Raw genomic sequence first — 243,793 nt, 5'->3', positions numbered from 1 at the left:
TGGACCCCTGAAACCCACATCCTTACTCCTTCCATTCTGTGGTGGTCTTGGGCATTTTTTCATTTGATCATTAAAACATCCACAAACAGTCAGTTGCTGCTCCTGTGAAGATGCTCCTCAGGTGCCTTTCCTAAATAAAATGCTGCCGAGCTCACAGCAGGTGTCTCACTCCAGCGTGGCAGCCAGTGATGAATGCCTCATGTGGCTCCGAGTTAACCAAGTTCATATCGAAACACTCCCCAGAGCGTTTCCATCAATCACAGCCTTTCCCGGGAGCTGTCAAGAGATTTTTGTCGACCCTCTCCCTCTTGCCTATGTGCCACAACAATATCCGGCCCACCTCATTTGCTCCCATTACAGAGGCGGCTCATGCTGTTACTTATTTCCCTCCCGACGCCCCTCGGCAGTATATTCAGCATGCACTTCACTCTCCAGCCTCCCTTCAACCACTTACTTATTCATTACAGACTCCAGAAAGCCGCTCGGCTGACAGACACCAGATTCTATAAAGAGAAGGAGGCGGAAAGACGGACAGCCAGAAGTGTATGACTCCGCTGCCTAATGGGGGGGACACTGTCAGAATGAATTCTGTGTTGCCGGGAGTCAAAGCGGATTTGCAGACAAATTTGGCTAAAGCGCTGTGAATGAATGAGGAAAGAGGAGGGAAGCATTTTCACTTTCATTAGCCAGCCCTCCCCTTTGGCCCCAAACACATAGAGCTCAGTGCCACACACACGCACAAACGCACAAACGCAAACACACACAGACACACACACACACACACACACACACACACACACACACACACACACACACACACACACACAGTCTCAGTTATCCTCCTTTCCTGGCACAAACGGTCTCTCCTCTTTCATCCCACGTTTTATCTCCATCCTCTCCTCGTCAAGATCCCTCATCCTTCTTTCCATTCTTCCCATCCTCTCGTACTCCTCCCTCCATCCCCTCTCCCCGGTGCTCATCATCATCGCTGCCTCACCTCCTTCCCTCTCCTCCTCCTCCTCCTCCTCTGCTGCTTTCAGCCAATTGCAGCCGAGCGAGGTGTGGTTTCACTCAGGGAGGATGGACAGATCTCGTGGAGAGGAGGAGAGGAGAGAGAGCGGGAGAGAGGAGGAGAGCGCTGTTGAAAAGAGACGCTCTTTCCCGAGTCACTTGGAAAGGCAACGCCAGGCTGTTCCACCGTGAGTGATGACCGAGGCGCGCAGAGACACAGGCGATCCGGAATATTAAGACGTTTGAAAAAGAACAGCAAAGTGCGGTACAGAGAGGAAGAGGAAGAGGAGGGCGCTCCGTTAGTGGGTACCTGTGCGTGTCTGCTCCGGCAGCAGGTGCACCACAGCCCCTGTGAGGAGAGAGTTTTCTTTTGGTCCGGAGCGGAAAGAGAGAGACGAACTATTCTCTCTGGGATTATCTCCCTCCTCTCACGCCCGATCTCATCCGTTTCTCAGCCACTTTGGGAGCAAACTTTCTCCGCAGCCGCTGCTCTGACTAGAACCATATCGCGAGGAGCTTCTTTTAATTCGTGGACTGTTCGATCAGACTGTTTCCAAACGCGGATTACTGGGGGTGCACCATCTTCAACCGGAGCGCGCAAACCCATCCGAACTGTGAACTTGTAAGTTGTGGCACGAATCGGAGTCCGTAGTTTGATGTTAATGTTTTGAAGAAGAGGACAATGTCTGGATTATTACAGCCGCTGCTCAGCCTGCCCCGAGGAAGAGGCAGGGACTAAGGGAAGAAGAGAAAGAGAGAGAGAGAGAGGGAAGAAGAAGGAGGGAAGTCGGTGGCGTATGGCTGCCGTCCTCTAGTTGGTTTTCGCCTTCGCTGCACGGGTTTCTCCCTCCTCTTTTTACTGGATACAGGGACACACACACACATCTAGAGGCGCACGGGGAGGACCTGCGCTCACACCCTGGGTGAGTTTTGCGTTTGTGTGTTTGTGTGTGTGTGTGTGCGTGTGTTTCCTCTCATGGGGGAGGAATACGACCCCGTGCGTTTTCGTGCCAGGCGCGTTTTTTACGCGCCTGGCACAAGACGGCAGAACGGGTTCGGGTGGTCAGTTGCAGCTGGAGTTGAGATCAAGTCGTGACGCATGATGGATCTACACAGAGTGAGGGAAGGGGGAGAAGAGTTGAGTCAGATGTGAGGCTCGTGGAGCTCGTGTCCACACTGGCAGCAGTGGGTTCCTTCTCATTAATATTTGTGCAAAAAAATGTATGTTGTGCAAAAGAGTTGCGCACACCCAAACTCACCTCGGGTTCACACGTGGGTCTTTCCTCACCGTTTGTGTGATTGTTGTGTGATTTGAACGTGCGAAGCCTGTGAAGACGGAGTGAAGCACCGCATTCGCACCATGCGGTAGAAATATGTGTGAGTTGTGGATTGTGTGTTTTTTTGCGTAACTACAACTTTGCCGTTTCCCCTCCGTATGTGCGTGCGAAGAGCGTGCCTGTGCGCCCACCCTAATCCAGCCCTGTCCCATGGTTTTACGTAAAAGCCAAAGCTGAAGCCGACCTGTCCTTCAACCTCTGCTTTGCGTCGTCTCATCAACGTGCGTGTTTGCTTGTGCGCTTTTGCTCTCCCACTGAAAACCTTCCTGCCTCTCCCCCCGTCTCTCTCTCGCTCTCTCTCTTTCGCTCTGCGCCCCGTGCGGGATACAGTCGCTCCATCAGTCACCCTGAATGCCTGCCACGCAGCGTGCAATTTCTCACAAATTCTCTGAACCGTGTAAGCACAACATTTACCTGTCAGCTACTTTGTCGGGACTCGGCTGCTGTGTATGTGGCCGCCGGAAATCCTCGGAGAAGAAGAGGCGCTGCTGCCTCAGATTTCACACTGAACGCCCACTGCTGCTGCCAGAGAACCGAGGAGGGGGGGAGAATCCTGTCAAACAAATAATGGAGGAGAGAGAAGAAAGCGACAAAGTCAGAATCCAACTCCTGCAGCTGGAAATCAAGAGGAAGAGGGACAACAGCCCTGTTTGATCTCTAAATACTGTGGCAGTCCAGTAAGTCCACATACACCTGGCAGCATTACATCCTGCGGGTACACGTCAGCAGCTTCAATTAACATCCTACGTCAGAATGGAGAAACATGTGATCTTAGTGAGGTTGACAGTGGCATGATAGTTGTTGTTTGAGTATTTCTGAAACTCCCGATCTCTCACACTCTGGAGTTTTTACTCTAGAGAAGAGACTGAAGAGTAAAACAAAAGAGTGAGCTGCACTTCCACACAAAAACTGAGGTGGGTCAGAGGAGAAAGGCTACGGCATACGGAGAGGCGCGGGACTAGTGGCAGAAACTTGGACTATGGGCAGAAAAGGTCTGTGGTTCGTCTCTGGTTCGACTCCACGGAGAAACAACAAAAAGAGGAACCTGGATTGATCTGTCCAAAAATCCAAGAGGATTCTCCCTACCCTGTCTAGTGCCCCTGAGCAGGGCAAACGTCAAATCCAACCCATTTCCGTGAACATGGCCATGTCACCCAGATGCGAAGAGCACGGTGGTGATGTGGCAGAGCAGGAGATTGGCAGCGTCGGTGTGCGGACATGATGTCATGCGGTCGACATGGATCATACTCAGAGTAAAGATTTCAACACCTTGTGGAATTCAATGAATTCAAAGAACTGAGGCAGTTTTGAGGAGATTGAGCACTTCCCCTCAGTATCGGTGTCACAACTTTGTATTTAAGTGGAGGTGGGATGTGCCTAGTGAGCCTTGTTGTGATATACTGTGGCACTGAGAGAGAGAGCTTGACACTCAGGGATCTAACGACATGTTGTGTGAAGGCGGTGGGAGTGGACGTCCATGCGGAACATCCGGTCCGGATTGAAAAGGAGCATTGAACACTCAATGACATATGATCAGTGACATCTGGTGCTGAAGGGGGAGAGCGGACAGAGTGTCCAGGAGCTGATCTGTTCAGGTGGGAAGTGTTCTTCCACCACGAGCCTCCGGGACTGTGTCAATACCACTCATCTCTGGAACTCGGCTGTAGAGAACAACATTCTTTTATTGGATTACATATCCTTGCTTGGTTTGTTTTACCTTGGGCTGAATCAGATTGTAGGTGGGCAGTTGGATTGAGATGTGGCCATTCGTTATGTGTCTCCACCTCTTAGTCTTTGTCTTTAATTCGTCAACTGCCTGCATGCTGAAGCAGCGGCTCCCAGGGCACAGGCGTGTGAATGGATTGTGTCTCTTTCTAATTGTGTCGTGTTTCTCTGTGGCATCTCATTGTGGCCATTGGGATCCTGGGTGTGTACCCCTGAGACCAGCTCAGTTATTTATCCGTGTCCGCACACTGAACCTGAATGCTTTCTTTGGCGAGAAGGCTTCTGCAAACACATGAAATTATTTTGCCGAAGTTGGAAATGTCCTCAGAATCCTTATTTTTAATTGAAAATAAAAAAAACATCTTTTATCTTTCAGTAGTCTATAAGAATATGCATTTATGAAGTAATCCAACTTTATATTACATCAGAAAACAACTGTGCCCATGTTAAATAAAAGAAAGTTGGAATGACTCATTTTGTTTTATATACATTTTTAATTAGTTGTTAATAATTTATTATTGACACCCCTTATTTGGACTTCAGAGGATTGTAAAATAAATCCCCAGTTTAAGCAGATGCAGTAAATGGTAATGAGCGCTGGAACTTCAGATTAATGACTCAGACATCTTTGTCAAACACTCCACTAACTCAAGCTGGTCCACAAATAAACAATTGCAAGACGGTATTGGATTGAAAAGGTGAAAGAATATTATGCTTTATGCTTTTCTGTTGGCTTTATAATCAAAAATCTTCTTCTTGGAGGTGTTGCATGATATAAAAACCTTTCTACATGAATCACTATGAGATTTTTTCTCAACACGCAGAACGGACAAAGTTGGAGGTAAAGCAGCTTCATCATAAAACCTGAAACGTTTTTTAATTATTTAAACATCAACAAAACAACACTCATTTGTAGGTGCTGCAGTTACTAGAAGAGATGTTTTGTTAAAATCGTTAAATATAAAAATATCAATTTGACACCCTCAATAGGAAGTGTAATTGTATGACACGTTGTATTCAAGCGTCAGCTAAATGACATGTTATGTATCGAAGAAAAAAAAGTCAAGAATGTTGGAAAAGCGCTTTATAAATACGAAACCATTTACCCTGAAAAAAAATCAATCTTCACTCTCCCGATTTCTTTGTGCCTCCAAACCTTGGATGAGGAAATATATCTCAATGCACTCCCATTATATCTGGCTTGTTTTTATCCCACATCCCAACAAGACACAGAAACCGGGCATTCACCTGCGGTTTCTGTTGATAAATGTTGTCTCAGGTTTAGAATCATAAAGCCGGCAATTTAAAGGGTGATGGCCACAGTAGGCGGAATGAAACATATGACTCATTGGTTATCTTCATGCTTTCCTCGAGTGTTCAAAAATTTCGGCAAAGCAATAAAATAAGAGCAAAATTAAACCCCTTCTCATTTTGCTCAGGAAGACCCGGTGGGACCCGTTCATCGGCCCCTGATGGTCCCCGCTCTGTACTTTTTAACAAATATATTACTCTGTCTCGAAATGTGTTAATAATCTCCCTCAGTCGTAATAAGCAGTTCTCACCAGACGCATTCCACGGCAATCAACTCCACATCCAGTCCCTCAGATATTTCTATACGATTGGAAAGTTCCAGTGAAAGGACATTCAGTGCTGGAAAAGATAATTTCTCCTCTCACCTGTTGTCCTTCCCTAAACCCCAAAAAATGTATCTGACCTCTTATTTTGTTCACTTATTCTCATTCCTCTTGCCCGAGGTTGCATATTTATAGGAGGCTCTCCACCCGTCTCTGACCCTTGCTCTGCCTCTTAAGAGAACTGAAAAACACCGCAGCTGGATCTACCGTCGTCATCTCGCCGGGAGCCACTCAGCAGAACAGCACATCGGCTAAATGCGTGTGTATAAATGTAAATGCGTGTGTTTGCTCCTCAGAGATTGACTTGTGCATACGACGCAGCTGTGTCCTTCAAACAGCAAGGACATGGGGGAGATATTGAAAAGGCAGCCGTTTCAACGATTGATACATAATAGCCGGCTTTCTGATTTGCTACCGGTCTCATCCCTCAGAATTGCACAGTGTCCTTCATAGATAAGTGGCACATTGGTTTTTTAAGGTTCAGGTCATACTGCGCACACATGTTCAAAGGTTGCTTTTTCTATGGGCTGTGTAGGTGGCTTCTCCATACATCTGTCTGCCAGCAGTGTGGAGCAGAGTTTCACTTTCCCAGACAGCCTCTCACTCACTGCTGCATCACTGTTCCTTGGACCATGCACAATTCAGAGTGATCATTATTTTCAGTAATTCAAAAATGAAGGCCAGTTTATCCATTTGTCAGAGATGACACACCACATGCCTGAGTGTTACATTTATAGAGTTTCTATTAAATAGATTCAACATTGTTTAAACAGCGTTTTATCAGTGAAGAGGTGTTAGATACATTTTGTTACTTTGAGGCAGAGCCAGGTTAGCTGCTTCTAATTGAGCTATGAAACCCATCACGTTATCAGACACTGTTTCCCTCCATAAGAAATGACATTCGAAAAAGGACTCTGAATGCATGTAGGTAAGATACACAATACAAACAATTTAAATCCTGCAAATATGGGATTTGCATAAGTCTTCGATATAATTTTGGCGTAAAACACGTGAATTCTGCTTTAATAAGACTAAATATTTTCTTCCAGGTTTGAGAAACTCATGCATTCTGAAACAGGTTGAGCACTGAACCTAATCCAATAGCCCTGAAATGCATTCCTCCCTCACGGGGGTTGCAGCTGCTTCAGACATGTGTATGGTTTATCTCTGCTCTACTGTGTGAGACGTTTATCTCAAAGTGTTTTTTGTATATACCTATAATGTATGCATATTTAATTGATTGGCACACGTGATGTTTTTTTGTGCAGAATGTATGTGGTGGTGAAAAAATCTTTAAGCAATGTTCTGAAGCTGCACAGCTCCTCTGCCATTTGGTCCCGCAGTGATTGATTATTGATTGACAGAGGCACGGCTACATCGTATCTCTGTGCCGTAAAAAATTGGTGAAGATATCAATGACCAAAGTGATGCTGTGAGATATAAACAGAAGCAGGGGGGGTTTATTTTTTTTTGCTCAGAGGTGTAGTAACCGGTAGGTTTTACCTCTGTGCTGCTGGCCACTGGCTCAGGTTGTCATGGTAGTTCAGCTAAATCTGCACAAGTAAACTAAATAAGCAATAGTAGTATTTCATGTCACTACACACAATGTTAATCCTTTGCTGAACGGGCTAAATAAATAAAGACTACAGACACCACTACACCACTGCTTTTATAGCCTGCTTTCATTTGAACTAGTTGAGTCTCGCAATATTTCAAAGACATCTGTCAAAAGAAACTTATTAATAAAAGCGTTCATTGTTTATTGAAATCTCTTGGATTTCTGCCTGACATCAGTACAATGGAGGTGAATGAAACTTCACCGGCCACATCCGCTGTCAGTGTCCCAGTTTTTCTGGATAAGCCAAAAACATCAACTTTCTGCTGCAACAGTCTTTTACTGAAGAAATAATCTGTATGAACCAATCCAGTCATTGCTCAAAAAAAAATGGACAAAAAAAAACTTTAGCTTTTAATCAGTGTGCAAAATACCCAGGGGCAATCGGAGGTCCCCCTTTCCTAGTGCTCCAGTGTGTGTGTGTAAGTGTGTGTGAGTGTGTGTCTGCCCGTCTCTGTCACTCTTCACACAAACTGACCATCGTATGTATTTAGTTATTAATTGATGCTGTCAGAAAACATGAATCCGGATTGTTCTGGGCGCCTTAACCCTGATGTCCCGGCTGTGCGCGTCACGTCTCGTGTTGTTTTTTTCAGTTGAACTATGTGTGCGCGAAAATGTGGGATTGTTTTTCAACGTGTTCGGGGGACGGCTGGACGGACATGCTGCGGGGCACAAAGATATCGCCTAGATCCAAAAGGAAATACAATTCCGGACACCCCCCCCCCCCCCCCCCCCAGAATTTCGCTGTTGAGGCTTTCAGGAGGTTTCTCAAGTGTCGATGAAGGGGTCTCAACCCCCCCCCCCCTGTTTTAATCCTCCGTTTGTTAACATTTAAATAAAAGTGAATAATGTTCCCAGATCTTGAGACGACATGGCTTGATTTGTCTAAAACATGACAGACACTCTTTTGTATTGAAATTGGAATCATACTCAAATAGAGAAAATCAATATGAGAATTGAAAACGGATACAATTTGCATTCTTGCCTGTTAAATGACCCAAACACTTAATCCGTGATCATAAGTTCTCTCCACGCTGATCACCGACTAATTGGCACATCATGCCATTCCGATTTGTCGATAGAAAATCGGAAATATCTCTGATCATACTGCAGGGAGCTGTTATATTTAGTTGTGTGAACCTTTAAATGAAAGCTGCCAGCGGCCGGTATATCGAGCTTTCTGAATCCCTTATCCAACATTGAGATTCGCCTTCATCTTCCCTTGTGCTTGTGCCAGTCATTACAAACGGTATCTCTGAGGGGGAAAAGAAAAGGAAAGATGAAACAATGGCCCTAACCACGAAACCTCCCCACTGGTGCTCCAATCCTTAGCGCCGACATGCCTCTGGTGGCCAACCCTGGAGAAGTGCCTGGCTTCAGTTGCTTGTTAAAGGCAAAACAGCTAAAGGAAAGTGAATGGGAAGGAGGGTGGTACATGAAAGGCAGTTAAACTCTCTCTTTCTTTCAACTTTGGCCCCTTCTCCTCCTCTATTCTCACATCAGAGTGCTCCTCTTTTCTAAGGAGAAGCCAGATGCATCCCACGACAGCTGTAGTAGGAGGGGATGAGGGGAGTGGGCCTGGATGAGCAGTGTGACGCTCCATTGTTTCCTAAATGTACATTAATCCTGAACTGGGCTCCAACGTGGACTGTGGCGGTGCAGAGACTCATCCTACACAGGGGATGTATGAGACTGATGGGACATTTGTGTGTGTGTTGATTGTACATGTGGGTGGGGTTGGGTTTAATGCTGTTTTTACCACTACACAGTGACAAACACAGCTTTCTGTTTAACTTAATCCACTGAGGATTTTTTTAAAGCCGATTCCAAATACTTTTATGGACTAAGCAGTTGAGTTGTGTGGGAAAATGTCTTGTCTCATTAATACAAAGGGATCAGCCGCTCGTTCCCTTGAGGCTTTGGGGAAATTGTTTTTGCAACGCTCTTTTTTGGAAAGGTCAAGCACAAATTGTACTATCTTAAAACTTATACACTACCATTAAACTTCTCCATCGGTTTTTCTCATCCCATACATCACAATATTCCATCAAAAGCCACACAACATCTCATGATGGATGGGAGATGTAACCATGAAACCTCCCCACTGGTGCATTTTGTTGTATAAGTACTTGTACTGTGCAATGACAATAAAGTTGAATCTAATCTAATCTAATGTTATCTCAACTTGTTTTGCTTTTATTTTCCAGTTTATGTCTCTTTTCAAATTTTAAAAAAGCTAAGTGAAAAGCCTGATTTGTAGATCAAACTTTTGATATCCATTAGCCAACAGATCACAATACTAAATTTAATTAGAATACACATTGACACATTTTGTCATCTCTTCCGTCTTTCTATTTACTTACATTTTAGTGTAAGTAAAGTGTCTCATATCTGGATAAAATCTTCAGTAAATTAAATCAGTTATTTATGGAGTTTTCCGTATCCCTTCATCACTTGCTTTGTCTTTTTATCTGTTGTGTACATTTTCAATAATTGGTGCTCTTACCCCCTCCAGTTATTTTTTTAGCACCAACAACTAAACTCCTGTTGCTGCTAAACAGAAAAAGTCATCAACATTCTGTGGGCAAGAGGGATTTTGCTGAATAGATGCATTCAGTCATTACTGTAACAAACAAAAACCACAAGGACTGCATCAGTGTTTTCCTTTATTGAGTATTGAGAAAAATTAACATTTTCATATAAAATACAGCGCATTGTTACTTAAATTCATGTATACATGAAATGCAAAACCAGTAAACGTGCCATCAGGGTTCTCAGAAGAAAAGACATAAAGGAACCTTAAACTATCCTGGCGCGAAGGCAGTTTATTATTTATGCCTTATCCAGCGTGTGAATCTCTGCCTCTCACCCCCCTTCCCTCTTCCCTCTCATCCACCCTCTGACAATGATAAGGAAAGACATTTAGTGGTAAGAAATACAACGATTATAAGTTGCCGCATTGATCTGTTTATTGACCTATATCATCCTGAGTCAATGACTCTGACATCCAAACTCCTCCCATTGATTTTAACCAATGCTGTTGAAAGCTGTGTAACCCCCCCACCCACCCCCCCTCCTTCTCACTAACACAGGCACACGGCTTCAGTGCGGGGATTTTGATTCAGGACAGACTCTTAGTAGAGAGGGGTAAGTAAGAGAGAGTCCATACATATTACTTTATATTCATGCTGTTTTACCTCAGGCATGGAAAGTGAAGAATATAACAACCAAGTATTTTAAAAAAAAAAGGAAAATTAAGTGAACCAGCATGGCGTCACCTTGTCTCCCGCATCAGCAAGATACTCGTTTTGCCACCGGAACACATTTCACGGCCAAACGTCGGCCGTGCTCCTTCAGATCGAGCGGGCTGCCTCAAAGTGAAGCAAATGAAGTGGAATGGCTGGGTGCGCTTATTAAAAACCTATCAGGCGGCTGCATCAGCCCAACACACTCCACCGAGAACATCTGGGAGGACGCGATAATGGCCTTGCTGCCCGCTCAGACATGTCACAGCTGTCCCTGCGGAGAGTGTGTGTCACTGGGGGTGAGGAGGTGTTGAGTGAGAATAGAGATGTGGCCCCTTAGGAGAAATGTATAGTTGACACTATGGGACTGCTTTCATTGATTTCATGTTGTAGACACGACAACAGGCGGCGGGAGAAAGAGAAGAAGTCCACCACGAGTCAAACTTCTCATCAGCAAGGACATTGAAGATTCAGATTTGCAAACCTATAGATTTTTTTCATCTCTTTAAGCCTGTTTTATGCCGTACTGCTTCTCACACTACTTCCATCAAAGCTTTTTAACGCAGAAGCATCCCCAGAGCAACTCCAAAAGCGGATGGGGTAAGCTAACACCTAGCTGCTAATTAGTGGTTAGGAAAATTTACATTTTGCAGCTTAAGATGCAAATATTTGATTGTCTTTCTAGCAACTGCGTCTTTTAACTCTTTTAATTCCAATGTGCTTTGGAGATTTTTAATTGCTGTATGCTTGCCCTTTTAATTAAATGCCTGGATGGAAACACCATTTTCCTCATAGGGCTATTAAGTTTAATACTTTTCCAGTGGAAGTTGGGTAGTTGTTGGATGAAGACAGTAAGAAGCTAGGCGTGTCTCCTCGCCATCAGCTCACAGTGAAACTCTAAAAAGATAAATTCATTTAGAGCCTGAAACTCTGACCCTTATAACGTAGAGCTGATCAGGAACCCCATGTACTGGGGCACACTGGGATCTTACAGTCTGCTCTTTTGCGAACACGTTAGCTGAAACAACTTCATAGAGGTCATGTCATGGTTAGCTGATGTTCAACCGGTTGCAATTCTGCCAATGTTGCTTCCTTTCATCTGTCTCTCTGGAAAAGGTGAAACAGATTTCTGAGGGTTGCCATAAGGTCTCTATGGGAGACGTGTTTTAAAAGTTGTTCTGGCACATATATAACCCTTAGGTACAGCGTCTTATCACATGGCAAGAGGAGAGTTGGCCGAGGAGGATGAGGGTTTGGTGTTAAAAGGTGGCCAAGACAAGGTTAATATGTCATAGGGAGATAGAGAGATATTATGCCCCTAGTTGCCAAATAATATTTTAAGACAACAGAATTCAAGTGGATCACAGTTATTATTAGTAAAAACAGGCAATAGTTTGTTTTGTACTGATCATAATTGCTGTTGGGAAAAAAAAAGGGAGATGGTTCATCAGCCCCTCTTTTGTTGTTAGAGGAAAATGTGACACTTTACCAACTGAATGTCCTCCCTGTGAAAGGATGAAAATGATTTCCAAATAAGTGTGCCTCTAATAATGCTAATTTATTCGATGAAGGGGCTTCTTTATTTTTCTTGGTTTCAGCAAAGTTAAAACTCCCGGATTTGTCTGGCTCAGTTTGCATGCTTGATTACATATTTAATTCATGAGGAAACATCCCAAAATGTGGGCAACCCACCCCCCGCCCCGCCCACCTCCATGCTGTGTTTTGGCTGACTAACCCAACGCACGGCTTTGAACCTACTCATGCATGTGGTTATGGGAAAGCGCTCATGCAAATCTGACTTCACATCTTGACAATACCAAAGGCAAACACATGTTTGCGTGTGTGTGTGTCTGTGTGTTTGTGTGTGTGACTGGCATCTTTGAAGGGTGAGGGAAGTAAGAGGGATTTTGATCGCCATCAATATTTATAAATTATAAAGCAGTTAGGGGAAGAAATACAGGCCGATACATGAGAAGCAATGAGTTCAAAATGAGAGCAGCATCAGCACAAGAGAGCAGAGCTGGGTTTAAGGCAGAATGTTGAATATTAAGACAAGATGTCTCACCTCAAGGGTATGCTCACTCTAGTATAGAATACATGCGACATACAAAGCAATATGGCTAATAAGCAGCATGAAGCTTTGTGTAAGACTTGGAAGTACTTCAAATTAATGTGTGTTCATGTCCACTGCACTGACCCTGCTTAGACGCGGGGATTTATACAATTCTTGAAATGTTCAGTTTAGTTTCTGAACCAGTGAAGAGCACAAGGTGACAACGTGCACCCTGTGCCCGGTGATTGGTGGCGCAGGTCGTGGTTGTGTTTTTGTTTCCATTACTTTGGATATTTCAGGTTGACCATTGTTCTCCCGCTGTCCAGATGTTGATAGATTTGTTTATGCCTTCACTGTAAGTTATCACCACTTTCTCCAGCTGCGATAAGCTTCTGAATGATAGTTCTTTAAGTAAAAGAACTGTGCATCTTTCTCCGCAAGTTCCAGGATGAGAGCCGGATGATTAACAACCACTGGAACCAAACCTGCACCCTTGAACAGATCAAATAAAGAAGCTCAAACGTTTTCCCAGCTCCTGCTTCTCCAGTGAGAGACTCTGTAGCATTTATCTAGTCTCCGTCAAAGTTATTCCTCCATCTATTATCTATACCGCTTATCCAGCACAGGCTGCCAGCACATGGCAGGGCTGACACATAGAGACAAACAACCCTTCACACTCTCAACCACACTTACGGATAATTTGGAGTTGCCAATCACACTCTACTGCACGTCACTGGACTCTGGGAGGAAGTCGGAGTACCCGGAGAAAACCCCACACGGACGCAGGGGAGAACCAGCCAACTCCACAAAGGAAGGCCTTCTCCGAACTAGGATTCTAATCAATGTCCTTCTTATTGTGTGGTAACCACTGCACCGACCCTCGGAAAATGGATTTATCTGAGCAAATAGGCAAATGATTCACTCATGAACACATTTACAGGCTGAAGAATAAATGGAAAACTGAAATTGAAAATTCAATATATTCGTTGTTTGCAGCCCTAGATTCGATATGTTCTACTCAAAACTAATGTAAGCGATTTATGGATATTTTTTTACAAAGGAAATCATGTTTTCTACCAGAGAAAGCTCCTTTGATTTGACCCTGAGTCCATGCCCAAAAGTGTCCTGGAGCAAGACACTGAACTGCTCCCAACATGCACGGAAAAATGTAAACTGCTTCGTACAGAAGCATTTACCAAAAGCATTATTTTAAGATAATCCCTGTTGATCCGCACGAGGGAAATTGGCTATTACAGCAGTCCAGAATAAATACAGATGTGTATATATATATATATATATATATATATATATATATATATATATATATATATATATATATATATATATATATATACACATATACACAATATAGAATTAAAGTAGAATAGACTAAAACTGCATAGCAACAATAAGACATACAACTCATTGACAAAAAAATTACTGTAGTGAACAAATAAGGCAGCCTGTACATACACGAATAATGTGCTTGAGCTAGTTTTGTAAACTAAGTGTCATCGTGATGATGATGATGATGATCATCATGTATATTTTTTTAAATCATAAATTGTATGTATTGTTTAATCTAATTGAATTATTGTTGGACAAATTCAGGCTAATCACATGGTGTTACTACTGTTTGAATGTAGCTCAACACAACGCCTGTGCACTGTACTTGAGGTAAATCCAAGTTTGACGCGTCCCTCTCAGCCCGGTGTCTCCGACTGATCCTGCAGTCATCCGTGATGTGCCAGCTCCTCTGAACAGCTCTAACAGGATTGGACCTCTGTCTCCACGGTGACGCACTAAGCCCCTCAAGGTCACTAGCGGCGTCACATAAAAGAAGACATCAGTTCTTAATGAAGTCATACATCACGTTTAGCATATGGTTCAATTAAAGGCTTCACAGAGATTATTGAGATTATATTATCCCAGCGCATCCATTAGCTAAGCTCCAATAGTCGCCCATTTGATTGAAAGCTGTGAGGGGATTTGCTGCTGTTGACTGGGACAGATCCAAGCAGTGGAGGGAGATGGAGTTGCTGCTGGGGCAGGAGATGGAGCGTACATGTTCCGGTGTGGGTTTAATTGCGTGGATGTTTGATTTTATGTAAATTAATTTGTAGGGGTACACATGTTAACATGTGTAAGGACATTAAGCTCATAGTGTTTATGAAAACTATATTTGTGGCTTCATGTGGCACTCACACTAGCCACGGTTCGAAAACTTTGTTAATCCTACTGGTTTCTCTGCGATGAGGATTCTGTATACAATGTTTTTCATAATATGAAACAGAATTTACTTAATTTTTGAACGTTTGTGGCTTTTTTATAAGTTAGAATGATTCAGTGAACTACTGTTTCTTTTCATACATTGCGGTTCGCCTATTTCAGACCCAAGTTCACAACTTTTCACAATAAAAGTGCTTCAATTGGGATCGTTATGAAGGCTAGCAGCAGCAGTGTTGTTGTTTTACCTCGAAGACTAATTGCTAAGGAGGAAGTAATTATTTGAATACGGGGATCAGCTCCCGTGTCTAATATGGAGAAATAAAATCTAAATTATTGAATTGATCTGCCGGTGCTTTTGATCCTCTGACCGACGACTGCTGTCGTTTTTCGTACGAAGAGGGAGACATGTTGAACTTGGCTGCAAAGCACTGGTCGCCTGTTCATTTCATTTTTATTAATATCCTATCACATATCTGGTATCAAAATTTCACCAAACACCCATAGTACACATTTCAGGCAATTTCCAATACAGATGTGTGAAGTGTGGAGCTGGTAAGATGAGCAGTTCATGAACTATGTGTTCCACCTAGACAGACAGATGGAATTAGCAGGTACAGTAGATATGTTGGAGCCAGTGGCTCAGCTTTCTTCAGAGAGACACACTGTGCTCCTCTATTATTGTGTCTTTATAATGGAAGGTGTTTTTCACTGCTAGCTTTTCTATTCAGTTTATGAGCCATGATAGATTTTCTATTTTTATGTTGTTTGTTTTCATCCCCACGGAATAAGTTTGTCTTGATGGTATTTCTTGGAAAAGTTTTCACCAATGCCACGTACTACATCATTTAGAGACGGAGATGAATTGCGTCACATGTCCCACAGTGTACTTTTATTTCAAATGCACACACCTTACCAGGAAGAAAACTCACAATAACACAAAACAATAACAACATAAAAACCGAGAGGCTTCCTATCATGTGTTTATTGTCTGATTTCACTTTGAAATATCTGTTGAATGGAAGACTTCTGAAGGAGACTTTAAAACTCCCCTGAGACTTTTTGCTAGAGGTTCGACTAAGACACTAAGCACCATCTGCCTGGACCTGTGGGCCCAGTTTCAGGGCATTTGTAGCTGCGACACCAGATGCAGTTAACTGCTGTTGCTGATGATCAACAAAAATCTCTTTTAAAGAAAATAGGAATGTGGTGGAGGTAAGTGCTGGTCTTCTTAAAGAACAGAAAGCGTAATAAGCAGCTCTTTGACTGACGTATGGACGTCTGTAATGTTTTGAGACAACTGCAATTTATGTGTTCTAGTGGGGGGGGGGGGGGGTCTTAAATTCCATTACCCTCTCTTTGTCTGCCTGTCCATAATGTACATAACAATTTGAAGTGATGCTCCTCGTGTCTGACATCAAAATCTAATTTAAATAAATGGAAACAATAAAGGTAAGATACTTTGAAAATACAACACTGTAGTGATTGAAAAGGAAAACATAATACAACAGTGGTTTCAAATAAGGAAATGGTGAATGGTAACATTATTATATCACTCTCATAATAAACAAATACTTCTGCCAAAGCCCAACAGTGCTTTTTTCTTCAATCAAGCTGCAGCAAATTGCACAAGTAAAGATATCAGTCCCCAAAATATGCCTGTTTTCTTTTTCATCAAGATTCATGATTTAGTTCCCGGAAAATCTGTGAATACATCACAGTAATAAAACCATTTTACAATCATTAAACACTTTACGGTCCATCCCCTGAGCCGGATTCCGCTGACTCTCATTGCCATTTATTATAAAAATTTAGCTAAACATAAATTTGACTCCTATGCGCCGATAAAGAAAAATATCTGAAGACAACAACTGGGCCCTGACAGCTATTGTGCACATTTTAGACGTGACCCTTGGTGAGACAGAACCATGTTGTAATTATCCTCTGAGGAATTATATATTAACGGTGGTGAGGATGCCTTCGGTTGAATGTTAGGAATCCAAGCGGCAGTTCACCTTCTGACCTTCACCTCAAACTCTTTTCAAACACGTCAGTCATGGTTTCCTGTAGAATAATTCTTATCTTCACATTGTTAATTAGAAAACCAGGCGGGACTGTCTCAGCCCTCTCAGGGGAGAAGTGAGGCGACCGAGGACGTGAGCCGAGGGCTGAGCCTGGGCCGGCTGCTCCCTCTGTTGGATCTTAAGACCCTCTGCCCTAGTCGACACTTTAAAGGATGCACTTAACAATCTACAATTCCCCGGAAATGCTGTAAAATGACAAATAATCTTGGTGGCATGGAGGTAGTGGGAAGTGGAAATCTGTTTTCATCTGTGTGATTGCCCTGCGCCGTGAGTCTCTCCCGCTTTCGAGCATGCACACACACACACACACACACACACACACACACACACACACACACACACACACACACACACACACACACACACACACACACACACACACACACACACACACACACACACACACACACACACACACACACACACACACACACACACACACACACACACACACACATAAATCACGTCTGACTCCACTCACCAAGTCCTGCTCTATCCCGGGGTCATCTCAAAATCACCATTTAATGTTTAACGGCGAAGCGGGCTCTGAGATCAGCAGATAAAGTGGAATTTCTTGATTGCTTTGGTCAAAGTGGCTCCGCTTGCTGAGAAAATGATTTATAGGACACGGGGTAGTCGGCGGAGATAAAACGAGACATACGAACCACTGATTCACACCACAGGTTCCGAGTGGGCCGGGACATGTCCAGTCACTCGCACCAGCGGTGCCACTATACCACCACTGTTCCTTCCTTTTAATTGGCCATTGGGTGAGAGATATAGAGAGAGAGGGGTGGTCATATGGGAAGGGGGAGGCACAGGTTACCTGAGGGCTGCAGGCTGGAGCCCATTACTCAGGTTGCAGAAAGAGAGGGTCAGTCATGGGGAAGAGATGGGGAAGGGTCAGTCTGGGTGGTGGGTCACTGATTACACTACCGTGAGAGAGAGTTCCCATCGAAGTGAACGGAGATTACTCGGCTCCTCATTCAGAAAGGGACTGGAGTGGAGGAACTGGACAAGTTGCGTTGCAGAAGGGCAAGAGAATGAAATGCCTGAAAAATGGTGGGGGTATTGATATTTTACAAGAGAGATTTGCTCCCGAGATTGAGAGCAATATCACATTAAACCCTGTTGCCGGCCCAGAATGAGAAAATAAGGCCAGTGAATCAACCCTCTCCCTCTCCTGTTTTTTTTATTTTTAATAACTTCCAGCCTGAAGTGCAGCGCTGGAGAATAACAGCTCGTGAGACAATTGGAAAAAAAACACCAGCATGCGAATGCCCAGTTATTAGAAGGAATGTGCATCATTCATGAGGCAGTGAGCCAGTTATTGGTACAAAGAGGAATGAGGCTGTAAAAAAAAAAAAAAAGTAGCTTCCATTTTGAGCAGGTTGTCATAATAATGCAAACCGTATATATTCACTGAGGGTCCATTACACATTTATCCTTAAAGAAATCTACATAGAACATGCATCTGTTGGCATGATTTATGGCATGAGGGTATTTCAGAGGCAAACAACTTTGCATCTGCACTTTTCCTGTACAAATAGCAGTTATTTGTCCTGATGCTTACAGCCGGGGATGCAGGGCTCCTGCTTCACATGATTTGTTCTATCTCCACAAGCAATATACACAAGTTAAGTAACAAACTGCATCCCATTTACATGTTTCCTACATTTCTTGCATTATAAGTATACACTGCACTTGCCATTATTGTAAAACAAGTCCTTTTATTTGTGGGTTAGGTTTCCTGCAGGGTTCATTGTTCAGAGGTCTCCTCCATTTCAAAACAAGCACACCCTTTGATTAACTCTGATAAAAACCCTGAAAACTGCAGCTTCACCTAAGATCCAGAGGCCCGGCGACTAAAATCCTCGGTCCAGTTAAAGGTTAGAGTCATAAGTTGGTAAAGTTATAAACGAGGTGACGACTTGGACCAGTAATAAAGAAGTCGGCTGGAAATGTTTTAATGTCCGGCCATCTGGACGAAAGCCAGCTCTCATGCAAACCCAGAAATAAGGTAAACCGAGCTGTAACATAGTCCATCAATTCCCGGCTGAATATGTGGATAGATTTCAATTTATGTATCAGGACGATGCAGCTGTTGACAGTTTGGAGAAGCACTAAGGGGGGTGTCCAAACATCAGAGACCACTTTCCCTATTCAAGTGAATGCTCTGATTTGCATTGGCAGCTGTGAGGCCTTGTTTACACAGATTTGCGCCTTCCCAAATCACGTCTAATCAATTGAATTTACCAGATGCTCCGCAGGCAAAGTGGAGCAATATCTCAGAGTTGATCAATATAAATAGGAGCCGCTGGAGTGGAGTCTGAATACTTATATCAGTGTGATATTTAAGTTTTCCCTCTTTTTGATAAATTTGAAAGAAAGATCTCGAATTAAGTTTTTTGACTTTTCATTTTGAGGTATTGATTGTAGACTTCACTCGATTTAAGAGTGCGGTCGATCAGTTTGACAGCAGGGCTTTTTGTACATTCAGATTTTGTAATGCTCAAAAACCCTGTGTTTGCGCTCAATAAGCCTTGGATTTTTCCGCTGCTCACAGATTTGGGTAGAAGTCGAGCAGATGGCTGGTTGACATAGAGCGTCAAAAACAAAGTCGCCAAGTTAGGTTTATATCATGGGAACATTCTAGCAACTGTAAAGACAAAACGAATGCTTGTTTATTTTCCTCTTGTGTTTTTTGGGAACCGACAGCCAAAGTTCCCAAACAGGGGTCAACTTCAACCGTCATCACTGCTCTCAAACTGAAAGACTCAGAAAAATAAGTATGTGAAAGATGCAAGAAAATGTAATGTAAAAAAAGGAAATGTTGTCTTTTTATTGTTCATGTATATATATATATATATATATATAAATAAATACACTATGTATATGTGCAATGGAGTCAGTTCAAAAAATGCGAACGCGGTTTGTCTCCTTATTTAAAAATTCAGAGTAAAATTGAGCAGAAAGAAAATCATTTAAAATCTCAATTTAGTTTTGGATAATTATCAATGTGGCTTTTTGTCTCATTACAGTGTGAAAAATAATGAAAAGCGTTATCGGACAGACATCAGCAGCGCAAAGTGGTGTAGGATATTTACTGCAGCGAAACCACACTACCCCATAATATTAACTCTACTGTGTGTACTGAGACTAATGCACCAAAAGATTTTGTTTGCATATTCTCTCCATGCCAGATTTTGATGCAGTGCACTGACTGAGAGGGCACGAAAGACAGCAGAGAAATGGGAGAAAAATGGAGATTCATGGCTTATGTTTAATTAAAATCTCTGGAAGCTAATGGTGGGAAAATTGAAATGTTCCTTATAGATTAAATTTCCCACTACTGCGAGGTCTCATAGTATGGTTAAGCAGACTGTGACCATCTCGTGATCTCTGTGTATAATAGAGTTTCAAACATGTAATTGGAAAGTGGGAGCCGTCTAAAAGTGTTCACCAGCCGATGCATAGACTCTCAACAGCTTGGGAAGAGGCTGACTGATCCATTTCTGAAGCAGTCTTCAGTTTTTTAGTTTATTTCTGTACACATTAACCCGATTCCCCAAATAGAAGTTAAACCCTGAATTGGAGAAGTCGTTGGCCCCCTTCCAAAGAGATGGCATCCCAAACTGACACAGGTAATGAGATAATGCCAACACAGGTGGCTTCATGGTGGAACATCAACAACATGCTGTAGTCAGAAAGAGTTTTTGCTGCACCACACAGTTCAAACTTTCTTTCCCAACATGCTTTTCTGCTCCAATGATTATGGCACCACATGTTATGAACAGACACACAGACCGGAGACCCCACGCTGGAGAATGGAACCCTCCCGGGACCAAATTACTCTCGATATTGTGTGGACCCTGTCTGACCTACGTCCCTGGTTTGGTCACGGCTTTAAGGCACCATTCATTGGAGCCAGGCTAGCCCATAACTTGGCCCTCCCAGGAGAAATCAGCATCACTTACATATTTTTCTTTGCTACTGATATTTTTTTCTTCTGCTCAGCCATGTTGTACATTAGCTGGTCTCAATATATTTATCGTAGAATGCTGATGACCTTTTACAGCTCTGCAATACAGAGCATCCTGTCCTACGGCATCACAACGGCGCTACAGAGGGTCATCAACACAGCACAAGATATTATCTGCTGCCTTCTCTGATTAGCCTCTTTGGCCTCTCCAGCCAACATGTGAAGGACTGTTGATGCATGAAAAAGTCTGAAATAAATGGCTTTGATGTCCACCCATAACATTGGATACCCAGCCAATGAATTTCCTCCAGCCAGGAAACCAGTCAACAACTTGTTTCTTTAACTTATTTCAGTAAATTAAAAAAATCCGCCACCACCAGTCACTGCAGTATGTGGTCCAGTTATTTGTCAAGTATCCTATCCTGGTAATGACACTGAGATATTGTTACAATCCACCCGACGATGATTTGCTGATCCATCAAAACAATTAATGACACCATTACGGTGGCAATCCTACACTGGTGGTTTCTGGGAAACACTGCAAACAGAGAGGTCAGTACTGACAGAACCTGAGCACAGCCGGGCGGCTTGTTTGAGGAGGTTGTAGGTATTGGAGCGGCAGCTTGTAACACGCACCACATCACAACATATCAGGGACCCCGTCAGTTGTCTTATCCCCCCTCCACCTGCACGTCAAGATGGATGTTTGTCATTATCACGTCCCTCTGCCGACTCGCTGGGGTCCGCTGACCTTTTTCCAGGGGTCACTCCCATCAAGGATAACCTATTGATCAAATTCTCTGACACAAGGTGCTTCTTGACAATGTGTGTGTACAGTTTGTGTGTCTTCTAAAGACATGAGGACTGTCACCAACACATATAGGGCTGTGCGATGAGGCCAGTGTCGTGCAGGCATGCAGTGAAGGTGTGTGCATCTCCTTGGCCGGGAAAAACAAAATGAGCCCATCAAAAGTGAGTGAGCGTGCGTCTCCTTGACCTTGGTGATGGGTGTGTCAACTCAAAGAAGGTATAAAAGTTGATGAGGTGATATAAAGCGAGCAGTATGACCAATGGACTGAACAATGGGCCTTTGAGGACACAAACACACACAGCCACGTGCTCTCTCCATCTCTCTCTCCCTCACAAACACACAAACAGGTTTAATGAGGACCAAACTTTGAACCGATGTCCCCTCATTGGTACATGCCCTGCATCAGGTCGTTACTCTTTTACCTCATACTGAGCCGCCGTTGTGTCTCTGCGGGGGTCAATCGCAGGTCCAGCAGGATCGTTTGGAGAACCCAGCGTGGTGAACGATGAACGATGAGCTCCCAACGCTGTTTTTCATGAAGCTAAGCAGCAGTGCTGAAAGTGTAGAGGAGATGGGGCGTCCTCGATTGCTCCCATCACTACACAAATCTTCCCTCCATGACCCTTGAGATGAAATATGGACTCATACATTTGCAACATGGTGTCGTCCGTGTCACGCAGAGATCTGGCTCGCGCGCGGCAAGCGTCCTGCAGTTGAAGCAGCTGTCTGCAGCACTTTCCTGTGCTGCAGTATCTTTCTATTGCTTATCAATTAAACACAATAGTGATTCAACCTCCAGCTTGTGAGAGATCTTAAACACTCGGCTAACACACTTCTGCACAGGAGGTGATGCATTTACATTTTGAGGCAGCAGGCCCGGCAGCCCGTGGGGAATTTCTTTTTTGTCTATTCTCAAGAGGCATGGACGCCTCCGAGAAATGGTGCAGTTTTGCTTTTTTTTTGCTGTTGCTTCCTTCAGCTGGGGCCCACTGCTGCCTTCTGGTACCACTGCTTAAATGGGAAAACTACACAGGGGCCGTCTGAGACAAAGAGTGTGGTTTATGATGTAAGAGGTGAGTTAGCAGGACAAACACAACAGGTGGCCTTTCTCAGCCAAATATTATCATAGCCAATGTCAGCTAGATTTTAAAAAGGTCCATGTGGACTATTGCAGAACACCATAGCAACACCCTGTTCTCTCTCGTCAACTTGTTTTGTCTAGATTGTTTATACAAGGACAGTAGTCATCTGACTCTCGCTCTAATAGTTCTAATGAAGGCTATGGATGACTAAACCTGTTTTATGTTGTATTTGTAGCATGACATCTACTATGATATGTATATATTCTTTTTGTTAAGACATCCCATGATACATACAATTGTTTAACCCCTTGTGGACGAATGTCGCGAATGATTCTGCTTGATGGTCCAAATACTACACATACCAAGGAAGGTATTGGAAGCACTCTGCCGACATCTAGTGGTCGGAGTGGAAAATACATACTAGCCCCTTGGGACTTTTGCAGCAAAGTTATTTTGAGGTATTAAGCTGTATTTGAAATACTGTGATGACGGAACAGCAATGATTGTACACAAACATATGTTATTCAATTTCAAGCAAAAGCAGCATCAATCTACATACCAGAGACGGGAACATTTGTTAAAGTATGCCTAATGTCGCTAATTTGCCTCATACCTTAATCTTATATCTACTTCATATGCTATATTGAAATTAACAATCTTCAATTAATTTAGCATCTGTATGAAAGCCAAAAACAAAAATAATATTTTTTTTTATATAATTGGAAATTAATTCAGGCATTAAGGGGTTAAATTGTATTGTGGATACATATTAGAAGTCTGAGGAAAAGCCTTGTGCCTGAAACATCACTGACAAATAACTGGAGCTGAGGTGCAGGGGGGTTATAGTTCAATTGTGGCTCAAATTTCTCACAATTTCAAGAAATGTTACAATTGACAATGAGACTGAATGCATGTTTATATGCACTATTGTGGCAAATATCTAATATGTAAAATGATATGTAAATATCAGTAGTTGGTTTGTCAATGTAAACAGTTGTTGGGGCTCAGTCTCCAGATGGGCGCCAACAAAACCAATGCAGAAGAAGCAAACATCAAATGGGGAAAAACATTATGGAAATATGGCATTCATTAAACATTTGTTTGGGATTAGTTTATGGAATGCTATAGTATCATAATGTAATATCACACATATCTGTTTTTTTCTCCGTCTGCTTCCTCTCCAGTCTCTTCACTATAGCAGACCCAACAGGAAAACACACGGTCACATGCATAATGTATGCAATGATTTATTCACTACGTCTGCTTCCCTGCACTCAAATGCCACGGTAAACCCAAGTGTAAAAATGTACTGTTTACTATACAATTGCAGTTTGAAGAATTTGGTTAAAGTAATCAAGTTGTCTGCTTATCGTCTTCATTTTGGGTCTTTTCAAACATGTTCGGAGCATAAACGTCACTGCCAAACAATTGGAACCAAACCGAGCTCACCCAGCCATTTCCTCCTTCCCTCCATTCAATTGCCTAAGTTTACAATTTCTGTCGTTTTTTTTAACCAGTCTGAGTTTCCACATGTGTCTGATGACACTGTTATTCTGTGTGTGAGTGGATGTGTATGTCAGAGCGAGAGACCCTGAATCAATAAATGAATGCTCAGCTGTGAAGAAAGATTGTACTCATTTCAAACGATTGTGGTGGGTCAGAGACGTAAGCTGAGACTGTGTCAAGAGATAGAGAGAGAAAAATAATCGAGCAGTGGCGTCAGGGTGTGTGCACAATGTGATCTCGTCAGGTTAAAATTATAGTCAACCGCTTTTACACAATTCTTTAATAATAATGAACCGCTTATGGTGATCAATTTGGCCTGTGATCACTGTATGTGTTTTCCACTGTATATCACAGGTTTGTAAAAATAGATCTTCTATATAATAAAGTATTCATGCCTTAAAAATTTCAGACACAGAACAGGAGGCTTTTACTGAAATGAAATGGCTATCCAGTCACTTAATTTATATTGAACCTAAACCCATCATCCGAGTGTGACCCCCTTAACAGAGTAATAGAGGAGCTTCTCAGCTGCTGGATTCTGCCTCCGTTCACTATTCAGCCTTGTGGTCACGCTCTAATCGATTTTTGCATTGCTCAAATCGGGCAGCACATGAGGCCAATTTCTTACACCCCACTGTTGTTCTTGCTGTAGGCTCACCGCACGGAGCTGACTTCCAATGTAAGCAATTTAGGTATGCCTGATTTGCTTAGAGATTCTAATAACTGAGAAGGTTATCGGATTGATGAGTGAACTCATTTTCACCTCCTATCATTTTTACCTGTGCTCATCGTTTCTCACGTCAAGGATTTATTACAAATATTAATTGTAAAGTATTTGGACAGGATAACCTTTGCAGAAATTTTTGGTTTTGGTATCAACATAAAAGAACACAACTGAAGATTGTTGTTATCAATGTTTTTTTATTGGCACTTTATGCTGTTGTGAAAATTGTGTTATACTTCACAGCTCCAAATATACCAGCTACAAATAAATGTGTTAAAAATGATGCTGATTTTGTATAGCTGAACCGCTTCACTGCTGCAAAGGGTTGTCCACTTTTTTTTTATTTGAGAAAATGAAAGTGTTTCGTGAGAATTTTTTTAATTAGGAAGTTGTTGCTTTACCTGTAATGTCACACTCAAAATAACAGTGTCACTTGTGGGGCTAACAGGCGGCAGGAAGCATGGAGGGAGTCAAGGGAAAGACACATAATCCAATTTTTTCCAGTATCATACATCCCTAGTGGAAACCGATAAGAGAGGTGAACCCTCAGTCATTCGCAGACTTGGTTTAACTTTTATTTTTCTGATTCCTTGACCATCAAATTCCACCCTGTTCTCTCCTAAGGGAAGTTTGGGCGATGTCCTCATCCTCGTCCATGTTTCTCAGCCAACACTCAGGAGTAGTTTCCACAATCCCTCCCCTTGATTGGCTCTCTACCCCTGTCTCCCCGTCCATCAGTCACCCTCGCACTCCTCACCACACTCCCTCAGCCCCCTCACCCCCCCCTCCATCTCCCTCTGTCGCTCTTCATGGGATGTGTCTCACAGACGGTGGGTCTGTTTTGACGGCTTTGCATTCTGCCAGCGAGGCGTCAACTATGGCTTTCCCTCCCGTCCATCACTGCACGGCTGCCGCACCTATGCATTAAATATCAAGCCCTTGTGGAAGGATTCACAGGATAGCACGCTGGGGTTTGAGCTCCGTTGGCAGGTCTGAGGGGAGTCTGTCCTCCAGTTGGTGAAGCTGGAAGAAGCGGCTGTGGAACAGCTTTTAATATTTCCCTGATGTGAAAGCACCGTGGGAGCCTTTGAATATTGCATTAAAGGACGCCGACTTTGGCGTGAACACAAGCGTATTGAAGAATGCATCTCTCTGTACTTCTAATGCACACACACGCACAAAAAGCTGCTCTCCAGAGCAAGGACAAGCATAAACCCGAGCTAAATTGTGCACACAGACAAGCTAATGAGATTAGAATGCAGATTTTTTGTGGGGGAAACTGGCGGATTGAACGAGTAGCAGGGGGAAAAAACACAATTGTGTTGAAATTTAGCTGATGCATCAGTGATGGCACAATTCTCAAGCAGAGGAGAACTGAACTTCATTTTACTCAAGCCTCTTTTAATTTGTTGAAATTTCCATGCTTTAATCAGAGGTGGGAAGCAACAGTATTTTATTTTATTTTTATTTTCCAATTTACCAAGAATATCCTTGGTTTCTATACCTCTCATTTTCCAAACATGTTTGTTACTTTGGTTGTAATTGCATCTTGTTGTGGTTTTTATCCGATTATGCACAGTGGTCTGCTTTGAACTCAATATATATATATGTAAATTATGACTGAGAAAAATATTCAGGAGAATTATTTGTGAAAAGTCAAGGGTGTAGAATCTAGACTGAAGAGGGATATTCTGGGCTAGCCTGTTTTATACCCCAGGGTTAAACTGGACTAGACATGAATATACCTTTGGCTATAAAAGGGTTAGGGTTAGGGTTAGGGTTAAATAACCCCGGGATAGTTTGGTGGGGGGTTAATGTGGACTGTTACACCTGAAGCAGATACAGGAGTAAAAAATGGTAAATGGGTTTAATGATTCTTAGTGGTGGGACTGGTGATGGTTGAAGCAATGGGCAGGCAGGCAGACGAGCAGAGGGGGTAGGCATGAAGATAGCTGGAAGCCGACTGGAGTGGAGAGATGAGTGGAGGGTTTGAGCTGGCACGGCAGGCGGGGGAATCTGGCGTCCCTGTAATAGGAGTCCTGGTCACGATAGAGAAGGTAGTGAGCACTTAAAGTTGACGTGTAGCTCTAAATACTCAAGAACATGCTGTTTCACATTAATCAGTTGAGAGCTTGTACCAGCTAGACCGATAGAAGAGTGTGGAGGAGAACGGCAGGAGAACCAGGGGATCTGCACTGCTGGGTTGATGAGTAGATGTAATCGAGGTGTGCAGATAGACCAAGTGAAATTAGAAGAAGACCATGCACACTCACGCACGCACAAGGGACGAGATAACACAGAGAGAACACAAGAAACACAGAGGTTATATCTGGAGCTGTGACACATTTGAAGGCAATTGAACAGTTTTTTTTTTTCTATTTTGCATCATCAAACACCGGCTTCCCAGCATCTAGACCGATTTCAACCTTAAGGTAAGGTCCAATAACACCACAAAACAGATTCCTTGATGTTAATCAGTGCATATCATAAGCAGCATACATAACTTGGCATAAAAAGCACAGAAAGACTAAACTGAAAAGAGAGCACGGTGCCTATGTCCTTGATTATGGTCGTTAGCAGCTGAGGAGGCCCCTACAGACGAGCAGAGCACCGTCAAGTGTCCAACATGGTCTTACTGCGTGTCAAGTGCAGTGGGGTGTGTAACTATGTCAGGCCCATGTGTGTGTCATGTCCACTTCCTTCGCACGGCGCCATCTGCGACAAGGTGTAACGACATGGAACGAAACAAGAAAGTCAGTCAACATCGCTGACAAATCGATGACATTCTCCACCGCTGGCCTTATTTAAATCAAGAATACTTCGTTCAGTACATTGTGCACATTTCCTCCAGGATAATTATCCATTCCTCAAAACCTTTTGTCACTAAACCGCTGTTTTTAGTTTATAGTTTTATTTTTATCTAAAGTAGTTTAAAGATGCTACTTTTTACATTCAAACTTCAAGAACATTCCCGAGCCTTTACTTTGACCAGCTAATACTTTTCCTTGCGTTGTTACTTGAGTAAAGAAGGTTTGACTTTTGCCACCTCTGCTTCTGTTGATGTGAATGGGGAAGGAGCTGGAAGTGAGCCCGGCTTGATAAGGGAGCTGTCACGTTGATGTTCATCCATCCAGGCTCGTGTAACAGGCGGCTCAGCTGATCTGTATATCTCCACCTCCATCATGCTGTCACTTTGTTATGCTCCCACTGCATCCTGCCAATGCCTTGTATCTCCCAAAAAGAAAGTTTTCAGCCATTCATAAATAGACTGTACTTGACAGTTTTATCATACATATTCAGTAGCTGGGTTGATCCCAGGATCGTAAAGTGATACCTTGGGGGACAATGTCACCTGTCTAACTGAGCGAGGGCGGGGGTGTAAAATGGAAATACGAGGGTTTAACAAGGTGTGAGCAGTGTCATGGCAGCTGTGTGTGAAATTACATGTTATACTCCAACAGATATTTGCATTAGTTTCACTTTTACTAGTTTAAGGTAGTCACTGTGAGTTGATGCAGTTTCACCTTTTTTCTTTCTAAGAGTGAGGAGCGGGCAGAGATGCTGCACCACTGATGGATGCTGAAGTGATGCATGATGGGTGACAGCTAGATGGATGATGCCACACATTAATATTCTCTCCCAAACCTCTTCTCCATCATTGTGACATTTGAATTTCCACTTAATAAAAAATGTTTCATGATGAAATGATGTGATATTTTTAAAGTATCATAAACACCTGGTTATGGAAAATTTGGGATTCATCATATATATAAATATATAGACAGGCACAAACATTATTGTTTGTTATAGTTTTTGTTTTTTTAAATACAATCGAATCATATTTTGGTCACTTGATGGTCTGTATCTGTCTTGTTGGAACCAAGAAGGATTATGGCACATTCAGTTTTGCTGAATGGGGGCATTATAACCAAAGGTCAAAGTTCAAATCCTGAGGACAGATGGACGGCACTGGTATTTGTGTTTTCTTTGACATCATTAACCGGTTCTGGATGGGTCACTCTATTAACGACACTAGTGGAACAGGAACTGTTAAGCAACCGTCACTCTGGATTGTATTTGTGCTATATGTAGTGCTGCAACTGTGTCAAATATACTTTGTATTTTGACTCGAGCAGCCAGAGCGTCCACACTGAGAAGTGGTGAATATTGGATTTCTTTTTTTAATCGGGAGCCATAAAGGGGCCAAATCACAAATAGAGGCCAACTATATGTCCATTTCCAATAGTATATCCGCCCCTGGATCCATCCCTGATCCTATCTGGTTAAAACTTGGATATGCCTGAAACGAATTTGTGCTGGCAGAGTAAATGCTGCCAAAATGTATTTTTTATGGGGGCATATGAATTTATGCCGACCAAGAACGGTTATCTCTGCCTTCGCCGTTCTTTTCTCTGTTGTCATATTTAAGAGCATAGCATTGACTAAAATTTTAAAGCCAAGTGTAATTATGAGGCTGCCTGATGAATCGCTGCGTTCATATAATCAGCCTCCACTAGCTAATTATTGAAATCAGCAGGCTGTAGAATTCAGTTTCTGTTCTGCTCCTCAGAGTCGAGGAAAAGAACCCGACAGCAGAAAGAAACCGGTTGTGAACTGAGAAAGCACAAGTGAGACAGTGAGGCAATACTGGATGGAGAAGACATTGTACAAGTGGCTGCTGTGCCATTTTACAGCACTGAACCAACAGAGAAGAAATGGATATGTGTTTTCCATCAGTGATACAAGAAGAAAGAGCAGAGACGGCTTCCGGGCTGCAGACGTGGAGTTTGGATGTGACAGCTGGTTTGTGTAAAACAACGGCAGTCTCTCAGTCGCACTTTCGGGAAGATGAGTTTCTTTGAAAACCACAGGGACTTGATTTATTTTCAACAACAATCAATCCCTCTCCCTAAGACGGAAGTATTGTAAACTTCAGGTGACCCACAAACACTGAAAATAAACTCTGGGAACATTTAAAAAAAAAAGTACAGATAGCTAAAGGCAGTAGACTGTGTTTACTAGTAGAGCAAGATTACAGGAGAAATAATCCGAGATACAACATCAAACATAGTTAATTCAATTATTTAAATAGAGGCACGATCCATCCGCCTTCATGCTTTTGTGAAAACGACATTTAAATGTGTGTATTTCACAATTAAACATTGACTGCTGGTCCATTCCGATTTAAACCTTTCATCATCATTTCCACAATCGCAGCAAGACAGCAGAGGCGCAGCTCGAACACGGGGCTTGATTTCTATTATCTTCAAACCGGGGGTGTCATGTTCGCTTTGGAGACTGTCTGCCGAGGTAGATCAAGAGCACGTCGGCGGGGTTCAAGGAGCTCAAATATTTGACACTTCAGTCAGAGATTTTATTCAGGTCTGTCAAAGAGACGTTTGCTCTGAAGAGATTTGTCATTTTGTGTCCTTGTCATCACAGCCCGACGCAAGGCTGCGGCTGCCGGCTGCACACGCAACACAATAAGTGGGGGAGAGCGTAGCTCTGTTGTTACAATACAATCAGCTCTGCTATATATGTTTTTTCATTTTATTTCTATATTAATTTTTTTGTTTATTTTCCTCATCATTTAGCAGCAGCCCCCCCAATCCCATTATTATTCCCAGTTATCTTCAATGTTCTTGTAATTGGAAACTAGAATTGTCTCACCTAGTATGAAATTGTATTAGGGCCTAAGTGCATTTTATTATCATGACACACTTGGCAGTGATATTAAAATGTAATAGAAAAATCAGCTCGCTGCTCTGATTGTGCTTTAAGCAATTATTGTGACATTATTTTCTTATAAATCTGCGTATTATTGTCTCAAGCAAGATAGATAATTATCTTATGTATCGGGTTCAGCGCACTGTGTTTGTTTGTTGTCCTTGCTGCCCTTGGGCATTTCAGCGGAGGTGAAGATGTTGGCAAGTATAGAAAAGAGCTATTCAAATATAATAGAACATAAAGTAAACAAAACCAAAACCATGTCTGCATACTATAGGGAAATGACAAGAATGGATGTTAAAATGCCTAGAACTACCTGCAAGGGTTTTTAAAAAAGACCAAACCAACTAACTAGTTTCAATGTTGTGGCCGATTGACGAACTATGTCAACTGACTCCTGCTATGCTCCTGTCATAACTGCTACAACCACTAGAGGCCTCTAACAATAAAACACAACAAGAGTGACTGGAATCAAATTGAAATCCACTGAACAGTCCAATGGATCTGACAGTCATTCAACCAGCTCTTACTCCTTCCATCCACTGTTTAGAAAAGACCTCTGATGAGTGCAGCACTAAGGTTATAGGGAGAGATTGTGTTCATGGTGTGTTGCTAGGGAACTTGATGAGAGCATGGTCTCCCGTGTCAGAATCCAATGCTTTGTTAATCCAGTTGCTGACCCATGCTGAACTCCATGCTTGGATTTGTGCCACTGAAACATCTCACATCAACAAGCAACAGTTCAAAACAAATCAAGATGATTTTATGTCATGTTTTTAGATTGTTTTGGCCAAAATCTAAGCCAAAACAACAAGCGTTGCATAAGCAAATATATCTAGCGTGGTCCTGTCAGTCAGGATGCAGGATAAGAACATTTTCAGAAGCAGTTATCAAAATGCAATGAATAACTAAATTTTTGGAATACTTGCAGTGGCTGTTTGTCAGATCTGTATGAAGAAGCTGGCAAAACTTGAGGAAGCCCACTCTGAGCTGTACTACACTGTAGTGGCAGTGCAGTATATTATAGAGTATAGCTGTAATAATACCGCCGACACCCTTGACTTGCCCACAGACTTAACAGATCCGCTCGGCACATTTCTCTCCCCTCTCCTTGACCCTTTCTCTCATTCTGTGTTTTTCTACTCTCTCTCTTTTTTGTCTGTCTCAGCCTCTTGCTCACTTATCTCCCTTCTCCCTCTTCTCTCTTTATCCCCGTCTCTCTCTCCGTCTCACGGCTTGGCTGTGGCCCCGAGGCCCCTCATTACTTTGTCGCTGTGCAGTGGCCACTCCTTTCAACCTGATGCGCCTGTGGGATTAGCGTTATCTCCATCTATGTCACTTGCTTATCTGTTTTCTAGACTCTTGAAATATAGCCCGTCCAGACTTGTGATGCACTTCAGATTACCAGAGGCAGGAGGCAGGTATGGAAATCCCCCGCCGATCAGATGCCCTTACTCAGTCTGAGGGAGATGTGCACAGACATTTAACTCTAAATCCAAAGTCCTGAGAAGGCAAAGTCAGGATTTGATTTATCTTTCCTCTTCTACCTGAAAAGGGCATCAATGACACACGTTGAACATAACAAAATAAGCTTAAACTATGTTTTTTCATAGTGAAATAACACCATGAACTAAATCAGTGTTGCGAATCGGAAGCGGATACATTCAAATGAATCCTTCTTGATATCCCTTAATCAAAGAAACAAGTAAACAAGATATTAATCAAAGAGAATAAAATACATATTCAAGCAGCAAATTTGCAGCATCAAGAATACAAAAAGAAATACAGAACAATTATGCCTTATATGTAACTTTGGGTGTGAAGACAATTTATAAATGTATACATTTATAAATTTAATTTATAAATAATTTACTTCTCAGTATTTGTCATTAAGTCTTGCAAAGTGAGGTATTAGGAACATTTCCCTAAAGGCCTCCCAACCATGTTTATTTAATACCAGGCAATGACTGGATTCATTATTAACTTGCACTTTAATTTTTTTTTTATTATTATTTTTTAATTATAAAGTAAAATATTTTACACAAAAAAGAAACCTAGACCAAGACCCTCTATTGTAATCAGACAAAATTAGATTTCATTCACTTGTATCAGGCGGCAGAGGAACCATACAGAATAAGTAATATGTGACAGAAGAGGGAAATGTCACGGAGGCAAATGTGGCTGAACTGCTGCTTATCTTGAAATGCTGCCATGTGGTGACAGTGGTAGATAGGATATGGGCTATCTTGACTCGATGCTGTGTCAACACGCAGAACAAGACCTGTGGGTCGTCTCTATGTGCGGAGAACTTTTGTTCATAATTTTTCACTCAACTATGAAGCGTATTATTTATCAATTTGCGGCATTTAGAAAAAAAAATCCAGTATTGATTATGCATTTGCTCTTAATGACTCTGTGGAGCAACACTATAATTGACCTGACGTGTGGAATAACAAAGCTTCAGGGTTGATGATGGTTGTTATGACCATGTATCAGTATCGAAAAGAGAAGTGCAACGACACAATAAATGGACCTGGAAATAAAAGGCACATCAACAGCAGTTGGTTTATTTTGTATTTATGTCTTTCCTGGCAGATTTACTTTTAACCCACCCCCGCACTAATATATAAAGCCAATAGCTGGTGATTATGTCTTAACAACCGCAGGTTACTGGCAGTGACAATGACACACCGATGCTGTTCGTTCCTGCTTCACAGTATTTAACAGCAGACTGGCTGAGCTCCACCGAGCCATTGCTGCGGCAATCACTTTTACTCCACGTAGGAAAGTCTCAGTAAACATATATTTGACAAAGCAAAGGTACAGTCTGGAGATTATTGTGCAATGACTTGCAGTGATACCTCTCAGCTTCCTATGTTTTAAGCGTGTATCACTATATGGTTCTTAACTACACACAGACAGTAATACAAACACCTGCTAAAGCTTCCAACAAACACTTACAGTTTTTTGTTTCATGGGGATCACAACAACAACAAAAAATCAATTTCACGGCTAGCAAAGATTTGTACCTATGAAAATTAGCTGGATTTCCCTGTAATATCACCAGTTATTAAGTACCTTTAGGTACTGCACATATTCTCAGCTAAAACAAACAATTTAAAGACATCACTGCAGCCTGTGATTGGAATGTTTTTTTACTTCTTTTAGATGTTTCAATTAAGTAGTAACCATCGGGCCTGAGGCTTTATTTTCAAAAGAACCATTACTTTGGCATTTTGTCACTGTTGAACTCACGAAGTCTGTTGGTATCCTCTCCATGGCATTTTGATCTGAGATACATTTATGTAAATAAAGTCTGTAGTTTGTTTGCTTAATTCAACCTGATATAGGTCTGAGGACCAGAATGTCATTAATCCTGTGACTGGAAGTTATTGATTTTCTGCAGAAGAAAAACTTTCAAAGACATTTTCCTGACCTTGAAATTTGCACTGGACAACTTTTTGGCGTTATGTGCATGGGGCACATTTGGGGTATAACTAGTGACTTTATAACAAAAAGCAGATAGAGTCTTTGACATTGTTCTAAATAACTGCCTCAGAAACAGGTCACATTCTTGTCCAGAGTCAACAAGGGTTGACTAAACATCTGCAGCAAATGCACAGCAACTGTGGAATTATACCTAAATAAATAAATAATGACTAGTATTGCACAACCAGTAGACATGTTTAGTCCTAAAAAGCAGGGATGTCAGCAGTAATGCACTCTGTCCTCACTGAGGGAAGGCAGCCTTTTCACAGTATCCGTTTGCATATACAGTATTTTTCTGCAGTGGAGTGGATGAAAGTCTTCCCTCAGTAACAGTCAGTCCCTGCAGCCATCTGAAGGCAGCAGGGCACATATTTGTCATAAATCATCAGCCTCCAACTTGAGAAGTGTCAGTCTGTGACGCATCTAAGAATCTAAATGGCAGTCGCTCTTGGAGTTCCCTGCACAGTGTGTGCACCCAGCTATGCACTGGCTGTTGAGCTTGGACCATTATTGTTGTATTGGCAGGTGTTTACCATTCACCTTACTGCAATTAATGCATTTGAATGAGCTCTTTATGGTCTTTTCATTTGGGAAAGCATGAAGCGTGGTGTTCAGAATCAATAGGGTTTAATACAGTGGCATTAAGGAGGAGCACAAAGGGGACATGAAAAATAAATTTCAACCATAGCTGTTTGAAGATTTTCCCAAAGGCCCATGTCGGTAACATGTGTCCTCTTCTGTGCTCATTTCCTCCCTTGTCCACTGTGCTTATTTATGGCTATACCTGCATTGCCTCTCCTGGACGTCGGACGAAGGATTTATACCGGCTGTTTTATGTTGCAGACGATAGCTAGCAGCCGCGGTGAGCTAAGACTGTAGAAAAAAGGAGAGAGACCATGAAAACAACAAAGACACAGCAAGTGTGAGGGAAGTGACAGAAGGGTTCAGTGGCCGAATTTAGGGCCGACTAAATCCAAAGCCCAGTCGGGCAACGTTTGTGTCTGTGCACACAATTCACGCCGGGGAAAAACAAAAGTGGAAATTGACTCATCCTTTTCTCACCTGAGTTATATGTTCATCGGCAGCAGGAGGATATTGTGTCTCTGAGTGTTGCTCAGGTTGTTTTGCCACTTTTCTCCTCTTCCTGCATGACTCACCATCTCCTTGTCCTGCATCACCTAAGGGCACACATCTGCCAGGCTGGGATTAGGCAGAAACGGAGGCGCGATTAAACGGCTTTGGCAACTGTCTTCTCATACATCTTAATAGAATTCAAAAGTCTGTTTAGGGTGAAATCCAGCTCCAGTCTTGTTTTTTTTTTCCTCTTTCATTTATCTGAAGTGAGGGCCCTCTTTGAGTCGACAACTGGCTTAATGCGCTCATGGGCAGGGCAGAGCAGATTAGTCAATTAAATGAAGCGGTGGAGGAAAAAGGGCTCAGTTTGTGCTCATCCTTAAGCCCCTATTCTGTTCTCCTAAGGAAGCCGCTGAGGGAAATCAAATGACCAGATTGTTGGGGGGAAAGTGAAGAAAACAAATGTAGTGTGCGGACATGCTCCGACAAACTCTGTAATGACACAAATTGAAAGATAAGAACTTTTGGCAGAGAGCAGCTCAATGGGATATTAAAGAAAGTGAAAGAATGTCACCGGTGGTAAGCAATAGAGTGCATTTACTAAAGTAGGAACAATATCTGAAAGCTATACACTTTGTTCCACCTTCTGGTATTTATGATGCTCCAGTACTTAATTAATTATTTTTCACTTTGGGAGATACACTTTTCCACTTTCTTGCCCAGCGTTTGATAAGGTCATTGAGGTCATGCCTGTACAGGGCAATACAAAACAATACAAAATCAACAGGTACATAACGCTCAGAAAATAAGTTAGTTGGACTTTACCCAAAATTAACAAAATCAGTTAGAGCAGCCTCTGCGGTATTAATAAATAACAGTTTATTTACTGTTTTTTTGTAGCATTTAGACAAAGAAAATATATTGTGAAAGAGAAAGTTGATCTGTAAAACTGAATTATATGACTGCTCTCTGATTGAATACATAAATGCTGATTTCAAATCACTTATTACCGAATTTATAAAAATGTGACTTGTAGAGGGACCGCACTTAAGTTGGAATCTGCTCATTTTCAAATCTGTTCTGAAACTAAACTCCTAAATCATCCCACTGTGTCTCACGTCAGATGTCCCCCTTCATCTCTCCAACCTCTCACCCTAATCTGTCTATGACCGTTCAACTCAGGCCCACCGGGTTCCTCTTACTTGGCTGAGCCCCGGCTGTCTCAGGATCTGCCCCCTGTGTTAGCAGTTCATACTGTAATGGACAACCATGGTCTTGACCTTGAGGAAACTCTGGAGGCGAGAACCCTCTTATTCATTTGACTTTTTTCTGTCGTAAAGTGCCTGCCCAGCTCTTGGAGTCATTGCTCATAGCTACAGAACCTAGATAACTTTATCTAAATCATGAATTGGTATGTCGTATATTTGTGTTTGCGGGTCTGGGGGTGATAGATTGGTCTGTCTCAGCCCTGTCTACCAGCACATTGCGTTTAAAAGGCATATATTAATTTTCCAGGGACAGACAAATATTTGAGGTGTGAAATTACAGATCAATGATGAAAGGCAGATTTAGTTTGAGCCAGGTTTGCTGTTTCCCCGCGTTTTTGTGCGATGATAACTTGCTCTAACATTTGGCCTTAAACAATTTAATTACTATAATATGACTTTAAATATGTAACCAATACGTTTACCACTGACATTTAGTGTATATTTAGCTGATAATGTATAATTTTTACTTTTTCTTAATTTACTCAAGTCAGATCCGAGCGAACTGAAGAGGGAACAAACAAACACACGTTTAGGTAAAGAGTAAACTCTCCACAACCCTGTGAAAGTGATATAAAATGCAACGTTGAAATTAAGCTGAAATTGAGTTTGAAGCATTATTATTTATCTGCAGGCATATCAATGTAGATTATTTTCAAACAGGCGTGAATGATGTATTCAAATAAGTGGAAAATTAATAATTATCAATCATAGATTTCCACGACCAGAGAATAGTAAAAAGAGCAAGAGCCTCAATGATAATAGAGAAGATGATTGCAGCCCTCTCTATCTGCCGCCAGGATAAAGCGGCATTGTTGCGGCAAAGATCCTTAACTATCCGCATGACGAGACAGACTCGCTTAAAGGTCAGGCCATTGTGTGAAATTAGCAAAGACAGAAAGGTCATTGAGATTGTTCCCGGCTAATAGATTAGACCCGAGGCCTTAATGGGTTCATTTTTTCTCCTTTTTTATCAAGGGAGGATAATGCACATGAGCCGGCCCTTTTGTGTCTCATGGACTCCAACACACCCACACAAACACACAAACACACAGAGACCCACACCGAGAGCAAAACAAGCGCCGGTGCATCAGACACAGGAAAATACAGCCAGGCATGAGGCACGTAAAGCCAGGGTGAGGTAGAAGTTGAGTCAGTTACTAAATAAGAAATTAAATATAAATGATTGTACAATGGTTTGTATCTGTGCTTTTAACAGTGTGGGGGCGCATTTTCTGGACTTTAAGCAGGGAAAGATGGAGGAGGTGCGTTCAGGAAGCCGTGCATCGTTCGGAAGCAGCCAAAGTGCATGCTGCAAGCTGATGAATCATGTCTTTTGTAACCTCATAACCAGCCCTTTTAAAGAAAACACAAATATTCATCTTAACATCTGGACAGAAAAAAGAAAAAATAATTGGTCAATTCTATTGAGATTGCTTTGACTTGCAGAAATAGGGAAGGTGGTTTTGCCGACTTCTCTTTTTTTTGGGTATTTCCTGCAGCTGCTTTAAAAGGAAAACGGTTTAAAACTCTATGCACCTTTTCTCTGACACATTCTGTTCTCTCGCTGATTGTGCCTTCGCTTCATCTATTGTATAAATTCTATTTCGATGCTGAAAGAAAAAGTTAAAGAAGTGTCCAAAAAAACATCTACTACTACTACTACACTACTGTTAAATAATAGTTAAAAATTGATAAATATATGTATGTATTTGTTGAATAAAAAGCATTTCATAACAAACTCTCATTACATGTAAGTGTAATTAATAAAAAAACTCAGAACTGAAACTTTAATCAGTTTCAATCAGTTTGGTTAATTTTTTAATAGCTTCGTAAGTTAATTATTTCTGGTGATTAATGAACAGTTTAAGACTCAAAAGAACTTCATTTATATAACAATGTAAAAATTCACCTTTTCCTCACTAGGCAAAATAAAGATTGTTGAATGTAGGGCGACATATCGAATATTCTCTATATAGCACGGCTTGTTCCACGTGAGATGTATAAAAAGACTTTATTGCGACCATTGACTACAAATTGTTACGTGGATGTTTTAAGAGATGGCGAAAGTACTCACATTCTTTACATAAGTAGAAGTACAGATGTAGATTGTGTAAAACTAGAAGTACTGATTCAACTCCTTTGCTCAGGTAACAGTAAGAAAGTACAGGCTCTGAAATGACTTAAGTAGCAAAGTTAAAAGTTCAAATGAATTTTAACTTCAATGATGCACGATGCGAAAATGAAAAAAGTTTTAGGCACACAAAGTAGGATAGTTTGTCCTCTTTAGTTAACAACCTGCACAGTGCTGCTACAGAGAAGAAAACACAAATCACTGGACACAGTCTGGTGTTGCTGCCAAATTTCAGACAGAATTATAAAGACTGAACTGAACCCAGGTCCTGCAGGAGCACCTGGATAATTCTTTTACAGGGAATAAATGGATGGGGGATGTGCTTGTGCTGATTAAGATCCTGGCCTTTGAACACACCGCCCGTCGCTACTACCCATTGGATGGTTTAGTAAGGTCCTCAGATCGGCCCCGCTGGAGTCGGTCCAGGTCTAGGGGAAGTTAATTTTTCCGTAGGTTAACCTGCGGAGGGATCATTACCGGTACAGCCGCTTGACCTCGGTCCACCACGGCAGCCCGTCAAACCTCCGGACGTTTAGGGTCTCGCCCCCCCCCATTTAATGCCCATAAAAAACAAGTTTATGTTTTTTATGGGCATTGACGAAATGACGAAAACCTGATTTATAATCAGGTTTTCGTCATAGTTACATTTTATCAATGGGTCTCCCTTTAAATCACTAGAGAACGTCTCTGTGGTTTTCAAACACACAATGCGAACATCTCCTTCCCCTTCTCTCTTTCTCGTCCTTCCCAAAGCTGAGGTTTTCATGATGTCGTCTTTTCAGTTTCGTCTGTGTCAGGGAAAAAAGTAAACATAGGTTCAGTTGGTATTTATATGCAAATATTCCCCTCTAGGAGGTTCAATTCAATATAAGAGGCATCTCATTTTAACATACATTTCAACCCTTAACACAACCTTAGAATGAGAGAAAGGTATTTGAACTTGTTTTAAAAGTTTACCAGTCTGACAAAGGATGGATTCAATTACTCTCAGATAGCTGGATAGTTAATTCAATCTGGTAAAACAAATATAAGCGGGGAAATACAATTTTATTAAATAGTAGCATGAAAGCAAATACAGTAAGAAGAATAAGAAATATAATTCAATTAACTAAAATGAGATAGAAATATTAAGAATCAATGCAACAAGAATGTGGAATTTGGATGTATTCTATCCAATAGGAATATATCAGTGTTCATGAAGTATTATATTAATATACATCAATATACATTTATCTTTTTGTGAATTCTTGGTGTTGTGCAGTCTGATGGCATGAAAGCTTTGAGGCCGGCAACATTAGCTGAGCTGATGTCTGCACCTGATAGACATGTATCCACGGCAGTCTGCCAGTGAAGTTCCAGTTTGCTCAGTTATGCTTCTCCACATTCAGGCGCCTGCTTGTCTGTTGTGGTGTTGTTGACACAATCAAAGAACAGCGCTGTTGAGAGTAACAATAAAAGCCTTCACTCCACCCACACACACAGACACACACTAGAAAAGCAGTGAGGCACATGATCTGATGATACAGTTATCTTGCCATTGTAAGGTGTCTTTGCAGAGCTGATGTAGTTATTTAGGGTCCTGTGCACATGCGTAGTCCGCTTGTAGTGAACAACAGGGTGTCATTATATCAGCTCTTTTACGGCTCTACCCTGCTTTTCTATGCCTGTAATAGAGAGGACAGATGCTGAGGCTCAGTAAAATGGATCCATGGCAGCATCTGGTTCATACCTCGGCTTTCGTATGCTTATTGAAAGGAAGGAACAATATATTGCACAGCCATATTACAGGAAATAACTTTTACCTGGTGTTATAATATCTGGAAGAAAAAAGCCTTATCACTATGACACAGCCAACCAAGATAATTGTAGAGCTGTGTGTATAAAGTACAAAGTGATGTTTGGTGTATCTTACATCTTAGCGGTAAGAAATGTTACTAGTTACTCATTAATGTCTCTAATATGAAGACATTGTTTTAAATTAATTATCTAGATCAGTCTGCCGTATTCTAAATTGTCCCACCAAAGTTGTATAATGATTTTTTTTCTTTTTTTACATGCATGATAAACCTGTCGCCCCTCTGTGTGCTCACGCTACTTCATGTTCGTACTTACACATGCTCGTGCTAACACAAGCTGCCGCATGCTCTGGCTTTGGTCTATACAGGGACCATAACGTTTTTACCATCCACGCAGACATCGTCATAATTTCAGCTGCAGTTTTGGCATTAACGCATTTCTTTCTCTGGCTTGAGAACTTATCTTTAACCTTCTCATCTGTTTAGCTGTCACCACTGTTGCACGTGAGACCTTTAAAGCATCAACAGCAATAAAAGACATGAGATGAACAAGATAAAGTCCGTATTGTGAATTAGTCAAAGGCTCAAACAGGCGTACGGTTTATTCAGCGCTGCATTTTACAGCTCAGGTGTAATTGCAGTAGTTCTGCCAGTTTCTTGTTAATCTTCTCAGCTGTGACACAACCTGTAGTGATGACGTCAGCCAGGGACAAATCCTGGAGCCGCTCCACAGACTGTGAATAATGCTACAGCTCCTGGGACACACTGACAGCCAGCGCGGTGATTATACTGGGATGTGGGACAATGTCTGACTCACAGCTGGAAACCCCACATTCACGTTCAACTTGTTTACGTCAAAACAAAACCTGTTTATGTTGGTACACCACCTCAGAAGGGCAGATGTTTTCAGCCAAATTCAGTGACATCTTTAGTCGTATTTCAGCCTACATACTTAATAAAGGTCTCAGCACGTTGTGCCACCAGTGGCCCTGCTTCAGTGGGAAGCATTGAGCAGCTGAGCAGCTCCTCAGGGTGTCTTTGCCCTCTGTTCTCCTCAGAAGGCTCACAGCAGGATGGAAAATAAAAGTCAGTCTGCAGGGAATTGTGCCTGAGTGAAATTGGAGACACACAAGCACACACAGGAAGTAACAAACACACGTGTCAACTTTGATTCAAGTGCATTGATTGTGACACAAATATGTCTTGATTACTTGTGTTTTGATTGTTGAACATTCAATCAGGAGTAATCAGGGATGTATTCAAGTTTCCATAAGTGTGTTGACGTAACGATCCATCATAGCACTTTCTAAGTTCTACATTCTCATATAAAAGTTTTTAAAAGCACTAAGATACTAGTTAACACAGTGGGGGGGAGAAGAAAATTGCCAAACAAAATACAGCCTTAATGTACCAATCCAATTTAACAACTTCTTTGCTTTTGCTCATGTAGTTATTGCTGCCACACAATCAATTTTCAATGTGCATAGTTGGGGCTGATATGGTTCATATCAAGTGTGCATTCATTTCTTTACACTCTCCCCATGTTTTGAAAAGGTTGATGTATTTTTAAATCATTTTTATTGACTTACATTTCATTTTCTATCTCCTTTTGTTGCTGTGTGTCTTACTGTGTGTAAGTGTAGCAGTCGAATAGCTTCAGTAGCTCATTAACTTTATTTGTCCAGTAAACAAAGAGTAAGTTAATACCAATTTTATAAAATAGTTAAGAGTCTCTGGCAAATACATTTCTTCTTGTGCAGTTTGGTTGTTTTAATAGTTCTGGTGATATTTTCTACCTGTAATAAGCTTGTTAGAACACACAGTACAATTAGGATCTGGGCAAGCAATAGGCTAGCAACTGCCCTGACAGCCACACATTGAATGACTGATGCTCGATATCGATTAACAACATGTGTAAAGAGTAAAATTGTTTTTTGAATTGTTGTTAGAACAGAGATTACTCGGTTTTAAATATAAATGGGATTTTTGTGTTTAACATGTGTTGGGATTTGAGATACCCAACCTGACAATGGGATTATCCTGGACAAACGGGGACATGTGGTTGCTGAAAGTGAAATGTTTTGTGTCATGACACAAAGATGAATAACGCCTTAATAAGCTTAACCTTTAAGGCGCGCTGTGAACACACTGTGGCTTTATTGTTCAATTACTCTAACAGAGGCCCAATAGACGACTGCGGTGTCCTGACAGCTCCCAGGTGGTCACCAGTATGTGTGATAAAGGCATGCTAAAGGAAGGAGCAAGTAACTCATTGCAGGTTTCTTGAATACATTATGGCAAACACCCTTAAACACACACACACACACACACACACACACACCCACACCCCTACTCTTCATCAACCAGCCTCACCCTGTGCTCCCTGCATGTACACATCAGTGCCCTGGAAGCTTCTCCTCAGCACTTTTAGCCTCCTTAATTAAACCAACCATCGCTCCTCCAATTTTGCCCCATTAAGGAGCTGTAAATCTTGCAAGCAGCTCCAACTAACAGCAATTTATCCACACAATGATGCAACTGTCTCAGATTGGCCTTGCAGCCTAATCAGCCTCCATGAATAAATCAGATGGTGGTGCACGTATGTGACTGCGCATTTCGGCGTGTGCGCTGACATTTACTCTCATGGTTTGTTTTCTGGGCTGTGCACGGGATGAGGGTGCACGTCGGAGGAAGCGTCGACATGGGAGCGTGTCAGCTCGGGCCGAACAGATGGAGGACGCGGGAGTGTGAACAGAAGGTGTCAAACATGGAAGAACTTATTGTTTTGCTCATTGTTTGCCTGCAGTTTTTTTTTTTTATTGTTTAAAATCTGTCAGTTTTGGCTGGGAGCAAACTCTGCCATGTGCATTGTACAAGACGGTCTGTTTACCAAAGACCAGCCAGAGAGGATGATCATCTGCTTCAGGAAGAGAGACAGGCAGCCATGAGTGAACGCCCCTCAACATGCACCAGACTGTCTCTTTGTGGGTTTCCTTGCAGAGAACTACTTTCCTCTGTGCTCTTGTCGGCGTCGCTGTCATTTTCTGTTGCCATTTTCCGCCTTTGCTTTGTGTGAATAACATGAATTTTTAAAGATCTTTTGTGTGGCAGTCAAGAGAACTTTGATATTCAACAAAAAAGAAGGACAGGGATGAAAAAAGTAGACGGAATGCAATCATAAACACAGATACCCAAATATATCCTGTATATGTATAAATACATTACAGTTATGTTAGAAATCAGAATACAATTTTATTATTTGCAATTTTTTTTATTCATGAAACCAGTGCAAAGTGTAAACTTTGAAAACAGTACTGGTGCCCAAATGCTACCAGAACCAATACTTTTTTGAAGCATTTTTATATATTTCCTGTTTAAAGTTGACTTCACTTTAAACTCAGCAACTTTAAATAATACAATCACAAAGAAATACTTAACCCAGCCTACTTCCAGTGCCTACTAATGTAAAATAAATCAAACCCACACCTGGGCCCATGTACCACCAAACTGCCGGCTGATGTGCTCGGCACGAGGTCCAACATTCCAACCCGTTGCATCCCTTCGCATTGAAAAGTAAGTTTGTTAAGTTGACCACGTCCGTGCCTTTCTTCTTCCTATTCGATCAGTTTACGGCCAGATCACAAAACAACAAGATAAATAACAGCAACAAATCTGCAAACAGCTACCAGGGCCCAACTATAGGGTGTCGATTATACATTTTCTGCACGTATTGGTGTTCAAAAACCTCTCTCGTGAAATACAGCCACACTTCCTAACTCTGAGCTTCTTCATTTTGTTGTCGTGTTGACTGGAGTTTGAGGCCCGAGGTGCTGCCAGAGCCATATGGAGAGTGTAACGACAACTAGACACGTGCTGTGATGATTTTGTCGCCTGTACGTACCCAACATACCCAATTGTGCATATGTTAAGAAGAACACTTGTAAGTAAAATCTGTATTTCTGTGATCACTATAACAAGTGAATTCACCATTGATTTCCAATTAAAGATAACTGCATGAACAAGGTTATAACAGAACCTGTGAACACTTGGTCTGGCTGGTTTTGGCTTGGCTTGTGTCAAATGGAGCACTGCCCCTCATGGTGTGGAACTACCTAGAACAAGTGTTAACCAGATAGTGACGCATCATAGAGAATAAACATTGGCGAGGATACAGGAGGCCACTGAACATGAGCTGAATTAAATCTGCAGGTCAGGAACCTAGAGAGTCTGCCCAATGACCAATCATTTAAAAATGACACCAACCACAACAAATAAGAAATAAACTCAAATAATCAACATCATCTCTCTACGCTTTATCATCATGGCAGTCAAAACTACCAGTCTGTAAACAGACTGCCATGAAAGGTTACGTGAAATTGATGATTGTTCAAAAGGTGAACGATATGAGATTTTTTTTTCTCTCCACTCTAGAAAATCACATTTTTGCCACAACAGCTATTAATAATAGCAAAGAAGAATATTGTAGTTGTCTTTCCTATGTGCTGAAATGACAGCAGGGAGGATGCAGGTTGCTGTTTTCTAAATTTGCCCCCTATCAATAAATCTTGAATGACTGTGAGCTAGTCTTATTTTTCTCTGGGTAACTATTTGACTGTAGGGCCACAAAAAGTTCAATGAAGTAAAACCATTCATCACTTCAATGTTTGTGCTGTCCTCGGGCAAAAATCCCAAAAAGGTGTGGCCAGTGTCACTGCAGCCATCCCTCACGTTTCTCATCATGAATGGAGACTGCTGTCGTCCATCATGTTAACTGTATTACATTCTGGGAGTCCATATATGAATATTCATGCATCACTTGTAAGATGTGATTGAGCATATGTGCGTGCATGCAATTTTGAGGATATGTGTGTGTGTGTTTGTTGGCGAGTGTGTTTTTGGGTGTTTGTGTGCATGCTTGAGCGTGTGTGTTTGTTTGCTTGCACGCACGGGGGATAAATCTGTATATATCTGCCTTTAAAAATGATATATGGATGATAACATTGAGAGAAGCACCTTGGAGAACTGCGTTTAAGATAAGAAAAGGATACGACAGTTCTATAATGCACCGTCACACATTGTGGCTGTGTGTATTCTGCATACCGCTGCATTATTTGCGGCGGAGACACACACTGCCTGAATGCTTGTGGGCCAAGATGAGAGAAGAACTAGTTTGACTTTTTCCACACTCACACTCTGTAGTTGCCCGATGGTTTGGAGAAGGCCAAAACAGACTTCTGCTACTATATTATCTTTTATTAAAACAATGGCGCACCCCCGGCTGGATTTAAGGCTAATTCATCGCTCTTGGCAAAAGCCGGAGCAGAAAATGTACGACGCAATACTGAGATAGCACTTTGACAAATGTTTGGGTAGATGACAATCCAATTTGTTGTGTCGCACTGGCCACCTCAAACGATATATAATAACAGGAGCTCTTACAATAAGCCAGCAAGCATGATTCACTGTATGAAGGTGAGGCTTTTCTTTCCCATTTGAGTCACTTAAGCGACGCGGTAGCATCATTAAGGTTAAATATATCTATGGAGGCACATATGAAATAACTGGATTGTACTGCACTGTATGCTTATGGACTAGAACAGGGGTAGGCAACCTTTACTATCGAAAGAGCCATTTCGCCCCCTCTTCCCCCAAATTAAATCTGTCTGGAGCCGCACAACATATTTGATAACAAAGGTTATAAAGTTATATATATATACATAGTTATACAATATATATAAAAACTATAGTTTGTTGCATTTATTAAATAATAGAACGACAATAAAAAAAACTGTTGATATTTATCTGCTATTTTTACCTGTTACAAAATAGAAAAACACCAAACTCATATGAATCGGAGAACAAAATACATGTGTGGGCCTAGTTTGGAATAAATTAAACACAGAACTCAGCTTTTTTTGCTCATCTCCAGCTTGGTACTTTTCAGCAGATGCTGTGTGCTTGCTCTGGAAATATCTTTCAACGTTACATTTCTTATTGTTTGCTAATTCCTCGCCACATATCAAGCATACATGTAGGACAGCATCGGTTGCCGTGAAAGCAAATTAATCTGTCCACGCAGAATTAAACTCTATTTTCCTCCCAGACTTTTCTTTTCTGGGAATTATCCATGATTAGTTTACCGAGGCCAGGGGTCGGAACTATAGATTAGCGACCTGCAGGGAAGAGCGCTGGGACATAATAGGATGTGACGCATATTTTAGATGCTGAAACAATTAAAACAAAACGTGAGAGCAGGTCAGACTGGAGGCCGACACAGAAACTGAAGCTCGGTACAAGCCACCTGCAGCTTCTGCTCTGATCAAGAAGCTTAGGAGCTGATTTCTGATCAGCTGAGACCAGAGAAACTCGTTGTTTTCACTGTTTCCACTGTTGAGAAGCAGCCGGTCAGTCACTGAGAGGCTGCTCCACGTGAACGAGGTCCGATCTCACTGTGTCTCTCTGAGCGAGTCGCCTTGCTTCGGCGTCGCTTCCGCGTCCGGTGTGAACCCGGCGTCGGGGCTCAGGGCGGGGGGCGGAGCCCAAGCTCTGTGTGTTTGTCGGCCATCTGGGAGCGCGCACACACACACACACACACATTCATCCGCTCCTGGTATTTCATGATGGCCTGATACGATGATTATTTAAAAAATGAGCGTGAACGCTACGTTCACTCACGTTCATCATATGATTCGTTAAGTTCACCTTTCGCGAAAAATATGCGCAGCATGCACTGTACAGGGAGCCACTGCAGAGGGGCTGAAGAGCCGCATGCGGCTCCGGAGCCGCAGGTTGCCGACCGCTGGACTAGAAGGACTTTGCTGTCTTATTTACATACACAGAAGCATATTTTAAATATTTCAAATAAAAAGAACTCCAGTGGTATCCAGGTAAAATCTGTAACTATCCGGGGAAGGGATCAAACATATCACATAACATAACATAAAATATTTGAAATCATTCCGTATCCACATGCATCTGACATTTAAACTCAGCAATTACAGCGAATTTTAATCCAATGCGTTCCGATATTATATTATTTGCGGTAACAAATTTGAATGGGATTTCTGTTTAGATGTTCTAAAACAAACTGTCACGAGTCCCATAAGAAATTAAAGTAGTCAGTTAGTGGCTTAGAGAAATCATTACACTGATCCATGTCGATATGTTGCAATAGGAAAGTAAAAGAACAAATACTTTATTTAAGAACTGAGGAGGCCATTACTGCAAAACACGGAACACGTTGATGCATTCACAACATTCCTTCTGTTTCCTCATCTTGAAGCACTTAGCATTCTGTGCTGCAGTGCACAGTAAGCTCACTGGGGATGATACATAAACCCCAAGCAGCTACAAACCTTTTTTTTCCTTCTACAATGATCAATATGTCTAATGTTACAAAGCTTTAACCTCTTTGCTTTCCCTCTACTTTCCTCCGTGTCTGTGCTCCCATGTCAGTGCATGGCAATAAAATACCATGAATATAATCAATATGTTAAATTGGCATCCTGAGAGATTTGCAGGCCTCATGTTTCTCATGTCCTCTGTTATTTCTGGTTCTTTTCTCCTCTACAAGCACGTTGCTTTATACACTAGTGAACTGTATTTTACTGAAAGGAGATTTTGTAAAACATTTGCAATAAGGTTAAGTTAGTTGATAGAGTTGGCAGTGGTCAGTAGAAATGTACGACTAATTTTACATTTAAACTTTTTTAATGTAATTTCGCACACATGTATAGCTATAATAAAATAGCCAATCTATGAATGTAATTATTATAGTAAAAAAATACATTATTCATCGTCTACTGTGTAATAAATTCACAATATGTGTGTTTCTACACATAAAAAAAGAGACTTTCCACTCCTTCGATCCGTTTTGTCCAGCCAGCTGCCTCATAACTCCAAACAAGCCCTTTCTGTGTCAGGGCCGGGCCGCCTGAAGCAAAAGAAATACTTTAGCTGTCACACAGGACACCTGGGAAGGATAGGCTACAGTGGCAGCTGCTGCCGTAGTGCACGACGAATGGGTTACAAGGGACCTACTAACCCTCCAGTTTTGAGCACCACCCTGAGTCCATGTGACGGCCTGAATAAACACTTGCCGGATCTCTGTCTTGTATTTATTTCACCTTGACATCCAATCTGGCTGCACCTCCCCGCTGGACCTTGGGCAGGGAAAGCAAACACAGTGGCTGCTCCTACAAATATAAAACTCACTGCCCTTTTATTAATCTTTTATTTGAAAGCAATTTCCACAGCAGCTCCGACTCCACATTGTAAAAATGGACAAAGGCAATCTGTCAGTGGATGAGTTGTTGCCGTTGAGGACAGACGTGTTTGGATGGAAAGGTGATAAAACGTAATCCTAACACTGTAGCGCACCAATAATGACATACAGTAGCTCAGCTCACCACTAAACACTGATGAATTAACAAATCCGGCCACAGACCACAGTTATTTACTGTGTTTTACTCCATGTCTGTTGCCCTGTGCTAATGTGGACTTTAGCTTCGTCTCAATTCAGGGGCTGCATCCATCAGAGGACACGGTCCGCCCATTGGAACTTTTCTTCTTTGCAATGAAAGGACAGATCTCTCGGCTGTAGCTGAAGGAGCATTTGAAATGGGGCAGCCTAGTCGCCCCGCTGTGATGCAATCGGCCCATAAATGTAGCCTCAGAAGAATGCAGTCCCTGGATTGACTGATAGTCTTTGTCCGTTGCCGGTTTGCGGGTTTACAGTATTTGCAGGGTCCAATGTATCACACGCGTGATAAGAAGCATCATCCGACTCATATTTCTTAGAAAAGGCGGACGTTATGTCAAACTGTGTTAATTATAAAGCGATCTCCACTGTCGTCCAGCCAAAATTGCAAGTCACATGCTATTTCTGGCGGAAGCTTTGTCAGCAGCCCCGCACTGAAACCGCTCCCTAATGAGCCTGGTTCTGCTGCTGACGCCCAATTCCACTGGAAATGAGTATCCATACACGTGATCATTACGCCGCTTTGCTGAGGGCCTCCTAAAATATTCAACATCCTTTTTTCGAAACATATTAGCCTATCGGCTTTAAGTAGCATGGAAATGTAATGTGGCTGCAGGGCCGTGCAGATTCAGTAGTAAAAAATGGACAGCAGGTCTGTGACAGGCTAGGGCACGGAATTATAATGGGAGCAGCATGCTGTGTGCAAAGATGGGAGATATGTTCAAAAAGTTCAGACTGTGCATTAGTTTTTCTGGAGCTGAGACAGCTGACTATCTGCACATGAATTAATATGTTTATAATTATCTTTCAATGTGTGTGATGCTCCGCAGAACTATTGGAATATTGATTCAGGGATTTCTCCGTAGAGCCGATAAACAGCATTACAGATAAATACCCAGGCATCGATATCTTGGAATATTTAATAAACCATGTTTTCCCCCCCTGAAGTTTTTTCTGAGTCAAATTTATACTCATCAACATCGCAGGGAGAATACATTATCGTGCTTTTTCCTCGGTAGATGTGTTTTACTTTTTTATTCGAGGGTTTTTATCAGAGCCCATCCTAACCCTGCATAGTTAAATTGAGAGAATGGATGAGTGATAAATGATATTAGGCCCATATCTGGTAAGGTATTATTCATTTAAAACCAGTAAACATAACAGTCGGAAAGTTGTTTTAGCGTATCTTTTATCCTTTTTTTCCTAAGCGTTCATTGCAGTGAATTGCTTTGAAAAAAATAAAGAGTGAACCATGAAGCAATGAAGGACTTTTAAATTCTCACTTTTGAATGATCTAATCTCTGTTAAGTGTATCAGCTTCGCATGTGTATTGTTAAAGAAATCCCAAAGATGTTTAGTTTCAAATCTGATGCAATTTGGATATTTGCAACCAGACTTTGAATAGGTTGGAGGACCTTTTAATATTTTATTCACAAATCATTTATTTTTCAATAGAATTTTGACTTTTGGGTTTCAACCTATAAAATAACGACCACAGTTATTTGACTATTTAAATGCAACAATGCCGAAGTGGAATGAGTGAACTTACAACTGAAGATGATGTTTTCACCTGCTGCATGTAACAACAAGACTCAGCGGTGACAATGAGAGAATCAGATGGTGCTAATCCACTGCTCTGTGCCGTTCCTGTTGATTCATTTTATTTGTGGGCTCACCTGTTACCGAAGGAGGAACTATGATGCTGGGATTGTTAATTGGTTTCCCTGTAAACTGGTTTCCCCTCCAGAGCCAGTTCATCTAAAGTGAGCACCTGCAGCCAGATGGCCCACAATGACAGCATGTTTCTTTCCTTCCTTTTCCTTCTGCAGGATTAATATGAAAAGCTAATTACTTTATTCCATGAAAGGTACAGTCTTTAGCCATAATCAGTTCATATGATTTTGATAGTTAACCCAGGCCAAAAAATCCATTGGTTTGTGTTACTATTCTTCCTAATTAATTTCCGGTTTTAAACTGTTGTTTTATATGACTGTCTAAATTAATTTAATGGTCCGTTTTCCTCTCCATTTTTTCCATCGCGTGCCATGAAAAGTAAACATAGTATAACACAAATTGGTCAAATTCAATTATTGAAACAAGTTACTGGAAAAAAAACTGTTATGGAAGAGTGCGTCTGTCAGCTTCTATTTGTTGGTAGCTTCTAAATGAACCTGTAAAATAATGCTATTTAAGTAATTGCATGGACCCAGATAACTATAACTGTATTACCTTTTATGTTCATTTTAGATACAAGCCTTTTTAAGCTGACTGCCATTATTCTTCCTATGTCCTGACTGTTGCAGTATATTGGATGTGGAGGACTTCTGTTGTGAACTGGACCCAAACAATATAATCTGCCAACGAGTGAAGGGATCACCCGGATCCTTTTGCGGCTGGACATGATTAGTGGAATGATCTGGGGGCGGGGGCAGCAGGAAACCTGCAGTAGAGAGTCTGTTTATTTTAGAGCTACAATGAGTAGATGTTGTAACAGTGACTATCTAACTCATTGAGTCAGACAACCTTGGCAAAAGAAAATAATTACTCAAATCTAATAAAATAAAAAAACATCTGGCAGTACACTTTGTTTCTCAGAAACTGATTTGAATAATTATTCTATCTGCTTTATCCTCGAGAGGAATTAAATTCCAACTAAAATATTCGTTATATGGACCAAAGTGGTGGATCAGCCAGTCCATCCTCTGTCATTGCTCTGCACTGTGCACTATACAGTGACTCATGCTGCCCTATGTCTATGTCTAAATTAAGATTTGCAGACTCTTGCTGTTACAGCACATAACAATGGCTCATGATGACAGGTTCTGACTTTCTAACCTTCCTCCAAAGAAACACGAAATGCTTTGACATAAGTTTAATTGCACCTGTGAGCATTTGACACATTACAACAACAAACAAACAATTAGCAAATTGCTCCGATCATGACACAGTGTCCAGTGATGTGCGATACTCCTAGCCAACAAGTAAGGGCCTTTGAACGACTCATGAACAGTATCGGATGCGTCCACCTGAAACAGTAACTACAACCCTATTCAGAAATATGGCGACGCCTGCGAGCTAGTTCTGGCAGGCATCTCGAGCTGCGCTTCGCCAATCACGTGACATACATCACGTGACATACATCATGTGACATACCTCAATCTCCACAACCATCTATAATACACACCCACCTTATCAGGTGGTCAATTTAACCAGAGAGACATTTCCCATCAACCCCTCTTGCTCGCACTGCTGCTGCAGTATTGCTACCTGTTGCTTCAGTCCCTCCACCACCCCAGCATCCACCTGTAGGCCCAGCATCCACCTGTAGGCTCCAATGGGGGGTTACAAGTATTTGCTCATCACTCCCATCATTTCTATGTAATCATATGGGGGAGTGATTAAGTTGGAGCCTAGACGCCAAACACTAAATCTGTTGTAATAAATCTATTACGTGATCAAACGTGAGTTGTCTGACAGAACTGCTATTAGCATTAACATACTGGACCTGGAAATATTCATTCATAGCAGATCTGTGCACAGTGTCATCCATCTACATTAGGTAATAGCATAATTGTGTCCTTGAAAACAGCAGGAATGTGTCACGTGTTTATTTGCGTATATAGTATTGAAAATCTGCTCACAAGTGGTCACATGGGACTGCTACAGGACACATTTTAATGTCAGGTGTGACCAGAAGAACGTGGAGTTGTCCACTTGCGGTCATATCTCTCAGGAAAGTCTGAACAGGGATGAGAACGTTCAGTAACAGTGGTGGTCAGGCTGAAACTCCCACCGACTGTTTCTGCGTGAGTGATTTCAAACTTACATGACCAGCAGACGCTCGTGAAAAGGGTTTTAAAACATCCAAACAACTTTGAAGCCCTTGCACAGCTCCCACTACAACACTGGCTATGATGGGTTTGGCTCATCTTCGTATCTGTCCAAAAAAACCCCACATTACTGTGATTTACTGGTGCCTTTGGGCTACTCAAATGGATCACCATTTTAATCCCTCACTGGTTCACACAGCACCTTCAGGCTGCACTTCAACATGTTACACACAGTATCGCTCACTGCTGATGTGGAAGTGCTGCTTCATGCCTGCAAAGCCAAACACACATATCCCTATAAGTGAGGTGGGAAGGTTAAGACCGTTTTTAGCAAACCAGTCATTACATTAAGCTGAACAAAGGCTCGAGCTGTACATGTTCAGCCCATTTGAACATGTAGGCGGCATATTAAATGTTCTGATGTTCTGAGGAGAGCTTCTCCCTTCCTCTTTCCTTTTTTTTTTTTTTATAAATAGCGATAAGAGAGGCAGGCAGATGAAGCTAAGAGGCTGAATAGGAAAATAATGCTGCTCCTCATTGCTGCAAAGCTGAAAAAGGATTCTGAAAATGCCCATGGATATAGATTTGCAAGGTGAGAGGAAAAGAGAGAATGAGAGGCTGGTTCCAGACAGAATAAAGTTATGAACGTGAAAATAAGAGGAATACAAAGAGAGTAAGTGAGAGCATGGCAATTTGTCAGTGAAGACGGGATGTGGCTGCCGTCTCCATTATCTCCTGATACATTTTTTTTTTTTTTATATAAACTTCTGGAAATTTCAAAACTAATTTCAAACTTCTTCCCTCTGGGGCCGCACTAAACGGTGCCTCAGCTGCAGAAAAAGCAGCGAGGCGATTCCTCTGCCGTAACATCCCCGTCTAACTGTGGTTCGAAAGCAATCATGTTATCTATACTGCCGGAGCGGGAGAGCAACAGCTTTCATTAAAGGACACTTCAGTAATCACTGCAGCCATTATAGCTCAGTTAGCCAACCTTTTTACTCATGGGGTAACGTTTAAGTTTTAAAGATGCCAGCTTTACTGTTTTTCTATGTATTTACAAATCATACAAATCAGGAGTAAACTTATAACTTTAATGTGATTTTTAGGCCAAAATAAAGCTTTTAAAGCTTTAAAAAAACTTGTCTATTTACCAATGGATTTGTTTTGATTCATCTGATATCAACTAGATATGGCAATAGCTTCAAAGTCCACATGTTTTTCTGCACAGTGCTAATGTCGGCTATGTATTAAGCACAGAGACCAACACATTCGTCACTTGAGGCAGGTTGCACCAACTAATTTCACGCCTGGTCTAAAGCTGAGTTGATCATAACTTGGCAAGTCTTTAGTTAGGCCATTTAGACTTAAGGTAGTTTACCTCCTTCAAGGAGGTTATGTTTTCACCTATGTCCGTTAGTCCATTGGTTGGATTGTGAGTTTGAATGCAAGATAACTCAAAAACAACTTAATGGATTTCCCCGAAACTTGCAGGTGGGTATGGTATGGGTCAGGGAAGAACCTGTTAAATGTGGGAGCTGATCCGGATCCAAGGCATAGATCGTGAGAACAAAAATCCGGTACATGTCGGGATAGGGACTAACATCTATGAGTGTGTGATATTTGGTGCAGCTTGATTGGATTTAAAGGGACTGTTGGGCCTTGGCGGAGTATCGTACTCTTCTAGTTCTCACATAATAAATATTACAGCTGGTCAGGAGCAGTCGTTAAGTCAGAATCCAAGCCCGTAAAAGTAGTTGAAGTATTGAAGTAGTAGTCTACTTTGTGCTGTGTAGAAAAAGCTGCTTACAGCTTGAGGCTTTCTCTCTATCGTTGACTGTCCCCTTGTTTTATAAGTTGTAAAGTTTTATTACCATTATATTTTTGTAAGTGATGTTCAGTCTGTATGTCTACGATCTCTTCTGCTCCATTTCTGTATCAGCAGACATCTACACTGAACATCACAATCAGTGATGCATTGTTCAGTATGTGTGGGTGTGGGCATGTCACACCCACACATATAGCCAAGTGTTGGCTATATGTGAGAAATGGTAAAACCAAGTCATCTAATTTAATATCAATTAGTAGGATATGACTAGTAATACAATTAACAACAAATATTTCATAAATCAACGCGACGAAAAAAAATCCTGTTTACACTGATCGCTCTGACCATCATCAGACACAGGGACCATTGGCACAAATATGAGTGTACACATGAACGTGCAGCACTATGACCAGAAGTGGTTCAGATCAGTTTTTAGTAAAGATCAGATGGTTTAAACCTGCTCCTGAGCATTATTCTCATCTTTTCGCACAGGGCTCACCTCTCCTATATGCATTACATTAAGTTGACATAAGTGATATAGCAAGAAATGGTCCAGGAATAAATCAAATCCTCATGGTTCTTTCATGTAGATTTCAAGTAGTAAAGAGTTTTTGAGATGTGTCTTTTACGTTGGCAACCAAGAAAGTTTTCTCAGGGAACATTTTACAGAACATATAGCCTTCGAAGAACAGAAATGAATAATTCAATGAGAAATGATCTGGTTTGCAGTTGGAGGTGTTTTACATTTTTACAGCAAGGGGCTGGTGAGAGATGACACTATATTAATACATCTTGCATATTGGCACGTTTACAATTCTGATGGGCGAAAGGTGAAATTGGCTTGATCTGTGCTGCTTGCCATCTAAAAGACATTGTAGCTCTGCTTTGTTCTCCACCCTCTCCAGAGAAAAGTACAAGCTGCTGTTACAATGAGAGCACAGCTTTTTTTATTTTTTTTTTGCTCCATTACAAATAGGAAAGTGTTAATTTAGGATTAAAAGAAAAACAGTATGATATGCATTCTTTAGTTTTAGTTTAATACCATCTTATAAGAATCCAAACCTAAGTATTTCATCGAACTGTCTATCTGTAGCTTTAAACGTAGGGTCTTTCTTTTAGAGAGACCCCGTGGAGAGGTAACTTGTTTGCACTCTGGTTGCACAGAGTCATCGCTCACACACAGCACACCTGACGTTTTGGTCTTTGACAAAATAAAGAACGATTGCAGCTCAAAGCCCTACAGCCGCAGCGGGCTAGCTGTTTCTGGGGCCCTACTGCTTTTAGGAGGCAGCAGCCCGTAGATTAAACTCCCCATTAGTCTTTGCTCTCACTTCATCCACCCGTGCATTTTTCACCCTCTTGCTGTGACCCCCCTCTCTCTCTCCCTCTCTCGCTCTCTCCCTCTCATTGAGCATCAACAACAGAGAGGTGTTTGTTTCTCGTTAGCTTCTGGCTGCATCCTCCCAGGGGGACTCAGGCTGTTTTGTAGCAATGCAGGACACATGATTGGAGTTGGCATGGCAGTGTTGCCAGGGGCACTGTGCCTCCAGCATCACAGCCCCATGCCTTCACTGAGGGAAGTGACGGTGGCCAAAAAAAACTCAACATTTCCACCTCAGCCTCCCTCTGGCCGTAATTTATATAATCACCCTGTCTCAGGTCTGCCTTCTAAAATTGAGTTTTCTTTGCGTCATTTAATTTTCTGTAAATATAGTATCAGGCATGTTGGTGACTGAGTATTTATAAAGCGACTTAACGCACCTCTTAGCCAGTGCCCTCCTCTATTGCCCGTTCTCCCCTGTCTTTCCCTGACTGCCAGGAGTTTGTGTGAAAGTGCTGCTCTGCACCTGATTCGCTCCGAGGTTCAGCACCAAACTCACCTGCTCATGACTATTTAAAAAACGCAGTTGGGCAAAGCTGGAAATCGTGCACACCGAAGCCCAAGAAACATCCAAAATGCATTTGTGCTTGTAAGAGTCTGAAACCAGCCATGAAAGTACGATGCTTTATTTAACATTGATAAACGCTGTGAACTACTTTCTTCTTTCTTTTGCTTACTTAAGGTAACGAGTGAATGTTTTCTCAAGATACATTTTGTGAAGAAAGCAGCATAAAGAAAGAGAGAGAGCATGAAGAGGCTAAGAGAATATAAAACAATCCATAAAACAGAAAACTACCACCAGTGTTCTTTTTATGATTCATATTTGATTGACTTGTGAAAGAAAACAACATGCAACTGTATAGCAACACAGCAATATATATATATATATGAATAACCACAGTGTTCTTTATCAAGTCCTGTTTAAAACCCATATGAAGTATGGAATGCCAAAAAAAGTACTCCGAAGCAAAAATAAAAGAAAGTTGAAAGACCACTTACTGTTTTATACATCATATTTCTCTCATTTGTAGAATATTTTTCAGGGTAAGTGTGCTGCACCTGCATTTTTTTATTACGTAGAAGCTTACTTTTTTGCAACTTAAACCTTTTAAAACCTATTTCATTAGGCAGTTGCCATATTTAATCAAACAATGGATATGGATACTCATTTGTATCCATCATGCTGGAAAACTGTGAACAGGAAATGTTTAGTTTAACAGTATTTTCATATTTTTCAATGAAGGTTTTGCTTCTTCTAGTTTTGGAAAATTTGGGGAACAGATATGAATATCAGTAATTCATGCACATAAAAGGAGAATTCTTAAATTGAATGTATATAGCAGATACTGTAAGGTTTTATTTTTGTTCAGTCTGACTGTCCCCTCTCTTCACCACTGCATCCATTTTAGAAGTGGCCATCACAGAGCTCAATCTATTTTCTCCTCTCATCTAAGTTCAGCTCAGCTCAGTGTTATTAAACTGGGATGAAATCCCTTGCACACAACCACTTTACAACCACATCACTTGGAGAAAATGATTTGTCCAATGGCCTTAGTATTTGCAAAGAGCCTGGGGAGAGGTTCTGATGTGTGCATAGTGGGAAATAAGCAACTATGACCGCCCCTCTCGCCACCCGCCCCTTAAAGCTGCTTAAATCTGAGACCGGGGAATAGTTTAGGTGATCAATTTCTCACTTCCTCTTGTCTGTGATGCAGAAAAAAACAGCTTCTTACCGATTTCTGAAAGTGGCCCCATGAGCAGCCACGCAAGAGTTTTTATCTTTAAAATGTGCTGAGAGGAAAAACGCATTTTTCTAAACTTTCAGACAGCAGAGAGCAAAGAGTGTTGGACTCTCTCCACACACACACACACAAACCGTCCATACGATCCCGCAGTTCTGGCTGGCAGTATCAAGCGACTTTTACCGGCCACAGAAATAAATGACTTCCCTAAGGAAGCGTTTCAGGGCTCGGATCTTTACTGCAGGAATCAGGTGAGTCATGCATGCTAGGCTCTGAGTAATTAATTCACCGAGCAGAGCTATTGTTATATCGATCCGCAAAGTGCTATACCCCGGTAGAAAAGCCAATACACGTGTTATTGATTGGAAAAAATTGCTGTGGGACCTGATAAGCCTGGCTCATACTGCTAAAGCTAAAGAGACAGGCAGAGTGTAGGATGACTCTATTAGTGACTCTCACCGTGCTCCTTACGGCAACTGAATGAAACCAAAGTGGCCCTGTTATTTTTTAAATGCACTGTTTAGTCCCCATGGAGAGCAGAACCCTAGTTGTGGGCTGTCGATGATGCTGGTGGTTTGTAGATTATTTAGGACTATCGCACTGATAATTTATCATTCTTCACATTGGTGTGCATTTCTCACTGCTCGTAGTCTTAGGTTGTGGTGGTTTCCTTTTTCTTTTTCAGAATCTTTAAGTCATTTCCATGACCCTGTTCTATATTGAAAAGTTCATTTTGAATTAAGATTTTACAGACAAATAATTTATTTACAAGACACTAAGAAATTTACATAATTAGCTTTAGCCTTATACATTCTTGGATTAAGTCTGTTACATTTGACATTTCCTAATTTTCTGTGTTCACAGAGTGCACAGTGACAAACATATTAGCATTTAAGAACACGCCACTTGTGGAGTTGTTAAGTTTCTCTCTACCAGCTTCATGATTTTATATCATCTGAGTCTGTTCGGTTAATCTGCTGGCAGCCAATAGGAGCCACTTTTGAGCCAGTGCTAGTTTTCTTCTACAGGCACCATGAAGTAGATTTTTGTGTTTTTGAGTGACAGGTCTTAAGTATAGCATGTAACCTATTGCCATGAAACCTGGCACAGACTCAGCAGTACTCTCAACAGAGCCATGTAGTAAATTATATATATATATATATATATATATATATATATATATAATCTTGTTATTGTGATATTGTTGGCATACAGAAATTTGTTTCTCAAAGTGTAGTGAATGGTAATGTCACAGAAGACTATCTGTCCTTCCAAAGGAACTGTTATGTCATCCTTGAAAAGAAACAGGAAAAAAACAAAGGGGGTTAGATACACCTTTGTGTTTCTGAAACCAGCCCTTAGGGATAAGTAGTAAGTACTCAAACCAAAAGCACTTATATTGTACCCATTACAAATTAGGTATATATAAAATGCAACAGCATAAATATTTTGTTGGGAATGTAGTTGTGACTAAATTATTATTTACCTTTCTCTCTCCTGCTAAATATAGTAGCTATAGCAGTCAACTCTAGAAGAAAATGTAATTGCTAGGAGATTGAGTTCATACATATGCCACAAAAACCCTCACATACTGACCGTTTGAACTTGAAAATCGTATATAGTTATTTGCTGATAATGCTACTTTTGTTGTTTTCCCACTGTTATTATTTGTTTTTACCTATACCAGATATATGTTGGAGAGTGAAGCGTCTTACTATTCCATTGTCCCTGCGTATAGTGAAATACAGATCTTGAATCCTAAGTATTGAATAATTCAATATTACCTCTTTTTTTGCCGAAAATAAGTTTTTGCTCACCCTGCAGAGACACTTTCCCATCTTCTCTGCAGGTATAAATAGAAGAAATTAGAAATTAGAGCAGTTTGCATGTAATGTGGACCATTAAAGTAATTTGAACATTTCCGTGTTAACATTTCCCCTTTCTCCTGGCAGGACTATAATCAGCACCAGAGCGGTAATATGTAAGTAATGTGTTTTACAAATGGGCTTCAACATCAAGGTGAACTCGTAATGAAGACGTGCTAGCCATAACATTGGTTTGACCAGTAATGTTCTTTTACTCTTTTATTAGATTGATGAGGTTAAAAAACAAGATATTAATAAAAGGAGAAATATGAAGTCGGGTACAGAGATAGAGAAACTGGAGAGGCATATAAAAATACTGCCTTTGACCCAGGAGAGGGAAACCTCAAATGTCATCAGTGTCAAGGTTGTCAGAAATGTAGCAGTGCTAAATATGTCTTTTGTGTAGCAAGTAGAGACAGAAAAGTATGTCTCAGTATTCAACGGGCTCTGTAACAACTTTTGAATGTGTTTTTTTAAGGGTAATTGGGTTTATTAAGCTAATTCCCAAATTAAACTCACAACAGAGCAAACATCACTTCCCAACTAATTGAGACGCTGTGGATTCAGGCAGTTTAACCCAAAGGAAATCCTGGTGTGTGAAACACTCAGGGAATATCATCTTGAGTATAACAATTTCAGTCTACAACTTAAACTAATATTTTGATGCAATTAAGAAATACAATTTGTTGTTGTTGTTGCTGAGTGTTGACATATTAACATAATTTACAGGCACTAGTAAACTATTATTTAGAACTGTGGACAGAAACGGAGTTTATACACTATTAGATGTAATTTGTATTAGTTTTTATTTACCATAAAGAAGTACGTATCTCAGAAAAATCAGTTTTGAAATTATTTTTTTTCAATTGGTCATCATGCTTAACATTTATAAACCCAGCAACACATTTGTGTTGCCTGGGCAATTCAGCTGTAAATTAATAACAACAAACAAGACAGAAACAATATCAGTGTGAAATAGACACACTACTCAACCACAAGTTTCAACTGAGCAGGGACAAGACCACAGTATGGAAGTTAATCTGTGTCATCGGGATTTGAAACAAAAAAGACATTGAATTTCTAGCACGGAATATTTATGCATGGAAATTATGTATTTTAATGTTTTTCAACGTTTAAAATTCAACCGCAAAAAATTCAAGCTCAAAAAATTCAACCGCAAAAAGTTCAACCTCAAAAATTCAACCTCAAAAAATTCAACCTCAAAAAATTCAACTGCAACATCCGGGGATCCAAGGAGGAGCAATCGATTCCAGATTCAAGATCGGGAGCGTGCGTGAGGTGCTTCGGTGAGTGTTTAAACTCTTCTATATGCCATCGGTGTAGATTGTTTCTGTAAGATGTAGTAATAGACAGCTGACATGTGTACATTCACGGACTTTATTGGACATAAACTAAGTGGAACTTAAACGAGATGACCTTTGAATTTTTTTTTCCGAACGGGCCAGTGACTGGCATGGGTAACGCCAGGATTTCAATTTTGGATGGGCCACTACTTAATAGGAAAAATAATACTTATTATATGATCCCTGCCTGACTTGTTTGTGTTTATCTGCTGTAGACGAGCTTTAACAGCGCGGTGCGCCGCTCTCTCTCCTGTTAAAAGTGAATGTCGCTCACCCAGCTCTCTCTCTCTCTCTCTCTCTCTCTCTCTCTCTCTCTCTCTCTCTCTCTCTCTCTCTCTCTCTCTCTCTCTCTCTCTCTCTCTCTCTCTCTCTCTCTCTCTCTCTCTCTCTCTCTCTCTCTCTCTCTCTCTCTCTCTCTCTCTCTCTCTCTCTCTCTCTCTCTCTCTCTCTCTCTCTCTCTCTCTCTCTCTCTCGCTCCACTGTCAGCTGTAACCCTCAGCTGTTTTAAGACACGTCACACCAAGTCGCTTTGACAGCTCTGACAACGCTGAAGCTACAGCCGAAACAGTAAGGACAGGGCCGGTCTTTCCTACAGGCGACATAGGCGGTTGCCTAGGGAGCCACTCAGACGGGGGCGCCAAAAACTGCGCCGAGCCAAAAAATTTAAATATATTATATCTTAAAACAGCTGACAGGGCCGGGAAACCTTTCAAAATAAAGTTCCCCAGCCCAGCCGTGCCCGTCCTCCGCCCTCACGCCGCCGGTGGAGAACGGTGTCCCAGGTATGTGGGAGACACGTTACACCAAGACGCTTTGACAGCTCTGACAACGCTGAAGCTAACTCACCTTCGACATGCAACATCAGAGCAATATTGTGTCCCGACGTCGACACCGAGCGACCGTCTTTTCCAAAGAGAGGAAGGGATGTTCGGATTTGATTGTGTGGTAGGCAGCATTGATGAAAATAAATATGTATGCGAGTTAAAAAGAAGTGGTCTACGTATTTCTGATTTGATTTGGCTTTTCGTGCATTTGGTTTAACACATGTAGTAACAGGAGAGAGAGACAGTGGAGAGAGAGAGAGAGAGAGCTGGGTGAGCGACATTCATTTTTAACGGGAGAGAGAGCGGCGCACCGCGCTGTTAAAGCTCGTCTACAGCAGATAAACACAAACAAGTCAGGCAGGGATCATATTAATAAGTATTATTTTTGTGGCCCATCCAAAATTGAAATCCTGGCATGCCAGTCACTGGCCTGTTCGGGAAAAAAAATACGAACGTCATCTCGTTTAAGTTCCACTTAGTTTATGTCCAATAAAGTCCGTGAATGTACACATGTCAGCTGTCTATTACTACATCTTACAGAAACAATCTACACCGATGGCATAAAGAAGAGTTAAAACACTCACCGAAGCACCTCACGCACGCTCCCGATCTTGAATCTGGAATCGATTGCTCCTCCTTGGATCCCCGGATGTTGCAGTTGAATTTTTTGAGGTTGAATTTTTTGAGGTTGAATTTTTGAGGTTGAATTTTTGCGGTTGAATTTTTTTAGCTTGAATTTTTTGAGGTTGAATTTTTTGCGGTTGAATTTTAAACGTTGAAAAACATTCAAATACATAATTTCCATGCATAAATATTCAGTGCTAGAAATTCAATGTCTTTTTTGTTTCAAATCCCGATGACATAGATTTACTTCCATACCACAGAGGGAAAGTCTGAGCAAGAGTGAGAGGGACAGTTCTAATGGCAACAAGCGGCTAATAACTCGGTCCTAGCATTTCTGAGACATTTACAGCCGAAATCCAATCTTGGCCACAATAATCTGTGAACCGCCCGACAATATCAAACATCTTTGATATTTACAGCCATCTACAGGGGCCTGATCTATCCTGTAGTGTGTTTTTAGTAGTAATCCTAAAACCAAGCCATTAAATACACTTTTTTGTGTTATCCTCTCTTTACAGTTTTCTTCCCTGTGCTAAATTCCAGTTATTTATCTGACCAGACAAACAAATCAGTGGACATGCATTCATGTAGAGGACTTGTGTTAGAGACAAAAGTCTGATATATATTCAAATATTTGACCATGTATCCATTTATTCACTGAAGCCAATTCATTTTAAGATTTCAAACACAATGATAAAATAACTAGCAGTTGTGGTTTGGTGATGCTCGACTACACAGAACTCCCGAACTGGAGAATCTGTTTTCGCCATTATCATGAACGTGAATTTGTCACAATCAATGGCGCCAAGTAGCCACTGCTGCTTCAGATTTGTACTCTAAATGTAGTAATATTTAGCATTTAGCATGTTCAAAATGACCCAAATTATTTTTTCTGCATTTTTTTGGGCCTCCAGCAACACGCCTGCCAAAGTAGTAGTGGTTTGTAATAGTGCAAGGTCAATGGGTTGAACGGTATTTGTGATGGGTAAATTACTTAAACACATGCCCTGAGATTCCTTGCATTGTACTAAAATTTCAAAATGAAATCAGAATGTAGTTGTTAGAATCTCTATTGAATCTCCTTTGCTTGTAACCCAAGATGCCCCCTCAGTGTGTGTGTGTTTGTGTGTGTGTGCCAGAGAGAGGGAGCGAGAGAAAGAGAATGTTAGAACGACAGATGTGAAAAGGAAAAAAAAACACCTTTAACCGACCTCAGAAACATCCTCATCTGCCGAAGCAGCAGGATTGAGTGGATGCACATTGTGACCTGAGGGCCGAGAGGAATAAGACCGTAACAATGGCCTGTATACACAAACACACCTCATTGGACCCCGCGCCGCAGACACGTACGGAATAGAGGCGAGGCAGCCCACGCTGAATGGATAAAGGAGAACTTGCTTGCATGTCAGTTTCTAAAGCGCTCGTAGGAATAAGAGCTCAAATTTGAGCAAGATTAAAGGAAATCTCAATGCCCCCTCGTTCCCACTCTCTTTGTAACAGGACCAAGAGCAGGGAAGGGGCGTACTTATTCAAACTCTGCCCGTGTTGTTGGTGCAACGTGACAGGACTGCTGTGGCACAGACTTGCAAGGCCTCATTCTGTACTGTCAAAAGGGAAAAAAGGTTAGATAAGGTACTTTTTTTTATAACAGATGTCTTGTGTTGACCGTATCTCGGCTCGCTTTGGGCTAATTTCTCTGAGCTTGAAAAGTGCTGAGCATTCAGCTGGAGAAATCCGTTTGATGTTTCAGTAGCTTATATAACATTATATAATATAACATCTTAGTTATTTGCTTTGTTGAAGACATCACATTTATTTTTGACCGTGAAGTGCCATAATGCCCTGCTTTTCTCACTGAAATTGCTCTCTTTTTGTGAGTAAAATATTCTCTTTGTTACCTTTGGAGTGAGCTGGAGCTTCAGCTTTCATATCTAATGACCCCCCCCCCCCCTCCCTCCTCTTATGATTTGAAAGCAAGTTCTAAAAATGTTTGTCAAATAATCTCAAGCTCTTTTGAATCCCTCCAGGAAGCCTGATTGTGGCCTTAGCACTGGCGAATCCCTCTAGTTGAGTGGTTTGGCTTCATCTGATTCTGAATCCGAGTTGTTTCTGTGAAGTGCTGTTGGTCGGTTAGGGTCCAGCACTGAGGTGGTTCACCCTGTGACAACACACTTTAGTGTTATTAAATTGAATTAACCTGCTTGAAAGGGAATGTAAGGGGGCAAAGAGGGTGAGGAAGACAGGATATGATAGAGCCCACTCTCATGTGTGTGTGAGAAGCACAGAGGCGGCGTTAGGACTCACTGTACAGACAGTATCTCTTCTAAATTACAGGTTGCCAACATGTCTGTGAAACGCAGACCCTTCACCCAGCTGCTATTTACTGAGTTAAAACCTAGTAATTAAATGTGTCTGCCTCTGAGTTCTTACACAGACTCAACAAAGGGCCAGAATTTATAAATTAACTTTCGTGTTTTAAATGGAACTCATGCATACAATTAAAGAAAGTGGTCTTAAAAAATATAACAAATGGACTAAAAAATATAACTGGATAAAGAAACTGTGTCAGATGATACATTTTTCAAGAGGTTCATTGCAAAGAGATTGTGATTGTTACCATGTAATTTGAATCCATTTAGCAGCAAAAAACAATTGGAAGCTGTTCCATCAAATAGGAGTCAAATGTGAGAGTAAAAATATAAAATGATCCATGTTGTACACTGCAATGTTGATTTTGCTCAGGAAAAGATAAAGATATTACTAACACCATAGCAATTTAATATTAGAGTTACGCTAGAGTGAATTGAAGTAAGAGATATTTCATCATACTGAAAAGATGAGATTTTCGGCTGCACTGCTGTAACCTCAGTAGTGAGGAAAAAACAATACCAACTCGTTTTTTTTCATCTTTACAATAAGAATATTATTTTGATTACAAGTATTACATGCAGTTTTTACAAACGATTACTATAGGCGTCTTATTTGGAAGACAAGACAACAACTGTGTCCGGTCCTTCGATTCGCTTGCATGCGTTGTGACATCGACATTGTGTAAAAGACCGAATCTAACGGTGGACTTTGCTTAACTAAAGTGCACTTTTTGTAGTATGAGTGGCTGCACTGACACTTTATGTCTGCGGGATGTCAATTTATTGACTGTGCTAACCCAGATACCGGACTGAATGCTCCATTAAAGTGAAGGTTTGTGTTTGGGAGCTCTCGAAGGACGGTCCACGCCAGTTACCAACGCACACACATTCATTAACACTCTCCGACGCATGAGTAGAAAGTCAAAGTACAGTATTTAGTGTGTTGTGAGTGATTTTTAAAAAATTGGCTGGAGCTGCTTCAAGATGCGTCAGCAGATGTAATCCTATTGATCCCGTCTCTTAACCTTTACCTCTCGCCCACCCATCCTCCCATCCTCCCACCTTGCACCATCAAAACCTCATTCACATGAGAGCAATGAAAGAGTGCACTCTACATAATAGCTGCGTGCGTTGGTAATATTTTATAACAAGTGTCTGAAGCTGTTGAGTTACATTGCGATCCGTTTCAAATTCCATATATACAAGTCTGATCGTCTGATGTGCAGCTCTGAAAAAGACTGACAGGCACAAGGGAAAAGCTTTTTCTCTTCCCGGTTCCTTCTCTCTCGGCTGTTATGGTGCAATATTCCTGAGTCTAACCTTTGTCATCATCGCCGCTTGAAGCGCAGTAAAGTACGTCCCCGGGTGTCATGTCTCTCGGGTGCCGTTGCATTAAAAGTTCCGAGGCAATGCGCACATGACTGGTGAAATTAGGGGAGAGAAATGGCATAGACAGGAAAGGTTGTTTAGAAATATGCCCTTTTATGCCATTCGGTGGTATGGAGTTTGTGATTTAAATTTCACGCAAGACTTGTTGTAGGGCTAGACGGTATTTCACGGTTGCTTGGTTATTAAGCAAATGGTTCAGTGGAAATGGTTTCCATATAACCTATTTGGCTTGGTTCACTTGGGATGCTGTAAGAATCTGTCAGTTGCTAGTGGGTCTTGATCCATCCCCGGTGAGTAGGTCCGACCTCCCCCCTCATAAGATTTGATTTGTATATTTCAACATTGAATCACTTCCTCTATAGACATATTTAACAAAGTAAAAGCTCAATATTTGTCGTATTTAATGCAATGATTTAACATCGAGTAATCGTTGACTGTGAAGACCTCTTAAAAAGCTGATATGCATTGCGGGAAAAATATCACCAGTACAGTAAATCATTGAAACTTGTGCGCAACATGCCTGAATAGTAAGAAAATAAGTTCAAATCTTGATTGCAGATTAACAAGCTGGGTAGATTCACCATAGACTAAAAATATCTACACGCAACGTCCAGCACACAAACAATAAAAAATGTCAGTATATTATAGAATACAGGGCATAACTCTAGAGCAGGGGTGTCAGAACCTTTTTTCCCAAGGGCACCACTTTTGGCAAATCAATCAAATGCAGGCAAATTACATTCATGTTGGTAACCGCCGCCGCCACCCCCTCTTAGTCTTACGTGTGCACACGCTCTTCTAAAAGACATTAAACTCCTAAGCATTAGGGGCCCTTCCATAAATGCCACTCTTATCCTTTGAGGAGGCTCTGTACTTGTCGTTACGAGTGCTTTGGTGCCAGTTCTGTGTTGTTCCCCTGATCACAGTAAAAGGTAAATAACAGACCATCCTCCTGAGTATTACCACATCACATATTGTTCAAAGAAAACCATATAAAAGAGAAACTCATTCGAAAATCAATTCATATATTGTAACGCACTCGTAACTTGTTAATGAGAAGAAGAAAAAATACAAAAACTCACTATGATCCTGACAAAATTTCAGGACTCAGGGTTATTTGCAATAATAATTCACAGAGTGTCAGCAGGGAAGAGCCGATATTGAAGTCTTATTCTCTGCACTTACTTCAGGAGATGTTAAGTCATGATCACAGATTTTGACTGAAAAGTTGCTATCTGAGGGGTAACAAGGCTGACAAACTGAAAAGTACTTTTCGATGGTCTATTGATGGGAGTTCATTTCAAAATCACGAATTGTACAACATTTATATACTCTGAGTTTTGTGCTGCTTCTTCTCCGGGTTGCGTGTTTCTTTTCTGCTGATAACGCGGGTCTCCTCTGTGTTTCTGCCGTCACCGGGGCTCCGTGTTAATCTAACCATGCTTGAAGAACAGACCAGTGCTGCTAAACCGCTTACTGTAGATTCTCCTCAAGGAAAAGATGGAGGGAAGGATAGTGCTCCATATTCACAAGGGCCAAGTCACATGATTGTGTGCAATGAAAGATAATAAACTGTGTCAAATCGGGCCTGGAGTGGATCGCTAGGCTGGAGAATGACGTACGACTGTGAAATTACTTATGTCTGCTATTGTCAATAATGACCTAACACATGTAGTTCACATTTTTTACTATAGTTGCTGAGCACTGGGGCAACACTAGACTGCCATTTCCAGTGTTTCAGAAAGGCTAATTAGATTTATGCGATTAAGTGACCAGAAAGGTTAAAGTGATGGTGATAGTAGTTTGGAGGGAGGTTAAATACAGCACCGGGCCATTTTGTATGATGCGACTGCCGCAGTTTCTGCTCTGCAAAATGAAGCGTTACCACAGCGGCCTGGTGAAGCAATTACAAGACCTCTACAGGCTTTATTTTGTAGCAGCGCTGCTAATGAAATGGTTTTCAATGGGTTTCCCATGGGAAAAGATCATTAAGAAATGACTCTAAATCTAACTGTGATGCATCAGCAGATATACTCCCTGTGAGTGGATGTGTGTGTGTGTGTGTGTGTGTGTGTGTGTGTGTGTGCGTGCGCGTGTGTGTGTGTGAGAGGTATACAGATGCACTGTGACTCAGGAGACTGTAGTACATCTGTTACAGATGAAGGGACTTCTTAAACCCATTTCAATGAAGTGACTATCAGCAGCTAATGTGCTCCTATAATAGAGGCAGGTTGCTGATGATGATGATGTTGGGAGGGGAAATGAGCCTTCAATCATTCCCCCTTCAATAATCTCAGCAATTCAAATTCCACTACTTGAAGCTAACTAGATTCAATTTAATTTGAAGGATTTGATCCAGGAGAAGAAAAACAACACACGTCCCCCTGAGAACATTTCTGCAGATCTTCCTTTGAAAACTATTTTTTTTACCTTTGTAAATCTAGTTTCAACGTGCAAACACCAACTGATTGCATTACAGCTGAGGTGCTGAAGACAGAGTGCGAGTGGCACGTGTTGAAATTGCACTGCCTGCTGGGAAGGTTGAAGGCAGAGGCTCTGCAATCGGCCTTGATTAAGCATCACAACAAGAAGCAGGACAGTTACATTGAGGAATATATTTCTGTGATGACAGGGTCAAAATACACCCGCCCTATCATACTCAGCCCTGTGGTAATGGGGCAATAGTACGATGCTTGACCCCCATAACTGTCATGGCCCACACACAATTTAAACAAATAGAACAGGCAGCCCACACACACTCACTCACAAACCGGCGATTGTGCCCTATTCTTTTTAAACTATGTGCCTGGACCTACAATATTTCATGGCCCCCACCTCTGCTGGAGTTGCCACATGGTACTAGCGGCAATGAATAATGAGGCTGCATGGGACCCAGGGGATGGGATTACATTTTTCATTTTGTTTTAGAGGAGATATAAGTTTTAGGTCCCCTGAATTATGCAGTGGATGCAACACTGTTTATCAAAAGCGCTCAGATATAGAGGTTATTTGAGAGGACAAAGTGTTTAGAACAAAGATGTATTGAGATTCGACATCAAACTTTTTCCCCTAACGATAAAAGAACTAGGCGGAGTAGAACGGATGCTATCTGGCCCATAAGGGTGCAAGGAAAGAGCTGGTATTTGTCTGGCCATGGGAAACTAGAATCGAGCAAATACGAAAATATCTTCACAAAAGAGCAGAGTGATGAGAGCAGAATGTAATGTTTACACTGCTCTGGTTCTACACGATTAGAACGTCAGACATGATCTGGGCCAAGAAAATATAATATAAGCAGTGATTAAAATCAAAGCTCTGATATGATATGACTGCAATGCGAAGAGGGATGAAGACAGTAAGCAATGGGCCATTTGTGGTCTCATGCAGCCTTACCACTCAGGAAACCAAAGATCGCAAAGATTGACAGTAAAAACAACTGTTTGCAAAACCATTCCACAAAGATCTACTGGTCAGTCATAGCCTAAAAAACGTAACCAGGAAGACAGGCCTTTGAAACGTCACACTTTTTAGATGGTGATCGGGCATCGGGCATCGGGCATGTCGGGCAAGCAATGTGCGATTTGCATGGTTAGGAGTTTTCTAGTCAGTGTTTGCATGTTTGACTCACTCAATAACTTAAATAACTGTAGTTTGTTCAGATACACTATATTTGAACGGAATTCTTGTGTCTTCAGTAGCAGACCGGTCCAGCTCCATGTTGCATTTTGGGGAAGTTAGCAGCCAGAAGTCTTATCCAAGAGATCTAATATGTTAGCTGAAAGGAATACTCGTGCTGAAAAAATAATTTGTAACATCAATATGAGATACTTTTTCAAAATGAAAATACTGGAATATGAAAACAACTTTATGCTATTTATGTTTTGACACTATTATATCTGCAAACCGTCTTAAGTAGGAATAATAACTGTCCTCTGACACCCCTAATGCCATTTTCCTTCTTGCTTGTTTCTTCTATAAAGGGTTAGAAACCATCAGAGCTTTATAATCTTTGCAAACTTAGTTCTTTTATCCAATTATTGTGATGCTGGTGCAGTGCTGGTGCTGCTGGTTGAGATGAAGGAACATATACCATCTAAGTTCCTTTATAGAAAAGTCCACGGTGGTCAGTTTAGAGTCATGCTGGCATTGAATGAGGCTCTCCAGCACTTTGTTGCCGATGTCAGCCTCTTTTTTGTTTATTCAGACTATTATTCACTTGTGGTTTACACTCCTCTAAAAACCTAATCAGCATTCAATGAGTTGGATTTTGTGCACAAGCCATATTGGTTAGGAAACAGTCAGATACCATCAATAAGGACGCTCTACCTTGTGTCTTCTAGTCTCCACCATCTGTTGTGCTCCATTTCTGCTCGTTCTTTCTCATGATGTGTGTATTTTCTTCCTCAATCCTACCAGATTACTGTCATGGGGGAGACCAGTTCTCACAATTAACATTATTCCAATGTCATTTTTTTTGTAAGGTATAATCACCAATAACCAAATAGAATAATCACTTCGATTTATTTTTATTTTATTAATTTAGCAGATGCCTTTATCCAAAACAACTAAAAACAGAGGGACGTTATTAAAGCATTTGTACTAAGTGCTCAAAGTGTTGAAGAGAAGTTCAGAGACAGCTCAGGAAGCGCTCAAAAAGTGCTTAAAACTCACAATTAAAAGTTCTGAATTATAACTTGATACACCCAACCTATTTGCCTCAACCTCATGACAACACAACACACGTTAACATTGTCAAGATTTGTATTTCGAGCAATCCTTCATTCCCTGTCGTTAAAGAGACACTTCATGTTAACCTATCCTATCATACCAAGGGGCTGCTATATTTGGGTAAAGCCAGGGTGAGTGTGTGGCATCACAATTATGACATGTTAAAAAAATTTAATGTTGGACATAAAGTCGAGATTTAAATTCATAAGCAGTGGGATTATCTGAAGTGTGGACCTGTTCATAAGTTTATTTGAATGCAGTTATGATCAGATCGCTATGCAGTGCTCTGTAACTCGGTGCCATAAAAGACAATTAAGCTCATTTAACTTCATGAAAAGACAAGAGCACTGCCTAACGTTAGGGTGTTATTAACATTCTCTGTGATTGGCCGTCATTTCATAGGTCAAGCAAAGAAACTTCTGTATGATTAAACTCTGGCTGAGCAGCTGTGTGGGTGAGCGCTGAATGAGCACAGCTTTAGAACAACGCTTGCGTCCACTGCCAATGGCTCTCAACCTGCCTGCTCTCTACTTACTGAAGATGAATGACTTCTAAGTGGCCATTACTTACCATGTGAAATGGCCTTAAAAGGAATGGCATCGCCCTTGTACACATAAATGTGACCAAATGCCATAAAGTTGCCCTCACTTAAAAAGGAATCCATTTTATGTAACAAAACTATGAGCTCGAATGAACTTTTGATCTAGCGGCAAATTAAAAATCCGGTTTACGTTACACAGTTTAGCATTTTAAAAGGTCAGAATGCAAATCAAATATGTAGAGTAACAACATAGAATAATAAGAATGGGTTTTCCTGCAATTTTAATAACTAATGAATAAATCTGTTCTTAAAAAATGATTTGTCCAATGAACTAGAACAGAACATTTCCTGTAGTTATAGAGTGTAAATACTCCCTTATAAAATGTACTGAAAGTTGACCTTTTATGCTTTTAATTAATTTGAGGTCATATAAACTGTTGGCTCAGTAGCATTCCATGAGATGCGTTGCAATGTGTCTAATTACTCTATAGGTTTCCTAGGCTGACCATGGTCCACCTATTACTGACCTTGGGTTAAATGTGTATCATGGTAAGATGCTCTTCATTATCTACAGCCGGGGTCATGGAAATGTCATTCGATTTATTTGGTCATAAGCCAAGCTGTAGGACGAATCAAGATGCTGACCTGATGCCGGTATCTCATGTAAACTTGAAGTCAAACCATGTTGTTAGAATTCTTCTGAAGGAAAAGATCTGTATAAAATCAAAATGATAATGCAACCTAAAGTTTTATCAATGTTCAACTAAAAAACATGTTGGTGCTGCAGGAAAGAGATGAACCATGAATACCTATTGAAATGTTTTCAGTTAAACATGGATATGTCTAGGTCTTTTTAAAGGTGGAGGGGGTGCTACAGGAAATGCCAAGGAAAAACAAGAAAGGCATTAGGATTCGTCATCTGGGGACCAGGAATATCTGTGAAATATTTCAGGGTTACCCCTTCCAAAGTCCAAAATATGACTCACCAATATACTGGCATTGGGGTTAGGGTTAACCTGACCCCCATACAACTATACACCTTCCTTTTAACAGTACTTGCAAAAGTATTTTATTCAAAGTTCATATTAATTTAAATGCTTTGACAGCTGGCAAAAATATTAGAAAAATAATAGAGCTTTTTAAACTGTATTTTCACTATTTGATAGGTTAATATAAAACGATAATATATAAACTGATCATGAAATATTTGTTAAACCCTAAACTGTGAAGCAACTAGGATATCAAAGCAAAAATTCTTCACCTTGAAATACGTGCAATGATTTATGAGTATCTTATATTTCTTCTTCTCTGAAAACATTGCAAATCTCCCACATTTCATTCTTATTCACTTCAGGTATTAGTAAATATACATGTGCATCTAGTCACAGCAGCCTAAAATGTGGGCTTTCCTTTAGAATGTTGCCAGCTTCTCTGTAGTATTGATGAAGTATTTGTTTGGCACAGTCCATCTTCATCCATGCTACTGTGGTTCTATGTAGACTTGAGAGATTTTACAAAAGGAACTGTATCTCTAAATCATTCTAACACTATGGTTGGCCTGTTAGCTCACACATGGCTGGTCTGGAAATCCTCTGAGAGGCCACATGTGCTTATACCAGCTCAAATAAGAGCAAAGTGTTATTTCACACGACCCAAGATATCCAGTTAGTAGGGCTAACTATTCGAATAGTCTTATTAATTGTCACATTAGTGATCATTGTATTGAGAGCTTCATGGATATTGTTGATGGACAGTGCTTTGGTAGCCTTTAGTTGTGGCTGGTCTGAAAAACAAGAAACCAAAATAGTAATTACTGTGCAGTTACGTTTGAGTATCATCACTTATTGGGTAAACGACTGCCGGAGGACTTTTATTCTATTTTCATAGTCTGGAATGAGTGCATGTGTGTAACAGAGCATGGCTTTAACTTGTCCTTAATGTGTCACACACTTAGGCAGCTTTTAACTGCTGTAAGCGACCCTATCCAGTGGTAAATGTCCTGCTTTTTGTTTTTCTATAGATTAGCTTTAAAAGTGGTTTGCCCTCGGCTACGGCTAATACCTCCCATTTATAGTTGTTATTGTCAACTTAGTGGTATTGACAGATGGCAGAACTGACTGCACAGCTGATTAATGGATGCTGCAGGGTCAACACTGTGCCTGCTTCCGCTTGTCACGATAGCGGCAGAGCCGTTACAAATGTTATTAGAGTGACAAAGTCACTGCGGCTTCTGAAACAAAACAAAGGGAACTACATCAATAGCAATTTGAAGCACCTCCAAAATCCATCAACCTCAAATCAACCTTCAAACTAACATGAAATTTGTCATTATCCATCGCCAGCACAATAACAAAAGCAAATAATTGCACAAAATCTATCAGCAAATTCATCTATGAATGAAAAGCTAACCCCTTGACTCCAATATCCTCCTAATTTAACACTGCGCTTGTGCTTAGTTCGAATGTGTTTATTTATATTTCTCTAAGAGACTCCTCTGCACAACTAGAATGTAGTCACTCAAACAGCTGTGCATCCACAATAAGCTCAAATGGATATATGTTTGGTTGACAGTGTGGTACTGGATCCATTCTGAATCAGCTCGCCGAGGATAATGTGGGTAGTCCAGTTATTATCATGATGACATTGAGGGTGGTCAGGGGTTTTGTTGTAAGCCCTTTTGTCTGTGTAATAGTGGGAATGATTATTACAGCTACATTTGGACCAGTACTAATTGCATGGCTGCCCTAATAGCCTACGTGGCCAGACTGTTAAGCATATGATGGCTCACAAGGGGTCCGATGCTCACTCAATTATCCACCGACCGTTTGTATATGTAAAGACTTAACTCGACTGGGGCTGGTTTCTCCTTGGAGCTTGTTGCCGTCGTCGGTGAGCTCACTGTCTGTTGCGTGGATGCAGGCAACATCAATTATATTTAGCATCAGCTCTGGGTTATCCAGTAATTAGCAACTATGATACCACAATGTTTGACATTTGAATTTTGCTTTATTATTTCTTCCCCTAAGCTTGTATAGTTGGACTGAAGCTGCCCAGACAGCCAACCCTGAGGTAAATGCTGCTTACATTTGGCACAATGGAGAGATTAAATGAGGCGTGGAAACAAGGGCAAAAGGTCCGACCAGCTTTTTTTTTATTGGTTTGCGCAAATACTAAATATTTCAAGCTGCATCGACAGATCTATCCCAGCCATAGTGAGGAAAGTGACAAAAGTAAATAAACACCTACAAAATGGCTACTTAGCTGACAAACTGTTTCTGAGTCGCCAATAAATGTTAACTCTCCTGTCAGTCCCAGTTTCCACAGACTCATGGTAAAAGTATCTGTCTCTTTAGCTCAGCTGAATAGTGCAGCCCCTTCATTAGTGAGCCACCAACTTTGTCTGTGTGCCATCCAGTGCCGGGCAAGCTGCCTGCTGTGTTTACAGCACATTATGCTCTTTTGACAACCGCTTTTGTTCTGAGCGATTTCACAAGTGCTTTGAAAGTCGGAAGCAAAGTTTGCCGACTGCAAAGCCAAGAGCAGAAATATGGTAAAGGCTCTCAACCGCTTAATGCAACTGCAAAACTCAGCGGTGATTCTGTCATTACAAGCAACACCTCTCACATTACACAGTCACCTAACACCTATGGTTAAAAAAGATCACAGAAACTCTCTTAAAATAAATGTTGCTTGTGTTCAAATATTTGCAGTTTTTCCATTATCGTACTTATTTTTCTTCCAGGCAACATCCCCCTGAGTGACCACTCAGCAAAATTACCAGGACTCTAGGAAGCAGATTGTTTGTGCACACGGGTACATTGGCATAAATTAATCTGATGTGTATATTCTAAACATACAGCCTCAGGTACACCTTCTGTATATTGCTGCGTGGTGCGGTGTAATTGGAGCTCCCCATCCCACACGGCTCTTTCAATTACCAGAAACTGCTTTCTGCTCTTGCTGGCAGAATATCCGGCGAGGCCCGGTTGACTCTGTGTGGACCTATTTGGAAAGGATTAAGCCAGCTAGCAACTAATAAAGGAGATGTTGCAGTATGCATATAGGGACTTTATGGGGCTGCTGGGCTCAGTAGTGAGCAGCCTGTGTAATTGTCAGGAGAAGGGATGGGAGCTAATGAGGGAGGGAGAAAAATGCTGCGGTGAAAGAAGGGGGGAGGGAATAATTGATGGGTGACAGAATTGGAGAGAGAAAGGGTGGTTTGGTTTAATGTGGAGCTTTTAAAGAAGTATTATGTCCAATGAATTACACAAAATGATGTGGTTAGACTCCTTCAAATTGTGAGTCAATGCCTTTTTGCTTGTCTTTCAGCCACAAATGAAACATTTAGAAAATTTTCCCAAAGAACCATGGAGGGATTTATTATTTTGCTCTTCCTCAAAAAAAAAAAGAAAGAACATAACTGCAGGACTGTAATGCTGCAGCACCAGTTGTGGGCAGGTAATCAGAAACTTGCAAATGATTGCAATGTTAAGGACCAGATTTTCATTATTTATTGAAGCTGTATGAGACTGAGAATGGGACTGTAACTGTCTAAATTCATCAGGAAATGTAAAAAAAAAAAAACTAAGAGAGAGAAATGCTCCAACCAGTTTGAAGAGAAGTATATTAGATCCACTGATACAAAACTACAAACACAATGCAGCAGCAGAATTATAGGGAATTAATAGTGTATCAGTCACAGTGACCATTTTCCTGTTCGGGTACTTTTGATACTTTCATTGCATTTCTCAATTTGTGATGTTGAGCTTTGGAGAACAAAGACTAATTCCCTTATTCTGTATTTCTCCTCACTCATCTGTTGTTATTGTTGCAGTATAAGTCAGTTTATATGTTCTTCCAAAACTGTTTTTACAATGTTACAATGATATAACAACAATGTTTTTTGAACAGTGACTTGTCATTACGTGTTAAAATTAACAATTTAAGCGATGTACCAACCATTTTGTGTCCTAACAGTCCCGATGGGTTGGGTTAATATGACTTTCAGCATGGAGAGCGCTGCTGACAGGCCGTTGGTTTCTTAATTATCAGCTGGTAAAGATGTTAACAGAGGTATTGATGGGCCTTAATTGACCATATGGCTGTTTGTTTGTCTAGCTGGAGTTTGGCCAGAGAATGTTACACACACACACTAACACAGATGGATGCAACATGTATTGCACGCGGACCCATACACACACATTCTTGTACGCAAATCTTAGTGAGGAGACTCATAGGCATAATGCTGTTGCCAGCCCCTTACCCTAACCCTAACAGTCAAAGCAAGTCTTTGCCCTCAACCAGGCATTTGAAAAAAAAGACCCTTTCCAAAAATGTCCTCACTCTGTAATATTTATGCTCAAAATGGTCCTCGCAAACCTTTAAGTACAAGTATACACACACGCACACACACACTAGGAGCCAGCTCAGCATATAATTTGCAGGGGTTCTAGTTTCCTAACACAGCCCTTCAGAGTGTGTCTTCTAACATTATCGGCATTATGCTGCACGCTGACATTATTGCTGGCTCTGCTGCTTCTTAATCCAGTTGTGCTTGTGCGTGTGTGTGTTGTACATGTGTTTCTTCGGGGAGGGGGGGGGGGATTGGAGATCTTACCACCTGCTTGTTCAAAGACTCCGCCTTAAGGCCCTGTAGGTTTGAGGGGGGGGGGGGAGAAACAACGCGTAATCGTGTCACTCTTTTCTTTCTAGTCAGACGCACCTTCATCGCCCTTTTTTCTCACACTTTAATTACATGACATCGTTTTTAATGCTCTCTCCCCAAACTGACTTTTCAACATGTTTTATTATGAGACCAGTTAAACCAGATTATGAATCTCGGTTCATTATTGAATTCATTCTGCGAATGACTTCAAAAGTCCGAGAGGCATTTCCCAATAGAATAAGCTAATATTACCCTCTGCAAAGACCACTATGTAGCTGTTCATGTAAGCTGGAAATACTGTCAACTGAAGCCAAGAGCAGTGAGATGTTAAAAGAAAACTGCCATTTTTATTAAAAGACACACACACACCACACACACACAGAGGCGAATCACGTTTATCTGTGTTCTGTCTGAACAGGTTAACATGTATCAGACCAGCCCCTGGTCTGTTAATAGGTCCCCTTAGACACTTTGATTTTTATTGTATTTAAATTTATTGCAATGCAATTCTTATTGGAACCCTTTCTTCAGGCAGGAGGCCACGTTAAAATGTAAGACATCAATCCTAAGTGTAAACTTATAAAGTATTATCATATATACAGTATATATATATATATAAAATCATAGAACTGAAAAAAAGATTATATAATTTGTACAGTAGATCTACAGAGAAACCAACCTGAGATTTACAGCATCTTGTATAGTAGAGAGATCACTAGACTAATCCTTGTCAGAGTTGGTCACTGTTTTGTTAGTATCTCTGTCCCCAGACACATGACAACAAGTCAAGTGAGTGACTTGAGACCCATTCAGGCTCCCAATATCTCCACTGACAGTTGATGACTATAATGTGCAACTTTGTAGTAAAATTAAATAAAAACAGTGAAGAACATTGTTTGGAAGTAAACAAGGAAGTTATTTCACATAAAATATCATGCGTTTAAATGTTTTATGAGGAAAGAAGATCCTGGAGCATGTTTATCAGGCTGGCTAATTTTGACGCACATGGTGGGTGTTGGACAATAAAACTGAATGTAAACATATCTTAAAAAGTTGGGTGCTTTGAGAGCACATACGTCAACTAACCATCTATCTTAACATGTAAAGAAAGTGAAAACATAACCCTGGATCCACCTGTGTGAACAGATCTGCTCCTTGGGTCATGGCCCAACCCCTCACCTCTGCACTATAAAGTAGATATTGAGGTATTTATCTGTATGACTGACAGACAAACAGATGACAATGATATCACCTATTAATCAATTTTAGTGGAAACAATGATACAGTGTTCCAAGGTGGTTCTCTAGTCTGTTCAATCACAGCTGATTTTTACATTTGAAAATGATTCCCCCATTGCCCAGTGTTTTCTGGGGGCATTTGTTTTGTAGACCCAAGTTATTTATATCTCCTATGTGAATAAAACTTTCCATTCTCTGAAGAGATCTCGTCTCTAATGCCAACCCTCTGTGCAGACAGTATATACATTTAGAAACTGAAATACCTAAAAGTTATGTAGAAAAGACAAAAACAACTTTCTCGTGTGTGTTTTTAATGAGCCACCGGTTGGACCAGCTGTTATAGACCCATCTTTTTTCTCTCGTCCTTTTCACCACATCAAACCTTTGAGCAAAGATCCACTCCCCCCCCCCAGCCAGCAGCCTTTGCTATTCACACCCGAACCCTCGCACACATCTAAGTGTGAATCTGAGTCTCGGCCATTCCCTCCCTGTCTCTTCGGTCGCTCCCTCTGGATGCACCTGTCTCTTCTCCTGTCGCTCCCTCTTAACGTCCCTGTTTGTCTCTCTCTGACTGGCGTCCCGTACCGTTAGCATCAATCCTCCACTTCAAACGTTCGTCCTCCTCTCAGTTCTCTCCTCTTTACCAGACCCCCCCTCAATCCAAGTCCAACCTATGTCTAGTGGACCTGAATCGCAAGAGGGAGAGGTGGGGGTGGGTTGGCGCTGAGAGCAGGTGTGCATCTGGCTCACTATTGCTGCTGACTCGCATAAGCGCTGAGAGTTGAGTGGTGAGCTGCTGGTGCTGAGGAGTGCAGCTGGCCTCTAATGCTGATGGACCTCCACCTGCTCTAATGTTTGCCAGGTGCGCACGCACCCACACACACACACAAACACACACATATTTGTAGTTCCGCAGCTACAAGCCAACACGAGATTCATACTGTATGTGAGTCACACCCAATAAGGATTCCCAGCTGCAGTAATTGCAGTGCACAGACGTTGAGCTGATGAATTCTGGAGCAGGTTTATGATCTGTATGCTGCCTGAAAATTAAAAAAAAGTTGTATTTTCTTACTTGTGGAAGGGAAAATCTAGGAGAGCAGGTTACCCTCATAATTCTCTGCCTTTCCAACTTGAGCACAAATTACTTTGGGAAGTCAGGAGGTCGCCTTCGGCCGGGCCACTCTGCAGCTGGGTGGGGAGTTTAAGGGAGGCAGCTCTACCGGGAATGAGCTGCACATTTTCAAGAGCCATTTCCCCTGCCCGCTCCCCGTCTGTCTCTCCTCGTTTCCCTCCCTTTCATTTCCTCCGTCAACGCTCTCAGCCTTCCTGATGTTTCTCATTTCCCTCTTGTCTTCTCCCTTTTCTTCTGCAAACACAGTTAAACAACTTGCGCCTAACTCACAAAGCCTAGTGAAGGCGCTGGGAGAAAACAATCCGATAAACATAAGCCCCGGGTCCCCCCTTGACTCTACTGTCGTCTCCAAGATGTTATTTAAGTGCGACACATGGTCGATTTCTTCCATTCCACCTGGAAGACCTCAGCTCCCCTCCTCCTCTTCCTCCCCATCTCCAGTATGGATTTGAAGTGTTCGTGCCATTTTGCCTTACCTCCATCTCCCCCGAGCTTGGGAGGGAGAAGGGTAAATACACAAAGGCTGTGTGAATAATGCAAGGCGAACATTAAATGTCAAGGCTAAAAATTCGCAATTCCTCTCTTTTGTCTCGCTGGCATTCGCGGACATGTTTTATGCATTTTATAATTAGTAGGGGGGTCTCAGAGGAGAGGAGGCCTGGCAGCTATAGGGATTCCTTATTTCTGCGAGAGGTGCGTTTCAAGAAGTTACAGAACTTCATCTGAAAGGCAAATCTCACTCTGCCTTGGAATGGAAAAGTGATTTATCGTTAGATCGTTATTAGCCCTAACATGTATGTAGCATGTGTAGGTGTGTACATGCATATATAAGTAGTTATTTAAGTATATGGTATGCGCTCAAGGTCTTTGCTTTTCATTGTCAAACCAAGTGGCTAAATGATGACGAAGCAGAGGTAGAAGCTTGTTACATTAACACAAACAGTGTTCGGCTACAGGTCAGGGTGTTTGATTTTGCATCCGTCCAAACCTTTAAGGGTCGAAGGGGGTGAGAGGTAGGGTACATCCTGGGCAGCTCACCAGTCCATCCTGCAAATGTTGGCTTGCCATTTAACTCAACCAGCATGTCTTCAGAGCGAGATGTACACACAATGCAACATACCGAAAAAGACCTGCGAGGCCCACAAAGAAAAACCATGCCAGCCGGCAGGTTTCACGCCTTCTTGCTGTGAGCGGACAGGGCTACACTGCACCATCGCGCCTGTGAAAGATGGAGAGATAGATAGATCGATATGTAGATAGATAGATAGATATTTAGGCATCCAGTTGCACACAAAACAGTATACATTGCTCATGCTATACAAAGTTGTGCATTTTGACTGACATACCCTGTAAATTATGGTATATCATATGTAAGTGTATTTAAATAAAAAAGTACTAAACAGTGCAACTTAAAAAACAAAACCAGGGATATAAAAAACATAAAATCAAATAAAGAAAACATAGTCAGTAATGGTCACAGTCTGGCAGCCTAGTAGTGTTAGACAAACAGAAAGTTCAATTTCATTTTAGCATAAACAACTTTGATCTCTTAAATTGTGTCAGATTAGAAGATTTTTAAATTAATAGGTTTTTGGAAAGTAGATAACTTGGAGGCAAAAATTAATTGATAATTAAATATTCCTAAAGATTAGATTGCCCTGAGTATTAAGTCCAGACCTGGTTTTTCATTTAAATTATAGCTTTAAATAGGCTTTTTCAGTTACCTAAGAACCTTTTTTTACAAATGGTACACTATGCAATGCGATTTCATAGTTTTTGGAAAAGACAAGACTGTTGTTTTATTCTTGTTAGTACTTACTTGGCCTTGAATGTTGAGCTGTCCTAGAATATCATTTGGTCTCCTGCCAGTGACATAATAAACAGTTAAAATACTTATTTAAATAAAATAACTTTAAAAAGCCCTATACAGCCACTGCATGCGTTCACATTCATCTAAGTTTCCGTCCTGCCCTGAGTTGCATGAATACATTCGTTTGACGGATGACTTTTACTAATTGCCTTCTTAAACTGCAGCATTCTCCTGGTGCAGCAAGTGAAAATGAAAAAAGCTGTGCTCTGAGTATTGTATTTTCATGTCTGAGCCCGCATTTATCCACCTGAAATTAATTCTCTAATTTGAGTGTAAGATAAACAGGGAATACTTAGCTTCCCAGCCCACTTAAAGCATCTTCTCCACTGCTCCACGTATCCACTCTGAAATGCAGATTTTTCCCTGAAGGCTCCACCCAGCAGTCCTGCTAGTCATTAAGAGAGAAGTGAAGAGCGTGTCTTGACTTTTTTTTTTTTTAGGGCACTGCAAAGTCTGTTTCAAAGTGTCACCTTAGAATTTTTTTTTTTACTGCAGTGTGCGTGTTCGCCTGCTCCGTCTAACTAAAGGCATGTCCTGTGGAGTTGACTGTGTGAGGCGGCTCCTCACACTCAAGATGCGGTGTGATTCGCTAACACCGCTGCTCTGTGTGGAGGCAGGCGGTGACACGTTTCTCCAATCGCAGTATAAAAAAAAAACCACACACAATTTGCACATTGTCCACTCAGAGCCGCCTGCAGGTGACTTTCAGTCGTTCAGAAACTTTAAATGAGCTCATTTCACTTTTGTCCGTTGAGCGATGGTGAAGCTGAGCTGTACTTTATGAAGTATGAAGATGTTCTTTTGTTTGAATCATCGGCCGATAAACAAAGCTTTTCATTACATGTGAGACTTGATTTTAGCCATTAACGTAATGCACACACTTTACAAAGCCATCAAAAGGACATGCGGTGTTGGAAAACTTCAGCAGCACTTTTATAGAAACAGCTTTGCCAGTGTATGGTATGTCAATTTATTTTATTCTGCTATGTATAAACTATATTAATAAGTTCACATGACATGACTCCTGATCTGGAGTCTTACGCCGGGTTCACACCGGACGCAGAAGCGACGCGGAAGCGAGGCGTGAGCGCTAATCCCTAGCGCGCCGGCGTTATCAGCCTGCAGTAATTTTTTTCAAGCATATACTTACTTGTTGCTCCAAAATTAACTGCAACAGCGTCCCAACATATGTCCTTTTAGTCTTGTCTTTATACAACATGTTCCGAGGATCATACAACTCACTGTACTTCTCGACTTCAATTATTAATTTAATATCATCCATGTTGATGAACTTCTCCGCTGTTTGCTCCGTTAAATGTCGGGTGTTGAGAGTAAATTAAGTATTCTCCACTCAAACCTATTGGAGAATACGTAGCCCCCCCCCCCTCTTTTTATCTGTATCACTGCTTGTGTGGCCTGTAGTGGCTGCAGAGGGGGGACATTTAATAATGTGGTCGGTAAAAGTGGTAAAATTAAAACTCCTGGACAACAGAAGGTGAATACAAAGTATGGGATGCATATTTGATAATTCACATCATATAAATGATGTCGTCAGTATCGTTTAAAATCATTTTTCAGTGTGTTTCCTGTCGTGATACTCTCGCGTCAAGTGGAAAAAATAGACTCGACGCCGAATCGATCGCTGCACGGCGCGAGGCAGCCGCGGCACAACACTACGCCTCAGCGTCCGGTGTGTTCAGCACAACGATTTAACATGGGAGTGGATGGGAGCCAGAGGATTGGCGCTGCGCTTACGCCTCGCAGATGTCTGGTCATTTGATAGGAGCCTGATGAATCAGGAAAGGTTGTGTTATAAAAAAAAGACTCAATCAGCAAGCAGTTGTGAGTGTGTGCGTCATGGTTTCCAAACATCTAAATTTCTGGCGTCCAAACAAAAAAAAAAAAAAATCAGGTTACTACTTTATTAACGTATTTATATAGATGTAACATTCAAGTCAATCGTAGTTGTGACTTGGCTGGAGTTGCGGTAGTTTTGGTGATTTGGTGTTGTCCTTTCAATCACTTGTCCTGTCCTGTCCTTTTTGTTTCTTTTTCTCTTCTGTTTTCAAGTTGTTTCTACTATGTATGTGTGGGAACAGATAACCAACATGCACTGGCTGCATGACAGCTTTCATTATACCTGCACAACATGATGAGCAGATTTCTTATGCTCAGAGTCTCGGATGAACTGCCACTCAGTACTGTGCCTGACTGCACTCAGTGGAGACCCACTGTAAGAGGGAAAACAATTAGCCACGTGATTGGCCAATTAGAGAGAGCTTGTGTCATGCAGATACAAATGTGCAACACTTCTACTACCTTCTCCTTTCCCTCCGACATGCATGTAGAAAGACCCTGACACAGACAAGCTAAATGCACTGGCTAAATGACTTAACAAATCACATTTAAGCCCATTCAAATTCCTGATTAAAATCTGAATTCACAATTCAGTTTGTGAATACAGCTATTTATTTCTAATTTAAAAAAGAATTTTTGAGGAGGTTTTTAAATTCCATCACTGATTTATGAAATGCTTGATGAATAGTGTTTAATAATTTTTTCTGTCCCTTTTTTAAATCATTAGAACCATCTATTGATGGGTTAGGCTTACAGGGCTACTGGTTGACCAATACAACATCAAATAATTAATAACTTTACTTAATTTTATCTTTGTATTTATAGATACAATTAATTTGTGAACAAGTTTATTAATGCCAGTTTATTATTGTACACTTATTTATTACCAATAAGAGGCTTTGTCATCAGATTATTTTATGTTATTATTAAATGTTCTACAGTCACTCTCACACAGGTGTTGGTGGGGCTGTGTGAAAGGAGTAGATGCATGGGGCAGTTAGTGCAGAAAGTTGATGTCAACACAACTCGTCAATTAACAGTAGATCGCTGGGAATTTCAGATAATTTATTAAAGGATCTTTTATTAAGAATGCAAAGCATGTCAGCGTATCATATGAAGAATTGATTCAGACAAGGGGAACAACAATTTCTTTGATTTATTGTGCTTTAGTGGTGCTCATTACCAAACAGATTTATTTTGCAATAAATATAAATTACCTCCATGTGTCCCTCAGAGGAACTGGGGAGTAATGCCAACCATGATTTGTAGGCTTGACTAACAAAGGCGCTAACGGAGATACTGTTGAACTGCCTCAGAATTGTTTCCTGATCTGAGACATCTGCCACATAAAAGTGCAAATTGTTCCCAGGATATCAACCAAAAGCACTGAGCTGATCAGTGGGATAAATATTTAACGGAGTTAGAAAAGGAAAAAAAAGTTTTAATCTCTTATCATTGTTTTTGTAATTAACGCCAAATGTTTCTGTGTTTGGTTTTCCAGGCCAGTGGGAGGTGACTGTCAGAAGAAATGCCGGTCCCAGGTGCCCTAGTACATCACCACCATGGCAACTCCTTGGCCAATCAGAAGAGAGAGGTGCTCCCATGGCTCTGCGTGCCTTGCTAGATGGTCAGCGTCCTCCTTGATGCTCCTATGGTTGCCTTGGGTGTTGCTATGGCAGCCATGGCCCACCCGAGCTGAACAAGTGGGCGGCGGGGGACAGAGCGGGAAGCCAATCCATAGTTCGCTAGCGTCTGCCTCATCCTCCTCGTCTTCATCCTCCTCGTCCCCCTCCAGCACCTCATCGTGGGGCTTCAGCACGAGGCAGAGTGGGGGGCAGCTGGACTGGCTGCTGTCAGAGAAGGGACCTTTCCACAGATGTCCGGAGTACACAGAGTTCAGAGAGCGGTTCCAGCAGGGATTTTCTACCAGATACAAGATTTACAGGTAAGAAAGTTCTGCACCCTCGTGTATGAGCGATGTGAAAACTCATATTCTGGCCCCAAACAAAAGAAAAAGGGAAAAAGGGAAAAGTGCTTCTACTGAATTACGGTTGAACTAACCTAGAACATGATGTGAATTAGTCTTTTTCGAACTAGTATTCATTACCACGTATGTAAGAATTTACGGCTAATAAGCTTCAGTTGTCTCAAACTGGCTTGACTTAGACACAGATGTTTCCCTGCTGCCTTAAACTCGTGAACTTAACTTGCATCACAAGATCAAAGATGTGTTGTACGTTTTGAAAATGTAAAACCACACATTAGTCCTATGATGATGAATCTGGTGATTCATGTGGAGATGGCGGATCGGCCTACTTTGTAACATGTTGACACAAGAACAAATCTGAGCCACTTCGTACCAGAGTCAGAGTCCACACATATACATGTATATTCATACAGCACATCAGCCCTGTGTTATAATATTTTAATCTGAATCTGAAATTAAATTAGATCTGATGTTACTGGGTCTTTATACTTAAGATGAGGTATTTAGCATTTGTATGATTAAGTTACAGGATGAGTTACAATGAGTTACAATTTGAAACATTGTCAACACTTGAGCCTGGTTATGACTGTATACAGGTGCAATCAGTCCTTCAATTCCAAATGTAGGTTTGAGTGTTAAAAGAAAAGTTGCATAAATGTCCTTTTCTTCACAGCTTCAGACTAATGTTCCGAGAGGAGGTATTTTTGTCCAGCATTTATGTGGCATTCAATCTTTTTCCAGGAAATGTTACCAATTCATGAGTAGTGAGCGTACTCCCACACCCAGAGTACTGGACAGCCATGCTGCAGTGCCTGGTGAGCAGTTTGGGGGGGTTAAGTACCTTTAAGTGTTTATTCACTTCTCCCCCATCCGTCGTTCTCACTGCCATCCAGGGATTCGAACATGTGACCTCTTGGCAACAACTCCCACCCAGTACCAGTTCTAAATAACACAAGTCACAGATTTTCATTTTGAAAAACAAAACCCCCAACCAGCCAAATATCAACTTCGAGCACATAGCACCAGATATATGAAACAAAATGATTCTTCCACTGAACTCTCTGCAGTTTGAATAATGCAGCACTAACTCCTAAATTCATCAAAGAATATATGTGCATGAGAGCGTGTAATGAAATGCTGCTCTGTTACTTTTACTTAATGAACTTTTACTTATTGTCAAACATAGCTCTTTGCATCAAAATTTGCTGGATGGTTGAAATTTAATTTCCATCGCTACTGCTCGCCGGACCTGTGTGACAGCAGTATCTCCTTCCTGCTGATAATGGACTGTTTGGTGTGTGTGTGAAGCTTAAGGAGACTTTAGATTGCATTTTGTGAATCCCAACAGCTTTTAGTGTGTCCCCTGTTCTCTGACTGGCCCGATTGGGCATTTTATTAACTAATTAATTCGAAACCAGCTTTTTTGGAGAGATTTCTTCCGTCTTTTTATCTGGGCTGTGAATTCATTTTCCAGTAAGCTCGCTCTGCTGCTGACATTCATGCGGACTCTGCAAATTCAAGTAAATAAAACATCGTTCTGAGGTGGATTCTTTAAAGAGCAGCTAAAGAGATACAGAGGGAAAGGTGAATGTATCGTGTCTGGCAGATTAAAGCAGAACTTCTAAACCTGCCTTCATGTAATCTGTGAATAGATAAATATAAAAAAAATTCTTATTTGAGTCAAAGAACAAGGAGATGCGACTGTTGTACATTGTACTTCCGACACATTTTGCTTCAGTCCCTTTTTGCTGATTCTTTCTCTTCTGAAACATGAGCTCAGCAGGACCAGGGGTAAATGGAATTCAGGCTTTAACTAGTTTAAGGAGCAGTAATTACAACTTGTAATATAAATAATATATAGCAAAGGTTCATTATAGTCATAGAAACACGAGTGTCCATGCAGCCAGCTCTCCCCTTCCTGGGGCGGTCCAATTTAAAAGCTTGACAGCTCGTAACTCCAAACTCATAAAAAATATTTAAAATTTTTTTTAAAGTCACCTTCTGCAGAGCTGTAGCATGTACAGGATCCAACACAGTCCTGCCATGTCTTTTATAATCCTGAGAAATCAATACATTTAACAAGACTCTGAAATAAGTTGTATTGTGAAGCTTCAAAAGGAATATTATTCATGAGATGACAGAGGTCGGCCTGTCTACTCTACATACAACACTGTTGAACACATACATCTAAGCAGGATATAATTCACTGCAATAGGATGAGTAGGATGCAGAGAATAGTTTCGTCAAGGTACAAGGTACAGAGGTAGCCAAATCCATTTGATGACTGTAAATTGTTCATTAATCGTTATTTATAGAATGTGAACATTAGCGCTACGTATCTGTACTAGCTGTGGTCAGTGGCCAGAGTTGGTCCCTGCGGAGAAGTGTTAACTTTTCACACAATTCCTGCCGTTTAAATGTTCAGTCCATGCTCGTGTTTGTAAGTTATTTCTATAAAGATCTCTGAAGTGACTTTGCAATCGTATATTTTATTTATATTTGTATCTATATTTGTTATTAGTGATTCCCTCATCAATGTCCAAGAAGCTGGTCAAGACTTATAAACGAAGATACAGCATCATGACATCACTGCTTTATCAGCATTTATGATGAGAGAAAGGTCAACATCAACACCTCTGTATTAATGTCTCCAGTGGGGGGAGATGGTTGCCAGTGGAGCAGGGCAGACATGTACCAACCTATTAAGAGCTCTCCTGTTTGGTACAGCTGCTGTACCACGCCAGGCTCTGGTTCACCCTTTTTACAGTGTGAGGTGTTTTGTGGTGTGGTAAAGGTTGTAGGTGATGTGGAAGCCAAAAGCAGCCCTTAGTGTGAAGAACCTGACACTGAGGTAGAGATTGGGATTGACACAAAGGTGAACTCAACCATCATTGTTGTTTAATCTATCTAGTTTCCGTTTGAGAAATATAAAGACGAGAACTCCAAAGATGCAACTAGATCATTTTCTAGATAGTCCTACAATTCTCAGGGTGGGACACAGAAGTCAGACTTTGGACAGCGAGTTGCCTGTGTCCAGAGGCTGTTAGATGTGTGGTCTGCCCATGATAGAGTGGAGTCCCTCACCAGCTCCACAGGTCATGTCTGCCCCTGTCACTATTATCCTTATTGCTAATAGAAAACCAAATGTGATGAATTTATACTCTATCCTCCTACGGCTACAGTTTCAATTTCCATTTTTCTCAACTTAGAGTTGTGTATCCTTCCTTTCCTCAGTTCATTAGCTCTCTAAAACTAAACATATTTTTATAGAGCATAACTTGAATGTTGTCACGTGCATTTGTTCTGTCATAAACATAGATTTCCCTTATATATTATAATTATCTGTGGCTTCTATTTCTTTGATGTCATAGGAGGGGACTGTGACTATTTCAAAAGACTTTTTCAAACACTTCCATACGGCCCCTTTTGAAGTGAATCATACAGACTCTGGCTCACTTCCTACCTCTTCCTGGCTGTTTTTTTCATCAATAGCAAAGTCAGCTGAAGATGTGTGACAGGCTGGTTTGCATTTATACAGCCACTCTCCGCTGGTGCCTGTTTCAGTTCTCTGCTGTTCCTCTGGTCACTTGGACAGCAGGAGGTGAGACGCATCTTCATCAAAGCTACTTTTATCCGTTCCTCATCCATCAGTTTCTTCAGCTGACTACGTCCCTGTGTGCACAGTCTCAGGTGCTTTTGCTTTTACAAATACAGAATGACAAGTCTTTTCCTGTCTCCCTCCGTCTTCCTCCCTCTCTGCCGCCTTCCCTTCCTCTCACTCTCCCTCTGCCTCCACTTGAATGAAATGGAAATGACAGCATCACTTACAGGTGAAAGGGAAGTGAAGTGTGAAATGACAGGTGAAGTCTCCATAAGTGGGGCAGATTGTCATATGACTCTTCTTTTAGCTGCAGGACACTTTCATTGAACCATGATAAGGCAACATGGCAAACTCCTCCTGATGTGCGTCGCTTTCTCCGAGACACAAATACTAACTTTTCTGACTTCTTATTTTTGGCTATTTTTTTTTTTCTTCCTAGCTCTTCCTGTTGTCAACCTCCTAGGATTTTATTGGTTATTTGGCAAGTTCAAAGGTCAGGACCAAACACAAAAGCTGTGAGCGATAACCAAAATTAGATCTGGCCATGTAGTCTCAACTGAATGTTTCGTTGCAGTGTGAAAACGTTTTATTGGATAGTTAATTGCAGCAGCGTTAAACAATAAAAGGAAAACAAGAAGTGCAGGAGGCCTATAGGATTGCTTGCCGTCTTTACATCAGACAATATAATGTTTGAATGACAAATACATTCATTTTGCTGATAGTGATGCGATAATAGATAGATAGATAGATACTGTTACTGTTACTCAATGACAGTAACAGTGAAAATGAAATTAACAAAGTTAATCTATTTTCTCCATTCAAAGACAGTTCCGCTAACAAACGATGTCAAGAATAGATACACATGGAAAAGTCTTTAGTCCGGTCCCTGCATTTCAATTGGAAACCAAAATGAACCTTCCTTTGGACCGTGGTCTGGATTTTCAGGTGTGAAAATGCCCTGACTCTCTGCGAGTGTCTGCAGCATGTGACAGCTGCCTCACTGATCTGCTGCGTCTCAAACGCATCTGTTGTTGTTCCATGGAGCGTGTCTGCTGCTGAGCTGCTACATGAGCTGCTACATGTTTGAATACCTTATTTTTTCAAAAATATAAGAAGGACAATTTACTCAACAAAATGTCAGGACCTTACAGTATGAAGCCATTATCTTCTGGTCCTGCAATGAAAATGGAAACCTTGTTAAAACAAATTAATAGATTTATACAGCAGAAACCCTGGATTGATTTTGACTTTGAAACAGGTACAGGAAGTGTTGCAAATATTTATGTTTTTGACAAGTTCAACAGGTATAAGCTGTGGTGAAGGTCATTTTCACTGTCTATCGTGCTCTGAACAAAAGAGTAGTGTAGCTCAAGCGCATGCACCTGAGAGGCTTGTCTCTTGCAGGCAGTGGGGCTGCTCGCACCTGTCAACATTGAACTGAAATGAAAAGCACGTCCTGTGGCATACACGCCCACGCAACCAGTGAGGCCTGGGTGTTCGCCTCCTGGAAGGCAATTGCCAAGCTTTTCTTGCTTGTTTAGGTTGAGTATATATTTGGGGCAACTCCCTGTTTAATCGGAGCAACTCTTTACTTTAATAATTATTTTCTCATACAATCACTTAATTGTTTCCCCAGTTGGTGCGAGCAAACATGATCCCTGAAATCCCTGACACAAGTATGTTTGGATGTGATGTTTTTAATGAATGAATGCAGCATTCCATTCATGTATAGTATCCAAGAGGCAAGGAGTTGAATGTCCAAAAGACTTGAACCTTTGAGTTATTTACAACAAAGTCAGTTTGGTTTCAATCAATCAATCAATGAATCAAATTTGATTTGTATAGCCAATATTTACAAATCAACATTTGTCTCATTGGGCTTAACTAGGCTTAACATCCTCTGTCCTTACCCCTTAACAAGAGTAAAAAAAAAACTATTAACAGGTGAAAAATTGTAGAAACCTCAGAGAGAGCCCATGTGATGGCTCCATCTCCCAGGACATAAATGTATTTACAATATTGATTAGAAGAAACAGTTTGTAACACAATTGAAAGTAAATGGATTGAGGAGTTATTGTTAGAAATGGTAGAGTAAGTGAGTTTGGTTTAAGGTTATTGAAACATTCATGGCTTTGTTATGTAGTCGGTACAAGCAGATGTTGTATTGCAAAATCAGATATTCCCGCAAAAATCAAATGCCATTTGTTGTATGATGTTGATTACGCATCCTGCAGAGCAATTTGCTTTGTGTCAACTGTTACCGACAGACGTCTCTTGAATGACATATAGATGTTGAGTCTCTTTCCTTTCAGCAGCTGTTTCCAGTTTGACGCAAAGTTATTGTCAGTTACTTAGTAACCAGTGCAGCATCGTGTCCCTCCAGCTCATCCTCAATCAATTCCCTCATCACTTCAGGAAGCTCTAAAAAATCTGGATGAGCCCTTATTTCGGACCCAATCCATCCTTCACTCTCTCATATGTAACAGCGGTTATGTCAGAATTGAGTGCTGCCTCTCGTCTCTCCTCCAGAGATTCATGGCCTCCGTGTTTGTGTAGTGTGTACATCCAAAGTGCGTGCGTAAATTTCTGAGATTGTTTATTTTTTTCCTTGTTGATTTGATTGCTGCATCCCCTGCTACCCACAACAACAAAGCACTCTGGCATTTCAGCCAAGGCATCCCACTATGTTCTCCTCAAGACCACTGGCACACTTCCTCTCAGTCTGTATGAAAACAATGACAGTGGCAGAGAAACAAGGCTGGCGGGGGCTGACAACATGAGCTCCGAGGCAACAGCGCCAAACCCGAGTGAAATGACGTATTTTTCCACGACCAGATAAAAACGAGAAAATAACACTACTCTTAGCTGAGGGGGCTGAGTGTTTTCTATGTGATTGTCAATGTGAAGTTTATTGTTTTCACATCATTACACTTATGGAACCGACATGAAATATTGATCCTTTGCCGTGCAGTGATGAAAATGCTAATGAATGTAATTCTGAGTGGAGTCATGTGGAACATCATTCCATAAGCCTGATCAGTGATGGTGGAGATAATGTGCATGACAGGACAGTGGGTAGATGAATGAAGAGACTGACAGCCCTGATCAAACTCACGGTTCTGTAATTAGATCATAATTATAATTACATGCGCTGGCACCTAGTTCTTTTTACATGCGTCATGGAACAGGAAGCCGGCAGTTAGTAAACACTAAAGAGAGAACAGCTCTCCTCCTGTGTTTCTTACTGTACTCCGGTGACATTTACTAATGCTAATACTCTATCTGATTATCATTTAGGATGCCGGCGGGCTTCTCTCTGCATTAACTCTCCACAGAGCCAGAGCAAAATTGGCTGCTCTCATTAGCTCTTAATAAGGGGTAATGGAGATGGGAATCCATGTTGGCTACATTTTCCTGGGCTAACCCTAATCCGTTAAATCCTTTAATCTCATCATCGCACTAGTTACATCAGCTGCTACAGCCTAAAACAAGCTCGAAAACTATCAATGGATGAGGTCGCGGTAGCTGCACTTTCCCAAGTGTTGGCTATTCTCTCCTTTGACTCCACATGAGAAGCTGTTTAGAGTCACATTTACATCAAATTAGCTATCATGTACTTACCATGTACAACAACATGTTTTTTTTTTCATGTGGGTTTCTAGATAAGGCGCTAGATAAGGCGCTCATCTCCTCCATGAAGGATACTGCAATGTTAGTTAAAGTGATGCTGCACACTTAATTGGGTTTGAGCTGTAAAAAAAAATCTAATGACCCAATTGACCCTAACCCTGATGAAATACATAAATGCTGATTATAATATCAGATTTATTAGCTTGAAATACATAATCAATTTGAATGGGTTGAACACGGTTCATAACGTCACGTAGTGTTTCTAACTTTGAGGGCCAATGCTTCGTTGGAATCAACCTCATGGGACTTCATGCCAAATATATATAATTGAAAAAGTAGATGGTCCCCTCTACCATCAACTGCTCAAAATAAAGCTGCGCAAACCTTAAAATCCTGCATTGTCTAAATTTCAGAGATGTCCCCCATCATCTGCTGCCCCTCGGCCACTGCCCTCTACAGACAGGGTTTAGTTTTCTCGGCAGCGGTTGCCTGTGCCGTTGGTTCAAATGCCTCGGGACGACTGTGGCTTTGGCCGTCACAAAAGTGTGTGTGCTGCAACTGGAGTAGTAGCTCAAAGCTAGGCAGTCTAAATAACTTAGCTTTTGCAAGGTGATTTGCACGTTGTATGTCTGTGGTGGGTGGATGTGGGTAGGCCCTACCCCGTCCTCTCAGCACTGCTGAAAAACAATTCCAGCACTGCATGGAATTGTTTTTCCATGGAAAAACAATTCAGCCAAAACTTAAAGTTTAACAGGGCCTTGTCTCATGAACTATAAGTTATAACTATAAGTGTTTAGGTGCAAACATTCATTAGTTGGTATAGTTAAATTTTAATACAAATTTCCAAGTCTACCATCAGAGGTGTGGACTCTTGTCATATTCAACTCATGAATCAGATCCTCGCAAATGGACAAAAATAAAAAAGACCCGAAACTCAGCTTGGAGTGCTCCAACTAACATAGGTATGGTGTTGACTTGCATGGTAAGGTATGGCTAAACTCTGACTCCAGGTACCGACTTCTCTTACACTTACTCAACAGTTTGATCAGAAACACAAACAAACTCAGCCAAGCTTTGCTACTTAATCTGCTTTTGAGTACAAAGATCCATTAGGAAAGCACTTTGGCAGGGAGAACAGATGTTGAATTGTTTAAACATTTAAATATAATGATATAGCTGAATATTGATTTTCTTCTGTCTCCGGTACAGTAATATAAATATGCTACAGCACATATAAACATAACACAGCCTATACAGTTAGGCTACCACCATCTTGTCATGTCCTTTGTTGCCATCTGCCTTACTGGACCAGTCGAGCTGGCACAGGCTAATAGTGCTGTAATAGTCGCATGTAGTGTGAGGCGTTACAAGAAGAAGCTGAATAAACTCAAAATATCTCAATGTGTCCACCTCGTATTGGCACCATGAATATTAGACCTAATTTAATTTCTTGTAATAGTGGAAGAGGTCTCTCCAGCTCTAATGATATATAATTACAGTTATTGAACGCAGGAAACAGGACCAGCCTCCATTGGGTGATGCCTTAATTGGCAGCTCAACCAATTAGATGGTGTATTGGATGAATGCAGATCAAGAGCAAACAGATTCTGGATGTGAATACGCAGAATCTGTTTGCGAAGGGACACGACTTTGAGGCCTAACGCCTTCTAGTTTGACCAATCATGTTTGAGCAGACCTAGGTAAATCGCAGGTTAACAGTCCGCGTGGTGACCAAAAGAGGTGGACCACATTGACAGATATGCGTTGGATTTCCATCGATCATCTTTACCGCTTATCCATTTAAAGGTCACGGGGGCAGCCAATCTCAGCTGATGTTAGGGAAGAGGCGTGGTGTACCCTGGACAGGTCGCCAGCCCATCACAGGGCCAACATACAGAGACAATCAATCTTCTGTGTCTCTTGGTGCGCAGTTTAACCTGGTCCAAGATATGCAGATTGAGGTTAGGTCAATTAGAGACTCTAAATTGACTGTAGGTGTAAGTGTGAGTCCATCAGCTATCAGCTTTTTGATCTATCTGTATTCATATGCAGATAACTGTCAATAGAGATTGTATGTCTGGACCTGAAACACTTACAAAGATAATCGCTGTTTGTGTTTCTTGTAGAGAAACCTTCGACTTATGTGACAAAATAAACTAGTCAGTCTTGGTTGTTGCCCCTAGAGACAAGTTCCTTGTCAGACCAATTGGCTCCAGATGTGGTTTGTTTGAGGAAAGAGAATACAGAAATAGAGGCCAAATCACTTTACACCCCTTGGCCCTACCGCTTAGACCCTTCCCCTTCGAACAAAACTCTGTGTCTCATCTGTTTACATTGACAACTAATGAGGAGATGTCAGGTTTTAGCAATGACTACTGTAGATGTAACAGCTTCTTGAAGGGCTATAACGATTTGTTGGGGAGAAATTCAACCACTACCCCATGTGACTCCATTTCAAGGGGAAAGATAACCCTGGAAAACAAGGGGTAGGGCCAGTGGGTGAAATGGAATTGGGCCTAAGTACATTATTTAAAGTAATATTCAATGGAAAAAAAATCTAACTAATTTCCTTTTGTTCAATCATGATCTAGCAGTCTTGCAGAGTCTGAATTAAGCTTCAGGGCTCTGGGACACCACATGTGACGCCATTGACTTTTCTTTTGTGGTCCAAAACATCACAGAGTGCTTAGCGTGGACAGAGCAGTGGGACAGAAACAAGCCTGTGGCTCTGTGATAGAAACAGTCAGGAGGCAACACTTGCCTGTTGTACACACTGTGTGGTGCCTGTGTGTGTGTGTGTGTGTGTGCAGGGCCCAACACTGGCCCAAATGAATCCTGTGTAACACAAATGTGGGTCACATCGCCTCGCCATTCAAACAGACAGGGTCTGTGCAGTCTGTTTGACGTGTTAACCTCTCTGTTTCATGAAGGGATGAAACAAAAGAAGCCTCGAAAGCCGCCTACATTACCACTGGTCTTAAACAACAAGAGGGTTCACACAGACGCAGGGAGGCAGAGGGAAAGATGAAAAGGGCACAGAGGAAAAACCCAAACAGTGTGACACAGAGAGAGACATGCATACATTCAAGTGAAAGAACAGAGCTAACAGGTTGGACAGTATCTTGGAAAGTATAATACTGCATTTCATTCACATGCTGGCTGCTAGGGCACAGCAGACAACAAACAGCTCACTTATACAACACATACACAGTGTGTGTAGTTTTTCTTACGGGGTGAAGGGTTTCAGACCAGAACCAACAACCCGTCTCTCTCTTTAAAGATGTTTAACAAAGACATGTCATGAATACAGTTTTACAGTTTTTTAGTAATGCATTCTGAGAATTAAATTTATGAAGGAACATATCAAAAATATGGACAATCATTTGTTTATTATTATTCCATTTATCACAATTATTATTGAGGTCAAAAAATAAATATGCTTTATTAGCCTTAAAATTTGCTATTAAATATAATGACAAGTCATGGTTCAGCATAATAAAGTGAAACTACAAGAATATTACTTTTGCTTCGTGCTATGTTACCAGTTTAATTAAACAGACAATGAATTAAGTGAATAATTAAATACTTTTTAATGCTTGCTGTCTAAATCACATTATTACTAGTTCCGCTCTGTCTGATTACTGATGATTTACAGTCCTCGGTGTTCTAGTCATCTTTAAAGTCCTGCACAAACAACTAACCCCCTCTGATAATCAGCTTGTGAATGTGAGGCAGTTATCTACTGCACAACCAGGGAAAGCCATAATGACAGATGTATTTCCTGTTTAAAGAGGAGACTGCATGTGAAATAAAGTGTCTGGAAAGCAGCAGGTGAATATACAGAGACCTTGACCTCAGAAAGTGAATATGAAAAAAAGGTATACAAGCAAGCTTTCACTTTAACCTCTGATATGAGCTATTTGCCATCAAAGAGAGGTTTGGCTATTAAAAATGCAATGCAGAGCAAAATCTGCCAAAACAAATCAAGAATGACAGGGGGGGAAGTGTCTGTGTGTGTCTGTGAGACTGTGTTCCTTTCCATTTTGCCTCAATACAATTGAAAATCATAAAATAACCACCAGTAAAAGCCTTCACTAAATTACCTGGAGCTTTCCCACCTCTAGTTCACATAGAACTCTAAATTGACGGGAGTGCACGACTTAAATCTATTTTTCATTGAAATTTCACCCCCTGGAGCCTCGAAGTGAAGACGAGCGCCTGCTTTGACAGTCAGAACTCACTGGGAGCGTAGATGTGGGTAAGTAGGGCCCATTACTCCACCTCCCATGACTCCGTAGGCTTTTGTACTCATGTGCTCAATGCCATCATGGTTACAGTTATAAGAAGTGCTTTCGGTTAAAATAGCTATTAATTAAATTAACAACAACGATGAACAGAGAAACAAATGAGGTCTCCTGTTTATTAGTGCTGTGTTTTATGTATGCTTTACATATGACACTATGACTGTCATCGGACTTTTCTGCTGTCATACTGACTGTGGTCAGTAGAGGCCGCCTATCTATATTTCATGGGCTGTAATCATACACTGTAAAGGAAGATTGATGACAGGTCCCTTCTTCCTACCAATGACCCCAATATTAAGCAAAAATATTCCCGATCTTGAGCCTAAGATGGACTAAGGCACTGCCATGGTGCTAATCTTTATACAGTCAGTTGTTCTAATGGCCGTTTGGTCGTTTATTTCCCAGTAGCAGGCAGTGTCACTGCAGGCCACCTACTGGCCAACTGGTAGCTGCTTTTCACCTCGTCTGAAGCTTTGCTACAGAGAAAATGACAACTGATAGTAGCTTTTTGTAGGATAAAACAATGAATTGTGGCTGCTCTTAAAAGTGCGTAGCCTCGCCCCGCAGATGACTGACAGACATAGTAGTGAAATTGGATTCCAGTGGCATCAAAAAAAATCCCAAACTTCTCAAAGCACTTCTCATGTTCTCAAATTTTTTTCAGCAAGTATCCTATATATATATTAATGATTTATTAAAAAAGTTTATTTGGCCGTGAAACTAGCAAATGATAAATTATAACACAATTACAAGTTGTGTTTGCTATTTTAAAAAGGCCCTGTTCACTTACACTACCTATATCTCCGAGTTTGGATGCTTTAGATTCTCTGCGTGAAATGTAGATTCTTACTCTTACCAAGTCCCTTTGAAAAATCATGGCACGCTCATGCACACACACCCACCCACACACACTGAATACACATTTACACCCTTAGCCCCCTACTGTGAGTGTGTCAGTTTGTGTGTGTGCCTGAATGAGCGAGGGAGAGGTAGAGATGAGGAGTAGGGGAACTTGCAGCTACGCAGAGACAATAAAACATCAAAAAGAGCTTTTCCGTCAGAGAAGATTACGTTAGATGCAACACTGATGGGATGGAAATCCGGGCAACATTTCCCTCTTTTTTCATCATCAAAAGATTATGTTTTCTGAATAAAACAGTCCACAACCCTCGCTCCCCCCGCCTTCGTCCCCCACCCCCCATACACACACACACACTTATCCAGCGCAGAGTGCCTTTTGTGCTTGTGCCTCTCGCTCTCTGCATCTTTTTCTAACAAACACATGGAGTTGATGAGTTCAGAGGATCATGCGTTCTGATGTGAGTTGGGATTTGAATAGCAAGTAGCTGAGGTTCATGTTGAGTCAGGATTTCTGCCGCTGGGATTTAATTTACACTCAGGGGGAGACATGACAACATCTGGAAATTGGACTCCTGCTATTGCTCGTCGTCTTTTCCTATTTGTGTTTGTGCAAGAAGAAGATCCTGTTCCCAGAGGTTCAACACTGAGGATTTCATATGACATAGATTTATCTTAGGAACTCTATTATCAACCTCTTCAGAATAGGAAATCCAACCGGGCTCAAGAAATTCTGATCCATATTATTTCTAGAATAAAAGCATTTCTGAAATGCCCTGCGATTTCAGCGGCAAACCACTTTCCCTGCAAGGAAAAATAAAGAATCTAAGTGAGTCAGTTGTTTGAGGAAGGCTGTACCTGGCCTGGCTGGATGTCGATGGCTCATGAGGGTCAGTATCCAACAAGTTATACGTCCCTTGATTGTACAAGATGCACAGAACTTGATTGTTACATTAGCCACTGCTTCTTCTCTAATTATCAGTGAGAATGTAGATTGATTCAGTCCATAGAGGAGAACCAATAAGTTCAACTAACATTATTACTGACACAGAGAGAATGTTACTGAATGCAAAGTGCGTCTTATTAATAGTAAGTCAAACAGACTTTGTTATCTGAACAAGACACGTTTTGGACAGTGGTGGTTGATGGATCAGGAGCTGGGCTGCAGGCTGGTGGATATGCCTGTGCATTAAAATTGTATTTATTAATTCCTCCATCCATTTGTCCCTCTTTCATTTTGTTTTTGTTGTCATGCAAACAATTGATTTTAGATTTTTATGTAGTATACATCTAGACTGACGTTGTCAGACTCACAATTCTAGTCAGAATGTGAGTCTGAGACCGCTCCATTGGGCTGTGATTATGGGGCGTGTTTCAACAGACCAGGAAATAAAATTCCTCTTCGCTCAATTGGATAGACCTACAACCAATCAGAGCAACTTAGTATGTGACGTATGCTAAGCAACGCATTGTGAGTTATTTACTAACGCCGGGTTCACACTGGACGTCTCAGCGCAGCGCCAAGCCTTAAATTACAGCTGGCTCCCATCCACTCCCATGTTAAAACTTTGTGCCGGTCACACCGGAGGCTGAAGCACCGCGAGGCAGCCTTGGCACAGCGCGGTAATTCAGCCTCCGGTGTGACCGGCACAAAGCCGTGCAGCGATCGTTTCCGCGTCGAGTCTATTTTTTTGCGCTTGACGCGAGCGTATCGCACCAGGAAACACACTGAAAAACGATTTTAAACGATATTGATGACATATTTTATAAGATATAAATGATCAAATATGCATCCCATACTTTGAAGTCCCCTTCTGTTGTCCTGGAGTTTTAATTTGACCAATGACATTATTAAATGTCCCCCTCTGCCCATCCACTACAGCCACACAAGCAGTGATACAGATAAAAAGAGAGAGAGAAGGGGGACTACGTATTCTCCACATAGACTTGAGTGGAGAATACGTAATTTACCCCTGACACCCGACATTTAACGGAGCAAACAGTTCTTCAACATGGATGACATTAAATTAATAATTGAAGTGGAGAAGTACAGTGAGTTGTATGATCCTCGGAACATGTTGTATAAAGACAACACCAAGGAGGACACATGTTGGGACGCTGTTGCTTAATGTTGGAGCAACAAGTAAGTATATGCTTTTAATCTACTTGATCAACGGGTGATATTATTAGTGCTGCCCGGCGGTTCAGCGTCGCTTCAGTGTCCGGTGTGAACAGCCAAGCGTCGGTGCGATAGGTATTAGTGCAGTGCTTTGGCGTCGCCTCCACGTTCTCTGTTCCTCTTTCAAAATGAATGCGCATCTCAGCTCTCCAGCGGCAGGCATGTTTGTTGAAAACGAATTCAACCGAAGGGCACTTTGATGACGTGGTTGATTACGTTACCCTTGATTATCTGTCCATCATCGCATAAAGCCCGCCCTGGCAATCTGATTGGCCCGGTCTGGCATAATTTCTCCCCAACGGAGCGACTCCAGACCGAACTTACCGACCTCAAATGTTGTGGGCGGGGCTAAGTTTGTCTGGCATCCAGGCTAGTATACATCATGAAATGATGGTCAATAAATATTATTTATAATTGTTCTGGTTTGAATTAGGTCCGCATTAGGTTTTGAACAAAAGTTCATATATGTAAAAACCTGGAAAACAGACAGTGGTAAAAATACCTGGTTGCATCTAATTAGGTTAATAAAGAACCTGCTGATTGGCACCATGCTGTGAGTGTAAGGGTTTGGAAAGGTTGCTTAAACCACAGGAAAGCTCCCCCATGATTTTTAAATTGAGGGAAGTAGCCAAATATTCGGTGGACGGAAGTGAGGTGGCCTAATGAGTGTTGCTGATTTACCTGTTTGCTAAAATGCATTTATCTGTATTTATAAATGTGAAACTCTCTCCAGTTGGAATACAGGATTTTGGAATCCGACAGCAATGCTACAATATATCAGTAATTTATGCATTAACACCAGTGACATGCAATGAGGCTTCGGTAAATACCATTACCAGGCCTGTCCGCTGATACAAATAACTGGGCTTCTTGAGGTGCTGAGATGATCCGTCACAGAAATTCCACTGCAGAGGAGAGTCAAGATGAAGAGTACAGGCCCCAGAGTGCTTGTACATTGCACAGTTGAATGTTAGACCATAAAGCCTCATAAAAGACAGAGGGGATAAGAGAAGCAAGCTGAGCTTTGATAGCTGGCTTTTCACCTCAGCTTTAACTGAAGCCATTTGTAACAGTGGACAACATTTTCACCGTAAGATTGGGTGAGACGTTATTTAGTATGATAGAGATGTGCCCCAAGAAACAGATCTTAAATTGTTATCAATATCTGATTAGTCTGAACCCTATTACCAATACCCAATTAGTATGTTTATTAGCATTTTGTTTGACATGTCTGACACATCTTTGAAGAATAGAAAAAAAGACAAGCCAACCTCCATTCAAAAGCCCCTTTCCTGTTATATTGCCATTAAGAATTTAGATTTGCATCCATTAAGACCAGGTACAACATTAGTGTGCTTCTCCCCTTAGAGCCGGATGAGAAGTGTGCGTCATTGTTTGAAAACATGGGACTGAAAAATCCAGCATAAATTGTGGTTGCCTGAAATACTTGCAGAAAAGGCAAAATGCATTAATAAAATTGGGTTTTTGTGTTAGTGCTCTTAGCCTGCAAAGAAACACTTCAAATCATCTTAGACAGGGGAGAGATATTGAAGCCGCACAGAGTTTTATTGACTAAAACAACAATGAACAACATTCAGACCCACGTGATGTTGCTGCTCACCCTCAGCCTGAGACATGTTTGAGGAGCAAGGGGAGATCTCGGTGAGTTTGTCAGCTCTTTTGTTTTTTTAAACATCTTAATTAAGTTTAGGGAAGTGTGTCTATCTGCTTCAGAGGCTGAGAAATTAAAGCTTTTGTAAACCTTGGCAATTCTGTGAGCTCTTCAGAAACAGGTGGACTGTTTCAAACAATGCTTTGCTTAGAGAGTGTGTTTTTATCTGGCACCCATCTTTAATGGGTGAAATTGTATGCTGGTTTTCTGGAATCAGAAGCATGACGTAACACATAAGCATTTTTGTCCTCTCTAATAGACAACAAGCCCGGTTTGTGAAGACCCCTACTACCGACATAAAAGGACAACAGCAATGCCCTTCCACCCCACCTTTGTAAATTTTATACAGAACAGCAAGGTGGAAAGAAGGTGCAAAATTCCCGCCTGTATAATGGGGTTTTAGTCAAACCTGCAGCTGTTCCCATTTGTTATCCATTAATACCTAATGATAGCCATTCCAATTGTATGACACAATTTGAACAAAGGCTACTGAACAATGAGGTAGCTGAAGGAATCTGATCAGCATCAACTAACATTTTAGGACAGTAAAAGTTAATTTACTCTTAGAGGGGAACTCCAGGTTCCTCCTCGTCACTGCTCTACGAGCCGAGTCTGAGTTTTTATAGTTTTCTGAGTAAGCTGCAGTGGATCTCGTTCCAGGAACAGTCAAGATCGACTCTTATTTCCGCTGCTTCTGAGTCGAAGGTGGAAGAGTGGATGAGTACAGGTCGTGTCTGTACACATCATTACCACCGAAGTTATCTTTTTTGAGTAAGATGCCACTTTCAATGTGGGCCGCCTGTCAGCCAACTTTTCTTCTGTCTGCAATCAAGCATCGTTTTCCTCATTGTCTGAACTCCCTTTTTGTGGAAAGCCTACAGGGCATGTGGGAGTCGAATGAGTCAGCCATAGTCCTTTGACAAATTATTTCAAATTGCATATTGACATCTACAAGCAGGTTGACAGCTCTTTGCTCCCTGCTGCGTCTTGAGGGGGGGGGTTACTTATTTGCCTTCACTATCCAGAAACTCATTTTTCTTACCATTTCCCTCCATTAAAATCAGGCATTCAATGCAGCAGGTTTTCTTTGTTCAGACTTATCGTTTGCCCCGGTGATCAACTGACCAATCTCTGGGTGCAGGAAATGGGCTGCAACAGTCAAACGGCTTACTTAGCAAATGGTTGCAGAACAGCACAAATAGATATCCCCAAAAGCAACAACAAGGAGGCCACGGAAGTGCTGAGCAAGAGCAAATAATACCTCTGCAAAACAGAGAGAGGGAGATGAGGCGCTAGGGAGGGGAAGGGGGGAAACATGGGAGAGTAAGATGAGATGAGATGGGATGGTAGGAGGGCAGTGCTGTTTCTGGAAAAGGGGTAGAGAAACAGTGTGTATATCTGTGTGGGTTCGTCAGTGCTGGAAAAGGATCCGGCTGCACCTGTTATCTGAGGGGAAAGAAACATCAAGTGAGATATTCCTTTAGCCCATCAAAGTCATCATAGGTGGCTTCAAGCCCATGATGCACTGGTAAACTGGTCCAAGAAAAGACATCATTGCTCATCGTTGCTTTTCGTCTTTTACAGTATTTTCTGCAACAATGCCACCATTTGAGAAACAGATAATCTACGTCGTGTTTACACCATCACATCTTTCCCACACACATGCCCAATGTGTTTAACAGATGATAATGTGCCGTTGTTGTGGTAACAGTTTGTTCCACAGCCGCAACCTGTCTTGAGTGCTGTAAGTGTGGCCTCATCATAAATGATGAAACCCACAGAATGAAATTCGTTTTGAGGGTCTTTTATTGCATCAATGCTGCAATTTTGGGAGCAAGACAATTGCAGTTACTGTATGACTAAGGTGGTGCAGCCTTTTGCTTTTATATATTTCATTTATGAAGATGGGGGAAGCATATGTCTCATATGAACGTCATTTTCTGAGACACTCTCTATAGCTGAAGACTAATATTGACTGGTAGCTCAAAAGTCTTCACTATTGTACGAAGCAATATCCAAGGAAGCAGGTTGGTCACACAGGACATGAACAATTACAGTAAACAGTATTTTGCCTGCAGATAATTTGACCTCAACACTTTGCATTAGATATTAATTAACACCTATAGACAACAATAGTGGATGTAAAGGAGGAGAAAAAAATAAAATAACATACATTAGTGGTCTTGGAAACATATATTCATGAACAAAATATACCTTTCAGAGTTCAATATATGTTTTCCAGAAGAAAATCATCTCCATCTAGTTCGCAGCATACACACAGGGTGAAACCCGGGGCCACACCGGAGGCAGAAACACCGCAAAGCGCCAATTCCAGTACAAGCTGCCGCCTGGCTGTTCTTTTGCTGCTACTTTGTTATCACACATATACCTGACTCTCTGCGTTAGACTGTCCTTGCTCAAAAAGTCTAAATCTTAGTTAAATTAACATGCTAAATAACTGAAAAGAACCCTTGTAGGAGAAGATGAGGCAGATGCCTGGGGATGCATGCCATGTAGACCTGGCAGTGGTAATTAAACTAGAGTAATCGAGTATAGTATATAACCGCCATTGTTGTTGTGATTGTTTTTGGCGAATGATCGTAAACACAAAGCAACAGTTTTACCATTTCACAAGGATGCACAGAATCAAAAATCTTAAGATAAAACTAAATTTAAGTGTGGATGAGAGATATTTCTGAAAAGTATCACCATTCGTTTGGACAGGGTATCACTGTGTTGGGGAAAACAACACATATCAGGACATTCATGTTTACACAATGCAGATACAATAACAACACACACGTCAACAGTCATTAAGTCTGCAGTACCACCGCCTATAAGTTCCTCAAGTCTTGTGGGAGCTCTACACTTTAAAACTTTACATAAGTAGTCCTGCAATTAAGTAAATGTCCTGCTAACAGCCCCAAATACTCCCTCTGAGATAGTAACATGGGTCAGTCCAGTACACAACACAACACAAATGCCTATTCACAAAAAGGTAAGGAGTTTTAATCAGGTCCTATTGTATAATCCAATATTTTCTCTTTTACCTTCACAAAACCGTTCAGAGCCATAGGCCACCTCAGTAAGAGAGACTGAGAAATTTAGGGCTGTTTTTTAGTTAAAAAAAAAAAGAATTCGTAATTCAACTGCCATTGCATTGAAAAAAAAATAACAATCTGCTGAGGGAGCGTGTTGATGAGACGAGAGAGAAGCTGCTGAAGCCAATGTGCCTTCCGGAGGTGCACTCCAGTGGCCGGTTGATGAGAATCAGTGGTGTGACACCAAATTCACACACAGTAATTACACCGAGGGCCACGATGCAATATATGGAAGAAGCCCACCAGTCATGATAATTAAAAACATAGGCTCCCCCACACAGGTCCTGATCAGCCATGTTGCGTCGCATTGCTGTTATAGCTTTAGGGAGCTTTTGTTTATCGGCTATCACATCGTAACCATCCAAACTGGTCTTATCACAAGAGATTATGAAACAATGTAATATGCTGCTGTAGAGAGTCTGTAAGATATCAACTGTGTTTTAATAAAAACATGTTAAGGAGAAGTACCAACAAAACTCAGGTGTAATAGTAACAGCTGTCTCTATTCCAGCTGTTACCGGGGAACTATTTACCACAACCGGGATAATTGTGCCAGCTACGAACAGATTGTTCAGCTTTGTATTACATTTAACACGGAGCAACCAGGATTTCTGTTTCCATCATGTTGCATTTTTCAGAGACGAGGAAAAGCAAAAACAATTTTTCAATTTTATTATTCATTTGCAATGGTTTATGGGATGTGCAGTCCTTTCCCTTGTAAATAATGCAGACTATCAGTGCTTTTTTCCATTTTTTCAGATTTTTTATTTATTTTTTGCCAAGAGCCAAATATTTAAGGATCACGGTTCATATCATAGCTGCTCGACCTGGTTCCCGGTTTAAAACTACTTTTACAGCCACTTCAGTTGTTGCTGAGGGTGTGAAGCGGTCGTTCTCATACCAACTAGTCCTCCACCTCAGCATGCCGAAGTGTCCTCGGGCAAGATACTGAACCCCAAGTTGACCCTCATAGAAAAAAGTGCTGCCCATAGATGCACTGCATGAATGGTTGAATGGAAAGAAACTGTACTGTAAAGTTGAGTGATCATCAAGACAAGAAAAGCTCTGTATAAATACAGACCATTTACCATTTTCTTAAGGCTAATCTGAAACTTAAATGAAGAAAACAAATTGGGAATTAAATTCAGTCACCAGTGCTGCTCTAGTGTGGGCGGTCACCGTTGAGCTTGATCCATTGTGAGCTAAAGCTGGCTCCTGCATACTTTGTGCAATCCATTCCACTGAATATATTCTCACACTGTATATATATATATATATATATATATATATTCTATTTTTTATACTCTATACGTTTTTATTACATTATTTTCTACATTCCTTACAATTACAATTCTAAGAATCGCATGCTGACTTATTTTTGACTGCCCTCTTGCGGTTGGAACATTGCACATTTCTTTGTTGTTGGACAATTAAAGGATTATATAATCCTATTTTATAACACTGCTTAATTCATACCATACATTTATATACTGTATTTTGTGTTTGCCAAAAATCTAGACAATGTGGTGGGTTGCTTTAAAATAAATTGCTGTCCACAATGGCTCGAATTGGAAGCGATATTAGAGGAGGTTGCTTCACATTAGAGGGGCGTTGAATTTGTCAGCGCTGCCAACATTTTCTCCTAATAAGTGTCATATTGCTGAGTCCAGGGGCAGCAGACAATGTTCGCCTGGTGTGAGAGCCCCGGGATTGGATTGTAATTGGTCCTCGTGCTCACGTGTGTGCACATGTCTGCATGCAGCACGTGTCCGTGCCCTGTGAAATGACACCAGGGCACAGACAGCTCACTGTGATAATTAGTGTCACCAGATCTATGTACAAACACGTAGTGATTCAATTAATTTATTCCAGCTGAAAAAATAAAAAATGGAAATGGCTCCGGGGCAGCACAGTAGGAGCAACCTGCATTTGTATGCTTGAAACTTGTGTTCGCTCTCTCCTTTGATTTAGAAAGAGTCAATTTGAATTATATCTCCAAGGCTCAGTCTGTATTTGCTAAGTGGAGAGTGGGAGTTGGTGAGTTGGTTCACGATCCACAGCCGTGTCTAACAATACCTGATCTCATTTGGTTGAAGCTGTGCATATTACAAAATAAGGGAAAAAAAGGATCTGGCCAATTTATTACTTTTGTCTTTTTTCCGTGGGGAAAATTATTTCATTTTCTGATAAAGCAATTGATGTTTTCTGACAGGGTATGTTTAAGTGGCACATTGGAAGAAGAGGGCCAAAAAGAAAAGATAAGTCACATAAACCTCTGACCCACTGCAGGTACGACTCAGTTTAGATTCGACGATGTCATCATCTAACTCAACCAATCCTTTCTCATTACATTACATGACATGTCATTTAACTGACACTTTTATTCAATGCGAATTCCACTCCAAATTTGTATGAGTTTGTGAATGGAGAGACATAACTGCATTGTCAGTGGTCACCAACATAACAACTACATTTGGAGATCCGCAATTTGCTAGAATATGATAAAAACAGATTACAAAAGGCAACAGCAACATCTTTTCAGGGATCAATTCAGAGAACCATGACGTGATGAATGCCATCTGCTCATCTCACCAGAGCGGTGGAAATGCATAGAGCCAATTGTTTTTTTTTTATATTCCCTTGGAACACCAGAAGCTCTGTTTCAGGCTTATTCAAACTCCTCATCCACTGCTGCCATCGGTTGAACCTGTTGTCAGGCCCGGATCTAGACTGCTCAGATTTAGGAGGGGGGTACAAATTCTTTCATTTTAATTAGAGCGAATAGGATGACTATAAGAACGGAGCCTGATATAGAGTTCACAAATAGTTTAAAAAATCTAACCAGGTGCAGTGTGAAATCTAACCAGGTACATTAACTTTGTTTATACCGAGTCAGTGTTGGCCAACTGTGCTTGCTACCTATTAATCTAGTACAATAAAACAACTACGAGCAACGATACCTTTTCAACACAACATTCCAACAAACAACACAATCATTTGTAACAAAAACAAAACGTATAATACTAATAGGCTTCCACTGTCACATATCAATAGAATACAAATGCTCTGTATGCAGAATGACAACAGGGAACAGCGTACTTATACCATCCTCCTAGGGTTGGGTATCACCATTGATTTCCCAAATCAGTTTGACACTGATTCACAAGGTCTCAGTTCGATTCCAATGAAATGACTGTGATAAATGATATTTACCCCTGCACAGACAAGCGCCAGCGAACTTGTTTACACCTGCACAGAAGCACATATGCCGGTGAAGAGTTACAGTAAGGACGATGCGACAATTATAATTTTTTTTTTTTTTTTAAAGAAACATCTGTTAATTTAAAGTATGTTAAAAAACAAGTCTAACAGCCCTGCTTAGCAGATGACCAAACTGTGAGCACCTGGAAACTTTGGCTGGGTTGTTTTCTATGTATATAGGTCTATAATATCTGGAGGAATATAATTGTAAGTTAAAACTAATTGAACACAGACAATAAAAGAGAAGCGAGGCAGTATTATTGCTGCTTTATAGGCAGTAGACTCTGCTTTCAAAATCCGAGTATCTACAAAGATTGGGAGATGAAGCAGCCTGAGACGCACAGATATAGTGATGAAGAGCTGGGAAGCAAAAGAGCTGAGAGCTGCTCGTCAACTACATTCCAGTTAGTACTAAACCAGTTCATTGTTAATTGGAAATTGGACACTCTTGCCAACTGCCCATGTCGTTTCTCTAAATCTTTCATTAAACGAGTGGTTGTCGCTGTGCTTAGAATCTCCACAACCGCACTGAAGTGACATCACCAGACCTATAGGACCTCTGGAAACTTTCTCACTGTGTGACGTGAGGACACCAATACGCATTAATGAGCGCTCTCCCCCTGTTCCAGGAAGAGTTATGAATAATGCAATTGCCCATATAGCTGTGCATCTTCTTTATTGAATCTCAGTTTCTTTCAGAACAATTATTCAGCCTGAGAAACAATCAAACGGACGCCATCCACGTCTGTCTTGTAGAAGAAAGACGTGGATAGAGATATTAATAATAAACTCAAAACCCAGTTTTCAATAAAAAATAGGACACAACAGCTCCCAATCATAAACACACATGGCACATATGAGTTTGAAAAACAGCCACACAGCAGGTTGTTGGGAGGGGGGGGTTAGGGAATGGGTATAACACATCTCTTAAAATAAATATAAAATTTATCAGGGGAAGTGAGACATTCAGCTGCTTGATTTCTCCACTATGACACTAATAGACAGAGGCAGGTAGGTGGGTGAGTACATTTTGCATGTACCGCTTCCACTTTTTGTGTTTATCCTATGACAACATGTGCTGTGGAGGAAAGCCTCTCTTGAAGCAATTAGCCTGATGTTGTTGAATCAACACCATGTTGAGTGTGTAGTGTTGCAGCAGGAGTCTACAAATGAAGGACAATTATTGAGGGCTGTCACAGCTGCTGCTGCTGCTGCTGCTCTCGTTCTGTTCAGTTCTTTCCACCAAAATTGGCCTTTCAGCAGTTGTGAGGGGGGTGGGCGCTCTTGCATTCAGATGCCTTAGAGGAATGTATCATGGTTGTGCTGGTTTATTTCTGTGGACTGTTGTATTCTGTGTGGGTCTTACAAGGAGAGAGATAATGCACATGGAAGTATTCTGGACATGCAGTGATTCCATGCATACACTACCTGCAACACTCATCTAGCTCCCCCTTGACCTCTGCATATAGCAGGGATGTATAAGAGAACGTTCAACCTGTATGTGTATTCTCTGGAGACGTACTGTGTATCAATACTCGCATCAATATTAACTTGCTTGTGGGAATATTAAATGTAATGTGATTTACATACATACATGATTATATTACATGTATTGATGCTTTAGGATGTAAAAAAGCATTGTAATCTTGTGGTGGTTAGACTATCCGCCTGTAAAGTCAGGTCGACCAATGAGCCCACATGTCGTCTGTGTAAGAAGAGGCCTCCAGGAACCTCTAATCAACATTTATCCCTGACTCTTACACACACTTAACGATGTGTTAAAGCATTATTATACAGCTATTAAGGTTTGATCATATACTAGTTTTAGAATGATGATGATGAAGGTGATCTTAGCCTAAATGTTATCATCATACTTGCCTACTTGACAGCTGCATTAGTTTGACTGTATTGTCCTCTTACCTCACCTGCTTAAAGAAGTACTAATTTTCACCTAAACCTTAACTGTTTCCTGAAGTTTTCTAAGTCGGGACAATTCCACAACCTCGACAACAATGTTAAACGCATTGTAGCTACGAGAACAAAGGTCTGTTTAGGCAGGTTGCATTACTGTTGGATTGATTGTATTAGCTAGATTTTGTTTCCACACTGTAACAGGCTTAAAGCACAGCTGATTTTTTATCAGTCATAACGTTACTAGGAGGCACTTTCCTATCAACACATGCAGCAGACAAAGAGCAATGCAATAGTCCTGCCGAGTCATGTTTCGAGCCATGCCTCATCCACTGAGGAGACTATTTGGCAAAACATCGTATACATAACTTGGTCAGCTATTTTTTTCCGGGAAAATGCCAAAGCATCATCAGGCTCCAGCATCTTCAAAAGCATCTTGCTTTTCTTTGTCAACAATTTGAATATGTTTCCATCCTGGACTGTTGGTTGGACTAAACAAGAAGTTTCCATAGAAACCCTGATGGGCATCTTTACAAAACGAACATTTTAGCTAATCCATTATTCAAGAGTGAAATGAGTGGATTAATTGATAATGGGAGTAATCATAATTATTCAAATGTAGTTTTAAGTAGAAAAATTATACAAAATTAGTACCACAAAACTGCAACAGCCTTGGTTCAGGTACATGCTTGGTCCTTTTCTGCATAAACCCCTTTCACAATTTTCTAAGTAGTTTGGCAGAATGGCGTCTCTCTTTTATTTTTATATATCATATTAAAGATTGTTATCATCACTTATGATGCCATGATTATCTTATAGGTGTTTGAAATGGAGTTGATCTAACTCCTGGCTGATTTAAGATTGTGTACAACAATGCATCATATTAGTATCCTAAGGTCTTTTTCCATCTTGATCTGTAAACTATCTAATAGCTGTGCAAATGTTGAAGAAATAAACTGAAACATTTATTTACGTCTTGAGTGAATTAAAAATATACTTAGTAAAGAGTAGATGTATTAGGGACAAGTAGTCAAAAGTACAGGGTAATCCAGTGCATGTAACTAGTTAGTTACCTCTTCCCCTGATTGGTTTACATTATAAAACTGTTTTGCCTTGTTTGTTGACGCTGAGCTGCGTCTTACACCTTCATATGTTGCACCTCTTGAAGTGTAGAACTTAAAATGGCTCCTGCAATTTGCTGCAATCATGTCAAATCTCAGCAGTGTCATTGATGTAACATATCGTACTCGTCTCCACATCTCAAACCAGCAACATTCCGCTGAAGCATGATGAATTTTAGAAAAGCTGACAGAGACACTCAACCTAGATATGCCAGCCTCATAAGTAGGCAGGTGATGTCTTCTACAGATTCAGGACACACGCAATTTAACATCACCCCACAGTAAATAGGTTTGACTTCCCCCTCGTATTAAAACTCCACATCCCAGTCTGCTCCAAACTTACTGAACAAACTTTGTGGTGCACAACTTAAAGTCCCACTGAGTCAGTCCTAAATCTTTTGCAGTAATATATAGCTTTGTCCTCATGTCACAGCTCAACCTCAGTGTCATGGTGGGAACGCTGTTTCAGGTCCTTTGCAGTGTGGCTTCCGGTTTAATTCCTTTCAGGGGATGTATAATGACTCTGACGGGCGAACTGGGATATCATTAAAAAATCATGCATTGGCTTCCACTCTCCACGTGTGGAGGGTCTATTTCTAGTGGGCTCCCATAAGACAGGATGGAGTTTTAATGAACTTGGATCCTATGACAAGAGGTGGACTTGGGTTTGACTCTCAGAGTTTTACATCCAAGGGTTTACTTTTTTTTGCCTGACTTACTGATGTGAAAGAATCTGTCATTTTTAGATTCCAAAATCTAGCAGCTTATGGTTTCCTTTTTTTCTGCTCCTCCTCTTCCACTCTCTGTTGCCACTCTTGTAATATCAATACTCTTTTCACCTCAGGCTGGAACTTGTTGGAGGCCAAGGATTCAGTTTGCAGACTCAAAGATAGGATCAGGATCCAAAGATGTTTATACAAAAGAAAACATAAATCAGTCCAAGAGTTGGCAGAGGTGTTAAAATCCAGGATCAGAGGTCATACATGTAGGAACTCTACCTTATAAAGTGCTGGAACTCTGATATCAAATGTGTCAACACAGAACTGCAGAGAAACTCAGAGACTAAAAGAGACAAACAGTCAAAACACATTAGAGCAGTCATGGGTCCTCAGGAGAGCAGTCAGTGAAGTGACCTCAGACAAGTCAAGATCTGAGTTTTAAAATAAAGCAGGAAACATGGCAACACGCATAATTAAAAGCCAACTTAACTCAAGTGGAGATGTGAAAGTTAGGGGCATCTCACTGGCACATGGAAGTAAATTATAGGGTTGAATGATGTTTTTTTGTGAACATTTTCAAATGTTATTTACAGTTTTACATTTTGTTTTTGTCAAAGGGCTCTGTCAAAGTCAAAGCACTAAAGCCAGGGCTCAGTGAAATGCAAATAGGAAATTATAAATGCAAATTGAGAAACTGGTACACAACTAAAGTATGTGCTCAATACAGGAAGGCTCAAATATGTAAACCGAATGAAATAATCTTTATAGTGTCTTTCAGTCTTGTAAGGTGTTTTAAGAAGGTTATCCTTAGGGAAGAACCTACACATCCACAATCACCTGTAGTAGAAATAGTATTCTAATACATCACATATTATTGTGGGTTAAAAAAAACATTTGTCAGTGTTACAAGTGTCCTTGTCAACCTGCCTTCTTTCCTCTTCTTTACAACAACCAGCAGGTTTACCTGAATATAATAAATCACAGTTTGAATAAAAACTTGTGGAAATAGCATCCCCCTCTCTCATGGATCAAGGCTCATTTGCATGAACAATTTGTTGTGAGCAGTGAAGCTCAACTTTCATGGATGAAACTGAGAGTTTTGCCCTCCACCAGCCACCGGCTCCAGCAGTTGTATGTGGGTTCACTTTGGGTGAGACTAAACCTGAGTCAGGTGAAACCGCTCATTATAAAGTTTCCGTTCTGCTCACTTTCACATCACAAACCTCTCATCATCGCTCAAAATGTGGAACAAATGGGTTTGTAGTGTTCTGTGGCGCAAATTGCAGAAGTGCATACTGCAAACTGAACTTGCAATTTTCTCTTCTTAGCATTTCTCTCACCTTCTCTCTAACTTTTACTTTGGAACTTATTTTTCTGCCCACCTGAAAACATGATGATAATAATAATAATAATAATAATAATCGTTATCAACATCACTGCAGTTGGCACCAGTCTTCACTGTTGAATCCAAACCTATTCCCACACAAATTGTAAATTACAGATGCTTTGTCAAACACAATATGGCACCAACAAGGATTTTTATTTGTGGCTGGGTCAGCCTTCCCATCCAAATGTATGATAGAAGATGAACTTAAAGAAGATGATTCCTAACAGAGCTGAAAAAAGATTAGAATCTGAACTGGTCTTCATCATTTCCCATGCCAAGGTAGTGTTTTCAAAGAAAAACAATTACATTTTTCACGACCAAGTCAAAATGACTTAAGCTGATGGCCATCGCGAAAACACATTGTAACTCCTTTGTTTTTCCGTTAAGGAATGCTAAGGATATCATTAAAAATGTGGAATTACACTAAGTCCCTGCAATGGCTGCCTGTCTGCCTCAGAATTGATTTTAAAATCCTTTTATTGGTTTATAAAGCTCTTAATGGTCTGGGTGCTTTTCTATTCATCAGGCTTGGTTCCCCCCGTGAACCCTCCAGAAGCCTCTGGTCTACTGCTAGTGGCCTTTTAATTTCATCCAAAGTCAGAGCACAAACCCACAGTGAGGCATCTTTTCATTATTATGGTACATGTCTCTGTAACAGCCTCCCTGAAGACCTGAGGGGGGCAGAGGATGTTTTTTTAGCAAACTCAAGATCGGCCTCTATTATCCGTCTTTTATTTTATTTGGTTTGGTTTATTTTGTCATCTTTATCATTTCATTCTATTTTTATGTTCTGGATTATTTTTAATATCCTACTTTTAGCATTTTTTATGGCTCTTTTCTTTATCTTTGTATCTACCCGCCTACGGTGGTTCCCTACATGCAAATTAGAAATTCATGATAGTTGATTTTATTGTTGTTTTACTCTGTGCATGGATGTGGCTGTAGGGGGTTGTTGTTTGTATTGCATTTGCTCTATTACTCTACCTGTATACTTTTTATTCTGTGAAGCAAAAATTCTAGTTTGATTGATCCACTGATTGAATTTCCAATAGTGAAAAAAATACTTATCTTGGGCAGCTCCTCTCATTCGATGCCTTATGTGGGCAGAAAATCTGTGCCATGCCTAAACTCTCCAATCAGGATGTCAGATCTAAAAATGTTCAATATAACAGCAGGTGGGTTTACATTGCCGTTAGCCCACAGCCGGAGTGCTCTCTCTTATATCCCTACGGCTGAGGTAACATCAAGGTTAGCTGAAAATCCCGTGTGTCAATATAGACACCAGTATAGAAGCCGAAGGGTTTCATGTTGTTCAAACAAAAAACAAGGTTTGATAAAGCATCAGCGTTTAAAGAGCAGGGAGTAATAACAGGTTGGGAATCTACACCTACGACACAGGCTGAGGTGAAAACTGAAGAAGAGGAAAAACAAGACACAGAAAAGGAAAACTTTGTTGGCTGTGGAAATGGAGAGGCCTGGTTGTACAGTAATTACTACTAAGAAGGTTAAATGAATGCATGTGTTGGATAACTCAAGGAGAAGTGATGATGGAGGTGTTTCCGGATGTTTGAATGAACCGACAGCTGCAGCACTAGGAGCATCCCGATACAGATATTAGACATCAAGGTCTGTTTCAACATTTTCAGTGCTTCTGAAGGCCTGAATTAATACTTCACTTTACGCTATTACCCACTTACAGTCAGGCGTGCCTTGTGAAACAGATCTTTAGACTATCATGCTCATACTGATTGTCAACATGGTTACAATATGCAACGTTAATTTCCTGCATGTTAGCATGTGATGAGAATGTATAGCTGTGGTTCATGGGAAAATACATTTATTTTTTGGACACATGGACATTTCAACACAATGAAAGTGGATCATGCACCAAATTTCCTCGCAATTCCTACAGTTGTTTTAGAGACATTTCATTTAAAACCACAAACATTAAACTCATTGTGTTGCAGAGAGATTGAAAGATGTCATCAGACAGCAAGTGATTTAAAGACATTGTCTTAAAGCGCAGAAAGTACAATGGCTAAACACAAATTAATCTGTTAGAATTTTCAGCAGCCAATTTTTTACCGACCAAACTCACCAGGAACCTTAACCTTAAGAAATATGTTGTACTTAATAGTTACCACTGTTGCCTCACAGCAAGAAGATTGCTGGTTTGAATCCCTGCTGGATGGATTTCCGTGTAAATTGGTGCTGACATTCATGTTCCACTCTTTGCCCGGGTCTTCCATCGGGTCATCATTGTGTTGAGTTTGCAAGTTTTACCCGTGTTTCCGTGGCTTCACTCTGGGGGAGAGGCGAGAGTACCCGTAGTACCCCATAGTCTACAAACATGCAGGATGAATGTTAGTGTGAATGTGTTTATCACTTTATGCTGGGGACCTGTGCTTCATGCCAGACGTCAGCTGGGATTGGCTCCAGGCCACTGCCGCCCTCTTGGGACAAGCATTCACCCTCAGGTTCAGATAATATAGCATGATAATAATATAATAAAAAACACACACACACACACACACACACACACACACACACACACACACACACACACACACACACACACACACACACACACACACACACACACACACACACACACACACACACACACACACACACACACACACACTGAGCTGGTTTCACAGGATTCCCTCTCCTGGAAGTGACCATGTGGGTCTCTCTGTCTCATTCCTCATAACATTCACACCTTATTTTCCAACAGGCTGTCAGGAGGAATATCCCAGGGAAGCCTCTGCATGGGCAGGGCTTGAGTCAGTTTCCCCCCCTTCCAAAAAAGAAATAAACTCAGAGAAACCAAGCACGAGAGCTTGGGCACAATCAGTGCTGTGCTAAAATCTTTTAATTAAAACCATCTATCATCATTAGCCGAACAGTCAGCCAACAGACTCAACGTTTTTAGAGAGCGGAGCAAGGAGAAAAGTAAATGATGCACCGCTCTTCTTTTTTGGCCTCCTTGACCGTGTTGCCGTCAGCTCTGCTTCCCCGTGCTCAGTCACTGTGGAGCAGCTCAAACAAACCTGCATCAGTCTAAATCAGCCCCAGTTAATGTGTGCAACCACTGGCTGCCGTCCGGTGACTCGCTGATCTAAATACGAAGCTAAAACTAATGCCTGCTGATGCGTGTGATAGCTGAAGACTAATTGTTATACTTTGCCGCCTTCAAATGAGATTGACCTTTGGGTTGGGATATTTGTCATGTAGCCACCGCTGAAATCACAGCAGCTGTATTTGTCCTGAGCACTTATTTTTCGGCCCAGACCAAAAACACTGCACACGCAGAACTCAGGCAGGGCCACAGACCTGCCATTAAGAGATTACAGACCATTCGATTTTCTGAAAGAGAAGTAGGACAGTTAATAATGAAACATGGTGCTTTTATCACTTTAGTCTGTCAATAACAAATGGAGTAGGTGGGGAATGAGGTTTTGCTTTGCACTTGATTTGTTTTACCAGTTACAGAGGCTGGTAACAGACCAGTTACGGCTTAACTGTTGTTAAAATTCACACTATTGCGTTTGTATTGAAATACGATACCAGTGTTTATATCCTTGCCTGAGCAGATCAGACTTGTCAGCACTTTACTGTTAGCTCAGGGGGGCTGCTGATCTGCATCAGCGGGTGGACAGCTTGCCAACAAGGAGGGTTAGAACCAACAATGACCCTGCAAACTGAAGGAAGCCTACAACAGGATCCAAAGAGCAATAATCCACCAGTTTAGCCCCATGTTTCAGGCCGTAATGATACAAGAAATATATATTTAATTTCTCGTGGAAAGTGGAACATTCAACACTACTTTTTATTTTCCTTGGCAATCGCAGCTGCACTTGCCTTTCGTTCACCCTCACTGTGACCTGACACTGAAGCAGCGAGAGGGGAGCATCCTAAAGGACATGTTTCTCTACTCATCGTCTTGTGGGCCATAAGCAGCCCAGGAGCCTGAGCTTGGCCATACCCAGGCTACACACTGAGGAGGAGCAAACAAATAGGTGTGAGAGAGCGACAGTTGCTCTCTCATATATAGTTTTTGCCTGCAGTTGTGCAGTGTACCCTCAGTATGCGCTCCTCTGAGTTGTCCTACTTTACTGAAAGAAGAATGTGGCCAGGGTGAATGATATCTTGTGTTAATTGCACTGTGACTGCGGCCAGGCTGAAGACATTAATTGGTACAGTATGGGAGAATGAAGCATCTAATGATGCACTGGTTTGACCATATGCTCGGGGGTCCAATCCCTCTATGGAAAGCTTTGTCATGGTGCTAAATAATTACAAATCTGAGCTCTCCGTTGAGGACTAATATGCATAACAGCGGCTCAAGTCTTATTACAGTCCCTCGCTGCCGTATGAACATCCAAGTGACCTTATGCATATTCATTTTTCATTATTAAGCACAATGCTGTCAACGGCATAATTACACCATGATGTTGTATGTCAGTGATTCTCAAATGGGGGTACGTGTACCCCTGGGGGTACTTGAAGGTACTCCAGGGGGTACTTGAGATTTTTTTTATATACATTTAAAATTAGCATCCATTCAAAAATCTTTGAAAAATTGTTATTTAACAAATATTCAATAAAATATAAGTGTAAGTTCATGAACTAAATTTCATATTCAGTAGGCTTTTCAATTTAATTATCCTAAAAAAAAGAGTCTCCCCCATACCGATGGTTTGACCCAACCTGGCACACGCCACCTGTCATCACCTGTCATCACCTGCCATGAAAACTTCAACAATGGAGTCGAGTTGAAGTGCAGCAGCAATGCTGCTGAAACACGGAGGGACAAGCGCCAAAGAAGGCGAAACCAGAGCAGAGAGCCTTCCCTAAACAACACCGTGAGAGCTAGTGCCTCTTCGGAGGGGAGCTAAAACGTAAAAGTTTTCCGTTGTGAAGTTAACGATTCATAACAATAAGTCCGCGTCTCTACCGGTACCCTTTCAAAATAAAAGCATCTAATACAAAAGCGGAAATGAAATTGTATGACCTTAAAGCGAGCAAATATGAAAGTCATGTTGGTAAGCCACCTGAGTTTTTTAAGAGGAAACTTTCTGAATTCAGGTCATCTCAAGACACGATGCGAAAAGCCTCCAAGAAGCAAGCGGAAACAAGCTACCTGTCAGTATTCTTTTCGATCTTTAAAGAAGATATTTTAAGATGATTAATATTAAAAAAATATGTTTTGAGCTAATCTTTTATTTAAAACTAAGTTAATGATTTATTTTTTGGGAAGAAGTTTAGCTATAATTAAGTTTATGAGTTCAGTTTGAGAACATATCTTTATTAAGAGGTCACTTTAAGTTGATAATTATTTTGAGGTGCACAAATCTTTATTTATATTGAGATAATAATAAAAGTCTTTAGTTATTTTTATATCTTTTTATTTCGAAATAGTTCAAGAGAGACAACTACAAATGAGCAATGTTATGGACATTGATGGAGTTTTAAATTTGAATGTGTCTAGTACCAAGGCTTAATAAATCACATTACATCTTTCTTTTAACCAAAAATTTTTTGGGGGGTACTCGGTAGAATTTTTTCTTCGAAGGGGGTACTTCACTGAAAAAAGGTTGAGAACCACTGTTGTATGTAATAGTAAACTATTGACCTCAGATAGGCAGCCGGTAGGAAACGGAGATAGTGATACAGTGTATGCACCTCCCTCTGTGCATGTGTGTGTGAGAGAGAGCGAGAGCGAGAGAGAGAGAGAGATTACACTCCTGGGGAAACAGAAGGACACTCCTGGTATTTTGTTTGGAGGAAATAATGTGCTAATAGTCAGTGCCTCTTGTTTTGCACCTAATTTATGCAGATGGGTCTGTACTTTTCTGCTGGTATTTGCATAATATTTACACACCTCTGGGTGCTGCTGTGTGAATGGGTGAGGTGTTGAAATGATTGTCAGGCGCTATTGGTTTCTCCACTGTGTTACTTTCTTCCAATGACCAGCGGAGCAGAAACAGTGTTTGTGCTGCTGCCTGGTATTTGTCTGGACAGCCAAAGAACAGGGGTGTTTTTGAAATGTAGGAATCTAAATGTCACCCAGTCCCATAGTGCTCCAGATACTGTGACCATGCCCGGCCAGGTCACGGGTTCCTGAGAGGATGAGGCTGACATTAGTCTCTTTATTCGTTCCTCTCAGCAACATAGATGCATTTTTTATTATTTTGTTTATGTTGACATTTTCACTTGGATAGAGCAGACAGCACTTGTTATTAAGCGCTCATGTGTTTTGGTTTACTATTTTGTCAGCATATGCTTTGGATAAAACAGGGTCATAAACTCAAATGAACTCTTTGAAATGACTGCATTATCTGCATCCTCCCATATGTGAAGCAGTGAGGAGTTAGCTTCAGGGGGGCTGCTGATCTACATCAGTGTGTGGACAGCTTGCCAACATTGAGGGATAGAACCAACAATGACCCTGAAAACTGAAGGAAGCCTACAACAGAATAACTCCAACACTCATTGCATATATATATATATAAACCCTGTAAAAGCTGAAATGTATGGGCTTTCTCCTCTTTAGTAAGTTTTAAGGAAATATAATATTTCAATATGAATCCTCGTTGGGAGCAGAAACTTCTGAACATACTGAATGCTTAAGGTTCATTATAGATAACAATCACGCAAAAGTCAAATTTTTCTGATTTACAATTGTTTATTATAAAATGACAGAAGACACTATTCAAAGATCTGTGTATTCTGATTCAATTTCAAAATCACTCTTCATTCTGTGAGTAATCATTATGATTTTGTTTGATTTCTTGCTACTTTTGGTAAGCATGGAAATTGACAAACAGAACATACATTATTATTATCTTATGAAAACAAGCAGAGAGCAATGCTCACATTCATTCAGAGCCATGTTTCTAGCCACCGGAGAAATGTAAATCCAGTATTCACTCGCCATCTTAACTTCTGAAAAGAGTTACCTTCTGTCGCGAAACATTTTATTTGTGAGCTGTCAACCAAACCGATCAGCTTACAGACATTAAAATGCTCAGGTGATGATTCCCAGTGGGCTTGCCAATGCAAGTCTTGCCTGTTCAACACATCTTTTGTAAGCCTTTAACCTGAGTGCAATTTAGAATTGGGATGATTGTATGAAATAGTGATGAACCATTTAAGGATCTTACGGGTTGAAACTAAAGACTGGCAGAGAGACACCTGGTTAGATTTGGGAGAAAAAAAAAAAAATCAATCAATACAATATCATTTGTTTAGCCCATCTTAACAAATCACAGTTTCTCGCATAAGGCTTCTCCTTTGTCCGTATCGTTCAAACAGAGTGAGGAAATAATACCATGAAAACATACCAACGGGGGATTAAAATGTAATAACTTAAGAAAAAGACATGTGAGGGATCCCTCTCCCAGGTTGGACAGAAGTACATATTCTCTGATCAGCTGCCACCCCGATCCATGATCAGGATCCACTGGCTGAACAGTCAACAAACACCCTGGTCAGAATTGATCTCAGTACACTCTGCTTTGCTGTGGTAAAAACTCTGGAGACTTAGTGTCTGTAGATGACGAGATAATGGCATATTGAGGATTACTCTCTAATAGGCTTCTTTACCTTCTAGTCAATAATGGACAACTGTAAGCTGGGACGCTGATATTCCTTCACATCTGTCTTGTGCATTGGATAACTACAAGTTATCCAGAAAAAAACCTTAAATGCAACCAGCCACCTAAGCAGATAGTTGGAACAAAATGTTGTCCATGTGAAGGGATCCTTTCTGTTTTAATCATCCTGTTAAAGTTAATATATTTGTCTTTGCATCTAAATTGGAGATTCCAAAGACAGAAGGTAGTGTTTTGGACAAAGCAAAATGTGCGCACAACGCTGTAGTTTGCTTTTCTCATATCAACAAAAGCAGGAGATTCTCTGCTCAGGCAGAACAGCACAGAAATATGTGTGTTATGATTCCGTAACAAGGATTGTGATTTTGTTATCAGCACATCAGCAGTAATGTTTGCTATTATCACCAAAAAGCTCTAGAATCTTGTTCTATCAAGCTGACATCTTCATTGATGTCCTCTACCTATATGAGTTAGTTCAGTTAGACTGTGATGCTCTAGTAGTACCTTTAACCTCCTTTTCATTCCTCAAAATGTACTCAGGTACCTTTCTCAGTCTCTCTTGTGTGTGTCTGTATTTGTACCCACTCCGTCTTATTAGAGTGTTGAACCTTTGAATGTGTTCATCATTTCAGGGAGTTCAGCCACTGGAAGGTGAACAGCCTGGCCACACAGAAGAGAGATTCCCTCAAAGCTCCGTTGCCCTTAGCTCCAGAGTTCCTGCGCAACCTCCGGCTACTGGGGCGACGACCCACCCTGCAGCAAATCCACGAAAACCTCATCAAGAAGTATGGGACCCACTTCCTCGTTTCTGCTACCTTGGGAGGTAAGGAAGGACTGCAGGTGTCACCTTTATTCTCACATTAGGAGGTGTCGAGACACACCAAAAATAGAGCCTCGGAGGAGTTATAGTGTTTTGTACAGAAGTGCTGGTTGAGGCACAGGATCTATTGCTGCTCTTTCCTTTCAAGTTACAGTGAGAAAAAAAGCAACAATTGCAAAAAGACCATACCTTGCACCTCAAGCATTCAACCAAGGTTGCTTTCCTCGGAATTTTTTCCTCTCATCTTTCCCTCTGATGAATGTTGTGTGCAGCGGCAAAAGACTCACAACGCAGAGATGAGATCAAATTGACCCATTTATTAGTATGTTTCCGTCTCTTTATTGGATTTCTGATTACCCATGATCTCAGAGGAGAGAAGTAACTCACAAAACAGAAATTACCAGCCGTATCGATTTCCGTGCGGCTTGTGTTGCGTTCAAAGCGCCGGCATCACGATCCCGACCCACTGCTGATGCCGGTCCTCACACAGCAGCACAGATTCTGAAAAGTAGGCCAGCTAAACCCTATGATATACTGTGAATGTAGTAGGGGATAGGTTATTACCAGTGATATAATGGACTTTAATTGGACCAAAGACGACCTGTTGATACTGAATATCCCTTGGTACCTTCACCTAGCAGTGCTGTCAGATACTGGACCAGCAGTAACTGGAAGCACCACCATCTGGTTTAACCCCAAATCTAGTCTCTCCCTCAAATCTCTCTGATATTTTGTGTTTGCGTCAACTTACACATGCATTGGTGCCACTTAACACTGAGTGTCTGCACTGGCGTATCAGCGTGGGACATAAAGCAGAGATTAATGCATTGGAAGACTTATATTTATACTCTATATGTAATTAACAGCCTCAAGTAAATGGGCTAAGCCAGTCTGCATACTGATTAGACTGTAGTTGAGAAAATGCCCACATCCCAGAGCTCAATTTTGTCTTTTGTTCTACAGTTTTCCCTGCGGGGTTACATCAAACTGCTGTTTTTGCAAGTGTTAGCTGGGTTAAAATGACAAACTGTGACTTTCAAACGTAAAACATACTTACCCAAAAAATGGGAGGAATTATCTGGTGCTTCTGTTGATCAGATTTTAGCTTGTTGTACTTGCTTTTCTGAGGTGCTGTCACATGACACCCTTGATCACTGTTACCACTGAATTTATAAGACAGGCTATAACAACCGGTACATTCTGATTTCGGACACTCACACGCATTACACGTTGGGATTGACACTATAACACTGACCATAGCGAAAGGTAAATATTGTGCAAAAATACTGTATTGTAATAAGACGGCCATTCTGGAACATCCTGGTTTAAATCTCTGCTAATTTAACTTTTGGACTTTATCTGTGATTCCTTGAATGGCTTTAAAGCATTGGTCTCTTTGCCGCTACTGTCATTATAATATATTACATTAAATTATATATCATTGAGCTGACGCTTTTATCCAAAGCACCTTCTAATAAGTGCATTCAAACACAAGGGTACAAACCCAACACAGCAAAAATAATAAGTACATAAGCTTCAAAAAAGCCAAACTACAATGTGTCACATGTAAGTGCAATATATTCAAGTCCACTTACTATTATTTTTAGCCCATCTTCCTAGCCCATCTTCTTAGCCAAGTCGTAGTTGGAAGAGATGTGTTTTTAGCCTGCAGCTGAAGCTAGTTGCTAAATAATAAAACGCTTATTTTTTCTTACACCTATGGAAAAAAATTGGATTTTCCCATGTGTTTGAGAAAAGTGCCTGTTCACTTCTGCAGAGGAGAGAGTTCAGGAGTTCAGAACTTCCACAAATACACAGACCTCCGACCTTTCAGAAGGTTTGAAAGATCACCAACCATTTAGCTAACAGCTAGTGACTGGCACTGATCAGCAACACTTCCTGGGACACCAGTGTATTACTCATTGTTCATTTAAATCAGTGTAGGCCTATGTGGAACAAGTTTACATTACATTAGTTATTTAAAAAGAAAAATACTTCCTAGACTCAGTTGCAGTGTCTGTGGGAGCTGCCTAAATAAGAAAATGTGGTCTGTTGTGTGTGTGTTGTTTTTGGTTAATTAGCTTTAGTGTTAATGGTTTTATTATTGTCTGATGAAAGGGAGTGACGCAAAGGGAAGTGTATTATCTCCTGCACAGCAAACCAGTGAGAAAGTGACAGCCCAACAAACAAGTGTCAAATTAAAAAGTAGAATCTACTTTCAGTTCTTCTGAGAATAAAATCAGCCTGTTCTTTTGACAGCGTGAAATATTATGATGAAAGTAGTTTGACTAGACTGATCCACATGGATATAAACCTGCCAAAGGGTGCCCATTTTATTTTTGCACTTTTCTACAGGAAACAGCAACAATCTCCTCAGTGCGAGTCAGCCTCATACTGACAATGGGAAGTTTGGATGGAGATATGGATCTTGCAATTACACAGTCGATACTTCTTCTGCTGTTTTTGTGGCCTTTTCTTTAGCAGGAAATCAGCCCATTTAATGACAGTGTTCCACCAAACAAGTCCCCCCCTGACGCTTTATTGTGCAAAAGTGTCACTGCATCCTGGTCTTTGGGCCGAGCAAGACTATTGTTACTGGTTTGAAGAATTACAAAAAACCTTATTGGGTGCAGCCCAACCACACGGTGCTGTGGAGACATGTCTGGCTATGCAAAAAAAAAGGGAATTGCCTTTGCCTCTGTGGAAACATCAGGTTATGTTAACTGTAACAGAAATAGAGAGATTCAGTGGAAGAGAGACTGACTAAAGCTATTGATTGATCCACAGGGGAGGAATCCTTGACCATTTTCCTGGACAAGCAGAAGCTGAACAAGAAGTCGGAAGGCAGCAGCAACAGTTCAGTGGTGTCCCTGGAGCTGCTGCATCAGTTGGCAGCGTCCTACTTCACAGATCGAGAGAGCACCCTGAGGCGCCTGCACCATCTCCAGATCGCCACCTCTGCCATCAAGGTACTGTACACACGCACACAGCCAGTGGCGGAGATTACTTGCACTGTATAGATGCGTATTCTTTGCTTTCAAGCAGCCCCGAAGAAATGTCTGTTTCAATATACGGCACGAAAACACTCTGTTTGTTTGCAGTTTGAAGACTTGTGTTTGCCGTTCTGCACATTCACAAACAACCACCCATCAAGCTCGACGCGCAAACATTTACCCTGCTCTAAAACTGTTCCTCTGGGATATATTCCTCTGTGCTACAACTATGACAAATAGGTCGCCTTTTTGTCAACTTATGCACACAAACAATCTTTTTCAAAGATTATTTCCAAGGTGCATCATTGCTCAACAGCCGGGGAGAGACGGAAGAGAGCGCACAAGGACGTGACAATTCTTCTTTCTAAAGCGGAAGGCTGGATTAAAAGCTCTGCAGCAGTGAGAGGCTCCATAGCATGGCAAATGTCTCAATGGGATCCAAATCTTTCTTTCTTACCCTTCTCTACTGGATTCCATCTGGAATTGTTTAAAGGCCATTTGTGTCCTTTCCTCTAGGCGTATGTGCGTCACATTAGAACATATAAACATCTGGAAATCCTTGTCACCTTTGTAGAAAAAAAGCTGTTGGATACCAGAAAGAAGTTTCTCTCTTTTATAAGATTAAGTATTATGGGCACATTGAGGAAAACAATGATGTGACTGAGAATAATGTCAAAATTAAATAAATATTTTATGAAAAAAAGCATTTATTCTCATAATATTACGACTTTAATGTTGTGTCATTACGACTTTATTCTTAATTGCAACTTTATTCTCAGTTACAACTTTGTTTGGTAATATTACAACTTTATACTCATAATATTACAAATTAATTCTAGTATCTCGTAATTTTTTTCATTCAAAAAGGCCCTTACATTTTGTCAGTCACTAAAAATGCTTTAACACCATTTCATGTCACATAAACAGGTCCTTTCCTTTATTTTATTTACCTGCCTACCCAAAACTCAACTCCCATTGAACTGTTGTATCGTCATTTACCCAAAAATTCACGATATGCTCCTTTCACCATTAATTGGAAATGGCACTTTAGTTAAAAAATTCACTCATAGAACGGAGAAAAAATAGATCCTATTATCTCTCCAGCCTGGTCGCGAAATCCCCAACCCCCACACACACACACACCCTGACGACTGCAAGCTAAACATAACCAAGCGATACATTATTCACATCAGAACAGATCTGTTGGCTCTCGAGCGAGGACAGCAGGTGTGTGGGTGGATGGGCCTAGCTTTCCGTGCTTCAACCTAAATATCAAATTTGGTTTAAATGAGCCTTTGCGAGGTGTAAACTTGGAAAGAAGGTGGCTTATTTCAAAGTGGCGTGCAGCTCAGAACGCAGAGGAGAACGGGGGTCGGCTCTCGGACCATTTCAGTGAGACGCCAAAAGCTCCTGTTTGCTTGAAGACGTTTCCCTGAATGAGTTCTTCACAATAAACAGCTCAACCACTCAGTGCATCCTCCTTTTGACATAAGAGAAAAGCTTGATTACTATGAGAACATGGAAGGGAATTTTTATGCCTAATAAAAAACAAAGGAAATGTTTGCTGCAGAACATGTAACTGCAAGGACTGCTAATGAAAAGTGTATGGAAGTAAATCTGTGTCATCGGGATTTGAAACAAAAAAGACATTGAATTTCTAGCACTGAATATTTATGCATGGAAATTATGTATTTGAATGTTTTTCAACGTTTAAAATTCAAGCTCAAAAAATTCAAGCTCAAAAAATTCAAGCTCAAAAAATTCAACCGCAAAAAATTCAACCTCAAAAATTCAACCTCAAAAAATTCAACCTCAAAAAATTCAACCTCAAAAAATTCAACTGCAACATCCGGGGATCCAAGGAGGAGCAATCGATTCCAGATTCAAGATCGGGAGCGTGCGTGAGGTGCTTCGGTGAGTGTTTTAACTCTTCTTTATGCCATCGGTGTAGTTTGTTTCTGTAAGATGTAGTAACAGCTGACATGTGTACATTCACGGTCTTTATTGGACATAAACTAAGTGGAATTTAAACGAGATGACGTTCGGATTTTTTTTTTCCGAACGGGCCAGTGACTGGCATGGGTAACGCCAGATTTCAATTTTGGATGGGCCACTATTTAATAGGAAAAATAATACTTATTATATGATCCCTGCCTGACTTGTTTGTGTTTATCTGCTGTAGACAAGCTTTAACAGCGCGGTGCGCCGCTCTCTCTCCCATTAAAAGTGAATGTCGCTCACCCAGCTCTCTCTCTCACTCTCTCGCTCCACTGTCTCTCTCTCCTGTTACTACATGTGTTAAACCAAATGCACGAAAAGCCAAATCAAAATCAAATCTTTTTAACTCGCATACATATTTATTTTCATCAATGCTGCCTACCACACAATCAAATCCGAACATCCCTTCCTCTCTTTGGAAAAGACGGTCGCTCGGTGTCGACGTCGGGACACAATATTGCTCTGATGTTGCATGTCGAAGGTGAGTTAGCTTCAGCGTTGTCAGAGCTGTCAAAGGGTCTTGGTGTAACGTGTCTCCCACATACCTGGGACACCGTTCTCCACCGGCGGCGTGAGGGCGGAGGACGGGCACGGCTGGGCTGGGGAACTTTATTTTGAAAGGTTTCCCGGCCCTGTCAGCTGTTTTAAGATATAATATATTTTAATTTTTTGGCTCGGCGCAGTTTTTGGCGCCCCCCTCTGAGTGGCTCCCTAGGCAACCGCCTATGTCGCCTGTAGGAAAGACCGGCCCTGTCCTTACTGTTTCGGCTGTAGCTTCAGCGTTGTCAGAGCTGTCAAAGCGTCTTGGTGTGACGTGTCTTAAAACAGCTGAGGGTTACAGCTGACAGTGGAGCGAGAGAGTGAGAGAGAGAGCTGGGTGAGCGACATTCACTTTTAACGGGAGAGAGAGCGGCGCACCGCGCTGTTAAAGCTCGTCTACAGCAGATAAACACAAACAAGTCAGGCAGGGATCATATAATAAGTATTATTTTTCCTATTAAGTAGTGGCCCATCCAAAATTGAAATCCTGGCGTTACCCATGCCAGTCACTGGCCCGTTCGGAAAAAAAAATCATCTTGTTTAAGTTCCACTTAATTTATGTCCAATAAAGTCCGTGAATGTACACATGTCAGCTGTCTATTACTACATCTTACAGAAACAAACTACACCGATGGCATATAGAAGAGTTTAAACACTCACCGAAGCACCTCAAGCACGCTCCCGATCTTGAATCTGGAATCGATTGCTCCTCCTTGGATCCCCGGATGTTGCAGTTGAATTTTTTGAGGTTGAATTTTTTGAGGTTGAATTTTTTGCGGTTGAATTTTTTGCGGTTGAATTTTTTGAGGTTGAATTTTTTGCGGTTGAATTTTAAACGTTGAAAAACATTCAAATACATAATTTCCATGCATAAATATTCAGTGCTAGAAATTCAATGTCTTTTTTGTTTCAAATCCCGATGACACAGATTTACTTCCATAAAAGTGCATCAAGTCAAGCTTAGCTGCAGTCTTAAAAAGAAAGATGAGAGACGGAGAGCGATGCATTTTTTTACTGGCAAGCTTTATCTCAGCAATACACAACTTTAATATGTGGCCAAAAATAATGAACAATAATTGTCTTGACCATTGAAGTATGCTGGGCATCTCAGCCGTAATACATTATCTGATGAGCCTGAATGAGTTGATAATTGTGTCTGTGGGGGGAGGCTAATGAGTGACTGGTGCCCTAAAACAATTTGCATGCATCAAAACAATAGTAGATAAATAAGTAATCGTCAAGAACCAAGATCTTTTTTCCACTTTAGTTAATCTGTTTTCAGTCGGTCCAGTGATATTCTGCTAAGTGGACTTGGTACAAATACAACGGCTTATCTGTTAAACAGAATGCCTCTAGTAAAATACTTACATCAAGTCCCTGACAGCTTGTCAGACCATGCTGTTTGTTTTAAGTTGCGCTTTGTAATATAAAGACAATTTCATAATATTAAAAAGGTATTTAGGTAGGCACTGAGTTGTTCTATTAATTCACTGCACATTATTTTGGGAATTTGCACCACATCAATACCATATCACCTAACATGGCTCCAATATTAATACTGAACCGTGTTGCCCTATTTCGTACACAGGTCACATGTAAAATCTAATCATGGGATCTGGTTAAAGAGCAGCTTCACGTATGTAAGTCAGTACATGAGCCTGATCATAGATTCTGACCACCATTGCGTGTTCTAGTCTAAAATATTTTAATGTGAGGAGAAGCACCTCCACCCTGTAGGTTTGCATGAAGTGTACATTTGTTCCAGATAATGAAGGGGAAGAGGGTTAGAAGAGGAGAGAGAGCAGGAGTGGAGTTTTCAAAGTGTGCAATCAAAAGTGGAAAGCATCAACCACTGTTGTTTCTGAGTTCAACTGGAAGGCAGTGTTGAGCCCAAAATAAACTCCATAACCCAGTCACTCTCTTTCCCTTTGGTTTTGCTCAGGGGGAACATAAAATTCGGTTAAGTTGAATTGCCTCAAACTAGGGATGGGCATTCGATTAAATTGTCTTAATCGATCGTCGGGAGAATTAATGATCGATTTTCGATTAATCATTAGTATTTTTATATTAAAATTCACTATTTATAGGCTATATTAAAATGCAGTGAAAATAGTCCGGTTGTTGTCATGCCCTTTCTCCCGGAAAGCCTCACCCAGACCCGGGTCTGTCCGCGGAGGATAGCACCGGGCTGCTTCCTCCAGCTGCTAACATCCTTGCTGTGCTGCGTTCAGGGCAACTCGCATATTCCGACCTCCCGACACATAGCGAACATGCAATAGTTTTCATTGATTAAAAAATAATGTCATCAACAAAATTCTTATTGATCAATTAATCAATCAGCGATTAGTTATGCCCATCCCTACCTCAAACTAACTGTCAGATCCAGAAAAGATTGGTCAATATCTGGGTTTCTAACTAATAGAATAGAATTCTGAAAACAAAATCCATCGATAATGATATGCAAGTAGGCATAGGTGTGTGTTAACAATCTATTCATTCCACTTGAGCATCTGACATTTGTTGACACTTAATGTATATGTACCGTCCATGCAGGATAAATACATGCAACCAGACATGAAATTGATGCCCCCAATTTCGTGTCTCCTGAGTTTCAGTTCTTAATTTGGTTCAGTTTAGTTTACTTGTCACTTTACTTTTCCTCGACTCGCTGCTGTCAGTTGGTGTTATTCAGACTCAGCAGCTAAAGGACACACCGATGACTTTCCCAAACTTTTCTAAAGAGTAGAAAGTCCTCCCGTCCGCCCACCTCACACACTTCTAGCGGTTTTTCTATGGGAAAAGCTTCAGTAAAAGTGACATCTATAGAGAGCCAGATGCAGGAGTATAATATTAAGAGGAGAGACAAAGCTGCCACAGAGGTATCGCACACCAGTGGAGAAAGGTGAAAAAACGTCTGAAATGAGGAGAACCATGAAGAAGCGTGCATGCATGTTATTCAACTTGTAGTACTTTAAGTTTCTGTACTTTTTTCCAATTGGGCTCAGCTCTGTTAAAGGACAATTTGAAGCTTCTCTATATTATTTATCACTTACCGCATCCTCTCATCCTGAGAGATACTTGTCTCACTGGTTTGAAGACGAACGGTCGTCACAAACCTTCCAGTTTACCAATTCAAACCAAAACATAATAATGATAGAAGCTGCAAAATTATAATTTCAGCATATGTGACAGAGAACAAACATTATCAAAATAAAACCCTCTCGGATCGCGATGAACCAATTTAGGAAAATCGGATCGAGAAAACATTTTACTATCTGCATTCACCAGTGATGAAGCACAATAATCAGCACAAATGGAAGGGTCTTGACCCGTTTTAGGTAATGAAAGCTTTATTTACTTTCCTTCCAAAGCATCCTTTTTGAGCTGCTGCATTGAATATGTCCAAAAGTGGATGTCCTAAAATGAATCGTTTGGCGGTTTGCCACTGAATCCTGAAGTCGCTGCCTCCATCATCCTCTGTATGATTCTCTAAGCTCTGCTATAGAGACAGAGGGACTCCCACAGATAAATCCTTTAGTCAGTATAAGGAAGGCACATGTAATTTATTCAGAAAAACATTCAATTAATTTAGTTGCACCTTGTTCTCTGAAGTATATAACTCCTTGCAATATTCCCTAAATCTCTCATTTATTGACCATAGCCCCATCCAGATGGGATTTAATGTATTACTCCAGGGAAGGTGCTGGTCAGTGATTTTAATCTTCTCCTGATTACGCTCAGTATGTAATTGTTCACCTCACACCACAATACAGATTACAGCTGCATATGTATCTGCCATATACTTGTTGGTCCTCTTATAGTTTAAATCCTTTGGTAGTCTCATTTTATATTAGCCTTTATTTCTTCATGTTTTGAGGATTTGGTGCCATTAAGAGTCTGTTGAGTTAGCCTTTAGCAGATTATGTATGCAGTCTGACTGGGGTGTAACAAAAACTTTCACTGGTACTGCAGACATTTTTTTATTTGTGCAAGAAAAGTTAAAAATGTAATTTTTTTCTTTTGGTCATTTCTAAATGGATTAATGGACATTTGTTCAGGGTTAATATCGGAGATTATAATAATGTTGTAGGAAATTTCTGTTAAATTACATCACTTTGTGTTTCATGTCTGGGTGAGAAATATATTGCTTAAAGCAAATGCTCCTTCTACAAAATCATTGTCTCAAATTCAACTCTCTGGTGCATCCCTATTTTTCCCACCTCTACCTGACATTTGAATCCCATCCAAATTGGGTTTCAGGATCCATTATTAAATAATCCTATCAGAAAAAGTACTTATTCATTTATTAATTAAATTGAAAATGTAATGCCAGCTCTAGATTGGAAAGTTATAGCTCTAGTTCATATGTTTTAATTGTATACTTCATTTGGCAAGCAGTTTTTCTCTTATATTTGAACATTGTTAATGAATCCCCCAAAAATTGTTTTGTCTAAACTATTGACCTAAATAAATAGATGTGATTCAAATTGGAGTTGTTCCCAAAATTCATTACTCCACAATAAGATAGATTGAAATGCCATAGTGACAGTCCACATTTAAAGCCTTGATTGTTGATAGAGCCTGTACAGAGCGCTGAGATTAATAAAGGTACAGGGACTGAGTGTCTTCTGGACAAACACTTCATACTGGAGATTGGACTCACACTTAGATCAACAGCTACCATAATTCAGACATTCAATTTCCCAGAATCCTATTGCTGTTATATTCAAGCTTTATTTATATTCTCGAGAAATGTCTCTTTGCTTGCTCTTTGCAAGTTTTTCAGGTTCATCTGCTGCATCAATAGGAACAAACGTTTCCAGGGTTACAAGCCTTTTTTCTCAGACTGCTCCATACAAGACTATGATGTGGCTGTAAGGTCGTTCATTGGTTTGGAATCTGCACAGAGACCTGCAGATATCCTTTCATGGATAATTTGCCTTATTGCAACTGTGGGTTCAGTGACTTAACACATGATCCAACCAACCATTTTCTGCTGCTTTAGTGAGTCCCAGTCACAGCTGGCTAAATGAGCAAACCACAACATCAGGCTTCTCCCGAGGGACCCCAGGACATTTATAAGCCCCATGAAATATACACCAACATCCCAGTCTGCAGGTTTTACCCCAGGGTCTAACTATTTGGGACATGCCAAGAGAACCTACAAAACAAGTAGTTAGTGGACATCCCATTCAGGACACATTCTAAGGATGTCATGATATGAAGTTTTATACTATAGAAGGAAAATGTCACACAACCAGCAAAATATAGCTAATAATATAGCTAATGAACTTAATTTGTATTATTGTCATCAATTTTAAACAGTTATTTTTGGCATTAAAAAATAAGCTATGAAAGCTTTTTTATTTAGTTGCCTTGTTGTGGAAGGTTGGTCGGTTCATTTGTGTTTCATCATAAGATGTTTACCTATCTGGAACTTTTATTGTGAAAGGTCATACATGGACATTGTTCTGTTTTGGGAGCGATGTGATGACTAGATGTGGTAAACTAAACGTATCTTGGTTCAGGCAAACATTCTTCGTGTCCTTATTATACTAGGGGGGGTGGGGGGGGGGTGTCAGAAGGTGAGCCGCTCCTTCGGGAGTGGTCAGAAACAGAAAGTAAACAAGGATTTCTCCTCTCGCTGTGAACTCCTGTTTTTTGGCCCGTTACCTCTTGCAAACACACAAACAAGCAAATTGCACACACACACAAAACGTTTGACTCATGAGAGAAGTTTTAATCGCAAGCCGCACACACACACACATTACGTGACTCGCGAGAGGCAGGACTCCATAGTTAGATATCGTAGTTTTTACAATTCTCTATGAAACCGCATTATCTTAAATTCTCTGAGGGTATAGGGCCTATACCCTCAGAGGATAAGCGGTATAGATAATCGATGGATGCATATTCAAATACTTATACCTATATTTCCAGAAACTACTCACCTCATTAATGCTATTTTTTTGTGCATAAGATTAGTGCATAGTTTTTCACTCTCGTATGCAGTAATGCTCTCATAACATTCAAATAATAATAAAATATCAAAAGACTATAGGTCCTCAGATAAACTTGTTTACTTGTCCATGATCAGTACAGCTATCCGACTGACAGGCAGGTAAACAGACCCCTCTTTAAAAACAGCCAAAACCCAGAGATTTTGCACACCCGCCCACACAATCACACATTAACCAGCACACATAGACAACAAACACACATCTCCTCCCACTTGGCGAGGCGCATCCTTTGCCTGCTTTTGCTAAATGAGGATATCAGGTATGCATGCCACCTGCCGCGCCGTGTTCTGCCAGATCAACTCATCACCCAGGAGGAAGAGACACTGAGTGGGATGTACTTGACCTGTGTCCATGTACGCCTCTGGGCTCTGTGTCGCTGTAGCGCCGAGTAGGAGGTGGGAGCAAAATACATTCTCTTTATCTCCAGCAATGGAGTGGAGGGCCCTCAGTCTCACGTCTACTTTAGTCCACAGTTTTCTCTCAGACAAATAAAGACCTTCTGTAACATCTTTGTGAAATCTGCTCGGTTGGAAACGAGAGGGGAACTGGCTCAGTGTGATGCAGAGGAAGGAAAAGTATTTATACCGCAGCACTGTGGTCGCTAAGAGCCAGAATCAGCAGGGACACCGCACAGAGACACTTTGCTCCGCCATAATTTCTTTTGCAGTTATTCAAATGACCATAAAGGAATAGCTGTGCAATGAATGTGGTGATTTTGGGGACTTTGGAAGTCTGGGGCCTGAATGGTTATCTTGCTTTACCCAGTAAGCTTTGTTTTTGTTGTGTATTGGGGCCCAGTCATATCCAGTTTTCAAATCCACTTACAGCCCAGATAAGTGCAAAAAAGAAATACGTAAAATCAACAGAATAATTGTAAAGCTGAAATATAAAAAGTCTTGTATCCCTTTAATCAGTTGTGGTTTTGAATTATGAATAATTTACTCATTATTTAAAAATAATGAAATATTTTGATATAAAAAATGTAATTATTCCTTCGGTTTATTTTAACACATTTTATATTTTATTTTATTTTAGTGTATGATATAATTTGGTCAGCAGCTAATTAATAATAAGATGGTCATGTTGTGGTCAGGGGCTGGACCCTTTCCTTGGTCTTTCTTTGAGATTTCATACAGGTACTGAAATTCTGTCTGTGGCAGATTACACACATCGCACATCTTTGCAAAGAAGCTAATTTAAAACGTGCTCCCTTTTAAATGCCCTGAACATTTAGTCTGAGCCGACCTTAACAGACAAAATTTGTTTGGAGCGAAAATTTATCTCAGTGTAAAACAAGGAACACTTCTGTGCCTGAAATGTGATCAAGGGTTAGTTGGATGAAAGGAGGGAAGGAGAGAAATTAATGAATTGACAGTGAACAAATAGCAGAGAGTAGAAAGATTCTGCGTTGCAAAACTGTGCAAACCAAAAGGGGAAAATGCCCATTTTATTTCCAAAAAACCTTGAGCCAATCTAAGCCACACTCTGGTGTTGCCAAGCTACTTCGGTGGTACACTCACAGAAATATTTAACCCTAACTTTTAAGATTTATGTAATTTAATTAATAACAAAGTTCCATTTGATTATTTTTTATATTTTGAACATAAACCTACCACATAAACTTTACATGATCCATATGCATCAGTGTAATAAAGCCTATTCATTTGAAATGCATATTCCTCAGGTTTATGTATTCAGTATTAATATAATTTATTGAATTTAAATGCATATTATTCAGGTTATACATTTAGAATACATTAAGTATATTTGTTTGAATTACATAGTAATTAGGTTACCTATTCAAGATGAATAAAGTGTATGTGTTTAAGATACATAACAATTAAGCTTAAATTCAATCAAAATGCATTAGATTTATGTATTTTTATGATTAATATCCATTAATATTTTTCTATTAGGTTACCTATTCAAGATGATTAATGTGTATGTTTTTGAAATACATAACAATTAAGCTTAAATTTAATCATAATGCATTATTTTTATGATTCATATTCAATGGATTTTTTCTATTAGGTTACCTATTCAAGATGATTGTGTATTTGTTTGAAATTCAACAATATCTCAATGATGCATACAATCAGACCACCTTGTTGATTCAACTAATTTATTAACGCTTCTCTTCACACAGACACTGTACTCAGCAGGTAGTGTAGCTCTTCAACCAAGTAATCTACTGCTATAGATGGAACATGAAACATGTTTTGTAATTGCAATAGAACAGAGGCAAGTTAGTATCTGCTCCAACAATGGCAGTAAAGGACCTGCTCTTTTTTCTAGATCTAGAACAAACAAACAAACTACAGGCTCAACAACATTCCTTACATCTGTATCTGCTGGAACGATCGCAGTAATGGGATATGAAAGGACAGAACAAACTCTTCAGGCTCAACAACATTAAACATATAGTAGTAGAACATAGGTCTCTTCCTGTACTTCCTCCTCCCATCACCACCCCACCCCAAAAAAAGAGTCACCTGAGCAATTTGAGTTTCAGTGCTCGTACTTTGGCTGAAGGCTTGGACGATTCCAGGTCCATCAGGATCTTCTGGTAAGCTTTGAATGTATACTTCAAGTTTTTTGGATAGCTCAAATTAAGAGCATAGACCAACCCATAAAGCATTACGCATGCATGGTTGATACTTTGGAGGTTGTTGAGAACTTGGACCCCTTCCAGGACCATACCGACATCTGCAAAGAGTCCACCAGGACCATCATGATCATCACCCTCAGCTTGAACGGTGTAGATTGCCATGGTTGTCCCTGCGACATCTGCCTCGGCCTCACTGCATTCGATGTCCTGAAAGATGGAGAGAACAGAGAACAATGAGCTGTGTCACCCTCACCTTTGACCACCAAATTCTAAGCAGCTCATCATTGAGGCCAAGTGCGTGTTAATTTGAAAAAATTCTCTGAAGGCACTGTAGATATAGCGTTCATGAGAATGCGATGGAGTTCAAGGTTACAATGACCTCAAGATCTTTGACTCCCTAAAAGCCTGGAAAACAAAACAAAAAGTCAAGTTATGTATAAATGGAGTTGTACATTCAATGATCATCAACTATTTAAATATGATTAAAAAAAAAGTGGTGTTTGAGCATTGTTGATCACAATGAGGGTTGTGTCAAAGAATCTAGATGCCATTCCTTACCGTGTTTGTGGTAACTGTGCCGTAAAGAATGGCATGTCGTGTCTCATTGCTTAAAATTAATACTCTTATGGTAATCCTTTAATTTAGTGAATATTTAATGGTGCACATGAAACATAAGAGACCAACTTACATGTTCATAGGTTCGTCCTACTCTGAGGCTAAGGTTTTGTGCTTCCTTAAGACGCAAGGATTTCCGGGAAGACAGAAGAGACTGCACTTTATCCAACGAAGCATTTGACCTGCCACAATAAAAATGGAGTCAACAAAACATCCCTTAAAAATATAAAAAAATCTGTGAGGTTTATGAAAATATTCAAAGTAACCAATACCCAAAAGAGCCAAAGTAGGGTGAAAGGACAGTAGGAAAGAGGCAAACCTACTGCTCCCTCACTCCTACCCTCCACCATCTCTCCTAATCTCCTCTCATAGGGTAAGGTTTACTCCTCCCTCCTATCCAACCCTCTCTCAAGCCGTCCTCCCTCTCCCCTAACCTCCTTCTGTTTCCTGTTAGCAAATAGAAGGAACTAATCTCTTCCTATCCTGACCTTCTCTTCCCTAACCCATCAACCCTTGCAAATGCCCCATTCTACTAAATAGAATCAGCCCCAACAGCCAAAACTACTACTACACTGTTTTATGACTTACCTCTTCACATCCGGCTTTGGCTTTATAGTCTGCCTCAGATCCTCAGCTGCCTTTTGACAGAAAAAACAATAATTATCCCATTATTTCTCTCCACAGATATCAGCCCTAAATACAATACAAGGTATGGTAAAGGATGAAGACAGGAATTGCATTATCTTTGTAAACCTCATTGTTGAAAAAATTGAGAAGTAACAATTTCGCCCTACTTTTACACCTTTTTAAAATCCCATGCTTTATGTATGTGTGAAGTTACACTGTGATAGGAGGTAACACACAATAAAGCTATATATGTGAAGTGTGTGGGAGACAGAGAGAGAGAGAGACAGACCGAGAGGGAGAAGACCTAGGGGAAGAGAGAAAAGGAAGGACGGAGAGACAGACCGGCCCTTGACTTGTACACATTTTTTAATTTTGGCCCATGGCGTATGAGGTTGACACCCCTGGGTTAGACCAAAAAAATACTTACATTCTCCATCTTTGCCATCATGGCTCCGATTTTTTCCCCTGTAGCTCCCCCTTTAGTGTTGAAAACCCTGATCAGGTCGCCGGTCAGGCGGTCCAGTTCCCTCAAAAATGTTAAGGTCAGTGGTACAGTTGTCAGCCGCATAAACTCCAAGTTGATCTGTAAAAGACAACAGAGACAGGACACAGACTTAAACAGGGGCAGCTGTTGCTCAGTTGGTAAAGGGGTCAATCATAGACCGAAGGTCAGAGGTTCAAATCCCGGCTCTGACTGTCCACATGTCAAAGGGTCCTGGAGCAAAGCTAGAGCACTGCACAGCAGCTGGCTGCCGCCATTGAATTGTTAACTGGGTGAATGAGAGAAAGCCATTGTAAAGCACTTAGGTTTGGGTTGGGCTCGACGCTAAGCTTTTTTCCAATTACCAATTACCACATGTGTGACAATGTGTGACATTGAATACACAAGTTACTAAACTTCAGATTCACACTTGCCTCAATGACGTCAAAGAGTGCTGGCCATTTATTGAAAAACTCTGGAATCTTTGGCTCCTGGAGAACCTCCTGTCTCCTGAGGGAGAATGTACGCTGCATCTTTTCCTTGATGAGGGCCTCATCCCTTTTCTTCTTTTTTACCTGAAATGGAATGAAACGTCATTGTCATTATACAGTAAAGATACTTGTATAACGAGATATGATAAACTCTCAGCAATGGTACACAATACAATTGGAAACAGAAGTATTAACAATATGAATAGGGAGTAAGAATATTTTCCAAACTGAGCGTAATAGATAAAGAAAAATGAACTGTGCAAAGTAACCACAAAACAGCTTAAGTGTCCAGTGCTGTGCAAAATGAACTGTTGGGCTGCTTGAGCTGAGCTGGACAGGAAGTATAGTGCAAAAAACATGACGGGTTAAAAGCTCTTATACTGGCCATGCCGTGAACATGGTGTAATCATGGATAGGTAAGATATGTATTGCACATTATACCTCCATCAGTAGAGCCACCCTTTCCATCTCCAAACTGTGTATTGTTTCACCACTAGGGATGTTCGGACTTGGTTAGAAGCTTGGTTAGAACATCCTCAGTTAATAGTTCACTTCTCTTTGTGGCAGATGAGGCTGACATGGGTATTTGCTTTATTTTATCACAAACCTGTTGTTGTTGTTTTCCGTCAAAAGTGTTTCGGCAACTGCACTCATGCATTCTTTGATAACCCCTCCATCAGTAAATGGCTTTTTGTGTTGACCCAAAATCCAAGCAACTCTGAGGGAACACTCATGAGCACGTTGTTGGGCAGTGAATGAGTGGCTCAGGATCCTGGTGGACTGGACATATTGGGCTCTGAGACCACTTATTTTCTGTGATCTCACTTTAGATTTAGGTGGGTATGTTTGTTCAAAACCTTTATGTTTTGTCTCATAATGGCGTTTCACATTGGCACTTTTAATAAGTGCCACAGTCTCTGAACATATGAGACACACTGGTTTAGTGCTCCCAGTGGGAAGAATGAACAGAAATGAGTCTGTCCATTCCGGATTGAATGCTCTATTTTCGCTGTCCACTTTTCTTTTTTTGGAGAGCGACATGTGTATCTTATGTTTTCTCCGGCTCACTCCTGTTTTTCTCCTTCTTTCCGGCTCACTCCTGTTTTTTTTTCTTTTCTCCGTCTCACTCCTGCTTCTTTCCTTTTCTCCCTCTCACTCCTGCTTCTCTCCTTCTCTCCGTCTCACTCCTGCTTCTTTACTTTTCTCCGTCTCACTCCTGCTTCTTCACTTTTCTCCGTCTCACTCCTGTGTCTTTCCTTTTCTCCGTCTCACTCCTGTGTCTCTCCTTCTCTCCTTCTCACTCCTGCTTCTTTACTTTTCTCCGTCTCACTCCTGCTTCTTTCCTTCTCTCCGACTCACTCCTTTGTTTCTCTCTACCTGTACCGCTATCTTTCCTTTTCTTTCTACCGTATTTTCGTGTCTTACTTGCCTCTAACTCTGTCATCTGTCGGCAGCGTCGCAATGTTTACCGCCGTGAATGCACAGACTTGATTGGCTGAGTAGTATCACATGGGATGGCTTTACTCGCATGCAATTGGTCAATGCGCTTCCTCATCCGCTAAACCACTACCGTAATAACTACAAAAGCTGCGCCTGTTAGAAAAAACGGAAGCTCCGCTAAACCACTACCGTAATGACTACAAAAGCTGGCTGTAGGTCCGGGTCCGTATGGGACGGCTTCTGGGTCCGGACCCGGACCGCGGTCCGCCAGTTAGTGACCCCTGGTTTAGAGGGTTCTAGACCAGACCGGGTTGCTTCTGGTGTGAACGACATAATCGGTTAATATGTGCCCCGAAAGGAAAATGGCGGCGCTTCGCGGCTATTCGCTTCCACGTCCGGTGTGTCCCTGCCATTCAGATACCCAAAAAGTTTTGAATGAAATATATTTCAATTCGCCAATCATTGATCATTTTTCCTACTCCACATCGTGGATGAATAATACATCCATGCTCCGCATACAGCACGAAGTTTAGTGAATTGCTAGCTACGTTAGCTAGCGAGTGCCAGCACATGAGGTAAATTAGTAGGCCTCAAGATAAAACTGCTTACAGTCATCACGAATTCCGCAGATTTGATCATTAGTGAATTGATATTAATGTAATACGGTAAAAACTGCACGAATAATACACAGATTGATGTAAGAATACAAAGGATGACTCGGATTACTCACCATTACACCTGAGCTGGGAAGATGGCGTCCAGTGGAAAACGAGGGTGTCATTTCCTGTTCCGCTTCACTTACCGGTAGCCTTAATTGTATGCGCACCAATCCCATACATTTTAAGTAAAAGAATCGTGTTTGTTTCACAGCTTTGATTATTTAAACCATTTTATTATGTATTAAGTAATTACATTTAATATATTTTAGAATTGACAGAATTACACAGATTATAATTAATTTCAATACATACATTTAAAAAATATTTAATTTAAATAAAATCTAATAGATGTATATGCATAAATATAAACTCTACCATGATTCATTTCTGTGAGTGTATAAGATGCCGAACAAATAAGTACACAGTCTTGTTCAATTAGTTAGATTTGTCTTTAAGAACTATAAACCTTGGGATTTTCTTCCATCGTCAATCCAGAAACATCAATGAGATGCAACAGTTTCCTCTTTCATTATAAAACCAGAGATTGTCTGTGACCACATCTGTTTCTTAAACAATATCCCAAATCACTAATCCTCCTTCGATCTTCCCTTCATCGCTCTCTAATCTTTAAGTCCATCTTTGGGGGACGATATTCGAGAGATGTTCGAGATGCGTATCTTCCATAGAGTCGTGAAGGTAACTTCAGATCTTTTGATTATAGATTCGATCTCAGTGCAAGACTGAGTGTGAAGATGCAATTAGGAACAAGGCTGTTTTAATGACGGCAAATTCACACAGGCTGCTTTATTTGTAGAATAGAGTGATTTCGCTGGAGAATTGCTTTGCCGGAGGCCACATCCATCACCTAGTGCAATTGTCCTATCTTGAACACTCATTCCGAATAATGAACTATTTGTTGTAACCTTTTTGTTTCTTTAGTCCTCTGTGTTCTATGTTCAGTCTTAATTTGTCCTAGAAAATGTTGTCTCCCCCTTTGACCTTTGTCTCCTTATACACTTGACATTTCACTCTCATCATCTGACCCCACAATCTGCAGTATTTAAGCAGATATAAAGCAAAGCTTCAACCACAGCATAATACGCAGGGCATTCTTAATGCATCATACTTTCCATGACATGTATCTCAGCAGCGACATTATCCAGGTCAGATGTTTGTGCCACAATTAATATATTTGATTGAACCGTGAAAGTCAAAATTCCAGGGGTATTCTCTACAGTTTAGAGTAAAACCCAGTGTTTTTGTTACTTACTGAACTCAGGAGAAAATTTTTCCTCAGGAACTATTTGTGAGAAAGCAATTGTCCAAGTGAGAGCCTCAGCACATTCTCCGTAGTTTATTTGGCCAGGCCCCTGGTCAGAACTCTGAATAAGCCTATGTGAGAACACAGCAGGAGATTATCAAGAGGATCCACAGTCACAGAGTGGGTGTGTTGAAGATGCTGCCAACAGCGACTGATTCACAACTACAAAAAGAATACAAATATCTCTGGAGGAAAAAGTGGTGCCATACCCCTCGATAAAACAGACAAGGACGTCAAGAGAGCTTTTGATAAAGGCTGACACTGGTGTCAATTTGCTGGAACGATGAAAGTGATCTTCGTAAGGGAATATATATATATATTACCTCCTGCCTCTGCATGCCGTGCAACCCCTTAATTTAGCACATCGGCCATTATTGTGTGGTGAACATGTCAGATTGTGTTGTTCATATGTGAAAGTGCATGTCTAAAAAAGGATATTAGTTTTTAAATTCCCATTGATAAATATGTAGGTTCTGTCATCTTTGAAAGATTTAATAAAATGAAGTAGAATTTAATAAGATATCAAGTAGCTGCTGTGTCTGTTTTCTGTTCTGCTTCCAGAACATTTTCTTTAAAGGACGAACATCCTATCGTGTGATTTGAGACATGGAAGGAATTTGACTTCATTTCGATCCATTCTGAATTTCTTTGAGTAGTAGTGGAGATAAATGATGTTGTAATGTGAAGGCATGATGATAGAACAGGGATGATGTTGGTTGAGAGGTTTACCCTTTTTCTAAAATATGTCTACTGGTTAACAGAAGTTTCTTTTTTCTTTCTGAAAATCTTGAGTTTGGAATTGAAACAGTAGTGTAGACTCCTAACTTCCTGTTTATTTTTTTTTTTTACCTTTGAATGACTTCACTTGTGACACTCAGTGATTGTCAGCCCCGCCCACATGTGTTTCACCTGTGTTCAATTATCTCTACCTCCCGGGTGCATTTTGTCTGTGTGCTCCAGAGTCGTCTTCATAAATTTGTTCCCTGCTGTTTCCTCATGTGTCGGTTTATTTATTTGTTGAAGTTCCTTTGTTTTGTTTTGTTGAGTTTGAGTTTTACTTCTCCAAAGTTTATTTTGTGCCGGCTTGTCTGCTGACCACCAACAGAGACTCTAAGCCTGTCGATTTTGTCTGACGTCTGCTCTCTGAGTAGTGTGAGCTACACATGTTGACAGCAGATTTGTTTGTGTGAAGATTTGGAAAAGTGGTTGAACGAGGCTACTCCTTCCAAGTGGATCTATGGCATCAGCAGGTTCTATCGGTGTCTAAAAATGACATCAGTTGATGTTGGGATGAAAAAGCCTTCTCGTGGTTGTGTAAGATGTGACTCTGTGACCTTATGACAAATTTGTGTAGGAAGGACATTATTCCATTAATTTCACAATCTGGTTATCATACAATGATGTTGAACCTCAACCATCTGATTTGGTTTTAATGGATTTGGCCATAAGCAACAGACAGCTGTACAGCATGGATGATTGTCATTAAGACTTAACTGATGCTGTCAAAGTGATTGTAATCTTTATATGGGAACATTGACAAAATATGATCCCCTGTAACTGCAGCCTCCCTCAGCTCTACAGAGCTTTACAGAAAGTTTTCAGCGCACGTTTTAACTGTGCAGCCCATAATCGTACATCTTTTTCCAATGTCACTTTCATAATGGTGATTTTGGATGTCAGAGAAACTCCTAAACCTACTGTACACTAACTTAAAGAGGAAACATTAGTGAGTAAGAATAGCCGGTGAACCAAGTGAAACTTTCAGCATTGAAGCATTCCAGATATATTTCTCTCAGGATTTGGAGCTAAAGGAGAGTAAATGCTGGACTCAAATTAAAGTACACTATATCATTGTAAAAGGTGACTATACATAAATTGTGTTCCCAGATTATTTCCCTCTATGGTCAATTCAAACAACATAAAATATGGTGTTACACTTGCTGTCTTCTATATTTGTGAACAGACAAAATAATGTATCATGCAGTACAAAATCCATGTAGGATTCTTCAGGGAGAAGCGATGTTTTTGTCCTGCTAAACAACTGATGCATCCACCACTCAAGTTTATTTCTCATACACATTTAAAGCACTTGTCGTCTCTACTACAGCACATAACCGCTAAAAGGCTTTCGACTCAATACAACTTTCCCCCTCTGACACCTGCACTTTTTCTCTCACATTTCTCTTCTCTCTCGGTTCTTTTCACCATCGTCCATTAGACAGCTGGCTCACTTCAGGCAGCTGTGGGTGAGGGAATGCAGTCAGAGGGCATCAGTGGGCATTCTCTACTAATGTGGCATTGTAAAAAAAAAAGTGTAGACACTGTGTAGCTGGATGTTCAATAAGTATGTCCTTCCTCTGTTTCCCAGGTAACTGAGACAAGGACGGGTCCCCTCGGCTGCAGTAACTACGACAGCTTGGATTCAGTTAGCTCTGTGTTGGTACATAGCCCAGAAAACAAGATCCACCTAAAGGGTAAGGTTGGATAACACACACACACACACACACACACACACACACACACACACACACACACACACACACACACACACACACACATACACAGCCAGTCACGTATATATCCATCTTAAATGAATGCAGACCCACACTCACAAACACACAAGTCACAGCCTCGAAGAAAATGTCCACTGAGGGTTTTTCACTCCCATACACACACACAAACACACTTAGACACTACCACCATCTCCATCCACCACACAACCACACACACAAGCCGCTCACCTTCTGGGTATAGAAGCTGGGTAGGATGACCCTTTATTTTACGCTGCAGTAGTTTATATGTCTGTTCTGCCTGACTGGCCCTCGCTCTCCTTGGTAATCTGTTATCTTACCAGGCTGTAGATGGACCGTGTCTCCCCAACCAAACCCCTCCTACCACACCCGGAACACTCAGTGCACAAGGAAAGCTCAAATGGTAAAACTTGGAAAAGCCTTGTTGCTCGATACAACTTGCAGTATATCGGTGGAATAAGAGGGGAGGGGACGGACTATGAACATGAATCTACATAATCACTCTTGTCAATTTTGACTTTGTCACAAACATGCCACTTTTACAAAATAAGAAAATTATCTCCATGCTAATGTCTAAGTCGTCTGGTGGAGGCAGAGTGGGGTGACATCGTTTTGAGGCTTATTCTTCGTTTGAATGCAGTCAGAAATGAAACAAGTTAAATGAGCCACTTAAGGAGACTAAGAATGCTGGAGGCGAAACATTTTCAAGATGACAGTATTTCTCCTTGGATGAAGACGTAACCATGTTTTGTCTGTGTAAAGGCTAAAGTAGCTCTAGCTGCTTTCAGACATGCAGGATGTGTTGTTGTTCTGAATGTGTCTAAGCAGGCAAACACCCCCCCACGTCATGCACGTATGAAATGAAATCTCAGGAGAAAGTCCGGACCTGATTCTGTGGAGATCCTCTGCAGGCTTCAGAAATGATCTGTGATGAGTTTTAAGTAAATAGTTGCTGATGTAGTCCTGCAGGGACAACCTAATCTGCATACACACGGCATAATAAAGTTACTCAAATTGTATTAGATGGAGTCATTCAAATGCAGCATTCTTTTACTCACACTTGAGTCGAATTGTAGAGGAAAAAGTTTCTTCTACATTATTTACACATTTGTACACACACATTGTAATCACACTTCGGTCACAGCCAGACTGACTCTGTTTCGTTAGGTCACTGGCTGAAAGAGAAACTACAATGGGAGATTTCCGACAAAGCGGAAGATGGGCTTTCTCGGTTAAAGATGTAGGGGTATTGGAGGAGTATAAAGCTTTTGTAATATCACTTTTGCCTCTCTGAGGGCCGTGGGGTATGTTGGTCCTAAAAATTACCAAGTGAGGTGTGTTCAGGCACATTGTTAGCACAGTGCTATCTTTAGACAATGGAAGTGAATGCATGTTTAACCAACAACCTTTTTATCCACTGTAAAACTGACAAAAAGGGATTTGGAAACACCCAAATAACTCTGGGTTGATTTGTCTTTTTCTTTGGATACTGCTCGTTCAGCGAGGTGGCAGATAGTCTAATAAAACAATCTTAAGTGCTAAATTAAGGACAAGAATATAAAATTACTATTATTCTACCAATCTACCTGGCTCTGTTGTTATACGAGGAATAGTCACCAGCTCTGTTTTCTTGTCAACAGAGGTTCGTCCTTGAGACTGTACCTAATGCAGAGAGTGAAGAGACACTACTTCACAGTGGGCACTTCAGAGTTCTCCAAATCTGAAGTATAATTTGCTTTCTATTGTTAGGCCAAAGGCAATAGTGTTGTTAGGATGCAGTGTGTGTGCCCTGTGCTTCTGAGGTGATGAGTATTATCAGCATTTGGCTGCAGTTCGGCATCCATGAGAGAAAACAAATACCTTGGTTGCACAAGTGTATTATGTTTTAATGTATTCTTGTTCAGTATAAATACTGTACATTCAAAAACACTGAATCAGGAGCAAATGTATTTATTGTTACTTAATACAAGTTGTCACGTGTGGAGAAAAACCCATAGAGAAACACAACCACCTCTTTAGTGTATTGTCTTTCAGCTCCTGGTTTAGTTTTCTTATGAACAGAAATTGTATTGTTTTGTTCTGATCTCTCATCAACCTTAGTCAACCAGTTCACGCTTTCTGCCCAACTTAAGACTAACAGGCGTTGGGTCACAAGCAAGAGAATTTTAACTGTTTTAAGCCCTGATTCTCTTTTATTTCCTCTGTGTTGCTTGTTGGGGTGCTCGATCCTTGGATTGACCAGATTCTGTCAATTCTCAATAACAACTCGCAAATTACTCGTTTCCAGGTGGAAACGAGCAATTTGCGAGGTGAATGCAACCTTTTTATGCGGTGCTATGCAGTTTTATTTAGCAGCATAACTGGCAACTCTAAAATAGCAACTCAAGGCCAAATCTGTCTTTAGAAGTTTCTTCTATATGCATGATTCCTAATGTGGGCAATTTGGTGGTGAACCTGGTGGAGCATTTCACTATTTGCTAATGTATTTGCTGTACCTACTTAACATGAATGTGTTTTCAACTTGATCAACTGGCCCAATTGCCGGTCCCTGCAAAAACAAATGTGATTAATGTTGCTTTAAAGTTCAGAAAAAAACGAATTACTTAGAGATTACCAAGAGTTAAATTATCAAAGCTCAGCTAATGAGCTTCATGGGGACTGCGAGTTACCGAACCAAACAGATTTTAGACACAAATACAATACGTATTCTGATCAGAAATCTGATCAGATTTTAGAAAAAAATATTTAACCAGACCAATTTGTCAAAACTGACAGTCAAGGGAGAGGGGCAAAAAAAAAAGGCACAATTACTGACATCTCTCAAGGTGAATAATAAGTGTGTGTGAAAGATAGATCTTAGAATGTAGGACTAGAAAATCCCTTATACATTTGAAGGTCTTCTGTACAAGTTAGGTTATCAGGTGTTAGCGGCACCATGCATGCATTCATTCATTCAGTTATATGTTCAGTTAATTAGAGTCTGTTGGTCCAAAAAAATGTTATTCCAAGGAGGGAAAAAAAAGAAGGTTACGGTTAGTTCTCTCATACCGCTCGCAGGGCAAGGAGGCTCGTAGGGAAAGGTTGGTTCTGAAAAAGTCCATACAGGGATAGCTCGCCATCAATTGTCGGTAGCTTCACTCTTCGCATTGCTTCGCACTTCGCACTTCGCACTGCTCAGCCATTAAAGAGGAAGTGCACCTCTCGACCCGGATATTTATCATGCCGAAACCGGAAGTAGTAGTTGCACTTCCGGTTCGGAAAATATATATATATATTTTTTTATTATTTTAAAGTCATGAGACCTGGGTTACAAATGGTAATGGAGAAGTGCAACCACAGCAATGTCCAAGGGTATACTCTTCTAATTCCATCCAATTAGCTTGATGGGTTTCCATTTAACTGGAATTTCAGAGCTTTTCCTGGGATCCCAATCAACACAAATTAGGTCGTGCAAGTTGTTGTTTATAATCATAGGGATCAATCTCTGTAATTCCTACATTCCTCCCATTGATTTGTGCAGACCTCTGCATTGTAATTCTACCTGCACAGCCTTTGTATTTGAGCCTCTGCACCACTGCTAACTGAAATGGAACAGTATTAGAGTTGTAGGACAGAAGTGGTATATTGTACTTTCTATTTCCCACATGGTTCAACACTCTGCCGTTCTTACAGTTTCTGATCTGTCTCTAATTGCATGCCCCTGTGTATCTTTAGGCTTTGCCTGTGTATGTGTGTACGAATGTGTATGTGTTTGTGCATATACGCCTCTGTTAAATCAAGACCATTGTCTTTCGTGCCATAAGAGGCTACCATCTCTCATCTTTAGCGGTTGACAAAAAATAGTGTGGCTTTAGCCTTGAGTCAGAGCGGTGCTTGTGAAATGTGAAATTATTATTATTATTATTATTATCTTTATTGAGTGTATGGCCAAACTTTTTGCCTTCAAAGTGAAACCTCTTCATTTTTTAGTTGTGCGGCTCCTTTGAGTATATGATTATGTTTAATGGCATTGTGTGTATGTGTTGGCGTTGTTCTTGAGCGGGAGTGCATCGACAGACCCAACACATCCAGAGTCCAGGAAAAACCGTCCTGACAAAATGGAGAACTGTGTTGGGAGAGACAGTTGTCTTGGGCAGCCTTGAACAGCTATTCGCCTTAATACTCTCGACTCACAGAACCTTCACTCTCACCACAATTAAGATTAAGATCTAAGTATGTACACAGTAAGTAACAGTACTTTGATAATTCTGCACCAAATAGTTTCTACACTGGTGCACAGCCAATTCAGAACTGGTAGACAGCAGCAGACTTGCGCATTAGAAATGTCCAAGTTTGGTTCTCAAACCTGCCAGAACCATGTTTTTTTATGAGCCGACTTGCATTTTGTTTACCCGCAGCTACAGGAGAGCAACTACATTCATCGATTTGCATTAGTTTGCTTTCAAATTCAGTTATCCTACATTTTAAGTTTTCAGAAAGCTTCTTGTTACTGCTGCTTCAACAAGTTTTTTTAGTTTTTAGTCACTATCATCAGTTGTTCCAACCTTTGGACCACAACATTTGTGCAGGTGTAGCATCCCTTTCCAGCTACTAGCACGTCTGTTTTTTTCTTATGGTGGAAATGCATTGAGCCTGTTCTCTATTAGGCACCAGCACCATGTAAGTGGACAACAACTAAGGTCTACTGGATCCCCATTCATAGACTGCTGCTATCACTCTTGGTTTGACACTAAACTTAGGCTGGCTTGACTGTGATATTATGTTTCCAGAGAACTGTACTGCCTCTATGTTGCTGGCCTTGGACTGATAGTGTGGCCTGGCTAATTGTCAACATTAAAACCTTGAAGATATAAGACTGTCAGCCTGTATCGCTGGATAAGTATCTGCTGTACTGTGCACCTGTTTGTTCTAATGACCCTGAGAATAAGCCAACACTGACCTTTTCTGTGGAGTGGTGTATGTACTTTGTGTCATTTTATTATAACTGGACATGTCTACTTGAACTCAATATAATCCTCAAAGCATTGCATCCCCAGTCAAGGTTCCCAAGAAAACCTGTAGAATTTGCCCTGAGAAATAACTGATAATTTTTATTTTATTTTTCCAAATAACTAATATCAAAAACATTCCCAAAACTAAAGGTTGTTTTTGCACATTGTCATTTATGCACCTGTTTCCTTTCACATAATTTGTTTCATCAGTTCATAAGTGATAGATCCTTTAGACTTGCACATTAGCAAAGCTAGTGTCTTTAAGCAATCATAGCTGTAAGCCACATTCCAAAGGTCCATTTACCTTTAAAAAGTGCACACCACCTGAAAAGCTCTCCCTGAAACCTAATTCAGGACCTTGCACTTCTGATGGAAACATTGTGTTTTGATACAATAGCTTATCCTTAAAAATAAACAAATACAGTTCATGTGGAATGCACACTTACAGCTATTTTCCGTTGCACTACAAGCAAAGATCATCCTATTCCTTCAAAGTCTCTTTTGGAACCCAGCAACAGAGATATGAGTCTATAATGTCTTTCTCTGAAACACAATATAGGCTTGGCCCAATGTCAAAGTAGTTTCTCAGTGTATTGGCCTTCGCAGAGGGACTCCAGGAAAACCTCTTAGAGATCATTCCCCAAAGCGCCCCAAACATGCCTTTAGAACTCCGCTGGATTTCCATCAATAGCAGGAGCAGGGCCCAGGGACAGATGCTGTGCGACAATTGTGAGTTTCTGCAAGGTGAGAGATCTATCAAGTGCCTCCCTCTGCTGAGGCCTTAGCCTGGGCAGTCACTAAAACAAATTCTCCACACACCACCTGTCATAGTAACATGGGACATACATTTTCTTTGCAAAACTTCTTATTTGTCCCTCTTCTGATATCACAGCACCGAGTGGCAGTCTCAATGTAAGAGTTATTTGAAGATAGAGGCACCTACATAAAGGTAGAGGGAGAGTGCTTATCCTCCTTTTGCACTTGCCATGATAGACGCAATTTGTCCTTGTAACTGGAAGACCAACAGGCTCTTAACCAATCAACACCAATCAGGCCTTATCTATTCCCAGCCTTAAAGCCCCACATTTTGAATCCACTAGCTGAGAACACAGCTGATTGTAAAAACAACCAGCAAAGTACAATCTGGTTTTCATTCTTTGCCACGAATAGTCCATCTTGACGTGACTAAAATGTCGGGTAAGAGTGAGACAAAAAATAAATGCAGGCATGAAGATAGGCATAAAGGGAGCCACAGAGAGTGTGATACCGTAGCATCTGTAACAGCCTGTAGGAAACGCAGTGTTTATGAAGCTCGGTCACTGCCAAAGCCTAACACGCTGTGAGCTGGAGCACGGTCCAAAACTACCAGCACCACCATCTGCTGTACAGCCAAAAGTACATTCCAGCGGACCAAGTGCCTTTCGGAAGCAAAGGCTTAGAGAGCACCCACACACACATGCACCTACACTCAGACACACACTGATAACAGAGGGGTGGTGATCATGGGGGAAGCTTAAGAGCATCAAATTGCCCAAAATGGAAAGTGTGGTCCCTGCTGGAGACGGAGAGATAGACAGAAACGGAACCATGGGTCGCATATTTCTGGTCTTTTGGAGTGATATAAATCTGTGGCTGAATGGAAGCAAAGCTTTATGGGTAATGACCCGAAAAGCCCCCCTCAAAATAAGATACCCACTCTCTTTTTTTGAAAAGAAAATAGAAGAGACAAAAGTAAAGAAAAAAAACAAGAGAGATTTTCTTTCAATAACTGTTGCCAAGGAAATAATAAAAACAAAGTATAATCAAGTCAAGTCTGCTGGAGCCTTTAATCCATAGTCTCTCATATTTTGTATTATCAGAAGGCAGACCAACGTTTAAAACTGGTTCTCAAATTAAATTTACAGTTCACATCAAGGTGGAATGATGATTGATATATGAATGATTATTAAATCAATTACCTCAGAGCTGTATTCAACTATGATACATCATGTTATTTATATTTCACTGTTAGATAATAAATATATATATTTTAAAAAGCTAGCAACATGGTGGCAAATATGTTGACATTATGTTTGAAAAAATATCGGGAGCAGTAAGGCAAAGAACTGAAGACATGTCCCTCACATCCGCTGGTGGTCACTAACATCAACTAGTGGTAGGCATTTATTAGTCCGGAAGAAAATAAAGGGATATTCTCCATATTGTCCTGTTCTAAAATGGGACAGTGTTTAGTTTAAAAAGGATAATGGTGTCTGATCGACTGAGTGGGCCACATGGCTTTCATAGCACTGCTATACAAGCCAGTAGATTTGCCTTTATCCTCAGCGTACCTTAAAGTTCGGACTGAATCGTAGGCCAAAACATTGGATAACAACTGAATTTATGTCACTAACATCCGCTAATGGACGCAAACACCTGCTCACAGCTACTGGTAGTTGGTTACTCACTGTAAATTGTGCAGAAGACCTGCAAACGTACAAGGGGTATTCATAAAAACTTAAATGTTGCAAAAAGTTTTTTCCACTTGGCTGAGAAATGATCGATGGAAACAAATGGAACAAAGCTTTTGTTCCCTGAACAGACACAAATTTGCCTCAGACAAAAACATAATGACTCTCTAGTGACTGTTATGTTTCACATGTCACATGTTGGTAAGTGCTACATATCTTGGATGTGTACTGCGTCCCCTGGTTGATCAGTGAACCATATGATGGTATGGGGATTATGCATGTATAAAGAAAAAGTAACAAAACAGGCTAGCCTCTGTAAGTGCTTGCAATATCTCAGTCACCATTCTCTCTTTTCCCTCAGAACCTGCATCAGTTTATTGTAAATCACACCATGTCAACACAAACCATTAAAAAAATGAAACCTGTTATAATTTTGATAGAGTTAAACAACAGTTTCTTTGTTTGTGTTTGCAAAACTGCTGCTTATTGTGTCATTGACACTTAGAATCCTCCATATTCATGGTATTTTGCAAAGTTATTGTTTATGGTCATTTGACCTGATTATTTGTAGCCTCTTCTGTCTAAAATCGTTTAAACCATTCTCTACGCTCTGTCTTTCTGACCACAGCCCCTCGGCTCATTCATCAACTACATATCACAAGTTGGCACAGCTTGCAAATTAGTTACTTAAATTGAGAGGAGACAAAAGTAAAGCTAGGAGTTGTGATCATGTAAAATATTTGAACCTCATCCCCATAAGTTGTCCTCCATCCACCCTCCCATCTATTAATTATACCAATTTTCCTGAAAATGCTGAACACACATTTTATAGACCGGATAGGCTGAATCCACACTGCCATCCTCAGTCGAGAGCAGTAGTTATTTTCTTGTGAAAATATTATTTCAATTCACACAAAGTACACAAAAATCAAATAAGATAAGTCATTATAGGATGGATAGGTGACGTTGAATACATTTAAATAGTGGTGGAAGTGAAAACAAGGCCCTTCAGGTAAAGTTGTAAAGTTGAATGTAGGAGTAAACATTTCAACAAGCGATTTCTCACTCGTTTGCTCTGCTGGTGAAACGACATTTCATTTTAACTTCCATTCAAATGTTCAGGAATGTGACTCCTTTTCAGCTAATCCTCCTCAGAGTGTGTGTGTGTATCCCGGAGGTTTAGATGAGTGTGACCTACTGAGGCTTGGGTTTTTGTATTCATTTTGGAACAGCGGATGAGAGCTGCGTGAAGAATACGACAAGTGATTCTCTGGAGTACTAATGTACTTCTGCAATAGCTACACCGTTATTATGATAGGTTACTATTAAAAGAAACGTATTGTTACACTTGTAATGTTTGGATGTTTTTCAGATTTTGAACATAGACTGTTTGGTGAGGGTTGACAGAGAGATTATCATTTTGGTTTATATGATTACTTTAAAGGATCTTATAGTCTTGGTTACAGTAATAACGATCATGGTTAATGATGATAACTAGTTTGAGACATTATATAATCAGGGGCCTGTGTCATTGTTCTGCATCAAATCTCCAGCCACCAGAGGTCACTTCTTAACAGAGTTACGTAGTTAGAGATCATTATAAGCTGAGGCAGGAATGAAAAAAAGGTGAACGATAAACAATGCTAACAACAAACTCTTTATTCAAAATTGTTACAAACTGTGAGAGTGACCAAAAAGACCAACCATCTGTTGTCGACAGGAAGTAAACCGACGGCCAATGTGGAAGTCCGTCACATTACATTTTTCAAGTAGAGAATAGGGGCTTTAAGGAGTAACCAACCACACCATTACACACAGCTGTTTACAGGCTGCATAGCGATGAGCTAATGTGTCTTAACTCTCAGTCTAATCTAATCCATCTTGTTTGTTTGAGACATGGAGTTAGCGAGGAACAGACTCGGGAGTGCATCTCTACGTGTTAGTCTTTTGAGCCTAGTTTGTAAGTCGACTCGCCACCCCCGCTTCTAATCTCTCTCCCTCCACCTAAACATAGGCTTTCCCAGCCTGATTGTCACAAATCGTTGCTCTTACCTCGCAGGTAATCCAACCCGACCACAGACAATGAGAATAGTTTATAAAGAAAGACCAATTTCACCCTGATTGTCTCATTTACTGTTGTAGATAAGAGGCAGCAAATAACATTAAAAAAAGGCAGTTTCATAACTTGTTAACTCCTTGAGGGGCTTAACTATGTCTTAAAATATTAACACAAAACTTTGTTGATAATAATATACTGTATTTTGATAATAGTTAAGCAATGTAATCGTTTTTGACAATATGATTCTCAGTTCAATGTCAATGTATAGTGGAGATCTGTCATCAGGTAAGAGGGTATTGTAAAAACACAAAAAATGTCAATTGAAAATATTAAGATAAATTATACAAGTTGACCTAAATCAAAATAAAAGTCCGTTCTTCCCTGCTGACATCACCGTTTTTCCATTGAGCTTAACACATTGTCTACATTTTACTGCTTCGGCCATTGCTTGAGAAACATTCAAATCTATTACACCCACAGCGATCACAAGTTTAAAGCTAACCATGTTTCATTTCCAACATTATTTAGGCCAGAAATGACAGTGACAGATAGAAGGAAAAGAAACAAATAAGTGCCAAAGGTTCAAATGTTGAGTGCGTGAAAGACAGAATGGTGTGACACTAAATACCAAGGTTCCTCAGAAACGTCAGGACTGCAGCTATTACTGCTGCAGTCAAAATCTGACGCGTCCTTTTAAACCCGGAGTAAAAGAAACGAACAGGGCGCTGGAAGAGCGAGAGAAAGTGGGACATTTACTGTTGATAGGGAGAATGTTAAGATGTCTTTAGCTCTCCACAAATAAAACGTACTACACACACACAGTACCTGCCAAAGTAAGGGAGAAGAAAAATAGAACTAATTACATCTCTTTCCAAGCCATTGAAAGAGTAAATACCTAAGAAGAGACATGCATATTCATAACAGGGCACAGTGGGGTTGCCTCGGATGTTGAAAGCTATCCAGAATAAGACTAGGAAGTGGAAAGGGGAAACAGACATGACAGACACACAAACATATTCTAGTATTACAAAAGCGGCCTGCTGGTTTCTCACAGATGATGCATCTATTAAATCACAAAGCAGTTCTCAATTTAGTGTAATACACTGTGGAGTCATGAAACTTTTGGCACCATAATTAGCATATCGCATTTTTTTTTGAATATTATTCTAATCATGAAAGTGGTGAAATTTAAACTGTGATGTTTCCCTGCTGTGAAGACACTGAGACGGAGCTTGATTCCCACAGCGGGAGCATTTATTAGTGGCTTTGGAACCAGTAGGTTGGGTCTCAAATTTGATTTGTAACTTTGCAAGGATGTAAATACATTTTTAAGTGTATGTAGTGAATAATTTGGTATATCTGACGAATTATGCTTCATACTTAAAGGACGGCACACAGTTATGTTACCAGACATTGGGAAATTCTGGATTGATTCTGATAGCATGTGATACAAAGGCTGATTATACACACACACACACACACACATGCTCTTAATACACTTATAGCTATAAGTTTTGTCTGACACTTTTCTCAAGTGACTCAGATACACTTAAGACAAGTGACAATGTGACACTTGAAGGACCTTGAAACTAAAGCATCTAAATGGACCTCAACCATCCTTGATTTAACGATGCACGTCTTTGCAAAAATGTGTGGTTCATTGATTTTTAAGGTCAGTCTAAAGATTCAATTCAGTGAGTTTGTGCTATTGTGGGTCTGAGCTAGGTGAAGTCTGTTTTCAAAGTTTTAAAAAGAAAAAATAGTGCTGATAGTTTAACTAAGACACTTCCAAATGCAGCCACGTACAGGCTCATCTACTCCGGACTTAAGGTAACAGGAACAGAGGTTGACTGTTCACCATTGTAATTTAACAAAGAAGTCAAGGTGTTACGGCCGTTGGCTGTTTCCTTGCTACCCATTAAGATGTGGGGCAGTGTGTCTTATTCTCCCACAGGTGAACCACTCCTCCAACCAGGTCCTATTATCCAGTTTCTCTCCAGTTTCCTCTGATTTCATCAGGCCTCATGTTACCCTCATAAGAAGTTGATGAAAAAATGCTTCAACATCAATCTTTCCCATAACTATTAGATTAAGTAGACTATGCTTTAAAAAAAGTAAAAGCGAAGGGAAATCACATTTAATTGTACCTCTATCACAACAGATAATGCTGTCATAATTCTTGGAGCATCTCTATAACAAAAAAATTGCTCACCTGAATCTCATTCCACCTGTAAAACTGTCCGCCCTCTACACACCCACATTCAACCATAAAAGGTCACTGCAAATCAACTCATGAATATTTAATAGTCCTGCTGATCAATCGGTTTCTAGGGTTCTTTGTGAGGTTGGAAGTGAAGAAAGACAGATTGTTTGGAGGCCACAGAATAGATGTCATTAATAAAGATAATGCACTGATACACTGCTGCTACTGCAAATAATACAGTGAGTGAGTGCTTACGATAGAAAAAAACAGTACCTAAAATAAACAAATAAAACAATTCTAATTTAAAGTTAGAGGCAAAAAAAAAAGAATCACTCAAGACTTTCAGAATGTGAGAAAACTTGCGGTATCGCCTGTTTGTATGTTAATCATCCAAAAATTGCAGGATTATTGCATTCAGAGACAGCTTTGATCCATTAAATGTAACAGCATTATATATTTTTTTCTGATTACTGGAGGCTTTACATAGAAATGTAAATATTAGACAGTTTCACATTGTCCGTAATAAACCTGAGTGGAGAGTACTTTTGTTTGTACTGAGATTGTTCTGTTCCGTCGGTCAAGCTGTGTAATACTGGACTCGGTTCAGCACAAAGATCTATGATCAGAGATCTATACAATCTCTATCATTTGATGAGTCATCATCATGGGAATGTAAATCTTTGTGATTGCTGAACACTCGTTTCCTCCTCCTCCTTCCATTCACGCACTCCTCAGTGCCAGAACATCCATCACACAACATTACACACGAGTGTCAGCACAGGATTAATATATGTAGAACCATCGGACTGATTACTTCACACATCCGTGGGAAACTAACCTGCCCTCTGGGATTTTATTTGGAAATGAGAATGAAGTTTTGTTTAAATTTTTGTAAGTGATCTCAGCTGCGCTCTGTGCTCCTGATGGCACAGTCACCTTCACTGCAGCAATTTTACAGACACACACGCACGCACACGCACTCACTTATTGAAAACTAAAGTCGTACTTCATGATAGACGCACAGTGTAAGAAGATATCATTAAAAACTGTTAATGACTCAGATCTTCAACCCTACAGTTTAAAGGTATCTGAAAGTAAATTGCTGTAAGTTGTTTTATATCTTTATCAATCGAAGGTTGTGGAACAGGTGTGTAGCACGTGCACAAATAATGCTGTTGGTTTTAATGCTAATGATGAAGGTGGTTTTAAATGAGGCCCCTAGGGCAGCAGGTTGTTTGTGGTGACTGCAGACGATAGTAGACCACTGGAACATACTGTATGAGGAGAAAATATTGTCTTGTCCCTGTGATAATAGCATGGTAACTGCAGCTGCGGCTTCTCCACCAATCAGATACAACACATTGAACCATTTGAAATGTGGCCTCAACACGCAGACACACAATCACACACACACACACACACAAATAGACTGAGCATGAGCCGTTGTCCTTAAACATGTAATTTCTATCAGCCTCAGACGTGATAAGACATGTTATTAGTGTCTGAATCGCTTTGCAATATGCAATGATGACAGTATGCACACTGCACTGCAGATGGGCATTTCAACAGCTGAATGTAGTAGAGCTTGACATAGAACAGTCACTTTGGTCTCATGGACTGACAACATGATAGTGAATATTATATTGCATGTTTACATTGTGCATCCATTGAAGGAACATTCAGTTGCAGGTTCAAGAAAAGGTGCCTTTGAAAACAAGACTCTCCTCTCAAGGATCTCGTGGTTGCAACGGCCACAGAGACTGTTGCTAATCTACTCTAATATAGAGAAATAATTTTTTCTGCAGTGCAACATTCTCAAAACTTCCCCTTTGAGCCTCACAGAAATATCACTTTGAACCAGCCTGAAAAAGAAAATAAACTTAACTCTGACATGAGGCAGACTTCACCATGTATTTATCTTCTTGTATTTTTACAGGCTTGCAAGATGTCCTTCCAGAGTTCCTGCGTGGGCGTTTTGTGGAGGCAGCCCTCAGCTATGTGGCCTGCAACTCAGAGGGTGAGTTGCTCTGCCGCAACAACGACTGCTGGTGCCGGTGCTCTCCCCGCTTCCCAGAATGCAACTGTCCCTTCGCGGACATCAAGGTCATGGAGGAGAACCTAGAGAAGAGCAAGGATGCCTGGAGCGGCTCCAACCAAGAGTTCATGGAATCAGGTATGGGCTGTGATGGTTTCCATGGAACCTGTTGAGCTGCTTACGATGAGGTTTTGTTGAATGAGATTTTAGTTTGGTGGTTTCTTTTCTGGAAGACCAGTGGATGTGTCAGGAATGAATGAGGGTTTAAGCTTTAAGGTTGAACTTAACAGATATTTAATCAACTCATGGAGAATATATATTGGCATGGTGATTAAGGGCATTTTGTGGCACTTTTGGAATTTTAAATATAATGAAATTAAGCTGTGTGCCTAGAATTAGTGTGTGATTTTTCATATATTTCTAATACCTGTGTAGGAAGTTTAAGTATGTGATGGCAGCTCAGTTATCTAGATTGTTTAGCTATGAGAAATGACTCCAGTAGCTGCACACACCTTTGGGACATATATGTTGTATGAAGTAGAGGCTTTGTCAGCCTTGACTGAGCAGATTGACTGAGACAGCTGGGCTAGAGCAACCATGACGAAGACAGCGCGGTGGTCCAGAGCTGTTTGAGCCACTGGCACAGGCAGCCGTGGTCTTGGCCACCTGGAAACTTCAGAGGAGAGAAGCCCTTTACTTAAAACGACAAGCCGAGGCTAAAGCAGCTTTGGACATAGAGGGGCATGACAGGTTTGGGGATGTCTCTGAACGGCAGAAGATTTGCTGGTTTTTAGGGTTAGGGTTAGTTTTTTGGAATACCCATGCTTCTTGTTTAATGTGAACATAAAAATATGTGTATGAATAAATCTTCACATATTTTCACCCACAAATCTGGCTTGATTTTAAATAACTTTAAGTCCTACAAACCATGATGTTGAGAAGTCTTTGTTTGAGCCCCTAAAGTGGAAATTCAGGAAATAAATTGTAAAGTAAGTAAACGCCTGCAAGTCATTATCCACAGCTAAGTAAGTTAATACAATGGTGACTGAGCTCATAGCCCACCAACTTTTCCTTCTGCTGCAGATTCACATCGAAAGCTTTCAACTGGCAAACTGCACGTTGACTTTATGAAGTAACGCGTTGAGTTTACACTGAGATTATCGTTACATTGTCATTATCGTGAACAGCCCCGGGCGACAGTCTGGACAACTCCAACTCCTCATGGTGGATGCCAACTCCTTTCCCTGTAATCTGCCATTCACAGACTCATGTCGTCTGCAGCATGAAACTACACAAAAAGGATGAAGGTTATTTATTGACTGACTTCTATTATTAAAATATCAATAGCCTAACAATGTTGTGACCTGCATTATTGAATTGCAAATGATGTTACCCACCAAGTAAATCGACGTGACTGAAATTATACATATATAAAATACTCAGAGCAAGTACTCCCTCATTATGACATTTTGATTCTGCGTCAGGCTGAGGAGGTGGTGAAGGTGTTACAGTGAAGCTTTGACAGCTGGACTGAAATTGTGTTGCGTAAGAATGTCCCGGTCCCACATGTAGCAGGTAGGATGGTGATGATTTATAGCTCCAGGGCGAATTGCACTTAATCATCACCAACACTCAATTAATGCAGTGTGTACCTGTGAAGTGTTGTTTAACGGTGGCTGAAATCACTTGTGATATTGACAAACACAGCTTAGTCATGGAGGATGTGTGGTAATCTATTAGAAAACAGTTCAGTCGCTGCTCATTTTTCTTCATAAAGACCAACACGTTACATTAAAAAGCCTCGTGTGAGTTTCTAATAACTTCAGCGCGCTGCATATTACCTGTTGAGCCTGAGGGCGAGTTAGTTTTATATGGATAATACTCTCAATACTCCTGGTTTTATATACATTTTTAAATGATGGGGTGAAATAGGTCAAATAAGCTCTGAATAAACCAGCAGCCTAAGTGAATCCAGAATCTGCCTCAAAACATGGTTAATGGGACTACTTAGTAAAAAAACAATACAAGCAACAGTGACCATCAGCAACAATGAGATCTGTGATAGCAAAACCTTTATGCAATGTATGCCTACTCATCCCTGTAAAGTTTTGATTGAATTCATTTATTTTCTTCTTTTAAAAGCTACATCGGTTCAATTTAAAGGGACATTTTTATTCAATTTCAACTTATGTCTAAATCGTATAGCCCCAACTGTAGTATTAACTAAACCTGACTAACTTCACTAACTTAATTGCTGATGTCATCTGGAGCCAGAGTCTGCAGGTTAGTGATAGTTCTGTGAAGCCGTGGAATCGAGATCCCATGATACACCTGTGTGGCCAACAGTGAGTCAGTCTTAGCTGTCAATCATGACATTTCACCCTATTTTATCATTAAATACCTAAAACTAAACTTATTACCATAATGATACTTGATTGGAGAAAAAGTATTTTTTCCTGTGCTTTGTTTTTTTGTTTGTTACATGGCAGCGTAGTTCATGGCCTACACTGCAGCCAACCACCAGGGAGAGATCAATATTGTTTTGCTTCACCACTGAGCTGTCACATTGTCAGTCTTTATATACAGTCATTGAGTCGGACATGTGACTAACAAATCCTCAGAGTAGTTAAACTGCCACATAGATGCTGCCTGGTTCACTTTTTGCTGTGAATCCAGAGTTTAGTCTTTTCAGATGATTGATTTTAGTTAACGGACTGATGAGTCCCATGCAAATTGGTTATTTTTGAATTGTTAACTTTAACATTTCTAAATACAAAATAAACTAAGCAGTGTTGTCATAAGCCAGCCTCATTATTTAAGGGCTCACACTTACCTCTTTTTTGACTGACAGTAGTACAGCAATTAGGATCTCAAGGATTAGTAGGAACAGTAATAGGTGTGATTTACCTGTACAAGAGAGATAAGAGGGAACACTAGTTGTAACTTTGTTATTAATACATAAAAGTTCAAAATAAAGCATCTGAAGTTATGAGGAAAAGTGTGTAGAGCTGTTCCTCCTCATTTGAAATTAAGAAGACAGCTTCAGCACAGTGGGACTCATTCTCACTGAGCTAAACTATCTTAAGATGCTCATCAATAAAAAAAAAAGTTAAAAGGGAATTAAAAATTCCCCTTTAATTCCCTTTTAATTATCTAGAAAAACCAGATGTATCATTGTTACTCAGTGGAACTCTACCCCAGTTATCTGTATTTGGCCTACTCTTTGAAATGGCTACATTGTTAAAGACAAAATGGTAATATATGACATGGTTTTAAAACCTGTGGTGTGGGAGCAGTGTCTTGGCACACATAGTGATGGAGACCCCATCAGGTGTATAATTTCATTCTCCTGAAATCCATTTTAAGTTTGCTGGGCTGCTTCCTGGAAACTATTCATCACAGAGAGTGAGACGCGAGTGTCATCCACTGCCGCAATGATAAATAACAAGTCATGCATCATTTCTTTAAGAAGCTTTTTGTTGTTGTATTTGTTTTATTATATATATATATATATATATATCTCAAGTTATCACCAACTCACTTCTTAATGACTTGGAAAGTTAAGGCAGGATTTAATTTGAGGTAAACTTTTGTGGGAGTTAAGGTATTACTCATAGTGGAGACCTGAATTTGTAAACACATCATGGGAACTTGTCATCTCACTCATGACAACAAAATATGAGTAAATTGTTACATTTGAAGGTGGTTTAAGGTCGGGGTAATGTAAGGTTATTGTTATGTTAGGGTTAGCCAAATGTTTGCTATGGTTAAAGGGGACCTATTATTATTTTTCCTATTTTCAGAGGTAAATAAAATAGTACCATGTTGTCATATGAAACATGGTTAGAGTAAAAAAATGTCATTCAGACATGAAGTCTGAATGACATTTACCTTTCACCTATGAAAAATGCACCAGCAGATTCTGCTCTGCCATGCATCAAAGACCACATAGTACTCGCTCAAGCTTTAAGGGGGGGGGACACAAGCTCTTGAATCTCCTCTTTCCACGTCGCTTTCTGTGTGTTCTTCTTCTACAGGCATGACAACTATTTTTCATTCTGATTCATTTTTATTCTCTCTTTTTTTCAGTTTTGCGCCCGACCTGTGTTAGAAACATCAAACTGACCACTTGGTCGTAGTGAATTCCTTAGATAATAAGCAACTGACGCAGACATTTGCATTCTCGCATATAGCCCCTCTGGATAATTTGAGGGAATTATGCTGAGTTCAGTGCATGTCTGAAAGCAGTTAAGGAGACTTGACAGTGTGTGTGTGTTTGTGTGTGTGTGTTTGTACATTGGAGAGGCGTTACCTATATTGTAAGGACCTAAATCCATCATATTCTATTACAAAATCAGGTATATTACTACATATTAAAAAAACTTAAAATTGTTTTAACTCCCAACCCTCCAGACCCTGAATTGGCAAATTGTTGTCGTTTTATTTTCTGCTGCATATTAAATCTTTGTAAAGATGTACTGACAGTCCTTCACAGAGGAGGAAGACAAGCATTCATGAGGCTTTCTTGTTCTGCTGATGTTGTGGGATGTTGTCTTACCTTTTCCGCTGTTTGTCACATGCAGCAAACAAGGCCTTTACGTACTTCTCTAGACTGCGTTTGGGTAACGAGCTAAAAATATCACAAAAGACTTCCTGGTTTGTTGCGAGCACATGAGGACAGACGGCGCAGACGTGCATATACAGTGCACCCCCAGGCATGTATCCAGGGGTCATCAAAGTTTTATCTAATTTGAGGGGAACACACAATCCACTCACACATGCAATCGCCTCATGCAGAGGCAAGTTGGGGTGAAAAATTAATGCAGGGAGTTGGCAGGAGGGTAATCTACATGGCAAATAATGTTTGACTTTCATTACTCTGAAGTATTTTGTATCAGCAGTCATTGTCTCTGTATTTTTTTATATTTCCCCCCACTCTTCACACACACACACACACACAGTGACATGGGCTTTTGGGAGTACTGTTTGGTGTCTGCTCCGCAGGAATGGGCTGATCAATTTATTGAGGTGATAGGAAAACAACTGGGAGGATTTTGTGGGTATGGGTGTGTCGGAGATTATTCATGTGTGTCAGAAAGACAGAAGGAAGGCTAGGTAGAGACTAAATCATGTTGTATGTCTGTGTGCGGGAGAAATGAGGAGAATAAAACCCTCAAACCTAAGCCAATCACTACTATTTCCCAACTAAACACCCAAGGCTAGCGTGATATTTATCTGTATTTTTATCATGTAAGTCAGAAGATTATAAGAACATTTTCCTCATAATGTGAGTGGTTTAGTAAGTGGTTTTATATAAATTAGAGTAGTGCTTGTTCTAAACCTGGCCTCATGGGCTGTTAACTTGTTAACACTACAGAGCTACTTCAAAATAATTTTGTCATTAGTTAGTCTTCCTCAAACAGTTTATTATACTGCCCCTTTGTGTATTGTTTGTGTGAACAACATTTTTTTGCAAAGCTTTTCATAACTATAGTGCAGAGGGTTCATCCTGTCTGGTTTATCGGCGGTGAAGATTTGATTGTCAATAGTTTTCAGAAAACTGCTTTATTGCAGTTCAAGTAAGTTTAAATGATTTACTTTATATTTACATACATTGCACGTCGGCTGTTTGAGAGGTGTGTTAAGCAACCACCACAATCTTCAGACCCAAGTTCAAAAATATCACAATAAAAGCTCAGTAATTCAGCTCATATAAACCATTGCAGCAACCAAATGCACGTTGTTTTACTTAAAGACTTTTGCTAAACTGATTCTATGAATGTTGTAGTCATGTATGGAGATCTGCACCAGCGAAACCAGTGAAAGTCTGCATCATTCCACTATGGCGGAATTTAAATAGTCAGATTATCCAAAGGATCTGGTGGGACAGATATTATTGGGCGCGGGCTGCAAGTTGCCTACCAGTGGTGTAGTTTACCCGAGGACGTAGAAGAAGACAAGTTCAGGTCGATCCACAGACTGAAAGCCCACGGCCCTGCCCCCATTGACTGCTACAGAGCTGTGGCCGCCTGTCACATAACATGTTATTAATATGTATCATGTGTCCAAATCGCACTAAATTCAGCACTGCACTTCCCGAGAAAAAGTGTAACCCACATGCAAAGTGTGCTGGTAGGATGAAGGGCTCGTGAGATATGCATTCCACATACAAACAGACAGATGCTTGTATGCACACTAGGTTATTGTAGCCACCTGCTTAATAACACTCCAGTATTTAATAATATTCAACAGACCCCCCCCCCCCGTTTTAAGAGATTATTTTATAATTTTAATATTTTGAACAAATCAAATGATTTATCCAAACTAATCGTGCAATAAACAACACACACTGATTTGAAATTGATTCATCGATAAAACATGAATAGATTTGTTGGGGACTATTTTCAGCTGTGGATTAACACAAATTTCTGATACTGAGTATTTACAACGGCACATATATCTACTACTGAGTAATAATCATACTGAAGATGAAGCCAGGTGGTGTGAGCGGTGAGGTCTCAGCCACCGTGCATGTTGCAGGTAGTGAGGACAGGGTGTAGCTCACTAATGAGGTCACCACTCATATAAAAAACATAAAATGGAGCATCTCTGTAATTAGGATTCAATTCCCTGCTCCAAGGGTGACAACGAGGCAGCGTTATCTTCTCCCCCGAGAGAGAGAGAGAGTGAGAGAGAGAGAGATGGAGAGTAGAGGATTCATTTATTTTTATGAAGAGAAACACTTCTCTTCTTACATCTTCTGCTGGATCCAGGGAACGTTGGTCAGAGGAGGGATTTATACATTAACTGTAAAGCATTAGAACCATCAGAATAATGTTTGATCACCTCAGTTGGTAATTCAGCTCTTTAGATTATGGTGGTGGAAGTAAATGAGAACTCTTAGATGTTTCAGCCCTGGTTGATTCAGCAACACCCTGGTCTTTACAGGACATAATACTACAGGAAACAGAATAGTGGAGGCAGAAAAACTCTTGTCATTTTGATAAAGATATCAGTCAATAATTGTTCCTTCCACTATTCTAAGAGCAACATAAATCTGATTTCATGCTGCAGAGGTCTGTCAACACCAGGACACAGAGCTGGTTACCTGGCTGAGAAGCTGGAGACGTTTGGCCTGTTGCCTCCAGCTCTCCAGCTCTTTGTGGCCCGAATTCCATTTCCTGTGGCGACTTCATAACAAAAGTCAACTCATGCTCCCCAGTTCATTATTTGTTATGTGATATTGCAGCAGTAGGACATGTTTGCTTTGGAATAGAAACATTTTTAATAAAGCATTTCTTTCTCTGGTGATGTTACAACAGACACCCGGATCAAGAGATATTGTAACTCTTACATCAGTGTGAAGCTTATACCTCTTTCAAACCATAAAAGTATCGGTATATATACCTTCTTTTTTCAGGTACGTTGTCCCTGATGTGTCCTTTTTCTTTTGATATCACAAACACACTAAAAACGGAGGTGTTCTTATACCTACTTGTCTTGAAAAATGTGCTTGTTCACCGATGTGTCACGTGTCCATCACTGCTGATGGGATCCGAAGCAGACCAAACCCCATGTCTACTTCAGTCATTTAAATGCAGATCGTATCCATTCCCACTGCAGAACAAAGCCCGAGCATGGTAGATCGTTGGTGGTAGATAGTGGCAGGACAGTTATGGGTTTAAATATAATTTTTTTGTTCTTTGTTTACATGCTAACATCGCCAATGACCACGTTAGCATTACAATTACAAATTGTACACCGTACCATCATTTAGTGCTATGACTGGCTCATGAAGCGTGCTTTAAAAATGACTCAGGACTTTATCTTTTATTTTTCCAATGAACAATACAGCCTCAGCCAGCTGCCGGTGTGCTTCAGATGCACGGCCCTCAGTCCTATTCATTAAAAGACAAATGATGAGACACACTCGTTGTTTTCACTTCATATCAAAAAACATGCCCTGACCTGAAGAGATGCAGGCAGCCATTTAAAGATTTTCAGCTTTGCGAGGAGCCATTATACGTGCTGCATCACAATGCCCAACACCAGTCACACTGTTAATTGGATGTGCTTGGCTTGCTGATCCAATTTTGAACGTGTGAAGGAGCAGGTTGGTAATGTAACCATTAGGCCGGCTAGTCGGACCGTGACGTACTAGTCAGTACATTCAATTGACTAACAATAACAGAAGCAACAAGAGCAACCGAGACAAGTTCTTGTGTTGTAAAACTCCGTCTGGCTGTCATTGAGTCAGTACGCACGTACACTGCAAAGCCACTTAAGTACAAACTCAACAGCTTCTACTAGGAATTCACCATCTCATTAGGAGCTCTGTCTGTGGCACACTATGGAGGAGGATTATTTCTCTCTCCTGTTGTTCAGTGGTTAGCATTTACAAAGCAGGCTGTGAGTACATTTACCTGAGAGGAATGTCCTGGGACCAGGCTGGAGTGAACTTAAACGCATGGACACATGAAGCATTTAGTAGTTAGAAGCAGAACTGTTGCAAGCTGCTTGAATAGCACCATGTCTCACTACGCATGTACAAAGTTGCATCATGTAAAATGCAGAGTTTCACTGCACACCAGGATCAGTGACGCTTGTACTTGATTATCCAGGTATGTGAGGCTATTGCCAGTTGTTTTCTGCCAGAAGGGGGTCATGTGATCGGAGCCTGATGAATCAGCGATGGCCACATTGTCACCGAAAAGATCCAAAAAGCAAGCGGTTGTGATGGGGCCTATGGAGGACCATACATGACATAAGTAAAAATAAATAAATAAATAAATGTATAAATAAATACAGAAATAAATAAATAAATGAATAAATAAAAATGGAAATAAATAAATAAATACAGAAATAAATAAATAAATATGTTAATACCAAAAGAAATGTCAAAAGAAATGTCTTAGATATATATTTTAACATTTATTTTTTCCCTGATACATTTCCTTTGCATTTGCAGTGTCCTTATGCTAATGAGAAAGGCGGGCCTAACCGCAGTCTCATGCAGGATTGGTCACAGGAGTGTAATGATCCAGCCCTACTACTTCTGCCTCTCAATGCTGGTGTCCAGTAGCTGTTTGCAGCGTTGAGCCAGTTCACACTTAAAATGAACTAGTTCAAGTTCAGAGGGTTAGTTAAGGTTATTTTTTATTGGGATGATTTAGCTGTCAGTAGTCCTGACTGTGAGCGTTACGTCTCGTGTTGTACTGAGCACAATGAGCGAGCCGAGAGGAGGAGGAAACAGAAACTCCAGCTCGTTACAAACCACCTGCCGCCTCTGCTGTGATCATGAAGCCGCTGATCTCTGAGCAGATGTGACCAGAGAAGCTCTGTGTTTCCACTGTTTCCACTGTTCCACAGAGTCACTAACTGGCTGCTTCACGGTGAAGAGATCAAGTCTCAGTCACTGCCCGTGTCTCTGAGCGAGTGTGTGACGGAGCGCAGGGGCTGTGTGTGTGTGTGTGTAGTTCAGTTGACCAATCCTGCTCGAGACTGAGGTTAGGCCCGCCTTTCTCATTCGCATAAGGACACTGAAATCGAAAAATAAAAGTTGGAATAAATGTGGAAATAAATAAATAAATATGGAAATAAATGCAGAATTAAATAAATCAATGTCTTAAACTTATTTCCACATTTATTTATTTATTTATTTTTACTTATGTCATGTATGGTCCTCCATAGGGGCCAGCAGCATTTAAAAAATTTCCCTTTTTTAGTTCCTCTCAAACTCCGAAGTAGTGTGGACGCCAGGCGGATCTGGAGAAGAGTTTCCAAACAAAAGTCTAGTAGTTTGGATGTAGCCAAGGTTGATGGACGGGCCAACACTCACTGACGTTTGTTAGACCACAATCTTTCTTAATAATCTACCCTCTGTGTTGAAAAGAAAATCCATCTTTGGCCTATAAATATTAAGCTTTGTCAGTGGTCATCTCACATCCTTGACAGGCAGCACTGCTTAACCATAATCTCCTTTTTATAACTCGCAGCCATAAATCATGGATGAATCTATAAATCCAGATCATTAATGTTTACATCTTCCTCTCTCTATCTCATTACACATCCACTAATGTTTCTCCTTCTTCGATCTGTATGATGCGTCTTCCTCTCGTATTTTTACAACGCAGTACGTCTCTTTAATTGTCCCTCTGCCTCCGTTATGTTGATTAAAAAGCCTCCTTGAAAGCGAACACAAATCTGTTTGATACTTGGTGCCGCCTAGAAATAGTCCTGGCATGGATTCCACTCAGCGCTATCAGAACATCGCCGCTTAAATCTCTGCCCATTTCCACCTTTATTGCTGTCATAAAGCACGCTGCCTCAGTGTGCAGATGTGTGCACTTCCTGGAAATATCAAGACAACAAAAGAAGGAGGGATTATTTGAGTCACTCCGACACATTTTGCCTCAGATCAAGATTTGGCTTTTTCGCAACCTCAGCCTTCTCATTTCATTTCCTTCTTTGCTTTCACAAGAGCACCATGTTCGGCACAGACAGCGCTCTTCACTTCCAAATTTCCTCATTTGTTCCCCCATTGTTTTTTTTCTCAGTTGTTCTCCCGGCTCTCTGTCTGCCATGCTTCTTTTTTCAAATATTTTTTTTTTTTACAGTAGGAATCCCCAACCAAATCTTTCTTCCAGCATGCTTTTCTTACAGCTGTTGTCATCGCTGGGTCTCTCAGTACTTTGAGCATGAATGGAAACATAAGCGTGTGTTACACTGTGGATTAAGGGCTTCATTACAGTACAGTGAGCTCATCTCACCGGACTCGGAGGCACAAGAGCTTTGATACCATGGCATTATTTAGATTTCCATTGGCAATGAAACCTGTGTGTCACCACTGGTATTATTTATTATCTTTTTTTTTATTACTTTTGAATTGAGCATGTTATATGCACAAAATAACTTGGAAAGCATTACAATTGTAATCTCTGTTTGCCTTCTTTCATTTGAGAGGATGAGAGACCAGTGATTACTATGATGGATTAGGACTTTGCATTGGTGTTTCTTAATGTAAATCTAAAGGAAATGTACTGCACTCAGCCCCTAAGCCCATGGCAGCTCATCAAGTCTTGATCTAAGGCCAAAGATATGCATGTAGGCGCCGTACAAAATTGTGATTAAGGAAGAAGCGGTAAACATTCGACATTGAAAAAAAACAAACACGACAAGACAAACTTTGTATTTACTGCTGACATGATCTGCTGCACCGCCCCCATTTTAATAATGTCATTATCAATAAGAACAGATATGTTGTAGATGAATGGGGGAATTAATGAAATTGGACAGGTTAATATCTGCTTCTATCAATATTAAGATGACAACAAGGAAACATGCATATTAAGGAATTTTGGAGAAACTCTATGTTTGAACTATTAGGGAGAATACGGGTCATATTTTCAATTAAATTTAGGATGAATGGGTACCATTATTTTATTGATGATCTTAAGTGAGGAATCGTAAACTGATTTCCTCCCCATAACATAGAAAATGTTAATCATTCAATCTTATTTTAGAAGAACTGAGCTGGTTGATGTGTATAACAGGAGAGGCGGTATTTTGAATACAGTGGTATCATCTGCATCAAAATGTATAATTGTTATGTTCAAAAGAGGAAATTGTTGTCATTATGGAATCAGTTATAGACACTTTTTGACACAGTGACAGTCAGCGACAGCGAGGAACAGAGGGATAGAGAGGGAGCTGTAACCCGCAGACGTGGATTTATTTTGTTGTAGCTAAAAACAAGTTTGCGAGAGTAAATGCTGAAGTGATGTGTTGTTCTTGAAGTATTGTGTATGAGAAGCAGGAAGGTGTTACTTGTGCTCCCCTGCTTTTAGGATTTTGTTTTTTGTTTGCTCTGATTAGGCATTGTTTGAAATGCATAAACTTTCTGTAGTAACAACAGTGGGATGATTCCCACAGTAGCCCTGACTGCACTTCACACACCTACGTACGTATATATGCGAATGCATGTGACATGTTAAGAAATGGAAGCTGTGTAATTTGAACCCTGATTATAATAACTGCTGTTCATTTTTATATGTCAGAACCTGAACCAATTTTCATGCTAGAATAGATTATGTAATTAAGTTGCCCTCACCGATTGAAATCTGGCCCTTAGATTCAATATGAGCAATGAAAAGCTGAAGAAAAAAGGAACACGTACTGTCTGGTTGCATAGTCATTTTGGCATGGTACTTTCACCTGTTGTGCAGTGGAATAGGAATAGCACGGCACTATTGATAGCGCTATTGGCCATTTAAAAAAAAAATATATATATATATATATATAGGGTCTGGGGCTGCTCCAGCATTCAATGTATAATGCTAGCAACCAAATCTTAAAGCACCAAGCCTGTAAAATTTTTGAATTTACATCGCACAGGGAAAGAAACATGATAAAAGCTAAAAAAGCTTTGCTCATGACCTGAGTCTCATCACAACTCACAAAAGGGATTATTGGATGGGATATGGGATTATAAATTCCTCACATTACACATGCCAACTTCCTGCACTAGTACAGAAAGCAGTGTGTCATTTAATTAACAATGAAAGTGTGTGGAGGACAGCATATTAGAGGGGCTATAGTAGTCATGATTGACTATCATGCAGGAGACTGGATTTCATGCCCCATCAGTAATAACCTTTTCTTTCTTTCACCTTTACCCAGTGTTTAAGAGACTTAACTCTTTTAATCAAACCAATCTTTAACCACAGTATGTTTGCCATAATTAATTTCTTTTCCCACAAGCAAACAAACCTTGTTATATACTGTAAATACATAGTCACATTGTTGTCTCTTAATAGGGCTGTCCCCATTATAAATGCTCCTACTTTGCCCAGACTCTCTGCTTTATGTGCTGTATTTAAAAATACAGGGAAGAAGGGAGAATGTGTAATAGGAATTTCAGTAACAGGACGCAGCAATACAAATGTCTTTCTGGTGTTTTAATTCAACCAACTGTGGATGGGGCCAAGGGTTAGGTCACTGTGCCAGACTTAACTCTGTGCCACCCGAGCCTTGGAAAGCCACTTCATTTATGCTTAGACAAACTCCTCCTAACACAGGAGAAGAACGTTATCCAATCAGCTCGCTGCATGTCTTGACAGAATGCTCAGACTTTCGGTCTGCATCTCTGTCCAACGGGTCTTCTTTGACGTCTACGAGACAATGACATGTAGATTGTGCTCATATTCTTGAAGAGACCCTACGATGTGACAAACATCTCTCTCAGAGACCCCTCTAAATACAGAATTCCCCATCACAAGTGTGAGGGGAATACATTTGCATCTCCATTCACAGGAAGTTTGTGACACTTTTCCTTATGTCAACCATCGCCAGATTCTAAGTGTTAAGGATGAGCAGCTGAAGAAGCTGGAAGTTTTCTCACAAGAGGTTGGGTATTTTGTGGTTTGTCAGTTCCTTAATAAATGTGTGCTGCAAGATAGAAGAGGAGCATGTGGTAAACATAGAGACTTTCACAATTTCAAGTCGCTTCTAGCCATGTAGCTCACATGTTAGACATGCTATACACTTTTCTAAAGGCTATAGTTCTCAAACCTTCAATCAAAAATTGTCAAACTAAGCTTCAAATGAGCAGTTCCCACAAAAGCTTGATTATACTTTTTTTTGTATATAGGACAAAATGGTGAATATCTTGTCTTATATGATGTTGTCTTTCTAACATAAATTAATCTCTAATGGATTTCATGGAGCCCTCAGTGAAGGTCAGCCTAACCCGATCATGATGACATTCAGCTACTGATAACAGATTGAGTGTGTTCCACTGCCAACTAAAGATTCACATCAGAGATCACAAAAGAACACCGGCCATTACTGCCTGAAAGGAGAAAACCCTGTTGAATGGGAATATTATTTAATGTCCTGGATTTTAGCCATGATCATGAAAATAAGTTATTTGATTTTCTTTAGGAAATATAACACAGCAGTCAGCAGTGGAAGGTTAAAGGTTTCTCCTTTTCCCACAATTCATCAGCTCTTGTCAGGTGGGACTGGTCAGTCTCACTCCCAAGTCACCACATACACACACTGGGTCAGGATCAGGCGTCATCGTTTTAATGCCCAGGGAAGCAGTGCTCTCTCTGGGGTGAAAGTTGATGTATGAATGAAGGGGACCGCCGCCCCAGGTCTGACCAAACGGCATTATTATTTTGAAGTCACAGTGAACTTTTGTCCGTGGTAAACTGAACACAATATTTACCCAACATTAACTAGATGCTAAGAATCTGCTAACTTTATAAATCCACCACTTTATTCATTCAAATGAAGAAAATTGACACAAATGAGTCTGTATATGACAAGTTTGGGCTTAGACCAGAACTCATTGATCAATTATTAAGGGGGACTGACGGCCCTGCAAAGCTTCCTCCTACCTCGGTTTCTTGAACACGAGTCTCCTAGTGGTCGGAAGTTAATGAGCAGTCTAGGCCCCAGACATTCTGACAGTAGAGCTAAAGGGCAGCATACATTCAAAGTGCAAGGAGAGCACACACTGTCCAACTAAGTGTGTCTGCCGACTGGTACTGAGCAGGAAGTGAAGCAGCTGCTTGCTGTGGCTGAGAACAGGACTGAGAGCGGTCAGAGCGAACTGAAACAGTTGCAGGCAGGACAGCTAAACCATGAGCTGAGATTCCCTATAAATCTCTGTAAACCTGGGGAGAGTTGCCGATCCAGGTGATAAGTCTTCGAAGGTTGTATTGCTCTGAGTCACCCTTTTCACATTGTCACATTGTTTTCACATCATTTGATGCATTGATGTCATAAAAGTATAAATTATGGCTGCTTTAAGGGTTAGGTCTTAGTGCTCTTGGCCATCATTCCCATCTGTATTATACTGGCTGGGTTAAATACTGAGGTTAAACCACTAAAAGTATAGTCTAATAAGACCAAAAAGTGCAGTGTAGCTGACTTACTCAGAAGAAACGGTGGGATACCTGGAACAGTAAAATTATATAAATTATGATGAAAGAGAACAAATTATTAGCTGAGAAACTTATACACTTTTACACCCTCACCTCTCCTCTAGTGCCACCGTCAGGCTCAATCTTGCTGTTCTTCATATGAATATCAACATTTCAAGGCCTTTAATATTTACAATTACATTTACTAAACACGTTGAGTCCCCAGGGGATGGAACATTTCCATCTTCCTATTCTAACAAGAAACAGCCCATTGTAGATTACCTGTGCAGCTGTTTTACCATCTCTTTAAGTGTCTAAAAGCCAGATGCTCATCTAATTAGGCCTGCAAGTACAAAATGGTTACATCAGGGGAGCACATACAATCATTGTGTGTTATTTTATGTTTAGCTTATTAATTTGTGCAACACACACACACACCCTGTGAGATCTTAACTGGTTACATACCATTGGTTCTTGTTGTGCTGATTGAATTTTGAGAAGAAAGTGCTCTCAGTCCAAAACCATGGGCTTAGACATGAGTATCTTGCTTGCTGCGCCTCTACCTTTCCTCTCCAGATCACTGGCTTTGTTTTTCTGTAAAATCCTGCAAACAGAAGTATGCTGCTACTGGTCACTGCTGGTGTGTCTTGAAGGGAATCAGCAGGGGCACAAAAGCATTAGGACCCGGGCAATGGAGGAGTATAGGGTGTGTATGTGTGCTTGCTTGTTTGCAGAGGCACACACACACAGAGATAAGCACCATTTACCAGCATTGCACACATCTATTGGGTTTTTATTGGACCAAATAAATAATAGTGCATGAATTAATGCCATGAAAATATGTATCCATAAGTAAATGGATGTCAACGAATGTGATTGTATGAAAAATTATACAATTGTTACAAGTACTGGACGGATGAACCCAGATGTGAGACATGGAGGGAAAAGGTTTAAAGGTGACTTGTTTTGAAAGATCAATGCTAGAGATGCAGGGGCCATGCTGGAGTTAGTCAGTGAGACAAGGTGAGGCAGATTTGTGGCTGAAGGCTGGGCTTGGCCTGGTGGCTTGTGACGATGGTTGGTGATACTGAACACAGAGAAAAATAATATGTACAAGGAGGACATAAACTTCAAAAGGAGATCATTTGGTGTCCACAAGTTGTAATATCTCTCTCCTGACAACATATCAAAAGGCTCCACCCACAGATGGGCAAAGATACAGATCACACAGTGTATACCGGATTTTATGCCAGGGAGATAAAAAGGAATAGTTAAGCAGAAATCAATGTAAAGTACTGGTAGCCCTGAGATGTCATGCATGACAGAACCATGATGAACACTGCTGCTGTTGCTGGACAGCTGCAATTGAACTTTCTTTTTCGTTATTTAGTTTTGAGACAGGATGAAATAATCTGATCAACAAGCCCTACAAATTACTGCAGAACACTATCCCACAAATAAATAAACCCTCTGAAAACAATCATGCTGCCAACTATGTCAATAACAAAAAGCATGTTGTGAGGGGCAGTGACCAGGAGAGATGAATCCACAGCACTCTGACTCGAGGTTGCACTCAAGGTCCAACTGTGTCTTATGTCCAAGGGACATCAGCAAAAATCTACAAAGGTCCTCAGTTCCTACAGGGACTTCTCATACATTGTATAACACATTGCAGTGAATGCTCTAAATGTCAATATAGTGTCAATGCAGGGGATCGTAGCCCAGTGCAACAGCAGTATAGTAGAAACATATAGTCTTGACGTTCTTGCGAATTAAAATAGCCAACACATTTAGAAAGTATCTAAAAACGTTCCTTTTGTTAGTATGTTGGTATTTTAGAAAAATGCCTCAATAACTAAACAAACAGAAGAGTGAAAACGTGAAAACTAAGAAATGGATTTCCAGCACTGTAACTCTTTTTCAATAGTTTGTGTTGTGCAATAGTACGTAAAAGAGTTACCATAGAATGGTGTGCCTTTAGGCACTCAATACATTTGGTTATCAAAATAAAATGTAAAACATTAATATTTAAAATATTAATATTAAATCATAACTTTAATTGGTTAAAGTTCTGGCGGGGCACCACCCTTCATAGAAGGGAAAAGATAGCCAATTTATTGATTAAGATCAGTCTCATTTAGATCTAGTTCAATTAGAAATCTCAATATGTTACCATTAAAGATTATATAATGAACAATGAAGGTTATGGAGTTCTTAACAGTGTAACGGTTGGCAAGATTCACTTATGCAATATTAATGACAGAACATTTGTGAAAGAAGAACAATTATTATTAACATAAAGTATAAAAACACAAGTTACTAAACAATCAAACTAACTAACTAGGAGGTGTGTGAGTGTGTGTGTGAATGTAAATTAGCATGCTTTAAAGAATGCTCCCTAAGATAAGAGCCCCCCCCCCCCCTTCTTCTGAGGTTGCCTCACGGCACAGGGGGAAGGTTTAACTAGGTGAGATGCTATGCGTGTCTGTGTGGATGTTAATCAGATAATGATAGTCAGGGACAAAGCCTGTGGCGAGCCTAACTATTAACCTTCCTTTAAGTTATGCCTACAACGTCAGAGCATATATCAAACTTATAAACACACACCGATCAAATAAACAGTCTTACTTAGCGTAGTATAATTATTAAGCCCAGATTATGTTACCAGTCCGAGGGAAAGAGGAAAAGAAGTTGCTGTTCAGTTTGCAGTTCTGTGACGTCTCCTGGCTTTGTGGTCGTAGATTTCTGCATTCGCGATTCTGTCGAGCCGTGTGCTCAGATGCTGGTTGACGTTTTACTGCAGGACATCGCGTCGCTACGAGGAGTTTGGTAGAGCTTGAAGGGCGAGGAGATTTCCTTGAAGAGTGTGGGCAGGGGAGCTGCACCTCTGACCTCCGGTTGTGGGTTGGGTAGAAAAGGAAGCTGGATCAGCCAGGCCCCCCCCCTTGGCGATGTAGGAGAAGAGAGGCTGGACAGCCTGCTGGCCTTCGAAGGATTGTAGAAAGAGAAAGATCTTGGGGAGACCTCTCCTTATATTGGCCCCGGTCACCTCACAGGTCTTGGACCAGAGTGACCAATAGGAGTTGACCCTGGTGGCTCTTGACACCTTTGTGTGATATAGCTCAGACCCCAGGACATGCAGCATCCTGTTACATCCTCTGGGAGACTGAGTTCCTTGACTTTCAAAGATCAATGGAACCTGTTGCATCTTGGGGGATTGAGTCCACTCCAGCACATGCGGCATGTTTGTAACAAGTTTGACTGAAAGGAGGCCTGTGGTTTGCACAAAAACCATGTCCCAACATTTGACTGCTCGATTTGTGTGTAGAAAGAAAACAATCCTCACCTTCTCGCATTGAAGCTTCAAGAGTCTCACTAACTGTTCCAGCTGCTCTGTCTGGAAAATTTAAAGTTGATGTGAAACCAGTTTGAGCTCATAACATAGATGTCTCTATCTTGCACCATAGACAAGCCTGAATAAACATCCAAGTAGCAAACAAATTTCTGCCGCAACAACTTTGCTTTTGGTTGTGAATGCACTTGATGCACATTTCCATTGCAGGTTGAAAGTTGCCCCATCTGCATAGCTCCTTTTGTGAAATGCAGTAGTTAGACAGCTTTTTTAGCTCCATTCAAATTTGTTCCAATCAGAATCTAAAGTATCTTCTCATAGCTCAGACTATAACCTACATATTCATCCAGCCGAATGTTTTGCTCTTTCCCTGACTCCAGGTGCCTGGGGTTGTGTCTACACTATCGGTATTCAGCCTCGTGCCTCACCTATCCAACCTGCCACAACAGCTCGCTCACTTCTTATTAGCTCTTCATTACAGCGTATAACACTGCAACACCATGCATGCATCGAATACTGAGAGAGTGAGGAGGAGGAAAGAAGGTGTAGATGGGCACTTTCTTCGTCTGTGTGTCATGATGGAAAAAACATGTTCTCCCAGAAGACTTGACTGCTGGCATCAGCAAACCAGCAAAAGGTCTCTGGAGGAGGTTTTGGCAGAAGGGAACGAAGAAGGCGGTGGATCAGACCATTCAAAAAAAAAAAAACTGAAAACAGAGACAGACAGATACTCCGGAGCCACAAATCAACACAAATGGACAGGTGCAGTTTGATTCTTGACAGAAACAAATGAGCCGGAGGCGGAGTGAGAGGGGACAGCGGCAGGAAGAGCTCTAAAAACGAGGCGCTCATCAGTGATGCTCCATATGCCATTTGCCTTCCTTGCGCGTACTTATACCACATCCAAGCCCATAAACAGCCCAAGGGCATGAGCCCCAAGCTGACAGAAAGGCAGGCGGCAGCAGTTTATCTCAGGATGTTGCCCTGGGTGAGAGGAGGTGACACCGAGGCTCTACAAGGCACAACCTAGTAGCTATTAATCCTTCAACACGTGTAGAGGAGGAAAAAAGGGGAGGAGAGTTAATCAAGGGAGAGGGAAGTGTAGAGGAGGAGAGGGGGAGGACATGAAAGCCGAGTGAAAGACATGATATTATAGACAAACAGACAAAGAGAACGGAGAGGAGCGACTGGGAGATGATATGACGGGCAGTAGAGGAGGGTAGATTTGAAAACGAGCAGAGGAGGAGAGAAGAAAAGAGCAGCTTCCAGTTAAAGGTTATATTCAACCAATGGAAAGTGAGAAGTATTGAAAGTAAGGAGAGGAAATTATTGGACTGATTAAACAAAGGAAATAGGAACATTTAGTCATTCCTCATAATTTCCAAATGTTTCCTCTTTTAGATTTTATTATGGAGCTGCACTTTGGATTTTTTTAAAACAAGCAGGCTTATCTATAAAGTACTAATATGTGTATTTCATACACAGAATAAAGCTAATCAATTTAAAATCACAGCTCAAATTTCAAGCAAAATAAAGAGTTTTAAAGACGTTAAGATATTAAAATAGGTAAAAGAAAGAGAGAAAAGTCATACAAATAAAGACAAAAAAATTTAAAAAAAAAGGAGAGTAAATTATGATCATTGCACGACTTTGTGAAGGGGTTCAGTTAAAGGGACATTAAAAAAATAAATACAGAATTAAATCTGGTTTTCAAAATTGCAATGGCTGGAACGTTTCTAACATCATCAGGCAGTTGGTCCCCTACTTGCAGTATTCAACTTTACTGGAGATAAAAGCATTAAATGTTGTTGTGCTGTCATGAGGTCCCTGACTTTGGATGTTTTTTAAGGTGACAAAATGCAGATTTTTATGCTAAATATAAGGTCAGAATTCATTAATACATACAAGTTTTAACCTTCTCTTTTAAAGTATATCGTTCGACTTTGTACTTCCCGGTAAAGGCTATGAGGAGATTCTATGCCGTAGGATAGACACACAAACACTCAGCCTCTGCCTTTTCACTCTTGATCCCTTCCTAATATTTCTGCCCCATATCTTGAGGAACAACCCCTTAGTTCACTGAAGATAGGAGATAAGTGGAGAAGGGGGAGGTGCCTCTGGTTCCCTCTGGGGGAGTCGTTTAATGAACGCTCTTATCGCTTCGCCCGCCTCGCTTCCTCGGACAGGAAGACGACCTCCGTGAAGCGGAATTAAGGTGCTAGGATAGAGGTGCTATGAGGATACATCACTTACCAGGTAACTGCTGCAGCTGGGGAGTTGAAGACTGGATGATGCGAGTTGAAATCTGTCATCTCCACACAGAAGCACGAATGCCATGAACCAGTCCGTCGGACAGAGATTTAAACCCAGGAGAGTTCTTAATGGGGTTGTGAAGTGGAAACATTGCAATTGAAACATGACATGGAGTTGATTTCATGTCGCCAAGTGGTACAGTGTATAAAATCCCCCAAAAAGCATATAGTTACGACCACAAGAGAAATGGGACATAAACATAACATAAAACTAAACAATGGAAATAATGAAACGGAATTAAAAGTTTACAACCTGCCTGCGAGAACCAAAACATGAGAAAAAAAATAATGGCAGCCCCCCACCCTCCGCTGTAGAATGAAAAATAAATGGCACACAAACAACAGAGAGATCAACAAACTCAGATTTATCAAAATAGGGATAGTTAGATCCAGCCTGATACATGTTAGCCACAGAACCATCAACCAGGATAGCTCTTACAGATGAACAGGCAAGCATCTGAGTCTAGCAGCTCCTCAGTCCCTGGTGGCTTGGTTGGCAGCAGGGGCTCAGGTGTCGCCAACCAAAAGCATGAGGAGGGAGTGTCCAAGGTGAGGGCCCGGTCACGCTTACCTGAAAATATCAGTGGTGATCCTTCGCTTCCTGTTCACTTCCAATCAAATGCGACACCTGCTTCCTGTGGCGAGACAACCCGCAATGTTGGTGAACTTGAACTTAATAATGACATTCACTTGTGTGTGGGAATGATGTGACGCCAGCAGCCTAAAAAGCACATTGCATTATCCATTTCATACATTCCCCTATAGGGGCATTTACAACAAGGAAAAAGGGTACAGATAACAGGAGATTTGTATTTCCTATTGTATTTCTAGGATATTTGGGAACTTCCATGTTCCCAATGTTCAAGTATACTCGGACATTTTGAACTAACAATGGCTCAAATGATTGTTCTCAATATCACAGGGATTTCTCTTAGGTTGTCAACCTATGATCCCATCTGGTTTTCGGCAAATTTAAATGCTACGATAAACCTATAATGATCACGTCAGCAACTAATTAGATACCTCAGATAAAGACACATGTGAGGGATCCCTCTCCCGTGAAGGACAGAAGTGCAACCGATGTCAGCGGTGGGAGAGCACACCAATAAAATAACTATATTTAACACTGAATGGGTGTTTCAATGTTAGTATTTGTACATAACAAAATGTCTGACAGAGATGAAGGGAGCAGTTGTACTAACAGAGGTGTTGTCAGTAACGGTGATATTTGCGAGTAGCTGTATTGTATATCTATTCTATATCTAAGTAATAATCATTGATCAGCTGCCGTCAGTAGTGATGTGCATCACTCCAAATTATTATTAAAAAAGAGGGACGGATTGATAATGGATGGATGCTAGTGCTTCCATGTTTGAATTTGGGAGAAACAGCATCTCGATGTATACATGTTTAGGATGTTACATACATTTAAATGACCCACATTAAACACATAAATCGTCCATGTTTAACAAGCCCAGTGTTGTAAATCCAACATACTGATTATGAGCAGAAAAAAAAGGATTTAAATCTAAATAAGCAATTGTCTCATGTCTAATTCTAACAAGATACGGTAAAAACTAAACATAATAAACAGATCATATAAAGCTTAAAGCTCTCTGTTGAAAAGTTTATATTGTAGTGTTTGTGCAACTCCTGTCTCGTTGTTTTGTTCACAGCTGCTGACTGGCCTGAGTGGCTGGACCAAGTTCCCTCCTGGTGCCAAGTGCCACCTCGAATCTCCAGAGACTCAATTAGAACACAGACACACAGCCTATCAAATGTCATCACTGTGTGTGTGTGTGTGTGTGTGTGCGTGTGTGCGTGTGTGCGTGTGCGTGTGTGTGTGTGTGTGTGTGCGTGTGTGTGTGTGTGTGTGTGTGTGTTTGTTTATGTCACAGCCGCATATGACCATGCAGACAGGCCTTCCAGTTAATGAGGAAGTCATTAACAAGCTTCTAAAGCCAAAGACAGATTTGTGTTTCTTTTCCGGTCCTTGTAAAGTTCATCCTCTGTGGAATGAACTTCATATATGAACAGTTTGATAGTCAGACTTGAGGAGACACAGCAAGAGAAGAGACCCTCACAGATACTAATGGCTATGATCTATGTATTGATATTAAAATTACTTTTTACATTGATGTGAATGAGGGGACAAATGTAAGTAGTTTTTTCTGGTGGTTTTCTCCCAAAGCAAATATTTCCAAGGAGTCATATGATTAACAATACACCTGTTACAGTGAAAAAGTATGACCTATTTTGTGTGATGAAGTTACATACAAAGTCATTGTAAAGACACAAATAAGACGCTTATTGTACATCTCTCGTGCTGGGCAACGTGAATGGTGCAACACGATAAATGTAACATAATAAATTGCACTTGTCCTTCAAGTAAAAAAGGTTGAACTTCCATGTCACAATGTTGTAAAGGCCAATCAGCTTTTAGAATGAACACGTCATCTGGATGCACAAAATATTTGCTGCATATTTGGTGTAAAGTTACCACAATAGTTGTCATCTCTCCAAGTTTATGCAACTTTTAGTCGGTATGAACAGATCCCATGTTATTCTTGGGTTTCTATGTTCTAAGCTATATTTTTAATAGTTCCTCATTAGATGCTGAAAACCTGCAGACCTTGTCACAAGAAACACTGCTTGAGAGCACTCAGCATGAAAAGAAATGCATGTCCTCCCATCCCATCACAAGATGGGGCTACTTGATTTGAAAATTGCTTTCACCTCATTTGTATTTTTGGTCTCAAGGAAGTAAACAGTTTTCTTTCCATGGTAATGGGTTCTGCTCCCATTTGCAGAACATAGCTTCAAAGATAAAAGCCATATAATCAATATAAACATGAAAATGTACTATTATATATATAATATAAAACTTGTTCTTTTTGTAGCACAAGGATCTCTGTGAATTTCCGTAATGACTTGAAATAATTTGTGTGTCTGCACTTAAGGGCTTTTACCAATTATTACTTTTGTTTTGCAAATGACACAGAATGACAAACAAAACAATTTAGATACTTTGTATAAACAAATCTCCTCAGCCATCATCCCTCTTAATAATCCCCCAACCTAGCTCTCCAGGGTCTTCTACAGACTGCTTAGCCATATCTTATTGAGAAAGATGTGATGTATGGTGTTCCTCTTACCGTGTCCCATGGAGGATTTGCACCGCTGCCTTCGACCACATCTCAAAGGTGGAGGAGTTTGCCTTATTCATTTGCGCACTGAAAAGCTCCAGTGGCATCACGTCATGGAAATGTGTTGTGTGCTGGTGTTTGAAACCTCCCAGTAACAACCTGCTCTCCCCTTTTATCCAGTTCACGGAATAAATGTTGAGAAGCAGCAAAAATGAATGACTCAGTATGGCTATCCCATTAATTCTGATAAAACATACACACAAACCCAACCCTGAATCTCTATAACAGAAGGTTACTCACACATCATGTGTTAATTGGTTCCCAGTAAATTGAGTTGACCCCTGATACTTTTTTTTTCCATCTCTTTATCTGTGTCATATGAAACCTCTATTCACAGTGACCAGTGCATTTGATTGGGTAATCATGTCTCTTGATGCTGAGAAACGTTTGACTGGTTTGAGTGGAAGTATTAATGGGCATAATCAGGAAGATATCAGCTCTGTGACAAGTTTGTCAAACACAAACAAGCTTTGTATGCCAACCCATCAGCTGTGGTTGGAACAAAAGTGACTTAACTCTGATCCTTTCCTAATTTTCATGGTCCAAGATAAGTTCTGTGTCAAGCTTTGTTCACGACAATCATATTACTGTAAAATGATTCTACCTCTCTCTCAGCTGTACTTATAAGCCACCTCAGTCAGCGTGTAAAATGAATTGGATGATGTGATGCTGCTGAATGAGATCTGGAGAACTTGGGGATCTTGAATCGAACATTTAATTGACTCGAGGAAACTGCATGGAACACTGCATATTAAATTATGGACAAATTCTAGCCACACATTTCAGAGCTGTAGAAAAAAATGGGATCGCAACCAATGTCATTATTTCTTCATGTGACATTAAAAAAATATTTTAAGCTGTAATTAAATGGCTATTCTATTTAGAAGTCAGTTCAGCACATAAATCACATTAGGTTATGGGCTATTACTTTTTACCTTTTGACGGACTAGATGAATTCTCTCTTCCCAGGAGATCTGTGTTATTAATATACTCATGGGAAACAGAAGAAGCTACACAGTGTGTGAAAGAGCGACTCTGGGAAAATGTGTGTGAAAAGACCTTCTTCTCCCCTAAAAGCCCAAACTACCAACGTATCTGTTTCCAGTAACTAGTTTCATTGTTGTGGCTGTTTATACGTGTCTCCGAATCTGTTCCTCCTGAGCTTTTGTCCTTTTTATTCACCCCAGCTCAGCTCTTTCACCTCTTTCGCCCCTCACTTTCAACTGCGCTGTTCATTCTTTGGACACATTAGTTGAACACTAACCCGCTGGCCGCTGTGTTGATGCCTGTGTGCATGTGTAATATGCAGTGCATGTTATACTGGGCTGTTTTTGAGGGAGTCGTCCTGGTAACAGAAACCATGTTGGCACCTAAACAGAAGAATCAAATCTTCCAAAAGTCATTGACATTCTCTGTATACTACATCCTAACTGTTATGAAGACAGCTTGAACAGTTAGTATCTTAATCACCCTATAAGTTGTGATTTCATTGATGAAGTGACTAATTCATTAAGCAGTTTATATCTGTTTTTACCTGCGTCAGCAATTCAGTCATTATGACGGCTTGTTCACCTTTCATTTCACACAGGATGACATTGGATATTTATAGCCCCTCATTACTCACGTCAGCAGTGACATCTTATTGGTCGGAGATAATTGGAACCAAATTTGCAATCCATAAAATCACAATGGTCTCCTCATTGGGAGCTTTGATTAGTTCCCTCTGTGTAAAAGGTTAAACATTTCTCATCACACATTTAGCTTATGACTGACCAGAGCTGACACTTTACCAAATCCCTTACAGTGATCTCTATGTTTCTTATTCTTTCATCTATTTTAACCTGACCCTACTCCCCCTGACCCCCCGCAGGCAACAAAGCGATTCACATTGCTTCAGCGAGGACAGCTCAGTGCTGTTTAAGCCTCTTGTAAACATCACCCACCTTCACTTGCCCTGGGCCCTGGATATCCGAGGCGTTTTGCAGGACAGACTCAAGCGCTTCTCTACTCCTGAGCATGCTGAAAAACAAAGATGTATAGCTCAATACAAGTGCTTCGTCATGGGGAGACGTTTTCACCTGTGGTTTGCCACAGGACATGGTCTGGTCAACAGCACCAAGGCTGGCGCTGCTGAAGTTAAACGTCCTTTGATCGATTAATAGAGGCTAAATTTGTCATCTCAAAAGAGCATGGACTGGATTGCATGTGCTCATCCAAGCTATCGACACCTTAGTCGGCATATCTGTTATCATCAAGGGTAAATTGGATGATTTATGTTACCAGGAAGATTTTCACGGAAAAAAACTGTGTGCGTTTGTCTTTTATTACCTAATTGTCTTTGAGTGGGGGAGCTGAGAATTCCTGTGGACATTTTGTAAAAGTCTTGTTATCACACACTCTGTTAGAGGTTAATAAAGGAAGGATACACATCAAATAGCCCATAAACTACAATGTTATAGCCAGGGAGTGCTCTCACCTTGTGTTCAAAGAAGTAGTTATTTGAAAGCGCAGCTTGCAGGAATCACAAGGTGAACGCCCTTCAAGGATAGAAAACAAAATGTCTGTCTTCAGGCTGACAGAAGAAAATCAGATCGTTCAGCCCTTTCTTCAATGAGTCAATGAGAACACTTGAAACACGTGATAGAAGAAGAAACATAAGGCTAACTGCTAACCTTCCCTGACTAAAATAATCCATTCATGAGACGATTGAAGTGGCAGCATATAACTTACAGTAAATCTGCTTATGTCTGAAAATATCAGCACCAAGGAGTAAGGGTTTCATTCATTGTAGCTCAGTGTCAGAAAAAAGTCTGCTTTTATGGAGTTGTTGGGGAATTTTGGTAACATGGAGGAAATTCATGTTCATGAGGTTTAAAATATTTTGACCTTCATGGATATCCGAAAGGCCATAATTCCTGAATGCAGTTCAAAATTCAAATATTAACTTGTTGGTTATCGCCAGTGTTAATGATTTTAAATTGCCGATCTGTCTGCTTCACAGTAAGCCTATGTACCCATTTGGCTTTTTAACCTTCACACGTGAACAAACTTGGCGATAATGCCAAAGGTGTAAAAACATAAACAGATCGCTGCTATAACTTGGAGATTGTTTGCAGCTTGAGTGGGTGGGCCGTTAAAACCCATCTGTCCGCAGACAAACGCGGCCCTGGTCCATCTGGGTTCCTTTTGCTATCTGAGACCTTGGGAGCATTTAGGGCATAATTTATTAGGTGCAGCTATCAGACCCCAGAATGGCTTCCTCTCAATCTATGAGGGCTGCATGTTAAGGAATGGCTTACACTGGTTAAGTGGAGGTTCACTGTGGTTCACCATCATACATCTGTCCTCCATTTATCCTTTATTAATAACGGGGGTAGCTGCTGGAGGCTTGCACACATGCTGATGAGTGAAAACAAAGAGATAATAAAATACGTTTTTGACCTGCTCCAAGATTATTAAAAAAATATGTAAAGAGAGATTTTCCCAATTTAATTACAATGCACTCATGTATAATGCATGCTGCAAAATAAATGCAATCGACCACTAAGGCCCCATTGGATATTGAATACGGCTTTAGCCTAAGGATGGCAGATTAAATTAGTTCATATTTTTAGAGTCAGGGTTTTTTATTGAATTCCTCTCCTCATGACAATGCTGTCATTAACTTTATTCATTTCAGTGTTTTAGATGTTTTACTACTCTACCAGTGTTAAATGGCTAAATGGTAAAGCGGCATACTACATCAGCAATTCAGTGTTTATAGCGAACTGCCACATTGTAAGGAGTGAAAACCTGACAATTATAGATTTTGTTCTAACAGCCAGCCAGATCAGGTTTTGGGTCAGAAAAATATCAAGAATTGTTAAAATATGACGTTAGTGAATGTCTTATTGCATCTCTCATCTCTCCTTACTATTCGTGGGTTATTAGGTAGAGCACAACCAGAAGGTTTGATCCCATGCCCCACCAGTCCTCTTGTGCCGGCAGTATGCACAGCGTAGAGAAGCGCTGCAGGAATGTGTGTTGAAGTGTAGTGTGCTTTGAATGGTTGACTAGAAAAGCACAATATAAATTCAGTCCACTACTAGTTTGTATTAGCATGACCGCTGCATCAGGCTTTCTGTTTACATTACATTACAATAGTTGTAGGTGGTTAATATTAATTTAGCTGCACTGAAAGTTCAGTCTGTGGAGAAAAGACACATCACTATTTAGCATCTCTCTATGGCTGTCAGTAACTGTGTCTGTAATCCAGCAGAATGACAACTCTTCTCTGGGAAAATGATCAACTGAACACATTAGATAATACAGTAGGGTCCATTTCAAGCTTTTAATGTAAAAACAAATGTCATTAATAACCACATAGTTGTTAATGTACTTCTCAATTATTTGATCAAGTAGTTTGTGAGAAATCAGGCATTTGTTTATTAATCTAAAAGTGTGCGTTGTTGCTTTTTTTCTGTGCAAAAAAATTGTTGGAAGTCACATCTTTTTATTAAATTTTTAGGTAAAAGGATTTATAAACAATTAGACAAACAGGCATTTATTTGGTAGCACACTGGCCCCTTAATTATCTTGAGTTGTAATTCTGTATTAATCAGATTACGTGTTTTAAGGTACTCTCAGTACATGCGACAACACATCCATGCTGTACATTTTATTTTTCACGAAACAAAGAGGCATTGAATGGATTTTCTTTGTTCTGGGAGAATCATTGTTGTAGTTTTATTGTGAGAAGAATAATAGCTTTTAAATTGCCCTCGGTTTTTCACTGGGGAGACTATTCTGTAGTTTGAATCAAAGATATACAAGATGTTAAATCTTGCTTGACACAAAATACATCTCATCAAATGGAGCAGCGTCTTCGATCGTAAAGCAGTGATAATAAGTAGCAGAGTAGATAAATGAAAACGCACAAATATAACAATTCTCAATCACAAATATACACACACACACACATATACACACGAATAACCAATACTGGACTTCTTTTTCTCATTCTACACATATTGGTTCTCTATTTCAGGTAACTCTATTGCTAACCCTTTTTTCTCATATTATTACTTGAAATGTAATTGCCAAAGGGATCTTGAGCAATGTCTGTCAATGAAGTGACCTCCACATACCGTAGAGGGAGTACATGTCTGTACCCTTTGTTTCATCCAATAAGTATTTGCTTTTTTACAAATGTTTATAATAATAAAAATAATTGAACCTTTAAAAGGTCATCTTTGTTGATACAAACAAAAAGCCTCAGAATTGAGAATAATAGGTCCTGCAGACAATCTAGTGTACCCATTAAGAGCAACTTATTTCCCACACCCTTTATTCAAATAGCCAGCAATTTATTTCCCTCAGTGGGACCCTACAATCTGCAGGCAGTAAAACCCTGCAGTGTCACATCTGCAGACGATTTCTCAATCATTGAGGGTTGCAGGGGAAGTGAACCTATATTGTTCTCTTGTTCTTTAGCAGCTGCTGTTAAAACATCCTTGAGCTGCCTTCACCCACTGACAGAAAACCATGTTTTTCCCGGACGGCCCCCAGCAGCCGACCGAGGAGGCTGCAGCATCCCGACAGCTCCCAAATGTGTGTAACCGTGCGAGTGAGAAGCAGAACATTGTTTAAAAGAGCACATGTGTTCTGGAAAGGTTTCCCCCGCAGGTGGAAGCAGCTTGAAAAGAACTTGCTGGATATAATGACTGACCCCAGCTCAACCCCCTCTTGTGTTCACCCGAATCTGTTATCCATTTCTGATATCTCGACAGGAGTCAAGAAGTTAGTACAGCTTCAGACAGCTTTGCTAAAGGTGGGCAGGCATCCTCTGTATTTGTCTCAGTCAGGGGAGGCCACGTCCGACCTGCAGGATAATGCTGAACCACGTTGAGAAGGAAGCAAGGTGATTTTATCCAGCAGACATCAAGTGGCCTATAGGATTCCTGTGGCTTTTTGGCTCCACTGTAAGGTAGACAAAGATCAGTAAGGTTACTGAATAGGGCCGAGGCTAAAAACAAAAAATTGTATCGATTAGTGTCATCACTTTTGCCACAGATCTGATGTAATTATGATTAGGATATTTTGCTTACTTCTATATCAGTTACATCATTGACAAAAAGCAAGATGATTTGTCACTTGTGAGAATTCCAGCTGCCTCACAAGGTTATGGCAAACGTCAGCGTCCTATGAGGGAGGAACCACTGTCAGCTACAGGGGTCTCATTCTTATTCATGTAGTGGAGGAGAAATTGCATTCCGATGAGGAAAGATCACCTGAACGGCGGGAGCAAAAACCTGGCAAGTTTAAAAAAAAGACTAAATAAATTGTCAAGTTGCACCTTTAGACCAATCTTTATAGTCCGCACTGAAATTGTTTTTTTAATACAAACTCAGATATTCCATGATGAAAAGGTCCTGTGCAGCTCTCACAAGCACCTAACTGCACTTTCTAAATTAACAGATGTTTTAATGCGTTTCAAATGATTTATATGCCTGCCTCACCTGATCCTTTTTCTTTGCTCCTCGTTTCTATCCAAATATTGGAAAGAGTTGTTAAGCTGTTGTTTAAACGCTACAAACACATCAATACAACACGTCCATGTTTGTTTTTTTGATCAAACCAAAGTCTGAACGATTACTACCAAACTCGGGAAACTACCTTGTGGAAGGCATGACAATAGTGAAAGGGGGGAAGTAAATCATAATTTATGTCCGATTAGAGAGCATTTGCTCTTTGAAAGTTGTGCAAAGAACGGCTCTGAAGGCTTTTCTCAAAGAAAGATATGTTTTCGCTCTTATCCTGACTTGACTTTGTCTAATGTGATAGATGTTGATGGACGATAGGATCATCCCATCGCCTGTCAGGTATTTTTTATTTTTTTTTTTTTAAGAATCTGCCCTTTTTCCATCAGCTTCCAATGTCACCTTTCCAGATGGTTTTGTGTAACAAACCATCTGTCACATCTGGTTGTGGTTGACAGCCAATGTTTGTAACATTTGGAATGTTTAACGGTTGATATATTCCTGTAGTTGGTAAAGCTGACATGTTTTACACTAGCTGAATATGGTAGGAAACAGAAAATGAGAAAATGACAACACCTGGTATCATCCAACGCTGTCAACACTTGCACGCTATTTAAAAGTTGGGTGAATTCGACTGAGACAGCTTTCATGAAGACGAGGTGAGCTTCTTAATTAATAATTAAAAGCTTGTTGGACTGTTGTTGGTACAGAATTGATTTTTTAACTTACATTTTTTTAACTTTTGTGGAGACACTTGAATATAACTTATGCCATTGACTATTGTTTTTTTAGCAGGCTTTTACTTTACATCAAGCAGCAAAAACAACAACTAAAACTGAAGGGACAAAATGTGTTTTAATTTAATTTCTGTTCTTAAATTTCCAGTTAAGTAGTTTACTTTTTAAGCTTGCTTAACTTTTATTTTGAAAGGCACCTAAATAAAGATATAAATCTATCCTTTATAATGAAAGTAGTGCAGGGTTTTTAATTTTGCTTGGTGTTGATAGCTCATCTGGATCTCTCTTGCTCTGCACAAGGCCACTATCATCCACTCCTCCAGATTCTAACCTGAACCCTAAGTTAATTCATGTTTAGTTTAAGCATCAGTGAGTCTCAGTTGTGTCTCTGATGTTGATTTTACACTGAAAAACACTGCGTTGCATCACAATTTGCTAGAAAAAACTCTTCCATTCGGAGGAGCATTAGCATGGTTGTGTGTCTCTGTCGCTCTGTCGGCGTCTACTTGATATCTATGTATCGGTTCTTGTGACATCCCTATTTAGAATTGATTTCAGCTTGGAGAAACCCTACCATACAGAAACGTACATAGTCAGTAAACTAACACAGATTCATGCACTAATACGGAGAAATATTCTCTACAGGCACTGGGTAGATCTAGAGATTGTGAAATAAGCCTCTCCGTCAGAGATGTTCATAAATGTTCTGTATATAAAGGCTGTCAGGCTCTTTGCATTACATCGTGCCCGGCCTGGGACATGTCAGTTAAGCTTCATGTTCGATGTGTCAGCAGGACTAATCTTTTGACATTTTAGGAGGACCACTTGTGTTTGATTGACTGAATTAGTCTGTTAATCCCATGCTCATGTCCAATTTGCATTAAACAAGTAACATTTTCACCGCCATATGTACACATCTGTCAATTCTCAACAAAGAACAGCCATATTCAGTATGTTAGTGGATTATAGAAACACAAACGTGTCATGCTTGCTGGTGTCATAATAATTCTAGCTTCGCACCTCCTCTGAATAGCGGATGTGTGAAAGCGATATTTCTAAGTCTCTAAGGGCCCGACAAGTCTAAACACAGAGGAGATACAGGCCTCGCACCAACCTTGAACAAGGAGCAAAATGATGCTTCTAATTGAGATAGAATCTCAAGGCTAAGGGTACGATACTGAGCCTTTTCTATTTTCACGTTACAATCACCCACAAGAGTCCAATAAGTGCATTCCCTGATAGTATTTCTTCCCTGACACGTTATACCTTTGCGGATTGGCCCCCCAAACAGAAATGCCACCCATTTCTCACTTCCACAATGGCTGTGAGAAGGAACGCCAGCAAGTATGCGTAAGATGTTCACTATAAATCTCAGGCTATGTTTGGATTTGTATGTATGAGTTACGATGTTGGACAGAAATACCCTTCAGTTTCACCAATGCCAGTGCAATTTTGTAGTTTTTAGTAGCACTAAGTTACAATTCCCAGGGCTTAAAAAACCCAGGCGTCCCCTGTAGCCAGGCCTGGCATGGGGGGAATTGGTCTGTCATTTGGTCCATTTGTATTCCACTGAAAGCTAGAGCTTAGAGACTCAGGTGAAGAATTTGAATGAGATCTGTTAGTACGCGGCTTCCTGTCTGCTCATCGGGGGGACTGACACAGCAGAATAGCTGGCAGGGCTGGAAAAGGTTATCTCAGCTAGGCATATTTCAATTACACATCCTGGTGGAGAGAGTTTTTGCTTGAAGTAATATTGCTGTTGTCTTGGGTTTCTTTTTGTACTGCTGCTATAGGAGGTGTCCAAGTCAGAAATTTGAAGTCCTGCACACAGGCATATAGAGACACACTGTATTGCACTCGAACAACCTTGTTGGACTCATTATGAAAAAGTAAAACAGAGAAAACTTTGACGAAGCAGAGCCAAACTTCCATTCACACATTCAGCTTCTCTGTTGAAACCGGGTAAAGCCTTGATTACCCACAATGCAAATCAGCTGCTAATTTCAAGACACAGATCTATGCTAGTAGTGGCTAATGAAACCTGGAGTTGGTAGCCTCAAGAAGACTTGAGCAGTGGGCTTGGTAGTTATTTTAAAGAGGAAAGGTTAGTAAGTTGTCTCTGAAACACTTTATCTTATTTGTTGAAAGCATCTTCACGTCGCCAATGAAATGATAGGCTGGCGTACCTGTCTGTCACTAACTGAGTGAGAGACATACACAGTTGAAGCAGAGATAATAGCTAGAAGTAAGCGAGCGACTCATGGGAAGGCTGCTTCTAACAGTTCACAGACAGTGCACGTTGATATGTTTTGGGGTCGTAGCTTTGACAAGAGGGCCAATGGAGGGGGTGTGATGTACTGGGTCATTTTAACCCTAACCCTATTTCAAGCCTGCTCTTGCTAGTTTCTCCAGGATGACTAGCCCTAACTTGACTGACTTCATCCTAATGCAACACACACAATTTTTTATTTACAAAGATTGTCTCAGGCCCCAACTGACACTGACTTAAGTCACATGACTTGAGGACAGCAGCCTCAGCTCCTTCGGCAGAAATAAATATACTCCTTCATATGTACATTTCTACTCCCCAACAGTAAATGGATTTTTTTGTAAAATGTTGATTATACTATACAAAAAAACACAAATGCAAATCCTACTCTCTAGGGGAGTTGGGCCCTGTGTGTGTCCTCCCCTGCACCGACACTGCTGTTAAATAATGTAGGACAAAAGTGAAAAAAACGTAGATTGTACAAGGTGATTCATACATCAGAACAACTTTAGGCCTGCTGGATATCTTTACTACATATGGCTGTTCTTAGGAAGATTAAACTTTCTACTTCTTTCTTCCAACAGCCCTATCAACGTCACTAAAAGGGCCATATTTTACACCTTCCTGGGTGCAGTCGAAAGAACTGCTGCAATGCGTAGTTCCATGTCCTCTCTTCTCTTATGTATTCTACACAATTATAGGCCCTTTAATGTTTTCCATTTAAATGCATCTGCCTGTATTTTCCATTCGAAGTGTGTTGGGGGTTCTAAAAATATGATTCTCAAATTCAGGTCAGCTCTTAATCTATGACTGATGTAAGCAGAGTATACTGTAACTACAGGGATTTAACATCCACTGTAAATAAGCATTGGACCTGAAACAAATATAAACCTAAGTGAAATTAATGACTTCATTAAACGTCATTAAATTGAAATTAGATTCGATTTAAAGAATCAACACAAACATGTGGTTGCATAATTCCCACACAAGTCACTTTCTGTATTATGAGTCACTGAATGTGTCATACCATATCCTGTCTTCAAAAAAATGACAATGAGGATAACAAATACAAATGTTCACTTTTTAGTGTACATGCTAAAACACAGCTGCATTATGTTTTGGTCAGATTCCTAAAGTCTACAGCATTTATGTGCAGGGATGAATGCAACCTTAATTACTCTTCTCGGGATTGAGCGTGTGAGTTCAGCTGAAGTTAAGTAAAGAGATGTGCTCTTGTCTTTTTGAAGGATTTTCTACTTATGGAAGATTGTCTGTGAAAAAAAACCTTCAAGTCTTTAGAGGATTACTGGCTAATCAGAAAACAAAAGGCTTGCTCTGCTAAGAAGCAAATGTAATTAGAGCGTATCATAATGAATCACTCACTGCGACCAGCTTTCTGCTGAGTTCTCCTCTCTACCTGATCCTTTTTCTGACACGATTCTTGCAACAAATGTGCAACAGTAGACACTTGGGCCACTTATTACAGCTGGTTATTTATCAGAGCCCTATCAGATCATGGACAGCCAAATTAACATTTTGATTATGCACACAATGTATTTGTCATCGGGTCTGTAAGTATCAGCATTTAGTGCTGACTGTCCTGGGAATGCAGGTTCTTTCTTTCTTCCCATTAACAGTGATGACCCCTCTGTTTTGGTGCTTTATTGCATTTCCTCTATATATACGCTCAGAATTTCCTTTGAGTTAAGTTGGAGGTAAATAAAGTGTTTTTATTGAGCCATTTTTATAATCAACACACTGAGAAGTGACGGATCTTCCTTAAGAGAAAGTAAATCAGACTAGTTTTTACTACAGACGATCCATGGAGATGTCCAGACATGAAATCCTCCCTGCTCAGTATTGTGTGAGCAGTCTCAGCGATGCGTGCTGGTTGGCGCCTTCAATGTGTTACAGACACTTTGAAGTAATGGAGATAGCAGCTCAGCTCTGCTCGACAGCTCTGGACCCACTGTTTTCCACCCTGTCTCTCCCAGCCAGCGTCAGTGCAGAAGAAAAGAGGGAGAGCGCTGCCGCATTCAACGGAAGACATCCCAACTCCAACCTAATTTTCTGTAATGTTTGCAACTGAATTAAATGCACAGAGGGAGAAGGATGATTATTGAAGTTGTTGTTGCGAGAAATCCTGTGGGATTTAATGAGAGGATCTTCACTTAGATGTAACTGACAGGCAGGGGCACTGCACGGGGAAAAGGAAGACATCTTAAGAAAATGAAGATGTTCCAGACACCAGTGTTCAATGCTACACATGACAGGTAGCTCTAAACCCATCAATTCTAATTCCAGCTGTGACAGAGATGCAGTGACAGTGAGTACATACAGAGGTTAGAACTGATTGATGTACACGTGCTTGTTGTAATTATACACAGCGTCACGGAACAGGCTGCAAGCAGCTGAAACTGCAAAACAAAATGACACTTCAAACAAAAGATGCAATAGACTGGAGGATAATGTCAGGGTGACAGCGATCCGTGAAGTTGTATCCTATATCATGAAAAGTCTATTCATATAATATGATTAACTCCATCAATGCTTATGCTGGCATGTGTATTAGGGCTGCTCGTTTTCCTGAACCAGAAGTGATTCACTTTATTGCGCACGCTCCAGTCGTTTAAAGAATAAAGCATAGACTTCAGATTAAGGGCACATATTAATAATCGTTTGAATAATCATGATTTCGATATTGTCCAAAATAATATTTTTCCATAATCGATCAGCCCTACTGTTAATCAGAACAACAATGCATTAATGACACCGGGTGTGATCAGGACAATTGATTCTCCAATTCTCGGTTTGGCAAACTAAGTCGATCTTCACTGAACTTTGAAAAAACAGGGTGAAGAGCAGCTCCTTGTGCTGCAGCAGCGCCAGCGGCGTGGCAACAGGGTTCTGCGGACTGAGTTAGGAAGTCGATCTCTGATCACTGGCACTGCACTGGTAATCTTTACTAGAAACGAAGGGACGTCAGGACGACCAAAGAAGCCCCACAGAGGAAGGTAAAGATTATTCCATTTGGACTGGAATTTAAACCACGCTTTACCCGACATGATTTTCTCTACTGAATCCACATCAACCCTGAGCTTTTGGCTCCCCGTGTTCATGCTGCATGAGAAACATCAAGGGAGAAAATTGCGTTTGGATACGGTATTAATGATTCATTAACCCATTCAATATAGCTCTATTGCCTAATGTGAAAATAAAAAAGTAGTCAGTGAAAAAGAGGACCTTCAATAATCTACATTTAATGGGGGATTTGTCTAAAATTGAGGTGATCACTAAAGTTCTTCAAATCCCTCTAATGAACATGCCAGTACCATTTTTTTATATGAATCCATCAAATCGTTCAACATGTCTCACACAAACCCACAAACGTCAACTGACTGACATTGTCAACATAGAGCCACTACACTGTATTGTGTATTGCTGTTTGTGCTCTTCAAATCCTGGCTCTGGCTTTTTTATGATCCCATGTCCTTGTAGGGAGTTGAGAACAGGCCTTTGCCAGCTAGTCACTCAGCTGTCATCTCTGCCTGATGATGTCATGAATCACTAACTCAGCCCAGAGATGGGGATTTCGGGACCGATGCGGTCAGCCATCATGGAAACAACCCCCCTCCGGCCTCCTTATCTGCGGGATTTTGAGTGAGCCAAATTGTCCATAAATTTGGAACATGGAGTCATAAATGTCAGGAAAAGTGAGGAAAACAGACGGACAAATTTCTCCAGCATGATGGCAGTGCCAATGATTACTACCGAGAGTGTGTGAAGAGGGAGCGAGGGAGAGCCAGAGCGAGAGAGAGAGGCTGGGCTGAAGTGATGCTTAACGATGGCTGAAGACAGAGAGCGGGACTATAGGATAATGAAGACATAAAGAATGAAGAACTCCAATGTGGAGCAGTTTGGTGAATGAGGGAAAAGGGAGAAAACATAAATGTGCCACAGTGTGCAACTTCGGTGCAGGTTCACACCTGGAAATAACAAGGCTCTTCCGTGAACTCACCCATTTCTCTTTGAGAACCGATCACTCTGGCTCCAATCAGAGGTAGTCTGGTGCTTCAAAGATTTGATTAGAAAGACTCTGTCGTGTCGAAGATTTGCTGCAAGCCGGTCGGCCAACAGGACCATCTGGTTCAGCTTGGGCTCATTAAGATTTGTCTTTTGGCCCTGGATGCATTTTGACAGTAAATGTCGGGTCCTAGCTGCTCTATAGTCTCTGGCAGTAATGTCCCCTGAAGCCCTTTCACCTCCTATCCAGCCTGATGTGTCATCAGGATCACTCCGTGTCTCTTCTCGCGTGTGTTTTCCCCCAAAAATGTAGTTTGGAGACCAGTCTGGGTTCCTTCTTGTGATTCCCCCGTCACCAGTCAGTTGTGTATTATGTACTCATCACTACTCCAAGATCACAACACAAGTTGTGTAGCTTTCTCCAATGGCAGCTTTGTCCAAACTTTGAAAAGGCAACATTATATGAGTGTCAAACATCCCAAGATTGGATATCCATGCAACACACCTGGGAATAGGCTGAGTCTTATTTTGATGTCTTTGTCTTCTGTTCATTTCCTGTACCGTAATGAGCTAAATCTATTGATAGAGGGCTCTTTTATGGGATGATTTTAATAGCCCTATTTGACCAAGTTGAACTGAAGCTGGGGTATTTATAGAAATGAACAGTAATGGTGACCCACCCATCCAAATGAAGTTGTTGAATTGTCCAGAACATTGTTCAAAAATGTATCACAAAAGTTTCCAAAGATATCTGGATCTCAATACTATGGAAATGTGTACGGTTTCCATTTGACTTAAAACATAAAGCCATAACATGTATTTTTTATTAAATGTTTCACCTCATTTAAGAACTTTATGCCTTCTATAGAGCTTCTGAATAGGCAGACACAGGATGGTACACTTGAAATGGAGATATGATATGATTCAAATTTGGATTGTTAACTTTGTACCTATGCGTTTTTGGGTAAGTACCTTCGGACTGTATTCTGCTCTTTTGTACAATTAAGACTTTATTATCTCAATATTATGACTTTAGTCTTGTGATATGTCTTTATTTTTGAAATAATTATTAATATTTTGTTCTTAAAGTTTCCCGAATACTCTTTTGTAGTATATTGATTTTTGTTTCCGATGATTACATTTACACCTGCAATTAAAAGATTATTGGCATTACACTTTCTCGCTCATGCACTGGAATACAATCTGTTCAAAATGTGGATGTGATCATTCCTGGAGGTGGTAAACAGGGTTCTGCATATGTTCTACCAAAGGAGCAGCCCTGCACATCACCACCAGAGGCAAAATAGAAGGATGTAATATACCATTTTGCAAGAACAGCTCACACTTGGGGATACCAATAACTCGTAGCTCATCTGCCCACTGTCACTGACGCATCTGGTCTTAATAATAAATACTTGATTCCTTCAACATTTCCATAGGGACAGATATTATAGAGAGATACTGTGTGGAAAGGGGAAAGAGACATGTGCACAAAGCTGTTCTAAAAACTGCAGAAAGAGAGTTATTGTAGTTGGTCCTGTTGAATTTAATGCGGTCAGCAGTTGGAGCAGCAGTATAGGCTCTGACAAGGAACTCATGGAGTCAATTAAGATATTTTTAAACCACTCAGTACCTGATTACATCAACATTTGTTCTACTTCTCAGAGTTTTCACACAGATAAATCTGAACACAGACATTCTTTATGGCTCCAGATCACCAGGGAGTTTTCAGAATTTGTTATGTTTCGTTCAGTCATTCAGTGATAGTTGTCTATAGATGCATTGGTTCATAGCAAATACAATAGTTATTCAGTAGTGAATAAAATATAAAAATAAAAATGTATACAATATAATACATATTTCACAATAAAATGGTGAATAGATGTTGACATCTATACTGAAAAACAATCAATAAAGCAAAAATATATTTAAAAGTAAACTGTTTCACACTCTTAAATTTAATCTGTCTTCACATTTAATTCATTATCCCATTCCTGTGATGGTATGTGTAACAGCTGTGACCCGTTTAAAAAATAAATTAAAAAAAGCTTGTTTTTAAAAATGTATTTAAACAAATCATAACTCAAAATAGACTACTGTCACTCAAAGTCATAGACACAGGTGGAGATAAGTCTATATCAATGATTTGTCAAGAAAACCGCTGTGGTTCAAGTCCCATTCGCCTATGATTGCTTATGTAGCCGGTGATGCTGAACTTAGCAGTTAACTTGTAATTAGACCTCGCTGTGCAAACCAAACAAAGAAAGCGGTATGTAGCCTCCATATCGTTGTTGTTGGTTCTGGCTCATGCTTATAACACAAAGCAACAGTGGGCATGTGCAAAGTGAGCTGTAACGTCATGGCTTTGGTAAAAGCTCCAACCTACAAGAACAGGGACACAGAAAGTAGTTTTAGTAACTTAAATGCCATCTGCATGTGGACGAGAGGCTTAGGTGCAGGACTTTTGTTTTGCTAAATACTGCAGACATTGCTGGGACAGGGTGTAAATCAGTTATTTCTTCCAAAATGAGAGCCGTTTAAAACACCTTTTTTATCATCCAGTTTTCAGCAACAGCGTAACGTTTTATAGGTTCCCCCAGTTCCACTTTTACCTTGTCCCAGATGAGATTGGATTTTGGGATGTTTAGTTGTATCAGCACTACATTCAAAGCATAGTTTGTCTGTAAAAACAGTTGAGATTAAAAATCAAATAATAATTCATGCATATCAACGTGAGACATTTTTGTCTCCATTTTTGTCTTTTGCATATTCAGCACTGTGCAGCTTTTAACGCTTCGCGACCAACAATAGTAGTAGTGGGATGAAACAAGCTCTAAAACAGACCAGCTGAGGACTGCACTCAGTAAACAGATTGATAACAAAGCCAATGTCGCCCTTCTACTTCAGCCTAATGTCAAAGAGAGGAGACGAGAGGAGGAGATGAGGGAGGGTGGAAGTAACAAGAGATGCAGAAAAAGAGAGACAGGAACACACAGAGATACACAAAACCCGAGAGATAGCCAACGAGGCCACCCTGACTCGCTAGTCCAGAAGAGAAAGTTCACACTGAGAGAAAGCAGCTGACATACACTGAGAGGAGGATGGAGAGAGACGGACCATTGTGTCATCTGGGATCACTGAGCGCTGTAATAGGCTTGAGTCTTGTCAGTTGGGCTCAGCTCAGGTTGAGTTGGCTGCAGGCCTCCTTGCTGTCTCTCTGCCAACAACAGCACATGGGAATACCATTCACCAGCAGACCAACAATCCTAAAAGGTCTCCTTATCTGGCTTTAGGAGGAAAGGAAATAAAAGGTTTAGTTTCCCAGAGGCTTCACACTGGCATATTTGCCCACTGGTTCATAATGGAACTAAAATGATCTTCACAACGGAGGGCTCCTGGCGAACCTGAAGCAGTTTTTCAAGCTGTGTCTTCTGTGCCAACTCTATTCTTAGACAAGAAACTAATGGAATACATTATACTTTCTTTTTTTTTTGTTAGAGATTCCACTGTTACACATACACACGGGTGAAATGATAACCACACTATGAGTTTCTTTCCTCATTTTGGCTTGGGTAGTAGTACATCTCCACGTGTCTGCTACAGCAAAGTAGGAGCTGTTCTGCCTAAAGTACCCATCAGGGAAAACTCAGCTTTTATTGAGATTTTATTCATAATAGCATGAGGCGAGTAAAGCCAGGCATGTCTCCTTGAATTATAGCTCGTGGCTCATTTGTAGTTCCAGGGATCTTACACTTGCCTTTTTAAAGCTAGTGCTTAAAGTATGAACAGTGGCAAAACAAAAACCATATATTTAAGTTATCCTTAAGTTTTCTTTTCTTATTGTTGTTCATCATGTTTCAGTCAGAAACAAAGGAAGGCCTGGTGCGTGCACAGGATGCTGTAAGTGTAATGACATAAAAGCTAAACTCTGTTGTTGACCAAGTGTCATGTTACAAATAGTTTAATTAATTCATATATAAAGCGTTCTTTCTCAGTTCAATGCACTGCTACAGCCTTGGCTTCAGCCTATGGACTAAAACTATATAAGAATGAATAACATGGTAGAAGACCAGTGCAGAAAACATTCATTCAATTGAACTGGGAAATGAGAGACTTGAATCCCAGTTAATTTGTTATATACTTCGCTTACTCTCAGTCAGGACTTATCAACTTATATCTTTATTTCCTCAAGAATACTGACATAAGAGGATCTTATTACCTGATTGTTTGTTACATAGAATCACCAGGGAAGATGCTCGTGGAAACTGCCTTGAAAAGGACAGGCACTGTCAAAAATTGTGGCGGGTGATTGGATGAGACCTCTGTCTGTAACAGCCTAACTTGAACAAATGGCAAATAACTGTCACTGTCCCTACCACAGACTGTCATCACACCAGCTCGTAGCAGAGAAGTTGGACTGACTGGTCACTGGGGTTCGACCACAAATGCAAAGCTTGAAACCCAGCCAGATTCTCACATGATCTCAGGATACGGAGAGAGAATCCAGGTGCCTCACAATGTAATATATATATATATTGTTATAGGGGCCATATAGAGATATAAAAGGTAATATATTTGGCTCTGGAGTTAAGGAGCTTTCGAAAATACCCTTATCAGATTTATCTCAAAGTGGTGCCCATTTGTAACAGAAACCCTGAATGGAATCGTAGATGTGGACATTTTCCAGACAGGAACCTTCTAATGACAAGATGCTTCAGGCTGCATTGTCGGGGAAATTAGTATTGGAAATGTAACATATGGCACTGTTCAGTCAGCAGAATGGGACGGACAGAAAACCAACATCCATTATTTTAACTCGGGAGCGCTCTTACATCATTCTAAGAAGGGTCGACCCACTTGTAAGTGTGTAGCTACTCCAGATAAACAGGTACGCCTCTGTAGTTGTGTAGCTGCTCAATCCCAAGGGACATACACAGACATTTTTAAAGCTCAATGAACTGTTGGACAAGTCGGAGGCTGACTTAATATACGGTATGATGACTTCAGGATTCATGTGACTTTTAATCTTGAATTCCTTCTTAATGTTTCGTGTGACTCTCCTTACTAGTAGGAGTAGAATTGACGTTGGCTAATTATTAATAATCATGACATATGATTATTAAAATAACAATTATTTATTAAAAATAATCAAAAATGATAAAGCTATTAATTAAGAACAGTAACACATTTTATTAGAAATGATACGGTTATCCATTAATAATAGTTAAAATAATTAATGAAAACAATAAAATTGTCAATTAAGAATAATACAAATCTGTAATCATTGCTTATTGTCGCGGGGCACCACCCTGGTTACAGGGACCAACGAGTCAATCTATAAAATATCAGTCAAGATGATATAAATTATATTAATAATCTCAATATTTAGTATTAATGATTATATAATAAACAATGAAGGGTTTTAAGTTTGAGCACAGGCAATCATAATCCAGCTGCAATCACATACATATGCACAAATAATCACAGACTACAGATACTTTAATTACAAAAGCATTTATTAAAAAGGGGAAATAAAGTTATAATGTTATTCAATGATTCATCATTTTAACAAGCTCAGATATTTCAAAGATAAACACAGCAGCAGCACTTATCACAATTCAGAAAATACATGTAAAACCGGCGGTCTACCTATGTATGTCTGTCTCGGTGTGTGTGTGTCTATGTGTGTGCATGTGAGATACAGTTAGTGTTATTTAATGATTCTGCATTTTAACAAACTCCCATATTTCAAAGATAACAACAGCAGCCGCTTATCACAATTTAGAAAACACATGTATTCATCTATGTGTATCTGTGTGTTTGTATCTGTCTGTGTCTATCCATGTGTCTCTGTGTCTGTGTGGGTGTGTGTGTGTGAGAGAGCAAGAGAGAGAGAGAAAAAGAAGGGGGCGTGGCGATGACGCAGTCACGTCACATCCAAGATGGCGGCCGATCATGATTCGTGGAATCAAGGCCTTAAAACTCTCAACATGGCGGATTGACTACAAAACAAGATGGCGGAGCCGTTATGAATTTAGAGCCAGAATGGGAGGAGAGGGAGAGAGGAGGCGTGGCAATAATGGACTCAAAATGGTGGTTTAACTTGCGTTATTCAAAATGGAGTCTATGTTAATGACACCATGTGGCCGGAGCTCACACTGGTGGTCGTCACATGAATTACACAAAGGGATTCTCAGACAAAGAATTCTTTGTCTCTGCTTTGGCGTTCGGCCGCATGGCTTCCAGATGTGTCCAGCCTCTCTGAATATAGATTTAACTATGTTACATGAACTGTATTCTAAATACAGATCGGATGTGTTTATAGGACGGTTTAGAAGGAGAGAGAGCGAGAGAGTATACAAGGAGAGAGCAAAGCTCTTAAAAGCACCGTCAGAGACAAGTTACATTTACTTTACTACTCAGCACCCAAGTGGCGTTGTGTGCTGAGGTTTGACCGGTAAAGTATCTTTAAAGTTGTTCAAACGGTCACAATGAGCTGGAGACGCTGCTCACGGCGCTTAAAAACTATGGCACAAGGCCGTAACCGGAAACCGGAAGTATCGAATAGCCGCTAAAACACTGGAGACTCTGCGGTCTCATACAAAACAAATACATTCAAGTATTAAAACAATACGCTACGTATTAGATTAACATCTGCCCAGACAATAAAGCCTCTTACTGTACCACCCTCGCGGTGTGCGTGCGCGTCGGGCCAGTGAATCACGTGGTCTCTCAAGCGGTGAGCCGCCGCTGGACCGGACAAGCAGCGGATTTTCTCGTGCTGCCTCGACGGGATGAACATCGTCCTTCTTCTTCAGGGATGTGGAGGTCGTGCTCCTCATGAATGAATCTCGCGCTTCTGCAGGGGACGGCTGTGGAAGCCGTTTGTAGATCGTTGGGAAAAGAAAGTAAAGTCCGTGGGGAAAGTGAAACAGTCTGAGATTTTTCCGCGTGCAATTTCGTGTTTGGTCTTAAGGTAAGTTAAAACAGCAAAAGTCCTTTTGAAAATAAAACTGAGATAAAGGACAACGGAAGGAATGAAAGAAAATAACTCTGGTTGCCCCCTTTAGCAACTAAATCAGCTGGGAGGCCCCGAAGGGGCCTGGTGATGTCTTCAGAGCAGGGTAAAATGGCAGCGATTATTGATGTCTCAGTGGTTTTATTCTACCTGAGAGGTTCTTGCTTCCTCCGGAAGTGGTCACAGGGTTCAGTTGGCTCTCAGCCAATGAGAATGTCAGGATTCCGACCTAAGTGGGTGGGGCTTGGAACTCAGCGGGGGTCCTGAAGGCTCTTCAGGACATTTTCCAACCACCAGGGGGAGATTCGCAGGCCTGCTGGAGAATGTTTTCCCTCCAAAAGTTTTCATCCTTTGTCCTCACCGTTGGCTCCAGCCTGTCTGAGGAAGGTGTGAATTAAGACTGTAAACTGGCCAAACTGGTTTCAGCTTGGCCTAGCAGGGCCCAAGTATTTAAAACCCACTGGGGAGTCTACCCCAACAGATATAACAGTAATTTGCTAGAGTGCAACATTAATTTAGATTTTTAAAATTTTTTAGTGTAATTATCAATCTTTCTTACAAGAATGTACTTTAACAACAGTTTGACTGTTATGAGATAATATTGTTTAACAGTCAAGATACCAGAAGACTTTTGCCTAATAGATTTTTAAATTTCTGCTTTGTTTTTATTTCGTCTGACAAAAAGTATTGAACTTTACACTTTTTATGGCCATACTAGGCTTAATGCGTTTGACTCACTTTTAGAAATGAAATTAATGTTGGTGTGAAAGGGAACTGCTGAAATGATAAATTAGGTATATCATGTAATTTATTGTTATAGTCACAAATAATTAACCGTTAATTTTAGAAGAAAAGTTAATAATTCAAATTATCAAAAATAATTCGGATTTCCTGTTATGTTGTTGGTGTTGAAATTTAGTTCTTATTCCATTACAACTACTTTTATACCAACAATGATAAAATAACAATATAGCGACAGCAATGGGGGGCATCGGTGCATATTGAAGCGGAAACAGATCAGAATGTTCCAGAGAAACCATTTATAAAACCATTAACTCTAATATAATGAATAGCAATCATTACTGAGCAGCAGTGTATAAATCAAGATGATAATGATGTGAGGAAGTGAGGCTGAAGTATTCAGAGTTTAATGAGAAAGCAAAAGGAGGGTGTGCAGGGATGTGAAGGTGTGCGTGCACTGAGGAGAGGGAAAAGGAGAGAAGCCTTTTACATCATGCTTTAATTGGTCTCTTTAACTTGTGATTATCGTTTTCCCCATAACTTACTTGGGCTTGTAAAGAAAGAAATACAATATATATGAAAATGGGCATCTGTATACGTGAGACCAAATGCCAGATTGTCAGATGGTGAGAGTTGCTAAGTAGCAAAGCTGCCAAAGATGCCAATGTGAATATGATGAGCTTCTAATGGTGAGGTGAGTATAACGGCAGATTGAGGCACAGGTGTTTCCTTTGCGATGGCAATTCATTTGAACATAACAGCTTTTTGTCTCTATTCTAATTACACATGAAACTCCCCCAGTTCCTCAGTCATTATCTACGCATGCCACCAGGGATGAAATAGCATGTGGTGAATAGGTTTGCAATGCTCAAAAGGGCATAGTTAACATTTAAATTACTTGACAGCATCTAATTTTGTTCTTTTTTCCCCCTTCTTTCTCCACCTACCCTCTCCCTGTGCCCATTACACTCCCTGCAGATGAGTTCAAAGCCTTCCTGAAGCGCCTGCCCACCGACCGGTTCATGAACGTGTCCATGATTGCCAAGCTCTGGTCGACTGACTTGCCCCTGCAGAAGCGCTACGCCCAGCTGGAGTCCAGCACAGCACTGGTCCTGGGAAAGGCCCAGAAAATCATCAGGAAACTGTTCACCCTGAGCAAACGTTGCCCGAAGCAACCTCGATTCAGCCTGCCCCGAGAGAGGTAGCCCACTGGGACACACTGACAGAAAACAAACCAATGAAGGAGGCGTAATTACTCATTACTGGAAGTTTAGCTGGCTGCTCTTTGTGGATTTACCACAGCTGCAGGCTCTCTTACAGTTTGCCTAGAGTGGGGCACGCTAGGAAAAGCCTGCAGCTACTATCTGGATCGAGCCTAGCTTAAAATTTAACAGAAGTTATACATACACGATGGTGGGAAACATGAGGACCCGAAACTGGCATTGTGAATTCAGCTGTTTCAGCTTTAGCTCGTCTCTGCTGTCAACAGATTATACACCAACAAATATCTTACTGGGTGAAAATGATGGACATAAAGTAGGAGTCACAGCTGTATCCTGCAACATTTGTATAATAGACCACAAAAGTTTGAGGATGTTTTGAGGTATAAGTATAACCATAAATAAAAGTAGGTAATTAAATGAGAAAAAATAACATTTTAAATGAATTTACAGCCAGACTAAAAAGGAAGGTCTTTGGTTTGCTTTAGAAAATGTCCCCTGTCGCCCTCAGGTCTTCAGGGAGATTGCGTCAGAGTCGTGGACCAGAGCAATAAAAAGAAAGGTTTTTGTTCTGACTTTGGATGTAATTAAAAGGCCACTACAAGAAGACCTGGGGCTTCTGGAAGGTTCACAGGGTAAAAGCATCTGATAAAAAGGAAGGACCAGCACCATTAAGAGCTTTATAAAGCAATAAAAGGATTTTAAAATCAATCGTGAAGCAGACAGGCAGCCAGTGCAGAGACTCAAAACTCAATGTAATGTGTGATCCATGTCTGGTCAGCACACAAGCAGCTGAGTCTCTATGATGAGCACATGTTGAAATCATGAAGGTGACAAACAGAAGTTAGGGATCATCTCAAAGGGCATGTTAATGGATAAAATGAAAGTTTTCTGTCAGTTTCTTTCAGCTGTATTTTGAAACATCAGAGACCAGTATCATGCTGTTGGATTCATTTAGTTTTCACATTGAAAGAGGATTCTATTTAGTTTGCACACTTATAAAGATATGTGTGAATAGAGAGTATCGATTGTAAAAGCCATCAATGCAGAGAATAGACACTAACAATTTCAAGTGTAAACTAAATAGATTTAATTTGGAAGGGTACATTAGGTACAGGTGTTGAAAATATGTATGTCGATAATTTTCACTGTCTATATATTGTTGTGATCATTCAGGCATACCCCCCGCCCCCCCCCCAGGTTGACCAGACTTATTTAAAAGAGAAACATTTTCATCCGTACTGTCCACTGCAAATGTCAATCACAGTTTACAGACTGAGCCCCAAGTTCAGCTCTAACCTTCACCAATGGGGAGGGAAAGGCTCGAAAATGTGGTAAACAGATTATAAATGGATATGATGGTGACATAGAGAGAGAGAAAAGGGAGTTGAAGGCTCTTGTTACTGGTTGTGGAGACCATTGTGGGGTGAGGGACGTACTATTGTGGCATGCTGTAATCAAGTTCTTCCCTGGACTGACAGCTCGGCACTTGTTTACAGAGGACTTTAATTTCCCTGACAGTCCTCTTCCTCTTTCCATCACTCGATTTCCCCCCTCTCTTACACTCAAGCGCTTTCCGTCTCTATTTCTCGCCCTCAGCTACCTTTGTGTCACTTTACTCTCTCTCTGTGTCTCACCCCTGTCAGTCAGAAGCTTAACCCCCTGCACACCAGTTACAGCCAGTTATCAGGGGCTGCTCGGCTGAAAGCTCGCTGCTTTCTCCGACTCAAACCTATTTGTTTTATCATCATTCATTTTGGTCCATTTACAAAGGCCTGGGGAGGGGAAAGGGATTCTTGGAGTATTTGGGCAATGTTGTGTGAGGATTCTTTAATATAGCTCTGGGATAGAATCTCTGCAGAGCCAATTTTTACTCTGAACTTGTTGCTGTACCTAAGTGGATGGTAATTTGTGTTTCTGCAGTTTCATCTCTAATGCAGTCAAACTAAACAGCCACTCCTCTAACTGTCAAACTGATTGTTAAAATTAAATGACAGAGTAAAACTTTAAATGAAATGATATTAATAATGGTAGCAGCACCAGTCAATAATAATAAATATAATAATAATAGTTGAGAAGTGTTAGATCTGGATCCTGACGTTTTGAATTCAGAGATAGCTACATAACACATTATATATATATATATACATATATATATATCCAATCACTGTAAGATGAGGCACCGCACTCGGAGATGACTAATATTATTTGTATATAAGCAGTTATATTATAAAAGATATATAATATATGTACTTCACTAAAGTATGAGTTATTTGTATACTTTATATATATTGTTGGCCTTAGTAAGACCTAGAGCATGAATTAAGATAAAATATGCCTGTCAATTTTGATTTAGTGACAGGTCTGACTCATCGGGTTGTCACATTCGGGTTAAACTACACCTACCGACCTTACCAGTTGTGGTTGCTACTAGCAACAGATGACCTACCTGAAGTTATATGCCTGAGGTCCTGAGATCACATCAGGGGGAGACTGGGAAACACTTGTGTCAACACTCAACTGCACAGAGTAGTCAGGAGTCGTTTTAGTAGTGTTATGTTACTTGTTACGTACAACTATTCATATTTGACCTGATACAAAGCTGCAGTGTTGTTCTTTTCTCTGTCTCCTCTGCAGGTCCACTGGGTTTTGGCTGAACACGGCTCAGTCTCTGTTGTACTGCAATGAGCACGGAGTGCTGGGCTCCTTCTCTGAGGAGGGGAAGCGCTGCAGCTGCCCTGTGGAGCAGCCCACCTGCCAGGAAGCCATCCCCTGCATCGTGGGCACATCACCCACCTCCTGCTCATCCTGTGCCACTGATAATACGACCCGCTGTGGAGCCTGTCACCATGGCAACTTCCTCCATCTTGGTTCCTGCCACCCGAGCATTGCGGCATCCCTGGACCACTATCTGAACTTGGACCTGGACATGCCTGATGCTGAGGTTCCTGGAGTTTCTAATATTTGTATTCCATTGGTCCTCAAGCCTCTTTGGACCGCATGTTACATTACCTGATTACCCTAAGGATAATGGGGAAAAGTTGAACAACAAATATGAGAGCATCACAAATGGTTTATTTATACATTGATGCTAGAATGCTGCAAATGTTTTACAATCTCTGACAAATACAAACATGAAATATGGTTCACTAAATTGAGCCTATAAATCAACGTATTTACAGTAATTATCGCTTTCATTATTTTCTCCCTTCTTAGACTCAAAACATTCTAAGTATGCAAAAGTCAGTGCACAAGTTAATAGTCAAAGCCAGATGCATACAATGTACACAACAGAACGAGTTCAGTCAGGCAAATACTTGAAGTATTAGAGAAAAATACAGATCTCGCTCTGAATCAATTTAACTGTGTGAGCAGTGTGTGAGAAAGAAGTTTCTTACAAAAGTTGAACTAAACAGATATGGATTTAATACCTTTCATTATACTCTTCTCCACAGAAGTGTATATTGTTATGGAAATTATGCTGGAAACTGGTGAAAGGAGAAGTCATTTCAGACTTGATGGATCAAGGAGACCAGAAGGTCCAACAATTCAAAGCTAAAAGAGTAAAATGAGCAATTGTCCCTGCTCCCCAAAGTCTGACGATGTCTCCCACAGCAATCCCAGCATTACTCCGTCTACTTGTGTCACCCATTCTAATAGCACATCCATGAATGACGAGAATTGCTGTCACTCTCTATGTTACATGTAGGTGTTCGTATCCTATTGGATTGCTAAGCCTAAATTACAAATAACTAAAATCACATTGTATCCTTACGTCTTGAAGCTGGTGAAATATGCAAAAGAGTTGAAGTTGGTGCCTCTCGGTTTGGGGCATCTGTCTATATAGTACTTTCGCACTGTTTCTGTCTAACATAAGTCAGCTATTACACTGTTTCTTCTCAGACAGTCAAAAAGTCATAGAATACTTCTCTAGCTCTCATTAAATATGAAAATCAATCCTAGCTTGGCTCCAAAGACTAAATAAAAGTGTAATATTAAAATGTGCAGGAGATGATCTAATCTTACCTGTGGATCTGTATTTATCTCTCTTCAGGTGAAGTACCTGCTTCAGCGACTGGACAGCAGAATAGAGGTCCATGCCATCTACATCAGCAATGATGTCCGTCTTGGAAGTTGGTTCAATCCTGCCTGGAGGAAGAGGATGTTGTTGACACTCAAGAGCAACAAGAATAAGTCTAATCTCATTCACATGCTGATGGGCATTTCTTTCCAGATATGCTCGACTAAGAATTCTACCCTGGAGCCTGTGCCTGCGATTTATGTGAATCCTTTTGGTGGGAGTCACTCAGAGAGCTGGTTCATGCCAGTGAACCAGCCTGACTTCCCTGACTGGGAGAGAACTCGACTGGACGCCGTTGTCACAGCACAGTGTTACAACTGGACACTGTCTCTGGGCAACACATGGAAGTCCTTCTTTGAAACGGTTCACATCTACCTGCGAAGCCGCATTGTCACGGATGATCCAACAGTGAATGAAACGCTCTTTTATGAACCGTTGGACTTAGATGACCAGACGTCCAACCTGGGGTACATGAAGATCAACACGCTGAAGGTCTTTGGATACAGCCTGCACTTTGACCCTGAGGGCATCAAGGATCTGATTCTCCAGCTGGACTACCCCTACACACAGGGTACACAGGATGCCGCCTTCCTGATGTTGTTGGAGATGAGAGATCGGGTTAACCGACTTTCTCCCCCAGCCCCGCAGCCACTGGACCTGTTTTCTTGCTTGTTGCGCCACCGGCTGAAGATGTCAGCCGGTGAGGTGGCTCGCATCAAGGAAGCTCTGCAGATTTTCAACTCCAAGCTTCCCAATGCTTCTCCTGAACCCGAGCTGGCCCAGCTGTGCAGCTAGCTGCCCCACTGATGACAAGATTAAAGTCCAGGAGTAACACAACAAGACTGAGTTGCTGCTTCAGGGGCAAACACAACTTGAGAAGGGGAGGTCCCTCCATGTTGGCTTTTTGGACCCAAATCCTCTGGATAAACACCCGACTCTAAAGGAAGACTTGGCTTTTCCTGTGGCCAATCCTGGTTGGTTTTCTGGTCCCATTTTTATTATTCATTTTTGGTGGAGAATAGCTGATGCCTGGAGGTTTACATTTGCCATGTCTGCCCTGATTTTGGTGACCACAGCGACTGATTGAAGAGACTCCCAAACGTTGGCCGGTTATGCCGATTGTAACCTCAGAGAGCCGATGTCATTATATATACCTTAGACCTCTGCCTTTCAAAGATGAAGCTGATTTTCAGATATAAAGAAGAACTCAAAAGGGGTCAGTGGAAGACAATTTCCCCTTTTCTACGCCTATTTTCTTTGGCTAAAGAACAATCTTGGGGAAGGGGGAATGGAATAATATTATATATGTGTTGAATGAGTTATGTTATGCTTAACAGTTAAAAATTTGATAATCCTGAACCCTATTACTGTCTTTGAATATTTCTTTTTAATCCCTGCTTTTAGTTTTTATCTGGCATTTGAGAACTCTTAAGGGATTTGAGTGAGAAGCCAGTTAGTGATGTTGTGTCCTTGGTGGTGTGCCTGTACCAAAAGAAGGTGAACACATCAGCAAACTGGATGGCAAAGTATCCTAAACGATCAGTTCTTTTTTGAGCAGAAAATCGTCACGAAGTCTTCGGATGTGGTGACAAAAAGGTCGGCAGATAAAACGCTGTAAATAAAGCTCCATCTAACCCTGAGTGTGGAAAAGTGCACATTGCTTTTTAGATAACCGAGTGCAAAGACCAAAAAAATGTTTATAACAAAAACAAATTCATGCCTTATATGGAAATTAAATGTTACGATAAGAAGCACATCTGGTTTTTGTGTTTGGTTCTCGGCGGAAGCTGTATTGCTTTTTATATCTCAGTATTCCTACCAAGAAAGAACAGCAGACGTTCTTCAGGCTATGTGGTATTGTAACTTTCCCATGTAAATGCCAGTCACACTTTTTGCAGATACTTGTTATGATTTGGTGTTGTGAAACTTCTTGAGTCACTATCACACATTGCACACAAGTACTCACGGTAACTGTAATTGTTCTGCAAAATCCTTCTTTCTCCAATTAGACAATTCTGATAGAATTTTAAAAAAAGTCAAATTGTTTGGTTTAGTCTCAGGTCTAAGAAAGTTATATTTTTCCGTTTTCTTTTCACATGTGGGTCCATTTTCAGCTGCCAGTTACCACGGCAAATGGACTAACTTTTATTTCTGCAGGGCAGTGATGATAGGCCTGTTCCCTTGAGAGCTCAACAACTTGATATGATTTTACATTAACGTCACTAATTTCTCACTGAAAGTCAGTAAACCTTGTCATTGTCATATTCAGGTGTTCTTCTGTGCTCAGCTTGCTTAAGTAAATACACAGTGGTTTACCTAACTGGCATCCTTCTCCTTGTTTCAATACTAGCTTTCTGTTCTCCTTGTAACATGTACATTGCATAACATGTTGATAAATATATTACAGCACAGGTTGTCTTTGACGTGTTGAAAAATCCCTCCACTGCCTTTGCCATGCGACACATCACTCCACACTGATTTGCTGACAAAATGGTGCAGCACAAATGTACACAGGAGGCAGAGGTGCTGATGTTCTGAGGAAAAAAACAGCAAAAAATGCTCTAATCAGAAGCAAAATTATCAAGTACAAATTCAGTTTTAATGATAGAAAAAATAAATCACCAAAAAAACACCTCCAGGCCCAGAATGTGAAATTAATTAACATAAACTGTCACTCTCTTTGCACTAATTTATTTTGTGTCAGAATTTCTGTCACAGCTATGAAAAACAAGATCTGAAATTATAGTTTTTACCATTTCAAACTGTGAAAAAGGGCCCTAAGGACATTTCTAGGCACTATGTATAACCATGTGTCATGTTGTAAATAGTTGTGTCTTAAAGTTGTATTTATCAAAAGAACATTACTTACTCTAGTTACACTCAGTATCTTGTTTATTGTGTTCATCTTGATAAGACTTCTGAGGCTACTGACTTGTTTTGTGTTATACAGAATATAAAGTTGAATCCACACATTTATTTAACAGTTTCAACAAATATAGACTTCATGAAGGTAAGACCATTGAATGTGAAATATAATTTTAGTTTGGTGTGGCCAGTTGACTCTCCCCATGGACTCTGTTGGTAGACATGTGGAGGGTCATGACCCACTGTATTATAATTGTTTTGCCAACCTTTAAACCCCTATGTTGTTTTAAGTTTGATTTCCCAAATAAAATAGGAAACTGTACATTGGTAGAAATCCTCCGGAAGATGATGCTTAAGGGATATTAGGGCATGATCACAAGGTAAAAACTCAACAATAGGCTAATAACTGCATGTCAGCTTGATAGGCTCCGCCTCTCAGACACAAACAGCAGAAAGCCAGTTAGCTGATGTTGTTTGAACTTGTACAAGCACTTTATTTTACAAATTCCATCCCCCACATTTTCTCAATGCGAAGACAATATCATGTTATTGAAAAAAGATTAACATTAAACAAATATAAATGTCATATTCTCCCATTTCTAACAATACTTTAGGCATTATTGCCTTTTTTTTAAAGGACAGAATTTGGGTTAGATAGACGGAGCGACCAGGCAAAGCAGATAAATTTCTTCTGCAATGGTTTCATGGAATCCAACCGGGGAATTAATGTCATTGTTATCTCAAAGCACCCAATCTTGTTATAATTGCAACCCAGTAGTAGATGGCCACAGCAATCAGAGTAAAGGCTAATTCATATTTTTTCTTCACATCAACCTTCTAGTTGTCCGATGTGCCATCAGAAAATTGGCCATGCTTCTGCGTGGAAGCTCGGTCATACACTCCTGATCAAAATCTTAAGACCAGTTAAAAAAATTGCATGAATTTGCATTTTGCACTGTTGGATCTTAGGAAGGTTCTAAGTAGAGCTTCAAAATGCAAAAAGAAGAAATGGGAACAAGAGACCAAAAGTTGTGAGCAGGCAATTTATTGAAAACAACAATTTAACTCAAATAGGCTGTTCATCAGCTGATCAAAAGTTTAAGACCACAGCCTTTAAAAGCCAAAATCGGTGCAAAAATGTGGATTCCATGTCATTTCCTGTCAAGTAATCACACTGTGAAGATCTCTTGATGGCAAAGGCAAAAAAGCTCACCGTCTTTGAACGTGGTACGATTGTTGAACTACATAAACAAGGCCTCTCACAACGTGCCATCGCTGCTGAGGTTGGACGCAACAGTAAGACAGACTGTTTTTTTCCACTGTTCTTCAACAAAGTCACATACCGGGTGCTTCATGCGTGTGTGTGTATGAGCGCACACACACACACATTTTCTCTCACTCCTGGTATTTCACATGATGGCCTTAATGATAATGAGAAAAATAAAGAGAGCAACAGTCACCCTCGCTGGAATTAACGGTGCTAACGTTCACATTCGTCATATGTAAACTGATTCCTTCAGTGAGTTATGGGGCAGACAGGATGAGTTGCTGGTGAGTAAAAACTGAGAGACGACCGAAGACAGAAATATTCAACAGGGCTTCCAAAATTAAAAATACTGAATAAAGTCGGCCATAGCCTGAGTACCAGTGTGGTGAACCGACAAAGTGGAAGGCATTGCTGAGTATTTCTACTGCTGGAGTAGAGTGCTTCACAGGTGTCCAGTGGAGAAGTGGGACAGCTACACCCTGTGGATACCTGCCACTCACACACACACGCACTCAACGCAGCAGAGATCCTGACACTGCCATCTTTGATCTGAGTAGCTTATTAGAACAAAACTTATTGGAAAAATTTGCGTTTGAACATACATCAGAATGATAAATTCTAGCCATCTAAAATGACCGAAAACACATGACATTTCAATTCCACCCATGTCCCTTTTTGCTTACTTGGAGGAAGCTGTGTTTACGATCTATCCTGCAGACAGCCACCAGGGGGTGATCCAGATGACTTGGCTTCACTTATGGGAACCGACACGTCGTCCATCTGCCATCTTCGACCAAGTGTGACAGTTTTAAGAGTAGCTGGCCAATACAGGGCCATTAGGGAAACTTCCTTCAGGGGTTGACAGGGAACAAAGAGCTGAGAGAGAATTAATTATCTGTCATAACGCAAATCATGGGTCAAGACAAAAACTGGTGCAATATTCCCAAAAATTATATTTATTTTGAGCTAACTATGAACTGAACATAGCAATAAGATTGGGCGGTGTAAGTCAGTGGCATCAGTAGTGTAGATGCCAGTGTGTGAATGATGTAAGGTGCCGTGCGGTGGACTATGGACAACTAAACAAAATGCGCCGGTGCAGAGAACGGAGAAGAGAGCAGCGTGCTGAGAGCCTTATATCCCACATCTGCCACACACAACCAGTCGTGTGGGGGTGCACACGTGACTCAATCTCACATTCATCAGTCCAAAAACATTTTCTGATTCTTGCACAATTGTTTTTTAATAAGTTTGCCATTTCAAACTTCTCTGAAAGTTGTCCCTGAGTGGCCAAAACAGATGAATCCAACAAAGTACATAGTCAGTGCTACCTTTCTTTTTGTCCGGTGATTATTTGCTGTCCTCCCTTAAAAGCATTTGTAATACAGAGAGAGTTGCACTTTGCAAACATCTGCTAAATTATGTTAAAAGTCTGACTCTTCCTAGTGCACTATAGGTGCACACATACAGAATGTACAACTGAAAAACACTCAGCAAAAGCCTTAATAAATCCAGCCCCACGTACTTTGCCATAAAATGAAAGCATAAACTTCCAATTACCCTCTGCCCTTCATAATAATATAAATGCCCTCTAATATTCAGAGTATGGTGTTTTTTTGTAAGATGAAAAGCCAATTTCCTGGGTTGTCAGAAAGCAAAAAAAAGAGAACAAAATGCAAACTGTCTCATTACATCACACTGCTGGTTTATCTGCTGGAGAAAGCAAGAGAGCAATGGAGAAGAAGACAGGAGGAGTGGCAGAGTCGGGGAGATGCAAGGAGACACAGAGAGCTACGGTGACCAGCTGGAGCTGCCTGCATGTTTCTTTTTTTGCTACCCCATAATGAGGTAGAGAAGGAGTCAATCTGCATCGGGTTAATAAACAGTTATTCATCTTCAGCAAGGCACCCAGGAAACCGGAGTGGGTTTGCCCTTGGGCTAATCTTCAAGCCTGTAGGAGACAGCCGATTCATCAGAGTACTATTTAAACTGCATACTACAAACTTTCAGAGCCCCCCCACCCAAGGAAGCAAGTGGAAGAGAGAAAATGAGTGATTGAAAAGGGAGTACATGACATAGAGGGAGAGATGGAGGGAAGATAAGGTCGAGAGAAAGTGGAGGGTAGGGAAAAGGTGAGAGGGGTTGGGCTGCGAGTCCTGCAGTGATTTATGATGTTTGGAAAGTCAAGACTTTGAATTAATTAGGTAGAATCTGTGAAGTCGACTGGCAAGTGCGTTCAGGGGCCTGTGCGGGCTGCGCATGTGTACTTGTAAGTCATTTGACATAGTCATCAATAACAAGTGTGGATTTCAGGGTTTGAAATTACTTTCAAATTACGCCATCACCAATGCATCCAGAGAAATCATTCATGTTTGCAGACTGAGCGGGCATTTAAATGCAAAGTTGGGGATTGGTTGACCTTGACAGCGAGGCAGGAGCAAATTGAGTTGCTTCTTATCATAAGGTGGTTGATCGTGATGCCACTTTTGATACAGTGGCATCATGGCTGACAAATCTGAAAGGCAGGATTTATAGGGCAAAAAAGCTAAAAGTGTTCCCAGTATTGCTTTCCAAGTCTCGCCAAGCAAACCCATTCATTACCTCTGACCGGCGATAGACAAGGTCACATTACAAATTCACGAGGATTGCAGCAGACATTTTTCATCTTTGCCAGCAATATGTAGACTCAGCAGAGTGAGACACTGCTTGTTAGCACTGGCTGCATTACAGCATGTTCTACCATACTGCCTCTATTTAATGAAAGACTGCTAAATAAATCACAACGGCACCTTGGTCCCCCATGTGTAACACTAGGTATTCAGAGGCTGTTTGAGTTCTAACACCACCATAAAATAACACTAGTTGTGTTGGAACTCAATTAGCTATTGGATGCTATACAGTGTACACACCTACAAACAGCAGAGTACAAAGAACCTGTGCAGGAATCAATCACTATGGCAACTTTTATTCGCAGGAAAGGATATATCAAGTAGATATTTGTCAAATAGACTGATCTTAATACACATCCATGTGTATAGGTCTTCCTGTACAGCTCTGGAATCTTAACGTTTTGCAACAAACGGACTTCAATGAAACCTCATCACTTTTTTTGTGCACTGGATCTCATCCTCTAACTCCCATTTCAACACCCTTCATCCATCACCTTTATCTAACCCCTTAATTAATTTGAGTCTTATTTCCAGTCCATCTGCTTCATATAACTACCGCAGCTCCATCCAAAGTTAAGCCATTATTGATGTTTAGCTCCCAGCTACATATGAAGCAATACAGTTCAGCCATCCATGAAGCAATGCAACCGGCAATCTCACCGCAGTTTCTGAAGAAATTGCATTTGCTAGTTGACAATAAACTAATGAGCAGCAGAGCCAGACTCAGTCCTCACTGACTGGAAACTTTGTGTAAAACCACTTTATAAATCACTATGTTCAAATATGGTTTGAAATGAAGATAGAAACATGTTCGTTCATGCCAGGTGCACTTGGAAGAAGATCATAGCTTTGATAAAAATAATACAATAGTTTACAATTTAAAAAATGGAAGTTTCAGTCCAATTTAGACCCCAAGTCCTTAGAAAAGCTTATTTTCTAGTTTTCTAGTTCATAGGGATGTGTTTCTTTAAGTTATTTTAAAGAGGACAAGGAGCTCACCAATGGAAGTAGTTCCAAAGTGTCCCGACCCTCACCCAATAGGCCTGGTCAGCTTTGTTATTCAACTGTAACCAGGGCCGGTCTTTCCTACAGGCGACATAGGCGGTTGCCTAGGGCGCCACTCAGAGGGGGGCGCCAAAAACTGCGCCGAGCAAAAAAATAAAAAATAAAATAAGACAAAATATATATTTTTTTTTTGCTGGGCAGAGTTTTTTGCGGCCCTTCTATATGGGGTATGGCCCAAATTATTGTTTTTAATTACTTTCAAGTAATTTAAGTAGTTTCATTAGAGAAATCAGTGAATGACAGCAGCACTCAGGTGGGACGTTTGGCGCGGGAGCAGTTGAACCCCGCACTGTCAGGTGCAGTCTAGATGAGGAACTGAATGCTCCGTGTCTTTATTGCTGCTGCATTCATCCTGTATTCTACAGGTTAGTAGTGGGTGAGAGTCACCTACGTTAGCTCCTAAAGCCTCGCTTGATCACCACTGGTGTCATTGAGACATGTTGATGTTGTTTTGATTGTCTACTTAGAGTTAGACTGGTAATAACTTAGAAACTCCGCTGGGCAGTGAGGGGAGACACTCGCGCACTAGGTGGGCGGGGCTACATTCGCCTGTATAGGTGTTTATTTTACCTGCGCGTCGTCTTGCAGGCGGGTCGCGATAGTATATTGTTTACTTAACAGTGTGTAGTTCAGCTCCGACACACACAGACTCTGTAATTAAGTAATGTATTGTTATTGTGCCTTATAAAGACCAGTTATAAGCTTATGTTCAATAGGTCTATATTGTAAATGTTTATATTTCTTTATGAGTGATAATGTATGTTAAGATGTTTGGAGGAAATAGACACCATAATAACTGAATGTATGTTTTATGCACTTAAAATGCAGTTACACTCATTTGAATAAGATGCAGTCTGGATGTGGAACTGAAGGCTCCGTGTTGTTATTGCTGCTGCATTCATGCTGTATTCTACAGATATACTTTGTTGCTGTGGTATCAATTTTGGGACTCATAACATATATCTCCAACCAATATTCTGCCAGGAGTGAAGCTTGCCTAGAGCGCCAAATGTGCTAGGGCCGGCCCTGACTGTAACTGTAATGAGCCTCGTGAAATCAGGCAGGGTATCACATGGTCTTCACTTCTGCAGGATGTGAGTGACATTAAACATCTGTGTAAGTGGGACATAAACACCATTTACTAGCAACACAGACCCACGAGGACTGTACACAGTGACCAGTGGACAAAATACCAAGTGGCAATCAGGGCCCCCCCCACCTATAGAGCTCAAGGGTTATGATGAAGTTATGTCATAATCTACGTATTGAACTTCTCTAATGCTAATGACCTCACAAGAGGAAAACTTCTTTCACTTCTCGTATGAGATTGATTTCTCTGTGGTTTCATAACCATCTCCCCGATTTTTTTTTTTTTACCCTAAAGGTTCCTAATATTTGAGTGATATACCAACAGCTCTACGAATCCAACTCACATGTTTGGCAGTACTACTGCATATATGAAATAAGTTGTTTAAAGCCACCTGCGGCTTCAACAGGACAGCATGAAATCTTTGCAATCCTCAAAATATGTCACTTGAATCTGCATCATTTGGGTCTGGGAACTACAACTTTGATACGATTTTGCTGCAACAATTTGTAACCACTTCCGGTTAAATTATTTGTCCTGAGCCCAGTAATGATTATTTTAGGGTGACATAATAATTAACCCATGAAGTAAATTGACCAAGATTCAAGATTATTCTTTAATGTCGTTGCACTGTTTCACAAAATTCAACAAAAATCACAATACTCCCTGAGATTTAGAAAACAGTAACCAAACGTAGTATAAATGTGAAGGTTTTTGTAGTCGATGCGGTATTGTACAGGGAGCCAGTGAAGTTGGATGAGTACAGGAGTGATGTGATGATTCTGTGTCCCCCTCCCTTTTCTGTTCTTCTCCTGCAGGTCAGGTTTGTGGCTGACTTCTCCTTCTTTGCAGCAGACAAGGCACACCTGCTCTCACTCAATTCGGCAACCTCCCCATAAAAGCCTGGTCTCGACTCCACTGCGCTGCCACATAATTCTGTCTAGTTCGATAGATGTGCTGCATGTTTTTTGTGAACCTTCTATGCTTTTGTTTCTTGAATGTACCCGGATATCCTGTGTGCCTTGCTGCTCGCCTACGTTGTGTCTTCTGTGCAGTAAGCTTTGTTCAATGTGCCCAGCACTCCTGCTGCTTTGAGGATTCGACCAGTCAGCCTGCTCTCTGCCTCCACTGCCTGCAATGTATTGCTTCCTTTTTTTAGCAATAAACACCTTTGCTTATCATCACCTGCATGTCAGTCTCTGCTTTGGGGTCCAAAGTAAATCAAGACTTGACAACAAAGCTGTCAACAGAAATATAAACATGTGACACAGTGTAAAAATGTGGCATAGAAATACTACCAGCATACTTGCGTGCACTTGTAAAATTAATTGCAGACAAAAGGAGCGCCTGTGGACTATTGGTAGAAAATACAGACATCAGACTGGAAGGTCATTGGTTCGATGCTACGGACAGACAAAACATACCTGATATGGAACAGACCTGGATCTGTTCAGGTCCAAGACGACTCTCCCTACCCCACTGTCTAAGTGACGCTGAGCAAGGCTATCTTACTCCCCAACATCTGCTCCCTTGGCGCAGTCCATGGCAGCCCACTGCTTTGTATGTTCACATTGTGTATGTTGTGTCCTACTGTGGTCACACGGATGGGTCAAAAGCAGAGGACAAATTCCCCCCATTGCATGTACTGTGTGTGGGACCAATAGAGAAATCTTAAAAAAAGGATTTCAAGCAAGAATTAAAACAAACCTCTACTTCTAGATGAATACATGGGCAATGATATAGTGCAAGAAGCTGTTTCCTCTCAGCCTTGAGACTACAGGCAGTGCAGAGATCTCCATCCTCTGAGAAAAATCTATTGTCAGCAGGACAGAAAGAAAGTCATTGTGCAGTTTATACAAAACGCAAACCAGAATTTAGAGAGATTTAGCAGTAAATGGTCCCTCAGTCTTTTTGACCTGTAAGCAGAGTTTTATGGTAGTTTGTAAGAGTAAAATAGATGGATTAAACTCTCCGTTAGAATTAACTGTGGATTTAGCTCGATGAAATCAACACATGGAGGCTTAGGAACTCAACTGCAAGGCTGCATCTTTCACCTATACGCAACAATTTAAACACCGGGCAACTAAATCAGTATGTCGAAAAATACACAAACTATACATGTCCACAAAGCCAAGGAACCAACAATCAGGTTACCTCATGCTTACAACGCAAGCCATGACTCCACATTTTCCAATGCTATCTGTCTCGTCTTTCTACGACCAACTCTTACTGAACCAGCAGCTGATCAACAGCAAAAATCCCATCAACATAACATTTTCTTCCATAACTCTGGCAAAGGCACTAATCCAATGTAGCACAGAAAATTTTCAGATAATGCTCTGGATTGTTAGAGGCTTTGGGGCTACAACCGCATGATTTCAGAGGGGATTTTAAATCTGAAATGTGAAATTTCTGTGAGGAGGAAATTAAATGTTTAATTTGTCTCTGCCCTTAAACAAGAGCATCGTTCAACATGATTCACATTCACCACTTTCAAACTGATCCACTCAGTTCACCAAAATGAACATGCACTTTTAGGTTGTTCATGTACACTACACACACACACAGTCTTCAAGACTAACAAAAAATACAAATGTCTATCGCTTTGCTCCAAGCAACTTAGGTCTGTCTATCCCCAACAGTAGATTCACAAGTCATCTTTTATAGCTTATGTTATTTCAAACTATAACAAAATGTAAATTGACGTTTTCTCTGAGCTCTGGAGGAACAGGGGGAGAAAGAGGAATTTTAACTTGTTATACTTATGGTGGGCAAAGCTTCAATAAGTGTCTGTGTAGTCAGCAGTACACCACTCAGCTAACAGCAGAATCAGAAAGCATGTGCAGTTTGGAGAACATTACTAATGGTGTATTTTAGGACACTATAGACAATGTTTGGCCAAGGACCAAGGGCAGACTGAGAGAAATAGATGCCAATTTTTTTCTTCAGCTTTGGTGGCAGACACCCTCATAATGTGAAAGGCCACAGACCTGGCAGAAATGAGGAGGAATGCTATTATTTGACTTTACACTCAATCGTAAAGAGTATATTGACAGGGACTGTGCTGTCCAGCTGCTTCCCGACAGGCCTCATCTGATCTCTGGGCCGCTGGTTTGCACTGCTCTTGCAGGAGGTCACCTCAGTCATTAAGCTGCTGGTGTCTAACCAGGCTCCTTGTTTCAGCAGACTGACCTGTGACCTGACCAGTGCTGGGCAAACTTGAGTACTGTGTCTCTGTAAGAGCTTGTACACATGTGGATCTTTTTCTTCTGCAGCTCTGGGAAATTTAGAAAATGGAGGAGCAAAAAAAGGGAAACACCACAATAACTTTACCAACCATGAAGAACACTACTTAACAGTGTGTAAAAACAGAACAATATTTTGAGTAAAAACTATGTGACTGGTGGATTTTATCTCTAGTTAAGTATAACCAAACCTTTGAACGTTTAGTGTGCCATTGTTGAGCAGGGCAAATGTTTGTGTGTGAGTAAGTGATTATGTAGCAATAATAAAAGAGAAATCTAATTAATAATTTCTCTACTACCAAGAGCACAACCGATGATGTCATCTCATTGATACTGTGGTCTTTAATAATTTAGCGCCTGCATCTGTTTGATACCAAGTTTCAGTAGCATCCCTAGAGAAGGCGGCCGTCACACTGGAAGACATGCTCAGCTCTTTGCAGCTTTTGTTGTTGGTATAGATGATGTTTGCCTTTTCCAACCATGTGACTATCGCAGACAGAGAAACTCATACAGAAGCTGAGTATCAAACTCAATGAGATTGTTCACCTCTTCACCAGTAGCCCAAAAAACAATCAGGGAGAAATATTCTTGAGGCAAGATCAGCTCATCCAATTAATAACACTGTTTATGAAACAAATCTTGTTTTAGTAATTGTATCACATTGACAGTTTTTCTTTATTTTAAAGACATGCCCATATTATACTTGTGTGATAAGATCAGGGGTGTCCAAACTACAGCCCGGCATCCATTTTTAATTTGCCCGCATCAAAAAAATAAAAAAAATAAAAACTTACTTAAAGAACTTTGTAGTTTTGCTTTATTTTTGATGGAATTGTGCTTTCTGGATTCTTGTTGTGCTGGATTCGTACCCTCGGGGTTGAATGCAATTATTGTAAAGGCCGGCGCCTGCTTCTGCGGCTTTTCACGCAGCTGTATGGACGGACTCGTTTTAATTCATCTTTTCAAAGGGTTGCTATTGTTGTAAGAAATTCACCGGCAGAACACTAGGCGGAGTAACGTAACGTTTTTTTGTCGAAGATGGCCTTAGAGACGCCTTCTTTGTGTGTGGCAATCGTCGACTGTTTATTTACATCGCCACTGCTGCTTCTCATAGTCCCTCAGAACGCCCGCCCCCCCCCCCCCCCCCCCCCTAAAATGAAGCCAAGATATCCCAGATATGGGAGCTACCAGCTTTAGCTGGTGCAGATCATTTGGATCCAGAGTATGCACAGTAGTGATGGAGCCACAGTGATGAGGTCTCAGCCACCAATCATGACTGTTTTTTTTAGCACACAAGTTATTCAAACTAAACTTATCTGAAAATCACTTGAGTATACATCCGTGTGATTAGAGCTACGTACCATGACAAAAATCATGTTTTGAGAAATGCTGTACATTCCACCAACATGGAGGAGGCTAGGTTTATGACATATACTGCAGACAGCTACCAGGGGATGTTCCAGATTATTTAGCTTCACTTTATTAAGGAAAAAACAACTATACGAAAGCATAAAGTAACTATTATTGAAGGCTGGGAGTCTATTCCAGAATTCCTTTTCTTTCCCCATGTCTTTGGCCCCCGTGCTCCTCACAGCTGATATATCATGTTCATCCACCATACAGTGATGGAGAGACTGATAGACAGTGTGTTGGGTAGAATTAAAGAGCGAGAGAACACGACAATAAAAGGATGACAAATTGAGACAGAGAAAGAGGCAGACAGGCTGGCTGACATGCAAATATCCCCCAGCGGAAGTAGCTGTCCCTTGTGATAGTGATCCTGTCATCTGAGGAGGAGCCTGAACAAGAGCGGATGGCACACAGCAGAAGAGGACAGTTTATCCTTTTGGGCAGAATGGAGGGGGAATGCTGCCACAAATCTGAGACAAACAGACCCAGACACAGAAAAAGCGACTCTACGTCAGCATCACTTAGCTCATACAGATTATATCACACCAGCTAATGACTCCATTGAATATTGCCCTTTACTTTTAGGTGAATACTTCAAGTTTTAGGGATTAGGGACAGTTAATAAATAAGTCAGCAGACAGGAAAGTAACAGATCGGTTTAATCAATGGATGTTTGCTTTTACTCATTTATTAGGCAAACTAATTGTCACATTTTGTTGGGGGGAGGAGGGGTTAGTGAGGGATGGTGGATTTTCACTGATATTTCAAAAGTGTAGTGATTAATCATTGAAATAGAAATGCTTAGAAGACAGTGATTCTCATACAGTTTTTACCAACGTATTCCCATCTTTTCTGGTATCTTAATATTGCCCAGTTAAGAAGTTGGGTAGGTTTATGTTTTCACCAAATTGTTAATGTTTGTATCCAAGTGGTTTGTTGTTGTGCAATATTTTTTTAATATAATGCGCTGAGTTTTGGCTGCCATTGATGGACGTTTTACACATAAATTGCAAGTTAAATTATTTCAAGTTGCCTGTTGAACTCATCATTTTGTGTTTAATTAAAATCTAGCACTTCCCACATCAGATCTAAAACTACAGATGAATCACTAAAATAAAAAAATACTTCTGCTTTACTTTTCCTCTTTTTACAAAATAAGACAAGCCATTGTGTTTGGCCAATACACAACTGATGTTTGCTCATCGAACTGTGACAAAATTATTTATCTTTACCAAAGTTGCTTGGGCTTAAGTGTCTGCCATTCAAGAGGGTTAATCCAATCATCAACAGGATTTACATGCTGTTGGAACACCTCTGATAGCTGCTCTACATAAGTGACGATCCAATTCAATTTGGGTTTAACCATCTCTGCGTAATTTATTCTGCAGCCAAAAGGATTTTATTCCTCGTTGCCAATGAGCACAATGACCATTCTGGGGTTGGAATCTTGGCAAGAATCGAGTAATCAGGTCTTTGCATGACTGAATTGTCCCGCCAGTTGAAGCAAGTACATATTTCTGGTTTCACTCCTGAAATTTTTTTGGTCAACCTGGAAAAGTCAGAAATAAGTTGTCAGTTGTCAGTTGTTTTACTGTCCCTGCTGTTCCTGCTAAAATTTATAAAATTTCTTCTTACAACAATATTTCATCCAAATCAGCAATAGGGGTGCTTCAGTCATGCAACTCACATTTGAAATCTTTGCAGCGTAACAGAGTTTAGTGTCTGGGCTCCAACTTCACAACTCCCCCTGGTATGATTCGAGTTATGTTTGGGTGGTGGAGGGGCTGAATCAATAGACAGCAATACTGACGCATCAGCAGCAGAGGCCAAGCACATGGAGTGGTGGGAAATGAATCTTAAACAAACCAAATAGGGAGTGTGTGTATTATTGAGGATTGTGGACAGTGAATCAGCAGACCACATGATTGGAGCACTGCAGCTCGTGTTGGCTGCCTGAACCAGCTTGGAAGCTTCACTCCATTCTCGCTCGTGCACAGGACAGAAGAGGCTGAAGGCGGTGGAAGCGAGTCAGAGGGCTCTAAACCGGAAACTGCAATTTCATTAGGAACCGTTATAAGCAGTCGGCAGGTGGTCTAATCGTGGAGTGATTGATGAATAAAACATGTGGAAACATCACCTGTTGCATCTCAAATGAGAATGTAATCACTCCTCTGCCCTCTACCATAAAAAAGGGAGAACATTAACAACCAGAACAAGTGGTTTCAGCAGAACATGTGGGTTCTTCAGTCTATCCATAAAAGTGGGAAGCCTAATTGAAGATGTAAATGGTTCCACAGCAAAGGAGCGGCTACAGCGAACGTGCGATCCCTGTCACCCCGAAGCCTCGACCGAGCGACAGCCAGAAGCAGTTAGCCTGAGGATGGAAGAGATCTGGGATTGGCTAGGGGGCAATGAAGCGCTGAGATGTACTCGGGCACAACGCCATGTAATGATTTAAAAACAGTTAGAAGAACCTTGAAATCTATCCTGTACCCAACTGGTCGCCTAGATGAAAGAGCAGGTGAGATGCCTTTCTGTCGCTACTTTCTGCTCGACAGGCGCGTAACATTTTTCTTAACTATTGGATCACAGAACTATTTGTTAATCTTTGAGGCTAAATTCAGCTTCAGATCAGTGGTTATGTTTGTTTTGGTGTGAAGTTGGTGTGAATATTAGCAGTCATTCCCAACAATCACTTACCCCACTTGATATAATTCACTGTACTGCAATATTTACAGGAATGACAATAACAGTGACTTATGTAAATCAAAGAGCTTTACCACAGCATTCATGCCATCATTTCTCAGTACAGGTAAATCTAAGGGGGGTATGATTCAATATTATTTATATTAAAATGATACAGTGAACAGTACATCCCTTGGGTCTTTACTGCTCTACTGAATAGAACTACTGTAATATAATGTGTCACTTTGTTTCATGGCTAATTGGTTGTAAATGAGCGATTCTCATTAAGTCTTCTTGAAGGAAACTAAATCATGAGGGAAAACGTGTTAAATTTCATTGCCACTGGCACGTAGCTCGTACTAGGAATTGAGAAAAGCACTAGTTCAGGCAGGCCACAAGATCGAGCTCTGTCCCAAACCCACAACAGCTCATTCTCCTCCACATTGTAACTGTTGAAGTTACAATGTCCAATTTAAGCTGCATCGTACTACGATCTCTTTCTGCTGAAAACAACTTTGCCATCTGCTTCCAGCCAAGCTCCGGCATTTCATATTTGACTTGTTCAATGTCTTGCCTTTGTCATGGATGCCTGCTCTGTTCGGTTGCCTCAAGTCATAGCCCTTTGCCGCTGCATGTATAGTCTGTATAGCTGTCACTTTGTGTGGAGCCACGTACGCAGGGGATATACATTATAAACATATATATGCATACACATAGATAATTTAGGTGTGACACAGTTGTATGCACCTATAATGCATACTCTGACCTGCCAATTGATAATAATAGGTCTGTGGATTCTGTTAGTGTTTTGTTTGTTGTCTCTCCTCCTCCCTTTCTCTGTCTCCCTGTGCAGGTTGTGTGTGTGTGTGTGGCTGGTTCCTAGATGCAGCGGACAAGGCACACCTGTTCTCAATCCACCTCATCATCCCCTCTATAAAGACCTGGGGCCTCATGTACTAAGGTTGCGTACGCAGAAAAACGTGGCGTACGTCCTTTTCCACGCTCACGTTCAGATGTACAAAACGTGAAATGACCGTAAAAATGTGCGGTCGCCACGCCAGCTCCAGAGCTGTCGTACGCACGTTTCTACAGCTATTGTTCCTTTGGCGACACTTAGAGGTGACGCTGGGAAACTGGGAAAAAAGGTGAAAACAATGACTCATCAGAGTGATTTGCAAATCAGAGACACACTAATGAACAATTAACACACCTTGCAATTATATGGGTGGCTATAAAAGCATGCGCAATGGATGAAGAAAATTGTTTTAACAATGGCTGTGTTAGCGTTGTTAGAGGACATCGCAAATGGTCACATCCGAAGGGAACGTATATTTAGGGAACGCGAGGACTTACTCGCAAATGATGACGATTGGCTCATGAGCCGATTTCGTTTCCCCAGGCCAGTATTACTGGAGGCGTGCGCAGAGCTGCGGCCGGCCCTAGAGCGCCACACAGCCAGGAGCCAGGGGTTGTCCGTGGCCACACAGGTGCTGACCACGCTGGGGTTCCTGGCAACAGGGGCCTTCCAGCGGGAGCTGGCCGATCGGTCAGGAGTGTGCCAGTCCACCCTGAGCCGAGCCATGCCAGCTGTGTGGGACGGAATCATCCGAATGTCATCCAGGTACATCAAATTCCCATACAATGCTGTTGAACAGGCCCACATTAAAGCGCAATTTGCAGCAACAGCCGGTTTCCCTAATGTAATCGGAGCTGTTGACTGCACACATATTGCCATAAAAGCGCCATCACAGGATGAATTTGTTTACGTTAACAGGAAACACTTTCATTCTATCAATGTCCAAGTGATATGTGATGCGCAAATGCAGCTCCTTAACATCGTGGCAAGGTGGCCTGGTTCAACGCACGATTCATTAATTCTGACCAACAGCATGGTTGGGAACAGGCTGGAGGCTGGCACTGTACGCGATGGGTGGCTTCTGGGTAAGTAAATGCTTTATTCGTGTAATTGTCCCGTATGTATAAACCAGCGTAATGCACATCTGGGGCTTGTGCACATCCAAATATCATGTTTCTCTGACGTGTTCAGTATTCACGTCAGTAAAAGCGGGCGTAAAGTTAGAAATGTCGCCCGCGGTGCACTTCTGCATTCATTCATTGTGTGGTTTTTACGTTGTGTATTGTATTCTGCGGCTTCATCTGACCCCAGGGGGCCGTGGCCACCCCCTAAGAACGTGGCTGATGACCCCTCTTACGAACCCCAACACCGACCAAGAGAGGAGGTATAATGACCTCCATTCCCGGACGCGAATAATTGTGGAGAGGGCAATCGGCCTGCTGAAGGGACGGTGGCGATGCCTGGACAGGTCGGGGGGGGATGCTACTCTACAGACCTGAGAAGGTGTGCCACATTGTGATGGCCTGTGGCGTCCTCCACAATGTGGCACACCGCCATGGCATACCACTGCCAGAGCAGCACAACCCCCCACTGGAGGAACCGGATGCTGGACCCGTCAACTGCAACCCACCCCGAGGAGCCATACGGGCCCGGCAGAATGTGATTTCAAGCATGTAAAGAGGCAAGGACAGAATTTACTTTGACACAAGTGTATTTATTGACGCGCTTATGTCACCGAGTACATTTATAAGCCGATCAAGGCGATCATTAATGCCACCGATGGCTCTGACGATTTCTACCTGTGACTCCAGCACAGCTCGGTTGAGGACACGGCCGGTCGGGTGGTTGGCAGATGAATTGGAGGCGCCGCGTGCAGCAGAGCCGGTGGAGAAACCGGAGTCAGCGGTGACGCTGGAGACGCCGGGGCCGACGGAGGAGTTTTGAATTTTGTCTATTCAAAAATAAAAAATTTAAGTTAATAAACACGAGTCAAAGTCTTTAATATCCTGGCATCTTTACGCACGACTCATGTGTATTGTAAGCAGCCAATTGTATGACCAGTATAATTACAGCATTTATGAATTCAGCATATTTACCTTGGGGATGATCGGTGTCCCCTTCATGGGCTCCCACCACTCCGGTGAGAGCTGTGTCACCGATCAAAGCGGCCACTCTCAAATCGAAGGGGGAGAGTTCCCCCACTCCCGTCCCCCCACCTGTTGTGGTCACGCTTCGGCGGTGGGCAGAAACCCTCCGCTTCACCTCCACCTTGAGGTCTGACCACTTTTTTTTAATTTCAGATTGTGTGCGCTGCTGAGACCCCACTGCATTGACGGCCTCGCAAACATGCTCCCACTCATTTGTCTTTTGTTTAGCATTTATCCCTGTTGACAGGGTACCAAATAAAATATGCTTGCGCATTTCTACCTCGTGGAGCAAAATCTCGAGCTCGGACTCCGTGAAGTTGCGTTTTTTAATTCTGTTCATGGTGCCAGGTGATCGGATTAAGAGGTGAATCTCAGGTCCAGGGGCCTATTTAAATGAAATTGCATATTTAAATGAGGGCGTGGACAGGGAGGAGTTTGGCACGTTGGCATGTGCGCTCAATTCCACGTTGATTGAGATGTACAAAAGAAACGTGCTTGGATCCATGCGTTCGCACACTTTGATACATCTGAATTTATTTGTGCGTAAGACAGTTTCTGGGTTTTGGCGTACGCCAAGTTTCAGTATGAAATCCACGCAAGTCTTAGTACATGAGGCCCCTGGGGTCGGAATTATAAAGGAGTGTGTAGGATTCTTACTTAAAGTGTGCGTACGCACAAAAGCCGGAAATGGCATACGCCAAAGCTAAATCCGATTTATAAAACTGCGCGCACGCACAATTGAATGCAATTAAATTATGCTCCTGACAAACGGGTTTCCACCGTGAGTCCTAACGGAGGCCTAGCATCAAGCGATTTGAAGTGGCCAACGGTTATAAATCCGACCCCTGGTCCGCTCCACCCTCGTGTCTTCTCATATTTCTACTAACTCCTGTGTTTCATTATTCTACTCAGAACCTCTGTGTGCCTTACCGCTCGGCTTCTCATCCTCGCCTCATCCTAGATCTCCCAGCCAGCCAGCACCCTGCAGCTCCAGCCTGCACCTGCTTCTCCTGCCAGTAAACTCCGTTACTTCTTTCACAACAACTCGTTTTTGACTGCTTTGGGGTCGAAACCTTATCACAAACCTAACAGAATAATCTGGCCAAAAATAGACCCCGCAGATGCGGAGAAATTCAGACAGGCTCCTTCGTCCCAAGGAACTCATGTGGGACAACAGCCCTCCCTTCCACTGACTCTTTCTCACTCATGCATCCTAACTCTGCCACTGACATTCTCCTTTCTACTCTGTCCTCCTCTCTTGACTCTCTCTGTCCTCTTACGTTACGACAGGTCCGCAAGTCCCTCCCAGCTCCGTGGTTGTCTGACTCTGTACGTGCCGTCAGAGCCACTATGCGATCATCAGAAAGGAAATGGCGGAAATCTAAACACCTGGAGGACCTGCTATCTTATCAGTCTCTTCTCTCCTCTTTTTCTGCCTCCATTTCCACAGCCAAAAGCACTTCTTACCAAACTGCAATTCAAGCCTCATTTTCTAATCCCAAAAAACTCTTCTCCATCTTTTCCAACCTCCTCAACCCTCCCAGTCCCCCTCCTCCTTCCTCTCTTCTACCAAGCCACTTTGTCAACTACTTTACCAAAAAGATAGATGACATACGCTCTTCATTTTCTGATCCTCCTTCTATAACCACACTTCCAACAACTTCATCTTCGTCCCCTTCGCTCTCCTCTTTCACCCCCCTGTCTCCCAATCAAGTTCTGACCTTGGTAACCTCCGCCCGCCCGACCACCTGCCCCCTTGACCCCATCCCTTCTCACATTCTCCAGTCTATTGCCCCTGACCTTCTTCCTTTTCTTACCCATCTAATCAACACTTCCCTGTCAACTGGCTGTTTTCCTAATTCTCTGAAGGAGGCAAGAGTAAATCCTCTCCTGAAGAAACCCACCCTGGACCCGTCTGAAGTAAATAACTACAGACCTGTCTCTCTCCTTCCCTTTGTTTCCAAAATTCTTGAGCGTGCTATCTTTAATCAACTTTCCTCCTATCTTAACCACAATAATCTTCTTGACCCTCACCAGTCTGGTTTCAAGGCAGGTCACTCAACTGAGACTGCCCTCCTTGCTGTCTCTCAGCAGCTTCACACTGCTAGAGCAGCCTCTCTCTCCTCTGTCCTCATCCTTCTAGACCTCTCTGCTGCATTCGACACAGTGAACCACCAGATCCTTATTTCCTCCCTTCAGGACCTCGGTGTCTCAGGCTCTGCTCTCTCCCTGCTCTCTTCCTACCTCAATGAACGCACTTATAGGGTAACTTGGAGAGGGTCTGTGTCTGAACCTTGTTCCCTCTCTACTGGGGTCCCTCAAGGTTCTGTCCTAGGTCCTCTCCTCTTCTCTTTGTACACCAACTCCCTCGGCTCTGTCATTCACTCACATGGCTTTTCCTACCATAGCTATGCTGATGACACCCAACTAATCCTGTCTTTTCCCCGATCAGAAACACAGGTAGCAGCACGAATCACTGCCTGTCTGACCGACATCTCTCAGTGGATGTCTCAACACCACCTGAAGATTAACCTTGACAAAACTGAACTTCTTTTCCTTCCAGGGAAAGACTCTCCCATCCACGACCTGACTATTAACTTTGACAACTCTGTGTTAACCCCCACTCCGACGGCTAGGAACCTGGGCGTAACACTCGACAGCCAACTCTCCCTTACTGCCAACATTTCTGCAACAACACGGTCCTGTAGATTCATGCTGTACAACATCAGGAGAATACGCCCCCTTCTCACTCAGAAGGCGGTGCAGGTTCTGGTCCAGGCTTTGATCATCTCACGTCTAGATTACTGCAACTCGCTCCTGGCAGGTCTACCTGCTACTGCCATCCGACCTTTGCAGCTCATCCAGAATGCAGCAGCTCGACTGTTTTTTAACCAACCTAAATTCACTCACACTACTCCTCTCCTCCGCTCCCTTCACTGGTTACCAGTGGCTGCTCGCATCCGGTTCAAAACACTAGTACTTGCGTACCATGCTGTGAACGGATCCGGTCCAGTCTACATTCAGGACATGGTCAAACGTTACACCCCACCCCGTTCACTCCGCTCTGCTTCGGCCAATCAGCTCGTTGCTCCCTCACTGCGAGCTAAACAATCATCAAAAACACGACTGTTTTCCGTCCTGGCTCCTAAATGGTGGAATGAGCTCCCCATTGACATCCGGACATCAGAAAGTCTACACATCTTCCGCCGAAAACTAAAAACATACCTCTTCCAACTTTACCTTGAATGAAAAAAAGAAAAAAAAACAAAAAAAAAAACACTAACAACTTTTTGAAACTAACACGTTAGTAGCACTTAAATGGCACTTACTTATAGCACTTTGTAGTTTTGCTTATTTGAAGAAATTGTATTTTCTTGATTCTTGTCGTCCTTGGTATGTACCCTCGGGTTTGAATGCACTTATTGTAAGTCGCTTTGGATAAAAGCGTCAGCTAAATGAAATGTAATGTAATGTAATGTAACACGAGAATGCTTTGCACAAGGTTATGGAGGCTCTCACATTTAGATTTTTTTCCGTCAACCTCCAGGAGCATGTACAACATGTCAACATTGTGAGAGACTCCTGGAGAATAGACTTTACGTAAAAGCGGAAATATGTGATTTGCATGTTCCCTCTGTTAGTTTTTGGGGTTTTATTGTGGAGAAGGGGCAAATCAAGACCGACCCTGCCAAGGTTAAGGCAGTGGCCGAATGGCCCACTCCTACATCAAGAAAGCTAATTCAGAGGTTTCTCGGGTTTGCTAACTTTTACCGCAGGTTTATCCGGGACTATAGCAGAGTTGCCACATCTCTTACCAAGCTGACTTCGGTTAAGGTTCCTTTTTGTGTGGTCGCCGGCAGCCGAGGTTGCTTTCTCAAGACTCAAGTTGTTGTTTTCCTCTGCACCTGTATTAATTGATCCAGACCCTGCTGTTCAGTTCATTGTGGAGGTGGATGCCTCCGACTCCGGGGTTGGGGCCGTACTCTCTCAGCGCACCACCTCTGACCTGAAGCAGCACCTGTGTGCTTTTTTTCCCTGCCAGCTCTCCCCTGCGGAGAGGAATTATGACGTAGGGAACCGAGAGCTGCTTGCGGTCGTTCTGGCCCTGCAGGAATGGAGGCACTGTCTTGAGGGTTCCACTCACCCTTTCATTGTTTGGTCTGACCATAAGAACTTGTCCTACCTTCGTTCTGCTCGCAGGCTCAACTCGCGCCAGGCTCGGTGGGCGTTGTTCCTGAGGCGGTTCCACTTCACGCTCACCTACTGACCGGGGTCGAAGAACATAAAACCGGATGCGCTGTCACGTCAGTTTGCACCTCCTGTGGAGGACACATCGGGGAGCACCATTCTGCCATCCGCCTGTGTGGTGGGAGCAGTGGGATGGGAGATCGAAGGTGTGGTCCAGGGGGCCCTGAGGGATCAGCCAGTTCCACCAGGATATCCACCAAACCGGCTGTTTGTTCCCTTGGTGGTCAGGCCTCCGGTTCTTCAGAGGGGTCACTCCTCCCGGATCGCCTGTCATCCTGGTTGTCGCCGGACCCTGGCCCTCCTCCAACAACGTTTCTGGTGGCCGATACTAGGCATTTTATCGCCGCCTGTTCTGTCTGCGCCTGAAGCAAGGCTTCGCACCAGGCTCCGGCAGGATTGCTGCGCCCCCTACCCATCCCTCACCGCCCTTGGTCACACTTAGTGACCTATAACTTTACCACGGGCCTGCCCCCCTCTGAAGGCAATACGGTGGTTCTTACTATCGTGGACCGGTCTTCGAAGGCGGCTCATTTTGATCCCCTAGTGAAGTTGCCGACCGCCAACCTGCTTGTGATACACGTTTTCCGTTTACATGGCATTCCGGTGGACATTGTCTTGGACAGGGGTCTGCAGTTCTCCGCCAGGTCATGGAAGGCATCTGCCAGGCGCTTGGGGCGTCGGCCAGTCTATCTTCGGGGTACCATCCGCAGACCAACGGCCAAACAGAACGGGCAAACCAGGTTCTCGGGGCGGCCCTACGCTGTGTGACAGCAAAACATCCGGCATCCTGGTCCATACACTTTCCTTGGATAGAATATGCACACAACTCCGTGGTCCCCTCCGCCAGAGTTATTTCCCCATTCATGGCCACTAATGGTTTTCAGCATCCACTCTTCCCCTCCTAGGAAACTGACGTGCTCCTTAGTACCTGCCGGGGCAAAAGGTCTGGTTGTCATCTTGGGATCTGCCCCTCCAGACCGAGACCCGAAAGTTGATCCCCAGGTACATTGGACCCTTCGAGCTAGATCGTATCATTAATCCCTATGCGTTGAGACTTAAGCTTCCCCCGTCTTTGAAAATTCACCCTACATTCCACGTTTCTCTCCTCAAGTCCTCTGCTTCTCCTGCCAATAAACTCTTACTTCTTTCACAACAACTCGTTCTTGTCTGCTTTGGGGTCCAAACCTTATCACAAACATAACAAGGACATTAGCTTTGGAGATTAGCTTTAAACAGAAACACTTTGGTTAAGTTTTAGAAAATACTAGCCAACTAAACAAAACAAAAAAAAAGAATTGCTTTTACATTGTTATGGAGCTGTGAACTTGTGAAAAAATGTAAATACCTTTTTCCCCACACTTGCTTAATTATGTGAGAGCTAAATCAGTGCCTTGCTAAATGTAACACCTGAGGCATATTGAAGAATCCGCAAGCAATATAAATGTCCTGATATCATCTTATTCTGTCACGATATCAACTTTTTCTTTTAACTCTCACATTTTCACACATGAGGCCTTGGTTATCCCTGTGTGAAATACAATATATGAATATCACCTGATGTCTACAACGCAAACTCTGGCAAGATCAAGACAGTTTGCAAATGTATTTTCTCACCTTTCAATGGCTGTGATCTAAAAAGCAACCAGTATGCAAATCGTAATAGAAGAAAGGAAAAAGGAAGGTTTAACAGATCTTTCAAAAGACCAGCATCATCAAAACAGCCATCATATCAGGATCCAGCAGAATCGGAACTGTCTCCAATGTATGTGAGTGCATGAGTCTGGATAAGGGCAAGATGATAAATTCTGTGTTTGGCTGAAGTGTTTAAGACCCCCTGACCTATAAACTTTAGGAGTGGAGTACGAAATCTGACAAACGCTTGACTCAGTGGTATTGAACTCAGAGGTAAATCTGTCAAGAGGGCTTATAACAATGTAAACAAACTGTGAGTTGAGGAGAAAGTAGAAACAACAGTGAACTGATTTAACTTTTCAGTCAAGTACAGTTACAATTTAACCGTGTACTATCTGGTGACTGGTTTCACTTGTACATAACAGCCCATGATTAAAATAATCAGGTAAAGAGTGAATAATGGAATAGAAAAAGAAGGCAGTTTTACGGTGATTTTGTGATAAGAGTATTCAAAATCTTATACCAATCAGTTACCGGTTCTAATGTGACAATCACTGAATAAACCATGTACCCAAATATACACTTTCTGGGTGAGTTTTTTTTTTTAAAGTCACAACTAAAAATAGATGTGTGTGAGCTGTATGTCAATCTGGGATGCACCTACTGTCGAAGGAACCCTCACTACTTTGCGTTATTCCCAAAGATCAATTAGTGTAATCTTTTGGACAGTACCAAGTTGGGATGAGCGAGTACAGCATTATCTGTATCTGTATCTGTATCTGTTAACCATATGAATTATCTGTATCCGTATCAGTACTCGGTGTGGGCCTAACCCGGAAGTGGGTGTGATTTAGCCAGGAAGTGGGCGGGATTTAACCCGGAAGTAGGCCGGGTTGTCTTGAAACGGGCGGGGCTTTAACCAGTATGTTATTTTAAGCATGCAATTGATATGGGTTGATCAAAAATTGTTATATTTATTGCTGATTAGAGAACTATACACAGCAGCATCAGCATTGAGCTTCAGATCAATGATTTTGATCACAATAGCAAATGAACTATTTACAGAACAAGTTTTGCAACAATGAATACAACACATGCTGTTGCAATTATGAAGTGAAATGTAATAACAAGTATTTTCATAATCAACATAACCTTCTTTTTTAACTTTGACATTTTTTTATGATTTTTGTATTTTATTTTTTTTTAAAATTTATTTCCACACCAGGTGTGTGTGTGTGTGTGTGTGTGTGTGTGTGTATGTTTATGTGTGTGTATGAGTGAGTAAGAGAGAGACAGAGAGAGAGAAAGGGGGTGGGGAGACTGTGTTCTACGGATCAAATAGTCCGATGCTGTTTTTCAGATCTGCATTGACTTTAGCTGTTCTAAAAAAACGCTCAGACTGGACACTTGTAGGTGGACAACTGAGATGCTGCAGTGCAAAGCGTGTAAGATTGGGCCAGCATTGAAGCTTGCCTGACCAGTATTTCACTGGGTCATCGGTAAGGCTGATGTTCCCATCTGCCAGGTAGGCCTCCACATCACCTGATGGTAAATGTGTCCTCATTGGAATAGCCGATTTCTTTTTCTGCAGGAAAGACAATACTGAAGTGCTGCTGGTGTCAGGTGTCTCTTCTGTGTTTCTTGCAGGTGTAGCCACAGGGTTACAGAGCTCCATCCTGTGGAGTAATGTCCTCTTCAGTGCCTCCACATCAATATTGTCTGGAAAACAGCTGGCTTTATATCTGGGGTCAAGGAGAGTGGCGAGCAGAAATGTGGAGTTTGCAAAAATTGGTTGGAAACGCCATTCTAGTTCTTTGCTCAGATTGGCTGCCAGTCTCCTTGCTGCTGTGCCTAACTTTTCCCTGGACTCAGCCGCAACATCTTGGCCCAGCCCCACTGTGGCATCCTGATCATCATCACCAGCCATGAACTGATCAGATTCATCCTCAAATTCCTCACCAGCTGCAAGACCTCCCACATGCAGTGACCTGATGATGGAGCAGAGGCCATGCAGGAGGGGGATGACCTCAGAGATGGAGGCGCTGTGTTTTGAGAGTGCCCTTGTGACCTCCTCAAAAGGACAAAGAACAGTGAGCATGTCTGATGCTAACCTCCACTCATTTGGATAGATGATTGTTGGAGCTCTACCCATGTTAGACTCCTGTGTCATAATCTGCACAGCCCTGCGCTGTTCCAGCAGCCGCTGGAACATGTAGAACGTATAGTTCCACCTTGTTTTTATATCTGTTATGAGCGTGTGCTGGGGGAGATTCAACTGTGTTTGCAGCTCATGTAGTCTGTTGCTGGCTTTGCTTGAGCGATGAACATGGCCAGATATGATCCTGGCTTTGGAGAGAAGGGATGTCACAACCCTGTCCTTCTCCAGTGCTTTGATCACCACCAAGTGAAGCGTTTGGGACATGCAACGGATGTGCCCATATTCAGTCAAAGCTTTCACCATGTTGGCTGCATTATCTGAAACAACAAACCGTATTGTGACAGATTGACCAACAGACTCTTCCCACTCTCTCATCTTTTCCTTAAGGCAGCACAGAATGTTGTTTGATGTGTGCTCAATGTCCAGCACACCAACATTTAGCAGCCCTGCTTTCCTCTGTACTGAAGCTTCCCCTACACGTTCACACCAGTGCCCAGTTAGACAGAGATATGCATGTGCGTTGTGATTGCTGGTCCAGAGATCTGTAGTGAGGTTGATGACACCTCCTTCAGCTGCCTTAATTGACTGGACCAACTCCCCTCTCATTGCCCCATACAGCTCAGGCACTACAGTTCGACTGAAATAGTGCCTCGATGGGATCTTATACTTGGGCTCTAAAAAGCCAACAAGTGTCTTGAAGCCTCTCCTCTCCACCACAGAGAAAGGTTCAAGATCAGTGCAGATCATTTTACCAATCATCTCTGTAATTTGTTTTGACCGGGGATGGTTTGCTGAGAATGGCTGCTTTGCTGCAAATGCAGTGAGTATTGGTGAAGAGGAAGATGAATGTGAGCCCTTAGTAGCACCCAGCTGAACACCAGTGACCCGAGAAGGAAAAGGAGAGGAGGAGGAGGTGGCTGATACAGTGGGCTTTCTAATGTGATGGGCATATAGCAGATGGTTATGTAGAGATGTTGTGTTGTAATGTTTTGCATCTCTACCTCTGCTTAGCTTGGACTTGCAAAGCTTGCAAATGGCTTTGGAGGGATCATTTTCAGACACAGTGAAAGAGTCCCATACTGCAGAAGTCCTCTTGGTCTTTGGTGGAGGAGGATCTCCATCACCAGATGCAATATTGGTCTCAGTGGGGGAAAGGTGGGTGCTACTGCCACCCTCACTGTCCTGCAAGGTTAAGCAAACTCTGACTGGCGGTTCAGTGTCAGCTGAAATACTCTCTGTATCACTCATTATTCTGTATCACTGATCATGAGAGAGAGAGAGAGAGAGAGTGTGTGCGTGTGTGTGTGTGTGTGTAGCTTAATTTGTAATATCTGTTATACCACTACTACCTACAACGTGTCAGACACTCAGTGCGTGAAGTAAAATAAAACTGGTTAGAGCCTACTGACGGTTTAAAAAAAAAAAAAAATCCAACGAGAGAGAGAGAGAGACGCGAGAGAGAGAGACGCGAGAGACGCGAGAGAGAGAGAGAGACGCTAGAGAGAGAAGCCAGAGAGAGAAGCCAGACACTCAATGCATGAAGAAACCCTAAACGTTAACGGAAAAGACCCGCGAACCTGAGTGACTGAGAGACATAGAGCTGTTCTGTGCGTGAGTGAGCAGAGCGATGTGTGAAGGGGAGGAGCGCTGTGACGCTGTGTGAGGATTTTCATTCAGTCCGAGCACAGATAATGACTCGTATTACTCGTATAATACTCGTGCTCGGCAAAAGTGCTTTATCCGTACCGGATACTCGTTTCAGCCGAGTATCCGGCTCATCTCTAGTACCAACACACATTCACTCTACAACAGAAGGATTCAATGAAAATCAGAGAGGTCCGAAGGAGAAAGCTTCCTTTACAAAATTACCAGATCATCTAGTGTTGTGATTCAGTGCAATATATATTCAAATATTAAATGCATACATGTCTGGAGTCAACATCTGACCAGTCAAAGAAAGTATAATGCAATATATTTTAACTATATTGTTTACCCATTCAACTTCAGGGGTTATAAAAAAATGTACGATTCGCCTTTCTCATGTCAATTAAAGTAGCCAACAAGAGTCAGGAAAAACTACCAAAAATAACATCTTAAATGGAAAATGGTTTTGTATTTATATAGCGCTTTTCTAGCCTTGATGACCACTCAAAGCGCTTTAGAGTACAGTTTTTTACATTCACCCATTCTTACAGTGCATCTATCCGCAGCACTTTGTTATTCTATGGGGGGCCATTTAGGGTTCAGCATCTTGCCCAAGGACACTTCGGCATACAGATGGGTCAGACTGGAGATTGAACTGACGCCCTTCAGGTTGGAGGACGACCCCTCTACCCCTCAGCCACAGCCGCCAACGAGGGAGAAGGAGAGAGACACACATGTGAGGGATCCCTCCGTCACAAGTGGAGAGCAGGAGGATCCAAATGCAGGAGCCACGTTATGGTGAAACAACAAAAACTGTGCATTAATGAAGGCTGAGAAAGGTGAGGGACAAAACAAAGTCTTATAATAAACATGCACAATCAACCAGGAGAGAATTGAAAAGTATAACTTATCAAAACAGAGAAAACAAGATAAACCCAGTAACAGGTTGACAACATTAACAAAGGAAACAAAACACGGCACGTAACACAGTTTGTTGTCTCTGTGGTTCATTTTTTTTTCTCTCTCGCCCTCTCCTCCTCCAGGTGGGTGCTCTGGAAGCACCTCCACTGGCAAAGCTGAGGCCACACTGAATATGGTTGTGGCCTAAACAACCCTGAGCAGAGTCAGCTGTAACCAATTTGGAGAAGTTGCATAAGGACAACCCAGTCTCATTAGAAAAGTTTTTTTAAATTTTAACTCAGTCTTTGTCCGCTAATTGTTTTGCATTGGCGCGTGCCCACGTCACGTGATTCCCAAGTTCCCGTCTGCAGAAAGGAAAACATGGCGGACATTCCATGTTTTTTTCAGATAAAAATATAATTTTGTAACTTAGTTTGGGCATACAAATACATTCTGACGTCATTTCTAGTTTCAAATTGTTTCAGATCTCTCCAGAAAATTTTAGGATTTCTACGTATTTTTTGTTCCTAAGATGGTTGTTAGGGAATCTGCAATGGAAGAGGTCTTTCACTATAGGTGTTGAGTGTGTTTGAAGTTTGATTTTTTTTTCTAAAATACATTATTAATACATGATTAAACTGATTTATAAATTATTCAGATTAACAAGGGATGTATTTGTCTAACATTATTGGACTATACAAGATCAATTTGCTTGAATTTTTTCATAACAAGATGTTTGTATGTTGTAAGAAAGTTTTAAGTAACAAATGGTATGCTTTGCTTCTCAATTCTTGAATCAAAGAGAATCCTGCTGGGACAGAGCAGTTTGTTTGGATTGATGAGGACCAGGAAGGGCAACCTCTCCCAAAAAGGAGGAGAACAGGAGAGAAACGGAAGTGCTGTTCAGCCACTGGTTAGTAGTTTTTTCCTTTCTGTTCATTTAAAACCGTACTTAATTTCTCCTCAAGCAAGATATCAAATGTATTTTCATCCTTCTGCAGATGCCTCGGGAAGCACAGACCCTTCAAGTGCTCCCTCTACTAGTTGACAACAGATGGATACTGGGAGAGTCCAAAACATAGTTAGTTTTTCTTCTTGTTTGTAATAGTAAGCTGTAAGCGTGCTGCGTCATTTCGTCACTTCCTGTTTACCTGTCGCTGATGGTGGTCGCCATAGATATATATATATATATAAAGGCTAGATGTCTCATCCGCCTTTCCGGTCAACGGAGTCGAATGTCCGCACCTGGCGGCCATCTTGCCACAGGCAGCTCGCCCACCCATAACATTGTGTTGGTAGTGGTACATGTTCTTTTTAAATAAAAAAATAAAATAAAAAATCTTGATGTATATTTGTAAAGGGAAATCTTGTAAATATATAGAACACTATTCTATTTTTTAGAAAATAACATAATTATTCATAAGTATGCAGTGTCATAACTACATGTCTGATGTTTGTAACAAACCAAACCATTTAAAAATCGGTTGAGAATTTAGCAAGTTATGGTTATTTAAAAAGTACGTACCACTACAACAAAATGTTATGGGTGGGCAAGCTGCCTGTGGTAAGATGGCCGCCATGTGCGGACGTTCAACTCCGCTGTCTGAGACATCTAGACTTTATATATATCTATGGTGGTCGCTCTCTGAACTAGCTCCTCTGCTAAACACAGCTGTTTCTCTGTATTACTATAGCTAAAATCACCGGTCTATAGTTAAACACTGTTACGACCCTGTCTAGGGGAAAATATAATCGCAACATGGTACAATAGTTTCCCCCCCCCCTCCTTGCCACACTCCCAAGAACCAGCCACAACAATTAACAGCCCGTTCGTGTTTATTGACACATTTGCTTCAGGGTGGGCTTACAGCAAAATAACAAACAGAAAACAACACTAAGGCGAAACAACCTAACCTTCCCTACTCAAAATTAAAGAAAACAAAAGACATCATACTGACCTAACTCCTCACCAACAAAACAGGAGAAAACATGGTTCGAACGAAAATGCTACCCACCCCTACCAAGAACGGGCTGTGAGCAAAAGAACAATTTACAGACGGCTGCATAAGTTGAGTCCGGCTGGAGGTCCTGCTGGCAGTGGCAAGAGGAGTGAGAACCGCAGGAGCTTTGGGAACCGTCCTCTTATCCTGGAAATACGATCCACCTCCATCCCTGCTGGAACCAATCCGCGCCCTGTAAACACATCCACCCACTCAAAGAGACACACCTGAAACTCATCCACTCGAACAGACACACCTGACACACATCACACAATCATCGAGAGAGAGAGAGAGAGAGAGAGCGAGAGCGAGAGCGAGAGAGAGAGAGAGAGCGAGAGAGAGAGAGCCACACAACCTCCAGGTTGTAACACCTCCCCCCTTAAAGATCGAACATTTCTCCCCAAAAGAAAATGATCGATTTCACAGGTCACCGGAACGCGAAAGTGCATCAGCTATAACATTATCTTTACCTTTCTTATGCCGAATTTCGATATTAAAGTCCTGCAATAGCAGCGACCAACGCATTAAACGCTGGTTGCTGTTACGCATTTGGGACAGGAATACTAAGGGGTTGTGGTCTGAATACACAACCACAGGCAGCGGAGTGGAACCGACATAGACCTCGAAGTGTTGAAGGGCTAGGAGTAAAGCTAATGCTTCCTTCTCAATAGTACTGTAATTTAGTTGATGTTTGTTGAATTTCTTAGAGAAGAAACAGACCGGGTGATCCACATCATTAACATCCTCCTGCAGCAGCACCGCCCCAGCCCCGTGACCACTGGCATCAACCTCAAGTTTGAAGGGCAGCAGAAAGTCTGGGGAAGAAAGAACAGGTGCGCTACAGAGAAGAGCCTTAGCAGATTCAAGAGCTTCCTGACAACAAGTAGTCCACACATAGGGTTTAGAGGGACTGGACAGGGTAGTGAGGGGAGCAACAATATCAGCAAAGTTTCTGCAGAATCCACGATAGTACCCACACATCCCCAAAAAACGTCGAAGTTCACGCCGGGTCTTGGGAACTGGGAAATCTACAATTGCCTGTACTTTTACATTAAGTGGACACACCTGACCTTGTCCTACCTTCTTACCCAAATACGTCACCACGGCTTTACCAAAGTCACACTTTGCTAAATTCAGTGTAAGGGAAGCATTACTCAAACGGCAAAAAATCTCTGTCAGGGTTGCCATATGCTCAGCCCAAGTAGAGGAGTAGGCAACAACATCGTCGAGGTATACCTCACAATCTGGAACGCTAGAGAGCACCTGCGACATAAGTCGCTGAAATGTTGCAGGGGCATTCCTGAGGCCAAAAGGCATTACGGTATATTGCAAAAAATTATCTGGTGTCACAAACGCATGTAGAACGTATAGTTCCACCTTGTTTTTATATCTGTTATGAGCGTGTGCTGGGGGAGATTCAACTGTGTTTGCAGCTCATGTAGTCTGTTGCTGGCTTTGCTTGAGCGATGAACATGGCCAGATATGATCCTGGCTTTGGAGAGAAGGGATGTCACAACCCTGTCCTTCTCCAGTGCTTTGATCACCACCAAGTGAAGCGTTTGGGACATGCAACGGATGTGCCCATATTCAGTCAAAGCTTTCACCATGTTGGCTGCATTATCTGAAACAACAAACCGTATTGTGACAGATTGACCAACAGACTCTTCCCACTCTCTCATCTTTTCCTTAAGGCAGCACAGAATGTTGTTTGATGTGTGCTCAATGTCCAGCACACCAACATTTAGCAGCCCTGCTTTCCTCTGTACTGAAGCTTCCCCTACACGTTCACACCAGTGCCCAGTTAGACAGAGATATGCATGTGCGTTGTGATTGCTGGTCCAGAGATCTGTAGTGAGGTTGATGACACCTCCTTCAGCTGCCTTAATTGACTGGACCAACTCCCCTCTCATTGCCCCATACAGCTCAGGCACTACAGTTCGACTGAAATAGTGCCTCGATGGGATCTTATACTTGGGCTCTAAAAAGCCAACAAGTGTCTTGAAGCCTCTCCTCTCCACCACAGAGAAAGGTTCAAGATCAGTGCAGATCATTTTACCAATCATCTCTGTAATTTGTTTTGACCGGGGATGGTTTGCTGAGAATGGCTGCTTTGCTGCAAATGCAGTGAGTATTGGTGAAGAGGAAGATGAATGTGAGCCCTTAGTAGCACCCAGCTGAACACCAGTGACCCGAGAAGGAAAAGGAGAGGAGGAGGAGGTGGCTGATACAGTGGGCTTTCTAATGTGATGGGCATATAGCAGATGGTTATGTAGAGATGTTGTGTTGTAATGTTTTGCATCTCTACCTCTGCTTAGCTTGGACTTGCAAAGCTTGCAAATGGCTTTGGAGGGATCATTTTCAGACACAGTGAAAGAGTCCCATACTGCAGAAGTCCTCTTGGTCTTTGGTGGAGGAGGATCTCCATCACCAGATGCAATATTGGTCTCAGTGGGGGAAAGGTGGGTGCTACTGCCACCCTCACTGTCCTGCAAGGTTAAGCAAACTCTGACTGGCGGTTCAGTGTCAGCTGAAATACTCTCTGTATCACTCATTATTCTGTATCACTGATCATGAGAGAGAGAGAGAGAGAGAGTGTGTGCGTGTGTGTGTGTGTGTGTAGCTTAATTTGTAATATCTGTTATACCACTACTACCTACAACGTGTCAGACACTCAGTGCGTGAAGTAAAATAAAACTGGTTAGAGCCTACTGACGGTTTAAAAAAAAAAAAAAATCCAACGAGAGAGAGAGAGAGACGCGAGAGAGAGAGACGCGAGAGACGCGAGAGAGAGAGAGAGACGCTAGAGAGAGAAGCCAGAGAGAGAAGCCAGACACTCAATGCATGAAGAAACCCTAAACGTTAACGGAAAAGACCCGCGAACCTGAGTGACTGAGAGACATAGAGCTGTTCTGTGCGTGAGTGAGCAGAGCGATGTGTGAAGGGGAGGAGCGCTGTGACGCTGTGTGAGGATTTTCATTCAGTCCGAGCACAGATAATGACTCGTATTACTCGTATAATACTCGTGCTCGGCAAAAGTGCTTTATCCGTACCGGATACTCGTTTCAGCCGAGTATCCGGCTCATCTCTAGTACCAACACACATTCACTCTACAACAGAAGGATTCAATGAAAATCAGAGAGGTCCGAAGGAGAAAGCTTCCTTTACAAAATTACCAGATCATCTAGTGTTGTGATTCAGTGCAATATATATTCAAATATTAAATGCATACATGTCTGGAGTCAACATCTGACCAGTCAAAGAAAGTATAATGCAATATATTTTAACTATATTGTTTACCCATTCAACTTCAGGGGTTATAAAAAAATGTACGATTCGCCTTTCTCATGTCAATTAAAGTAGCCAACAAGAGTCAGGAAAAACTACCAAAAATAACATCTTAAATGGAAAATGGTTTTGTATTTATATAGCGCTTTTCTAGCCTTGATGACCACTCAAAGCGCTTTAGAGTACAGTTTTTTACATTCACCCATTCTTACAGTGCATCTATCCGCAGCACTTTGTTATTCTATGGGGGGCCATTTAGGGTTCAGCATCTTGCCCAAGGACACTTCGGCATACAGATGGGTCAGACTGGAGATTGAACTGACGCCCTTCAGGTTGGAGGACGACCCCTCTACCCCTCAGCCACAGCCGCCAACGAGGGAGAAGGAGAGAGACACACATGTGAGGGATCCCTCCGTCACAAGTGGAGAGCAGGAGGATCCAAATGCAGGAGCCACGTTATGGTGAAACAACAAAAACTGTGCATTAATGAAGGCTGAGAAAGGTGAGGGACAAAACAAAGTCTTATAATAAACATGCACAATCAACCAGGAGAGAATTGAAAAGTATAACTTATCAAAACAGAGAAAACAAGATAAACCCAGTAACAGGTTGACAACATTAACAAAGGAAACAAAACACGGCACGTAACACAGTTTGTTGTCTCTGTGGTTCATTTTTTTTTCTCTCTCGCCCTCTCCTCCTCCAGGTGGGTGCTCTGGAAGCACCTCCACTGGCAAAGCTG

The 243,793-nt window shown here is 41.1% G+C and overlaps 2 protein-coding genes across 3 annotated transcripts; one reads left to right on the top strand and one right to left on the bottom strand.

Moving 5' to 3' along the window:
- Positions 1 to 1,155: 1,155 nt before the first annotated feature.
- brinp2 (bone morphogenetic protein/retinoic acid inducible neural-specific 2) lies at positions 1,156 to 211,257 on the top strand. The gene is made up of 9 exons (XM_062405324.1): positions 1,156 to 1,934; positions 84,751 to 85,194; positions 121,232 to 121,422; positions 124,207 to 124,388; positions 143,581 to 143,686; positions 157,383 to 157,619; positions 203,566 to 203,788; positions 206,445 to 206,751; positions 207,862 to 211,257. The coding sequence occupies exons 2-9, from the start codon at positions 84,812 to 84,814 to the stop codon at positions 208,681 to 208,683; spliced, it is 2,451 nt and encodes an 816-aa protein (XP_062261308.1). The 5' UTR covers positions 1,156 to 1,934; positions 84,751 to 84,811; the 3' UTR covers positions 208,684 to 211,257.
- Positions 135,076 to 139,408, bottom strand: LOC133968923 (uncharacterized). 2 transcript variants are annotated; one of them, XM_062405181.1, is made up of 6 exons: positions 139,222 to 139,408; positions 137,736 to 137,876; positions 137,248 to 137,403; positions 136,782 to 136,831; positions 136,267 to 136,375; positions 135,076 to 135,785 (listed from the first exon to the last, which is right to left on the bottom strand). In XM_062405181.1, exons 1-6 carry the CDS (start codon positions 139,234 to 139,236, stop codon positions 135,459 to 135,461), a joined length of 798 nt encoding a protein of 265 aa, XP_062261165.1. In that variant the 5' UTR covers positions 139,237 to 139,408; the 3' UTR covers positions 135,076 to 135,458. The 2 variants fall into 2 exon arrangements, with proteins under 2 accessions (XP_062261165.1, XP_062261164.1); XM_062405180.1 differs by having other exon boundaries at positions 138,400 to 139,406.
- Positions 211,258 to 243,793: the final 32,536 nt, after the last annotated feature.

This window comes from Platichthys flesus, chromosome 14, assembly GCF_949316205.1.
Source record: "Platichthys flesus chromosome 14, fPlaFle2.1, whole genome shotgun sequence".
In the NCBI taxonomy this organism is placed as follows: Eukaryota; Metazoa; Chordata; class Actinopteri; order Pleuronectiformes; family Pleuronectidae; genus Platichthys; species Platichthys flesus.
This window is presented reverse-complemented; position numbering and strand designations above follow the sequence as displayed.

Excerpts from the sequence above, each read along its gene's own strand:
- brinp2 (XM_062405324.1), top strand. The coding sequence starts at position 84,812 with ATGGCAACTCCTTGGCCAATCAGAAGAGAGAGGTGCTCCCATGGCTCT. Across the intron at positions 124,389-143,580 it reads TCGCCACCTCTGCCATCAAG|GTAACTGAGACAAGGACGGG; the intron begins GTACTGTACACA and ends TCTGTTTCCCAG. Across the intron at positions 206,752-207,861 it reads TGGACATGCCTGATGCTGAG|GTGAAGTACCTGCTTCAGCG; the intron begins GTTCCTGGAGTT and ends ATCTCTCTTCAG.
- LOC133968923 (XM_062405180.1), bottom strand. The coding sequence starts at position 138,450 with ATGCATGAGTGCAGTTGCCGAAACACTTTTGACGGAAAACAACAACAA. Across the intron at positions 136,832-137,247 it reads TGATGGCAAAGATGGAGAAT|GCAGCTGAGGATCTGAGGCA; the intron begins GTAAGTATTTTT and ends TTCTGTCAAAAG. Across the intron at positions 135,786-136,266 it reads TAGGACGAACCTATGAACAT|GACATCGAATGCAGTGAGGC; the intron begins GTAAGTTGGTCT and ends TCCATCTTTCAG.